Source organism: Phlebotomus papatasi, chromosome 1, assembly GCF_024763615.1.
Source record: "Phlebotomus papatasi isolate M1 chromosome 1, Ppap_2.1, whole genome shotgun sequence".
NCBI lineage: Eukaryota > Metazoa > Arthropoda > Insecta > Diptera > Psychodidae > Phlebotomus > Phlebotomus papatasi.
The window spans coordinates 555,201-843,558 of record NC_077222.1 but is presented as its reverse complement, the minus strand read 5'-3'; the positions used below and the strand labels follow the sequence as shown (position 1 = coordinate 843,558).

At 33.9% G+C, this 288,358-nt stretch overlaps 1 protein-coding gene across 8 annotated transcripts; it reads right to left on the bottom strand.

Annotated features, from left to right (window-relative positions):
• Positions 1 to 47,162: 47,162 nt before the first annotated feature.
• On the bottom strand, positions 47,163 to 274,119 carry LOC129799830 (homeotic protein antennapedia). Of its 8 annotated transcripts, none has more exons than XM_055844062.1 (5): positions 273,514 to 274,119; positions 180,862 to 180,890; positions 72,745 to 73,548; positions 69,227 to 69,428; positions 47,163 to 52,277 (listed from the first exon to the last, which is right to left on the bottom strand). In XM_055844062.1, the coding sequence occupies exons 3-5, from the start codon at positions 73,240 to 73,242 to the stop codon at positions 52,027 to 52,029; spliced, it is 951 nt and encodes a 316-aa protein (XP_055700037.1). In that variant the 5' UTR covers positions 73,243 to 73,548; positions 180,862 to 180,890; positions 273,514 to 274,119; the 3' UTR covers positions 47,163 to 52,026. The 8 variants fall into 8 exon arrangements, with proteins under 8 accessions (XP_055700037.1, XP_055700045.1, XP_055700038.1 ...); XM_055844070.1 differs by having other exon boundaries at positions 69,227 to 69,419; XM_055844063.1 differs by lacking the exon at positions 273,514 to 274,119 and adding an exon at positions 210,412 to 211,071.
• Between the last annotated feature and the right edge of the window lie 14,239 nt (positions 274,120 to 288,358).

Here is a 288,358-nt window from a genome sequence, read left to right as displayed (position 1 = left end):
AATATTTTAAAGGAATTATAATTTCTTTTTCAAAAATAATTGAATTTTGTCCTGAAGTGTGAGGGAAAAGAAGGCTTGAAATATATAAGTTAGGCTGCAGTAGATTGGGTAGTATGTTTTTTTTTTTAAATTGTCCATAAAAAATTTAAATTATTAAGTAGTGAAATACTATTGACAAAGAGAGAAATAAAAAGTGATACATTGTAATTTTTTACTAATCATTTTGAATTTTTTACTGGCTAAAACCTAAATTTTTTACAAAAAAAAAATGCTAACTTTCTGATCAAAAATCTTTCTCACTAAGTTTAATAGTGTCAAATACAAAGTTTTATCTGAGATATATTTAATTTTAAATATATAAAGTAAATAAACTCCCTCTTCCGCTATACCCTTCAAATTCACTCTCGCTTATCTGTACACCACTTCCCACAGTAACATCTACCCCTTGGAACCCTTGGAACAATCCCTTTCCTTCTGTTTCAGAAACGACTGAAAAAAAACCATAAGAGCTCAATGTTTCATATTTTGCTGCAATATTTAAGGATGTGCTTGGGAATCTCATGAAGAGCTTTCCAACGAGAATTTTTGCATTTTTCGTTTCGGCACGCTGGGGAACAGGTGTCCTGATGGATTATGGCAATTTGTTTAAAGAATTTAGATGCAGTCTGTGTAAATATCACCCAGTGATTAATTTCATGCAACAGTTCCATCCCCATCAATCGATCAACGAAAATTTTTCCCAACATCCAGAAAAACTCTATTTTTGGATTAAGTCATATCTCTCATGAATATCCCAGATATTCAATCAGTGGGTGTGTTTTTTTACGTTATTCGAAAATTGAGAGTCAAAATTCGGAGTTAGAGGGATGGTTGAGACACCCCTCGATAGCCCAAGCCAAACCCTCCTTGTGTGATGGATGTCTGTTCACAGTAGGTTATTTGTGATTGATGATCCTTTTTTCCAGCCCAGGCTTAACTATTGCCTCGGAGAAGGGTGGACAAATCCAACCGAGGGGATGGATGGAAGAAAATCAGTCCAAAATCACACTCGCATACATTCCTTGGATGGAACATCATCGAGGGGATAATTTTGAGCCGCCATTGGCATTCTTTTGTTCCCTGAGCAGATTTTATATTTTAAATCCCAAAGAAGTAAACAGAAGTGGATATAAAAGACTTGATTAGATGACTTAAATTTGAAGGGGTAAGGACTGGGTGAGTTCGTATCGGAAATTGGATATGTCAGATTAAGAATCTGAAGGAAGTTGCAGATGCAATCATCCTGAGTTTTGATTTTCAAACTTACAAATTAAGGTAAATGTTAATGGAGTTATTGCATAGAAAAAATGTTTAAGGATTAAATAAAACAAGTATCCAAAGTGGTTTTTACTCATACTTATAACATGATGTAAATTTAAATATATATATTTTTTAATTGTATTTTTCTGCCACTTTTTAAGATAGCTACTCTACCTTTCTAGTCTTTAAATTATTTAAAATTGAAAATTTAAAACTGAAGAAATTGTATCACAATTGAAGGGAATCTTCTGTTCTTCTTCTTTAAATACAATTTCTTTAATTATTCTTATACTCTTTCTTTTACAAAAAAAGAATCTTCAATATGGCAAATTTTTATTTTATAAAATGCTATAAGTGGTTAGTAAAGGGTATGCTATTCTCAAAATTCAACATTATTAAAGTATTTTGCAAAATTACAATGTATCAACAACACTTTCCAAAACTTTTCAGGTCATCACACCTCTAAAAGATATGACAGGATATTGTTTGTGCATCTTCTTGCATTAAATTCAGCAATTACCCTCGATTGGCTGAACCGAAAAGTGCAAATTTAAAATGAATGAAAATAATTGGTATTTTCACGCCTCTGTTGTTCACTATTAATCTCAAATAAATGAACCGGTGTATTGAAGATGGAAAAACGATGAGATGAGTTAATGAAGTCATTTGGATTGGGCTGCAAGAAGGAATAAATTGATGGCAAAACCTCATTGGAGGCCACTTAAATCTATAACCGAAGCACTTTGGGTATCTTATGTGTATTTTATATTTCCATCCTTTAAGCACCATCTTTTTTTACATTTACCTCTTCGCACGCTTGGCTTCAAAATGAGCCGCCAAAATCAATCAACTATTGCTTTACCATTAATTAAGGTACATTATATTATGTGATGATAGTGCCATTAGTTTAATGGCTCAATCCATTACAGCATCGTCTACGAAGTCGTCCAACGAGGTGCATCGGTCTTCAGAAGGTGCATGTTTTTCGGAAAAATAAAAGGTGAAGGCAGTATAGCAATTTACTGGACTTCTGATCAATTTACTGGAAAAGAATGGCAATCCCAAGTAGCAAAAGACGGTAATTTTGTCGTTGTTATTTGTCTGTCTATAGTATAATTTATTGGTGCATTCGCTTATCTTACTTTGGAAATAGGAGTAGGTACTATTTTCAAATTTGGCTTATCTTCTGTCTCAAAAAATCCTAAAATTACGCAATATCAGAATTTTATATAATTTTTATGAAACTATTAGCTATTTAGTCGTTTTAGTACACAATCTGGATAATCTGTATTGAACTATTTATTTTCTAAGAAAAAATCAAATACTCTTAAACGTTTTTCAATGCAAAGGCTCCATTATTTAGCTATAGATTGTAAAGTAACATATTACTATATTAGAAATTAATAAAGATTCTTTATATTTCTGCAGTATTTTAGTATATATTTTGACTAAAAAATTAAATTTAATGATAATTGAAAAGAAAAAGAAATTGTAGCTTAACAATGCTTTACAGTCCAACATGATGGAATAATTAAAGTTAAGAAGTGTTACGAAATTTAAATTTAAACAATTCAAGCACATTTAAGTCGCGAGGACAAAAAGACATTTTTTCATTATTTGTTTTCAACTTTCAACCAAATATATCAATTCTTTTATTCTAGCTCTTAAACACAAAAAGTACAACATTCAATCTACCATTTTCTGAAATTTTCATTTATTTTTTTTAAACTCAGCCGTTAGCACCTAATCTTCGAAGACCTCTTTTTAAAAAAAAACTTACTTTTCGATAAGGTAAGGGAAGTAGGTGTCGGCCAGTTAAGAAAAATGCTCCATAATTTCCTTAAAATAAATGCTCTAAACCAATTTTTGGCATTTTTGAATATGTCAATTGGAACTCTAGTATTCCATTTATTTATATCTCTACGTTTGATTTCTTAATATTTAGAGAAATTAGTAAAAAGAATGGTAAAATTGCAACCGTACATTCCATCGGCCATATAAAATCAGATGAAGAAAATATCGGCCGGGAATGAAGCAGGTATCGGCCGAAAAATAAAACCCTTTAAAAATAATACAAATTTGAATATTTTTCTTATTGATTACGATGTTCTCGAAGTAATACTCTCCGAAATTCAGATCCTAACTGTTGAATTAATTATAAATTTGAAATTATAGTTTTCAAAGTACAGTTTGTTGTACTTTTTTAAGCGTTTTAATTATTATTTTTTGTTTAAAAGAAAATATGCTGGTTGTTTTTCAGTCTTTTTGGCCCACGTAACCCCTTTAAAAAAATTGGTTGATCAGTTGGAGAAGGTGGGGCTACTATGAAGCGTAAGGCTACATTGACGATTTTTTTTGCATACTTCTAAAAGAAACTGGATAATTTAGATAGACGAAACAATTGTGGATCTAAATAGAATAATTGCAAGGCCCTGTATTATTTAGAAGTATGCGAAAAAATCGTATATCAATGTAACCCCACTTCCCCCTACATAAAAATGTATGAAAATGAGACAAACGTCAGCGTATTGTGTCGATTAACGAAAATAATGTGGCGTGTGTATGTCTTAACGCTAAGTATTTAAATAAGGCCTTTGTAAAAGTTCTTAATTAAGAACTCTTCACTAAGCGCTTATTAAGTAGTTGCTTCAAAATGTATAAATCATTTTTTTAATTCAATACATTAGTTTTACTTCTTAAATATAAAATAGTTTCACACTTGTAACATTGCTATAATCCATACGTTGGTCTAAGTATTGTTGGGATTGTTAGACATGTCACTCGCACTCTGTTTAAAGTAGCTTTAACTGGTACTTATTAAATTATTTTACTAAATATTTTCTATTTTTTACTGGCCAATATGACCTTTACTTAGGGTAATTAAAGACAAAAGCAAAGTGTTGCTTGGGGAAGGTTTATGAATTCGGGTTGTAGGATTGGCTGCAGTGGACTCGATTTCGAAGGACCTAGCAAAGGTAATATCGTGAGGGATGTTGTATGTTCGTGAGGCGTGAAAGAGTGATATTTTTCTCAGGAATTTTTTCCTCAGCAATTATTCAACGTCATGACGAATCTATGCCAAGATTGACATGCAACAATAGGTGGTAATTTTTCAAACATCACCCAGAATTTTTTTTTCAAAGCCTCTTGTGCAATTGAACACCTTGATCTCTGAGTCTATTCTCTTTATAAAAAAAAGATACCTTTCTTATGGTTTTAAGGTTCTTTCATTCAAGAAATTCCTTCATTTCATTTTGAGGTGTCTCCTCGAAGCGAATTTTTGAGCATGAAAATTCTCAGAGAAATCGCATTTGAAGTTCATTGAGTTCTTTTTTTTATGTTACGGCTATAACATCCCGAAAAATTCCTCACAACGCGAGACGATCTTTTTATTCATCAACTTTATTTGGCATAAAGATTTTTTTAAAGGTTAGTATGCTGAGAATCTCTTTTTCATATTGGAAAACAAACACATTGGGTAGAAGAAAACATTTTTCTTGTCGTTGAGGATTGTGTTATATATCAATTTAATAAAATGGAAAGGGAAGTGTAACCCCAGGAAAAAAAATGAAAGTAATATTAATGACATGACAGAATACCAACGATAAAGATATACCGACATGTTAAGTAATTATTTATAAATCCAAACTGATTTCAAAAGCGACGCTCCAACCATATAAATTGATGACAACTGTTTTCCGAACACAAGAAAAATTCCACCAACAGTGAATTTTTTTCGACCTAACACTCCTAAATAATTAATAATGCAATCTTTGCGTGCAAGAGAAATGTTAAGGGATTAAGAGCCCCGAAGGAGCAACATTAAATTGGGATTGAAGTCAAAGAGGTTGATCAGACTGTTGATGAGGAGGATAAATCCTCGGAAATCTCAGTCTTGATGAGGAAGTTCGGATGACACATTTTCACCTTTGATCATATGAGATTCCCCCATTTTTCCAACTTCACAAACTTCGTCTTTCTCAACCAACGAAAAAAATATCTTCAAAGATGGACGAAAGAAAAAAAAAAGAAAATATTCAAAGTGATTCCAAAACAAGTTCTTCCACCTTGTTTTTGGTTAATCCAATGGTCCCACGGTCCAAGACATCTCTATATCCACTCGAACTGGAATTGGATACTTTAAATTAAAAAAAAAACACAAGAAGATGGTGAAAAAGAGCATCAAATTGAATCGTCGTCACACCCAAAATGAAGCATTTCATTTAAATATCTCTATACCTATAATTTGACTATATTCCACGGACACGATCCAGGAATTTTCCATAAGGAGAAATTCCAAGTCTTCCTACGGAAATTCCGCAAATGTGAAAATGGAACAATGGAGAAGCACGTTTGCACATTTTCTTGAAGTTTTCAGGATTTTTTAAAGAAATTTGTTCACAATGTACCATGGAAATGATTTGGAATTCACATGGAGTTTTCTATTTTTTATTTAAATTTAAATTCATACTTATAGTTTTTTTGCAATTTATTGTATAAAAAATTAAGAAAAACATATTATTATGTGAGATTGTTAATAAACTCACATACATATGAGATATTATTTAGGAAAATTCTAAAAATATTTTTTTTGTTTTCCCCCCTAATTTTGCAGAAATTTCGATGTCATTTTAATCGATGTGAAACACTTTTTATAGGGTTGCTAATCCCAGAGACAACCACCCATTTTCTTCATCATCCAACGAAAAACAAGACCAAAATAAATGTAAATGTTTGCAAAATGACAAAAATCACTTTGAGCATTGTTGAAGAAGAAAGTTTTCTGATCATTTCTCACGACTTGAGACATTTTTCATAGTTATTCCGTCCGAAAGAGATACAGCACGAAGGACAAAAAAGGCAGTGAAAAATAGGGTGATTCCTCGGCTACTTTTGGGGTGGTTTGAATCCACTGACACTCTGTACAAATCCCAAAGGACATCCTCATGGATCACCCTCCCCAAAAAAAAAGCTCAGGGAGTTCGTCATAGGGATAGAGAAGTTTGGTTGGGCAAATGAGGCACCCTATATTCAAATAAAATCACATAATTGCATCAAAGTTTGTACGATGTGGTCGTCCATTTGTCTTAACTGTCGTTGGGGTACAACTCTATAAGAGCTGGAGGACTGTCCTGCTGGTGTGAGAGAATAATATTAATTAGCATACCCGCGCAACATCCCATAAAAAGTATGTTAGAGTCTTATGCACAATAAATCAATATAACCTTTTCGGTGAGATTCTTTCTTGGCAATGGGAGAAGACTTCTCCAGGCGGGAGTCTCATCTCGGAAGATGCTGCGGGGATTAGAAGAATTAGCATTTCCACCACGAACAACCAGTGTATTTGTGAGTTTTGAGCCAAAGCGATTGAAATATTACAGAGAATAACTCATTGAGTGAATTCGACGGGTTAGAGATTGGACAAGGGGAGTACAATTGCTCCTGAGTAGTGTACCTGTACTGTAAATATTAGACATACTTTTTCTTCAGCACTGAAACCGTCTCTGTACTGGAAAATCCGTACTGGAGGTTCGTTTCTAAGATAAAATGTTATTGCTGCCTCTATACAACGTATGTCAAAAGTGATGTGAATTTTATTTATATATTTAAATTATTATTTCATATAATAATTATTTTGTAAAAGTTGATCATTTTAAATGAGTCAAAAGTTTGTTGCCTCATTTGAAAAAATAAATCAGAATGGTCAAAAACATGCTGCAAACTAAATGTAATCCGATTTTATATTGACTTTATGTCAATGGTATGTTATCAATGTTTTCAATGGTAAATATATGTATATAAAAGTGATGTATATAAAATTGCATTGTAAAGAAAAAACCGACGTTATATATACAAATTGGGGTTCGGAATTCGGATATCGCCGGATGTAGAAAATCACTCAGGGAAAATGCATCAACTTTGGAAAAGCATCAGGGAAAGTGCATGAAGTTTAGAAACAGTTGATGCTTTTTCCCTGACTGATTTTCCACTTCCGACGATTTCCGGACCCCGGATGATATAATTAAGAAAAACCTCAAGTTACAAAAAAATTAAAAGAATAAAAATCATTTAGATATGCTCCCTGAATGAATTTGCATCGCCAATTTCCAAATTTTACAGAAAATCACGACAGGCTATACATAAAGTCGACAAAATTTATGGTAAAGGGATACGAATATATTCGGAAAAAGCTAATATGGGGCTAATGGCAGACTCAGGAATTCGAACTTTAGAATAAAGGTATCAAGATTTAATAAGTCATCTTATGTAAATAATCTTATAAATATTTGGCAAGTAAATAAAACCCAAGAAAGAAAGACTTTAGCATACGGCTGTATGCTCAAGTATGACTCCTAATATTAAGAGAATTAAGCTTACAGTAAAAAAATAAATTAAGAAAAAATGAAAATTTTACAATAATTTTTTTAAATGTAATTAAGTGTACAAAATTTCGACTAGCTTTATATTTCGTCCACTTTGAGTGTAATTTCGGCCATGCAATTAAATGAATTACAATTATGGATTTAATCTTCGAATAGACAATGAATTTACTTTTCTTTAAAATATTTATTGTATTTATTGATTTTAGGATGTATTAACACAAAAATTGTTAGATTTTAGTTATAATTTGAATTTAAATTGTGTTGTAGAAACTCAGTATCGAAAGAGACTTACAAAAAATGTGACAGATCACATGTGTTTCTAGCGGTCTTGTGATTTTTTCATGAATATTGATTAGTTTTCATTAAAGATTCTTTCTGCTTAAGTTAATAATAAATCATTCTTTAAATTTCGGGAAACTTTTCCAGCTGGATCCTGTATTTCGCCTAAAAAAGTAGATAGTTTGTGAGTGTCTTTCCGGTGAGGTAATGTTGCCCATTCAGGCAATATTTTTTGCTTTCTTCAATTTTTTATTCATTTTATTTTTTTTTTAATTTCTGAGTTTTACAATAACCATATAGAAAAAACATCGGCTCTATGAAAAAGATGATGTAGAATAGGCCTTGGAAGAGTTCAGGGAGGGCAAACTTCTACAGGAATCTGAGCGTAAATTTGGGATGCCAAGGTAAACTCTTCAAGTCTTCAGGACAAATTAAACGGAAGATCTCAGGGCATGTGTTCATAAACGTATTAAAGTAAATATTTTTAAACTCGTTCCGTATGATGTTTTGAAATTTTCTATCCGTTGCTTCACAAAAGGTGGTCAAAAACGAGGTGGCCGGTATCACACTCAAAGTGGCCGAAATACTACCCAAAGCAATGTTTATATTTTTATTAATTCTTCAATACTTTAGGAACAAATTTAAAGAAAACAAAGATCATAAACTAGTTTTCAAGGTTTCATACAACCCTTCCGTAAATAAAGTAACAAGAAATTTCAATATGAATTAACCCTTTAAGGACGATTGGAACACCGGTGTCCCATAAAGAAAATAATTTTTCCTGACTACCTAAAGTTATTTTTTCTTACATCTGCAAATAATTGTAAAATAGACAGTTCAAGGAATCTAAAATATTTTTTGCAAGTCTCTAGCTATTAGCTATGTAGTAAATATTTAAGCTCAAAAATGGCGAATTTTTAAATTCTCAAATTCATAATTGATTTTATTTATTTTTTATACTTCCAATTTTTTTAAGCAAAACTCTTTTGACAATAAAAACTACAATACTCATACGTAATATTTTTCATTAAAGCGAAAAATATTATTCATTGGTATTGTCAGAAAAATTACTTAAATTTTTGGGCAGTTTTTGTCCCTATCGTTCATAGAAGCACAAAATATACCAAATCAGACTCTGTTAGACTTTCCCAGGTTAGATGTAAGACTTATCATTGATTATGTTTCTCAGTTTAATTTTTATTGTTGATTTTTAGTCCGTAAAAAGTGTCTCGTCGTTAAAGGGTTAAAAATATTGCATTTCAAACTTAGGACTTCTGTGCTTATTTGCAACTATGCCGAAATTTGGCACACTTACCCTAGTACAGATCGAGCTATTCTTATGTTTCACAAATTTGAACCAGTTGCACTTTTAAGTGTGATAGTTCTAGCCCAAGATGTTATGGCATGTACATCGCACAAGATGAATCATCACCCCTTGCTTTGCACTCTTTTTTTCGATGACGAAGAGCCCAATGAGAATCCCACACACACCTTTTCCTGGCTCTCACTCGCTCCAGTGATCACACATGAGCTCCCCACGGAGCTGGTGCTTTTTGGAGCCACCGCCCCTCATTCCACATCACTAGTTTTCTAATTAAGACCAATGCCCTCTCTGGCCAGGAAAATTCTCCGTGGAAAGTGCAGCCCGGCTCATATTTATTTTGCACCAAATTCCCGGACAACCCCCCATTTTCTATCTACAGGAAGGGTGGGAAAAACAGAAGAGGATTCGTGTGGTGGAACAACAATATTTTCCACCCACCAGTCACATGGAAAAGTTTACATGGTAAAATTTTCCCAACAGTCGATTCCGCTGGGAAAAGAGCAGATGCATAGTGAGAGAAAATGCTTGATATTGAGGGGGTGGCAACACTCATCTCACAAACCATTTCGTCTCTCCACGGAGCTTTGATTAATGAAAGAAATAATGTTCTCGTCCATTTCCATGTCAAATGCTTTTCCACTCTAAATATTCCAAACTGCCTCAAACCCGTACTTTGAATTTTATTTTTTGGGAGGATATATGGCAAAAGATGGGGGAGATGATGACCATCCACATTAGTTGATGTTTGTTTTCAAACTATTGATTGCGCCTAAACAAAAAAAATAAATAAATTGAAAATTCATCTAGGGGCTTAAATCAATTTCCTTTTCAGAATCGAAGAATCCTTGACTTTATGCTATGCCACATGAATTATTTTCGCGTTGATTTTTTGAATAATTTAAAGAAAAATAAATAAATAAATGAATAAGAAAAGATATCGACTTATGGAGGGGGTCCTTAGTAGACTCAGCATCACTATCTGTAACCTTTTCCTCTCTAGAACTAATAATAATTGGATCACAGTCTTTTTGTATTTGGGAAAAAGGGTGGCAAATGGAAATTTCTATATATCGTAAAATAAAAGAAAATAATTGACTGATTTTCATCAATGTTTTCCAGAGTTACCATCCTGGAAAAGGGGCATAGAAGGAGAACACCAGGAAGAAAATGCAAAGTAGTATTTAATTTAAAATTCGAAAAGCGTTTCATTCTCCTTTGGCTTTCATTATAGGCACTCGCGCGCATTTTTGGGATACTTTTTTCTTGTTAATCCAATTTGGGCTGAGAATACACAATGCTGAGGGAAAAAAAATCATCCACTCACACCCCAAGACAGCCCAAACATCCCACAATAATATAGAAACTCCTATCATACGGATTCTATGCGCTGAACCATTTTCTATGGAAGTCGTGCACAGATTAATGACGGAGATCCGTCAACATCACAGAGCAACATAGAAAAAGGGGATGTTGAGGAATCTTCTTGAGGAAATTTTCAGATGATTCTACAACTGTGGATTGCATGGAGGAGTCCCAATGTCCCAATATGTGTAAAATATTCTGAATCTTGATTTAAGTAACATTCAAGTCGTCATACATTTATGAAAAAGGGTTACCTACTCTGAAAAAAATGTCTTGTTAAACAATGGATTTTGTTGAAATTTTGTCAAAAGGATGTTATTTACCAATTTGACAAAACTTTTTCTTGCATTTTATATGGAAAAACACCCTTTTCACAAACTTTTCTTGTTAATTTGACAAAACATTTTTTTCAGAGTACTATTATGGTAGTGTTGAACAATCGACTAAAAGTTAAATGGCAGAAAGTAGTTGCTTAACTATAGAAGGTAAACCTTACTATTTAACACAGAGGTGTGCAAGAACCGTTTGAAACCGAACAAATGTCAAATGAAAATTGTACGTCAATGGTCAAAACGCTACCTGGACAAACTTATTTTTGTATTTATTCGGTTTCAAACGGTTCTGATTCACCCCTGATTTAACATACTGAAAAACTATTAACGTTGAGCAACCAAAGACAGGCAAAGTGTCATGGTAACGCTAAGAAACTGGTAACTATCACATATTTGTGGAGGAAATTCAATTTTTAAATAGAAAATGACAGATCTTAATCCTACTTTCATGCTAGTGTCAAAGAAATGTCATCAGTGGCTAAAGGTTGTCCAATAATCTTACTAAAATGTGAATATTTTCTGGGAACTATTAGTAGATAATTGACAGGAAATAGACCTCTAGGAAATGAACTTCAATTCGTCAACGTAATAATATAGTTAAATTTCTAGAATAGGCAAACTATCATGCTAATAATAAAAAAAACTATCAATTGATAAAATATTTGTGCGTTATTAGATAAATCTTACAATTATGATTATAAAATAAATTTTCAAATGTAGTAAAATAGATGAGTGACAGAAAGTATTTTTTTATCATGATAGTGTTAATTGACTGTCAATCCTTCAAGTAATAGAAGTGATTACGACTATCATGCTAGTACCAATTTTCTGTCATTTTCTTTTCAAAGACGAGTAACAGAAGAACACAATTGTTCTAAGAGTAACATGAAATATTTAAGTTTTTAATGATTGTATGCTAGTTGAAATAAAGACTTTATTTTTACTAAACTATATCCTTACTTGTAGAAATCTTTTTCAAATGAACTATAATATTTTATTTTAAAACTTTTGAAATGAGAAAAATATTTTTTGTCAGTAAATTAGCAAATTTGGTAATAAAAAAATCCGAATTGGCCAGTAAATAATTCAAAATAGTCAGTAAAAATATTCATTATCGTTAGTAAAATATCCGTTTTGGTCAGTATAAAATAATAGGGAAAAGTACTCTCCCTTCGAACGTTCATGCCTTCGAATAATGTGAATTTTCTCTTAGTTTTCCTAAAAGACTTTCAAATGATTATCACATAATTATCAACAATTGATGATAAGCTGACTAATAATTAGTAGAAATGTGTTAGTCTCTTAGGAAATATAAAAGAAAATTCACATTATTCGAAGGCATGAACGTTCGAAGGTACAGTACTTCCCATAATGGTTTATAATTTCATAATTTTCCCAATATCAATTTTCTTTTCCAATTTTACTAATGATCATCCTTAATTTTTACTGTCCATGTTTATCAAAAAACTATTCAACCCGCAACAACACAAAAATCTTATAGGGGAAAGCGCGCTACCTTCGGACGACTCAAGTATCGAACAATTCAATTTTTTCTCTATGTTCCTTATGGATTTCGCACATAGCTCTTTTCTGAAAATTTGAGGAATTGAACTATCTATTAAAATATGATATTATGAGGAGTTTAATTCATTTATAATACATTGAAAAAAATGATTTGTGCGAAATATAAATCGTCCGAAGGTAGCGCGCTTTCCCCTACATATGTTCTAATAGGAAACAACTTGAAAGGAACGTTGAAGTCTGTTGGAAATTTTATCCTCCTTCTTCTATGTGTCGGTTTTTGATGGTGAAAATGCATCTATACGTATAACCTCGATCTATAGAGAAAATTTAACCAAAGCAGGAATTTTTCTCGTTGGTTGTCGTAAATACAGGGTGTCCTGGTATCCTTTTTTTTAAGGATTTTTTTCGCAATAATAAAATCAAAGACGAGAAACCGACAAATAATATTCTTCGCCCAGACAAAGAAATTTCCATTTCAATTGAGAGCCTAAGAAATTGATGGAGATTTTTCTTCCTCTTTCTGGGAAAGTTACCCTCTGCCGGAGAAAGTCTGTCCCGGAGGAAGAGCTCTGGAGTTGAGAAAAAAAGAAAACGAATGCGAGATGGAAAAATATTGCTATTCAACCATCCGTGGAGGGACTCATGCTGGTATTTATGAAATTTTTTTTCCCGTGCCCCCTTCCTCCATGTTTGTGTTTCATAAATTGTGGTTGCTATGAAAATCATTCTCTGTCAATGCATAAATAAATAAAATTATTCATTGCCTTCGATTGTGACCCTGCCATGGTTCATGGAGGAAGTTTATGCTATGGCGGGTTTTTAGGAGGAGACAAGCCATGAGCTCATAAATTGTCCTTTCTGAAATTTTTATTTCAAAACCCCTTTTACAGTCATCATTTTTTTTTCTAGTGTGGGGTTGCAGAGAAAAATTAACACGCAAAGTGTGACCCAGGGACTTAAATTAAAATTCATAATTGGACTAGAAAGGACATCCCTAGGAATTTTCCGGACTTTTCCTCTGATGCACCCAGTGATGATTTATCAAAACATAGCGCTTGTGGCGAGATGTCTGACATTTTTGCTTACCCTTGTCTCCCTTGTTCACTTGCCGGCCCGAAAACCTTCGAGGGACAGAGTCTTGAAGCTCTCATCCACCCACAACCCCCCTGATTCCGATGTTTTTCACATGCCCAGGGAAAATCCACCCCTCCTGCAAGCCTCACATCTCCTGGACAATGTGTGATTAATAGGGGTTGTCCGCTGTGAATGACAATTCCCCGGAGATTATCAACCGATTTCGTTGGACGAATAATAATGATGTGGCATAAATAAATAATAAATTGATCTCCCTCTCAATTTTCTTTTTCACCCCCAGCTCCATTGACACTTGCAACTTTTTATCCCATTTTTATCCCTCAAACTTCATCTCTCTTTCTGTCGTTTTTCTTTCCAAAACCTTGGAAAATTCAACGACAAGGACTAGTAATTCCTATGACACTGGATAAACATCGTTCTATTAGTTTTGAAACTATTTATAAAATGTTTACAGAAGCCATAAGTATTGTTTATTTGGAAAAACTAAATGATCTTTAGATGATGAAGGAGATTCCTGACTTTGAAGTATATGTTCTTCCACAATAATTAATTTTTTTAACCTAGGGTAAGTGTGCCAAATATCGGCATGCAAGCGACAAAGTCTCAAGTTTGAAATGTAATATTTTTAATATAAATTGAATATTTTTGTTACTCTTTTATAAGGAGTTTTGCTTAGAACCTTGCAGACAGTTTATCATTTTTATTTTCTCTAAAATCATTCTTAATACATTTTAAAATGAATAAAAATGTAGACATAGCATTGGTGGCATATTTCGGCCACCTTTATTCTCATAGTTCCTTGCCCTTCCAGAATTCTTTCAATGTCTCTTTCAGATCATCTTGCTTGTCAAAGCGCCATTTTTTGTTTTTTTTTTTGCATTGTACAATCTCAAGAGTATCCAAAAACTAAAAATTCATGGAAATTCGAGGAATAAAAAATATGGCCGAAATTGCAAGCTGGCCGGAATTTGGCACACTTACCCTAAGGACTTTTGAGAGAAAAGAAAATTTTCTAAAGAGATAATTTTCACAGATATAAAAACCAAATAAAATAAAGATTTAAAAATTTTCTTTAAATATAAGGCAGATACTTAAATTAAAACTCTGCTAAGATAACTCTATTTAAAAGTAGCACGGGGATGGTAAAAATGAAGCCAGAAAGTAATTCCATTAATCAATTAATTTAATAATTTAAGTTTAAAAATTTAAAAATAAATACAAGAAAACCAAAAATTAGAAATACAAAGTGCTGAAATCGGAACTAAAATTGTTGCGAATCTTTAATTTTATTAAACTTGAACAATAAGGGGAAATACGTTTTAAATGTTTTCAAATAGAACAGTTGCATTCATTATAAAAATCGTAATCGAAGCTGCAGAAGTTGATGGTGCTGAGAACATCTTCAACCCTTAAAGTTAATTTGAGATGCACTTTAACACCCCCTGAGATAGCAAAATAATTAAAGTTTTGCACAAGTTTAAGTGGTGGAGTTCTCATGGGGGCCTCAAAATCATTTTAAAGCAATGATTTCCAGGACAAAGTCTCACAAGCGATGATCACGAAAGTAACTCAGAGAAATATTTTTGAAACCAGACAAAGAAATGCTTGAAATTCTTCAAAGGCACAGTTGTTTGTAAAGAAAGAATCATTAATCAATCAGCTAATTTCTTGCAATCATTAGTTGTCAAAATAATTTGATGTCTCTTGGAGGATGGTTAGGAAAAAAAAGGGCTCTCCAACAATGCGACCCATTATTGATGGTGATGTAATAATAAGAGATAAACACTCCAAACATCATTTATTATAATTTAAACACACGCCAGACATTTTTGTTTATAAAAGTCAAAAGACGATCTCTCTTCAAGAGAGAAAATTTTCGCTTAGGAGTGTGAATATTATTTTAGTACAAGACGAAAAGGAGAAAATTGCCGGGGAATTGATTGATGAATTCCTAATGGGTGCAATATTAATGATTTTTGAATTAACACGAATTGAGGGGTGTGGATACCAGAGAAAATTGACTTAGCCAAAGGTAGTCTCCATGGCTGAAGAATTGCATTTGCAATTTTTTTAATTAGTCAAATGCAACAGAGACGATGAGGAGGATGTTCCAGGGGAAAAAAAGGTGAATATTTAATTACACATCTCTTGTATCTCGCACTTCTGCTGGATGATGGCTGAAAATATTGCCAGAGTTGCACTATGTAATTACGGATAGTGATGTTATTATACATTGAACGAGTCGTTTACACAGATTTATCTACAAAGAACCATGTATGTGAAGTAATAAAGTTATTTGTCAACATTTTCTAACTCCGGAAATTAGAGTTGCAAAATTCTCTCAAGTCATATTTCTTGCAAAATTGACAAATTTCAACCGAAGGCTAAGCTTTTTGAATTCAAAACCCTTAATACTTGTTCCGGAATATTTCTGAATTTTTTTTAAATAGATTTCTCAACTTCAAGCCTCATTTGAACGAGAGTTTTTTGAAATGCCCCTTACCGGCGAGTCTTGGAAATCTCTTCTCTTCAGGTTCGTTCCTGAGATAAAATATTCCTGCCGTGGTATAATAACCCTTAGTGTGTCTTCGCTAAAATATAAAGTTTGAAGTAAGCTTGATACTGGCAAAATTATACCGTGGCTAAGCTTACTATGTAATTTTTACTTGGAAAGAAAAATCACGAATCGCAGTACTTTCGCTTAAAAACCCCCCGAGTAGGCCAATAAGTACTTTAAACAGCTATTTTGTTTTTTGTTTTTTTTTTCGAGAAAATAAGGATTTAGTCGTTAGTCGTGTTCGTCTCATCTAAAAAATATCGCGCAAAAAAAACACTAATTTATGTTCTCCTAATTTAGACTCCCCCTAATGCATTGTGAATACAGGATAGAAATTTGGAACAAAATTGAGCAAAATTCGTTCCTGCGCCCCTCCTTATCATTTTGATTTCATTTTGTTTTTCAGCTTGGAATCTAGGCAAGACCGTTTTTCCATTTTTTGATACTTAGATGCCAAAATCTCCGATTTTACGGAACTGAATTCATCCGGTACTAAGAGAAATTTGAAGGTCTTTAAATACCGACAATTCTCTAGAACAGATAAGTTCTAGATCACTGACACCAGAGGCGCTGTAGTCTTATAAGTGTCAGAAACACAGTTCAATAGAGAATTTTTTTTAACTACTACATTTCGTCCATATTCAACCAAAATGACATTAAAATTTTTATTTTTGAAGTTATATTCACAATATCCAAGTGACTGTGGCGCCTCTAGCGATAAAGTGTAAAATAATTTTTTTGAGTAAAAAAAAATAAGAATAAGATAATAAATGGTGTATTTTAGCATCACTGGAAAGAGCTGTATTGTGTAATTATGGAATATTCTTGCGCGAGAAGATATTACACTTGGAGGGCTCTGAAGAAATATAAATTCCCCCGAAGAAAGGAGAGGAAGATTATGGCAGAGGCAAATTTATCAATTAATATGGAGAGTGTGAAGAAGTGTCTTGGGTTATGATTAATGGCTTGTCAGATCTCGTCATTTGTTCGAATTTTATGCGAATGAAATTGATTAATAAATAATTGATGTATTAGACATGCGTTTCTTTTTCCTCCATCATTCCAATCAATTATCAAAAATTCCCCGACGTTGCATGGGATAGCATCTGGTGTATTTTCATTTAGAATATCTCTGACCAATTTTCATCTTGCCTGATGGCAAAATTTTCCCAGAGATCCAACAGGTGGGACAAATATGAGTCCCAAAATTTATTGAATGCCATTTAAATGACTCCCCCAGACACTTTTTTCTCTGTAACTTTCTCTCAACCACCGAAATGGAAAGTTTTCCCGCGGATGATTTGCAGAGGTGCTTTTCCAGGTGAGTCAGGACAAAAAAAAAAAACTGGGCGAGCACTATCAGTTTTGAAGAAAAAGGCGCGCAATGGATGGAAAATAGCGTCAAAGCTGAGGAATGACACTGACAAATGCCATTCATCATGTTGCTCACCCGAAAAAAGGGAACAACATACGGCAAAAGGGAAAAGATTGATACTCCCCTTTGGATTGTGACACAGAAATAACAATGGCACTCTGTTAAAAATAAGCAATGGAAACCATCATATATGCCGGGGTTGGGTCGTCTTTGCTTTTGGAAAGAAGAAAACCGGCTCATGGTGACACATGAGGGATGAAAAATAAACAGGGAGTCCTCATACATTTCTTCCCTTAGCACCAATGTTGCATTTTAATAATGGAGAATTCCATCTTCCTCCATCTTCATGTATTAAAGATGATGATGAGGAGAATGCTCTCTGCACTCAGAAGAAATTTGTGGTAAATTGTTGGGTGGAATTGTGAATCAAAATGAGATGATGAAGAAAAAACCTGATGAAAGAAGTTTTCAGTTGATGTGATTTATAATACGAACACGACAAATATTTCGCAATACACTACATGCAGTTAATAGATGATGGGTTATGAAATATACACCCCTCGTGATATAAATAAGCGCTTTATGTTAAAATAATACATTCGAAGATTGATTTCGAAAACAATTTTTACTTCTCGTTTCGTCCGCATGGAGGCTGAAGTATTTTACTTGATCGAATTTCAAAATGTCTCTGCTCTGTCAACAAGTGTGACTTTGTTGTTATAAAAAAACAAAGCAACACCGTTCATAATAATATAACTCCATTATAATTTACTTCATGATCACTGAGCAACTCTTAACAGCTTCTTAATATAGTACTTCATAAATTTTCCCAACCTTGTGCGAAAATTTAGTTTTGAAATTTCGGAATTCAACCTTAACATGAATTAGTAAAGACGCTACTGGAGTACCAAAGTCTAGTTGTGAATGTTCAGGGTGGGTCTTTCAAACACTTTTACGAATTTTCAAAAAATACCAAAAAATAATATTAATTATATAAAAATTCTAGACTTTCAATTTTATTTTAATTTTAATTTATTTAAATACATTTTGAAATAAAATATACAAAGTTGGTGCAAGAACAAGTAGATTTTGATACTCCAATAGTGCCTTGGATAAAAGATAAATGAAACTCAATTTGCACAAAAAGTCGTTGATGTTCGAAGAATTCAAATTCAATTTCGAATTTTCATACTAAATTTTTGAACAAGGTGGGGAAAATTTATGAAATATTGCACTAAAGAGCTCGCAAAAGAGTTACACAGTGATTATGAAGTGATTAAATAATGGGGCAGAAGCAGTAAACGCCGTTGCTTTGTGTTTTTCTTCACAACAAAATGAAGACCAACACATTTTGACATTTGAGCACCTCGAAATTCGAACAGGATGTACTTCAGCCACCTTTCGAAAGACTCAAGAAGTAAGAATATATTTTTTTGATTTTTCAAATAGATCTTCGAATTAATCAAGATCTACAAGTGAATGACAAGAGTCGGCTAATGTTATAGCAGAGACGCATTTGAAGAAATCTTACCAGGCAGAAGAGAAAATTCACCTCAGGAACAAACCACTAAAGGTATTTCTTATTTTCCAAATTAAGGCACACTGTGGCGTACTGTCTAATACCACTCTTTAAAAAGCCCTATTTGTCAGAATTTGATTATCTAGATCCAGAGCGATAAGGAATAATCTCGTGAAATGTTATTTTTTCTTCTGTCAATGGAATTTCGTAAAATCATAGCTAGGGGCGCCATTATTAAAAGTAAAATTTTCCAATTCTCTAAGCCAAAATACCTCAACCCTCATTTTGTGGATAGGGATTAAATTCCAGTACGTTATGGCCTCTACAAATTAGAGAAAAAATATCCATATTTTAGAGTTTTTCCTATACAAGTGTAATGGCCTCTACAGACTAGAAAAATTTATGTCCATATTGAAGCAAATTCTCTACGCTTATGTAGGATGAACTGTCCAATATGGACATATTTTTCCCTAGTGTGTAGAGGCCATAGGGAATTTTGTTCAATATGGACATATTTTTCTCTAGCGTGTAGAGGCCATAAGGAATTTGCTTCACTATGGACATAAATCTCTCTACTCATAAAAATCATAAATCCACCAACCTGTATCTTCCGGTCAAATTAATATTTTGACATAAACTTTCACTTGATTTGTGTACCTTGACAATCATTTTCCTATAAGAAAGTTTAAAACTTAAAATCATTTTTATCAAAATCCGTAATGTTCAATTTGATCAGATTTTCCAATTTTATAGTCTACGCTGAGATGCTGCCAAAAAGTGGAGAAGACTAATGACTATAAGGCTCAATTTAACAATTTTAAAGTTAAATTTAAGTCCTCTACATATTACGATCATTTTTCGTCAAAAATTGCATTTTTGACGTTTTTACCGTTTTCACCAAGAGAATTCAGAGAATTTCTTTCAAAAAGCAATTTTTCTGATGAAAATTGCTCCCAATGTGTAGAGACCTTTATTCCAGTATTGAGTCGCCTTACAATTTTTCTCAGTGTACTTTAAACTAAAAAAGGTAAAGACCCGTAGTCCTTTAGACGATATTCAAATCGAATTCTTTTCTTTGGGCAATTTTGCAGTCATTTCATGCTCTGGAGGAGGGCCTGCAAAATCCACTTGTTGGATTTCGCACGGCCATGACAAAGATATGCAAAATGGGCAAGAAATCCTTTCTTCACGCTTCACTTTTAATTGGTACAAGTTGCCAATTTGGCCAGCATTGAAAGTACCCCTTTTACATGTCCTTGGCCACAAAAGCATCATTTGGATTTTTGCACCAGAAACCTGCCTCAATTGGCAAACATTTTCCCCAGAAATTTGCATAAGATGCCTTCTTTTTGTGGTTCACACTCGTAAACATCTTTTATGAGTGTCACCCCTTGCTAGGGGTCCTCAAGGTCTGACCATGGATTAAAATTCAAAGGAATCGCACCCTTTTCATGGATATATTTCTGTCACACGGGGAATTCCTTTTTTTTCTCGTGAAAATTCTGCCAGGAATTTCCGGTTGTGGATTCTGGGATTGTGTTCCAAAAGGAAAAGAATTCCTCGTTCAGCCACATTTCTCGACGGTGTCTCTTGGGAATTTGCAGAGAATTGGTGGTAATGTTTTCATTGAATTTTTTTTTGTGTTCAGTAAACCTTGCCAAGAATTTGCATGAGGCCAAAAATGTGACTATATGAGAATTTTGGGTAAAAAGAAGCAAAAGAAAATTTGCAGCTTCTGATTTTTTAGCCCACGAGGAGGACTCCTGTCTGGACAATTGGTCTTGCGACAAGAATTGGCGGAGTTTTTGGATGTCCTTTCACCCTGTGACATCTTCCCAATGGGTGGTGGCATTTCTAAAACAATTCCTTCTCAACAGCCATTCCACCCGTGGCGAAATTGGGTCAATCTTAGCAATATTCTACGCTCCCTGAATGGATAAGTGTTGACCATTTTCTCGTCCTTTTGTCCCGGCATTTGCATTTGATTTATTTCACCCGGAGATGGACGTTCAGAGGATGCCGGAAGCCACCGAATATTAAGCTTCAAACTAACTCAAAATATTTATGATGTCTCTTGTACAAGAAAAATTTTTGATTTGAAGAAAAAGATAAGTTGATTTTTAAGAAGAATCATTGAGGGAACTCTAGAGATTGAGTAGGGTAAATGGTGGAAAGCGAGACACTTAAGAAAAAACTCAATTTCAAATGCATTTTTAAACTGAATAAATAATTATTTTTTACCATTTTTTTGTATCATGGGATTCTTTGACAAATATTTTAACAGAATCTTAACAATTGTTATTAAATATTGCAACTGAATAATCGGAAAATTTACGGAAATTAAAAAATAACACATTTTGAAAAGATGGACAAAATTTTGGAAAGTTGGACAAAAACTTTTGGAAAGTTGGACATAGTGATATTAATGACAAAATATCATACAAAATATGTAGAAAATCAATTGTTGAGGGTTTTCTCTGTATACTTGCACATTTGATGGTTATGCTAATCCCTCCTTTATGTCCGGGTAACAGTTGAGGAACGCAAATTACCAAGAACTTCCTGGACGTCCAACCAAAAAGGGGTTCTGTAAATTTCACAGACGCCTCGCGCTTATTTAAAGCGGATGCAATTTTTAGCACATTTCAATTCCCCATCCGGCCAGGTCCTTTTCCACTTTCTTTGGGAGTTCTGTAGAGACTCCTCTTTGTCTTTCTCCAGGAGTTTTTGCGATATTTACTATCCATTCTGTCAGAAAAAGTGGTCTTCGGAATCTGGAAATCTTTGAAGCCTTTTCCAGGAGATTCTCTCCTTATCAGCTGCTAACTGCTGTTGCAACTATTTCTCCGGATACTTAAGAATCTTTGTCGTTCTTGTTAACAAGATTTCACTGCACAAAACCACTAAATTCTTTCACAAAATCAACATGTCCAATATTTCATAAAACTTGTTTTGAAAGCAACGCGAAATTAAATCACTTTTCTATCCTTTTTAAATGTAATATTTCACAAATATTTTTTATTCACCTTTTTAATGGATGTATATCCTTAGATTTTCACTACGGACTTAATAATATTTCACAAATTATGCCGAAAAATCAAACAAAACACTTTGATATTTTCCTAGCAACTTCCATAAGAAACAGAGAAAATGACAACTACCGTGTCAAGGTTATGAATATCACGCATGCAATACATTTTTTAAATTTTTCTTGCAAGTCACCCTTTGATTGTTTTATAACGATTTTTACATTTTTAGCCTCTAAAATAATCATTAAATTAGGTTTAATAATCTTTTTATCGAAAATTGAAATATTTAATTGATTTATTATCAAATTTTTAAAGAGGTGTCTCACATTCTACACTGCTTAGTCCAACTTTCCAAACTGTCTCGCTTTAGGCAAATGACCCTATATAAGAACTTCTAGATTCATCAATATCATTCTATATTTCCTTTAAGACCCATTTTTTATTTCAATTTTTTGAGGTTATAAGACGATTCTGATATAGGCTAAAAGGAACACCTATTGAGACTTTAAGAACTAGTGTCAGGTCAGGACCTATTGACACTCTACTCTGTACTATTTGGAATACGAAATTGAACACTTATCCTTATCGAAAATCTTTAAATAATGAAAAAACGCAATATTATTTACATTTTATTAGATACATTAAATAAATTTCAACATTTTGACAGAAGTGTCAATATAGGGGTTCCCTGTCGAAGAGGTGTTCATTCGACCCTAAAAAAGTTTTTTTAGGGGAAAATTTGGAATTTCGAACAGACGAATTTGGAAGTTCGTACTTTGATAATCTAGCGAATAATTTAGTAATTATAAAATTCTAGAGTACATTTAATTGATTTATTAATGAAGTTTTTAGTGAGTTGTCCAAACTATATATTTTGTCTAGACTAAAATTCTAAAAATTCTAAAAATAAAATGTTTTTATTTTGAAAAATAAATTTCTTTATGCCAACATTCACTTCATAACGCCTTATAATTTCTAAATTTAACTTCTAAAATTTTTCAAGTATTTTTTTAGGCTTTAAATAAAACATTCGTGATATATTGTATTCGACGTCCTCAGCGTATTATTCTAAAATAATAAGGACGCTTTTCTAGGGAGTACTGAATATAGTAAGCAATATAAAATAGACTAATAATCTTATGGAAAATGTGAAAAAATAGAATGAAATCGAAAGGAATAATAAAACATTTAAACTTTCAAATGGCCAGAATAGTTGAAATAATCAAAATTAGAGGCTAGCTTTATATACAATTTTCAACCTTCAAACTTTTTAAAATTTGTATTTGTGCTTAGTGGGACTAGTACCGTTGCAGCTCTTTTAAACTTGAAAATAAGCCTAAAAATATAGTTTAAATGTAAATAATTTCGCATTCCGATTTAAAGGCTAATGATAAGTTCATGCATTGCAAGCTAAGTTTTTTTTTAATGTTTAGATTAGAGGATTAAAAATGTTTGCGATATATTAAAGAAAACTTTAAGAAGCTTGTCTTTTACAAATTAGTATCGGATAGTCTGTTGCGCTTTAAAATCAAATTGAAATTTGACATTTAAAATTTGAAGATCTTGATTAGAGAATACGACTTAGCTTTTAAGAGACATATCCGTGAATTCTCAGTTGAAAAGAAAGATTTGAAGTTTCAAGCTAAATATTTAGTATAAAAACTAAAGACTGCCAGTTCTAAAATAAATTCTAATATAAAGTTCAATTTATTCCAAATTTTATTTCGAATTTTTCTCTATTTGAAGATTTAAATGTCCTCACGAGCAGCTTAAAAATAGAAGAAAACTTCGAAAAGTTTGATATTTCGATTTAAACTGTGTTGTTGTGAAGTTTGTTAAATTTCTGCTTAAGTTCTTGATGAAATTTGAATATTTGAAATTAAAGATATTTCAGAGTATGAATCAAATTTTTATAGGGCCAATGTAAAGGCTTCTACAGATGATCAAATGTTTTGGCACATCAAACACTGTTTCGCGTGCTGCCAAAAGAGGAAGCTGGAAGCTTTCATCAGAAAAAAGCTCAACAGTGTTGAACTTTTATTTTTCCGTGCTATAAATTTTATTAGAAAAACTGAGATGAGCGCCATAGTGGACAATCTACGAAGGAAATTCTTGGCGGGAACGATTTTCAGAAGATTCGGAGTCGTCTTGCTATAAAAATTGACGTTTGTACAATAGCGCGCGGGATTTAAGTTTAAATATCCTTGTTGCATTTATATGAATCACCAATATGATATCTATCAAATTATCACATAAAATACTTATTAAATTAATTTAAATCAATAGACAATTCAGGTAAATTATAAAAGCTTCCAATTGACAATTGCCATAACATGGCCCCACCATGCTATAAAAAAAGCTTGAGCCAAAAATTTTGATCAGCCCAAACATTTTGGTTATCTGTTCAAGCTTTAAAGATTACTACTTAAAGATTTGCCTCAAAATATATGGGATGATTTAATAATTCTGGAACATTTTTTTAGCTTATGTAAAGACTTTACGTAAAGACTTTAAGTAAAGATATTACGGTGGATACCCCGAATGATGCCACTACTCCATTTGATGCCACCCTAAATAAAAGGGTATTTTTTCAATATTACGATATTTTCGAATTATGAAATATATACAATAGTAATTGTTACATATAATTCAGAATTCGAATATGTCGTAATATTTAAAAAAAAAATACCCGTTTATTCAAGTTGGCATCATTCGGGTTAACCACTCTATAAGAATTTTACATAGCTTTGAAACTCTACAGAGCATTTGAGCTTCTTCAGAAGAGCACCAGAAGTGCATATTGCATAAAACATCTCACTCTCATGCAACATATTTTAAATGGTCATTGGACATGGACATTTTTCATATTTTTAAGAAGGTTATTTGGTAATGCCCACTGCAATGTCCTAGAATTTTCCAACAATCATATTTGTGGAATTTTAAAAGGTGTCACGCACCAAAAATGTGGGTGAAAAATATCCATTTTAATCAGTGAATAAACCACAGAACAGAATGCCATTCCACTAGCAATAAATTCATCAGAATATTGCTGAATTGCTATTTTAATTTATGAGATGAAAGTTATATTTCAGTGGTGCAGATAAAATATTTGCACAATGAATTTGTTGGGTGTTAGAAATTTTGCAACACACGCTCCCCAAAAGCATTCCTGGACTGCAATATGCATTCCGGAAGCCTCCCAGTGATTTAATATTTGATTTTGCTCACTGATACTATGTTGATTCATTTGATTTCAATTGTCAGCACCACCATCATATTTTTTGGGGTGGTTCCCACAATCCCTAGACTTTCCATAAAAGCTCCTAGAACATGAGAAAAAAATATTGCGTGCACAAAAGTGTGAATTTTAAATAATTCTCCTAGCACTTTCCAAGCATTTTCTTTTTTTTCGTATTATATTGTGTTGTTTGTAGATTTGAATGAGAGAAAAAATAAAATAAGAACTTTGGGGGCGCCTCCAGAAGAAATGCTAATGGACTAAAAATGTGTTGAGGTTGGGAGAATGATGGAAATAAATAGTAATTGTGGAATATATAGGAATATAATTGGGGTGAAAAACATCAAAATCGCGAGCGCGAGAGTTTTGCTGAAATTGTGCGAGAAGGGAAAAACATGTTTAATATAAATTTGATTGCAAAATAATTGCGCAAATAACACATGAAACTTTTATAAATGCACTCTATGCTATTTGTATGGATAATTAGTGCAATTAAAATGATATTCTCTGCCATATAGAATTGCCCATATAGACAGTGGGGATTTTTTTTCCCAACATATCTCTCCCCTCGATGCATTATGTACAATCAATTTTATTTATTTCTTCTGCAACTCAACCGCGACTCATTTGTTGAGCTCCGGTTTGGTGAGCTTTTTCGCGAAAAGCTTTCCACAGCCATTTGATCGGCAATTGGACAATTTGGTCTGCGGCTAGGTGATTTTGGTCCGAAGCTGCTGGATTAATTGGAGTGGAAAGTGTTGAAAAATAATAGATATGTGCATTCGTGGTATTCATTGGGAAATCACTCAATCTCACCCTTTGGAAAATCCATCATTCTTTCCCACACAGTAAAGAAAAAGTTGACTAGTACACAAACTTTTTATATCAAGTTCTCATGCTGTGTTTTCTACAACTTGGTTTCAATGATTCATGAAAATTCTTATTTTTCATGTTTTTTTTTATTTTCACGTCCGAAAACCTGGCCAAAACCATTTTTGCTGTATTTTTATTCAAGTAACAATAGCTCTAAATATTAGAACCTTATATAATTCTTTATAAAAATAAAGTTAATGGTATTTAATTGGTTTACAATTCTTTCGAAATAATGAAGTTCATAAAACTGACATCAGAGGCGCTGTAGCCTCAAATATGTTAGACATGTCGGAAATACATGAAAAATTGCATTTTAGGGCAATCACTGGAATAATAAAAGGATCAAATTGATCCAAATTTGATCTTTTGCAAAGTATGGATTAAATTTCAAACTTTGAATGAATATTTATCATAATAGAATATTTTTTATCATAAACTTATGGCTCACAACATATTTTTCTAATCAGAGTGAACACCAAAGATGACTTTTCTGTCTTTATGTTTATTTATTATTTAGTTAAAAAAGTAATACTTTTCTAAATATTCTTGGTGATCCATTTATTTTATCAATGATTGTAATGAAGTTATGTCGTGAACCAAAAATAAGATTAACGTTTTATCTATTCTGTTTTATAGAGAATTTAATTAAATACCTTTTGTCTATTAAAAAAAATCTTGATGGATATCCTAAAAACGGTCTCTTGCTTTAAGCAAAAATCTAGCACTAACCCAAATAATAAAAAAAAATCTTCACGTATTGATTTTTCCACTCAGGTGTAGATAATATAAGGCATCTCTACATTTTCAATTTTTTTTTCTAAATTCTGAAATTCATTCAAAATTGTAGAAATACAATAATTCTTACAATTTCAAAAATGTTTAGGGAAAATGTAAAATGTAATAAAATTCAAAGTGTTTAATAATTTTAATTTTTGTGTTAATGGTATAGCTATATTATAGTTTAATAAAGATATAGCGGTACGTTATAGGTCTACATCTATCAAGAATTATGTTATAGTAAATCTTAGACGTTTTGTTTTGCAGGAAAATAATCTGCCATTGCAGAAACCAGAAAAATACATTTTGTTATTCAAATTTCTTTTGAGTTTAGAATTGAGTAGATGAAGTGACAGTGAGAGACCCAACTCACAAAGTAGCAAAAAATAAGAAAAATTGTTTAAAAAAGTTCACTGAAATAGTGAATTTAAAGCAAATATGATCCAGGTAATCAGAAGTTAGACGTTTTACAAATTATATTTTAAAAGATTCTAAATTGACCCATTGATTGAGATATATACCAACAAGGGTCGAAAGCTCTGGAAATAAGACTGTATCTTTAAATTAGAAAAAGGAACAAACCCTGTCAAGCAGCGGAAGATTTGGAGAGAGAACAAAGTTTCCGACTGATCCCAGAAATCAAATAAATTTAATTCACCGAGAATCAGAAAACAAGGGAAGACGGTTCCTTTTCGCCACGATTGAGATACTTTCTCCCTTTCTATGTTCTAAAGAAATATCTGAAAATAGTAGGGAAAATTGGGGCACAACCAAACACGGAATAGAACTGAGCCATCAATATCATCATCATCGTTTTCAACGACTTATCTCTATTGGGGTCGCGAACTACTTCAAGAAGATGTTCGGGTTCGATCTCAAAGCGCTCCAAGACAAGATTCTAAATTTGATTCAGCCACCTTGTCCTAGGTCTGCCCCGAGTTCGACGCCACCTCACAATGGCTTGCAGAGCTTTTCTGGGGGTAGAACCGAACAGTGACTTTTATTTTTAAACTACTTGAACTATGGCGAACATTTCTTCGGTGATCATTCATCCTCTATATTGGGGATCTCAGTGGCGCAATAGGCAAGATCGTTGCCTCTCACATCTGTAAATTCGAATCCCGTTCTGTGTAAGCAACTGAATGTCTGGAAAAAGACATTTTCACATGTGACAAAAAAAAAAATAATATGCACCGCCTCTGCCCGAAAACTTCAGGAGCATGGAAGAAGCATTCACTACGGAGAAGGCGTTCCAGGGCGATCTACGATCAGCAGATTCTTCCAACACGAGCAAGTTGTAAATTTTACATTGTAACACAAATAAAGTGTCTCGATACGGTTAATAATAATTATCCTCTGTCTATAGTATCTATGTTCGGTGCTACCCCGTGTTTGGTGGTGCCCTAGTTTCCTCTATTTATTTAAATATTTTATATATTGTTATTATATTTTCTAATCATTAGGCACATATGGTATTTGGAAGAAGTGATATCTGGTAAGTACAGCGGAGGCCATAGCACATAATTCTTAAACGTTTTCAAAGTGTCCTTCATCGTGAAAGGGTGATATACAGAGCGTTACCGTGTCATGTCATGCTAGAAGTAGTATTACCCGATGCAAAGTAGCAAAATAAATTAATAGAGAAGCCCAATTTTGTATAAAAGATTGCCGCCCTTTAAAATTTCCTAAAAAATATTTACAAATTTTTTAATTGATTCAACAAATTTCATATTTCGAATAGGCAAATCCTCCGGGAAGTATTTTCTTCCTTACCATTCCCCATGCTCACAAATTCAAAATGATTGAGCGTTGAATTGCAAAGTGTATAGCAAAATGATTGCATCACACCGTGTCACTCTCGCAGGAATTATTTTATACTCCCGTGGAAGGATACAGAGATTATTGCCAGAAAGGATGGCATGGGTGGGAATTTCCTCTTTTGAAGCTTACACCATCGGGACACAGCGGTGGTGCAGGAAATTAAATCGCATAAATCAACCACCATGCATCATAATATAAGGATGTTCTCAACAATTCTCTCTCTCCCCAACTCCCACGATGAAAACCCTTCAAAAACCCTCCCTCCCCCCCATCCAAAATTCCATACCCGGATGACGGAAATTTCAATGGGGATATCATGGAGTGGATTTCGAAGCTCTTACAAATTTTACAAGAGAAGCTTCGCTGCGATATTGCCGAGCTTTCGTGCTTTGTTTGAGCATTTTAATGAGGGAGCTCGTGAAGAAAGAACTCCACTTGGCCACGTCTTTAGAAGATCCTGGGAGGGGTTAGGAGTCTACTAGGAAAAATTCTGGAAATTTTGACCTGATATTTTACTATTGGTTGAATTATTAGTGGAGGAATTTGATAATAAATATCTTTGAGGATCTTTTTTGTGATAATTAATAGTGTATTTGATCCATGAGCTTCACAATCAATGGTTTATATCTTTCGATAACCCAAGTAATAGCCCTAAATTTTTGTTTTTGTAGTTAAAAGTTTACGTACGTGTTTATCTATATAACGATGCCTTAATGCACCAATTAAAATACAGACCATAAAGCCCTACTTTCCGCTACTTAATCACATTAAGAGCCTTTATGCAGAAAAAACCAAATAAAAATAAAAACCCTAAACACCCAGAAATCCAATGTAAATGGAAAATTACGCTAATATAGAGCAAAGTCAACAAGACATGCCAGACAAAAGCCTCCCGAAAAAAAAAATAAATAGATGAACAGGTGTGTTTAAAAAATTGAAAATGTGCACTAAAGATTGTCCCAGGTCCGGGTATCCCATCCATATGTCGGGGAATTGGTGTTAAAAAAAAATTTTCCATGTAATTTTCGCCCATTGGTGTGTGTGCTCAAGAGATTTTTATTTATTTTAGCAATAAATATTCCAAACAAATCGGCAGCACTTCGACTAAATGAGTCGCATATTAAATTTAACGATGTGGCAGTATTTCAAAACATTTCCACCCGTGTAGTCTCTCGTACATCGTGTTGAATCTCTCGGAGGTGAATGGTTTGGGCATGAATGGCATGGAATATGGTGCAAAAGAGCAGGGACCTTTTTAGTTTATGCTTTGACTCATTTTGTATGGGATGGCAAGTGCTAAGCCATTTGAAAATTGATTTGAATTTCAATCCGACTGGAATTGTGGTGGAATTTCTGCAAATTATTCACCATGATCTTTGGTTTCTTTTTGGGATGGAGGGATGTCCTGGTACAAAAGTGGATGGAGTTGATGATTTATGGGGAATTTTTCCCTGTCGATACGGCCACCTTTTCAGGAATCGTATGTCAATTCCCGGGAGGAAGGAAAAAGTGGCGTCTATTCAGCAGAAAAACCACCAGAAGATCTCTTCCGGTCAGTCATTTTTTCCTGCCACCCTCTCTTCCACAATCCATTTCCAATTTTTTTCCATGGTCTTCCTGTCCACCTTCTGCTTCACTGAGTCTGTTTGTTTTTTCCTTCCTCGACTCTTGCACTGCCATTATATCAGAAGGTTCCTTTTTGCAGATGAAGTCTGCTAACTCAAGATACCACTGATATTGCAATTGAATGAAAGTACTTGTTTTGTCGCAATTCTCTAACTTCAAGAGAAATAATTGCAGAGTACGTAACAAGATGAGAAAATAAACTCTACGATGTAGGGGAAAGTACTCTCCCTTCGAACGTTTATGTCTTCGAAGAATGTGAATTTTCTTGTATTTTCCTAAGAGACATCCACATAATTAACACTAATTGATAATTCATTCATTTTTTTCATTCATTCATTCATTTTCAACCGCTTATCCCTATTGGGGTCGCGGGCCCATGACATCCAATCTAGCAGCCCACGCCTGTCGGTCCTCCGCCACTTCAGGAAGATGTTCGGGTTCGATCCCGAGGCGTTCCAAGGCAAGATTCTGAATTTGATTCAGCCACCTTGTCCTAGGTCTGCCTCGAGGCCGAGGTCTCCTCACAATGGCTTGCATAGCTTTTCTGGGGAATCTTTCTTCATTCATGCGTTGAACATGTCCATACCATCGAAGTTGTGATCTCTCAACCCGAAGAAGCAGCTCCTCGACTCTTAGTTCCTCACGAACGGCCACATTCCTCACTCGATCTCTACGAGTGATTCCCTTTACCGCTCGAAGGTACCTCATCTCGGCAGCTTGTACTCGCGATCTTACCCTTTCGGTCATTACCCAAATCTCATGACCATAGGTGAGAATAGGAATGAACACAGCTTTGAAAACCGATAATTTAGCCGATCGACTAAGCTCGACCTTCCTCAACACGCTTCTGCCAAGCTCCCTCATTACTGCAGAAGCCTGATCGATTCGCGACGAGAGTTCTGCCTCCATCCTACCATCACTCGTGAATAACACCCCGAGATACTTGAACTTCTCCACCTGTGTCAATGAGTCTCCACTAACATGTAGAGTGCATTTCACAGATTGTCGGGAAATCACCATCTAATTGATAATAAGCTAACTAATATTTTATAGAAATCCGTAAGTCTGTTAGGAAAAATAAAGGAAAATTCACATTATTCGAAGGCATGAACGTTCGAAGGAAGAGTACTTTCCCCTACTCAACAAAAACCAAGGCATATTTTTGAATTTCTTTTCGAAAATTAAAAATATTGAAATTGTGCTAAAATCCAATTGTTAACTTAACCAAAACTTCAGACGATTTTGTATAAATATCGTTCAAAATTAATTTAAAAATAAATATAAACAACATTAAAAATTAATTAAAGAAAAATGGCTATAAAATTCCTTTGGTTTAGTCTCCTTTCAATTTTCCCTTGAGATTATGTTTATAGTGATTGATAATGAGCAGGAAAATTAATAAAAATAAATGATAAGACGGCAGCGGACATTAAATCACAAATCTTTCTTTATTAAATTAAAAAATATTCAAGAAATTTGGAATGAATTGATTTATAATAAAATCCTTGTCAATTAAAAATATAAATCAATTAAACTGAAAGTATTACTTGTTGAAATTGAACGATTAAATAATTCAAATTTAGAGTACATGGAAAAATTTCATCGTAAAATTGTTCATAAATGATTGTGAATTGCCACCTAGGGACTTACTGAATACTCATGCACTGAATAACTCAATAAGAAGTTCGTAAAAGTTTGTACATTTTCACCAAAATTGTTTGTAGCATGATCATATTTAACTAGAATTTTATGTTTCTTTTTCTAACATTCGATCGTAAACAAATGTTTGTAATATTTTGTCATTTGTTCGTAATTTTTTGACGGACAAACAATAAATTGTACAAACATATGTTTCTAAAATAACAAGACATAGGGGAAGAGCTCATAATTTTGGTCAGTTTCTAAATTTGAACTCTTTGAGGGTAAAATTGGACACTAAAAATAAATTCATTAGAATTAGTGTATTTTTGTTACAATATTTGACGAATAATGAATTCTATCTAAATAATTATTCCTTTCGGAAGATTTTAACACTAAATTCGTTAAATTTTGAATATAACTTCAGTTAAATTTGCTTTGTTGAAGTTTCAGTGTGAGCAATTGTTTACGAGTAATTGCTTAGAAATATGATAGAACTTCGTATTTACTTCTTATTTAGCTGTGGTGAAGTACTAACAATTTTTTCTCGCTTTATCCAAAATTTGAGTCAAATTCACCTCTTTATATCAATTAGTTTTTAAGTGTATTAAGACTAATTTTAGTAAAAACAAAACCAATAGACAACTTGCCAAATTTTTTAACAACCCTTCTGAAAAGAGGGTAAACAATTCAATATCAATTAATTTTGGAAATATCGCACTTCAAACTTAGAGCATTGATGCTTATAAGCACCCTGTCCAAAATTATGATCCCTTCCTCTACTAGTAAATTGATCATGTTACGATCAATATTAGTGAAAAATCTACAAACTTTAACGAACTTTTTTAAATTTCCGATTGTACATTCCCTTAGAATGAGATAGAGTATGTCTTCCTTTTCGAAGGCCCTTAAAGGAATCCCAGATTACCAAAGCACTTGTAGGCTTTCTTTCCCCAATGGTTTCCTCATCATCCCACTACCCAACCCTCCTGGAAATCCATCGTGAGTGCCTGCCAGCCATTGAGTGGTGTAACGAGAACCTAATGGCCACTTCAATCAGTATGAGTGTGCCAACAATGGCACAAGAGAAGGTGGCCTAAGTGGGTGGTTTGGTTCTTGATGATGCTGCAGGAGGAAAACGAAGGAAATGAAACAAAACACGCGCTCCTCCAGAAAGTAGAGATGAAGGAAAAAAAGGAGCTTCTCATCCTCCTTTTGGGGCGCAATTTCTTCGGGGAGGGAGGCTGCCACAAGAGCACCGACAAATGGGCCAGAGCAAGAGATGGTTGCTCCGTGGAAAAATCCCACCCTCACAGTGTTTGCCAGTTAAAATGGATACAGTGATGGTAGATCCATCATCCCTGGGTGATTGATGGCTGTGTCACCCACGCGCTCGCGTCCCTTCAGTGCTTTTCTTGTGAGAGGGAAAAAGAGAAATGCCACATAATGCCGGATATTTCTCTGGGCAAGACGGAGGCTTTTCTTCACCACCAATTTCCACGAATTTTCCATACCCTTCTGGCTCAGCGGGCGGGAGGCTTTTGTGGGGATTGCAAATACGGGAGGAGCTCTCTTTCATTGAAGAATTAACAATGTGGAACTTTTAGGGAAATTTGCTTTCAGATTTTAGGGGAATTTTTGGAATCTCTGAATGAGAATTCGAGCTACTGAAAACGCTAGAATATTCTCAATATAAGGGAAAGTACTCTCCCTTCGAACGTTCATGCCTTCGAATAATGTGAATTTCTTTTACGTTTTCTAAGAGATCTGCACATGATTGTCACATAATTATCAATAATTGATAATAAGATAACTAATACTTAATAGAAATGTTTAGGTCTCTTAGGAAAACTTAAAGAAATTTTACATTATTCGAAGGTATGAACGTTCGAAGGGAGAGTACTTTCCTCTAATCTCAAAAACGTTCTCTTTGAGGTTTAAATTTGGCACCGAGTTCTTGATAGGAAAAGTGCCCATGCTTGATACCATTGGAAGCTTCGCAATGACTAAATTTTCTATGTTTCACAACAGGGGGGTGACATTAGCTCTGAAAAATGCGACCAGTTTCAGTGTAAATTTTTTTCTGTATTCGTACACACTTCACGAGATATCTTCAAAACTACGTAGACTGCCAATTTGGGGTTTTCGGTTGCCTCTTCATTATTAAATTGGCTTTTATTTTGTATTAGTATTTTTTGCTTATTCATTCTACACTGACAGAAAACAGCTAATAAACTCAAAAGTTTTTTCGGCGCGCTAGAAACATATGGGAAACATAGGAAATGTCATGCCCCTGTTTCATAATATATATGTGACTCATCGCAACCATATTTTAAAAACTATGGGAAAGTGGCCAGTTTTTAAAATATTTTGCGGAGTCTCGTTTATTGAGAAACATAGGAAAAATTTAGTCATTACGAAAGCTTCCAATAGTATCAAGCATGGGCACTTTCCCCTATAGTGATAGTTTTGTGTTTACATAAAAACATTCCAAATAGACCACTTCAGTCGAACGAATAAACTTATAACAATATCAATAGCATTCATAACAATATTTAAATCGTTTAAGGCTTATCAACATAACCTCAAATAATAATTTCGAAGACATTTGTTGTACAGATAAATGAATTTTAAAAATATCATTTATTCGAAATATTTAATCATATCTGCGGTAGTAGTATTCAGTACACATAATAAGAACTTCCGTATTTTTAATGCAAGCCAAATTATACATTTATTTCAACAAAATTTGCAAAAAAAGCTTAAATTTTTCCAAAGGATTGTCTCAGTGTATTTTTTCTGAATCGGGACTTATTTAGGGGAGTTTTAGTACAAATATATCTGCTAAAACTTTGTTATGATAACGACAATTTTTTATTATGCAGCGCTTTAGTAGCATTCTTCAATTTTGATAATTTCAAGTTCAATTAAAAGGTTGCAACATTATAAAATGATAGTATCAACGCTTATTTATACCAGAATATTTGAAATATTTTTTAGTCGTTTTTATATACCTTTCGGTACTTAAAATCTACCTAAAGAGGTTTTTATTTATAAAATATTTTTGAAATTAATATTTTCTTGACAATATTGTAACAAAATCCTTGTGAGATAAATTTTAAACAAAGTATAAATTCATTTAATCTTGGTTCTCAAATTGTCAAGGCACATTAAATTAATTTAGCAGTTCATGTAATTCATTTTTAATTTTTGATAATGAAATTACTTCTTCTCACAACTTTACTGTGTTTCTTAAAAAAAGATGAGAGTATACTTGACATTCTATTATAGCCGAGACACACCTGGGAGAAGATAACAGTTGTCAGAGATTTTATCTCAGTAACGAACCACAATAGTAGGTTTTTCAAGATTCAAATAAGATTTAATGTACAGTAGGGGTCAGTTCGAAATAACTGTGTTTCAACGGGTACCTAATACGGGCCTCAGACCTAAGGCTTAGCCATTTGGCTTAACTCCTGTAATTCCTTAGGCATGATTTTTTAGGGAATTGTTTTTTAGGATTAAATATTAAGGGCAAAAAATCCATTAGATTTTGAAAAATCAATAAAATTGCTTGCTATTTAGATATTTCAGACCTTCGGGAATTGGGCTAAACCTCCAGTCTGAAGCCGGCATAATACTGTTTTTTTTTATAAATACCTGTATGACAGTTGAACTTCAGTAGTTCTTATTTTTTTAAAATTATTAGTTTAACTTCTTAGCTACTAAGAGTAGTTTTAAATTTTGATACATTTAGAATCTAAACAACTTTAATTTAGAAATCCTTTTTTATCAAAAAAAAAAAAGATTTTTGATGAGTTCTTACACGCAATTGTCACCACTTTCACTGTTCGGTAGCTCCTAAAAAATTGATCGTGCTCGATTCTTTGACCACTTTTTGGGGGTTGGACCCAAGTAATCATTTACAGGACTCTCGTCTCGATATTGTGTTCCATGTGGGAATTGGATGGAGTAGTGAAGTGGCGGTATTTCGAATTCTAATTCTAAATAATGGCTCAATGAGGAAATTTTCCATCTCTCTGCGCCAAAAAATATATATAGGAGCGAACAACCATTATATAAGTGAGTCAACATTTGTAACAATGTTATATATTTAAGGGTGAGTTTTTTTTTCTTCCTCTCTTTATACCCAAACATTAATCCGAGTGACATTTTCAGTTTTTCGCTTTCCGTTTTGCCAATCCATCAATGTCAGTGGCGTGGCAAGTATATATAGAATGCCAGAGTGGAGAAAAAATACCAAACGTCGTCGTTTTCTCCTTGTCGTCCAACGACGGAACGAAAAATCGCTTCAGAGAATTTGCCACATTGAGGACGAAATTGTATTCCAAATAATACTCCACCACTATCCCCCATAACAGCTACCACACTTTTTCTTCTTGCACTTTTCTTGAACTCCCCCGAGCTTTTCCAACCCCCGATAAATCCGCCTTTCCTGATGGCCAAGCTCAAGGATGGGAAGCTTGACAGAGAATGGGAGAAAAATTGCAAATCATTCCTCAAGAGAGCACAAAAAAAATGTTATCAAGCTTTCAATTGTATTTCGAAGAAAAGCTTTAGGCAAAATTAGAGAGCTTTCGGGTTGATCAAACAAAGAACAAACCAAACTTCCGGAAGTCAAACAAAAGAACATCTCAAACCAAGCAGAAAATATCTCCAAATTAACATTTGCTGAATGGAACAATTGAAAAGAATTTCATAATAAATTCTTACTTGGAAGAAAGAACAGAAAGTGTTTGTTCTAACAATCTGGTGGAATTTCTTAATTTGGTGCTTGCGTTTTGAACATGTAAAGTTAATGATCGTTAAGAGGTCGCCAAGTTCATGAATTTATTTAAGTCTCTTTTTCTGGGCTCTTTAGCAAGTTCTTAATAAAGAAAAGAATATTTTTTCTTAAAGAATGCATTTGGAATTTAAAATCAAATGCCATGCAGTTTGATACCAAAAAGAGAAATTCTTATGCAAAGTCTCTGAATAAATTCATAATCAATTGTATTGTCATGGATAAAACTTGTATTATAACGAGATTTAAAAACTCACATTTTATTTAAATTGAGAGACAAGTTCTTTCTACATATTTATTATTGATTTTATATTTAATAAATGCTTCCTGTATCCAGATGACTCAAATATTTTTATATCTCTATTAAGTGTATTTTTTAATAATCACACCTATTTTATTAAAATAAACGATGCGATGGAATAATGTAGAGAATAAGGGCAGAATCACGTTGACAGTAAAATGCTCACCGTCACCTTCAAAGCCTCATCGTATTTCGTTAATTCACGCATTTTCATTGCAATTCGTACGCAAATTCCCAATTACCGTATTACCTTATCTCATACTCGATGTCACTAGGTGAAAATGATATAAGAAAAATTGAAGAAAAAAACTGTACGATTAATTTCTCGTACAGTTTTTCTTTTACTCACCGTTTATTTCATTTTCGTTGTATTTCTTCAATTTTCAAAAAAGTTGGTTTTATAAAACTATTCAAAAATCTTTTTGTCAAATATCGAAAAATATGAGAAAATTTTGTGGATTAATTTTATCACGAGGTCCAATAAGAAAAAGAAATATTCAGTAACATATTTTAAAGCAAATTTAAAAAAAAATATAATTATAATATCTTCTGTAAGGAAAATATTTTATAAAATAGCTGAAAATTTCAATAATTACATTTTTACCTTCAAAATTTTTTAGTCAAATTTCTAGATATTGTCAAATGTTTAAGTTTATTATAAAAGTTGAGTAACATTGTAAAAACTTACAACTCGTGTTTTATTAAGTTTTTTAATAATACTCATATATTTTTAGAAAGAAATGGAATTTTGTAAATAACAAAAACAATTGCGAATTTTTCTGTTGTTTTATCCATATTTTTCAGAGGGCCATTATTCATTTATTTTTATTTAAACTAAATGAAATTTTCCAAATATAAACTTACCTTTGGGAACAATTTTAGCAAATCCTTAATTTGCTGCTAAAGTCCTCTTCAAAAGTATCAATTACACGACTTCCAACACCATTTTCTCCATTCTCAAATTCCTCTTGCTCCCAATTTCCTTCAGTAATTGCAACAATTATTTCTTGTCCTCCAAAAATTCTCAATCAAGAACACTTTACCAGTCATCTGCTCGAAGGTGAACGTGCCTTATGATTTTTTTTCTCCCGCATCTTGAGCAGAAGATGCACTTTCTGCGGCTTTTCAGCATCTCATCACAATGCAGATTACAGAAATTACACTTTAAACTAATGAATGTGATATGCACTGTGAAAACAGCTATTGACCATCCAGCTAAATTACAGCCCCGCTGTTGAGATTGTAATAGCATCGAATTAATATTCACGCCTCGGGCTATTTAGAATGAGACTTACGAAGAGGTTTTAAAGCATTTTCACCGCGATATGCAATCAAGATGATACTTTGTCTTCCAATTAACACCCTTGCTATTTTGGCACCTTTTTGGACACTTTTGGAACAAATCAATTTAAGGACGACGCCCCAAGAAGCATTTAATTCTTCAAGAAGGCCTATGGCTGATTAAGAAACATTCCAGAGAAGATTCTGTAATATTTTTTACATTATCTTATGGCATTTAATTTTGGACTGGTAGAATTTGTTCTTTTAATTATTGCAGACGATATACAGACAGGATCAAAGGACTACGTATTCTTGAAAGAAATTTTTTGCATACATGCCTTTTTATGTAAATTTGTTATTAATATTCGTAATGTTATTTCAATTTAATTTTTTGTCATTTATGCATTCACGAAATCTCATAAACTTATTTGATATTTTAAGAAATTTACCCAAGAAGGTTATCTATCCTTTTAATCTAAGAATAGCCACAGATTATCATCATAAGTTGAAGTAGCGTACTTAAGATTAATGAGTATTCAAAAAATATTTTATAAATTCTAAATATAGAAAATAAAATGACATTGATCATGTCCTTTAAATCCTTATAAAGAAGTACTTTGACATACTGTTCTTGGATATTATACACAGTATAATAACCCTCGAAAAGTCAACCCTATTTATCTTAGAAGATTTTAGAAAAAATCAGTGACTAACACTAGATAAATTTGCTACAAGAATGCTCAGTTCAAAAGTAAAATATTTATTCTACTTTTTAAAGAATTTCAATGATTTAATAAATTCTAAGTATTATTTTTTAGTTTCAATACCTTATTTAAAATGTTATTAAAGGTATTTTCAAGTAATAGTTTGATAGGTATTGTAGGTATTGTACAATATATCAATAAATTAAGTAAGAAGGATAAATCATTAAATTTTGTAAAATTATTTGGAAAAAAAATTTAAGCTATACATGCCATACATGCACTTCATTTCTCAAGAAGATTTATATCACCATAATATTTATCTTAAGGTGTCTACACATTGAGAACAATTTTTGTCAAAAATTGCGTTTTTCAAGGATAGTGGCTGCAGTGCTCTTGGCAGAAACGTCAAAATTCTGTCAAAAGTTCATGTTTACTAAGCATTTTAACCAGAAGATTTTTCAATATCCTTTATGTTTCTAGTTTTTTTTAGAAGATTCAGATGGCAAGTGTGACGTATTACTTATTTTTTCCTACACTGAGAGAAATCCGAAAAAGTTAAAATAGCATTCCGGAAATGTTAATTTTACCCTGCAGTATTGATCCGAAATCGGTGTAAATGTTACCCTTTTTAGGTGTATTGAGGGTTAAAGCTAACCTTTTCAATGTTAATTTTCCTCTAAAAAGTGTAAATAGTTTTATCCTTTAGTGTTGAAGTTATGAGGAAAAAAAGTTAATCGCACCCTCTTTTTTTCTCAGTGTATGTTTTTAAATAAATTTAACACATGGCACTTTTCAGTAAATTTGAGGTATAGAATCATTACAGCCATGGGTCGAATTAACAAAAAGTATTAGTAATTTGTATTTAATGTAAAAAATTTCAATAACGAATCTATGGAATACACTAAAAATTAATTTTGGTGAAATATTTTCTCGTCAGCAAACTAGCAAAATTGATAAGTAAAAAATAAAAATAATTAAATTAATAATTCAAAACGGTTAGGGAGAGATTCAATTTTGGAAAATACAAAAAATCCAATTTATTTAGTCAAAAATTAAAATGGTTCAGAATGGCTTCGGCATACAATTTCAATTTAGTTAAATTCAAATGATAGAAGTTTTATCGCTTACTTTGTCAAACTGAAATCACATTAATTGTCTCTTTCTGTCAAATGGAAATTGAAATTTTATTTTAATTTTCAATTTCAAACTTAATTTCCATTTGTCAATTCATTTGACAGAAACAGACAATTGTATTTGATTTCAGTTTGAAAAAGTAAAGGCGCTGGCACACCTTTTCAATTGAGTGAAATTCAATCGATTGAAATTCTACTTCTTACTCTTTCAAACCTAAATTTAGATGTGGCTATCTCTTTCTGCCAAATGAAAATTGAAATTTCAATTTCATTTTCAATTTTCGTTTGACAAAAATAGACAACAATATCTGATTTTAAATTTGAAAGAATATTAGGTAAAATTTCAATCGGTTGAATTTAGCTAAATTGAAATAGTTTTCCAGCACCACAACTTGTTAATTTTTCCCTTCCCAATAATATTTCACTACTTACCAATTTTTTATTTCGTACTGACCATTTTTACAAAAGCATTATCTAATTTGCTGCACCCTTCACTTTACTAAGAAGCTCACTGCCAATCCACTATCAGATTAAAACTCAATAGATAACGTTATCAATAGTTTTCAATTTACAATTCTCAAGTTTTTAATTGAAAAAAAAAACATTTTAAATTCCATAAAAATTATTAAAATTTTCCGAAGCTCCGTTTTTATACGGAAAGGGTTGAAAATTTTAGCACAAATTTATCAATAAAATTTTCCATGAAAATATTACAAGAAGCCTTAAGATAGGAGACATTTTTTATCAATTGATAGTAGATTTGTTATTCTGCAATTCGAATTGTAGGTTTTAAAAACATTCAACTGTTCTAAATTAAAGGAAAATGTTGAACATAGCAATGGCTTTGTTTAACAAAACCTATTACTCACTGAGAAAAAAAAGAGGGTGCAATTAACATTTTTTCCTCAGAAATTTAACACTTTTTAGGTGTAAAAATATATCAACATTTTTTAATGTTAATTTTACATCTTATTAAGGGTAAAATTAACATGAAAAACATGAAAAGGGTACCTTTAATCCCTAATACACCTAAAAAGGGTAATATTTACACCGATTTTGGGTCAATACTGCAGGGTAAAATTAACATTTCCGGAATGTTATTTTAACTTTTTCGGATTTATCTCAGTGCTCCTACTTCTTAAAACTTTACTTCTTTTCCAAATAATGTACACCGTATACCATTTTCTATCGTAATATCACCCTCTTAAATACTACCAAATATTACTAAACATGACTAAAAATAGAATTAATCAGATAGTGGATGGAAAGTTAGCTTTTTCTTGTTATTTTCTCTTTAATTCTTAATTAGTATAAGAAAAAAACAAGAAAGATATTTTTCCGCTATCTGCAGCATTTCTATGATATTTCTGATCATGAATATTTATACTAATATTAAAGAATAATAAATTAACCCTAAAATAAATACAATCTCGGGGCAAATATTTTAATTACATGTCCTTAACTTGGGATTTTTTATGCTGATCCTAATCAATCTGTTATGGATTTATTTTCAAGCCTATTTTAGAAATTTAAATGCAATAAGCACAGCCAATTTGCTACTTGGGTTACCTTGATGTCCATCGACGGTTTCTTCTGCAGAAATTGAAGATGGGAAACAAGTGAGCTGATGGGAATATCTAGCAATTAATGATGAAGAAATAAACACCCACATGGGAAGAGTTTCTCACCATTGAGTACAATTCAATTTTATGGATGTTTAACTATGGTAATTGAATGGAAAATCTGAAAATTTCAACTGGTAGACAATTAGAGAGCAAAGAGGTAATTAATGGGTGATTTTTAGCTTCGGAGGTGCTGAATTTGGTGACTTCTTGGATGAAACTGGGTATGATTGTTTGAGGAATTCTCCCAGACAAAATGAATATATTGGGCATGGCTCTGACTCAGGCAGATAGCACCAGTCATAAAAGTCGATATGCATCAAAGGGAGACGGTTATATTTTAACCCAAGAAATTTAAAAATCGCTGAAAAGGGGCTCTTTGCTGGCTTTTGGACAAATTCCTGACCACCTGAGGTGCCTTAGAGGCTCAGGAGGATCTGATTTTGGCGAAAAAAGGCTTCTTTTTGAGGGATTTTTGACCTGAATGCAGCCCAAGAGAGTCTGTTGAGGGCGTCTTTGATTTTTGGACTTCCTTCATGCCAGGCGGACCCTGGATTCGGATTTGCCCATTTCATGATGGCCCCTCGAATGCCTCTGAATCCAGAGCGGTTCCACTCTATGTTCTGCAACAGCTAGTCGGGCTGTTTGCTCCGAAGACTCTGCGTCTTGTCCAGAAATTTGCTCTCTTGGAATTCTTGGGGATCTCACCAAGATGAAGCCTGGAGTTTGAGCTGTGTGGGTGTTAAGGTTGGTTTGGTGGCAAGCAAAACCCGAAAAAAAATTGTATATCCCAATAGAATACTTAATGCATGATTTATGATCTCTCAGCCGATACCAACGTCAGATTTAATAAAAAAGGACATTAATGCTGATTGTGACGTCCTCCCAATATTTCCAAATTCGATTTTCTAGCCAAATTGTGTGAATATTTTCCCAGAGCCCTCCATTCCTCTTCCCCCCCCCAACGTGCCAAGCTTTTCCCTCTCGCGAAAAGTCCATCAAGAATGATTGATCGATGATAATCGTGAGGCATTTGGGAGACACATTTTCATCGTTTTGTGGTGCAAACAATGAAGTCATTGGGTTGAAAATCCCAGCGATTTATTCACTTTCTTCTTATATATCAGCGAAATGTGAATCAATAGAATATTTTGGGGATACCACTGCGAACCCTTTTCTTCCCCATCAAGCTCCCCGTGAAGCTCAGCAGGAGGCAAAAGTTCTCATTTTATCCCCCCTCCCGTCATATCTTAGAGAGACAAAGTTTCGTCTTAAGGATTCAAACCCCAACTTCTTGGATTGCGGGAGGACATTACATTGCACAATACTTTGAGCCTTTTTCTTGGTTTTCTTTTGGCACAAAACTTGCTATTCTCTCTCATATCTCGCCTTCAAGCTACATTTAATCGTCATTTATGCGACACCCTTAGACACTTCCCTGTTCAACCATCCCCTAAGGAGCCCCCTTCACACCATCTTGTTCTCACCGGGATGACAATGAAAGTTTTCTGAGGATTTTCAGAGATTTCTTTGAGGTTTTGAATTGACAATTTTTGAATAAAAGATGTTTATAAAATCTAAAGAGATTTTTAACCCATTTGGGACTTCATTTCCTTAAGAAAAAATATAAGTACTTCTTTCAATATAAAATGAAGTAAAATGAGAAAAATAAATTAAGAGCGAAATTTGTAATAAAAATATTTGAAGAGTTTTATTAATTTTTTTTAAGTACTATTAAGGACGAGAGGGTCAGCAAAAAAAAATTTATTTCGACTATTTATAGAAAAATATGTCAAAAATTCAATATTTTAACCCTTTAACGACAAGACTGTTTTCCCTGACTGAAAATCAGCAGTAAAAATGAAACAGATAAACAAAATCAGGAAAAGGTCTTACATCTAACCTTAGGGCCCAAATAGATTCAGGCTGATCCTCGAGAATATTTAGCCTGTAGAACTTAACAATAAGGATTTATCCCAAACTGTCATTTACTTAGGGCTTAGGATCATCAGTTAGAAGTTCTTTGCATAAATTTCCTTTACGTAATCTTTTATTATCGAATTTTAAAACCTAAATACTCTCGAGGATCAGCCTGTGTCTATTTGGGCCTTTAGAAAATCCAACAAAGTCTGATTTGATATATTTTTTGTCTGTGACTGATAGGGACAAAAATAGTCTAAAAATTTAAGTAATTTTTCTGACGATACCAGTGACTGATAATTTTGATTATAATGAAATATATTATGTTTGAGTATTGCAGTTTTTTCTAAAAATATTCGGATTTAAAAAAAATTGTAAGTATAAAAAATAATTAAAATCAGTTTTCAATATGACAATTTAAAAATTCGTCATATTTTAGCTCAAAAATTAATTATATAGCAAACAGCTGGAGACTTGCACATAATATCCTAGATTCCTTTAACCCTCTACTATGCATAAGAAAACATAAGAAAAAAAATATTTTTTTGGTAGTCAGGAAAAATTATTTTCTTTATGGGACACCGGTGTTCCAATCGTACCTAAAGAGTTAACCGACAATGAATTTAAATTTATTTGTATTTAAATATTACAAACTCTATTTGTTTATATAAAGTAACTATCTAAGAAAAGGATTGGTCACTCAAAATTCAAATCACTAAATAAAATTAAGGAATTTATTATCAAAATCGACGTGATGTCATATTTTTCGTGCGTAACTTCGTGAACAAATGTTGCATAATTTTCTGCGAAACGAGAAAAGTGCAACCAAATATATTTTCATTTCTTTCGTGCTATATTTTTCGTGTTATTAAAGGAATAAAATAACTTAAAAAAGGCTTTCCTGGTAAAATTTCACATATCGATTGCACGAAATAATTATCCAGAATTGTTTAATTTAGTAAATGTGTTAAAATCTTAAATGCTTCCAGGAAATATTTTAATTTAACTTCATTTTATTTGATTTGTTATAATTTTATTCAATATTCAATTATCCAATTATTCAATATATAATTCAATTCAAATAAATATTGCAACTAAGCCTTTCACTATAAAAAAAACGGTTTTGTGCCAAAAGCGTTCGAAAGTTTTCAAACAAAAAAACCCAGAGTGAAAATTTAAGGACACTTATGGTCCCTGCACATTAGAGAAATTTATGTCCACAATTGAGAGTTTTCCTACATAAGCATAGGGAATGTTTTTCAATATTGACATAAATTTCTCTAGTGTGTAATGGCCTCTACACACTAGAGAAATTTATGTCCATATTGAGGCAATTTGCTTATACTTATGTCGGAAAAACTGGCAAGTATGGACATAAATTTCCTTAGTGTGTAGAGGCCATAATGGCCTCTCCACACTAGAAAAATTCATGTCCATATTAAAGCAAATTATGTACACATGTGAAGGAAAAATTTTTCGATATGGACATAAATTTTTTCATGGCCCCTACACACTAGAGAAATATATATCCATATTGAAGAATTTTCGCTACACAAGCGAAGGAATTTGCTTCAATATGGACATAAATTTCTCTAGCGTGTAGAGGTCATAAAGGCAAATTTGTGAAAAATATCTGCTAAAATAGAGTATTTTAAAGTAAATCGCTTGCATATATGCACATAAATCTCGTCAAAATGCTTCATATTAACAATTTTCTCTCATTTAGTGGCTAATAAGACTTCTGCGCATTGGAAAACATTTTTCGGTCAAAATGGAGTATTTTGACACTTTTATACGCTTTTGAACAAAAATGTTTCTATTACATTCTAAGTCAAATTTTTGTCAAATCTGAGTATTTTGACACAATTTGCGTGCAGCTCTGCAAGGGATGTACTTCAAAACGCTTCATTTTTACGGAAATTTCTCACATTGTTTAGTTACTTCTAGATCATTTTTTTAGTTCTTATTTTTATTTATTTTTTTTTGAATTTGATAAAATAATTTTGATATATTAATTTTGATCTCTGCCAAAGTAGTAAAATTTTAATAATTCTGCTGATGTGGCAATAAAATGGGGCACTTTTGAATGTGGGGCAGCTTTGAAATTGGGATTTCTCACATATTTTTAAATAAAATTGAGCCTAATCGTGATATTATTTAGCTGCACAAACAGATTGAAAAGCTAAATTAGATTATGATACAGCTCAGTTTCATATTTAAACACAGGTGAAAAAAAAACCAATTTCAAAAGTGCCCCATATTCAAAGATGCCCCATTTAAATATTAATTATCAATTTTTTTTGTGCGTAGTTCCAAGCGGTAGCTCATAAACAATTGGAGCAGCTCGAGTTTCTGGTACCCCGAAAAGTCTATAGGTTCCTATGGTTTCCTAAAAAAGTGCATAGGTCGCCTGGACAGATTTATCCTAATTTTCCAAAATGAGTTACCCACTTCTTGCGTAGCCCATAAGCTTCTTATGTTTCATAAGGCGTCTACACATTGGGAGCAATTTTCGTCAAAACTTTTTGGCGAAAATTGCTTCCAATGTGTAGAGGCCTTTAAACATTTCGAACAACCCCTTAAAAGTTTGTGTTCAGCCCTGTTAATGTTTCTTGAATGTTTCATCATCTTCTATCTTATGCTTCTCACCAATAGTTGGTGGAGTTATGTCCTTTGTTCTTGGTCACAAAGGGCCCTTTGTTGTCCGTAATAACTTAATCGAAAATGAACATCTCCGAAGCCTGGTGGTGAGACAGAGTTCAGACAGGTCGCTCTGAGGCTGATTTATGATGAAAAACATTGAGTGATAGGAACCAAAGAGAGGGCTCATGCATGAAAAATTGACCATGATTGATTGACGAAATTAGCCCGCCATTTTCCACCGAAAAAAATGTCTTATTTGTCCCTTCGAAAGTCTGGTGCAAAAATCGATTTTTTAAAATATTTTACAATGTTTTTTTTATTGTTATCTTATACTTCTTTTTTTTCTTGTATATACGACAATATTATTTAAGTTGTTGTGTATATAATCTATGACGGTTCTAAACAAAAAAAAATTGATGGTCTCGTTTCAACACGAAACTTCACTTCTTTTTATCTAATATTTATAGTAGTAATGGTACCTCTTCAAGTGTCTGTTTACACATTTCAAATTTTCTCATTCCAATAGTTTTTTTTTAAGAATTAATTATTCAATAGATTTTTTCTCATTTTTTTTATATCTTTCTTTTTTTTCAATATTTAGAAACCAATTATACCAATAGAAAAATTTTTTATACTCTAAATTTTACTATTCCTTACAAATGAGAGAAATAATTTTTTGAGTGCTTCTCAAAATTTGCACAAATTTTTCTTTTTTTTAATATCAATTTTTTTCTTTACTATTTTTTTTTGTAGAAAAATGTCCCATATATTTTCCCAGTAAGAAGGAAAAATTAAAGATTTCACGCTCACCTGTGGCCTGCAGAATTTTTCCGTGGTTATTCGTTACAATTTTGTTTGTTTTTTTCTTTTTAAATAATAGTTGTTACATTATAACAAAAATAATCACAATTTCACATTACTGTATCAATGTTATCTTACATTCTTAAAATCTATAGGGTTTGCTTGTTTTTTTTTTACTTTTCTCACTTTCTATTTAAATATATTATAAATTTTTTTCTTCATTTTTTATTACTCTCTTGCATCGTCTTTAATACAAATATACATTCTGTGCCCATTCTTTTTGCCTCTAACTCTTTTTTTTTGTTTTTTTTTAAGGTGAAAATAAAATGAGTCATGCGCCTGAAAAATGGGAAAAGTCTAATTTTACGCAATTTTTATGCTTGCCTTTTTATTCCTCTACAGTCTCATTGGGACATTTCTTATCTGTAGAACTTCCCAAAGATACCATTTTTCTTGCAGAGGTCAAAGAGACAAGTGTTTGAGGTGATAATATCACCTTTAAAATTTTGTAGTGACTCCATTCTGAAAGGAAAAATTTGCAATATTGTTTCTTAAAAATTTGTCAAGAGAATGTTTAAAAATATTGGAAAAACAGCCAACTGGATCTTGTTTAAAATTTGTCAAACTGATATTATTTCTCAATTTGACAAACCTTTGTTCCTTTTGACAAATTTTAACAAACAAATTACAAACTTTTTTTTTTCAGAAACAGCTTAATTTAGTGTTTTTTTTATTGTTTTTAAAATATATATAAATATCGAAAAATGCTTTCTCTTAACACGTTAAAAGTTTTTCTTTAATTAGAATTTATTAGAATATCTTTTAAATGGTAAATACAATTTTTTTTGTCACTAAATATCATACATTTTGGGGCGGTTGTTCAATTTTTACGTATATTTGTTCAATTTTCATCCACAGTTCTTCGTCGATTTTGCCTCCAAATCAACAATTTTGTCAGTCAGGTTTCTTTCAGGGGCTGGAGGGAAGAAATGATACTTAAAATTTCTGGGAGGACATTTTCTTAAACTTCTGAGAATTCTATTACTTTGACAAGAAAGATTTAAAAAGGATATCATTTAATAAGTTCATCAAATGAATGGCAAAACTTTGCAAAGATCAACCTCCATTTGACAAACTTTAAACAAAAAAAAATCGTTAGAAAATCTTTCTTTTCAAGGAAACTATTGGCATTTATTTTTCTTTTCTAATACTCTTCTTCTTGCTCTTGATGTCTTACATATGGGCACACATTAATGTTTTGTTTTATATAAAAAATACACCACTATTTGTTGATTTATTTAAATTAATTCTTTAAAAAGACTTTTTTTTTATTTTCAATTACAGAAAACTATGGCTTTGGTATGCGGGTAAAAGAGATTCAGGGTACTGTCAAATGCTATTTAAAAACTATTTGCTTCTTAACTCGTTTATGACAAATGAATATGAGTCAAATAATAACGATGATGGGGCAAATTAAAAGAGTATTATTGCGACGTGTACTTTCTGAATCAATCAGTTAAAAATTACACTGTTTCTTTTCTCTTCATCTTCTTTTAATCTTAATTTACAGACTATTTTCACATCACTTTTTCTTGCCTATTTTATACAGAGATTAGTTTCTACATTATTCGGAAGGAATTCACTGTTAAAATACCTGCAGAAAGATCGATAAATTGATAATAAGGGTCATTGTACGGGTTTATAATCAGGTGAGATTCTCATATTCCACTTAAAAAATAATCAAATGGATGAGACTTCGATTCTAATTGTTAGAATTCAATGATCGATAGTATAAATAAATGGTTTTGGCAAATGGTAAATGTCTTTAGAACATTGCAGTTTTATCGTATCACCGGTGGTGGCGCTAAAAAATAAAAAAAACGATGTTCAAATTCTCAAAGTTGGTGCATTGAAGTCCACGAAGAGACTTGAGTTCTGATTGTTTGAATTCGATCAATTAAAACGTAAATAAACGGCTTTAGGAAAAGTTCAACGTTTTAAGAACATCATAACTTTGTGAGATCACCGCTAGAAACGCTAAATTATGGCAAAATCGATTGCCAAATCTTCAAAGTTGAAACATTGAAATTCTCGAATAGATTTATTTGGCAAAATATGATCATAATTAGCGAAAATAAACCTATCAGAGAAAAGCTAAGAGCTTTTGGATCTTGACACCTTTGTATGTTCACCACTAGGGGCACTGAAGTAGAATAAACAAGCTTCAAAGTTTAAATGCTTTAAAAATGTATGAATTGAGTTCAAGTGTTTAGCATGTTTTGCTTCTTTTTTACTTTTTCCGGTTCTTTACTTTCAAATGATATAAAATAAATTTTCAAAAAAAGAAAAGAATAAATAACCGATCCATAACCGATTGAAATCAGTCCAAATTGTTTTAGAAATAATCTCTCTAGAGTTGTTTGAATGGCATTAAAAAATTCATTATGGATCATTTAATGGCATAGGAAAAAATGACTGGCAAAATTACACCCTAAACAATTCAAAGACGATTTTGGGAGAATTCTATAAATTTTCCAGACACAACTATAATTCGATTTCTACGGATTTCTAAAAGTTTGACTATAAGAATCTCACCTGTCATAAATTGAAAAAAAACGCCTACCGTTTATTTTTACGTTTCCAATTACTTTCTGTTAAAAATTAATCTTCAACTGAATTTTCAAAAGATCTTTCAGCAATTTTTTTTAACTAGAAAATTCCTTCTTTGAGTTTTCAGATTTTTCGTGTCAATGGGGTTTTCTTAGATGTTCTCTGAATTTGAAACAAGGACTCTTACAAAAAACATCCCTTAAATTTCCAAAAAAAAGAGCAATAGTCCAATTTCTTGTTGATTTTGCAGCCAAATCAAATACAAAAACTCGGTACTTAGGGACTCCGTGGCGTCAAAGACGAATAATTCAAATGTCTTACTAAAATTTGAATTATTTCAAATACTCTACATAATTTTTTTTTAGAAATTTTTCTCACTTACCTCGCTGAAATTTTGTATACGTCATATCCAAAATTGAGAATTCACTTGCGAATCACAATGAAATTACAATTAAAAGGGTTCTTTTCTTCTACTTTTCTCTCTTCATCTTTAGCAATAAATCTTACAAGATGATCCTTTTTTTTTGAAAATTAGTTCTCTGTTTCATTTCTTTTAATTTGCAAATTTCCTTTTAATAATATATTTTTTGTGTGTTCTTTTTTTTTGTTTCTTGGGAGTACAATTAGTAAAATTTTCCTCTCGATACTTTTCTTAATTTATTTAAAAGTCTAAATACTTTTTTTTCTTAAAATTTTCTTTAGGGTTTTCTTTCACATACTCTATGTACAGTTAAAAATTGTCCAGCACTTTTGTACGTATATTGGGTAAATTTTTTATTTTTAATAAAATTTTCTTTTCGTCTCACAAAATTACTTTATTATTTTTTTCTTGTGTTTTTATGCTCTTTTTTCCATTTGATTGCACTGAATCACTGGCCTCTAACTATTTTTTTCCTCATTTCTCTTGGCTTCCAATTCCTCAGAGTCCATTGTACTATGCAACAATTTTGAACTTAATTTTTGTTGGATTGGTTCAAGTATTTACGAAAATGTTTATAATTTTGATTTGTATTCGGTTTTGCGCCGGTAATTTAGGCAAAAGTGTTTTTTCTAAATTTTGGTATTTGGAGTACAATTGCTCTGAATCTGGTGAACTGATATGATTCTTCATAAAGAAAAGGTAAAAGGTCTTTGAATTTCCGACAATTCTCTAGAACTTGAGAACTTTGTAAAACCAACACCAGAGGCGCTGTACTCACATATATCAAAATACATTGAAAAATTGCAGGTTTTCCGTGCCTTCTGACATTCTTCAAATATTAAAAAACTGTTCCCCGCTTAAAGACCTTTAACTCTCCCTGTATAAAGAATAAAATCGGTTAAGTAGATTATGAGCTGTGGTAGTTTGCATACCAAAAAATACCAAAAGAAAATTGCCTGGATTACGGGGTCAAAACCAAAATGAAATAAAAATTATAAACATTTTTATAAATGAAAGGATCCAATTAACAAAAAGCATCCTTAGGCCCTGGACCCATATTCGCCGTTGCATAGCGTTTCTAACTTTAAAATTTTTCATTTGTTTTGTGTGACAATAAATACTTTTTCTTGATGTTGTAATTAAAAAAAAAAACCCATGCTTTTCTTTCACGACAAATGTTGATAGGAATTTTTATCTCCAGTGTTTGTATCTTTTTTTTTCCTTAAAGATTTTTCTTTATTAGTAAAATGGGGTCTACTTTTTACACACGAAATTATACGCATAATATATTAATTTCATTACTAACTCTTACACGTTTACTCATTAAATATTAATATATTTCTTTTAAATTAATTTGAGGTCACATGAGTTGGTTTTCATTACTATTTTTTTTATTTATTTAATTTCTCATTTAAATCTCGGGATCCACAGAGTTCATCATCAATGCCTTTTCTTGGCTTCCTTTTTGCGAAGGAGGTTTCAACACTTTAATTTTAATAATTTTTTTTGCACAAGATGCGTAGGAGAAATCATTGAGACACTCTTATCAAACTCATTTAAATTCCAATTTACTGGTAAATTGTCACCGGGAATTATTTGTGGTCTGGAGGGGGAAACTTAAAGAGGAAATTTCCATTTGGATCAAAAGAAACACCACAATTATTGCCAAAGTGTCCGAGGATAAATCATTTAACCTGAAAATTGAATTTAAAATTTAAAAATAAATTCGCGGGATTTACTGTGGACTTGTAGGAGGTGTAATTTCATCGGCATTGTCCCCAGATCCAGGCTCGCCTTTCGTCTTATTCTCCTTTTTCCACTTCATTCGACGATTCTGGAACCAGATCTTAATCTGGCGCTCCGTGAGGCAGAGGGCATGGGCGATCTCGATCCGTCTCCTCCGTGTCAAGTATCGGTTGAAATGGAACTCCTTCTCCAGCTCCAGCGTTTGGTATCTTGTGTACGTCTGTCTGCCACGCTTTCGTTCTGAAAGAATGAAGAGAAAAGCATGTTTTTGTGGGGAAAATTCGTAAATTGGGAAATTCTCTTGCGGGGGAGAGAAATCGTTTAATTGCACCCAGAGAAGAAATTTTTGGGAAGTTAATTGAGCTCTAGGGGCTCCTTTGCCACTCTTTTCCCATCATTTCCATTCGCGAATAGAGCTGTATATAATCCAGATTGAAGATTGAGATCAACGTTATTTATACTTTTTTGGTATTTTTTATTTTGTTCCATCTAACCCTTCTTACATATTTTTTGAACGCTCAAACAATAAAGAAAAGCAAGGGAATATTTGCAAATTAATAACGTAATTTAAAGAACAAAATTATTATAAAACAAAAAATAGTCGAGACTAGGGCAGAAAGTCATAAAACGATTTCGATATAAATTCAATATCTTCCATGATAAATAAGATACCGCCATGAAATTTTATCCATAGACAGCTTCAGACCTTCTTTAATGTCGTAAATTTCGTCTAATTCTAACAAAGAATTTGGAAAACAAAAAATCGAAATTCTTAACACTATTTTTGGAATATTTTCCTTGGAGAAGATATCAATTATTACCTACATATTTTTCAAAATTGATGCACTAGTGATTATTTCCTGAATGATTTGGATTCTTTGCATACGAAACCGCTATTTATTTTAGAACTTTACAAAGATTATTTTCTCCAGATTTTTTAACTGCTCGAACTCCAAGAGAGAGCAGTTTTCACAATCTTTTTAAATTAAAAACGACCACTTGGGGTAAAAAGTAACAAAAGGTTTGGAGCAAAAAGTAAGAAAAATCGAAGAAAACGGCGAAAAGAGACGTAAATGCCCTGTGTAACCGCTTGTTGTTTGCATTGGTCAAAAGATTCGCAATCTCTTGTGTGTTTTGTTTTTCTAAAATAGCTTGTAAAGCGCTTTTCTTGCTCAAATAGAGAAAACGGTAATTTAAAAAATTTAGAGGAATAAATTTGTATTGAAACTATGTCATCTAGGTATTTTTTAAATTTACGGAAGCCCTTAACAAAGCGAATCAAAATGTGATAATACCCCATGCCCGGTACTATTTGCCCTAGAATTTTTGAGAATGGTCACAAAATTACCTTCTAGAAAATGGCTCGATAAACATATTTCCTTACAAAACAGAGGAAAATTACTTTCACAAAGTTATAGAGCGGTAAATTTCCTATAAAACTGCGCTAGTTAGAAATTTCTGGGGCGCCCTCGGGTAGTTTGTAAAATATAAAATATTCGTTTTGTGGCTCTTTGCCCCAGTTTCCCCTACTAAACCATTTTACTATAAATTTTTGAGTTTTTAAAACTGAAATGAGAGTTTAAATTCACAAAAGGCATTTTAGGATCATCTTAGGCAACACAAGGTAAGGGAATCCCTACTGTAATCTCTTGTCCTCTCATCCTCTGGTCTTATCCTGTGAAATCTAACAACTATTTAGAAAAGAAGTCCCAGTGCCTACAACTAGGGGGAAGTGGGGCACCTTTGAAATTTGGATTTTTCTCCTATGTTTAAGTGAAACTGAGCCATATCAAAATGTAATTTAGCTTCTCAATCTTTTTGTGCAGCTAAGTTATCTCACGATAAGGCTCAATTTTGATTAAAAATAAGTGAAAAATGCCAATTTCAAATGTGCCCCACTTTCAAAGGTGCCCCACTTCCCCCTACCTCGTATTTACCGGTGCCTAACTTTCCTATAATTTTTATGATTTGCAAGAGCTTTAAAAACATAATTTATATTTTATTCTAATTTCTTTTAACAAATCTATTTTTCTTTAATACGTCGAGCATTATTAGGAAAAAAAGTTTGTTTTGCTTCATAAATGAGATTTTTCAATTATTTTTAGTTGAAATAGTTGAAAATCGCGAGAAACGGTCCCAGGAGACTGTTCGTAACTACCCCATGGACATGCATTATACTCCCTCCGTTCCGAAATAAGTCGTACGTTTGGCGAAAAATTAGGAATTATGGAACGGTTTCAGAGAATGTTTTTGTTATTTTCAAATATCTTATGTATGAACTATCCTCCATGTTCAGGGATAATATGGGGATCCTATCACGATGGTAAGTTGAGGAATCGATATGTTGAAGTTGTCCATTTTTCGAGTTTTTTTTCAAAGAGCTCCGGTAGATAGTTAATTACTGCAAGATGGACTGTGATTAACATTACAGGCTAGAATTTGTTCTAAATTTTTAGTATGCACAAGTAGAACTCAACAATTCTTACCGATATGACATTTTTTATATCTCAAATTTTGCATAATGAGCAATAAAAGAACATCCTTTTTTTATGTGTTCGAATATCTGGATGCAAAATGGTGAGAGATAGGGACTTGGGACCTCCAGCGGACCCCCATAAGTTGACCCTGGGACCATTTATATGTTTCTCTAAAACATATCCAGAATTGAAGAAAAAAATCGCACAACGTGTTTTCGAACAATCCCAAAAAAACATGATTTTGGAGGGGAAGGGAAGGAGTGGGGGCAAAATAAAGGACATATTAACGGTCCCAGAGTCAACTTATGGGGGGGTCCCCCGAAGGTCCCAAGTCTCTATCTCTCACCATTCTGCACCTATTTTAGATTGAAAATAAAATGCCAAAAATAAGATATTTTTAAGACATTCCTGCCTCAACATACCATGAAGACTGGACCCCAATTTTAGTTCTGGACATTAGCAATAGTTCCTTACAAGAGATAATTGTTGATACACAAAACATTTACCAACCAACTTTACCTTAATCGCAATTTTACCCAAACGTATGACTTATTTCGGAACAAGAATTTATCCCAAACGTACGACTTATTTCGGAACGGAGGGAGTATTATTTTCAGTAAATTCACGAATGACATAATTTATCATTTACTTAAAAATGATAATAAAAAAATTAAAAAAAAAAGTAATATGAAATTTCACATTTAGTTAAAAGTAGTAATGAAAACAAGTTTTATTTTGAATTTCAAAAGTAAGTAAGTAAGAAAAATTTTAAAAGAAAACTTTTCAGAACTTTATCTGTGACTTGTTTTTTTCTGAGAATTAAAAAAATAATTATTTCCTTTGTAAAAAAAACAACGAATTCATTCCACATCGTTCTACTTCAAAAAAGATAACTTTGTACAAATATAGTAATAGCACCGATTAATGTGAATGGATATTTGCACGATATTTTGATCAAGAAGACATATAATGTAAATTTAGAATAATTACAACTTCATGATGTTTATCTCAAATCTCAAATAAAACATCAGTAACGAAAAAAAATTGATTGTTAAAAGCTCATTAAATTAATCTAAATCTCATCTATAGACTTTTCCGGATTTCCCTATCAACTCTGCTATCTTGCGGACTGAATGCGTGATTGACGTCATTGGATTGATTACATCTGGTCAGATAAGAAATCAAGCTCTTCCAAAGCCACCCACCCAGTTTTTCCGGGTGCGGAAAACTTCGTGCGTGCACCCTAAAGATTTCCAGGGAAAAATCATTAAACGAGCACCATCCTCAAGAGAATCAATGGCAGGCCTCTCAAAAAATGGCCGAACTGGTGGACTATTAAATAGCCATTAGAGTTTGATGGTTATTTTTGAGGCATAGCACAAAAAAAAAAAAGAGAAACAAGAGCCAAACACGAGATACGATAATCCAGAGTCATTCCTCATCATTCGGGGGAGAAGGAGTGGTTTCGAGGGCAACCAAACATTTGAGAACTAAAAAAAAAAAACTAACAACAACGGGAGGAACAGAAGAAACTGGCGAGAAGTCGAAATGAGATGGCGGAATTGAATTGGAATTTAATTATGATGAGAAATATAATTATCTGATTCAATGTCCGCGGGCATTCAATTACCTTCCTTCTCTGGGTAATAATAGCCAGTGCTCTCTGAAAAAAATTAATAACACTTCCCCACCATTGGCTATGAAATGAGCTCTCTCTGTATGCATTACAAACTCCTTAAGTCATTTGCCACGCAGTGGATATTACTCTTTTGTTTGATGGTTTGTCCAAGAATTGAACACCAAGCACACCTGAGAGATGAATGGAGGATGAGGGCCCTAGCCTGGCCAGCAAAAAAGAGCATCTCCTAAGCCAGGACGTACAAAAAAGAAGCCCCCATTTCTTTTGTCAGCTGGAGATGAATATAAATTTGGGTGTCAAAAATTCGCCGCAATTAAGAAAACGGTCATCAAGGTAGATTCAAATTAATGGAAAAGTGACTCAAGTAATCTTCTTAACAAACCCATATACTAAAAGCCTAATAAAATTTTGTGTCATCAGATCGAGTTCAAACTTTGACAAAGTGTTTCTCACAATTTCTAATTAATCTCTCTATGCAAATTTTAGACCAAAAATACTGAGTTTAAGGATTAAACTTATCTCAATAAAGACTGTACGATATTGACTGTGAAGTCTTAAATGTCTTTTTGCCTTTTCTTCTCAATTTACTCATCGTATTTACATTAGGGCCCGTTTAGACAGGGATATTTGGAAATTTACTGGTTCGTTTTTTAAACAAAATTTTCCAACCGTCTGTTACGATTAAGGTCGTAGGGTGGAGTATACACTTATGGGTATTATACACTTACGGACAAAAATCTTAAGTTCTTACGTAAAACAGATTTTGAAAAGTTATAAAATTATTAGTGTATGATCTAATTAACATTTTTTTTGATTTTTCGAAACGTAAGTTGTCCATAAGTGTATAACATCCATAAGTGCAGACTCCACCCTAACCAGGATTTTATTAAGAAGGACGCCAAATTGAAGAATTGTTCCCAAACAAATCGTTCTTCGAAAACAAAGAACAAGAGTTTCCTCCAAAATTTGCAAAAATCCGATTTTTAGGAATTTGAGTTTATTTCAAAATCAAGAAAATCCATATTAAGACCTTTAGAAAAAATCCATTTGGAAATGTTTTTCTACACCGATTTTAACGATTTTGATGGATTAAAAAAAATCTCCCAAGGCCAATATGGCTTTTAAACTCTTACACGTGAAAAATACGGCATAAATCCAACGAGCAATTTTGGGTGATAATTTTAATAAAGAAAAGTGTTCTTTAGTGCGTCTAATAATTTAATTTAAGTCTAAGCTATCGGCGGATTTTCTAACCTGAAATATTAAATAAAAAAGTGGTTACCAATATAATATGCCTGGTCTTAAAAAATGAAGATTGAAGAGGTTATATTTGTCAAAAGATTTTCTGTTATCATTCTAGTTTATTTATGAAAATATATATAGTATACACAATTCGGTTTTTTGAACTTGGCACCGTTCCGGAGCTTAAATGGTGCGAGATATCGACTTCAGATCTTCGGTGACCCCCCATAATTGGATAGTATTTCGGTCGATTTTTTCTTTCTCCCCTGGATTTGCTCAATTTTATTTATTTATTTATTTATTTGGAAAGGTCTTGAAATTTCCAACTTAATCGGTCTTAATCAATAAACGGTTAAATACCGTTAAAATCTATTTAAAATCTATGAATTTGTTAAACACTAAGTGTAACAATAAAATTGAAAAAAATTGAATTATCGGTTAATGAATTATTTTTCTCTGATTTTTTTTTTGTTGATTTTTTTGACCTTATGTTTGTTTTGAACCAGATGTTCAACGGTAAGAGATATTGCCTTTAGATCTTCGATGACCCCACTCCCATCCCCATAAATGTACGTTATCTCGGACGCTGTTTTTTTTTTAAATTATGAATAATTAACAGATTTGATTCTTAAAAGCAAGCTTTTGAAAATAATTTAAAAAATAAGGTTTCACAGGTGAAATTCTATACGTTGAAGCATAGACAAAATTGAGACAGGGTGGAGCTCGATAATACAGGCTTCAGATCTAAGGCTTAGCTATATAGTTTAACTTCTTTGATTTCTTATCAGTAAAGAATTTTTGGAAAATTTGGACTTAAGTTTGGATTCTTAAAGGTAAATGATCAATTACATTAAAAAAAAAACAATAACATTAATATCTATTTAAGATATTGAGACCTTAGGGAATTAGGCCTCTAGTCTGAAGCCCGTATAAGGGATCTTAATTTACAAAGAGAGGGTTTGAATCCGAATGCTCTCGTTTTAGTCGGCCTTCTGTGAGGAAGACCATATTGAGAATCTCGCATACAATAAGCTGAATCAGTCTTATCATCGCTAGCTTTTCTTTTATGCAGCCTGATTAATATGTTTTGAATCCCTCTGCCAAAGGTGTGAAAACCAACATGAAAAATAATTAGAAAGTCTTGGTCAGAGGGGGTTGATCTCTTTGACCCCCTAAACGGCAAGCCTTTAGAGGGAATCCCCCATAACCATAGGCCAGAAAATTGTCTTGTGGTGTAATGAAAGCGAACCTTGGGAAGGAAATAAATCAAAATTTTCCTGCCACATTCATAATTAATTCATTAATTTTCTCTCCCTCTGCGCTTTGCCCCCACCAACCAGCAAAGAAATTCCCGACCGAATTCTTCATATTTGGCGCTTGTCTCGGGGATTTTATAAATAAAAGCCTTTTGTTCATCTCAAGCCCTTTTCGCCACCAATTTTCCCGCGCGCATCTCCATTTTTCCTCGGAACGAAACGCGCTTCAACATCAAAAGACCTCACTACCAAGTATTTATTCTTGTCAGTGGGAAACATGTGTTTTGAGCCCAACTTGTGATTCCTAGCAATTTCAGCTTTGCCAGAAAAGATGAGAAGAAGTTTGAAAAAAAAAGCCCAGCAACACTTCCAATGGGGATTAAATAAATGACGACGTGATATTAATTTGCAATCCAACATGAGGAATTTCGGCTTGGAAATTTAATCATTGGAGATGAGAAAAGGACGCAAAAACCGCAAGAATGTCCAAGAAGACGAATGGGATGCGCGAGTAGATTATCTTTTCAATCGCATCAAAGAGTTATTATCTCAAGGATTAGCTCTTGAATACCGGGAAATGTCATATAAGAATTTTAAAACAAATTTTCTAATAAAAAAACTAATCTTAAAACTTACATAGAACTACAAAACTGGATAAAGAAAGGGTTTAACTTGAAAACTTAAAAAGAATCTACATCCAAAAGGTGTAAAGATGTAAAGGTTATCATAACTATCTTTAAAATTACAGAAAACTCAAAAAAATGTTATTTTCATTTCAGATTCGTTTTTATGAAGCTATTTTAATTTTCAGCTTGAAAGAAATTTGATACTTTTAAATTAAATAATCTTCTTTGGAGTATCAGAATCACCTTCCAATTTACTTCCAAAAGAGAATATTTTTTGGTTCACTTCATTTGGCTATACACTGGAATGTCGCAGGAAATATCCCCCAATGGTTAGTGTCTGAGATAAATGTTATCGACTCCCTCTTACAATCTCCCAAAGTGTGTCCTCGCTAAAATATAAAGTCTAACACACTTTATATTTTATTTCAAAACGTTCCAAGATTTATTCAGATTGAATTTTAGTACAAACAAAATATATAAATTTAAAGAGTAATACAGTGAATAAAAATAAATAACATTTGTTTCTTTCCTCTCGGAGTATAAAGAAAGTGAATATAGTTTCAACAGGATTGAGATAAATCGTAAATCAAATTATAAATTGAAGTTAAAATCCTCAAATAAAAGATAAAGAATTATTTAATTAAAGGAAATCTTAATAAATAATTTTTTAAAATCTAATGTTGATAATGTTGATTTTAATTTATCCTGTGTTACTCATCTACAACGTTGAGATGTTTAGATTTGAATCGATTGTTTTAAAAAATGTACTTCAAATGGTTTTTCTAAACGATCTTGCATCGCAAAAATCACGTAAATCACGTGTTTAAATTTTTCATTCACTATCAGTTCCATCCCATCACATTGCAATTCTGTCTAATTTTATTTACAAAAACTATTTATTAAAATGAGCCATTTTCATTGAGAAAACTTTCAGATTTTCGTAATTCTCAATTCACCCAAAAGCTCGCAATAAAGCTCAGTTTTGAATCTGAACATCTCGTTGAGATTTAGTGGTTTTGATTTAACTTCTTGGTAAAAATGGATTTAAACAATCGAAACGTTTATGAATGAACTGCTAAAGGATATTTTTAGTCGTTTGATATGCGAATTGAAGTATTAAAAGAGACAATAAAGGGAATTTCTAACCATCACCACTTTAAAAAAGAAACGATACTTTTCTTCGACGCAATTCGGACACTCTGCTAAAGCACTATTTTCACCTCCAAGGAACTCAAAATTACTTGATTTTCATCTAAAAACACCTTCACTGAGAAATGCAAACAAGTTTTCAACTCCGAATGAAAAAAGGTGCTTTTATGAGAAAATGTTCAATTTGATTGAACTTTTCCGCATAGAAGCTTAAAACTAAAAATTGGGTACAGTTTTCCAGACTGTTCCTATCGGGAACAGCGCCATCCATCGAGTTTTTTCTGACACTTGCCTGCCAGTTAGTCGTCAGCTGAGCTATCTGAAATTCTCATAAAAGAAGTATTCTTTTACTTAAGAAGAATTCTATTATGAGAATTTTAGATAGCTCAACTGACGACTAACTGGCAGGCAAGTGTCAGAACAAAACTCGATGGATGGCGCTGTTCCTGATAGGAACAGTCTATGAAACTGTTCCCACTTTTATTTTTAAGCTTTTATGCGGAAAAGTTCAATCTAATTGAAATTTTTCTCATAAAAGCACAATTTTTTTTCATATGGAGTTAAAAATTTTCTAAAAATTTTATTGAAAAGTTTCTAAATAGAAATGGCGCATATATACTTAATTAAATAAGATCAAATTTAAATAAAAAGAATTGATTTTTAATTTTGAATTAAAAAATGATCAGACCCATAAGTTTAAAATTGGATAATCTGAAACAAAATTTACTATAATAATTTAGAAAAAAAAACACTATCTGAATTAGTGTTTTTTTTTCAGCGTAAAATTTTTTTTTTCAAAATTAGTCTAAGGTTGAACCACAAATCTGTTGAAGAATAAAATCGCGTTGTAAGTTTTAGAAATTTTATTTGATAGATAATCTCGATAATCCTATATTCAATGTTGAACTATAGTACCTTTTGTAGGTATTATTTATTAATTTTTAAATATTTTTTTTATATTTTCATAAAATCAAACTTCCTAAAAGAGATTATTTCTCTTTTTTTAATTGTAAGTTACATCATGTCTTTTGAATAGTGATTGTTTGAGAACCCTCTTGAGGAATTTTCCATAAAATTCCCCATGATTTGCATTTTATGTTCTTGTAAATAATTCAACGAATTTCATCCACATCCCAGCCACAAACTCACCCTCCCAATTTCCACCCTCGAGAGATTTTGAAGTAAAAAGAAGCCGGGACTTAATTGTCGGTAGAAAATGACATTGAATAATAACTTGTGGCATTGTGAGGTTGTTTTTCTTTGCTATGGATGCATCCTTCTTGAAGGCCCATCCCGAAATGGCAGGATGTTTTCGGGATGCGATACCCATATCAAAATTCTCGACAACACAAGAGATTCCGGTGAGGAATGTTTGGAGTTTGGAATCCAACATCGATGGGTGGGTATTAAAATCCTTGACTTGATGGGTCGCACCACACAAAGAGATGATGCTGGGAGGAATGCTTGGTGAGAAAGACATTCTGGGCACACAAAAAAAAGACGAATCCTCCAAAGCACATGTGCCTGAAACGCAATGGAATAAAAAAGATCCACAAGCTCTTGGCGGATGGTAATATCATCTCCATATCTTGGAAGAATTTTTCTCTGTCGAGGGGAGGAATAGAGAAATAATTAGACGGAAGTTTTTGCCTTCTTGTGATTATCCGATTCCAAGAGAGAAATAGTAAAAGAGAAAGAAACAAAAAAGCAGAGATTAAAGACCTAGTCAGGAAGACAATTTTGATTTATGGATGAAAATTGGATTAAAATTGATGTAAAATTTGAAGATATTAAATTCGACTGGTACAGGAAAGTTGCCTCCAAATCTTTTTTTTTCTTGGGAGAGCCCAGAGAACACACCAAAAAAACCAACCAACGTCTTTTGCTGTGAAATTGCAATTAGAGGGGAATTATTTCGAGCTTTTCACTCAATTTTCGACCAAATTGAACTTTAATATGATTTTAATTACGATTTTGTGAGGAATGACTTGGACTTTTTCCCGCGGAAAACAAAAAGATACGCCAAATTATACTTCCAACGCCAATTGATAGATGCCAAGAGTTGAATAAACCTAATCTACCAAGTGATACTTCTTTTTCTCGCCCAAATTTTCCACCCAGCAATTGTACTTGGAAATATTTCAAACTAATTTCCTGCCTTATAATTGATTTTTGTTCTGTTTTCAACTCTAAATTAATTTGCAAGTTTAAAGGTGTGGGGACTATTGATGGTGGGTAATTTGCATGAGCCCTGCAGGGAATTCCCAAGACTTTGTTTACAAAAACACAAGAATTTTTCGTCGAGAGGGAAAATGATTGAATGGAAAAGTTTCTTTTTAAGTTCAGAAGCTTTTTTTTCTGTTGTTACCTACATCAAATTCGAACATATCATTTTAACCAAAGCTGTTAAAAATGTTGCAGTTTTATTTTTTATATATTTTTTTAAATTTTTTTAATTATTCATACTTCCTACTTTAAATTATTCTCTTAGAAATTGTCCTAAAATTCCTTTAAGTACTAAATTTTATATAGATTAGTAGACATGTATAATAATTGTTATATATTGAAAGTTTAATTCCAATAAAAGAATTTAAAGGTTTTGATAAATTTGTGATAATATTAGTTCTTAATCTTCTGATGAAAGGTTTTACCTCAAAGAATAATTCCCCATCTTTCCTTTCGTTTTATTTTCTGTTTTTTACATGAGGAATAGTAATATCTAACAATTTTCATACGAAGTTTTGTTTATCAAACGGTTCGTGCTTTAACTTTTCAACGCTTTGATTTTTAATTTTAACCAAGACACACTTGAGAGAATTATAACAGACGGTTGGGAGATTTTATCTCAGAAACGAACCTGTAAGGGATTTTTCCCAAGATTTAATTAAATTTTAATTTAAAAATTTAAAAGTTTTAATAATTTTGTGACAACTTGAGCTGAAAATTACTGAAAATCCTCTTATAAAACGGTTGTACCTCAAAAAATAATTTCTATTTTTTTTGTTTCAAATTTTCTACACCAGGAATAATAATATCTAACAACTTTCTAATTTTTTTTATTCATCAAACATTTCGTGCTTTAACTTCTCAATGTTTAGACTTTTTATTTTAACCGGGACACACTTGGGGGATTATTAAAGACAGTTGGAGATATTATCCCAGGAACAAACCATCAGCGGGAAATTTTTCCAAGACTCACGATTCCACACGATTCTAAAACTCTATGGCATAAACGACCTAAATTTTAGAAAAAATATTATCAACATTTTGCATTCATGGTGACTCTTGATTCAATTACAAAAACCAATTAACTTAAATTATCATCAATAATTTTGACTTTGGGTGGAATTCCTTTATCTCAGTGTAGTTCAATTCTAAAGACACTATTTTATGCATGCTGTAACTATCCATAAAAGACATACAAACGCCCATCCCTGACGATGGGAATCCAATTAAAGTCCCGCGCGACACCCACGCATTTTGGGTGTTTCAGACCAATTGTGAATGAGAATTGGATTAATTTACACATAAATTGAGCTGTTGCAGAGAAATCAGTTTCTCTGGAACTCCAGCACAATGACGTCAGTGGCAAATCTATGATGTCTTCAATCATGCTATTGTCCTGCCATCCGACTTGTTTTCTTATCGGTCTCCGTTCTCTCTTGCGTTGCTGCCCCTGCCCCCAAAGACTCCCATTCACGCGGTGGAAAAGTATAATACATAGTATTTTCATGTGAGCGCAATGGTTTTGTGCGAGCCAGAACAAAAAGGGAGCTCCCAAAAGGAATAAAAGGGGATGTAAGGAGAAGGAAAATACGAAAAAAAAAGAGTGGAAAAAGACGCTGGAGAGATTGAGATGTAAAGCAAAATTGATTGCGCCCATTAGTTACATTGCCGTATGCAATGGGGACCATCAATCTGTGCTCGTGGATACCTTTTCTTGTAGCTAACCACACTTTTGCTCCTTCATATCCCACCCGATGTTAGCACTTGCGATGCACTTTAACTTGCCGCAACCGACAAAATATTCATGCAAGATGCATCCAACAAGACAACCCAAAGAAAAGTGCTAGCTAACACCAATAATACTTCAACTCTGTGCTAGATGAAAGATCTTTCTATTTTTTTAAATTGCTTATAAATGAATAAGTTTAACTCGAAGATCAAATTCAAAATCCGAAGAAAAGAAATTTTGACTTTTTGAAAATTGCGGAAGGTAGTTTATTAAAATTTAAATTTGTTAAAATTTCGAAGTACCTCCAGTATCGATGGTTTCAGTTTTCCTTTCATTGTAACTGAAAAATTAATTTTAGGAGGATATTACGTGATTATTTCAGAATTTCAAATTTCAAATTAAATAATGAATAATATCAGAATGCCACAATTAAGAAATTCAGACGGAAAAAGTGCTTAATCATACCATCATAAGCCTAGATCAGATTATACAGGTTTCACACCTAAGGCTTAGCCATATGGCTTAACTGCTATAATTTCTTGCCATAGTCAAGATATTTTGGAAAATTTACCCTAGGATTGGATTATTAAGGATAAATGACCTACTTAGGTTCTGAAAAAGCAATGAAATTGGTCACCATTTAGGATTTTGAGACCTTCGGGAACTAGGCTAAACCTGTGGTCTGAAAACTGTAATCTCATTATTAAGAAACATTGTTTTTTGTTTCTTAAGTTTTTTATTAAAACATATTAATACGAAAAAATCGATTTATCTGGAGCACGAAGAATCAAATCATATAATAGTGACATAGAACTCCATTTTGAAGCAAGTCTGAATTAGGCTACTCTACCCTAACTAGAAAAATAAGGTTTGAAAATACTAGTAAGAGTAAATTCAATTGGCAAAATATTAATTTAAATTATCGTTCTAGGCCTTTAAACACGAGAGATTGTGTTTGTCGTAAGCAACAGAATTTTCACACCTTGTAAATACGTTTCTCGAAAACAGTGTCTATTACGACAATTGCATTTTGGTGCATCACATTTAAGAATTCACAAAATTTTCAATTTGAAAATTGGATTTACAGATTTTTATAAATTTTCTAACAAGTAGTAAATTACTTAAAATTAAATTTGTAGAAGAAAACCTGTCAATGTTCTTTTGTTAGGCTATGAAAGTGTTCATACGGCAATAGGTGTAGTAATAGAAGGAAAGTTGGGTTTCGAACTTTCTAATTGGAGATGCAGTTTGTTTTAGGCAAATCTGTATCTATAAATCTATCTATCTGTATCTATAAATCTGCAATCTATGTTTTCCAAAATATCTCTCAACTCTGTGACAAACCCCTTGCAGTATAAAACAGCGATCTCCGTGAAATGCGGTGTGTCTCTTAAAGACTTAATAATAAGATGAAATTTATTAATGGAATGCAATTCCTTCGCATGAATCTTACGCTATAAACACATGAAGAATCACATGGCGAAGGACTTTTCTATATTGTCGCGATAATTGTACCTTTGGTCACATTTTCGTGATATGACACAATGGTATCGAAGGTAGAAGAAGCTGGATAAAAAAATCACTTTTTCTTCTGCTCATGAAGGATTCCATCTCAATCCTTGAACTTTTGTACTCTCTGCTGCTCCCTCCGGATAATACGTTATTATTGTGTTTTGGAAGTTGACTAATATCCCATCTATTGTCAAAGAAAATCGCGTTGCGATTTGGGAGAAAAGAAAAATTGCCCACCCACTATTTTTCGTATAGCCAAAAGAAGGGAAAGTGAAATAAATTTTTCCCTTTCTCCCCAAACTCAGGATTTTCTTCTTTTCGGAGATGGAGGTGTTTTTTGTGCCCAGAGAGAATTTCTTTGCTCTTTGAATTGGGGGGTGGAAATACGAAAACAATGAGAACGATTTTATTCACCGACTCTTCCTATTTATCGTGCTTTTTGCTCTCCTGTCCGGGAGCTTTTTTTGTCACTTTCCTTTTTCGCAAAATTCACACACAAAACCCACGAAAGAAAATAATCGGAAAATAGCGCTAGGGGGATGTGGGGCACCTTTGATATAGGGTACCTTTGAAATTTGGGGTTTTCCTCTTACTTTCAAAAGGAATGACGGTGTCCCGTTTCCCTCTATTTCGACATTAGTGGAATAAGCAGGAGATTTGTTGTATTTTTTTTTAACAATTAACCTACCAAGACCAAGGCGTAATTCATAATCAATCAGATTGGCTCGGGTTCCCAAAAAAATGTATGGGTTCCCCGGGTTTCCTGAAAAAAATGTATGGGTTCCCCAGCCGGATTGGCTCGAGTTCCCCGAAATGAGTTACCCCTCGACCAAGACCGGTCAAATTGACCGAATTGACTGGTTAAAACCGGTCGCTATCAAACTTTATGCATTTCCTTAAATATGCATGTAATAATATATTTCTCAATGTTTAAATTTTGATTATCTTCTCTTTTCCAAGTAAAATTTGTTGAGCATCCTACACTGAGAAAAAAAGAGGGTTCGATTAACATTTTTTCCTCATAACTTTAACACTTTTTAGGTGTAAAAATATATCAACATTTTTTAATGTTAATTTTACACCTTTTTAAGGATAAAATTAACATGATAAAGGGTAAATTTAATCCCCAATACACCTAAAAAGGATAATATTTACACCGATTTTGGATCAATACTGCAGGGTAAAATAAACATTTCCGGAATGTTATTTTAACTTTTTCGGATTTGTCTCAGTGTACCCTACCGCGGTCTGTCATTTGACCGAGCACGCTACCAAAAACGACCAAAAACATTCGCTAGGTTTAGTGTTCAGATTTCGAATGAGGAGTGATAATTTATTAAATTTGTCATGTCAATTTATGTTCATTAGTGAAGAAATCTCCTGAGATATAATGAAGTAAATTAAATTTCTGCTTTAATTTCGAAAAAGTTCGATGTCGAAAATGTTTTCTGTTATGGGACAACTTCAAAACAAATTCCAAAATACAGTAGACTCTCGCCAATTCGGATCTTTTAAGATCGGACAGATCGGACTACTTTTTAATTCGGGCAGCAGTTAAATTTGAAAAAAAAATTATCGATATTTTTCAAGTTTTCGAATGAAGCAAATATACTCAAATTTGCAGTGCTTTATCTTAGTTATGATAGAATTTTGCATTATTAAAGAGTTTTTATGAAATTTACCAGAAATATAAGTATGTAAACTTAATATGAGCCTGCAGAAGAACACAAAATCGTTGCATTTCAAATAATTTGACGCCCGAATTTCTCTCTAATTCGGGTGATATTTCGGTTCCAAATGCCCGAATTTGAGAGGGTCTACTGTAATAGAAATCATTGGAAGCCCTTTTGAAATAAACTAAAGAAACATTATTTTGGTGGAGAGTAAGAAGATGAAGGGATAAAGAAAAGCGTCTCTAGAAAATTTTATGGGGGGTCACCCAAGACCTGAAGTTGATATCTCTAACCGCTTGAACTTCAGATCAGCAAAAAGTTCAAAAATTTGCAAATTGTACAAAGAAAACCCTGGAAAGTTCTTTAAATTTTATTTTTCTTATTTTTATTTTTCTCTGAGAAGTTGAGAAGATCTTAGAAAAATCTTCGTTACTGAGTGAGACAAATAAATTCAGTAGCAACAGTTTAACGTGGAAAAAGCTCAAGATTTACAATAGTGGAGTTACCTGGTTGGAAGTAATTTCAAAATCATAAAAATGAAATTTTCAATTTGAAAAGAAAATGTTTGTGGGGATATAGCATTAAATTTTGGCATTGTGCTGAAAATGCTATCTTATTGTGCATAAAAAAGGATATCCACAAACTTTCCATGCCAAAAGAGGTGCTCTCCTTTCAGATGTGATTTGGGAAAGCGGAAAAATAGGCATAATTTTGGAGAATTAAATAAAATTGTGTAGAGAGCTTTTCATCCCCCAAACTCTCCTTTAAAAAAAAAACAAGGATGTAAAAAAGAAAGGAAGAGGCACAGAAAATTCACAGAAACGAATGTGTTGGGTCCAGAGAATGGGGTGTGTATCCCCCATATAGTTATCTAAACCAGAAAGCTCTTTAGTACATCAAGATGTCTGAAAACGAGCCACTTGTTGCAACATTGTTGAGCGTCGCTAAATTTATGGCCGCCAACGAGAAGAAACGTGCTTTTATGCTTGTAATTCAGACGTTGAACCACAGTGTAAACTAAACTGAAATTCTGTGGTCGCCAGAAGAGTCACTTTTGTGGGGAGTTGGGGGCCAAAATTGATTTAATACAATTTGTGTGACTTGAAATGGTAATTTACATTTAATTCCATCAAATACCTTTTCAAACCAGACCAATCCCTTCCCCCCCCCCATTTTTCACCAACTTCTTCTATACCATTTATGCTATTTTTATGCTCTTTCAGCCTTTTGCAAACAAAACTCACTTCTTGTGCAATCTTATTTGTCTCCTCGAACTATTGATTCTCGCATATGCAAAAACTTTTCTAACACAATTTACAGTGCTCCTTCTTTCTCTCCTTCAGATGCCAGATTAATATTTATGATGCATTCTGGCAGAATGGGAGAAATTGGTGCAAGAGTCACACCAAAGGCACCCGGAAGAATCCAAAGGCATGTTGTTTGGCCCAGCAGGAGGAGAATCTGAGGAAACCTGCTAAGCATTATCACCTGACTCCATGACGAATTAATAAACAAAAAGTTCAGCCGGAAAAATAAACTCCGAAATGTAGGCAAAAGAGTGGTTCAAGAAGACTTCAATCTCGCCGGGATTGTATTCAATCCCGGCGAGAATTCCCGGGTAATACCAAGGGGCGGTTAAGTGCAGGAAAACGTGACTCACGGGACTCACCGAATTGACTCCTCATCCAGGGATAGAGGGGTGAGGGCAGCGATGCCTGGGTGTTCTGACTATTGGGCGCTTGCTGCTGTTGACCCTGATGCAGCTGAGGGCCCTGCTGGTGCATCATCCCCTGAGGAGGGCCCACGGGCGGCCCGCCGCCCGTTTGTGTGTACATACCCATGTGCTGGGGGTTCTGGTGGACCTTGAAAATGGTTTGACATTTAAAAATAATCTCAATTAAATTATGATACACTGAAAGATAAATTTTGTTTACTCTTTCGTATCTTTCGGGACTCTGATGGGTAACTCAGGAAGAAAACAATTTTTAAGCTAATTATAATATATATTATAAATTAAAATAATAACATTTCCTTGAACATTTCCGTTCTTGTGAATGTGAAGTTAAGGGATATGTAAATCTAATATAATTTCTGCGAGCAGCTAAAAGTTGCAACGCTTTTTTTTTTACAAAGTTTCTTCCTATAGATTATTTTAGTCTTATATTTTAATTCCTTAAGAAACCTAATAAATCAATTTGATGATTTTTTCTCAAAAATATCTTAGCCCAAAAATTAATTATGCTCCTGCAAGCTTTATAATTTCTAATAAATCATAGGAATTGGATTTTTGTCGATTCCAAATACGTTAAAAACTGGTTTTAGTTAGAGAATATCAATATTTTTCTGTTGGTAACCTACTAGAGTCCCAAAGTATCTGAAACGCTTAATAGAGTGTGACCTAGTTTATCGAAATCCTCAATTGCTTCTAATTTATATTTTTTTAAATCTTTGAAATCAAATATACATTCTAAAGTTTTTATGAAGATAATTAGGTATGAGACCTTTGATAAATAAAATTTTACGATTCTCTCTCAAACATGCAATATTTTTTAATGGAGTTTAAGAATTTACAGTGCACGTATAAAAATGCATCTAATAACACTGCACAATTGAAGGGTCACTGGGGATCTTTATAAATGGATCATGGACTAAAAGGGACAATTTCATCAAAGCAAATGGATGAAATTGTCCTTTTTTTTTAAAGATCACTTCAGTAATCCAAGTAAAGGATCTCCTGCAATGACCTTTTGAAAAGTCCTTCAACTTGAACTTTTCAAAAAGAGCAGTGTTATATTTCTTTCCATAAGACTTTAAGAAAATAAAATCAGTAACTTATTCTTTATTGTGTTTGCTCATAAGGCATATAAATTTTAAAGACAACATTTTACTCAAAAAATCATTAATTTGCGAGAAAATAGCGTGGAAAAATTTTGGACTCTTTGCAATGGATCACAAAGGGATCATTTCAATGATTTCAATGGATCAAATTGATCTTTAAGACCATTCCGTACGCTTGGCTTAGAACAAGGTATACTGATTATTGAGTATTAATGCACAAATCTGCACTTGAAACATAAGGATGATCCTTTAACCCATTCAGTCAATGTACCAGAAATACTTATGCTTGAATATTCATATTTCGGGATAAGTTTCTTACAGTTTAATAGATATTTTTTTTTGAAAAGGAAAAAAAAAATTATCTATTATAGGGGCACAGGGAGCCGCTGTCAAACACACGTCTTAACGGTCACCGAATTTAAATACTTTACAATAATTCATTATAAACTCTATTGCTTTAGATAGAGTAACTGTCCAAGAAAACAAATTGGTAAATCGAATTCAAATCACCAAAGAGGAAGGAGGCCAATTTTAACAAATTCGACGGGTTGTCGTATTTTCCGTCCGCCATTTTGAGCAAAAATTTTGCATGACCGTCCGCGAAGGAAGAAAATAATAACAAAATGTATTTTCATCTCTGTCAGACTATTTTTCCCAAGTAATTGAAGAACTAAAGCTTATACAAATCCATTCAACCATTTATTAGAAAAGCATCAACAATTTATTTCACATATTTTATAACTTATCTTCACCATATTTATCTTAGACGAAAAATAATCGAAGTTATTATTGCTATTTTTATCAAAATAATGAATAAAGTATGAAAGAGAGTATGAAAGATCTGTGTGGTTTCCAGCGACATCTGATATTGAAAAATACTGATAAAAATCCACTAAAATTTTACGTACTTTGGGGATTTTCAGCAGATGATCCTTTTGAAAAGGATCGTGAAAGTGAACTTTTCATAGGATCAAAATTTGGCACTTTCGTAAAAAAGTCAATATGATCCTTAAAAGTAGGTTAAGACGAACTTGAAAAGGTGGATTATAATTAACCTCCCTTAAAAATCGCGAAAGGGTCAATTTAACCCTATTATGTATACTGTATACCAAAATATTGCATGTATTTTTAAATTATTTGTTCTTTGAAATTTGCTAGAAATTGATCTAATTTGATTTTTTGGACAAATTGAAAATTCAATCAAACGTGTAGGTTGTTAAAGTTCATTTCAATCATTAGGACTTAGCCTATGTTTCCTGTAAAATTAAAATTGAAGCTAAGTCGAGTTTTAACCCTTACTTTAAATATTCTTTAAATAAATAATTTATATCTTGAAATAAGTTCAAATTTATGATTAAAACAAAAATTTTTGTATCGTGAATCCTACTCGATGTAGCGGACTACTCAAATTTCGAAAAAATATTTATTTTTCTCAATATGTTTTTATTGATTTTTATTCATTATAAAATTATAATTTAGTAACTAGTCCAATTCTTCAAATTTCCTGTAAAGAGCGATGGATCAAACTCATTGTGAACATAGAAAAAAATGAGTTGTCCGATGCTTAAGACGTCCGAAGGTAAGAAGCTTTCCCTTAATTAATTTCTAAGCGTTTGGAACAGGGAATCATCTAGTTTTATCTCATCTATGGACCTTACTTTTAGTATTTTAATTTAATTACGGTATTGTATCCGAGATGAACAGAAGAAAAATATGATTGACTTTATACTTAAAAATCAGTTAGGTTTTTAGTTCTTAATTTACTTGTGGAACTTCGAAGTTTAGAAATCAAACTCTGTTCTTACGTTTTGGTTCACAGAAACTAATCTCTAAGGGCTAGAACAAAGGGTTAGGCCGGCTTCAGACCTAAGGCTTAGCCATATGGCTCAACTGCTCTAATTTCTTACAAATCACGATTTTTTGGCAAAATTTATCTTAGGATTGGATTATTACACATGAAAGACCTAGGGTGAAAGGAACATCTATTGACACTTTAAGAACTCGTGTCAGTACCTATTGACACCCTACTCTGTACTATTTAGAATACGAATTTTGAACATCTCTGTTTATAGTAAAAGGTATATTACAGAAAAAACGTTATATTACTTATAATTTTACTAGATACATTAAATAATTTTCAACATTTTGACAAAAGTGTCAATAGGGGTTCCCTGTCGAACAGACGTTCCTCCGACCCTATTAGATTCTCAAAAAGCGATAAAATTGCTCGCTAATTAAGATTTTGAGATCTTCGGGAACTGGACTAAACCTCTAGTCTAAGGTCCGCCTTACGCCCAACCCATAGACTGAAATTAAGGATTAAGAAAAGTTTATCCTTACCTGTCCCTGGGCATGTGCCATGTGATGGGATATCGACATTTGCGAGTTCATATGGTGGGTGCCCATTTGCTCGAGTGGTGGTGATCCCCCCTCGGCGCCCATTCCGAGGCCCCCAACAGCTGCCTGCAGTTTGCAACTGGCGTAGACAACGGGCTGCTGCTGCTGCTGGGGCTGCGGTTGTTGCGATTGAGATCCAATTGGGGTACCATTGGGCTGCTGGGGCATCCCACTGGCACCCAATTGGCTGGAGGGGCTGTCAGCTCGCGTGTAGGCGGCGGGCTCCATTGTTTGGTTATAGTAGCCCATACGATCGTAGGGCGGGAAGCGGGGATAGGGCATATTGCCCTGATTGGGATTCTGATTGTAGTGGTGCATCTGTTGACCCCCATCCAGATCCCCAACACCCCCAGCTGGATAGTGGCCGTGCATTTCTGAGCCCATGTAGCTGTTGGCAAAGTATGATGTCATACTTTCGCAATTATTTGTACTCATGGTCATTTTTGCGTCCTTGACACTCCTCTCGTCACCGCAGTAGATCCAATCGTCGTCACCCCCAATTTTTGGTGCTTTCTTGCCCCTGCCCGGTCAATACTAAAGCTAATCTCACAACGGCTCAACCCTGAGCCACTAAAAAAAACTTGAGTCTACTTCCTTAGTAACACTATTCGGTTACACCTTCACTTTCACCTGACACATCACTTGGATTTTAATTGCGTGCCAACTCAGTGATCTCTCATTGTTCTGCACGTATCCAAGATATATCCACTTCCTGGCGAGAGCTTTGGCCTTGGTAACGAAAATTTCCTGAAAAAAATACAAAAAGAAGAATTGATTGTTAATTTACGAATATGATGACACTATTTTCGGTTAAAAATTGGTGGTATAGCCTCAATGATAAATACGTTAAATCTCAAAATCGCAAAGTAACGTAATCTAAAATTCGACTAAATATAAATATTATCCCGAAAGAAGATTTGTAACCCTGCTTTCAAAATTTAGTCAAAAAATGTTTTTTTCTTGTAGGGCAAACCAATTTAGTTTTGCAATTGGTTTTCTGAGCCAAATTATATATAAGGTCCAGTTTCATTTAAAAATAGGAGAAAAAAATTCAATTTCAAAGCTGCCAGAACTCAAATGTGCCCGATTTTACCAAATTCCTCATTTTGTTTTAACCGATTTAGTTTTGGAAAGAATATTTTTGATTAATCATAAATACATACCGGCAAAAAATTCGGAAGTCTCTCAGAGTATTATGATTTTTTAAATTAAATTAAATTTTACATCAAAATAAAAATAAAACTATTGTGAGATTATTGACCCTTGAGAATGTTTAGCGCCACTTACGTCATTCAAACCGAATGATGCATAGTAATTTGTGTATGAACTACATATTTTAACCACACACATAATTCACTATTTTTTATTTATTTTTTTAAACAATTCCGCAGAGAAACTAAAAATAAAGAGATTCTCAGATTAAATAAACACATAGTGAGATTGATCTGTTCATGGCAGAGTCTTCAAAGAAACTAATTTCATCGGTGGCTCATCAGAAAAAGCTATGACAATTTTTTCTCTTTTTCTAACTTTCGGAAAAATACAAAACATGTGCGAAAACACTCCCCATTGGTTCACCAAAAATCACGAAGATCGCCTCTTGGTGATCATTACGAAATTCCGCAGTAAATGGACCATTTATCGGGGGTTGGATCACATGCATCTCATTGAGGATTCCTTCGGGATCTTCTAGGCCGGATTTGTTTGGTGTGACAGGCAGAGTTATGCGAAAATTTGAGGATCATTTAAAAGAGATGAAGGGGTGGGATTTTCAGGGAGAAAATTCCATGCAGATGTTGTAAATTGAAACAGACTTTGTCACTTGAACTAGATACTTTTTGACCTCTTTATGAGAGATCGCAAAGTCACAAAAAAATGGGCTTAAAATAACTCTTGAAGGAAATTATTGTCATTTCTCGATCATCAACACCTTATTCATCTTGGGAAATGTGCAATAAAATGCTATATACTAAATTTATAATCATAACTCAGGCTTTTCGTCTTCTCAGGAAGATCACTTCTGTGTTAAAAGGGATGGTGAAGCATTAAAGTTTTGCGGACTGCTCGTATAAATCAATTAAATTAATAAAATTAAATAAATTAATTTATGAGATAGATCATAGTGCTTAGGCGGAAGTGTGGCACCTTTTAAATAAAGCTTTTTTCTTCTACTTTTAAATGGAAATGAGCCTTATCATAATGTAATTTAGTGTCACAATTGATTTGTGGAGCTAAGTTATATCATGGTAAGGTTCAGTCCTAGTTAAAAATAAGACAAGAAAGCCCTATATCTTATGTGCTTCAATTCAAAGAAGCCCCACTTTCCCTAATGAATTCGTATACTCCTTAAAGTATTTTTCCTTTGCTTAATATTGTTTTATTTACACCGAATCACATCTTATCAAATCCTTCTGAAATTGCATAGAAATCAATCATTTCGATCTATCTCGAATACAAATTAAATATTTCTTCTTAATCCAGTGGAAGTGATTAAAATTTGTCTGGGATTCAAAGACCTTTCAAATGACGTATAACTCGTCCTAATTAGATAAAGTAGTACACTCCCTGGAACTTTTCTAGCTTATAATTTTGAAAAATCTTTCGAAAATGGTCGAAGAGTCTTCTTCTTTCTTTTTCAGGAGTTGGGCGTCACTTGAAAGCGACAAAATCCAGTCTAAGAGTCGACTTATAAGAGAAGTGCTTTATAAGTCCTGATCCTGACATATAGATGGCATCACTATACACAAATCCGTATAAGTTTTAGAGAGTAGGTCGAAGGAACACCTCTTCGACAGGGAACTCCTATTGACACTTTTGTCAAAACGTTGAAATTTATTTAATGTATCTAATAAAATGTGAGTAATATGGTTTTTTTTAATTAATCAATGTTTTTCGATAAGGATAACTATTCAAATTTCGTATTCCAAATGGTACAGAGTAGGGTGTCATTAGCTCCTAATACGTGTTCTTAAAGTGTCAATAGGTGTTCCTTTCATCCTACAATCCCTAAATTTGTTTCATGACAATCTAGTTATTTGTTCGTAATTGACAGATATTTTAGTGAAGAATCTTTTGATGTAACTAAAATAAAACATTCAAAAAATTAAAAGCTTGACTTAATATTAATCTATAACATGGAGAGATAGGGTCTCCCGAAAATAACAAGGCGTTGTCTCTAACCGTTTGCCCCCCGTTGTTTCAATTCGCAAAATTATGTTAAAATTAGTCTCCTTAGGGAGGGAGGGGTACTTTTGAGATATTGAAAAATAGGAAGATTATGATATCTTGCCCTCTCCGTGGAGTTCGAGCAATAAAACAAAACTAAAGACACTGATAAATCATGTTGAACAAAGTACTCTTGAGAAACATATGTTCTCATGATGGCAGCATTTTTTCATCGTCCAATTTTCCCGAGATCTCGACACAATCGCGGAAAATCGCGTGAATGGAAAGCGCGCCAAAGCCAGTTGAAAATGCACGTGGAAAATATAAGTCAAATTCTCAAGAGATGATCCTGCAGATGATACTTTAAGTGTTGCAATAGAGGGTAAAATTATTCAGTTGAGATAGAAGTTGACATGATCGCGAGTCTCGCCACCGTTTGATACTGTCGAGTTGATAAATTGTCAAACAAGCGCAACATATCTGTCTGCGAGGATCGATGCCAACAACAATTAATCTCACGTCTCTTTTGCCCCCCTTCCGCCCATGGAAAGATTTATTGTCCGCACGCCAAAATAATAACTTGGAAATGAAATCATTCTCCGCGGCTACTTGCCACTGTTTTATGAATAATTTGCAACTAATTTCAAGCACTGAGACTCCTAGGAGACTGATAGGGTGATAATTTTTACCTCAAGCGTTGCTATTTTAACACATTTTCATTTTAAAAATTTATTCTATATAGTGATAGAAGAGCTTTTTGAAAGTTTTTAAAAAGACAAGCTTTTAAACACAAAAGATTTCTATGCATATAAGTACGAATAAAAACTCAGTAAAATTTTTGCTTTTTTTAAAAGACACTTATTTTAGAATTTTAAAATTTTTTAAAGCCATTGTTAGTGGATTAGTTGAAAAAAAAAGTATTTTAAGAATTATATAGAAAAAAATTTATATGAAGCAAAAAATACTAACTAGGGGAATGTAGGCATGTTTCGCACAGAGTGAACCTTCAAACGATGCAAATTTTCTCTTTGTTTGCAAAGAGCTGATCTACCATTTCTCATCTCGTATCATGAGCTTAATAATGATCAATCTTATGGCTAAGAAATGACGAACTAGCTCTTTACAACCAAAAAGAAAATTTGCGTTGTTTGAAGGTTCACTCTGTACGAACCATGCCAACATTCCCCTACTACTTCATATTTTCCAAATAATTAAAGGAAAATTATATTCTTTTCATATCGAAAAATAGTGAAATAGTTTTGGAAAAACTATATCGTCGTTAGGATCAGCAATTGTCGCAACTTAATCGGCTGTAATTCAGCAATTCTCGTAAGGTAATAGGGAAATACACAATTTGAAGTTAAAGTTACGACAATTGCTCATTGGGAACAGTTTTTGTCAAAAATTGTATTTTTGACAGAATTTTGAAGACAGAAATGTAGACGACTTCCTTCAAAAAAATATTTTTTTGATGAAAATTGCTCCCAATGTGTAATGTAATGGCCTTAAGAAAAAAAACATTAAACATCATGGAATAGGAAATACTGCATAAAATGTAGACTGACCTTACAATATTGTTAATGGCTCCGGTACCTTTTAGATCAAGAAAATTTCATGAAGTCGAAAGTCGGATCCCTTTCTTTCTCACATGTTTTGCATAGGTCTATCTCATTCTCTCGCACTCTTCTTCTTCTTTTCAACATGACAGCAAATTCAATTTAGCTCAATCAATTTTGGTATGCTGGAATGAGATAGTTATATGCAGAACATGTGAGAAAGAAAGCGTTTCGAATTTCGACTTCATGAAATTTTCCTGGTCTAAGTTATGCCGGAGCCATAAAAGGCAAATTTGACAGTAAACTTATTTCAATTTTGAATTTGATCAATGTCAATTTTGTCAAATTTTTGTCATTTTGATGGCGTAGCTTTAAAGACATTTAAATGACGTCTGATAACTTCATAACCTAATGCCGTTCCTCTGGTATCACGGTGCTACTTCTAAATTTTGATATTATAACATTTTTTCTTAATTTTGAGTTTACAAAAGAAAATTGAGAAAATATATAATTTTTAACATAGCCCTGAAGAATAAAAACTATAATTAAATTAAAAATGAAAAAGAATTGTGATTGATTCAGTGCAAAGTAATACATTTTCTAAATTGAAAAATTCCTTTGAACAGCAAAACAATTTACATTCGAAAGCTCAAAAGCTCAATGTTTTGGAAAAAGCCCCATTGTTCATCAAGTATGTCCCAGAATTGTCCCAATTTCACTGATTTTCCATCTGTCCATGTAAATTCCCTGAATAGCCCTCAAAACACATGGGAAAATCATTTCATCCCCCCCTTTCCCCCCATTCACGATGCAGTGAATAATGTCGCTCGAAGGCAAATAATTCAATTGGTGTATTTTCTCTTGCAATTATCATGGTAAAATAGAGGAGAGTTGGATGTCTCTCTAAATTAAATTCCATATCGGATTGGATTCTTGCTAAATGGTGTGAACATTTGCCGTGATTAATTTATTAGTGTGCTCCGTTTTGTTTTCATCATCATCATCAGCAGGTTTGTCCTATCTAGCATCCTCACCCTTCTAGCACATTGCCTTATGTCTGCCCTGAATACTTGGAATTTCCCAACATGGATGGAGATTCCAAGAGATTCTGGGATGCAGTCAAAACTTCACAATTGCACTTTATAGAGGCGCTACAGAGAAGCTTTCTGAAGAGATTCTCAGCTACGAGAGAGTGGGGTACTTTCACACAAAAATGGGGCACTTTATTTAAAACTTTGAGTAATTAATTAGTTATTCCTAAGACCTATTAAAGGCAAAACAATGATTTTATTGTTGGAATTTAATATTTTTGATATACATACAAAGTCTTAAGTACTGCTTTATAGTACAGTAGAGTCTCCTAAATTCGAACGCTCGGGGGGTATTTTTGACATTTTTCACCTCCCAAATTCGAACGATTTTTTCAAAACTAACGAAATTTGTGTGAGATTAAATTGTACTTTGAATCAAATTCCCATACTTTCTCGCAAGTTTTAGTGGTAACATACTTCCTTTTAATTTTCCACGACCATAATGTATGGAAACATTCTGGAAGAAGCACATGAATATGATTTTCATTCACCAAGAATACGAACTTTCTAACATAACCTCACAATTGACATTTTGAATCCAAACGGCGTTCGAATTTGAGAGATTCAGATTTGAGAGACTCTACTGTAACTTGAAGCTTTTAGTTTACTCAAAAGACAGGAAAGCGTATAAATTGAATCTGCGCCACCCTCCCCTACAGATGAAGATTTATTGGAGCGCAAAAATATTCAAATAAGAATCGATACGTGTTAATATTTATTGGATGTCTGTGCTGGATTTTCAATGAAAAATCCGCCAGTGATTTTCCTCCCTCGCACAGAGGAAAATTGCCGAGGGATGCTGGTGACAATCTTTGAATTGTCACTCACCCTCGGCTGTTGAGGATTGTGTCATCCCCTTAGCAACGACAAAAGTCACAATCAGCCCCAGCAGACTCTCTGGTCCATTGTTATCACTTGCAGAAGCCCGAAAACAAGGCGACGATTGAATTCACTCCACAACATGATGCTTCCATTTTCGCCATCTCCCCAACCATCCCCATCCACCCGAAACCCTCCCACGCTTCCACAATCGAGGGGTGATTTGTGAAAGCTCTCCCCCGGACAACACATATGCGAAAGCCCAGCCAAGCAAAAGAGATAATTTCCCGCTCGTAAGATGAATGAATATGACGAATGGAACGCAAACCCTTCCATGCTCAAAATGCGATAGTGCAGAGATTTTGCAGCGTGGGGAGAATTTTCGCATGAAAAGCCAAAACTCGTCTGAGCAAATATTTGCCTTTGAGAGGGATGATAATTATTTTGGCAATTGTGCGACCTCTCAATTGTTTAACCCTTCTAGTACTGCTTCTTTTTTTTGCAAAGACAAATCCGCTTTATATAGAATTTTATGGGGATGGTTTGCATTGAGGGTTCTGGCTTTACTTAAGCTCTTGGACCACTAAAAGAGACATCAAACGTGGTCATTGTTGAGGGGTTCAAGTGCTTATTAAACTTTGTAGCTAGTTTCCTCCTCTGGGGGCATTTTGATTTACAAACAAACCATCGTAGGGTCGAAGGACCACATCTTCAACAGGGAACGCCTATTGACACTTTCGTCAAAATGAAGAAATTTATTTAATGTATCTGGTAAAATGCAATTAATATGTTTTTTCTGCAATCTACCTTTTCTTAAAAAAGAGCTGTTCAAATATCATATCCTTAATTGGTACTAAAAGTGTCAATAGGTATGGCATGATAAGTGCTTAAAGTGTCAATAGGTTTTCCTTTCACCCTATTTGATTTGTATTCAAATATCTATTATTTTCTTGAACTAACTTGAATATAAAACCTTATAAAAATTATAAGTGTTCCTTTGTCGTCTTTAGATGCTAAATTTTCGCAAAAAAATAAAACTAGTTTGAAGAAAATTTTTTATGGAACAGGGACAAAACATTTGTGGAATGCTGGAACTTACGAGATCGAGCACATAGCGAATTCTTCTTCCCCTAGTTACAATTAGTACCCATTCAAAAAATTTTTTTAATTAAAAAAAGTATAATTCAAAGATAAAATAAAATTTTGACACAATAAAACAGCACTGTTGCTAAAATGTTAAATTCATTTATGCACCTAATTCTACAATTTTCTCAACTAATTGTCGTATATTTTTCATTGGTGCATAATTTGTTAAATATAATTAATGTTATTCACAAAAGGAATGGGTAGTAACCTTTTCATAAATTAGCTGTAAAGTATTTTTAATATGCTTTAGATTTGACATTAGAATTACGTTAAAGTGAGAATGACAGGAGCTCTTTAGAAGGAAACGAAACTTATGAAACTTAAATAAGAAAACCAAAGATCAAAAAGAGGTGGCAAAAAAGCATCCCATTATTTGCAAAATTCTCGAACCCGTGACTTAGATGCTATAGCTCAAAAGTATTTTCGCATCATTAATCTTTTACCGGTTCACAAATTTATTTAAACCGGTTCATAACACGTTTTAATAGTAATAAAATAGATTTTCTGATAAAAATTAGTTACCGATTAATACTCGTTTCAGGACCGCTTAAAACATGTTTAATCTTCTCAGAAATTCCAAGACCTTTCTAACGAGCCCAAATATGATAACATTAATTTGAGAAATACACTCTCTAGAGCCATTTAAATCTTTCATCTTGAAAAAGCGTTTTTAGGAATAAATCAACGGTATTTTTGTATATGGACGAAATATCCATCTGGACAATCTCTAAAACATATCCAAAAATAATAGAAACCAAATGGAACCAAATTGGAAATAATGGGGGTTCTTGGACAAAAGAAGTCAATATCTCTTAACATTTGAACTACATGTCAGAGCGAAAAACCATAATAAAAAATTTCAATTTTGTATAGTATAAGTGTGTCAAATTTCGGCATAGTTGCATGCAAACGCCAAAGTCTCAAGTTTAAATTATAATATTTTTAACACAAATTGATTTTTTTATTATTTCTTTTTAACATTGAACATACCGACCGTTTTTGGTCGTTTCCCTAACGAGCTCGGTCAAATGAAAAATCTTTCACAAATTAAAAAAATGAAAAATCCTTCTTGAAACATATTTAAATTTTAAGTAATTCATAAAGTTTCATAGTGACATTATACTTTTTAAATATCTGTTGATTTTAAAAAGTTGTTAAACCGGTCAATTTGACCGTGCCTTGGTAGGTATAGTGTTAAGGAGTGTTACTTGGAACCTTGTAGACACTTTCTCATCTTTATTTTCTCTAAAATCATTCTTAATAGATATTAAAATGAATAAAAATCGCTCCTTGGCAATTACAAGGGCCCAACTAGTTTTCGGCAATTTTTCAGGAGACAGCATAAAAGATTCAACTTTGTGTAAATAAGTATCTCAATTTAATGACTGAACAAAAACAATTTATTTCTTTTCTATTTGTATGAGCACTAATATAAACATCGAAACTTTTATATTTTTACCTTTCAAAATATGTTTTTTAATGAGTTAGCTCCTTGTCGTTCTAAATGATGTGCAAATTTTGCTTAAATAGAATGACAAGGGATCAACTTGCTGGAGTTAGTCCCCTGTTTCACAAAAATTTGAACAATGAATATATTTTGTGCCCCTTTACTTCAAACAAAATTATGCAAGTAATCAAAAAGATTAAAATTTTGAAAAAACTTTTCTAATAACGAAATTTAATGACTTATATGTATCATCTGAAAATTTATTAAATTGTCTTTCTAAGTGCATTAGAATCGCAAAATCGCAAAAAAGTGAATTGACCCCTTGTAATTTCCAAAGAGCGAAAGGCATAGCTTTGGTGTCCTATTTCGTCCATGTTTATTCTCATAGTTCCTTGGTCTTTCGGATTTCACATCGTCTCATTTGTCGAAGCGACATTTTTTTGTTATTTTTTGCATTGTAAAATCAATGGAGTATGCAAAGACTAAGAATTCATGGAAATTCAAGGAATAAAAAAAGTGGCCGGAATTGCAAGCTGGCCGAAATTTGGTACACTTGCCCTATTATGAGTATTGAAATATCTGTGAAAATATTTTGAAGAAAGCAAAGAAATTATCCAAGATTTTTAGATAGAAATACAAATGATTTTGGTATTTTTATTTTTGTTAATTTTCATTCAGAAAAATAGTGGATAAATTTTGTTAATTGCTCTGCCCTTTTTAGTTTGGGCATGGGAAAATGCTTCTTGTAAGTAAATCTTTCTACAAGTCTAGTAGTATTCTAATTGGAAAATTTATGTATGAGGATTTAACACCCCTTATCATCTGCAATAAACTCACCCCTCAAGATTTATGCAAAAGCGCGGGAAATTGTTTTGAGCATTTCCCCTTCAATCAACCATCGAAGGTTCAAACCAGACTGGCATGGAATGCCCATAAATCTTGCTGCCGCCGCCAGTGACACCTGTATTGAGTGACAAGAAGTTCTGTTGACTGGTGTGTCTGAACAACAGATGGCTGAACATTCCACAAATCTTGGCCAAGAGAATTTTGGCCAGGAAGAGGGAAATTCTTTCTGGGAGAGACCGGCTGTTATGATAGAGATCTTGGCATGAGTTCTGGAAAGGCGGCAGATGTGTGTCCGATTTGGCGAGATTCTTGTCCCTGTGACCGCGTTGTTGGTGGAATGTCGCGAGGCGCGATGATTGATTGTTAATGGGCGTTGCAACTGAACACTTCCCCCACTTTGGATGACTACACTAAAGCACCAACACACACGATAATCAACAAAAAAGTGCCTCTGTATTGGAAATTGGAATTGAAGAGGGGAAATTCATCATAGTTCAAAATGGCTGAGAAAGAGGTCGTCACTTTAGGAGAACTTTTGGAGAATGTCCCGAAATGACAATGTCCGGCCGGCCGTGAAACCGACAAAATCACTCCATGGAATCTCAAGTGTTTCACGGAGACTGTTTGCTGTAAAATTTTAATTGTTTTCCAATTGGAAATTAATTGAGTCGAGATAATCCGGATGATGTTTTATGGGCCAGTGGAGATAATAAAACTGTCAATACCCACGAGTAAATAAATAATTCATCACTAATTGGTATGACTTGCTCTTTGGCGATATTGAGCTGCTTCATCTCAATTTTCGCACACTGGGCAATCCAATTTGAAATTGGAAGCAGCGGATAAGAAAAAAAAAGAAGTGCAATCCACACATCATAAATAAACCATTTTACTTATTCCATTTGCCATTTCTCTCCGACGCACCAACCCAGACTTCCAACCTCAGATGAAAATGGTCGCAATGCCGTCGGCAGTAATTAACAGACTTGGAAACATAAGCTCAACAGGGTCAAATACTTCTCTTACTTAGTGAATTTGGAGGTTAATTTATGCGGATGGACAGTCAATCTTATTCGTAAAGAATTCCCTGAAAAATTGCGAAGGAATTCCGGAAACATTTTCCGAATAACGAAGGTTATTACACACCGTTGACAAAGATGTATACACTGAGAAAAAACGGGGTTCGATTAACTTTATTTCCTCATAATTTTAACACTTTTTAGTTGTAAAAATATATCAACATTTTTTAATGTTAATTTTACACCTTTTTAAGCGTAAAATCCACATTAAAAGGGTAACATTAACCCCTAATACACCTAAAAGCATAATATTTACACCGATTTCGGATCAATACTTCAGGGTAAAATAAAAATTTCCGGAATGTTATTTTAACTTTTTCGGATTTCTCTCAGTGTAGGCCTTTTATCCTGGGTCCAAAGCGCAAAAATAAAAAATGTGCCTAAAATCGTAATTATGATGTGTAATATCACTCAGTATATAAGTCGAACAACTCCATTTTTTAATAAAAAATAAAAATAAGGGTAAAATAAACATTTCCGGAATGTTATTTTAACTTTTTCCGATTTCTCCCAGTGTAGAATACACCCCTGGCAGTATTTATAATTCCATTCCACAATCTTAAAAAAAGTGTAAGAATCCACAGAAAAAAAGCTTCGAAAAATTATTTTAGATTATTTTATCTTTTTATACCACAGGTAGTAGATATTTTAATTTCGTAGATTAGAGTATGGTCATTCAAAGTTTTAGTTTTCCTCACTGTTTTAGATGGGCAAAGAGAAAATGAAGACCACGAAGAAATACAAGCCTTAGGGCCCAAATAGGCTGAGGCTAATCCTCGAACATATTGATTCTGTAAAATTTGGCAGAAAAGGATTAGGTAAAAGGAATTTAGGCACAGAACCTCTAATTGATGATCATAAGCCCTCAAAGTATGGCAGTTTGGGATAGATCTTTACTACCAAATTTTTAAGGCTAAATATTCTGGAGGATCAGCCTAAGTCTATTTGGGCCCTTATGTACTGGACAGACCTACGGTCTAAGCCGAGAGACGGCTTAACGTAATTATAATCAAAATAATGATTAAACAAAAGATTCCCCAGAAAAGCTATGCAAGCTATTGTGAGAAGGCATCGACCTCGAGGCAGATCTAGGACAAGATGACTGAATCAAATTCAGAATCTTGCCTTGGAACGCTTTCGGATCGAACCCGAACATCTTCCTGAAGTGGCGGAGTTGACAAGCGTGGGCTGCTAATTTGGATGTCATGGGCCCGCGACCCCAATAGGGATAAGCGGTTGAAAATGAATGAATAATGATTAAACTACATTACCATCAGTTTCGTACTAAGTCGCCTCTCGGTTTAAGCCGTAAGTCTGTCTAGGCCATTACACTCAAAAGTACATTCTTCGTGTATTCTTTTCTTTTTTCTAAAATTAAAACGATTTATTTAATCTACATTTAAATATCAAGAGAGGTGCTCAAATTTAATATCCCAAATGGCACTAAATGTGTATCATTAAGTATTCCTTTTGCTCAAAGTTTTCCAAAAATGTTGATAAATTTTATCAGATAAACGCTCTCTTAACAAAAATAAAGGTAAAATATTAAATTTTGTAAAAGTATGACAATGTCATATGACAAATTTTCATGGCAAATTCTGGAGTAGGACAACATTAGCGCCTAGTGAGCATCAATTTGCCATTGTAAGCAGCTCAGTAAAGTTCGCAGTAACTGATATAAGTCAGATTTTTAATTAATTCTTTCGAATTTACTTCTTAAAAAATTTTAAATTTGTCAGATGATATTGTTATACTGTTTCAGTATTGCTCTACTGGTCTTTATACAGGGTTCAGACCTAAGGTTTATCCTTATAGCTTACCTGCTATAATTTATCAACAAGCGAAATATTTAGGATAATTGAGGCAATGAATTAGATTTTGAAAAATCATTGAAAATGTTTGGTGTATATGAAATTGAAATCTTCGGGACTAACGCGGTCTTCAGACTAGAGGTGTAGCCCAGTTCCCAAAGGTCTCAAAATCCTGGAATAGCGAGCAATTTTATTGCTTTTCGAGAATCTATAGGGCTCTTATCTCTAATAATCCAATCCTAAATTAAATTTTTCAAAAAAATCGTGATTGATAAAAAGTTAGAGCGGTTAAGCCATATGATTAGGTCTTAGATCTGAAGCCCGTATAAGTCTAACAACTGGGTCTAAATCGAAAATTTTACAAAAAACTTCAAACGGTCCTAAGTTAATTGTCAATTCTGTCAAAATGGCAGTAATGCACGCTTTCGAGGCACCCATTGTGATTAAAAGAAGTCGTCAAACGAAATTAAACATAAAACAATTCTCCCTGAAAAGTACCGTCATGTCTAGTAAATTTTGTTCCAAAATTCCGGAATCCCACGTCGCTAAATTTATCGAAAAGTGGAAATTAAAAATCAACACAACCTGTTCTGCTCCATTTGAATGACACAGAATTATTATTTCGGATGAAAACTATCACAGAATATGCTTTTATACAATATTATGGAGTTTCCCAAAAATTATGGAATGGAATTATATTTATTTCCGGAGGTGTATAAGTTTATTAAATCAAGAAATGCGTCACATAGGAAAAATGCATTTCGATCTTAGTTTTGTTTTATAATTTTTTTTAAAGATTTATCCGAGCATGTTACGTGAAGTTTTTAAGTCCACTAAAAGTAGTAACTTCGTAAAGCTTTTTATTTGGATTCTCTAATTAATTTTATAACACATGTGTTATAAAATTAATTAGAGAATCCAAATAAAAAGCTTTACGAAGTTATCCATGCATGGATAAAAATTATATTGTCTAGCATATGTCATGTTTCACATAAAGATAATTGTACGATTTGCAGCATAATTCATTTCAAATTTATCGTAGAAAAAAATTATCACCGCTTTCTCTAATATTATAAATATTATTTTTAAATGAATTATAGTACAGAAAACGTTCTTATTTGCAAAACGAAAAGATTAAATTACAATTCAATTTCTTGATCAATTCCTTTAAAATTAAAAAAAGAAAGCATTACAAAAAAAACTTTCAATTGGGAGATATCGGTGCCCCTTGAGAGAAACTTTGCACCTGTCTCGATTTTTCAAGTACTACCATGAATTTTTCCCCTTCGCAGAAAAACAATCCATTGGCAATTTTTCTCGATGAAAAACCCTGAGAGTCTGTTGATGAAAAATAATGGCTGAGAATGTTCCCGCGCATTTTTCCACCCCAGAAAGGAGACTCTCCCGTGGAAAAATATTAGACAGGTCAGGTGAAGTCGCAGGAAGTGCTTTATCTCAATATTTAGCTCAAAAATTCCCGTGAAAATACTATCCCCAAAGGGCTTTAAGTGGTTTGAGAGGCAACCGAAAAGGGGTAGCCTTTTATTGATTTCGTATCACAAAGTTGCGGGCTGTAGGGTTGTTGAACCTCACGGACACGGTCAGAGCAGTATTTTATGCGGGACTTTAGCCGATGCTGTCAAATTCAATAAATTCCCGAAGACACCTGACTTTGGCGGGCACGTGCGCAATTTCACGTCATTCCACAAATGGACAAGATTGCTTCTGGGTATCTGTACTAGGCATCAGCAGAGCACGGGATTCGCGAGAGCAAATGACACGCATCGTGTCTCACTTGCACGAGAACTGCCAACCCTGAAGAATGCCTGGGCATTTGGAATCGCGGACTAAACAATGCTGATCAGAGGAAATGAGCAATGACTGAACTAAATAAGGCCTCTGTTCCAGTATTTCAGAATCTCGCGGGAGAGTCTCTGTTTTTCCACGCCAGCGAAAACCAGTGGCGTCCACATGTGAAAATGCGTCATTAATGGCTTTCCATTCGTACACAAACTTTTTTTCCCACTAAATGCAATTTGCAAGAAATCACACAGAGTGATTAGAATTCTCGAACCACTCTTGCAACTCACAAACACTCACTGGAGCTTAAGTACAGAGCTTTAGGAATGAAGGTCTGTTTTTTTGAAAAATGAAAAAAAAAGGCAATAACATTTGTGGTTAGTAAAATATTCTAATTTTTGTTACTCGGGAGCGTTGAATTGATTAGAAATTACTTTAAATCATTATTTGAAATATCATGCAAAATCTTTCATAATTTCTGAATTTTTTATGGCTATTCACACTGCAAATTCATTATTTAATTTTTAAAAATGGATTAATTCTGACCATCTTTATTAATATTTTGACTAATACTGCAGTAGGCCTCTACTTTTCTATATTCATTTTTCCATACGTTTTTGCATAGGACTGAAACCTAATGGCAATTTTTTTCCTAAAGAGAATTGTCTTATCAGTCTGATATATTTCGAAATTGTGCATTAAAAGCAATCTAAAAATACATATTTTATAATGTTCACCGAAAATAATACAAGTTTAAGTTACGGTGCAATATCTTCAAAATTTTCACAATAAACAAACAAATTATACAAAAAAAGGCAAATAGCTTCAGTATTAATTAGGCTTGATGGGCCCCTGTATTGCAGCCTTATAAAATACTAAATAACTTTTATTCTTACATTATTCTGATTGATATCGAATAGAAAAAAATTGCAGAATCTTTTATAAAGAATTATCCATGATTTTTTATTAAAAATGAGATATTCATCCTAATTATTTTTGCTTCTTTACTTTTTCAGGCTTTATAAAAGATGAGATAGGAAATCTATAAGTACTTCTACTAAAATCGTTATTTGTTTATTTATGTCACAAATTATTTAAAAGAAATAATAAGTACACTTGGCTTTTCGTTATCCAGCTGACGTGGGGACAAAATGACAATTAGGTCTTTTGAATCTGGTCAACGGTTTCTATATTTTGCGCTATCGAAAAACAAAAGAATTTTCTTTGTGATACGTTTTTGTTGCATTTTGTATCATTATTATGTATCAATAACGTTTTTAGTACATCAATCGCAAGTGTTTGGCAGCTGTCACCCGGATACCGAAGTACCGGATAACGAAGAGCTGAATGTATTTCAATTGCTGCCACATACGGAAACGAAAATACTTTTTTTTTAAATATCCTAAGTATTTTTTGAAATTATTATTTAAATAAATTGAAATGAAAATGAAAATTTCATCGAACAATCTCAAATAATCAAATAACCTGACGACTGTTTATTCAATTATTCTGCCATTTTTTTTTAAATTTTCATGATAAAACAAATTTCTGTATTTTATTTTATTTGAAATGAAAAAAAATGAAAGATACAAATTTTTAGATATTTAAAAATTGTAAATTGATAGCAAATTTAATTCTGAAGCACTAATAAGAAAATATCAACAATGGATGGAATGGCAGAATATGTATTGAGAATACAAATCTATTGATCTACTTTGTCTTTTGATTCAGTGAACATTTCCATTAACTTAAACAAGTTATAAGTACGCTGGTTATAATTATTATAATGTTGATTTCTATGGCTTGTAAAACTTGTGAAGAACTTAACCATTCTTTTTCTGTGGGGTTGGTCAACATCGCTAAGACGGCGATGGCCGCAAGGGAGAGAGGTGGGAATTACCTGAATCAAGATGAATAATAATTGCATATAATAGACCTTCGAATTGATACAGAGAAAAACCTTAACCGGAGAGTTCTCAAATCGGAATAGTTTATTACTCGGTTTAAGGAATTCATCTCCCCAAATAAAAATTTTGAAAAATACTATGGGATGTGCATGATTACTTAAAACATGTTACTGACTGCGAAATCAACTCAGAGCTACTTGAATTATAGAGTGAGCGTTCTGTTTTTTGGATTACAATGTACCATTCACTTTTTATTAGGTTGTTATATTTCAAGAAGTTTCTACAAAATCGGACACGATGGATAACTTAACCAGTCTTTGGGAACGATTAAACGCGCGCTAGGCAACCATATTGGAGTGCGTGCGATGAAACAAGTCGCGAGATGATCTTGTTGGCTATCGTATGTGAGTGTCTATGACTAAATAGAGATGCAGGGACAATTATGAAGTCCATAAATAAAACATTTAATGTATTCCCATCTTCAACTGCTATATAGGAATTAAATTGAGTTATTAAGATCGTATTTTGCCATCTTGTGTCTCTCTCACGTTTTGCCATTGCAAAACGAAAACACTCGATGGGACACTTTGGCGGGAAAAAAACAGCGGTACACAGAGCGACAGTGAGATGGAAAAAGTATATTGGAATTTTTGCAAGCTTAAATAAAGTATAAAAGTCACAAAAGTATCGATGGTTTGGAATGAAGTTGCTGGACTGTGTGCTTGGAATAATTTAGCATTGAAAATGGGTTGATCGGTATGGCTGGAGTGTCAGGTCTGAGGCTGAGGTGCAAATTGGACGATGACGAACCTTAATTAGACAATATGCGAGATGAGAGGTAAAAACACTGCTATTCACATGGGATATTTGTGCAGTGAAATCCAATAAATTAATGACATGTCAGTCGTAATTTGCTGTGGCATATCTCAAAATCACCCCTCTCACGGATGCAACATTGCCAACTGATCGCATGGAGATCACTTGGTTTGCGTTTATACACTAAATTATCTCACGCTTAAAGTGATTCCGGATTAATGGTGATACGATAAGTTTATACTGAAAGTCTGATTCAGAGAGAAAAGTACGTCAATATTTGATCCTAGAATTAGAATTTGGAAACAACTCTGAGACTGTAATCGTTCCCAAAGACTGGTTAAGTTATCCATCGTGTCCAATTTTGTAGAAACTTCTTGAAATACAACAACTTAACGCGTACTTTATAATGCAAGTGGCTCTGGGTTGGTTACGCGCAGTATTAGATATCTTTTTTCAAAAATGATAATAAATATTTGACATGTTGTAAATCGCAATCCTTTAGGACTGCGAATTGAGAACAGTTGCAACGAAACTAGAAACAGTCACGGCGAAAATAGGAACAGTTGCGGCGAACAGAAGAAATTAATATACAGAATGTCTACCTTAATCTTTCCTTTCTATGGGATTTTCCCAAAATGTTCTTCACTACAAAATAAATCCAGCTTATTCTGAGCATATAAACGAGATCTATGTGATCGCCTTGTGCGACTTTTATGGCCATCGGTCGCACTCAGAGATGGCATTCCACCATGGATGAGTACTTTTTGTTAGTTTGATATCTTTTGAGAAGAAGGAGAACTTTTCCGTCAACGGATCGCATGCAGAGCTCGTTGCTAATCAGGTGAGAACTGGTCAAATCAACTGCTCAGTGGGATATATCTGTGAGAAATTATTGTCAATTGATCAAGCTTGCGTATCAAATATGGGGAACTTCACCTGCTCAATAACAGAAAAATTGACCAAAGGTGCATCACATTAATAAAAAAAAAGCCCCAGCGCCAGTGAAAAAGACATCGGATCCCATTACAGATAATGAGGAGTGAGATGTAAAAAAAAACAACCAAGAGGCTGTCTCATTAAATTAAATGACTATCTATTAAATTGCAATCTTTAGCGTGTACTCTTATAGACTCTGCCTCTCTATATCAGTGAAAAATTGCCCACTATTCAGTAATAATACACTCACATAAAATACACATTATAGTAATCATTTAGCTACTGCCTTAAATATTGTAATTTTAAGTCCTCTTTTTTAAATTGTTATAGCATTTTTCTGAGATTGGGCCTATAATGAAAAAATTGAGACATTAAAAATATATAAGCGTAGGGGAAAGCGTGCTACCTTCAAACAATTCAAGCTTCGGACAACTCATTTTTTTCTATATTCTTAACGGATTTGACTTATGGTTCTTTTCAGGTAAATTCGAGGCATTGAACTAGCTATTAAATTATTAAAAGCATTTTTGCCAAGTTCATTAGAAACATATTAAAAAATGTTTTTTTCGGAGCTTGAGTCGTCCAAATGTAGGGTGCTCTCCCTTAAAGAATTTTCAACAAAAAATTATGTATAGGGTAAGTGTGCCAAATTCCGGCCAGCTTCCAATTCCGGCAACATTTTTTGTTCCTCGAATTTCCATGAATTTTTAGTTTTTACATACTCTAGAGATTATACAATGCAAAAGAATAACAAAAAATGTAGCTTCGACAAACGAGATAACGTAAAAAAGACATTGGAAGAATTCCTAAAGGGCAAGGAACTATGAGAATGAAGGTGGCCTAAATATGGCACCAAAGCTATGTCTACATTTTTGTTCATTTTAAAATGTATTAAGAATAATTTTAAAGTAAATAAAGACGATAAACTGTCTACAAGTTTCTAAGCAACACTCCTTAAGCAGAAGGAATGAAAAAAATCAATTTCTATTAAAGATATTACATTTCAAACTTGAGACTTTGGCGCTTGCATGCAACTGTGCCGAAATTTGGCACACTTACCCTACAAGAAATAAAAATAATAACTTAAATTGAGGATTAAGTGAGTGTGGGATGCTAAAGAATTTTAGAGCTACTTGTAGCATATAAGTGTTTTATGACAAATTTAAATTCTTGGCAATTTACGTTAAAAATTCGCAAGTAATTGTCGAATAGGAAATGCAAATAAATAGGGAAGGGTGGGGCAGTTTGGCCAATTGAAGTTTTGTGAACTCATTGGTTAATCATTTACGAAATGAAGTCAAGCAATTTAAATTTTATTGTTTATCTTGGAACTTATGGGATTTAGATATAACCATGTTTTGATTAACTATTCAAGATTTTTATATTATTGACATTAGTGCATGCCTAAAACTGCCCTATTCTTCCCTACTTGTAGTTTCACGGGTTTTGTGCAGGTAGTATTGAAAATGTATGAATAAGTCTGGCATTCACAGAATTACATTTTCCATTAATTCTTATAATAAGCCTGAATCACAATGATATAAAATGACCACTAGGGGAAAGTGGTCTGCCTTTGAATGCGGCAGCCTTTGAATATTGTAATTTTTTCACTTTTCTTTAAAGCATAAATTCTTTTCTATTAACTATTAGATAGCTATTCATAATCCTCACAAGTCATCAAAAAATGCAGACCCTAGCTCTTATTTTCTAGGTGCTAGGGCAAAAAAACGAAACTGAGCTCTAAACTGTAATTTTGATGTTCCACAATTCATGTGTTTTTTCATAATCTAAATAATTTTTCGAACAAATCTTCTATTGTGACTCATAGAAGGTTATTCTTGGATGGTATTTCTCCAAATACATTTTGATTCAGATGAGACAAATTTTGTGAGTGATAAATATTTGCAAATATTGCTCTGCGGCAGCCTTTGAATCTTAATTATCTGTGCCTTTGAATCCTCTCTTTCCATGCATTGAAACATCTGACAGCTTCCTGTCAGGGAGCAGAATAGAACTCCTACTTTGGTCTGACGAATGTCATACAAATACTTATAAAATGCTATCTTGCTCCGGCCGAGATGTTTCAAACTGACAATTGTCAACTTCAATGGCGTTTTATTACAAATTTTCAAGTGAAAAACAGTGCTTCAGAAAAATGTAAAAAATGTTATTGTATAATGACTTTTGACTACAGTGGTGGTTTTATTGAGTGCATTAGGGTTCAAGCTAATCAATTATGGGCCGTTTAATGTTACAGACCTAATATTCTCAGTGAAAAATTAAGATTCAAAGGCTGCCCAAACACATTCAAAGGCAGACCATGCAGGCTGCCTTTGAATATATCGACATAACATTTTCAAGTTCCTCACCAGGAAAAACTGAGGACTTGCGAGTCCTGAATGGGGTAAGCATAGAAGCTTAATGAACAAGAGAATGCTTTGGTGTAGTGAAAAGTAAAACTCATGTTGTAGTTTACTCTGAAAAAAATCTCAAATTTTGAACATCATTTTTCGTTCAAAGGCAGACCACTTTCCCCTATTAAGGCTCAAAATAAGCACAGGAAATATAGAAAAGCACGACAATAAGGCCAATTATTCATAATTGATTAAGTTTCTAGGATAATAGAATAATAGGCCTAAATTACATTTTAATGATACTGAATTAAAATTGGCCTAAAAATTTGTATAAATAAAACCACTAGTTTCTGAATCATCTCCTGAAGACTTCACTCATCAGCTGAGAAGCACCATATAGAATTCTGAAGGCACTCTCCGGGCGATGAGTGTTTAGAAAGTGTTATCACATCGTTAAATCCCAAATAAATGACAAGGGCTTTTTCGGAAGCTGGCGCTTTTCTCATACATAAATTATGAGGCGACCGTGTTGATAGTTTTACATTTTGACTAACCCATATTACTTCGGTGGAATTTTCCTCACTCTCTAGAGAAAGATTTTTGAGGGTGGGCAACTTCCGCTGTTTTTTTCCTCAGTCCTGAATTATTTATAGAGACTAAACCAAGTCAGTTGTAGGGAATCATTTACAGGAAACACCACTTAAAGTAAATTACGATAGAATGAATTCAACACCCTCAAGAGGTTACTTTACTAAGATTTTCAAATCAGAAAAGGGTTGAAAATCTTATGCCGGAAAATGGGTTAATTTTCCTCAAATTAAAATCATATGTGGCCAGGAAGGTTGGAGAGAATATTCTTTGGACTTTGGACACTAATTGCTGTGAAAGCTCGAAAAATTGAGGAAGGTAAAACAGCTCCCAAAATCCCAAAACTTGCTGTTCAACACGAATTCCAATCAGAATGGCATACACTAGAAGGGAAATTTATGAACTGCGAACAAGGAACAGAAGTAAGACTTGAGGTTTATTGTTATTTCTAGGACGAGGTGAAAATGGTGCAAGGGGTGTGGGTGCGATTCTCATCTGCTTCGCGATCTATGCGCGAATGTCTGGTAATGATGACTAAACTGCTGGCAAACACGCGAGGTTTTGAATTTTTTGGCCCAAAACATTGCATGGAAATCCTCGTCAATCCCGCCCAGCAATTGCCTTTGCAATAGCTAAACTATCTCATATTGGAAATCACTCGGTTGAACCTCCAGGTGAGTGCTTTCCGCAATTGATTGGACCGATGTGGGTGAGACATCGTGAATTTTAGACCAGATGGCAATCGAAAGTCTTGAACATGGTAACATCTGTCGAGGTTCATATTGGCACCCTCCACAAACTCTTTTTATTGCACCAAAAATTCCATCGAGGAGGGTCTAACACGGAAATTAAATTTTGCCCGGAAGAATATACTTTAGCATTCGTCCAAGACTACAATTTTGCAGACGAAGTTCGGCAAGGAAAGAGGCAATTGTTTCAGAAGATTGGTTTGGGCAGTAAGGTTCAGTGGTTTCGGTTGAACTAATTGAGATTGAACTTGTAAATTGCAGGAAGGTAAGTTTTAAGTAATCAAAAGCCTTCTTGGAAAACTTTATTTTGGATAGAACTATCTAATAGTTCTGGTTTAATGTATAAAACGACCACTGGAACTAAGCTTAAGCTTTCAATTTTAGAACAAAAATAAATAAAATATGATTTTTAGATTTAACAGACTGAAACTCAATTGACCAACTTCGTTTACAAGTTCTAAAAGTAGAATTTAAATTAAAAAAACAACTTTATACTAACTTGCTTGCACTTAATTACCAAGAAATTATAAATTTTAGAAGAGTCTTTAAAAAAGAACCTTAGACAAAATCTCAAAAAACTTCACTTCCTCCTCAATATCCTTTTCTCAGCATCGCGAAAGCCACTCAACTCGCTTATCCAACCCTTAATCCACCCGCAAGAGCTTCGCGAAGCCACTGACAAAGGTGCAAAGCCGCCGTTAGGCGAACAACATAAATTAATTTCTGAGAGTGCATGTGTTTGGGGACGGTGTTGGGAAAAGTTGGGGATGTTTTCCGGAATAGGTCTATGTAATGTGTGAGGCTTTTAATTAGCACCGCTGCCTGGGGGATAAAAGTCTTCTGTTGTTGGCAATTAGTGACACAAGTCTAGTGCACTTCCCAAAAACCGCGAAATGGAGATTTTTCAAGCTAAGTGGGTGGGATTGAATAAGGTTGCATATTTTGGGGAAAGGTTTTTCGGTCCTGACCGGAAGGTGCTTAATGGACATGCCAAAAGCACTCCCATGTTAATGGAATGACCACCCACTAAACAGTCCCATTCTTTCTAACATCTCTCTAGAGATATTTCTATAAGTTTTGTCATTTCCAGCGGTAATTAATGATCTTGAAATTGCAGCGTCAAGCCTGGTCACAGAACGAAATTTGGTCAAGGGGTAGGAAATTGCTACATAAGAGAGTATGCTTCCAAAAGCTCAAAAAATCTACTACAAATATTCAAACCAAAGATTTTTAGTAATCCATTTACTGATTTAAATGATCTTATTTATATTTTTTTGTGATAGCTTAACCCTTTACCCCGTGTTCATACGAGGATAGCCAAAAAAAATCAGAATGGATTTTTCGAAAAAGGTCATTGGATAAATCGGAAAATTTTAATAATAGGCAGCTTTGAATTTGCTTTAATAAAGCATGAAGAAGAATGAAGAATAAAGAATAAAGAATGAAGAAGAATATTTCCAATATTTAAATTTTAAAAATTGTCAGAAAAATACTTAAATTTTTAAAGCACAAAATGCACCGAATCAGACTCTGTTGGACTTTCCAAGGTTAGATGTAAGACTTATCATTGATTATGTTTCTCAGTTTAATTTTTATTGTTGATTTTCAGTTCGTAAAAAGTGTCTCGTCGTTAAAGGGTTAAATACATTTATACTGCATTTAAAGATATAATATCTTGCCCAAATAAACTTAAAAATTTAAACAACTTACATCCTGAAACCTCAACTATTCAATATAAAAGGTTACAGAAACCCATTTATTAATTTATACTATCACTTTGGAATTTTATAAAATATATATATATATATATCTTTTTATAATAAATATATATATATATATTTACCCCAAGTTGGCGTTTTTAATAAAAGAATTTCTAAAGAAAAGGGTCTTAGTAAAATTCCAAAATTGATAGCGGCTTTATATTCAAAGAATCCAAAATCATTTAGTAAATATTGATCATAGTGCATGAATTTTGAAAAATAACTGGGTAATAATTAATATCTTCTGCAAGAAAAATATTTCAAAAATAGGGCTATTCGATAATTTTAAATAACTAAATTTCGATAAGTTTTATTTTCTAAATTCCTTGTTCGAATTCTAAGAAACTTACGACATTAAAAAAAGATCTATGGAGGATATCTTTGGAAAAAATTTGAATCTGCTATCTTATTCATCTTGGAAATGATTAAATTTTGAAATTTTCGATTTGTGACTTTTTACCCCATTCCTTCTACTATACTTGAAGATGAAAAGAAATTTAGTTTACCGTCATACATTTCTTAAACAGAATTTAGCGAGAAAGCTCCCGAAAGCTCCAAATTCACAAAAAAGAGCCCAAAAGAAATTTTCGTGCGATATGCTTTCACAAGCTCAAAATTTCAAATGTTTTTTTTACCTTTTAGTTTTTTCAACACTTGTTCATTAAACTGTTTTAATTCTTTTTTGGAAACTTTTTTTCGAAAGCTCAAAATTCAAATTTCGTATATCGCAATATTCTATCTGTCGATTTGGATAATTACCCATTAAAACCTTAAAATGATATCAAATTGGCAAGTCTAACACCTCAAAATTTTTGAGATTGTGAATAAAGCTACCGCAGATGCGAGTGACTTTGTCTTTCGGGGGTTACATTGTCATCCTGCTATTTGTAAGCTTTTCTTTAATTCTAGCACTTAAGAATGGGCTTTTCCGATTAGACAAATTAGATAGGATCGGTGACGATCATCGATAAGTACTAGAATTAAAGAAAAAAGCTTACAATCAGCACGGTGACAAAGTAAACCCTTATCTACGGTATATAAACAAAGCTTCCGTAGATTTGGATGACTTTGCCTCCCGGTGGTAACTTTATCCCATGCTGTTTGTAAGCTTTTCTGATTTCACATGGTAGATCGGATTGAAGAAAACCATCCCTAAGTGCTAAAATTAAGGAAAAGCTTGCATTAAGTAGCGTGCCAAAGTCACTCCGGAAGCCCAAAATAACCCGTAAGAGAAAGTTCTCTCCCTTCGAACGTTCATGTCTTCGAATAATGTAAATCTCTTTTGTTTTCGTAAGAGATTTACACTAAATTATCACGGAATTATTAATAATTGATGATAATCCAACTAATATTTAATAGAAATGTGTAAGTCTCTTAGGAAAACTACAAGAAAATTCACATTATTCTGAGGCATGAACATTCTAAGGGAGAGTACTTTCCCCTACATAAATGGTAATTTTATCTCTTTATTCAGTTAACTAGTTTTGCCTGGTTACGGTAGCAAATTTAATCCCAAAAGTAAGTAAGAGCTACAAAACCTATTAATCGATTTATATGATATTTTTTGGAAACTTCAGGGAAAAGTTTACGAATATTTCTAGATGTAAAAATACCCAGTCAAGTGCCTACAGTTGTAATAAAATTTAAGCATTGGTAAGCCTTTAGGAATCACCTGGGCATGAGGCTGTGTCAGCATCATAGCACTTCTCGGGGGTGATTTTGGGTGTCTCTGGGGAGAAAGAATGTTCCAGTGGAACGTGGTCAGTGAAGCGAGAGAAAATCTACCATCTCTGATGGTATTGTGGCCAGAATGAGGACGTTGGCGAGAAAGCCAGGAGGGGTGGACATGAGAATGATGTTAATGTTGCGAGACATTTCGGCGTGAAAAAGAGCACTGGGGAGCTGTCTCAAATCCATGCCAGAGATAGTTGACGAGCCAGAGACACGCAGGAAGAATTTCACTGCTTCACAATTGCATATATTGGGTGTCTTAAGCTTGGAATTCATTGAAAAGTGGCATCTCAAGAGCAAAATCAATGCATTGTTAAAATATCACTTGTAACATCTCAACGTCAATTGAGACAACATACAACTATTTTCGAGAATTATTTATTGCATCTCACATGGTGGCGGTGAAAATGGATTCTTTCAGTTGGTGGTGCAAGTGAAATTCACGCGAGAAACGCACTAATGCCAAGGAAAGGCGAATTATTTATTGATACGGACAGTCTTTTGGCTTTGGCTTCATCGTCTCATGGTTGGAAAATTAACACTGGCTCTGTTATTAAAGATTCAATTCTGTTTATTTATTTTTTTTACATATACTACTCATGGCTCTCTAGGAACACCCTCCCGCGATGTCTCGCGTGAATACGTTTATTATTCTTGCACAGCACGAGAGGTGCCACAGAAAACTAACGAAATTGTTCAACATTACTGGTCCAAGGATAGTGAGAAAGTTTGGTGAAATGGAGAAAATTTCTTTCGGAAAATTAAAGTGAAATTGAGTTCTTTGAGAAAAACACGGACTGCTTTAAGTTTGCAATCGCTCAAACAATTGGACTAAAAAATACTTTTTTAACCGCTTTTATTTAAAAAAAAAAAGAAGTATATAAGAGTCTTTTCTATTTGCAATTTCAAGCTGATCTAATAAATATTGATTAAAATATTTATATTCAAGCAAAATGATTACATTACGAATTCATAATGCCTGTGAACTATGGACTTAAGTTTTGTGACTTTTCCATTCTACTCGAGAAATTGTGCTAAAACTGCTAAAGATTTATTGAAATTCAGTTACACCACATTGAAATGTTTGTGGGAAATTTATAGTTGTTGACACATTTTATGAAGTTCAAGAGAAATTGCGGAGTTGTTCAAATATTTATCACGCCTTTTGATAAATTGCAGAACGAACACAGGTTTTTCACCCAAAGGATTTCCCGAGAAATCTCGTGGTTTTTCCGCGACAGATCTAAAGCAAGACAGGCCTTCGAGCTTAAGGTGGGAAGTTGCCCTACCACGGAACATGGTAAGAGGTAGAGGCAAAGTAGTAATTACGGAGATTGTGTGATTGGTTGAAAACGCTAATTGCATGGTTTTGTGGGAACAGAAACATGTGGCCTGGCCTCTTTGGAAGCCACAATTCAGCCCATCGTCTGCAAAGGTCCACCTCCATTCTTTTGGGGTAAATTTTCCCTAGGCCGCAGGAAAAGTGAATTTCTAATTTTCTCAAAGACATCGAGAACGATTGAGATACATTATAGCATATCCCGAAAAAATCCCATTGTCGACGATGGAGGTCTTGTGGAGACCTCTTGAGGAATCACCAGCGAAGTGTAACGAAAATTAATTACCAAATTACAACGCTGGTGACAAGTTTGGTTACTCAATTCAACTGATGACTGTGTAAATTGCCTCTTTTGCATTTTCATGTCGCGAGACCTCTTCCTCGTATAAGAATTAATTTATTTTCTCAATATTCTTTTTATGGTCCCTCTTCGCCGGCTTTTATAGCTCGTACTCCATGGAGAGAGCAATAAAAATAATCTCTCTATTTTTCGATATCTTGAAATTTCCACGAATGTTCTCTAATAGAAAATTTCTTATGAAATTGTCCGTTTTCAGATTTAAATATTGAACATATTGAATCAGAATATTGGTTTGATACTTGTCTTCATAAATAGATCTATGAAGGATATCTAAACATTTTCTCCATATAGATTTCTAGGAGCTCTTCCTCTTATATAGTTTTTTGTGGAGCTTGATACCAACATTAAGTACGACGACAGGACTCTGATAATGCAAGGTAAGGTGTTCCAGTGCAATACAGCAATTAAAGGTATTATCCATGCTCTCAAATAAGGGCCTTATCCAAGTTTATAAATTAAGTCCTGAATAAGTACTTATTAAATCCTTAACTAAGCATTTTTTATACGAAAGTACTGACATCTGGCGACAACAAGCAGAAATTGAAATATAGAATACGATGAACACATGTAAAGTATTGGATAAAAAGAGATGAAAAAACATATCCTCAATAAATTTGAGTTTTCTATCCCAAAATTTTCCAGTCATCAATGTATTAAAAGTAAAAATCAGTGAACTCTACGGAATTTATTTTTGTCTCTATTTTGGTTAGGTAGGGTAAATGTCCTAATTCAAAACCATTTCCAGATGCTTTAACTTTGACAGAAGATTCAACACATTAAGTTCATTTTTTTTCTGATGAAAATAACATAAATTTGCTCCTTGAGTCTTCTAAAATGTCACTGTTTAGTGAAAATTCTTTAGATATAATTTGAAAACTTCTTAAATACAAGGACAATACACAAGTGTAAAATGCTGCTATTGGAAATAAACTAATCCAAATGGAGACAAGGGAAATTTCCTAATTGGAGACAAACAGTGTAAGTAAAACCGCGACGAAAGGCTTCCAAATTAGGATTCCAAAGTAGGATTTATTCTTGTTCCTGGTCTTTTCTCCTTTTCCATCTGAGACAATAAGAAAATCTCTAAAAAAAAAATATCACAATTCTGGTGTTTCCTATTGAAGCATTTGCAGACAGTTCAGAAAACCCCTTTTTATTCATGAAATAGGTAATTATTTCATTTGAAAACTTCACGTACGGGTAATAATAAAATTTAACTAAAATTATCCAGAAATATTTCATAAATGTAAAAAAAAACGAATAAACCGAATAAACACCAGACACCTTATTGTGTTTTTCATTGGAAAACATGGTCGATCGATGAAAAATTCGATGGTGCAAAGGTACACTTTTAATTTTTCTGAGAAATTAACAAATTACAATTTGTGAAAATGGATGGATTTTCGCTTTATTTGGAGCAAAATTAACTAAATAATGTGACTGATGTATAGAAAATATATTAATAAAAATTCAATACTGTATTTATCATGGAAAAAATTATGTTTCCATTTGGAGTAGCGAAAAGTTTCCATTTTGAACAGGTTTTGAATTAGCTTAATTTACCCTAAGTTTAAGTGATTTTTACCAAGAAGCTAAATCAGAACTACCAAATGTCAACGAGATATTCGAATTCGAAACTAAACTTTATTGCGAGCTTTTGTGTGGATTGAGAATTACAAAAATCTGAAATTCTTCTCAATGGAAATGGCCCATAATGCACTAAGGTTGATCAATTTCTTAAAAATTTTTTTAAGAAATTGTATGTTCTACAACTTCTTAAAATTATGTGTACAGTATGTACTTAATGTGTTATCCGGGTGAATGCAATGATCCCTGGTTCCCGGATTGAAACTTTTTTTTAAATAAGTCTTTAAGTTCAAAAGGTGAAAAATACTATAAAGAGGGTAGTTTTTGGCTGATTGGGACGTGTTTGGGCTCACTGTAAAGGCTTTGTATTCCGTAAAAAATTGAGTTAGCATTATTTGTTTATGAACCAATAACCAATCGATAAATCTAATTATTTTAAAACTTTGTAAAATACTTAAAATCGTGTTTACAGTAAAAGACATAAGTAGTGGAGCAAGGAGTTCGAGCATCCCGCAAAGCTATGATGCTTCGCCACCCCTTTATTTCTGGGTGAGAGGTTTTCATTCTATTAGAATCCGTCTCTCGATTGGAATTAGCACACCAAAAACTAAGAATTAGAAAAAAAATATCTTCTCTCGCGTATTTTGAATTAAAAAAAAAAACGACAAAAAAATTAACAAAAAATACTAAACTCCGAGGAATATATTTATTTCTATACACAATTTTTCCTTCTCTCTGTTTGATTTTTCAGACCAGGAATATAAAAAGACCGTTCAAGAGGGAACCATGCCATAAATTTGGTTGTCCGTTATTTATGTAAAACACCTTCGTGTGCAGAGATAGAATAAAATAAAAAGAAAAAAAAAAGAACTGAATCATATTCGGGAGGAACCAGTGAATTTATTAAGTGTGTGTTTGTTCTCATGAGTGTTCACTACAGTAGAAAATAAACTAATTTATTTAGGAAGTTCCACACGAGGTTTCTCCACAAATTTGGCTTCTTTGGCTCCCCTCGAAAAAAAAATTTATTAGACAATTGTGTGTGGTCTCCTAGAAAATGTATGGCGAAATAGTCAAAATGCTGCAACGCACTAAGAAAACTTTCTATTTTGCGCCTCGTGAGTTCACGTCTCAAAAGACACCGTAAAAATGAGACATTTATTTTTTTTTAGGCTGGTCAAAGAACTCAAACCATGGTCACGTGAATCTTGAGTAACTTTCACCCAAAAATACAAAGAGAAATACCTCGAATTCCTCGCCCTTTGCAAGGGAAACTCATTTGAGAAATTTATCGTACCTACAGTGTAATAAGTAGACTTATTTCTTTAGTATACAATTAGGATATTATTCAATATAAATATAGTTTAAAAAAAGTAACATAAATATTTTATAAATTTTAAATGTTAATTGATATTTATAGTTTTTCGTTCGAATTACTGTTCCCAAACGGCTAATATTCTCTCAAGCAAGTTGACCATTTTAGCTGAGACTTTTAAAGTAAATAAATTTGCTTTGGGCTCCTCGATGGAACTAACAAAATTGTGCAATGATAAATTTTCTCGTGATCGTCCAAAGCGGAAGCTTGTGGGAGAAGGTGCTTTCCTCGGAAAAAAAATTGCAGGATAAATTGAAAACAAAGCTGAAATGCCACAAAACAAAAACAAAAAAAAATTGTATCTTTCACTACTTCCGATTTGACTGTTTTCCGTGACACAATAAAATAAAATAAAATTTCGGGGAGAAAAAAGGCATCACGAGAGAGTGACAGATTTATGGCCATTGTCCGAGTTGTTGAGGAAATTTCGTGCTTTTTTCCACAGAATTTTTCCTGCCAACAAAAAAAAGCAACCTAGACAGTAGCCAAATAAAAAAAAATCCCAGAGAATAAAAGACCTCTCCCCAGGTGCTTTCCAATGTCCAGTGATTAATTGAATTGACAAAATTTGTTAATAATAAAATCGTGCAATTAAATGCGACGGTGTTTCGTGCAAATAGCGGCCAAAAAGGCGACGGAAGGTTTGTGCAGAAGCAACAATGTTGAATTGCATTTGTTTGTTGCTGTGGTTCGTGTTCATGCGGTATAAATGCACATTTAATAAGACAATTATATGAATTACAAGTGCATCAGAACAAATTGGATAATATTCATCCGGTGCGCATCTGGTTTCACACCATACAATTTTTTTTGTGCTGGTCGTCTTGCGGGGGAAAAGCCCTCCAATCCCGAAAAAATTATATAGAATTTGAGATGATGTACTTAAGAGGTTAATATTCAGCATATTTTTCTCCTCCGGTGCTCCAGATGAAGCAAAAAAGGGCGCATCAATGCAAAACTTAAAAGAATAGAAATTTATGCTTCACGTTTTAACTTTTTTTTTTTAAATTTAAAAGGTTTGGTTTTGTTTCCCAACACTCTGAGAATTTTTCAAAATATAATACAAGGAATTTTAAAAATATGCTGCTCAATGAAAGCAATTTTTACAGTATGCAATCAATATCCAACTCTATCATACTTAAAATTGAAGTAAATTAAATTTATTCTGATGTTTAAAACAAGAAGAAGAGTGCAAAACATGAGACAAATATACGCAAATTACTTTCGTAAATTGAATTTTAATCGAAATGTATTCTTTTGGATATTAAATCAGTATTCGTTATTATTGATTTAATTAAATTATAAATTAAAATTTTTTTTTTGCTATACTTATTTATTTATTCTATCACTGCAAATTAGGAGAACGTATAATTACTATTTTTTTTGTACAAGTCCTAAAAAAGTGCTATATGGGAAATGTACCAGCGATCGTCAGTGTACCTCGGATCGGAAGGTTGTCTCGCGAATCGGAACCCAAAATAAAATGTATTTTTGTAAATTATTCGCTGCATTTTAGCAATGAATTTTAGCTAAATGCATTATGTTGGTTCTTAATCTATAGAATCAATTTTCTCGTCGAGTTTCTAACAAAATTGTTATTATTTACTTCATTTATTGAATCTCTATATCAGAGTCTTAACCAGAAATCCGCCATTCATCACGTTCTTATAATGTTTCACGAGAATTTGCCTGACAGAATATAAGGAATTATGACTGATTAAAATGATTTACAAATCTGTGTTACTTTTAAAAAAATTATACTTAAAAAAATTATCAGTGATTCTAGTTTCACAATAAATGCACTTTTTTATTTGTCTCGACAAGAAATATTAAAAATAAATTATTTTTTGTAAACAAGTATGTTTTGTTCCATCTGTTCCTAGGAGAACAAAGAAGTGAAAGAACACTTTACTATAGTGAGAGTTTCATTGAATTCTACAATTTTAGTAGTTTTTTTGTGTGAGAATATACAGTATGTAAGACGCAGAAATACAACTTTAGTTATCCCCAATATTTTGGTGCTTATGCACCTCTCCCCAATGCCAAGTGGTGTTCTGCGTGGTATCTGCCTCACAATTATAGCGGTTAGAAACAGAAGTTTGAAATTCAATTTTAAATTCCAATCGAGTAATCGATTCAACACTTCATGTTGAATCGATCGATATACGTCAGTGATCGCCTCTGATGTCAGTCAGTGTGTAATCATGGCGCTGTGAGGTGGGCCACACAGTTCGGCCGGTGTAAAAATCTTGGCCCCATAAGTGTTTTTCCTCTTAGAAGACTCTTCAAGTCTTATAAGTACACGGTGTAAGAGAAACGAAAAAGCTTCAAAAAGCCTTGTAGAGTGATTTGGATGCCAAAAAAGCAGATGAATCCTCATCAAAAAGTCTGCCGATCCGTGGCTCACCCCCTTCCGATCCGTGGAACATCTGATTAAGTCCATTCCGATCAGCAAAATACACTGCATCTTTACATTTAAACCTATATATTATTAATTTCCGTTTATAGAAAAAGTTTAAATACATGGAAATAGTTAAATGGATCACTAATGTATCAATTGGAATACGAAAAACTACCAAATAGTGTTTTGGGGCTCATATTTTCAGCTAAATATGGAGCATGTCTACTAACATTCCGATCCGTGGTACACTTCCCTTATTATTCTTATAAAAATTTCAGAGATATATTTTACTAATACACTTGTGCATTGCCTGAATATTTTCATTAGAAATTAAAATTTTCTTTTAATAATTTTTCCACTCAAGATTGGAATATTTCACCATGGAGAACTTAAGGCACTTGAGGGTAGATATATGGTGTATGTCTCGGCTAACTGTGAAAACTTTACCAAAGAGCTTCCTCTCCCATCTTTTGAATATTTTTCAGGTTGTTTATAAGGCTATCAATTAAATAAAGCAGCAAAAATAAATTTAAAAGAACTAAGTTATATATATAGGTATAATTTTAAGGAAAAAACACATCAATTGTTAAATTCTTACGATTAACGCCATTGCCGTCAGGACTGTAATAGTTTTATTTTAATTTCTTCATTCTTTGCAATCCTTACATTCTTAATTATCAACTTATATCAACATATTCTGGAGGTGTTATGAAAATAAATTAAAAATTAAAAAAAATGTGACAAGACAGCGAAGTTTGTGTCTCGACTACGCGTAGTTTTTTTTCGTCTACCGTTTTTCCTCTCATTTCTCCTATTTTTTCAAGTTATTTTCGCCTAATATTTTGCATTGTAAAAAATCTAAGACATAAAATGTGTAAATTTTTAGAACAATTATTAGACGGTAAAGAGTGACGGTAAAAATTTGACGATCAATGTGAGTCTGTCCACAAAACTAAACACCCTCTTCTCAGTAAAATTTATCCTTTAGATAAAATCTTGTTAATAATTATCCCATTTACATCATTAATTTGCCATTTAGTCGCCCCTCAGTAAGATTCACTCTACAATCGAGTCATTGAGAAGTTCAAAGAGAGAATTCTCTGCTCATTTGAAGGAATGAATGTAACGCGGATTTCTCGTCGCTTCTTTATGAGAATATCATAGGGCGAGTAATTTGCTGCCGGTGAGATAATAACAACGTGAAACATGTAAGACAATTTTCACAGTGCCAAGAAAGAACTATTCGGGTTGAAGAGGGGATAGAGGATGAGAAAGACAAAATAGTACGAGAAATGAATATGAAAATAATAAACAAGAATAGTGTGTGGTACGTACAAAAAAAAACACAAAAAGTCAAAGAATTTAATGGTGTACACACGACGACGAATAGTATTTTATTATTCAATTATGCACTTTTTGCGATAAAATGGTGTTAAATGAAATTATTGCAATTAAAATGCAAATTAGATGATTTGTTGCCTTCCATTCTCCCAATGTACTTATTAATTCTGCACAGTATTATGAACTACTAATATACCTTCGATGGCACGATTGTTGGCCATCTCTTTAGCTTTAGCTTTAGCTCTGCTTTTTCCCCCCTTATATCCCGAATCACCAGCAGATATTGTGGTCTTGAGGAAAATTTAATTGCAATGTCTTGGAGGTGTGAGAGATAAAAGAAAATTCGAGTGATTTGACATTACAATGGGTGGGAAAAATAGTTGAGGAGTTGCTTTGGCTGAAAATTGTGCCTCCCATCCGAACCATCTTCCCATCAAAGCCCTCAGAGTGACTTCAAGTGAAGATGCCCGCATTTCGAGACAAACACCAAAAGCTGTTAGTAAGTGATTGAGGCAAAAAGGGTAATGATGTGTTCCAGCTTTGCAGAATGCTCGAACTCTCGATTTTGTTACAACATTCATGGTTGGAATGTTAACCATTCTTATTATTTTGATTTTATTTTAATATTTACCAATTTACAACCGATTTGAAAAAAATGCTGCCTAAATTTATACTAGGGTAAGTGTGCCAAATTTCGGCATAGTTGCATGCAAGCGTCAAAGTCTCAAGTTTGAAATGTAATATTTTAAATTTAAATTGATTTTTTTTATTCTTTCTTCTGAAAGACTATTGCTTGGAACCTTGCAGACAGTTTATCATTTTTATTTTCTCTAAAATCATTCTCAATACATTTTAAAATGAATAAAAATGTAGACATAGCATTGGTGGCATATTTCGGCCACCTTCATTCTCATAGTTCCTTGCCCTTCAGGAATTCTTCCAATATCTTTTTCACGTCATCTCGTTTGTCGAAGCTACATTTTTTGTTATTCTTTTGCATTGTATAATCTTTAGAGTACGTAAAATCTAAAAGTGCATGGAAATTCGAGGAACAAAAAAGGTGGCCGAAATTGCAAGCTGGCCGGAATTAGGCACACTTACCCTAAATCTGTTTGTAGTTCCTTGGCCTTTGAAATGAAAATAAATGTGTCGCGATCAGTTCAGCTGGTTCAGCTCTTTTGAGGTGTTTCAACATTTAATGATTGAATGACATTTATATTCTGATTTTAAAGAAATGTATGGTAGAAATACTAATCCAGTTAGAATGGAGTCATCACTTATGGACGTTATAAACTTATGGACAGCTTGCAAAAATCTTAAGTTCTTATCTAAAACAAATTTCGAAAAATCACAAAATTGGTAATCACATCATAAACTAATAATTTTATGACTTTTCGGAATCTGTTTTACGTAAGAATCAAGTTTTTTGCACGCTGTTCAGAAGTCTATAAAGTCCATAAGTAATGACTCCACCCTATTTCAATAAAACCTATACTAATGAGTATACTAAGCGCAATACAAAGTTTCACGATCATTTTCTGACTTTTAGAAATAATGTCTTAAAATCAAAACATAAGAAAGTGTCTCAAATATCCCGGCTCTCCCTTATTATATAAATGAAATGTCTGTCTGCATAGTCTCCAAATTTTTAGTCGAAATATGAAAAAACATTGTTATGGCCTATTCCATGCGATATTACAAAACATGGATCTATAGATGTCCTATATGGAGGGGGTCCCCTAAAACTCTAATTCATTACTTCTTACTGTTTAATCTCTATAGACCTTTATGGCGTGTACACGCCAGAAGTAATTTTCGCCAAAAATTGCCTTTCTTAAAAAAAATTTTGACGTTTCTATCTGCAATGATAAGCGAAATTTCCTTTAAAGAAGTATTTTTTAAAATAGCTCCTAGTGTGTAGACACACTGTAAGTATTAACAAAAAAAGTGTCTTTTTGATGGAATCTTGATATCTTGATATAACCTACGAGAAGTCAATATAATGTAAATTTCAATTTATAAAAAAATAGAGGAATTATATATCACTCTCTCCTTAAAGTTCGAGCAATAAAAGATGTGGCGGTGTCTGGAAAACAGTGACCAGAAGGAGAGAAATTTACCAGAGCGTCCAAATGGGTAAAGAATTGAATTAATCTCAATGATTCACATGCATCTTCCAAGCCATATCTTGATGATGTCTTAATTGTTGGAGAATTTCTTGGTTGCTTGGGATGCATCAAAAAAAATTCACCGACAGCCTGATTTTTCCCATCCCAAAAACCAGAAGCTACAGAGAGATGAAAAAAAGTCATTTTGAGAGATTTCTATTATGTTTAGCCTCAGAGCCTTAACTTTTGAGATCTTATATATGGCTTTCTTCGAAGGTTAAGAGCTCATTTTCACTTGGAAATTTACTAGTTGCAATGATAAATTTTCCTCAGGCATGAAAACACTCAAGAGATAACCCTTCGTGATCTTAAGAATTCATCTGTGAACATTGAGAGAAATCCATCATTTTGATCATTACAAGTTCTTTCTTGTAAAAGAAGAAGCATCATTTATGCAACCGCATTTGCAAAAAACAAGGTGATTCTTAGAAATTGTAGAGATGTTACACTGTCGAAATGAATTTTTTACACTTGCATTACTTTATTATTAATTGCTTTTGCCACACAAGCTACTGAAGGTATAAAGAAAAAAATGTAAATCAATGTAAATGGCATAGGCTTTAGTTAGAAGATGGATCAAGGTTTCAATGAATTAAAAAAAAATAAGGAGCGGTCTCATCACTGAGAAAATGGAATTAAGTGCAAAAACTTGCTTCCAGATATCATAGAGAGTAGCTTTTTCTTGTACCAAAATGTGATAGATTTTTTCACTGGTGAATTTTGGCACTGAAAGTGGCAAAAAAATAAATTTATTCAGCAAAAAAACAAATTTTGACAATACTCGGGCTAAAACTTTCGAAACAATGAAAATAATATGCAAGTTTTGACAAAGAGAAAATAAAGAAATGCTAATTGTCCTTGTAATGATCTTAGAAGCTAAATTTATAAATAAATTAGACCCATTTTAGCAAATATTTAGATTTCTTTAACTCATCAAAATATAATTTATAATATTTTGTTGAACAAATTTAATTTTTTACTGATCAAATATATTTTATAATTTATCATTTATTTATTATTCTAAATTTTGTAATTCCTTATAAGGAACAATATTTAAAATGGTCGCGAAATTTTACATTGAGAATGTGGAGAATGTCTTTGTTTTGGCATTGTAAGGATGAGCAGTAAAAAAATAAATTTGATAAGTCTTCAATTTTGGACTTTTAAAGAAGTAAAAGTTTTATGAAAGTTTTGATAAAGAAGTAAAATGAATTTAGTTGCACCTGTAACCTAACTTATATGTTAATTATATTATTTAATTAATTAGATTCATTATTGTGAAGGTTTAAGTCGTTCAATCACAAAAATTTAATATTTTTCTGACCATATTTAAAGTTTTATCGACAGAATTTAATCTTTTATTGTTTCTTTCTTTCAAAAAATAATTTCATTAATTAATTGTTAAAGCAAAAATATATTTTTAGTACTACTAATTATGGTTACCATTTGTATTTGTTAATTAATTGTACTAGAATTTACGCATATTTGAAGACGAAAACTCTTGTTACAAATAAAAAAGGACTATGAATTTTGAAACAATCTTAAAATTTATTTTTAAAATTGAATTGCAATAAATATTTCATGTACAGAAATTCGTCTTAAAAGATTAAGTATTCAACGTATCAATATTTCTTTTTTTTTGTATTTCAAAATGTTTAAAATTTTCAATACTGTAAAACTTAAAAATTGATAATTTTCGAAATGCTGGAGATATTGTACATTAAAATTCATCTCCATTCATTAAAGGGGAAAGTATCCACGCTTTGCACAGTCCTAAGCTTCATAATGACTAAATTTTTCCTATGTTTCTGAATAAATGAGACTCCGCAATATATTTTAAAAATAAGATACTTTCCCCTAGTTTTTAAAATATAGGTGCGATGAATCACATATATTGAAAAACATAGAAAAAATTTAGTCATTATAAAGCTTGGGTCCGTACAAAGCATGAGCACTTTCCCTTGCTTTTCTCAATGAAACGTTTTGAAAAATGCAATTTGCTTAATGTTCTCCAACATGATGATTTTTAACAAAATTATTCTTTCTTCTAGATAAAAAGCTCTTTAAAAAAATAACGTGAAAAACTTTTTATTTTCGTATAGGTATTTACTATGAATAAAAGCTTTGAAAGCTCTCTCAATCTGTACCCAAAATTCCTGTATATGATTTTTGAAAAAGAGTTAAACTAATGCAACAAATAATCATTCTTATCTACCCACAGAGAATTTCTCTTGAGGAATTCATTCATTTCACGAAAGGGGAGTCCTCTCTGGCCAACACGTGGCGATGTTGCATAAGGCGACTAAAGTCGCGACGGCAAGAAATGGCATAAGAAAAACAGGTTCTTGCATTTCGCATGACATTCAGTGACGACGAAGAATACCAAAGTGGCCAATAAGTGGGTTAAAAATTTGAATAAAATTTCCAGGAAGGGAAAAGTGACACACAACCTGGCGACATAAATTATCGCGTGTGCTACCAGGGATATAAATCGATAATTGGATTTTTTGGGGAAACCTTGGCCAAGAAAAGGGCTTCTTTTCAGTTACGGTCCTCATAAGAAACTCAGCATCAAATAAGATACCTCAGAAACCGCATCCTCTTTCCCACGTGCTTTCTTTTTTTTTGTTGTTGATATTATGTTCTTTTCTGTAATATGATTTATTTGCGATGTTGGGAGTTGATTATGCACGGGGACACCCCAAAAACGAAAGTTATACCTCTGGCTTTCTTTTGTGCAACTTCTCTTATTTATTAGTGCCTCAACCGGGACAAATAAAGTCTCGGCACTTACATCTCGGATAACAAGGTTTCAATTTGTAATTTCATCTCTCAAGGGAGACATTGTTCAAATACGGTGGATTTTTTCCTTACCGGCGACTCCTTCCGATTGCAAGAAGGGTAATTTATGTGGAAGTCTATGCGAAAGCCTCAAAGAGGGTGTTTCAATTTTTTCTAAAATTATCGGAAGCAATTTAATGATCTTTGCTAAAAATCATTGTAATAAATATTTTCACTTTACGTAAAATTTATTAAATCTAGGAACTAGCTTTTGCACCTCAAAGAACTTCATATAAACGATTGTACATATTAAACTGTAAAAGCTTGTTAAAAAATATTTGAAGTTAAACTTTTCATAACAAACTTTAAAAAAAAGTAAGGAGATAACATTATTTTTACAGACTAGTTTCGAAAATCAATTTGTGTAAAAGTTAAATCAATTTGTGTGTACTAAAGATATTAATGTTTATTTGCTATAAAATTTATTAAACTGAAATACTACCAAAATACAATTATATCGGTGTTATTCATAAATAATAAAAAATCGTCAAGTACAATTTTTATGAAAATCTCAAGAAGTTCTTTGATAAGTTGGAAAAACTTTTAACTTTATTTATAATTTGACACATACTATATTCACATTAACCCAGTTCCTGACGGTCTCAAAAATCTAAATAACAAGCAATTTTATTGATTTTTCAAAATTTATTGGAACATTTGCCCTTAATATCCAATTCGAAACAACAATTTCCTAAAAAATCGTGCCTGATAAGGAATTAGAGGAGTTAAGCCAGATGGCTCAGCCTTAGGTCTGAAGCCCGTATAAGGTGTATCCATAAAGTTTAACTGTTTTGATTTCTTAATAATTCAATTCAATTTAATTCTGTGATAAATAAATAGGACAAGGATCAAATAGGTCCCTAAACAATTGTTGCGGGATTTAAGGAGTACGTGGTAGCCACAAATCTGGTAGCCAAAATTCCCTCAATAAAAAAGGGAGTTGCGGAGAATGCAACACCTCGAACCCGACATACGGAGACACGAAGCCCTAAGCGCAATCTTTAAGGAACATTTTAATTAGGATTGTACATAAATATCGATTGATTCATTAAGTTTTGCAAAATTACTGCAATTGATTGTTGCTTATAAACGCAAGGCTCCCAAGAACTGGACTAAACCTTTAGTACGAAGTCTGACGTTGCTGCTTAACTGCCTCTTGTACCAAGTTCCTGAGCATTAATACTGTGTATAGTACTATAAATTATACAGGCTTTAGATCTGAGGTTTAACTAAATAAATAGCTTAACTTGTATAATTTCAATTAAGGCGTGTTGTTTGTAAAAATTTTATTGTAGGATCGTTCATAAGGCTCAAGCAGAAATTGTTCAACATTAAGAAAAATTAAATAGAAATAAAAATATTACTGTTTTCAAATTGTTGATAGCACTGCCAAGAGCAAATGAAAAGTTGAAGCACCCTTTGCATTAAACTAAGAACAGAATGTTGGGTGATTTTCGCGTGATATGCAAGTGATTTTTTTCGTCCTCACCGTGACGTCCAATTTAAATATTATATATATATAGACTTTGGAATATCTGTGCTGCCAATAAATTAACTGCGCGAGCAACAAATGTTGCTACAAGACGGCACAAATGGAGTGCTTTTGGCGGGAGAGACAGATTATGCTGTTAAGTTGCCGTTGACATATGGTTTACCTTGCTTGTAATGTTCTTATCCGAATTGTAACTGTGTCAGAGTGTCACTTTGCTCAGACTTTTCATTTCCATGAGGCCACATCTATCCCATTTGACTCCTAAAGAGACACCTCAAAACTTATCACATTTGATCTCCATTTTGACACATTTTCTTCATATTTTTTCAACTATTTTCCATTTGCATTTTCACTTAGCGGTCCACTTCACCCGCACAATTTTGAGGATGGATTTCACTGGGTTATGATTCGTTTGAATATTTTTTTTTAAAGAAAAAAAAAACCTCTTAAAGCACACGCACAGTGTGCTTTCCCCGCGCAAAAATGAAAAATGACGGATGATTTTTCGTGGCACCAACACAGCACAATTGCAGAGAGTTGCTCTCAATGGAATAAATATGAATGAAGCAAACGGAGAATAATGTTTACAATAAAATGCACTAAAAAATCGTGAATGAATAATTCAGAATTTATTATGACACAATCACTCCACTTTTGTGCTGAAAATACTTCAAGAGGATTCCAATATCAATTGGACAAAGATAGGCACATTTTATCTAATATTATTTTCACGCTGAGGAAAATCTATCATTTTGCAAAATTCTTTTTTACAACTAAAAAATCCAGGCACTCTTTGTCACTTTTTGCAAATTCGTTAAACAACAAATAATCCCAGGAAAATCCCATGGACATCCTGACCACGTAGTTAAACGGATCGGGGAAAAGCTTAGGCGAAAGCGCGTCAGAGAATCGCGTGTGATTTTCCCGAATGTCATGCAAACACTGAGAAAAGCCGTGGCTCTCGAGCACAAACCAACGCTACAATTGCTCAGCCTTCATCTACAAGCGTCGAGCAGAGCTCTAATACACTGTTGCTGTCTCTTGTGGTAAAGCTGAGAGCTCATGTTTTCACATGGATTCCCTCTTCTCTTTTTTCCAACCCAACAACCGAACTCCGTCCCTGTCTTTCATTCGACCATCAGAAGGGGCTCAATCAAAAATCCTCACTTTCCAGGAGAATGTCCTAAGATCATCATGAGACCCCCTAACCACCCAAAAATTTCCCACAAAATTTTCCCCCAGACTTCCTGGGCAACACCAGCAATGTCTCAGGCAATTAATTCCTCCAAGCTGCGATCTAGATAAAAATGCCTTTTCGGGAGGGTAAAAGAAAATTCCAGTAGAAATATTTTCTATTTGTGTGCCATTATTGGGCGGAAAGTGGAAATCCACCGTGATTCATCGTTGTCTTGCTCGCTGGGTAAATATTTGCCTAACGATTTGTCAAATGGCACACAAACAGGAGAAGAAAAGATGAAAAAAACGCAACTAAAAGGGGCCAGGGTCGGGTCTTAAGAATTTCCCAAGAATACTTTTAATCTGGAAGTGGTGTGGAAAATATTTTTCACGTAAGAAGCAGTCTCAGGAGCTAATCGCACAAAAGCAGTGGCTTTGCAACGCGGAGGTCCCAGGTTCAATTCTCATACGTAGCCTACCTAACTCCAATTCATAGATAAGGGGTAACGCATTTCGGGGAACGTGAGCCAATCAGGCCAGGGAACCCATAAACTTTTTGCACTTGTGCACTTTTTCGAGAAACTCATGGGAAACCTGGATTTTCCAGATATGTTTTCAGGGGGCCGGTCAAAATCCCGAAAACCAAAATCATTAAAGCCAAAATCCCGAACGTTAAAATCCCGAAAGCCAAAATCCCGAATGAGCCAAAGTAATTTTACAGAAAAAAACTTACAGACTAAATATTCTTAAGGATCAACCTGAGTCTATTTAGACCCTAAGGGCCTTGACAGAACTGAGGATTAGCCAAGAGACGGCTTAGCGTAATTATATTCGAAATAATGGTTAAACTACATTTCCATCATTTTCCACTAAGCGGTCTCTCGGCTTACGTCTGAAGTCTGTCAAGGATCTAAAGCAGACTTCGACTTACGATTCGGACACATGACCTAACTTCTCTAATTTTTTAAAAAGCAAGATTAAAGAAAACTTCCACTTAGTATTGTATATTAGATTACATATTTAGTAGATTATATGGATCTAATGGCGTCTATACACTAGTAGAAATTTATTTAAAAAATGCCTTTTTTTTAAAAAAAATTCTGAGGCATCTGTCTACAAGGATAGGGGAAATTTTCTTTAAAAAGGCATTTTTTAAAAAAGTTTCTACCAATGTGTAGACGCCATAAGGGAACTGTACCAGATTCGGGACAGTTAGAAATTTCGGACACTTGTTATGTTTCCCTGTCTCCCTGAATTAAAATTTTGAGATACAAAGACCTCAATAATTTTTAGTTTGTGAAATTGTGCTATTCGTAAGATACAAAAAGGCGCAGGCTGTGCAAACGAACTGTTGTTTGAGAAAGTTCTAGATATGTAACACAAATCAGTGCATACTTGTATTATCTTTGTTCATCTTTAAATTTATATTAAGGATCGTTTTAGAACAAATACGTTAAACTACTCTTTATGTTTTAAACAATATTCCTGAAAAAGTAATAAAATAAAAATTAAATTTGTATTAAAACGAATGAATATTGCTGGTTACACGCAACATGTCTTAAATTTGGCACGGTACCCTATTATATTTCGTAAAATCATTGAAATTATTTATTATAATTTAGGAATTTCTGGTATTCAGGAGAAGTTTCAGTTTCTATCCTAAAATCCGTGTAAGATCTTACACATCTTAAATCGGTTTGGATTTGATAAATGGTTTCTGTATATATTTTAAATTTATGCTCTTTCGTATTTTGAATGTATGCGATATTTCTGCACCTAATGTGATCACTAATCACACATTTAGACGTAAGTTTTTTGCTGTACTTTATAAAAATATTTAAACAGATTAATTTAAATTTTAAAAGTATTATATACTTTTTTTGTAATATTCCTAAAAGTATCCAAACAATTTATTTTAATAAGGTATATAAGTTATTTGAAAACTTATTACTTATTATTGAAAGTTAGTGTTTTTTTCTGTTCACCACTCGAGGACATAACTAGCGAATGAATTTGTAGATACTTCTGAATAAATAAATTAAAATACGGCTTCACAGTAGAGAAAATCATGAGAAAAACATAAGATTAATTGAAGTATATAAGAACCAAATGTTCTCATCCCAAAACAAATAATCTCCTGAAACAGCCCTGACTCACAAAACATTTTCTCCAGCTGAGCGACAGGCAGAGGAGTGGGAAGGGATTCGTCATTTGAGAGATTTAGATCCCACCCCAATTGAGGCGCCCATCATAGAAATATCCGCCATATGTGGACGACGTAAGTTCTTTCTCTTACGAGTCAGAGGCAGAGCACCATGGTTGCATTTGGGACTGTGATGGTGGTTTGAGTGCTTCTCCCCTGCGTGTTAGTTCAACTGTCAGAACAAATCAGTCAACGGGCTGTGCGGAATGGTGAGTGAATAAGAAATATGACCTGCGCAAAAATGGACTCTCCAATGTTAAATGGTTCCTTGATGAGAGAGACGTCTTGTGGCGTGAAAGAGACCTAAGTTACTATCGATTGCTACCCCCTGAACTCACAAATACTAAAGTTCAATCTTGGCGCCAAAAGGAAGAAGTCTCCCGAGGCGCCGACGAAGAAAAAAAAGTGAAAGTTCGCTTCTGGAGCGATTATTTTATTAATGAAAATCGCGAAATTTGTCGGAAAGTGTTGGGTTTAGAGCAATCGGACTTGAATTATTTGTTGCAATTTACTGGGTAGTTGGAATGTTAATTTAATGGCCATTAGACATGGAAAGGCTCCCTCGAGATGAAACCAACAGGTTTTTCCCCATTTTCCCACAAAACTCTCAAAACTTTATATATATAGTACCTCACCGTCTTGTCCCACAATTATGACCGTCTTTGGAGATTTTCACCTTTTTTGGTTAGGGGTGTTTACCTGTAAAAGAGAAGAGAAAGGTATACCATTAAAAATCGATTGTCTACTTTACACCCTGCTTTCGGGGGAAGGAACTTTGGATATTTTCGGTAGATTACTGACGGCAATTCATATACGAAGGTCAAGGAGATGAACTCCCTCCGGATGCGTCAGGGGGTGCAATCCTTTCAGGACAGGAAAACACAAAATTCTTTGCCAAAGCTTTCGACGCTTCAACGCGTCTTCCTCAGTGGTCAAATCTGTGATTTGTCTCTGAAATTTTGTCCGCACAGTCTGTCTACTACTCCAAATGAGGATTTACAGGGAAAATTGGGAATTCGTCGCGGGTACTCCTTATTGGACATTGATGTGAGGCCTTCCCAATTTGGATTCCCAATTTTCCCTGTAAATCCTCATTTGGAGTAGTAGACAGACTGTGCGGACAAAATTTCAGAGACAAATCACAGATTTGACCACTGAGGAAGACGCGTTGAAGCGTCGAAAGCTTTGGCAAAGAATTTTGTGTTTTCCTGTCCTGAAAGGATTGCACCCCCTGACGCATCCGGAGGGAGTTCATCTCCTTGACCTTCGAACTTTGGATATTTTCTACAACTCAATCTTAGGGACAGAGTTGTTAGAGATAACGAATGGTTTAATCTAGATAAGATAACATTTGTCATTTTCACCATCTAGACTAGATACATAAAGAACAAAGTCGAAATAATAATAATTATAATCAAAATATTGCTGAGACTAAATTGCTATCAGTTTCCCACTAAATAAGTCGTTTCTCAGCTGAGGCCGAGAGACAGATTTGTCAGAAAGTGATGCAAATGAAATCTGATCATTATTTTGATTATAATTGCGTTAAGATGTCTCTCAGTTTAAGTCGCAAGTGTGTCTAGAGCATAAGAATGAGTTCAATTAGTACTCGGATATCGATGTAGGGAAAGTGGTCTGCCTTTGAATGTTTCAATTTTCCTCTTATTTCTTAAAGCAAAAATTCTATTCTGTGAACTATAGTTAATATTATTATTTTCTATTAACTTCGATTTGGGAAATAAAAGAAAAATTGAAGCATTCAAAGGCTGTCTCATTCAAAGGCAGGCCACTTTCCCCTACTGTATTCGTCTTTTTTAATATAAAATTTCATCTCAACTGAACTAAGATTGTTAAATGTAAAAGTAAGAACACTACAAAAGATTTCAACTTAAAAATATACTTCAGTCGAGATGTTTCTTATTCGAACAGTACGGCTATTAATGTGTGAGGTTCCCATTTTTGTTATTTATTGTTTTTCCTCAGCATGTCAGATGTTAATTTTATAGATTGATGATTTTGGTATCTATTTTTATGGATGTTTTTAGTTTTTAAAGAATTTTCATCATAGGATAATGGTAAAAATAGGTCTGAAGGCCTATGGCCTTGGTTAGGGCGGTAGGTAAGGGGGGAAATAAAAAAAAATATTTGACAATATGGCAAATTGCCTTGCATATTGCTCATAATGAGCAAAGGAAAATTAAAAATAAATTTAATAAATAACAGAAAAATAATTAATTAAAGAAAAAACAAAAATATTAAATAGGAAAATTTACCAATTTTTCGTTTTTCTCGAAAAATATAATATTTAGTAAAAAAAAGAGGTTATTTCATATAAATATGAGGAGAGAGAGAGTTAGAATTACTAATGAAAAGAGTTGAAACAACTCTTCCAAATATTAGACCTTAAAAAAAGTACAAATAACAGCCATAATTCGTTATTCGGATTTCAAAAATTCGTATTTTAAAAAACGAATTAATTTTACTTCAATTCGAGTAACTTTTACTCGAGTTTGATGTTCACTAGAAAATGTAATTTTAATAAAAAAAAAAAGAGATTGTTTCAGAGATTAATTTTAGAGTAACACACTATTCTTTTTTTTTTTAATTTTGAAAAAAAAAAGTTTTTAAGTATGCTTTGTCAGTCTGTTCCCGGTTTAAACACCAAATCGAAAGAGGTATCTAGTCTAGATAAAATTATCTACATAACAGACAACTCTGCTTATGGGTTGAAGTTTTTTTTATCCTGGGCACCGCAATAAATCGCCATGAAGTATCACAACCTCAAATTAAATCATCCAACTTTCTCTTCCTCACAGTTGGACTCCCAGGCTTTCGGTGATCCTTTAATGTTCCTGTTGGACCTTCCGACGACACTCCATTGAGATATTAAATCCTAAGATATATATTTTTAAAACGTGTCCTAAACCAAGAAAAAAGCCACTGAGACAACTTGTGGAAGCACTACAAGACCCAAATTGGTTAACAAAGAGATTGCCGCCTTATTATAGGCATTGGCGTCAGTGGATCCCCTAAAATCATTGACCATGATCGTCAGATTACACGAAATACCAATTGAAACCACTTCCGTGATTAATTGGTGAGACGATGGTATTTAGTTGGATCTTCGAAATTGCAACATGAAAGGTGTTTCTCTTAAGTTTTAAAAAGAACAGGCGGGTTGATTGTTAGAATGAACGTGTGATTCACATAAATTAGTCTGGGCATGGTGTTGAAAATGTCATCGTATTGGAGGCGAGATTCTGGTTTTATTGTTACGCCATGGACAACTCATGCGAAGAAGAGAAGCCAAGTACCAAGAATAAGCCACTGTTTCTAATTTACACAGAACCCGCGCTTATTTCTCTTTTGAGATTCTTCCCTTTGACCAATAAAAAATCCAACACAGAAATACAATATATTTTTAGGTATTAGGGTCTGGGATGGGTGACCTCTGGGTGACCCCCATCAGGATCTCTTCAATAACTCACAGGACTGCTGGAAAAATCATCTGCAATCATCGCTATATATTTCCTTCGTCATTTTTCTCCGGCCGACCAGAATAATCGAATTATTTCATGAGACTTGCTTCTAATTGAAAAATATTGCTGGGAGAATGAGGACTGGTTATGTTGGACCTTCAGGGAGGAGCTCTATACATGATGGCAATTACAGGCCATCAGTTGCAACTTTTACCACCCCGGTGAGACTCAAACAAATGGAAGAACTGGAAGCCTCTTGGATTTCTTTGTCAAGATTTAAATTTTACCCAAAGGGGTTGACTACTTCTCAATTTTTTTTTGTGTTTCCCTTTCTTATAGTGTTAGTAGTGTATTTGAAATAAGATATTGTGAAATAGAATTTGAATACAAAAATTTTTAATTAGATACAGTTGCGCCTAAGTTCTCTTTATGTGTCGCTTAGAACTAGAGTTGCCTATGTTAATAAGAACTTGGTTACCATTCATTTTCCAGTTGCACTGATCAGAGAATCGAAATTATGATTTTGTGTTTAGAATCCCAATTGAAATTCATGCGGTGCGGTATCGCTTAAGTTCTAACCATTTGTTCACCCTTTCTGAAACAGGAAATTCTTGCAGGGGATGGTCGGTTTGAAATTGAGCTGTTTGGTGTGTGTGGAAAAAAGGCCGACTACCCTTTTTTCGTTGTTTGCATGCTCTTGAAAATTCATAATCATAAAACCATTTTGTCCGCTACGAGAGAAATTAAAATGTTAGACCAAATTGATTTATGGTCGCGCTAGTTATTCATATTGCCGTGATGATGACACAGCTGACGTTGGTGTTTTGTTCGTTCTCTGATCATCGTTCAAGGCAATGAATAATTAAAATGTGTGTTTCGCCCCAAAAAAGGAACACACATATCTCTCCCAGAAAAAAAACAAGAATTTTCACTACCATTAGAATAATTACGATATAATTTGAGTATGACCTCGCGAAGGTGATAATGTTGGGTATTTATCAAGAGAAAATGCACCTAAGAAGTGTCTATGAAGGTATACAAGAAACACACCAAAAAAAAGGAAAAAAAACTGAGGGTTTTTTAATAATTTTTCTGGTGAATGAAACTTGGTGGGTATATCCCCCTTATCATCCACTTCCCATCGATTCTGCCTTAGTCGCGTTCTCGTTCCACATTGCTGGACTCTGGCCTCATGTTTCCTCTGTTCGGTGTTGTTTCTTGGAGAGTCAAAAGACGCCTTCTTCCCCTCACAACAGCCCATGATCCCATCCTTTGGACATGGAAAACCCTCCCGTAGAGAGCCCCCTTCATCTACCAAAATAACGGCCTATAGGCAATAATTATAATATAACTTTCAGAAATTGATTTATTGCGCAAAATTGAAGATAACGTGTATGCTAGGAATTATATAGAAAAAAATGGAAATTCCACTCAAGAGCTGTACAACGAATTATAATTTAATAAAATACTATATACATAAATACATCACATTCTCGCGCAGTGTGTCTCTAGAACACGCTCAAGAGATGCCACACTGTCGTTTTTTTTTATTCATAAATGTTATGCTCTTCACAAAGGTTTATCCGTCTCCCAGGAAAAACAACCAACTCAGAGGTAAGACAACAAAAGAGTCCAGGAAGTGGCATTCCAATAATTGGCCAATTTCCAGAGACCTCGAATTAAAAATTCCGATACCGATTGGTTAAATTCTAAGAAGTTTAGATTAATTTTTCACAACTGACATTGCTTCTGAAACCTTTTCCGGTGAGGACTGTTTTTCGAAAAACATATCTCATATTTTGCAGAAAGATATCATTGGATATCCTAAGTGAGCTCTAGTGAAAATTATTTTAGGTCACGCCCTCTTCAAGTATTAACCCTTTAACGACGAGACAGTTTTCGCGGATCGAAAATACACAATAAAAATGAAACCGATAGAAAAAATCAGTAAAAAGTCATCTAGCCTTAGAAAATCCAACAGAGTCTGATTCGGTGTATTTTTTGCCTCTATGAACGATAGGGACAAAAATAGCCTAAAAAGTTAAGTAATTTTTCTGCCAATATAAATGAATGATAATTTTCACTCTAATGAAAAATATTATGTTTGAGTATTGTAGTTTCTTTTTCCAAAACGGTTTTGCTTAAAAACAATTGGAAGTATAAAAAATAAATAAAATTAATTTTCAAGATGAGAATTTAAAAATTCGTCATTTTTGAGCTTAAAAATTTAGTGTATAGCAAATAGCTAGAGACTTGCAAAAAATATCCTAGATTCCTTCAACCTTCTACTTTGCAATTACGTACAAACATAAGGAAAAAATAACTAGGTAGTCAGGAAAAATAATTTTCTTTATGGAACACCAGTGTTCCAATCGTCCTTAAAGGGTTAAATAATGGTCAAATAAATTATAGTGCTTACGTGAAGAACGTAGGTTTTAATAAAATTACCAAACAGGTGATTAGATTAGATAAGTAATCCTTTTCTCTCAATCTGACTGGACTAGGCCCCAAAGAATAGATTGGAAATCCAAAATATACTACCAGAAAAGGAGCATTTCCACCATTTGTTCCTGGAAGTGGAAATCAACGCTGAGATGCGGTGGACGTACGAGGAGTATGAAAGAACAAAAATTAGTTTAAAATAATTAAATTCAACGAATTTGATTTTTTTCGTGTTGTTAATGCTAAATTACAGGTTAATACGATAATTCCCGTATAAGCTATATGTAATAATAAATAGTAATAGTGATATTAATTCAATAATTAAGCCAAGCCTAGGTTTAAATTTAAAAATATTATATTACATTTATATAAATTTATTTATTTTTAATCATTTATTGATTTAATACAATATTCTTTTGAAGATTGTGATTGAGTAGCTTAGAATTTTGGTTATTTAATCTCTTTTCGTATTAGCGCTTTAAATATCTTCATTTTGTAATTTTCGTTCCTTTCTTTTAATTTCCTTCTTTTAATTCTTTCTTTCACTATTTTAATTTCCCAAATGATTTAAATTCACCCTAATTCTTATCTTTATTCTTATCATAAAATTGTCAGAAAATTTGAAAAGTTTTACAAAATCTTAAAGAGGGCGTGGTCTATATTTCAGTGTTCTATTCGGACTAGGCAAAGATTACATCAGAGTTATTGTAAGCTGAGAATTGGATTAAAAAAAAATGTTGCGCTCACCTAAACTTATACCCAGCTATATGAGCATACTTTTTCGAAAACAAACTTGTCCTCTTCTGCAAATCCGAATTTTATATAGAGGATTACCCAGTGCATGGAAGGTGCAGAAAAAAAATGCAAAAGAGCGAGAAGAGTGGATTCTTTAAGGTGGAAGAACTCCATGGTTTTATTTATTCTTTTATCACATCTACTATCCGCAATATTCTGCAACCAATAAATCATGAAAATTATAGCTTGTTCCACATTTTCGTTTTGGATTAATGCTCCACTGTCTGTGAGATGAAATCTCAGCTTAAATCCCTCCCTTGTCTCCTCAATTCGATTTTTGCCTTCTGCTCTTCCTTTCGAAGGTGGAAAAAAAAGACGACATATCGGACAATTTTCTATATAAATATACAAGAGCGCGAAAATATGGCATCGCCTGTAATTTTCACCATATCACGAGGATTTTTGATTGATTCACGGATTTGACACTCCCTGATTTATGGGCGAAAACACCATAGAGATTTTCTCATAGATTCCTAGTGGTTAGAGATTCGCAGAATTCCCCGAAGAATCGAACACGGAGCATCTTTTATTGGCCTGATATAAGCAAACTTTATTAAGCGACTAAGCTGAATAAGTTGCGAAGCTGACTATTAATGAACTTTTGTCTTAAAATATTTTTTTTAAAAACTTTTATGAACTAATGTAAATTAATGTTTTCAATGAAAGCCTATGTCGGAAAGAATACTAGGGGAAAGTACCCATGCTTGATACCATGGGAAGCTTCGTAATGACTAAATTTTCTATGTTTCACGATATATATGTGACTTATCGCAACCATATTTTAAAAACTATGGGAAAGTGTCCAGTTTTTAAAATATATTGCAGAGTTACGTTTATTGAGGAACATAGGAAAAATTTAGTCATTACGAAGCTGCCAATGGTATCAGGCATGGGCACTTTCCCCTACCAATCAGAAGATGTCTGAGATTTATCCTATTAAGCTTGAATTTATTCAATATAGACCGGTTTAAAATTTCTAGACTTCCAAAGTTTTTCTTAAGCAAAGTAGGGGAAAGTGGCTTGTCTTTGAATGCGTCAACCTTTGAATATTTCAATTTTTCTCTTATTTTCCAAAGCAAAAACTCTATTCTCTAAACTATAATTAGTACAACTAACTATTTTGTACAGAGGACAGTGTGTCCTATATTAAATTAAATAAATTGAATTGAATTGAATTGAATTATTTTCTATTAACTTCGATTAACAAAATAGAATTTTTGCTTTGGGAAATAAGAGAAAGAAATAAATGTTCAAAGGCTGCCGCATTCTAAGGCAGACCACTTTCCCCTATGCATATTCTGGTATTTAGATGAGCGCTTAATTATAAGCTTTAAAACCTTTAAATATGGACTTCAGATCTGAGACTTAGATATATAGCTTAACCTATCTAATTTCCAATAGGGCAAGATTTTTTGGTAAAGTTTCGTTTAGGACTGGATTATTGAAGGCAAGTAATCTATTAAATTCTTAATAAAACTAATAAAATTTGTTACTGTTTAAGGTTTTCGGATGGTGGGCGAAACCTCTAATCTGGTACCTGATTTAGTTCATTAGAGTATTCAAGCTTAGAATCAGGGGGGTGACATTATCTCTGAAAAATGCCACCAGTTTTAGTGTAAATTTTTCCTGTTTTCGTACAGATTTCACGAGATATCTCCAAAACTACGTAGGTTGCTAATCTGGGGTTTTCGGTTGCCTTTTCGTTATTAAATTGGCTTTTATTTTGTATTAGTATTATTTGCTAATTTATTCTACAATGACAGAAAACAGCTAATAAACTCAAAAGTTTTTTCGGCACGCTAGAAACAAATGGGAAACATACGAAACGTCATGCCCTCGCTTAGAATATATAAAACTTCTTAATTAAGGGATTTTAAATCAAACTTAATTAGAACTTTTAAATAACACGGGATTTAAACTGAAGGTTTAGCCCAATTTCAAAATATCTCTAAAACTTAAATGACAAAGGATATTAGTTCTTTACCAAAATCCAAGTAATCGTCTGCTGCCATTAGTATTCAAGATAAAATCTTTCGGAAAACTTACATGATAAGAAAATTAAATAAAGTAAAGCCTTATGGCTAAGCCTTAGGTTTGAAGGCTGTATAAACTTCAGTAGGAGAAAGCTCGGCACTTTTCGGACACTTCAAGCTTCTGACAACTCATTTTTTCAATTGTTCTCAATCGACTTCATCTGTAGCTCTTTTCTGGAAATTTACAATATATTAATAGGCCAAATTCATTTAAAAGATATAAAAAATGCATTGTTCAAAGCTTGAGTCGTTCAAAAGTAGCGTGCGTTTTCCTAAATGTTCTTTTTTCAATTTCTGCAACCGATTTCCCTAGACTGAATTGTAAATGTTAAAAATGGTACTTTTTTTAATCTAAATTTTTAAAATTTGATTTTTTTATTTATATTTAACTCGAATTTAGTGCATTTCTTGTTATTTAATCCTGTCCTTAATATAATGTTTCCACTTTTTTTCTTCTCAAAGTGAGTGAAGTTTATTAAGTTTTACGTGCGAATCATTTTATGTTTTGGAGTCAAGAAACACGGTATACCCTTTTTTAAAAACTTCTCTATTTCCTCTTCTAAGTAAGAGGAGTAAATATAGAAGTTTTTTTTAAAAAAAAAAGGTCTATAACCGTGTTTTTTGACTCCAAATTATCCACAAAAGACCGAGAATACAATTCATTTTATATTTCTTCTTGTAAATATAAATTACTTGAATTTTTATTATATCTCCAATGGTTCGCAGTTTAATTTTGATTATATTAAAACATTTTTGGAAATACATAATTAAAATCGAAAGACAATACCGGAGCTTTTAGGAGAAAGTGTCAGTGTCGCTTTGAGGAGGCTCTTGAGAGGGAAATAGAAGTAGGGGGCTGTGAGGATAGAGGGGATTGTAGCCACCCTCTGAGAGATGCAAAATAGTACAATCAAATTTCCAACCGAATACGTCAGTCATAGATCGGATTTCCTCGCACCAGAACCCCTCGGAAGGAGTACTGCAAGACTCCCGACAGTTTCTGAGGGTTGCCGTCATGAATATTCAATTCGACCCCTTCGATCTCCCTCAGTCCCCCCTGCTGCCAGTGTCGAAAAGTGAGAAGGTGGCCGAAGAATGGTTTTAATATCCGGCGTCGCAAATCTCACAGCAAGGAGGACCACCAGGAGGTTGCTCAGCCTCCCCAAAAAAAAAGCCGTTCTTACACCCCCTATGAAAACCCTCAATGGGAGCACCCTGTGGCTGAATTCAAATTTCTGGACCCATTTGAATCTCACTCGCCATTTTTAATGAAAGCCGTCAGATTGCTGGTGAAGGGAATTATTCATGTCATGGATTATGGGGGTGTGTTTGGCTCTCTTGGTATGCTGGTGCTTTCTGCCCTCTGGCCTCTATCTCCCAGTGAACGAGAGGAAATGGATTTTCTAACCCCTTTTTTCCAGGACAATGATGGTATTCAAGAAAAATTCTTAATGCTCGCTCCTTTGAAAGGAAAATTTTAGGATATTCAGGGGGCTTATCATGAAAATTTTTGGTTTTTCCAACCAGTTCTGCCGCTTTTTTTTATATTTACAATAAGTGATATCTTTGCTTTACTTTCTCATCCCATGTTCTAGCCTCTTGAGCTTTTCTTTTATTTCTTGTCAAGTTTCTCTTTGACTCTACAACACTCTTTTTATCCCCTTGGGTCTCGCGAGCTCCTGGAGCGGGGGACACCGGAGTGCAATTGGAATTCTGAGTAAATTTACACACTTCCAAGAAAAAGCGTGTGCCGCGCAAAAATAACATGCAAATATGCAAATGCAACGACATCGTTAAACACTCTCATGTGCACCACTGCAAAATGCTAATAAAATTTTCTTGCATGCACCAATGCGAGAAGACTTCATTAGTGAGTCAACATGGATTGCAATTTTTAGCCTCTCTTTTCTTTTTAATTCAATATTGGCCACAAACTCAATTAATATCCCATTCTACACGGGGGAATCCCAAGTGTGGTCACACGGGGGCAACATGGACCGTTTTGGCAAGCAAAACGGTCTCCAAAATGCCATTCTGAGGCCTTTCCTCCATATCTCTTGGACATTTGCAAGACAGAGAGATAGAGTGTCCCAAGTGAGAGAAAAAACGAGTCATCGTCTTTTATTGCTGATCGTAAATCAAAGAAGAGTATCTCTTGCTTAAGTGGTTTATTTATTGCGCTTGAATTGCTCGAGATTTCTCGGGGAATCTCGCGGGAATGCCTTGGGAGACAGACTGGGACACCCAATTAGAGATATTTTGAGGGCAATTTTGATAGACTTCTTGCATGGTTGGATTGCTCTATGAAAGAGGGAAATAAGCTGTAATTGGAAAGCGATTTATTTTCGTAATATATTTTGGCTCATTTTATAGACTCTAAAGAGGATCTCTTTATTAAAAACACATAAAAAGAAAAGTCAGCAAAGTTCAACATTTTAAGTCATTTTTTTTAAATTTACTCTTACACACCGCATGATGTGGTATAGTAAAAATAAAATAAAATTTAAAGTATTACAAAATGAATTTAAACTCCGAAGCACAATTAAAAAAGAAAAATAGGTTCAACAGGTAAAGTCCCATATAAAATTTTAAATAGGAGTGAACGGGGATGATTGGGACAGGGGCAGTCTGGGACGCGACAAATTTTTCATTGCGATATTCAATATAAATCCATAGAGAAATACACCACAAAGTATTCGTATACAGCATTGAAAAATTGCAAATCTAAAAGAATTGATATCCTTAATTTAAAGTCTATTACAAACTATAATTTTTTAAATATGAAATAAAATTGTAAGTTTTTGATTTTGCAATGTTCCTCTTTCCATTTAATATTGACTGTAAATATTTTAAATTAAACAAATTTAACTAGATTTTGGAAAATATTTACAAAATTTGAAAAGATTACGCCTAATGCCCAACGCGCAATAACTTTTGTTTGTAAATATGTTTTCAAAATTTCCCATGAGAGTAAGCGAGATAACTAGATCTCTAATTCACTCACTCTCATTGAAATGTAAAACCATTTTTACAAAACAAAAGTTATTATGCGCTGGGCATAATGCCCAACGCACAACAACTTTTGTTTGTAAACATGTTTTCGAAATTCCATATGGGAGTGAGCGAGATGACTAGTTTTAGGTTGTCATTCACTCTCATTAAAATGTCAAAAACATGTTTACAAAACAACAGTTATTGTGCGCTAGACATAATAACTCCTGTTTTTTAAACATGTTTTTGAAATAACAGTGAGAATGAATTAAATCTACATCTAGTCATCTCGCTCATTCTTATAGACTGTTTCGAAAACATGTTTACAAAACAAAAGTAATTGTGTGTTGGATTTTATTTTAACTTTTTTTTATTTAAAACATTTAAATACAAACTTTGTACTCTCGGGGATGTAATTTTAATACCCATAAAATTGTAGATGGCGCTCAGATCGTCTGATAGTCAAAATAAAAGCGACAACAATGTTTTTCATGGAAAATAATTATTTAAAGTGGTGTTTTTGTGCTAAAAGATGCAAAAATATTTGAAAAAAGGTAAGAAAAGTGTTCTATTACAGATAATTGTAAAAATAATCTTTAGGGAAATTACGTCAGGACTGCAAAGCATTCGGAGAATAAGCAAACGTTCCGGATGGTTCATGGTCTTTAAAAAACGATTCGGGAGAAAAAGGACAGATAATCCTAACCGGCTTATGTAGGTGAGATTCTTAACTTGAGCTAACTCGGAGTGCATGCAAATTCGATTTAGAGCTGAAGTTGGGAGACGCTATTCAGTTATCTTGAATCAAATTCGTGAAATTATACAAATTTTGTATTTAAACTAAAATATAAAGGATTTGGATGAACTGACAGAAAAGTGTTATATGGGTGAAATGTAGACCAGAATGTACTCTATAATTTTCCTATAGAACATGATCTCATCGATTACTCAGAAGCCAAGATAAGCGAGGTTTTTTGTTTCTTAACTCGTTTTTTCATCCAGAGTGCCCCAAGTAGTCATTTGTTGAACTTCAACTATATCAAAGAATTGTTGTATTTTGCGAGACTTTCCATTTAAAACCCTATTTTAAGTGTCTTGGTGGAGTAGAGGCAGTCAAATTGGCATCTGAGTGATTTCAAAGCGTTATTATGGGAAAAATCAATTTTTTCACACTTAAACGGCAAAATCGGAGTGATAGCGTAGTCTGAGTGGAAAATGATGTATGGACGAAATGTAGAGAAAAATGTGCTCTACAATTATGTTAAAGTAATCATCAAAATCGGTTCAGCGACAGTCGAGATAATTGAGGTTATGTGATATTGAAATTGGTTTTTCGACTGTGGCGCCCCTGGTGTTGGTCCCACGAAGTTCAAATATTCTAGAAAGTTGTAGCATTTGGTGAGATCTTTCGTTTAAGCCCTCATTCATCAAAATCGGTCACATAGAACCGGAGATATGATTTTTTGAATTTCGTGAACTTTGACCCCTCATATCTCCGGTTCTATTGAAACCACAGCGCACATACGCACCATTTTGGAAACGTCCTAGACTGGACTAAAACATACTAAAATTTCATTAACTTGCACAATGCCGTTTTTGAGAAAAATGACTTTGAATTTCGATGAATTTTGACGCTATCACAGCGCCACCTATGGGGACTTTTTAAACTTCCATCTGAAAGTGCTCATCGAGACGAAACCAAAAAGGTAAAATTTAGGTCGCTATGTTAATTAGAACCGGAGATAAAGGCCGGTCAATGTTCGAACTTTGACCCCTTATAGCTCGGGTCAGGGGTTATGGATCGACTTAAGGTTTTTTTTGTTTGATAGGTATAATCAACGGCTACAACATACTAAAATTTCAGCCCGATGCACAATGGAATTTTTGAGTTATTTAACTTACAAGATTTAAAAATTTTCTTTTTAATAATAGCGCCCCTAGCGGTGGTTTTATGAACTTTCGATGTTAGAAGGGGAAATGGCATTTCGCGAGAGCTTTCCAAAAAGCCCTCACTTTTTAAATTCTGACAATTAGAACCGGAGTTATGGCCATTTTAAGAAATTTTTTTTGGACCCTTATAGCTCGGGTCAGGGGGGTTGGGGGACCTTAAGTTTGGTATTGATGGAAAGCTCTAAGGCCCAGCTATAACATACTAAAATTTGAGCCCGCTCGATGCCATAGGGACGGAGCTATTGAGAAAACAAAAAAAGGGGGGTCTTCAAAATGGCGGAAGGAGGGGTGGGGGGTGGGGGGTCAATGCACCAAGTTGCAATTTTCACCCGATATATAACCTTTGCCGAAAACCGCAAGTCGATATCTTTTTTAGTTTAGGAGCTATTAAGCTCCAAAGAGCGGCCGGCCGGCCGGCCGGGAACGTAAAATAGCCACATATATATTCGTGATCAGGAAGTGCTGAAACACATTTTGGCCAAGTTTGAGGTCGATCGGACGACATGAAATTTTGTTAGGATTATAGTAGGTGAGATTGTTAAGAATCTCACCTAATACTGAAGAATTGAAGCAGCAATTCAGGAACAAGATTATGCCTTATTTAGCATTTTGAGCTCCTACAAACTCCTTGAGCTTCTACCACCTAAAAAATTAAATTTTCCCACAAAAACCACGTCCAAAATATTGCCTTTCTTGTTCCATTCTATGCTAAACAAAGCGAGAGAATTAATATTTTCTCTTTAAAAAGAAAAGGAATTATTCTTCAAGCCTTTTCAAGCACTTTCACTACTTTTAATAAAGTCAATAAAGTTTTAATAAGGTCAGTGTCTAGTCTACACTTCGTAGGATCTCAAGCTTCGTAATGACTAAAATTTTTCCTATGTTTCTCAATAAATGTTTTTTGACAAATTTTAAAACAAGGGAAAGTGCCCAGTTTCTAAAATATATTGCGGAGTCACATTCATTCAGAAACAAGGAGTAATTTAGTCATTAGGGATCGTATAAAGCACGGGCACAATAAAAATGTCCGAAACATGCCAGCTTTCCTTAAATAAGCTTTTCGTAATGTTTCAAGAGCTTCCCATTCTTGTGTTTGAATTTTATCTTTATAAATCGATTTTTTATTACATTTAGGAAAATTCCGGTGCTCAAAGCTTGAAGAGATGGTAGCTTATAATTTAATAACTAATTTTATAAACAACATTATAGATATATAAATTGCCATTGTAAAGCTCATCATCAAGTTTTAAATAGATCAAGTAATTAATTAACGTAATAAAATATGGGGAAGTGAGGCTACTTTGAGCTGTGGGGCTAGATTATTATACGACTTTTCCGCCTATTTCTAAATGAAGCTGGTCCTTACAATTATTTTATTTAGATCCACAATTATTTTGTCTATCCAAATTACATCATGTTAAAACCCAGTTTCCAATAGAAATGAAAAGAAATTAGAAATCGTATAACAATGTAGCCCCACCTCCCCCTACTGATAATTCTAATTCTTTAAATGGTTCACTCTAATTTATATTTGAAATAAAAATTCAATCGAGTAAATACATTGTTGCTAATATAAATTCATAAACATGTTGTTGATGCAGAGAATCGATAATCCTGTCAATCAAATGCATTTCTTAAGCATAAATACTGTCTCAACTTTTTTCTCAATGACATACCAAGAACCCAATCAATTGATTGTGCCTCTGAGAGCCGGTAAGAAGCGTGGAAATCTCGTAAGTAAACCCTCAGACGAAGAAAACGGATGGTAATGATGATGTTTTACGATGCAATAAAATTTGAGATTATGTTCCTCCGCCACAGAAACGAACTGTTGCGCTCAGAAGTTGGCATTCGAGTGTGTGAGACGAGGTTGAATATTATGGCAACAAAGTGGAATTTTATTGAAGTTTTATGTCTCTATAAATGACTATGTGTGGACTTGGTTTTATGACCATTTAATATGTTGTTTATCTTGCAATAATTCAATTCATTACGAGAAATGCCACTGAATTCGTCGTCTTTTCACACTCACGTGTGCTTTCATTGAAGATCTCGTGCTGGATTTTGGCGCCAAGAATTTTTTTTTCTTTGTGGGTGTATGATAAAAAGGAATAACCAAGCGTCTCAACTTTGCAGGTTGCTCGAATTTATGACCTCTATTTTGTGCCGTAAAATGATCCATATGATAAATCGGAAAGTTTCAAATATTTCATTTTTATATGTTTACCAATTTATAACTGATTTAAACCGACTCATAAATCATTTCAAATCCTTCAAGAAATTGCAAATTAATTGCCTAATAGATTTACTTATAGTATGTTATGTTATGTTATTCGAATTTGAAAGGATTAGGGGAAAGCGCGGTACCTTCGGACGATTTATGCTTTGAATAATTCATTTTTTTTCAATGTGTTATAAATGATTTTGGTCCATTATATAATTATATTTCAATAGCTAGGCCATTGCCTCAAATTTTCAGAAAAGTTATAGATAAAATCCATTAGGAACATAGCGAAAAAATTGAATTGTCCAAAGTTTGAGTCGTCAGAAGGTACTGCGCTTTCTCCTATCGGATTTGATATCATCTGATGAACTTGGGGTGGTATAATTGAAAACCCTATGTCTCTATCTCTAACCGTTTGACTTCCATATCAAACGAAGAGGGAAAAAACGTCAAAGACCTTTTTACAAAAATAAAATTCGAAAAAAATACAACATATCCTTTAGAGAAGGTGGGACGTGGGACTTGAAATTTATAGAGTATCGAAAAATAGAAGGGATTCTATATAATTGTTGTTTCCGTGACGTTCGAGCAAAAGAGAAGAAGATGATATTCATGAAGGAAATTCAATTTGGGTAGGAATTCTTCTATTTTTGGCCTTTTCGTCCCTTTTTTCAGAGATGAACTCCACGGAAGAGCAGAGACACAGAAGTAAATGGTAGTGCAGAAAAAATAAAAGAGTGGCGCAAATCGAAAAACTAATTTACAATTCAAAACATATTCAGCGACGCTTACATTTGCCAACAATCTTTCCCCAAGAAAGTGAAGCAAGTTCTCGCTCTTGGTTTCTTTTTTTTTTTGAGAATGGATGGCGATGAAAATAGAAAATAAAAGTGTAAATCTTAGTTTTGCACTCAGAACACGTTTCACTTTTAAATTAAATCGAATTCCGAAACATTTGACTAGATTATAGTCTCCGGGAAAATGCAATTTGTACCGTGGATGGAAATTTCTTTCTACTTCACTTGCCATGTGAAATAACTCAGAGACACCTCTTCGTGAGAGATCCCTAAAGGTATCCACACCTTCTAGCCAACGAAAATACTTCCTGGCAACACTTTCTACATAATAGTTTCACGCAAGAATCGCAATAGTTGTATCAACATTTTGAAATATTGCTCATTTAGTGGAATATTTGAATTATTAGTGAGACTATTAATCACAATAATAGCTTATGTGACAATTGAAGGGACCACAAACTTAATTCAATCATACGACATTAGCCTTCCTTGGGGCCACTTTGCATCATCCAACAACCCTTTATAAAAATTTCATATATAAATTTCCTCTCTGACGACAAAACACTTTCACACCCTCACAAAGTTCGCCAAAGGGTTGCATTTTCCATTGCAATGTCCCGAGCAATTAAGTGAATTTTCCCGAGAGGGATTTTTGACTCATGTTTGCTCTTTTGGGGACCACTGAATGGGGGTTGAGAGGGTGCTGAATGGCGTGGAAATTCCGGGGGTTGTAAACCGCAGAACACAGCTGCATTAATTCAATTCGATGATCGATTCAAGGGGATATTTAGATAAACAAACACCCTTTAGGCTTAGGACATTATCATTTTGATAAACAAAGATTTGACGAGTTAATTGAGTATCCTTTTGCACAGGGAGTATCATACATCCATTTAAGAAATAGCAATCAAAATCCTCTAAGAAAAGAATTATATTGTTCTATAAATAGCGAAACAATAGTAACATCTTGGTCTTATTAACTTCGAAGTAGCAAATACTTTGCTATTATTGAGAAGTGGTAGGGGAGTCTGGGGCAAAAAGTCACAAAACGGATATTTTATTTTTTTACAAGCTACTCGAGTGCTTCAAAAATTCGTAATTAGTGCAGTTTTATAGGAAATTTACCGGTCTACAACTTTGTGAAAGTAATTTTCCTCTATTTTGTAAAGAAATACGTTTGTCGAGCCAATTTCTAAAAGGTAATTTTGTGACTGTTCTCAAAAATGCTGGGGCAAATAGTACCAGACATGGGGTAGTATCATATTTTAATTCGCTTTATTACGGGTTTCCGTAAATTTGAAAAAATACCTATAGGACATATTTCCATAGAAAATTTATTCAGCTACAGCTTTGTAAAACACTGTTTTCCCTGCGGGAAAAGTGAGAAAACGAGTAAAGCACTTTTCAAGCTATTTTAGAAAAAAACACACAAGACTGCAAATCGTTTGGCCAATGCAAACAACAAGCGGCGAGACATGATAATGACGTTTCTTTTTGCCTTGAGACATCAGAAATTTCTTCGCTTTTTTGTTGCTTTTTGCTCTATACCTTTTGTTACTTTTTACCCCAAGTGGCCATTTTTAATAAAATAATTTCTGGAGAAAAGAACTTTTGTGAAATTCTAAAATAGATAGCGGATTCGTATTCAAAAAATCCAAATTATTTAGAAAGTATTCACCAGGACATTAATATTGGAAAATAATGCAAGGAAAATATTTCAAAAATAGCGCTAAAAATTCTGATATTTTTATTTTCTAAATTCCTTGTTCGAATTCTAAGAATTCGACATTGAAGAAGGTCTATGGAGGCTATCTATAGAAAAAAATTTGAGCCGCTATCTTTTTTACCTTGGAATATATTGAATTTTGAATTTCTCGATTTGTGACTTTTTGCCCTAGTCTCCCCTATTTATGCTAACGTTTAATAAAATTAGAGTAGCCGAATTTAAATCAGGTTCTGATTTAGGCTATTCTATCTTAGAGTGTTTATTTTTTTAATTTTTATAAGACAAAAAATGTAAAATAGATTTCTTTTTGACTAAAACTAATTTCCGAAGTACGTAAATATTCAATGTATGATAACAGAGTTGTTCAAAGTTTCTTGTTCTTGATTTTGCGATAGTACTAACCAAATTTCCTAAATTTTTCGTTTTAAGTAATTTTTAAAACAATCTGTAAAACCAAATATCTTAGACTGCTTGTGTTTTTCCACAAAATCAAGTCTAATGGAATTTACTACTTATTGCAATATTTTTTAAATGAATTTATTTGATAGAAAAGCCTATTGGGAAAAATATTTCAAAGGGATTAGCACATGGAATGTGGATAATTCCAATAATTCAAGTTCTGTTTTTGAATTTTTTAATTTTCCAATATAATTTACTGAATTTTCAGCATAAAAACCAAACTGTAGAAAGGGTGTTCTAAACCTCCCAGAATTTGTCCATCGAACCACGAAACATCACCCCTTCATTTGGGGTCATCCAGTGTGATTTTGGGGTGATGTTTTCAATTGCAGTGGAGCCCTGTCAGCTCTCTTGCAAACCAACATGACATCGAGTCTGATTTCGACGTTGAAATCAATAATCTACTCATTCAATTTTGATGATAAACGAGTTGATTGTCCTCAAAGTGTTTCTCTTGCACATTTTACCCTTACCAGGGGCCTTCAATTGAGCTATTTGCCAGCCTTATCGAACATTCTTGTTGAGTCTTTAGCACAAGGAGAGCAAGAATCGGAAATTTTGAGATTTATAGGCCTTTGTTACGTAACAGGTGCGTCTGAGATGCCTCTATCAATTGTCCAGCAGAATCAATTTCCTCCCTAAAGTGCATCTCTGACACTTGACACGTATTGGCCAGATGAATAAATCGCCCCCAATTGACGCTGAGTTGCAATAATTCTTACTCAAGGAGATGGACTCGGCGATGGATGTTTGCAAGAAGTTCTTACAAAGAAGTTGCCCTCCAGCATATCAGCATCGATGCATTGCTTTAATTTCCTCAGACAAGACCTCCAGAAACATGAGAAAGCATACGGGGATAGCGGAAGATTCACCAAGAGACTCCACCAACTGTGAAGGGAAAATCGATTTGAGGGGTGAAAAACAACCAACTTCCAAATGAATTGTTTTTCATTTCAATGTCGATCCCGCCTCTTTCTTCGTCTGCAAGTACTCGAAAATGGCTGGAAAAGTACTTAGAGGACTCCTCTCACATGGAACATTTATTGCTGAGCGCTTCATCAATCAATCCAAGAAAAGGAGTGGAGAGACCTTTTTGTTTCCTCCCGATTGCAATTTGCCATCGAAGGCGGATTTTTCCTCCTCATTCCCAAATTGCCAAAACAAGAAAATTTCACCAGCCAACGTCGTGGAAGTTTTCCCAGAACTCCCTCACCTTTGGGAATCACCCATGCATTTGGCACCCAAAACGGAGGGGTCTTTATTAGCAAGACAGGAATGAATTAGGGACTAAAGTTTCTCTACCACGAAGAGAAAACGGTTAAAATTTAAAATTTTGATTTTTCTAACGTAGGACACTACCGTAGATGCGAGTGTCCCGTGTCTTTTCGTATTGGGATATATCTATTACAATTTAATCATGTTGTCGTATATCCCGTGTTGGAAGAATCTGCTGATCATAGATCGCCTAGGAACGCCTTCCTCGTAGTGTGGATGCTTCTTCCGTGTTCCCGGAGTTTTTGGGCAGAGGCGGTGCATTTTTATTACGTTATATCACAATAATAATGTCTTTTTCTAAACATTCTGTGAGTCAAACCGGGGATCGATCCCCCCCAAAAGCCAACGGTCTTGCCTATTGCGCCACTGAGATCCCCCTTCCGTAGGTTACTTCGGCCCGCTCCTGTTCGTAAGCTTTTCTTTAATTCTGGCACTTAAGGATAGTCTTTACCGATCCGATCTACCATGTCTAATCGGTTAAGATCGTTTTCAAACATTAGAAGTAAAGAAAAGTTTAGGAACAGTAGGTAGGCAAAGCCACCTACATCAATGGTATTCATATTCTTTCAACTTTTCACAATTTAAATTTCATTTAGCTTAATATAGGGTAAGTGTGCCAAATTTCGGTATAGTTGCATGCAACGGCCAAAGTCTCAAGTTTGAAATGTAATATTTTTACTAGAAATTGATTTTTTTTCTTACTTTTTAATAAGGAGTATTTCTGTAGACAGTTTATCGTCTTTATTTTCTCTAAATTCATTTTTAATCATTTTTAAAGGGAATAAAAAAAATATAGACATAACATTCGTGCCCTATTTCGGCCACCTTCATTCTCATAGTTCCGTGCCCTCCCGGAATTATTTCAATGTCTTTTTCAGATCATCGTGCTCGTCGAAGCAACATTTTTTTTTTAATTTTTTGCATTGTATATTTTTTAGAGTATGCAAAACCTAAAAAATCATAAATATTCGAAGAACAAAAAATGTGGCCGAAATTGCAAGCTGGCCGGAATTTGGCACACTTACCCTAAAGCCCGGAAAAATGTTCAAAGCTTGCTGAACTTGTTTCAGTCAATTTCAAATCAATTAGCAAATTTAATAGATTTTTTAATGCTTTATTTTTTCAATTTTTGATTTTGGATATTGCCGAATATTTATAAAATAAGTAATATCCAATCTCAAAGGGCAGTAATATTATTTACACGTTTGACATCCTATTGATTTTTGAACTTTGAAACTATGAACTTGTTAACACGAGGATTTCTAACTTAAAAGCCTCTTGCCTACAGCAAATAAATCGATGTTTGCTGAAAATGCAAATGTGTGAATTCACTGTAAAGTCACACGAGGATGATTTAATTTAAGCGAAATGCACCATGATTTCTCAATTAACCACTCTCCATTGTCCGAATTTTTCATCATCTGCGACATGGCATTTTCCATGATTTTCTTTAGCAATTTTTATTGGTTCTCTTGTCACAGTTGAAAAACGAACAAAGGCCAGAAGAGGTCATTTGTAATTTTTGTTTTTCCTTTTTGTTGAGGGTGGAAAACCCAGGGGTTTGGAGAGGACAACAGGGGATGGAAAATGAGCTAGCAAAAAAAAACTCAACACGAAAATGAACAACCAACAGGAAAACATGAGCTTTCATCCCAGCGGTGTTCCAAGTCATGGTCCGGCGATCTTACATTTTTATTGCCTCACCCCCTGGCCAAAAACCATTCCTTTAGGGTTTTTGCGCCATGCCGAGGGGAATATCACTTTTCTCCATTTACCAGGGGACACCCGTGAATATCTAGGGTGCGAGAGGAATAGTCAAAAAAAATCTCTAGTTTCCTCAGCAGATGCATTTTCTTCCAAAGACGAAAGCAAAGTCCATGAATTTTTGCTTCCGCCGAAGAATTTTTTTGCTCGAACTCCATGGAAGGAGTCAGATATATCAAATAATTTCGCTAGTCTATAAAGCCATTATACAAAAGAGCAATTAGACTTGCAGTTAAAAGATAAATTTGATCAGTAACGAAGAAATTTAAAGATTGTTATTCTACATGTGACTATTTTATAAATTGGATCCATTTTGTTAAAATTTAGGGGAAAGTGCTCTCCCTTCGAATGTGCATGCCTTCAAATAATATGTATTTCTTTTATTTTTCGAACGAGCTTTACACTAAATTATCATGTAATTATCAACAATTGATGATAAGCCAACTAATATTTAACAGAAATGTGTAAGTCTCTTAGGAAAGCTAAAAGAAAATTCACATTATTCGAAAGCATGAACGTTCGAAGGGAGAGTACTTTCCCCTATATTTTTTATCAGCCAAATATTAATGCATTATTAAATAGTAATCATTTTTGATTTTTCACTATACATTTCTAGTTTTTTACTAATCATTGTAACTCCGAAAAAGTATAACGTAAATGTATTTTGTCCGTTTGTTACCTAATTTCGAAATCAAACGGATAGAGATAGAGACGTGCGATCTTTAGCGCACTACCTATGAATATACTAATAAATTTTCAATTTGTTAATTTTGTATGTGTGTTAATTAATTTTTATTTTTATGAATATATACTATGTGTTGAAGTTTAACAATGTTATAATTGTAAATTAAATTTTTTATTCATTATATTGCCTATGAAAATTTCACTGAAGTGGAAAATTGCTTTCACTAATTTATTTTTTGCATTCCTAAAATTATTTTTGTTCCTAATTTTAGTTTACAGAGTACCAAGTTAAATATAGAATAGTGTATGGACGTATTATTCATACGAGCATTCTGCAAAGCTGTGATACATTGTCACCCCTTTATCCTAAGAAGACAAGAAGATATCTCTAAATTCCCAAAAAGGGAGAGGGAATTAGTTGCACATGTCGCTTGAAAATATTTGTGTGTAAACAGAAATATCAAAATATTTTTCCATAAATCACGCATTTGAAATCTATTTCTAGCATTTCTAGGTCTCTTTACCGAATTTTTCCTGTGAGAAGTCTCTAAACAGGGTTTAGGGAATAAAACTCCTAGATGAAATATTTCATGAATATTTCATATAATTCACCCGCTCCAAATATCTATTTAACGCTAATTGCATTGTTATATCATTAATCATATTAACTCAGAGTGAACTGAATCGCAAAGAATTAAAACATTTGATGTTACAAATTGATTTATTTCTTTGCTGAAAATTCATAAATCACATCTATGGAAATTTCACGAAACACTGAACGCTCATAGGACTGTGTTCGGAAATGTTCTTCTCAATCATTGGGATTTTTATAACGAGATGAGACTTCATGGTTAGGAGGAGATGGACATGATATTGCGCAAATTACTATTATTAATAAAGTGTTTTCATTAATTAATTTGCGCATCGGTTGAAATGAAAAGAAATCAACGGAAGAGTTTGTTGTAACAGAAGTCAGTTGGATTTGAAATTCAAATTTTTGACTAATTCGAAATGATTAATTGAAGTAAACATTTAAATTTAAAATTAAGAAGCAATTCAAATAATCATAACTTTCATCCAATTTTCCGTTAAATTTAGTATCCCAATTCCAGTGAAAATCTAGTGCTAAAACTTATCATATTAATTTTGAAAGTGCTTCTTGTTAGGTTTTGGTGTTCTCTAGAATTGATTTATATTTTGAATTATTATTGAAGAGAAAGAAATGTCTCGGAATTATGAGCTGAGATTATTTTTGGTACTTAATTTGACGAACTACCAGATAACCCTATTAAAACGATAATACAGGCTTCAGACTAAAATTTGTACATGCTGCTTAGGGTGAGTGTGCCAAATTTCGGCCACTTTGACCGTAATTCCGGCCAAGAAAATGAAGTAATTAAAATTATGGACTCAATCTTGGAATAGTCAATGAATTTATTGTTGTTTTAAATATTTATCTATTTCAGGATGTACTAACAGAATAATAGTTAAATTTCAGGAATAATTTGAACTTAAATTGTGTTGTAAAAACTCAGTGTGAAAAGAGTCTCAGAAAGCAATGTGACAAGTATTACTAGCAGTCTTGTGGTTTGTGGTGAAGTGCAGAGAGTTTTCCTTTGATTATTTTCATGAAAATTGATTAGTTTTCATTAAAGATTGTTTTTGCTTTTGTTAATAGTGAAAAAGTCTTTAAATTCCCGTTGAAATTTTCTAGCTAGATCCTGTATTTCGTGCAAAAAAGTAGATACTTTGTGAGCGTCTCTCCAATGAGGTAGTGTATCCTATTCCGGTAACATCTTTTGCTTCCCTAAATTTCTTATTTATTTTATTTTATTTTTTTAATATCTGGGTTGCAAAATGCCCAAAGAAAGAAAAAAGACACGCCTCTATAAAAAAAAAATATGATGTGAAAAAAGCCTTGGAAGAGTTCCTGAAGGGCAAGTCGCTACGTGAATCTGGGCGTAAATTTGGGGATAAATTATACGTATGATCTCAAGACTTGTGGAATATATAAATGTATCAAACTAATTATTTAACTCGTTTCGTGTGACGTTTTGCAATTTTCTATCTGTTGTTTTGCACAAGGTGACCACAAATAAGGTGGCCGAAATTACACTCACAGTGACCGGAATACTAGACAAAGCAATGTCTATATTATTAATCATTTTTCAATATTTAAAGAAATTGTTTAAAGAAGATAAAAATGTTCAACTACCTTTCAAGGTTCCAAAGAACACTCCGGAAAAAGAAGTAACAAGAAATTTGAATTTGGTGGGAAGTAACTGTAACTCCTTCTTTTTAGTGGAGCCAAGGTTACAGGTCGGGCTCAAGGGTCAGACTCTGGGGACCCGGCAAGTGCCTCGCGGCGCCTCCTCGTGGCGACCGCCGGTAACATGGAGGAAAGGTTACGCCTTTCACCATGGCCAAGACCGCGAGGTGCGAACTCGTTGGGGGTGACTCCTGCCCCCTTCGAGTCCTATCCATCAGGAGGAAGATCTCTGCTGGGGTAGCTTCCCTACAGAGATTTCCGAGATCAGCTACCAGTCGCGATTCTATGGCCTCGGACGAGGAAGGGTCAGCCCCCCACCCTTCCGGGAGAATCAACAGGGGGCACTTAGGAACAACTGATGACAACTTAGCAATGATTACGGTTTACGAGAGTCGCCTCCCGTTCGAAGCACGATCCTGCCCTATCTGTCTTCTGCAGGGCAGAGGAAATTTCAGGTCACTTCTTTTAGCGAACGAGGTACGACATGCCAGAGAATATCACAGCTCACTGCAACAGATATTTGTCTGCTCCAGGTGTAGCAAAAGGTATTCCACTAAACAATCAGCGGTGTGCCATGTACCTAAATGTCGTGGCCCTGGCTCTCCCCCTGGGATAGGGAACCTCGCCTTCACCTGCGAGGATTGCTCCCGAGCATTTGCAACCCAGCTAGGACTGAGCCAACATCAACGCCACGCGCACCCAGCAACCAGGAATTCTATTCGGACTGCCCAGGCCATCCTAACGGTACCTCAGCCTGTATCATCCAATCGGATAAGTCCCCGCACAAGGGGCTGGACTCCGGAAGAAATGGAAACGATGCTGGGACTGGAAGTCAGATTCCTTGGAGAAAGGCATATAGCGAAAGCTATGTTCGACTCCGGAGATCTCCCTGGGAGAACGCTTAAACAAATTAGAGATAAAAGGAACACTTTGGTCTATAAGAGACGCAGGGAGGCGGCCTGGTCACGAATTTCGGGTTCTGAAACGGCTCCGCCGGACTTCGAACGGGAGGAAGAGATGCTCGATTACGGGCTGGAAGATCGGGCTACATCTCCACATGAGTCACGAGGATCTAGTGAGCCATCTCTCGGACAAAATCCTACGGACTCTAGTGCTTCTACTGGAAGGACACCTTTCCAGATGAGTCTAGGTCCGCGCTCACACTCACCTGATTACAACGGTTGGGAATTGACCCCAGATTGGACTGAGCAGAGTCTGGGGCAACAATACGAACCAACGGAGAGAAGCAACAATGGAGGACTCAGTTTTCCGACGGCTGTTTCCGCTGACAGCTCACAACACCCACCGTCCACGGTGGGCTCTGAAAGGAACGAGGATCTGTTTGCCGAGATATCTTGGCGGCAAAAGGTGGCGGCGGACACTCTTGCAGCTGCTCCGAGTCAGAGCTTTCCGCATCGCAGCGACATAGTTTTGGACCCTTTGCGTGTAGCACTGAGGATGATCCGTGACTCATCTGAGGTTCCTGGGGACACGGTGAGAGCGGCTTGCTCAGTTGCCTTGCAACATTTTAAGGATAAAGTGCGTCCCTCTCGCACATCAAGGCAGAGAGGCAGAGCGAACCGTAGCGCACAAACTCGGTCGCGTGGACATGGACGGGGTCGAGGGGCTAGACGAAGGTTTGAGTATGCTAGAGCCCAGGAACTCTTCCGCAATGAACCTGGACTTCTTGCAAAACTAGTCCGAGAAGGTAGACCCATCCACGACAGTGGGACAGGGTCCCCTCCGGCAGCCGAGGTAAAAGCCCTCTATGACGAATTGTGGGCAGTTAGACCCTCAGTTAATGTACCCCACATGGGAGCCCCACGAAACAGTATACCAGTCTCGGCTGTCTTGACAGCAATTTCTGCTGATGATATAAAGAATCAGATCTCACGCACTAAGGAAAAGAGCGCTCCTGGGCCAGATGGGGTATGTCGTCGCCACATAAGGGGCCGCCTTGAACAGGAGATCCTTCGTCTTCTGCTCAACCTGATACTGGCATCAGGCGAGCTTCCCCAGGATTGGAAAATTAATAGAACGACTCTTCTGTTAAAAGAAGGTAAAGATGCCTTTAAAGCGGACAGTTACCGACCTATAACGATTAGCTCAATGCTGTCTCGCGTTTTCTGGGGAATTTTTGACAAGAAGGTGAGGGCGCACACTTCCTTCTGTCCCCGCCAGAAAGGGTTTGTGTCGGAAGCCGGATGTTACAACAACATCCAGATCCTCCGCGAGTCGCTCCATGCCGCTAAAGCGGGTGGTGGTCTCACGTTAATCCAAATCGACGTCTCTAAAGCGTTCGATACGGTGCCGCACGAGGCCATTCGGCCCGCTCTGAGGGTCATGGGACTCCCAGAAGTGGTGGTGCGTCTCGTGGAGAAGTCCTATACCGGAGTGACGACCAACATCGCACACGGTGGGGAAAATATTGGGGTGGAACTACTGAGGGGAGTAAAGCAGGGTGACCCGTTGTCACCATTCCTCTTCAACGCCATCCTGGACCCACTATTGCGTACACTAGAGACTATAGGGGGCTTCAGTGCCTCAAATACGTGCAGAATCAGCAGTCTGGGGTTTGCGGATGATATTCTGCTCCTGGCCGACTCTGCCGCAGAGGCGCAGACGATGCTGAGGTGCACTGAGGAATATTTGATTGCTCTCGGCATGAAAATATCTTCAACAAAGTGCACTACGTTCGGTATTGTGCCAAGGGGTAGAACTTGGTATCTGGTAGATCCCGGACTGTCCTTCGATAATGGAGATCCAGTGCCATACGCTGACCCAGAGAGTTCGCTTCGTTATCTTGGTGTTAGTGTCTCTCCTTGGAGTGGGATGGGATCTGGACACCTACAGGAAGGACTTGGGGAATGCTTGAGGAGGGTTAGGCGCCTGCCTCTTAAGCCCCACCAAAAAGTCCTTCTCATAAGTAGATATATAATACCTCACTTTCTGTACCAGATGACGGTAATTCCTCCCCCAATGACCGTCATTCGACACCTGGACCGGGACGTGAGGTCCTGTATAAAAGAAATCCTCCATCTTCGGCAGTCCGTGACCAACGGATTGCTGTACTGCCGAAACAAAGATGGGGGTCTGGGTATCCCGAGGTTCGAGACCCTAGTGGTTTCTACTACGCTCAAGCTGGGCATCAGGTTACTACAATCTGATGACCCAGTGTTGCGCCACTTGAGCGAGGCCTCGGGTCTCCAGAACCGACTGGCAAAAATAGCCAGATCTGCCCGCATAGAATGGCCGCCACAGTCGGAGCAGGTCGCCGAAGAGTACAAGCTCCGTGAAAGGAGGCGCTTAATCAACGACTGGGCGGCCAGTAAATCCCAAGGTGCGGCTGTCTGTGCTTTTAAAGATTCGCCTGGGGGTAATCGGTGGCTGTTCCAGCCCACGTTGCTGAGACCCTCGAGGTACTTGACGGCACTGAGAGCCCGTACTAACACGTTATGGAACAAGGTGGCGACCAACCAGTTCATCCAGCACAATGACATTAATTGTCGAAAGTGTGGCACCATGCCAGAAACACTGGGGCACATTGTGGGCATCTGCACACACACCAAAGGCAGAAGGATGCGACGACATGATGAAATCCGTGACCTTGTCGTGGATGAAATTGCTCGTCGCGATCCTGGGGCGGAGCTCCTAAAGGAGCAGACAATGTCTCCTCCAGGTGGCGGAAATCTCAAACCTGACTTGGTAGTGAAGAACCAGGAAGGGGTCTTCGTGGTCGACATAACTGTCCGCCACGAGGACGGAGATGGCCTAACCACCGGGATCAGGGACAAAGTCTCGAAATATACGCCCCTCCTAGAAACTGTGCGAGAGCTGTACAGCACAGCTACCTCGAGTGCAGTGCTGCCAATCGTAGTTGGCACTCGGGGAGCCATCCCCAAAGAGACAGTGGAGAGCCTCAGGCGCCTAAAAATATACACTAAAAGGCTCGAAACCACCGTCTCAATGATAGCCCTTCGTAGATCCATAGAAATCTATCACCAATTCATGGACTACGATGGGCGATCACGGCCTTGGGAAAATTGATCACGAGGTCACCTCCAATGTCGGTGCATGAGAGGGAGGTGTTTATGTTTGTGAGTTGGCTTGTTTTCGGTGACCAATGTAAACATGTGGTGTGTCTCTAACTGTTAAGTGTATATCCCGACTTTTTAGAGATATTTTTAATTAACTTATTAGTGACGTCCATTTTATTTCAGACTTTTAAATTATTAAACTGTGATAGCCTTCAGATCTGTGATATCTTACTGTGATATCAGAATTTTAATTCATTTATTTATTTATTTAATAATTTATTTTTTGTTATTCCTCATCCACCGACCATTTAAGCCCTGGGAGGGACAAGACAATGGGGACTGAGCTGAGCTCAGTAATAATTTTAGGTGACGGAGGGAATAGGCGAACGACGGCGTGAGATTACTTCCACGCCACCTCAAATCAGCCGCCCTCCTGCAAGAAAAATTCTAATTTTAGGCAACCGGGCCACAAGAAACCGGGAAATCCGGCCAAGTTCCATTGGACAAATGGCCGCAGTATATATTAAAATTATTACATTTCAAACTTTGGACTACGGTACTTATTTGCAACTATGTTGAAATTTGGCACACTTACCCTAAATGCTCTAGTTTATCAATGCAATGTTGATAAGACATTTTAGTATTTAAATGGATTTAAAATTCAAACATGAATTAGTAATACCGTACTCAGTTTTCTGAAATCTAGATCAAAATATGAAGGTTTATTTTTTCTCAGATAGCATTAGCTCTGAAAGAGGATAAAATCTGTTCATTTTGTTGGCACGTTCCATTGATTTCAGAGTCCTTTGTTGTCTCCCAAAATCCTATCTCAATGAGGTTAAAATTTATGCGATCACAGCCGCATGATCATAAATCAACCCTCAAAGGGTGCAAAAAATATCGATCTTCTGGTCAGCAACAATAGAAATTGTGGCTGGAAAAGGGTTAAAAAAAATCCCAGCGAGGTAAAATCAATTTGAGAATCGATTGTCAGAAATTGAATAAAATTGATTTCACGTGTGGATATCGATTGAGGTGAATTAAATAGTACAGCGGGAAAAGCTCGAAAGCTCCCAGATAGTGCACTAAAGAGGGAAATGATGGGTTTTCTGCACAAAGAGTGTTATCGGCGCGACGCCTAATTTATGACTTGGTATTTTGTCCGCGAATTTTTCTCTCAGCTCTTTTTCATCCCCTATCGCAGGGCCAAAAAAAAAGTGAGAGGGATGCTTTCAATGAAAATGTGCTAAAAGTCGCTCTTGCGTCATGATTTATGACTTAACGATTATCGAGAGACAATGATCGTGAAAACTGGAGGCGATTTTTTTCCCAATTTAACCCGCGAAAAGGTTTCTCAAAAGCATGTTGTTCCAAATTTTCTTTGGGATTACTAATTTTGGGACGGTTGAGAGGATGGTTTAAGGACAAAGAATATATCACACTTTCTAAAAAAAAGGTAATAGAGACGAAAAATTAGAAAGTCTTTTTTTTCTCAAGGTGATACAATTTTTGCTCTATTGAGAGCAATTTCCTCTGAAAACCAAAGATTCTTCAAGCAACATCAAAGAAATGGTATGACGTAGAAAAATGCCTTTTACCTTTCTTGTTTGGCAGAGAAGCATCATGATCATGAGTCTCAGGGGATTGAAAGAAAAAGTGAGTCAGAGGGATGGGAATAGGAGCCCCTGGAAGATGAAGAAATCCCTGAATGAACCACCCACTGTGCCTTCTATTTTTCTCCATCAACCCTCCTCGGCATTGTGCTCTCCTTTGCTGAATAAACAGACAAGAGAAAGAGGAGTTTTTCCGTTTTCCAGTGTTGAACTCATAAATCATAAAAAAAATGTCCCCAGAACTCTCTTTCACATTTTCACCCAGGGATGAATATTTTTTTCACAGTATATTTTTGCATCACTGTGAACCACTTTTTTGTCACCGTGACTTTCGCTGAGTGCTTTTTGTGGTGGTTTTTTTTTGACACAATGATAAGAGATTTTTTTCCAAAAAAAATTATGTTTTGGTCACAGTTCTGTGATGATAGGGGATGATTAAAAAATGTCCGAGTGTCTTATTTGAGAAATTGAATAGAGATTTTTATTTTTAATGTGTAAAAGATTTAAGTAATCTGTCATGTTTAGTTATACGGGTTTCAGACTTAAGGCTTAGCCATCTGGCTTAACTCCTCTAATACCTTATCAGGCATGATTTTCTAGGGAATTGTTGTTTAGGTTTAAATATTAAGGACAAGAGATCCATTAGATTTTGAAAAATCAATAAATTTGCTTGTTATTTAGATTTCTGAGACCTTCGGGAACTGGGCTAAACCTCCAGTCTGAAGCCGGAATTAGACCGTATTCAGACTAGAGGTTTAGCCCAGTTCCCAAGGGTCTCAAAACCTTAAACTGCAACCGATTTTATTGATTTTTCAAAATGTAATAGGTCATTTGCTCTTAATAATCCGACCCTAAGTCAACATTTTCCAATTTTGAGAAGTTAAGCCATATGGCTAAGTCTTAGGTCTGAAGCCCGTATTAGAGTACTTTTCAAAGGTGTCAAAGTTATCATTGCACCCTGATTTTTGCTGAAATGAATATTGTATAATTTATTTTTAATTATATTGTATTTATAATTCATCTTGATGAACTAATTCCCGCCCCTTACAACCATCGTCGTCTTAGCGTTGTTGACCAAGATTTTCAATTTAAATTAATCCTTAATTTTTATTTATGTAACTGTCAATAAAAGTTTAAGTGTTTGAGTGTTACAGATTGTCATATAATTATAAAAATTACAAATATTTATTTATAATTGTGTATAATTACAGTAGAGTCTTCTAAATTCGAACGTTCGGGGGGTGTGAACGATATTTCTCACCTCTCAAAGTCGAATTTATGAGAGATGAACTTGTGCCTTCAATCGAATACCCGTCTTGCTTTTTACAAATCTTCATGGTGAAGTACTTCCTTTTTATTTCATACAATCACAATGTGTGTAAATATTCAAGAAGTAATACATAAATATGATTTTTAATCAACCATAACACGTACTAACATTTGAATTCAACTGTCGTCGTTATTTGAATTTGAAAGATTCAGATTTAAGAAACTCTATTTTATAATGCAAAATCAGAGTCACAAAATAGAGAATTTGTACTTGTATATTCACATTAAAAATGTTTAGTAAATTCATTTTTAAAAATGTGTCTAAAACATATACAGTAGACCCTCGCATATTCATGTCTATTAAAATCCGGCAACTTTTTAATTTCACGTTTCTTTATTTTTACAAATGAAGCAATTAGTAAAAATTTACTGAAGTTTTTCTTAATTATGTTATGATTTTTCTTTATAATGCTTTTTCGTGAAATTTACAAAAAATATGAATGTGTAAATTTAATATGAATATGTTGATGAACAAAAAATTATTAAACTCTTTCGTTAAATTGGGCGTGAAACTGTTTTTAAACAGTTTGACGCCCGAGTTTCTCAAAAAAATGCGTGACATTTCAATCCAAGATGCATAAATTTGAGAGAGTCTGCTGTATAAATTTAAAATTAATAAAACATAGATATTTTATCAAAATTTGTAACAATATTCTAATTAAAATGAAATAATCATCATAAAGAAATAGAGTAACTAATGAAAATTTCACAAAATCAAAATTACCACCCCTTTCTTTCTCAAGCGTATTGAGTAATGTCTATTACACTATTTCGAACTCGAACCTAAATCTGAATTGAATTTATTGTGATGCTTAAAAGAAGAAGAAGAAGAAGAGTGCGAATAAGTGGGATAGACAGCTTGTACTATTTTATGCTGTCCACCTTTTTATTTGTTTTCGAATATTTTTAAAAAATTGTATGGATTAGTTCTTTATTATCGTGTAATCCCAGTATCAATTAACATAATTCAAGAAATTTTCCTGATCTGAAAGAAGTATCAAAGTCAAAGAAATTGAAATATTCAAGACACCTTTGAGAGAGATTTAGAAGTTTTGTATCTTTTCGACGAATCCGATTTGAAACTCTTTATTACCAAATCAGAAAAAAAGGATCTTAGTATCTGATTCATCCTCCCTCGACTGCCCTAACTAATCCGATTGCACAATCTGGAGCTTAAATTGAAATTTGACCGTGAAAGTGTTTCGCACTCAATCGAATTAATGGGTCGAACTTTAATGAAGTCCCATGAGGGATTAAGGTCTACGGATTTTTCCGAGGGTTGTCCTCTTTGAACAATTGTGATAGATTTCGAATGACAATTTGGACAGAATGAAAGGCAGCAAAAGTGAGGAGGAGAAAATGAATTTCTGCGCTAAATTCCCAACCCCTGTCAGTCTCTGTGAAAACCCTCTCCAACCCCAATTTTTTTTTCTGCCAGAGAGTTTCATCCTCTGGTTCACTTTTATGGCAAGTTTCACTCACACTTTTCACACTATATCCCTCTATGTATGTGTCTCTTGGCCTGGGCTTTTTTTTTTGATGGCAAAATTCAACCCCCTACCTTTTCCAGTTTAGTTGACAGGCGTGGCTTGACACAGGGGTTGATGCATTTGATTTACGATCCCTCGCAAATACTACAATTTTCTCTCATTCTCTCCTACCTCTCTCACTCTCTCTCTTGTTTTCTCTTTTGAATCCAACTCCTGTTTTCCTATATCTATATAGAATATGTCGAGGACTTTTCCTAACTCACCCCCATATCTGACTCACCGATTGTGAAGAATATACAGTAACACATTCGAGGGTGCTAATGTAATGTATTTATAGCAACACACACATGAGCCTCTGCGAGGGTTAAGAGTATCAATGTTTTTTTTCCTCTCCTCCTGGGTAGCTTTCTTCGTGCTTTTGCCACCCACTCTGAGGGCAAAAGCTCTCCCAGGAGTTAATGAGAAGGAGAGGAAGTGGTGGGCGAATTAATGTTGACAACCGCTTAGAGTGTACTTTGGGTAATTACCAAGTGCTTCCTGGTGCTGGAAAAGAAGCTGAAGAATTGAGAAATGATAAGAATTTCACTGAGGATTGTGGTAACAGCTTTTGGAATGAGATAGTGCAGTTTTATCGGAGAGAAGTAAGCTACAGAATGCTTGAAATTATTGTGAATATTTCAAAAGTCCCTGTTTATTCCGAGGAGCTTTAGTAACTTAAGTGGACAATAGTCTGGGATTATGGTGCACAGGTTTTGGTTCCGTTTCTTAGATCAAATCCACGTTTAGAGAAATATTAAATTTCATAAATTTTTATTATACTGAAGGAAACGTCTTAATGTTGACAAACCTGGAGTGGAATGATAACTTATCGATACTATCAAATGGATGGTATCAATAAATCTGTATCGGGTAGATTGAACGAATAACAAATTTTTAAACATTATTGGGCCTTTTATTGTACTAATCTTAAAAGAATGTGATTGTTGATATAAAATGCGTAACTTATCATTAAAAAAAGAGATGGCAAAGCGTCCCAGCTTTGCGGAATGCTTGAACTCATGAGATAGAGCTCTCCGTCTTATCTTACTGCTGATCTTACTACACTAAGAAAAAAACGAGGCCGCGATTAACTTTTTGTCCTTATAACTTTAACACTTTTTAGGTGTAAAAATATATCAACATTTTTTAATGTTAATTTTATACCTTTCTGAGGGTAAAATTAACATGAAAAAGGGTAACTTTAATCCCTAATACATCTAAAAACCGTAATATTTACACCGATTTCGGATCAATACTTCAGGGTAAAATAAATATATCTGGAATATTATTTTAACTTTTTCGGAATTCTCTCAGTGAATATATGACAGAAGCTTTACTGAACAAATGTATTTTTTACGGACCAAAATATACACTGCATTTTTTGACAACTTGCGATATAAGGGAAATTTATCATGCAATTACAGAAGTTTAATTATAACCTCATAAAATCTTATAATGAAATTCAGGGTTCAATTTCAAATTTCTTTTATAAATGCAATAAAAAGATTTATATTAATTTGGTTTTTCTGTATATCTGGTCAAATTACACTTCATTGGAAAATTTCTAAGATTTTCCGTTAAAGTATCCATTTTTTTAGGTTATGTGTATCATAACCTTATAAACAAATAACCTCTCTATCCGCCCTATCAATAAAAAAATCATTAGGGGAAACCGGGGCAGAATTAGCCACGCATGGTATGATTATTTTAGAATGTTCTGGTATGAGTTACAAGCATATGGACAAACAAAAAATATAAACACGAGAAAAATAAGTCACTCACGGATATTCAAACGATTCATTGTACTGATTTCAAGACAGGTCAAACTTTGACTTTCGAAAATTCAAGAGGGAAATTTTTAAAAGGCCATAGGTGTTTGGACGAAATGTTCGCCTGGACCACCTCCAAAACATATCCAAAAATAAAAGAAATCGTAGAAGTTTTTGAAAAAAAAACTAAAAAAACATGGTTTTGGAGGGATTAGAGGGGGTTGGGAGGACAAATTAAAAAAAAAACGTCTAGAGATATCGTTTTTTATTGTGGGTCATCGAAGATCGGAACTTGATATCTCTCACCGTTTAAGCTCTAGGACGGTGGCAAGTTAAAAAAAATCGATTATATAACTGCTCTGTCTTTGAGTTCGAACAGTAATTTTCAGAATAGACAATAGACAGTCGATACTATCGAAAAGAAGTTGTCAGGACATCCCTGGATAACATAAGGTAAGGTGTTACTAACATGGATCAAACTGAAGTAGAGGACACAATGGACCCATACGATAATCAAAAAACATAACCTCTAGATGATATCGAATGCTATTTTAATTCGCAATAGTATTTAATAGTGAAAATTAATTTTCTTTACCTAAGGTAAAGTGCTCTCGAGTCGACCGGTTCCTCGACTCAACCGGGGGTCAATATCTCAATGTTTTAATGGTAAATTTCTATAAAATTGTCACTGATTCGTATTTATTTATGGAATAATTGACCTATTAATGTTAGATCATACGCCAAATATTAGTGCAAATATAAATAAATTGAATAAATAACTCTACCGGTCGAATTGAGGAACCGGTCGACTTGAGGACACTTTTCCTTAAATACAAACTTTAAATTAGGAATTTTAACAAAGGCCTTAATTAAGTGCTTAGTGTTAAGGCTGAGTTATACCATATTTATTTTCGCATTTTGCCTCAAAGGGCTGATGATGGTAAAAGGAAAACAAAAAGGCATTCCCAGTTAAAAATTACAATGGAAATAAAATTTCAAAAATAAAAATAGCAAAAATTTATTAAAATTAACCTAAAAGCGTTTTCTTTTTGGAAAAACGAACTACCGAAATATTGTAATTCTAAAAGCTCATTCTCTGCAATAAAATGTAATTTTTGAGCTTGTCAACTTCTTCCAAAATCACCAGGAACTGCCAGGGGGCCAAAATCCCTCCTGGACAGAAAGTTGGAAAAGAGGGTGACTTTCCGGGTTTGAGGAAAACAACACAGAAATTCCCCCAAAGTCTGGCACAAACACAGGAGGGAAGTATAAATGGATAAAATGTATTTCTAATGTAACAAAATTGTTCAACATCGGAACTCCATGTTCCTCTAACATCCTAATTAAGAGTTGGTTTTTTCACGGAAATTTGGCTTCAAAAATTAGCTTGAATTTCAATTGAATCAGAAGCATTTTTTTCAGCCAGAGAATTTCATTGGTTGAAACTCGTGGCACTAAATTTATGCGGTCAGCCTCGTCAAAGAATCCGTTCACTTTAGACTCTTTTGGTCATTAGCATTTATTTTCCACATTTTTAATCGTCAACATATTGCTTTCATTGTTAAAATTTGGCTTTTTCTGGAATCTCTTGCTTAACGTTTCCCAAAAAAGATAAACCGAAGGTGTTGCTCTGGAGACTGCAAAAACAGTTAACATTCAAATTCATTTCAATGATTTTCTTAATTGGTCTTTGTAAAAGAAGTTTTATATTTTTTCGGGGGGCTTTCGTCAGACTTTCCCCCACATAAATTCAACCGTGTAATTTTCGTAATGAAAAAGCAGTGACTTCTTTTCGGCTTCCCCAGCTTTTTCCGCGCTCCAGGGAAGTAATTAATTGCTGTTATTCGTGAGGAAAGATTAGATGTGAAAATGTGACTATCGGACATTTCAATCGCCTGAACATGGCTCTTTATTAATGTTATTATTTTTCACCAATTTTTTTTTATTTCTCCTGACCTCACCATTGTTGATTCCAGGTGAAATATTTAAATTTTGACCCCTTTTTGCTGAAGAAAATTTATGATCGCGCGGATCTCCCCTGGAGTAATAATCAATTTGTCGTTGAGTCTTGTACTTTTAATATACTCCTCTCTGGTAGGAATTTTTAAGTGACTTTTTTGGCAGTCCTGTTCAATGATATGAATTTAATAAGAGATATGAGAATGAAAACTTTATGACAAAAACATCATCCAGCTGCTCGTGAAAGGCCTGTGAAGCATATGCTCTTAGCACTTAAATGTCTATCTCAAATAAGAAACTTTTAGGGTTAAATACCCCCTTAAGGCTTGTTTTATATCGGTGTATTTTGAAATGCACCCCAGTATGCTACGCACCGGTGGGTATTGGAAAGTCTTCCTATTGGTTCGTTCCTGCGCTAAGAGCCCCTTGTTGTCTGTCATAATTTCCCCGCGTGTGTCTTTGCTAAAATTAAAAATCCCGCTAGCTTTCTCTTTAATTTTGAAAAATTGGCAATACATAAGAAGGAATATTTCTGTAACCGAAATTTAAATCAAAGAACTGTAGACGAAGAGATAACACGGTGCGTATCCTTTGTATACGATACCCTCCCTTTCTCCTCGAACGTAAAGCTTTGCGGGAAGGATTTTTTTTTCGCTGAAAGATAAGCAAAATTTGTTCAAATGAAAATGAAAATGATAATTTTCCAGAAAATCTATGCGAGCAATTGTGAGGAGGCGCTGACTTTGAAGTAGAGCTAGGACAAGGTGATTGAATAAAAGTTCAGAATCTTGCTTTGAGATCGAACACGAACATCTTTCTGAAGTGACGGAGGATCAACAGTCGTGAGTTGTTAAAATAGATATCATAGGCCCGCGACCCCAACAATGATAAACGATTGAAAATAAATACGATGATGAGAAATTAAATAAGCTTTTAATCGAAAAGTTTCGTATCGAAATTTTTTTCAAAATTTACACATTCTCGCAAAACCATCAACAAAATGCAAAACTCTATGAATGTTTTCTCTTAACCCATTACTTTCGAACAATTAATCTTTCGATTTTACAAAAGTATTATGTTTCAAACTAGTCCCCGGCGAGTGGCCTTCAAAGTTGAAGCCAATTTCTTACTTTCACATACAAATGCGTATGGGAATTTTTCTGCACTCGTGATCGTTATGCAAAATTTTTAAAAAGTGAGAAGTTTTTCCGTATTATAAGATACCGTTCCGTATGGAGGGATAAATGTACTAAATTTTTGTTTAAATAAATTTTTCCTTGGAACACTGTGAGCTGAGTCCGAGATCAATTTAGGAATTGGCTTCAAATAGCTCCATATAAAAAGGTCAACTTGGGTTTCGAACTTTCAAAACAACATTATGTTTAATTGGGTCGATTTTTAAATTTTTGTTAAGAAGGTACTTCAAATTTATTTCGGTTGTTCTCTTAAATAAGAATTTTTAAGATCTGATATTAGGTACTATAGTAAAAAGGAAAGGTTAAGGTTTTAGGGGAATAAAATGCTTCAGCCTTTCAAAATGGTTTACGATAAACTTTTTTTTTATTTTAGTAGTGGTTTAGAAATTTTAACATTGAGAAGTTGATCTAATTTTTTTGCCATAAATAGAGTTATAGAATTTTTGAAATTTACTTTAAAGCAGCTACTTTAGCCATAGGGCTAGAAAGTGGACATTCAACCCTACAAGTATTTTTCCCTGGCTTTTCCTTAAAGTACAAAGAATCATTCTCCGAAGCTTTTTGGCTGATTGAAAATATAGGGAAACCGTGAAATAGTAATGAGGGATCAGGTGTTGGGCGGAAAAATATCAAAATGAATATTGCGTGGCGCACTTCGCCAAGTTATTTCTAAATTGGTGTTGAAGATATTCTCAGCAAGATTCCTCCTTCACTCAATAATCCCCATAACAAAAATCAATCAAATAACAAATTGACGATCATTAGCATAACTTGTGATTCAATGGATGTCTTTTTGGTCACGGTGCTGGTGCTTATAAGTAAGATACACTGTGGCCTGCACATAACTACCGATGGTAATTGACAATATGCTCATCAATGTTTATAAAATTGTAAATAAATAAGTGCAATAAATAAACAAACAGGCGAGTGTGAAAAAGAGAGTCACAGAGCAATTCTTACACATTTACACAATGAGACATTCAAGTCACGTTCCCCACAGATGGGTATCAATGTAAATTTTTTGAACGTTTCAAATGTGCCGATTTCCCATAAATTGTTTATCCATCTTCCACTCTTTTCGTCTTTCGGAGCAAACACACATTGACTCAATCTCCTTCGTTCCACATTATTCTCTACCCATTCCCATCTTCTGCCCTCGTCCGAGAATGAGAATTGAAGGAAATTTCGGTCCTTTTCGCTCCTCGACAGAGTTGAGATACAGAAATTATAAAAATGTCTAGATTCCTCTAAAAAAATTAAATTAGATATTAGTACTAAAATTGTGCTAAATTTGGTACAAAAGCTTAAAATTATATTTGAAAATACTTTTAGCTAAAAGCTTTACCTAAAGCTTTCTCTAAATCGCAATATTTACTTAAATGGACTACGAATTTCAATCATTGTACTAAACATTAAAATTATATTTTAAATATTAAAACATTTACCGTATTTAATGATCCAGAAATTTTAAATTTTTATGATCGACTCTATTTCAGAATAATCCCATTTTTTTATTATTCACAATCTTGGAATATTTTTTATTTGTTCGTTTTCTTCTAGATAACTCAGTTTTGTAGCAGAATAAATAATAAACCTTCTGTGTTCGTTCTGGGATCGTAAGGGTTCGTATTTTCGTATGGGGTAAACTTCTTAAATTTATAAACGAAAAAACACGTTTTAACTGCTTACGGTCTTCCGTGATTGTCTAAAATGATATAACCTTGAAACTAATCTTTCTTTCTCCAAATGTACGTAAAAAAAAATGAGACAGTCCAGATGAAGATACCAACGTCGACATCTACCATCAGAAAAATTGCCATCTTGGATTATTTAAAGTCAAACTTCAACTATCCTAGGGAGCCTAATTTTCGACGGATTTGATTAAATTTGGATTTTTTGTAAAGATCTTGAAATTCTGAACATGACTGCATTGGTCACAATCGGCAATGAATCGAGAGAGTAATGATGGCTTCAGACTAAAGGTTTAGCCCAGTTCCTAAGTCTTAGGTCTGAAGCCCGTATAACGGTCTTAGCTTTATTTTAAAAATACCGTTTTTCACGTATGTTTCGATATTTTGACCTACCTAAAATTCAAATAGTAAGATATATCGACTTCCGGTCTTCGATGACCCTCCTAAAATGACATCATATACAGACTGGTCTCTTTATTTGTCGCCACTCCTCCTTCATTCGTTTGTTAACCAGCTGAAATCCGTCAAAAATTAGGTTCTTCTAAATTTTCATAAAATTTGCCCAAATTTTTAAAATGAATATCGGCTTATTTTGTTGTTCGTTCAGCTGAACATTGCGGCCTTAGACACCTTTCATCGATTAAACCGATATCTTGAATTATTTAAGGGCACGGGGCCTAATTTTCACACGATTCAATCAAATAATTAATTTAATTATTTATCATTTTTTTAAATACATTCTTCTTGATCTATTTTCGATTTTGAAATGATTTTATGATGATTTATAGACAAATTTATATCGACATTAATTTTAAATGCATCCAAAAACCTTGCGAAAAAACTATAGGGGAAACTGGGGCACCATTAAACACTAATTTTTATTTCTAAATTACTTGGACTACCAAGACGCAATTTTTTCTTAATATAGTCTTGTAGAATTCCCTAAGTAAGGTAATATAGAACCAAAAATTTTTTTATTTGCTAATAGCGCTCTCGGTTCCATTACTCAGATTGCTATAAGTAAAGTGGCGCACTGTTAAGGATCTTAAGAGCTTCTATAGGAATTTCACCAAAAAAATCAACAGTACAGGCAGCTATTTTGCTTCTTGGGCTTTCTCGACCATTTATTCAATGGACAAGCATCCCTATAATGTCTATAAATTTCTATAAGTCTTATCCTCTGAAGTCGAATATCTGATTAAAAATTCGCAGTGTTTGGTGCTACCCCGTGTTTGGTAGTGCCCCAGTTTTCCTTACTCAAGAGTTCAAGCAGCTCGCAAAGCCTCGGACGCTTTGCCACCCCATTTCTGATATAAGAGGCAAATAAATAACATAAAATGCTTTAGAATATAATTAGATTAATACTGGAGATACTTTGTATTTTAGCGAATAATCTTCAATCTATAGCTTTTACAATTCTGTTCCTTGCCTTTTCAGAGGCATTTTTCTCCTCCTTCACTTGAATTTGAGGATGTCTCTGGGATGTTGACGTGTCTTGTACCACTAGCAAAAATTGATGGTTGCCAAGAAGGATTTCTGTGGCTGAGATGCCTTCAAAGTGGGCCAATTGGCGAGAAACAACTCCCTCCACAGGGAGACCTCATGCTGGAGATTGATGTGGCATAGAATGAAGTCATCTTCACCATTTCACCCACCAGGAAAATTGATGAAGGTGCGGGGTGCAATAAATTTTGACATAAATCTCCAACACAGGTATTTATACTTTATAAATATTATCTGGCGAGAAGTCATCACAAATCAATCGTCAGGATTTTTTTATGTTTGAATTTCGCACGATAACTCAATGGGGCTTTTGCAGAAAATGTTGCCGGTTTGAAATGCATCGCGATCGATCATTCGATGATGGTCGCGAAATGATTCGCACGAGACAATTGTAGACGTGAACGGGAAAATTTCTGCGCGATCGCGGTGCAAGTTCACAAGTTTTCCCGCCGCAATATGATTTAGTATTGCTGTTGAGTTGGAAATGAAGATAAATAAAAAAGAAAAGATCTTGCAAGGGGGATCGAGTTAGAGAGAACTTTTATCCCGGCTGATCTTGCGATCGCACGAGGCGCAAGAGGATCGAACAGGGCATAAAAAAATTGACCGTGCGCCGCTTAACATATAAATATGTAAACGTATTTATCCGCCAAGATCGCGCATTGTTCCACGATATTTGAACGCGGTCAGCCCACACATTACGTGTCCATTGGATTATTTGATTGTGCCTCTCTTTCACTCTAAATGATCAATGGGGCGAAAGTTGCACACATGCCAGCCTTCTTTCCCATTCGTTACAACTCGCTATATGGCAATATCGTTTAAATCGAAAAATGTTATCTGTTAAACGGAAAACACGCGTTTTACATCTCTTACACAATATTTAACTTTTTTTTTGCCTTAGACTTTGTTGTTTTTCGCTTTTGGACTCTCTTTCACATCTCCTGGAGATGGATATCGGTGTGGGGAAATATTTGAACTGACTGAGGGAGTGAGAAGACTGCAAGGGCAAATGTGAAATTCCTCCATGAGGCATATACACATTATTCTCTAATGTACTTGTCGCTTTTTCTTGCTCAAACCAAACTCAGACATTTTTGCTACGGAACAAATATCTAAATGAAGAGAATTTGAGAAATTTTTCCTGATTTTTCCGGTATTTGTTGGGTTAAAATACATTATATCGCTCTCCATGAAGTAATTTATCATTTACTTCTATCACAAGTTGGACGGGTAAGAGAAAAATAGGTTGGTCACACTTGAGGTTATGTTTTAAAAAGAACTGCATTTTGAGAAAGGGACTAAAATTAAATGAATTTCGTATTTCGTAACTTGCGTTATTTACAAAAAATGGGGAAGGCTTTCAAACTTCGCACACACTCTGGCTTCGAACACTTGGCATTTATCCCATAATCTTTTAATAAATCTTAGGGGGAAGTGGGGCACCTTTGAAAGAGGGGTACCTTTGAAATTGGGATTTTTCACTTCTTTTGAAATGAAATTGAGCCTTATCGTGATATAATTTAGCTTCTCAATCTGTTCGTGGACCTAAAATATATCATGATAAGGCTCAATTTTATTTAAAAATAGATGAAAAATCCCAATTTCAAAGGTGCCCCACTTCCCCCTACCTATTTTTTCAGAAAAAGTGTGACTTAAAACTAGTTATTAAAATATATTACCAAAGTTAGGTCAGGTTCAGGTTCAGCCAGAGTGTGTGCGAAGCCTGAAAGCCCTCCCCCATTCAACACGGGAAAATTTAATTAAATAATCGAAACCTTTAACTTATTTTAAGTAGATTCTTATCTGAAGCTGATGTAACGCGAACTATGAAGTTCTAATAAAACACGTCTCTCTTAAAAGAACTAGAGGAAACCTTTTCTACCAACCACGGCAACGGAATAAAATTAATTTTACTAAATTGCCAATGTCTTTTTCAATTAATTCTTCTGCTACATTTCACTCTATTTCCTTCGAGCAAAAAAAGCCCTGTTAAAACCTCTGAATTTCGGAGGGAAGAAATACCCTGCAAAAAAGTCAAAACCCAAAAAATTACCCACCCTAGAACCATCTACTATTCCGTGCGTGAAAGCAATTTAAATTGAAGTTTCGCGTCTCATTTCCGTGGCTGATAATTCACTGTTGCAGAAAACTAAACATGGTGAAATGGGCCGCCTCTTGAGTAACGCCTAGAGATAAATTTTGCTGGGAGGGAAAGTCCATGGATTGAAGACCTAACCACTCAAGAGAGTGAGAACGAGTATTCGGGTGAGAAAAGTGGAAGGAACTTCATCGTCCGTCGTGAAAGTTTCTGCGTGCATTTTCACCATTTTCATCCCCTTGCCCAGATTTAAGGGAGATTTGCAGAAAAGGGAGGCTTCTGCAAGGGAGTTTTGCTGGGTGGCCGGATGTTTGTGTGATTATCGTGCGAGACTTGGATTCGTTTTTGAGGCATTTGGGGAAGTAAGACAGAACCCGGCTGGACTTGCGAATTTTTAGCTTTACTTGTATTTCATATATTTAGTAAGTTTGTCTGTTATATATAAATTTCTAAGGAAATCAAGAGAAAATTTAAAGACTGATATGGCATTATAGTGCAATTTTTTTATGTTTTGCAGCAAAAAACTATGAATATGTAAAAAATTCGGTTAAGGTAAGATGGGGTAATTTGGAATCATGTTTAATTTGAAACTTTGAGTTTTCTTAACAGTTTTAGATGAGAAGAAGAAAAAAATAACAAAGATGTACTTTTGAATGTAAAGTATTATACTGTTCGTAGTTTTCTTTTTCTTTTTCTTTAATCTTCTGAAAGAGAGTGAGAAAATCTCATAATTCCAAAATAGAAATGATTACGAATTACCCAATCTTACCCTTTATGTATGTGAAGAGAATTTAAATGAAGTTAGTTTTTTATTAAAAGAAGATTAAATAATTTTTATTTAAATATTCAATAGTCAAATAACTTTTAAAAAAACCAAGGTTAATGACGGTTTTTGGGTAAAATTTCGCCACTTTTTTTCTATGGGGAGTTTGACATGCGAAATGGACAATTGAATAGCTTTTCCTTCAAAAACTGCGAAGGGCTTTATAATTTAATTCAGAATAAAAATTCTACGATTAAAGCACTTATTTCCCAAATATTGCAAATATAATGAATATTTCAACAGTTTTATATAAAAAATACCTGCCAAAACCGAAAAAATACTAGTTTTGACAAAAGTGTGGACATTTAATAGGTTTCGTAGCTTAAAAATAGGTTCAAAAATATGGCAAAAATATGTTAGATTATGTAAATAAAGTAAAATATTATTAATATAAAACCTAGAATTATTGTAGAAAGGAACTGTAAAGAAAAATTAAATGAAAACTCACTTTTCGCCTTCTTTTTCTAATGCACTTGTATATGCTTATGAGATATTGATGAGGTATAAGCGTTTTGAATAAACTGATAGTTTTTTCTAATTTAAGATAACTGAGATTTTACAATACTTAGAGGAATGTAGGCATGGTTCGCACAGAGTGAACCTTCAAACGATGTGAATTTTCTCTTCGTTTGCAAAGAGCTGACTTACCATTTCTCATTTCGTATCATGAGCTTAATAATTAAAGTAGAAGAAAGAAGAAGAGCTTAATATTAGATGAGATCATATATTCTGTCAGTAGAAGAGGTAAAAAGTTTGGAGTGGTATATCTCAGCTCCTGATGAACATAATTGGATGAATGAACTATTGTTGGAAAGCTTGGTTCATTAGCTTTCAGAATCTGGTATATGTAATTGGCTATGGGTAAATCATGGTCATCCAGAACCATTTATGTCGAAGAAGACACTTTTTGCAGCGTCATTTTTGACCATCTACTGCTGGGACCAGGAGTGACCCACAATTCTCGCACTTGGACTGTTCGTTAGAGGAACTTAAAGGGTATAATTTGTAGAAGAAACTTTTTTTTTGGACATCTTACTTTTTTTTTATTCATCGACTTTTGCAAGAATTTTAAAATTTTAAACGCAAGGAAAAAATTACAGAAATCCTTCTATTCCATTTTCTGGACAAACTAATGAAGATATCGACTTGGAATGTTCTGAGTACCCCCCCATAAGTTGATCCAAGGAATCCAAATGTCACTTCAATTTCATCTCCACGTCTATCCTTCCCCTCCAGAAATCACTCCTTTAGGAATATCTCAAGAACCAGACCATCGATGCATTTCATTTTGGGATATGTTTTAGAGAGTATCCTGGCGGACATTTCATTCATACATCTCAAAGACGTCCGACCTCTTCTTCTTGCACTTGCTAATAATCTGGTTAGAAGAGTAGAATTTCTTCTGATCAATTTTCTGACCAAAGAGACAAAGTTAGAGACTTTTATTGTTTTGAGTACCCCCCAAAAGTCAATCTAAGGAATCGAAATAACATATGCAATTGCCTCTCATCCCACTCCTTCTCCTCCAGAAACCACTCTTTTGAGAATATCTCAAGAACCAAATCATCGATCCTTTTCATTTTTGGATATGTTTTTGACATGTCCAAGGCGGACATTTTGTCCTCAGACACCAATATTGTACAGAAATTTCTTCTTGGAATTTAGAAGATAATTTTTTAAATTCTTGTACCAACGAATTTCAGCATTAAAAAAATATTTAAGCAAGTAAGAATTGATTAGGCTTGTGAAAAATTTCGAGATTGATTAAATAAACCACATTCTGTGTTAATCCGTTAAAAATATACTCTCTTACGCTGTCTATTTATTGGCCTTGGAAATTCCAAGAAGAAATTTCTGGATGATATTGGTGTCTGAGGACAAAATGTCCGCCTTGGCCATGTCAAAAACATATCCAAAAATGAAAAGGATCGATGATTTGGTTCTTGAAATATTCTCAAAAAAGTGGTTTCTGGAGGACAAGGAGTGGGATGAGAGGCAATTGTATATGTTATTTCGATTCCTTAGATTGACTTTTGGGGGGTACTCAGAACAATAAAAGTCGCTAACTTTGTCTCTTTGGTCAGAAAATTGATCAGAAGAAATTCTGCTCTTCTAACCAGATTATTAGCAAGTGCAAGAAAAAGAGGTCGGACGTCTTTGAGATGTATGAATGAAATGTCCGCCAGGATACTCTCTAAAACATATCCCAAAATGAAATGCATCGATGGTCTGGTTCTTGAGATATTCCTAAAGGAGTGATTTCTGGAGGGGAAGGATAGACGTGGGGATGAAATTGAAGTGATATTTGGATTCCTTGGATCAACTTATTGGGGAGTACTTAGAACATTCCAAGTCGATATCTTCATTAGTTTGTCCAGAAAATGGAATAGAAGGATTTCTGTAATTTTTTCCTTGCGTTTAACATTTTAAAATTCTTGCAAAAGTCGATGAATAAAAAAAAAGTAAGATGTCCAAAAAAAAAGTTTCTTCTACAAATTATACCCTTTGAGTTCCTCTAACGAACAGTCCAAGTGCGAGAATTGTGGGTCACTCCTGGTCCCAGCAGTAGATGGTCAAAAATGACGCTGCAAAAAGTGTCTTCTTCGACATAAATGGTTCTGGATGACCATGATTTACCCATAGCCAATTACATATACCAGATTCTGAAAGCTAATGAACCAAGCTTTCCAACAATAGTTCACTCATCCAATTATGTTCATCAGGAGCTGAGATATACCACTCCAAACTTTTTACCTCTTCTACTGACAGAATATATGATCTCATCTAATAATTATCTATCTTATGACCAATGGCCTCTACACACTAGAGAAATATATGTCCATATTGGAGAGCTTTTCCCACACGCATAGGGAAATTGCTTCAATATGGACATAAATTTCTCTTGTGTGCAGACACTATAAGAGATGACGAACTAGCTCTTTGTAAACAAAGAGAAAATTTTCGTTGTTTGAAAGTTCATTCTGTGCGAACTATGCCAATATTCCCCTATCAATGAGATTGAAGGATTGAGTTTGTTGTTGTTGTCGGATGATTATTGGTAAAAATTACATAACTTAATGAATTAATGTTTTTTTTTATGAATTTGGCAAGTGTTTGACTGCTATAATTCGAATATCGAAAAGTTATATAGTTATTTACATCTATGTAACACATGCATTTTATGAAGTTTTGTTCATTTGAAAGACTTGAAAAAAAAAACTTGTTAAAAAATACTTATGTCGTTCAATCTGTTTACACATTTGAATTTAGAGGGATTGGGGTTGTATTAAACATGGGGTAGTTGTAAGCACTGCAATTTTTTTTAATTAGACATTAAACTTCAGACGACGAGATCTATATGAATTTATAGATACTCTACGGATTCTTGTCCACTGGTCAAGAATTCCTATGGTCGATATAAGTCCAAGAAATCAGTTTCCCTTACACTTCTGAGTATTTTACTGACCAACAAAAGTCATTGATAAATAGAATAGTTTCTATTACAATATTTTATTTAAGTTTGACTGACAGAAATATGAATGGAATATTTCTTAATAGCACGATGCGAAGCATTCGCTAAACCCCTGGAGGATTGCCTTGAGTGTCAGCCGGGTAAATTTGGGATGTCGAGCGAAACACAGGATGGGTTTGCATTTTGTGGTGGAATCGAGTGAAGCCGAAATAACTTACTGTAAATCATATTTTGCTGGGAGAGAAAATTTCCCTAACCCCTCTAAAACTTGTACATCTTCTTGGTATTTTCTTCATCCCCACTTTCCGAAAATCCCCTTGGCGTCGTCTTTACTTGTTTTTCCGCCGCGAAAATCATTGTTCTTGTGAGGTTTATTATTAAATGATTGTTTTATAATTCCACACTCATTTTGTGCCCTCTACTCTCAATCCATCTTATACTGATTTTCTCTAAACTGCTCCTAAAGTTGTATTTTTGTCTCGATTTTCTTTCTTCGACGCGGATTTTTCGACTATGGGGATTTTTAGTTGATTTCTTGTACGCGTGTTTTGATGTCGAGTGATAAAATGCGGAAAATTTCATGGTGAAAGAATTATGGGAGACGATTGTGAGTTGGAAAAGCGCGAAGAAAAAATCCTTCTCAACTTTTGTGACATAATTCAGAAAGCGGGAGGAGAACTTCTTTCACTCTCTTAGTGTGTTTTTTTTTTTGCTTCAAGAGCACCTCGGTTGTGACCTCTGGCCTAAATTCTCGCCAAGAGATTTCTTCACACACTCTGATTTAATTAAAATACATCTTTAGAGTTATGTATGGCCAGTCGGGGTGTGGGAAGTTCATGATCTTTCGGTGATCTGCTACAAGTGATTCTCTACGTACAGAAGAACCTTTACCCAATTGGAGTTTCTTCTCACTCAAGTTCGAGTATCATTAAGTAGAAGAGGAATTACAAGAAGTGAAAAATAAGAAGAAAACCATTTTATTTTCTTATGAAAAATTAAAATATTTTCCAAAACAACAAAGGAAAAGGTAATGCCCAAGGCACAATAACTTTTATTTGTAAACATGTTTTCAAAATTTTCTATGAAAAAGAGCTAAATGACTAGATTTACATTTCATTCTCTCTCATTGAAATATCAAAAATATGTTTACAAAACAAAAATTATTGTGCTTATATGGAATCCTGCCAATTTTTAAATTTTGAATTTTTCTCACTTGTTGAGATTCTCAAATAGAAAAAAAAACCACGAAGAAGTACATTCGAGAATTCTTCTTTCTTGTTTTCTTTTTCTTTTGCTATTTAAAACTGTTTTGAAATCTTATAGTTCCAAATTAGACATTGTTCCAAATTACACCATTTTACCCTAATGGTAAAAGGTTTAACATAAAAAAAAGTATACATACGGCAGACACACGAATTTTACAACGGATCTACCATATCGACCGCTCAGAATAATTAACGAATAACTCGCATTAGACAAATTTTACAGGAGAGCGATTTGAAGCTGAGATTTTACATGCAGAGAGGATTTTTGAGATTTAAAATCTCAATAACTTTGAAAAAATAACTTTCAAGTATAATATTCTCAGGTAAGGTAGAGGGTATAAAGAACTATCCAAAAACGAATAAAACGATTTTTGTAAAAAATCGAATTATTCGACTTATATTCTGAGTCGTCGATATATTTTCGAATAGAATTTCGAACGGTTTTATAATTTCGAATGTTTATTTGATTAATAGTTAACATTCGAGATTTTTTTGAAGGGTCATAATTATAGGTTCAGAGTGGTTAATTGGTATGGAAATTGAAAACAGGGATTCTGAGTTACAAAGCCAGTGCATTGTTTGTAGACAGATACTGAAGTCTCATAGAAAATTTAAACACATGAAAAGAACTCATATAGATTCAAAGTTCTAAAAGACAAGTTACCCGAAAATACATTTTGCCAAAACTATCAATTAATTAAAGAAGAAAATCTACCACGTTTAAGCAAAAATCACTCGAGTTTCGAATTCGAACTTCGGCAGAATTTCGGACAAGATTCCGAAAGGAAAACAACTTCGAAAGCTTGCTTGTGTATTCAGGAATTGTTGATCTTTTTGGAAAAACTTACCTCAAGTATGAAACCTTTACAAAATTGCGAATGATTTTCTGCCACTTAATGCTCCTTAGAGTCTATAAAAAGTCTCATTGCAGAAATCACTTCTGTCACTCATATTTCTTGGGCCTTAACATCTCAATTGTGCACTGAATCTCATATTAGAATGTCATATAAATAATCATCTATACTTTTTCCGTCGCGGCGACATTTTCACCATCACGAAGCTTTCCACTTAGTCAGCAGGAAAATTCTTACACTGAAATATCTCAAAGTGAAAGACATTTTCCAGGGGGTGGATTGTCATCCGAGTGAAGATTGTTCCAAAAGGTGAGTGCCTCTTATTTTAGGGTAGAAAAATATATATGTATAACTTTTGAGGGGCACCTAATCACCACTGATTTTTGTACTTCTCCGGATGATCTCACTGGATAATGTTTCTTTCTTAGTTTAGTTAATATTTATTTTCTGTCAGTGGCTCAGAGTTGAGTGTTAAGACGTTTCGAGATGAGAAATTTCCCCTGCGAGAAAATTCTTCAGGAAATATGAGACAATTCGAATCACAATTTTTGGTTGTTCTCTTGTTATTGGGCAATGTTTGAGTGAAATTCTTGCTTGGGAAAAAATGGTTTCACATGCCTCATAAATCACTTGACACAGAGAAAAATTGTTGGCTGGTTCGCACTTTTTGTATATGTGTGTTTTTTTTTGAAAAAAAAATTTCTCCGTGATCTCTGTCACAGGAAGTCGCTTAGGTTTCCACACAGAGAGTTCAACTCAAAAACCACGACAAAAAATCAAGTGAAATTTGACTTTTCCTTATGCAAAAGAAACTCTAAAGGAAAAAAATGAGTGGTTAGAAGAAGCAGGACTAATCACACGCGTAAGTAAGTTAAATTCTGCTGATTTTCCCACACTTTTTCAGCCACTTTCGCCGAAAATTCCATGTGAAGGTGGCAACAAATGTAGCGCCAGCAATTCCACGGTGAAAATTGCAGGCGACAAACATATGGGGTACGCGAATTATGTATCTGGAGACGCGGAAAAGATGGTCCAGGATGTTCGCGAGTTGGTGGATCGACTGGCCAGACGGAGACTGAGTGTCTCCATTTAAGATGCCATCTCTCCAGTACCCTAAAACTCTCACATCTTTTCCCCACATGGACCCGAGACATTCCCAAATAAATTCCCAATGCCGATGATTTGCGAGAGAGCCGGGAAAATTTTCGAGAGATTTTCTATGCGCGACGGAGGCCAGAAGATTTTCCGGCTATGCATGCTTTTTCTCACTCTTGCGCACTTGCCCCGCAAATGAATCCACCAAAAGTGGGAGTGATGTGCTCGATGGGAGATTTACGAGGATGCTGCGCATGGTCGCAGATTTGAAAGCCCCTTCTCATCCAAGCACAAGAAAACTCCATCATCGTCATTAATCACAAATACACATTGAAAAATCAAGTTTGACTGTTTTTGACTTGAATTGAGCCAGGATGGAAGGAGAGTGCATTTGAACATTTGCGAAAATCGAAAATATATTTTTCGATTTTAACTCTTACGGTTTTTGGTATACACCTTTAGGATAATCTCAAAGAGTTGAAAGTATTTTCCAAAACCTTTCATTTAAGCCATAAATGATCAAATTTAGATAATCAGAACAGAAGTTATGGATGTTTTATGATTCAATTTTGAATGACCCATATCTTCCGTTATGAAAACTGCATAGGGATTCAAGTTGATTTCTTTAAATTTGGAAGTTTTAGCGATCATACTTATTTAAGGATCCATTCTCTTCCGGCTTAAGAACACCTAACAAACTCCCATGGCGATTCATCGCCAAACTTGTCTCATTTGCCTCATCAAACGTCGATCCGCTAAATTAAAAGAGACAATCAACCAAGCTCCTCACCAAAAAAAATCCTCTTAAAGCTTTCCACACAGAAATACTCCAGAAATTGACATTGGAGCCGCGAATGACTTGTCTTGTGCTATAAATAATTTATATTTCTTGTCTTTTCTTTCCACTTTTTCTCTGCCCTCCAATGTCACTCATGAAAGTTTTCCCTTTTTTTTAGTCTTGCACGAATTTTCTCCTTCGGCTTTCTTTTAGGCGACGTTGGATGCCCAGAAAAAAAAGAGAGTGTCATGTCGAAACTAATTAAATTCTTTTACTACCACTTTCCCTCATTCCGTGTCCTTTCCCGCGGATGATCCCTCTTTGTGCCCGCTACGGAAGACGAGGGCATAAAGATGAAAAGATGCTATGTTAAATTTTTCCACCCGCTGCCATTTAAATCTCGTGCCAGAACTGAGAAAGAATTCAAAGTTACAAAATTTCATAAACTTCACTGGAAAATTTCAGGAAATTTCATAATCTTCGAAAAAAGCTCTTCGAAAATTAAAAAAAAAAATGTAAAACTCATCAGCTATATCTTTAACCAAGATGCTAGCCGCTATACCTATTAATCCCTTGATTTTAATCATGAAATAAATACTAATAATTTCTAAATATTCATTTTTTTTTAATTTTTTAATGCTTTTCGAAAACAAAACATTTTTGTAGAGTTAATCTCTAGCCATAAAAGCTTAAAAAATGTGACTATAGCCGAGACACCAATCTCTATTTTTTAATAAAAATAATTCAACATTTTATTACTTATTGGGTGTAAACACAAATAGATTTTTATTCTCCAATAGTGTCTTGGATAAAAGGTAAATGAAACTCTATTTGCACAAAAAATCGTTGATGTTCGAAGAATTCAAATTCAACTTCGAATTTTTATACCAAATTTTCGAACAAGGTGAGGAGAATCTATCAAATATCACACTAGAAATCTAGCAAAAGATTCAGTAATTATGGAGTGATTAAATAATGGGACAAGAACATTAAGCGTCGTTGTTCTGTTTTTTCCTCACAATAACGTGAAGACCGAAACATTTTGACGCTTTGAGCACTTCGAAATTCGAACAGTATGTACCTCAGCCACCTTGCGGAATTATCAAGAAGTAAGAATATCTCATTTTTGGCTTTTCAAATAGATTTTCGATTTAGATTATTTTCATCTAAAGTGTAAATCTTCTGTCAAAAATTTAAAATCAAAAAAAATATCTTGTATTTTTTATATGATCAATGGTGCTATTCCAATAAAAAAATGAAAAAAGAATTCAGTCTCATGTTTATTTTTAAGTATATGACTGTTCTCAAGTGCTTCTACGCAATCAACTTTTCTTTGTGTTGGTTCCTGTCACGACTATTTGATTTAAAATACGACGAGAACCGGGGAAAACAGTCGAGACAGGAACCAACTGAAAGCAAAATCGATAATGCAGATGCACTTGAGAATAGTTATGTGCTAAAAATTGTTTTTTATTTTTCATTGGTAATTAAAGATTTGCTTTACAAAATCTTAGCAATATATATACTTTTCATAAAATTTTGAAGCCTAATCCGGAATTCTTTCATTGTTATAAAATCTTTCTGGCTCGCATGACTCGTTTTTTGGGAGTTTTTCGCGTCCTGTTCAGCAGAACAATTGATGAATGAAATAATGCGAGAAATTTTGTAGGATATAAATGAAGGAGCATGGAAAGAAAAGCTGAAGAAAATTTTATACTTAGTTGATACTATGGAAAATCTTGTAGAGTGGGCGTTAAAAAAAAAAAATTGGAATAAATTCGAAAAGTGTCGCCAGTGTTTGTTTGTTAGTATGATGATTTATCTGCAGGATAAAAGTTAATTTATTCATGGACTGTCAATCCCTCCCTTTGAAACTACATAAATTTGAATAAATGTTAATTAAGGATATGCTTCCGTAGATTATAATTCCTGTCTTTTCTCGGTGTCTCTCTCTCACGAATCCTCACCAGTTCGGGAGACAGCAATGTTAAGAGCATCCATACAATCCTTTCAAAATTTTCCACCCTCCCATCGCAATTAGGTTAAATTCTTAATAGTCTCACCTACCATAATCCTTATGGAATTTTTTGGTCAAGGATAGGGCTCAAACTCTGACAAAGTGATTCTTTCAACCCCGTGATTATCAATATTAATTGGGAATTGAAGCTTTCCAATGTAATAACTCGAAAACTAAGAGGAATATCGATTTGCAGTTGTCAACACAAGCCTACGGGTTAATTTATTAAAATTTGAAACGATATACCTTCGGTTCTATCACTCCGAATCCGATGATATAAGGCTTAAATAAATGGTCTCATAAAGTACTACATTTTTTTGTCTTAAATTCAGAAGATCAATATTAAAGGCCTTTGGTCGCAAGAGATGTGATTCTTTAACCTCAAATTTCTTACCCCTAGGTCCCCGGCAAAATTATATTTCATTTACATCAGTTAAAAGAAATGAGCATTCCGAACAGGCTCACAATAAAAATCTCACCTACAATAAACTGATCTAGACTTATGACTAGCTCGTCTCCTCATTTCTCTCGCCCTCTAACCCTTTCTGTTTGACTTTTTTCCAAACCCTTTCCACCCTCCCAGCTCTCATGCCATGTCAACCCTCCTTTCGTCCTTTTTGTCTCCTCCGGATGGTTTTCTTCTCCCCGGGAAAAGTTGCCACTCTCTCTTCTCGCTGGTGTATCCCAAAACTTTTCAAACTAAACTACCATCGAGTGTGTGTCTCTGGTGGATGATGAAGGATGAGGCAGAGTAAGGCACAAATCCCACCCAACACTCCCCAACATATCCGCTAAGAAATAAATCACCGTCAAAGACGAAGAAGACAATGTCAGACGAATAGTACAGAGCAAATTGAATTGTTGTCTTATTTCATATTATATTTTTATATTCCATGTTATTCTACTCTCAATTTTTTTTTCTTATCTCTCCTCCTTTGACATTGCCTTCACTGCGAGAAATTTTGCTTGTGCCATCTCGAAACTGTCGTGTCGAATGGCAATGCAACAAGAAAGACGGGGGTTGAAGTAACATCGATTTACTGTCAATTATTTCTATCACAGAAAAATGTCCAAGGCATCGGCACAAGAATCAATTTGTAAAGTCCTCTGTTCACTTGGCAAAAAGCCGTGCGTGTCTTTTGCAAAATGTGTCTCAATTGAATTGTGAATTTTCTCCCAAACACTTGCCTATATGTCTCTTTGCCGAGATCTTTCTTGCCTTTTCATAACACCACAATCCACAAGAGAAAATTTCCCTCCACTATGAAATATTCCTCTGTATATCCCTTGCCCTGGGTCGCCTCCAAAGCCTCCCCCCCCTGCTGTTACTCCATCAACTCCAAGGGGCACACAAATGGGATTATGGACTACATATTTCAAAATTCTGATTGAATTATCATAGATTCAGATAAAGGATATTTTCGGGAAACTTTACCACTACACTTAGAAAAAATTAGGGGCTATGGAAACTTTATTTATTTTGACTAAACTTTTTGTGTAATGAGCCATTTCCATTGAGAAATTTTTCAAGAAATTTGTTAGAAAATTTTCAACTTCATATGAAAGAAAGGGTGCTTTTATAAGAAAAAGTTCAATTTGGTTGAACTTTTTCATATAAAAGCTTGAAAATACAAATTAAGAACAGTTTTCCAGACTGTTCCTTTGAGGAACAGCGTCATCCATTGAGTTTTCTTCTGATACTCGCATGCCAATGAGTTCTCAGCTGAGCGAATTTCCATAAAAAAAATCTTGTTTTCATTTCTTGTGGAGGTGTTTTTAGATTAAATTCAAGTAAATTTGGGTTCTTTGAAGGTGAAAATAGTGCGTCCATTTGGAAAATGTCCCTGTATTGAGGATACGATATGCCCAGAACTTTGATTTACGGTAAAGGCGGGTAAAGTGTTAGAAGTGCATCAGAAAACAGTAACGTTCTTGTTTTAAAATGATATTGGTTTTAATTACCCCTCATTATGCCTTTCCCTGCTTCAATTTGCTTACCAAACTATTAAAGATATCCTTTAACAGTGATTTAATGAAGGTTTCGATTGTTTTTATGCATTTTTACACAGAAGCTAAATCAAAACAAACAAATGTCAACGAGATGTTCGTATTCAAAACTGGGCTTTTTGCGAGCTTCCATGTGAATTGGGAATTACAAAAATCTGAAAATTTTCTCAATGTAAATGGCCTATAAAACTTGAGAATTAACAATTGACAACAGTTATCAGCGCCGTGTCCTACGGGGGAAAGCGTTGTCCTTACATAGAGCAAGTAATACTAATGTTTTCAAAAAATTGTTTGAAAAACAAGTCAAGTACATTACTAAATTGGGAATGATAAACGGAAACAGTAATATTGATGATCTTAGCATTAACGACGCCGAAATGGAAATGGATTATTTTTAATTTGTAGCTAATCAAGATTACATTCTAAAATCTTACATTACAATTTTTTATTATCATAAAATTTTTAAGATCTTCCTATCTCATTGGGACGTATATCAAAATCTATCAAGTAGACTTAAATTTTGAGAACTCACAATGAGAACAGTTTTTATGTAATTGAAAACACTAGGGGAAAGTACTCTATTTTCGAACGTTCATGCCTGCGAATAATGTGAATTTCTTAAATCTTCCCTAAGAGGCTTATACATAATTATCATGTAATCATCAAGACTAACGATAAGCTGAATAATATGTGTAAGTCTCTTAATAAAAATAAAAGGAAATTCACATTATTCGAAGTTGTGAAGGTTCGAAGGGAGAGTACTTTCCCCTATTAAATTGATAAAACTTATGTATCAAAAAATAAAAAAAAATAAACCATTAAGTAATGAAATTGAATTTTGAGAACTCAAAATGAGAACAGTGGAAGGTATCTGGACTAAACCATTTTCAAATAAAACTTTCTCCCAATCGGACCCATATCTTTTAGAAGTTATCTACCCCTGAAATTTCTTCTGAATCCATGATAGTCTCGGCATCGTCTTATTCATACTTCTTCGTCTCCTCTTCTTGTTCATTCCACCCTCCTTCTGCGAAATGCGAATCTCTCCTCATCGTCATAGTCGTTGTCGCTGTCAGTTCAACTTTACTTCTGGAAGATAGCTATTTATATGTCGGAGGAACATTCTTCTCCTCTCCTGTTTCTATATCGCAAATCCATAGCAGAGCGCCTTTTGTGTTGGGTGTAAGACAGGGAAAACTTTTAGTTTCTGCCCCTTTTCCTTTTATATATATATTTTTTTTCTTTGCTCTCTTAGAAGAAAAATCGTTGGGCGCCTCCAATTTAGGGCGGGGGGAGGGGGTTGAAAGGAAATCTCCTTTGTGAAAGTGGATCGATGTCAATTTGGGAGATTAAACAACAACTGCGGGATTATCCATTTGGGTTTTTCTTTTTTTTTCGCAGTGTATTTTTGAAATACAGCTATTGCGGGAGAAGGAGTGTAGGTGGTAGAAAAAAAATAAGAGAATTGTTCTTGTGTTCGAAATTTCACTTCCTCATACTCCAATCGCGGGAAAGTTGGGAACAACCCTCGTGGAAAACTTCCGCTTCTGCGAACAATTTTCGTAAACATTCAGGGGATCTCATGTCAAAGGAAAATCTACAAAGCCATTAATCAATACAGCTGGTTTTCACAAATACACTCCGACTCTCAAATTGTCTTGGTGTTAGTGCTTGGGAAAAAGGATGGAAAATTGTATGAGGAAAAACATGGGAAAATAATACACAAAAGTCGGAGAAATTGTACTTAACAGAGAGAGAAATTGCTTGGAGAAATACCATTTCTTCCCTTAACATAAAGAAAATTTTGTATAGTAGGTGAAAATTCTGGGGAAAATCGGCGGGAAATCTTTTGGGGAATTTGCAAATTAAATGAATTTTACACCATCAAAACCATTTAAACCAAAACAAAAAAAACTTCTCTGAAATTTTGCACCAAAGGAAAAACATCAAGGAGGAAGGGATGGAAAATTCTGAGTAAGAGAGAAAAGGGAAAAGAATGAAATTTACACCGAAATCCAGTATGAAAATGAATAATGGCCGCTCCCCTATACCATAAATTTCTTCTTCTTCCATTGCCATTTTTGCCGCCTGATTTTACCATCCTTTTCATTTGCTCATGTGGCCAGACCCATAATCCCGCCGAATACTGCTGTTTCACTTTGATCTCTGAACTTTTGCACACACACAAACACCCATCCCAAAAAAAAACACCACCACATAGTTAAACAATCATCAAACACGGAGATTTCCTCAATGAATTCGATCTAAGAACTTCATCAATGATGGATTAGCAGGGAAATCTCCCAGCTGACCTTCTGAAGAAAAAGCTTCTGATACTTATTATCGGTCTTCAGTAACCACAAATGCCTTATCAATACCCACACACATCATTTCACGCTGAGAATATTTTGGAAATTGTCAAGATAGCCAAAGCGATTGATTTTGGTCATAAATTAGAGACAGACGTAGGTGGGTGGATGCAAGAGTACGCCGAAATCTCATATGAATTGGCAGTTTATCTAAATCAGATGGAGAAAACCTCAATTTTAACTTCCAAGAAACTGAGCCAAAAATTCAAATCAGCAACAGAAAAATCGCGAATGGGATTTAGAGGTCGATCTTTAGAGGCACACTTAATTGAACAGATGAAGATCAGAGTTACAAAGAGTATAGATTAAAGATTGCAATAGAACATTAAAAACAATCAAATTTGAATGATAATTTTACGAAATTTGTCCAAATTACAAGATAGTTTAAATAGATAATCACAAATTTCTGTTTAAAAAATTTTCTTAATTGCGCTGAAAGTTCCATTTTAGAACGATTGAATTAAAATAAGTTTCTTTATCTAATTCTCTTAATCATTTTTTGTGGAATTAAAGTATTTACTATTTATTTAATAATTTTGATTATTTCAAAATGAATTCCATATTTATGTTAAAATTGAGAATGAAATTGAAGAAGATGTTTCTTCAAATCATAGATTAAAGTTGACTAAAACTTCTTCGTTAATGTCAAGGAAAACTTGGAATTGGGGCAGTAGTAAACATAAGAAAGTTGTAAAGACTGATTTTTCTGCCTACATTAATAGGACAAAGATCCATATGTGTTGAGAGGAAACCAGGAAGTCCCGTTACGATCTTATCAATTCAGTTTGTGCAGTGAGTTCGATCAAGTCAGTCCTAATTGAACAGTCGAATAGAAAGTGTATGTCAAGTGAATTAATAAAAAGGTGTTGGGTTCTAGAATTAAGTTTATTTAAAAGTAAAGTGGAATTCTCATTTATTATTTGTGTGGGTGCGTCGACAAGGATAGGATTATCTAAACTAACTACATATTTTCCATATCTAAGGTACGTCCCATAACATTATTTATGTTATGTGTTTATGAATTCATATAAGTCTTGTCTTCTGAAGTTTAAAAAAAAATAAATAAATAAAAAATCGCAATTTTTATAACTACCTCATATTGACGACTGCCCCAGTTTCCTTTATGTTATGAAAAATAAAACAACAAGAAAAAAATTACAAAAAATAAGTCATTTACTGAAGAGTTTCATTCATTATTGACATCTCGAATTAAAATTCGGAATTTACTTAAAAATAAGCATTTAACAAAAATCTAAATAATAAATCAATAGAGAAAATATAAGAAAATATAAGAAAAGAGCACCAGCGATCGGCAGTGTTCCTTGGATCGTCAAGTTATTACCATATTGTTGCACCAATTCAAATGAATTTTTAAAAAGTATTAGCTACTTTTAACCATTTAACTATCACAAGAATACAATGCACTATTTCAGATTTAATTGATAAAACCAATTTTCCGTGAGACATCTGAGTAAATTCGTGACGATTTGATGTACAGAGCACATAATTGCGATTACATCTGTTTTTATTAATTTATTGCAAAAATTTAAAATTCGAATTCGTAGAAATAGTTAAGTGGATCACTAATATACCAATTAGCATACACAAAATTCCAAATAGTATTTTGGGGTTTATATTTTCAACTAAATATCGAGCATGTCTCTGAACATTCCGACCCGGGGTACTCTGCACTTATCTATAATTTCGTTATTGATGACAAAATTTACCAAACTTGATTGCACACCTTTCCCAAATTAAACAAGTTTTTCGCTGGACTTCATTTTGAGGCTTAGGGGGAGGTAGGGCTGTTTTGAGCTGTGAGGCTACTCGTACATTTATATACAATTTTTTCGCATATTTTTTTCAAGAAACAGGGCCTTGCAATTGTTTTATTTAGATCTAAATTGTTATGTCTATATAAATTAAATTACGTTGGAGCCCAGTTTCCTTTGAAAGTATTTGAAAATGTCGTATATCAATACAGCTCCACCTCCACCTATGATTTAGAGGTGAATAAGTAGGTCTCAGAGTGAACCGTGAGCGGCTATTGACAAAATAGTGTCGATCTGGAGCTAAAAATCCGCAGATCGTCACTATTTTGGTAAGAGACCGACAGATCGGTACAATTTAGTCAGAGATCGGTGGATCGACATGAGATCGACAGGTCGGCCTGCGATCGGTAGATTTACACGAGATCGGCAGATCTGCATCATTTTTGGAAGAAATCTACAGATCGGCACTCGAGTGAACCGTGAGCGGCACGGAAATTCTTTCGCAATAGGGGAGTTAGAGGCAGTTCCTCGCAATTTTTATTGTTTTTTTTTTACAATAAATCTATTATTTGAAAGCATGAATAAATAAATAAAATAAATAAATAATAGTTCTCATATACAGTCTTTGAAATGAGATTATTTTTTTTATTTTATTGTAATTAGAAATTGAAAAAAAAACATAGAAATTTATTTGTTTTAATTTGGAATATTATCTTAATTTAGAAGATCAAACATTAACCTAAATATAAATAGAAATTACTCTAAAATTATCTAGTAATTCATCATTATCTTTATCTATAAATAAAATATGATGAAGAACATCAACTTTGTGGTTTAGGAAGAGGAGAGAAAATCAATGATGAATGTCACAAAAGCCTTTCAAATAAATTGTGATGAATGCAACGATCAGTTTTGTGGAGGAAAACAAATCAACCACACCGAATGTATGCAAATTAAATCGAAATGGTCATTTGATGGTCATCCAGGAAAAAAAGCCCAATGATCCTCTTTCTCACATCATTTTCGCAATGCATCTACTAAAGAATTGAGGTGGAGAGTCAGAATGGGCAAAAAGAGTGGCAGAATGTCAATGAAATAAATTGAAATGGAGTCACATTGGAAGTGGTCAGCTGATTGCATGACTTTTCAGGCACCATAAATAAAGAGTTACGAGTTGGGGGTATAAGAAGTCGCGAAATCCTGAGAATAACACACTCCATTGACTTTCCAAACGGCGCGATATGCAAATTCACGTGTTCTTGGGCGATTTCTGCGTGTGTTTGCCAACGAAGAAATTGAAAGAGTTTCCAACCACTTCATTAGATCTCTTTTGCTTTTCTTCCGATGGATCTTCGGGATGAACTTATTGGTTTGTTTTTAGCGTGGATTTTTTTCGTTTTAATCAACCGGTTCTCTGGGCCTTTTTCTTTTTGCTGACCCGATCCGCAACTTAGATGGTCTTTTTTGGCGGGAAAAGCACGGTCGAAGAAGAACACCAAACAAGGGGTAACCCATACAGGAAAAAATGTACAATGATAATTATTGGTTTGTTTTTGCGTAAAAATTGTCACATTGGCTATAAAATATTTATTAAACTGAAAACTGCAAACTTGTGCGTTTTATGTATACTTGACGTAGGTAATAAAACATCCATAAGCTACGAATAAGTTTCCATTGTAAATTTCTGAAGGGGGATCTACAACGCTAAGACGGCGGTAGTCGTTAAAAATTACAACTATCAATATAATCTCATCTGTGTTGCTCCTTCTAATAAGCATATTGTCGATGAATAAATATATTCATCTATCTATCATATGCGTTGTAACTTTGCATAATTTAATAAAAAAGTGTGAATTCATAGTTCCTTAAAAAATATGAGTCCAGGTACCCTGTCAGTTTCAAAGAGTTCCTTTTAAATTACAAATATTCCCAATGAGGTCCCAATAGGTGTCATTTGGTCGTTCTTATAAGAGTTTCCAATTTTCAGGGAGTTCCTAAGAGTTCCAAAGTAACCCCAGTGCGTTTCGCGAACTATCTGTCACGCACTCTTCGCAATGATTGACCCCTTAGCCCAAAATGTAACAACGAATATCTTCGCTGATGGTAAATCTCGTGAAATATTCTTTAGCAATATGCAGATGAAATTTGCATAACAACGCTCCTCGGGGACAAGTGATGTCTGCATTTTATTAGGTCGTTTTATGATCAATTTTTTGTTGTTGTAAAACATCTTATTGAAGGAGAGAAAATCCATGTTTTAGCAAATTTTCAAGCCAATTTTCTTAATATAGTCTTTCTTGCCAGATGGAAAAATTCACCGATATTTCCGATTAAAATGTCTGATTGTCGTGCAACACGAAAAGTTTGCCCCACAATTGTTATTTATGGCACTTCTTGCGGGAAAGTGACATATGGTTGAAGGAAAAATATTCTCTTACTATGGCTTTTTTCGGGGGAAAAACACTTTGTATAGAATTTCTCATATTTTCTATCGATTTTTCAACTCACACTTTCCGCACACCTTTGGCCAATTTATCGACTTTGGTCAACCCGGACGAGGAAAGAATTCAACTAAAACTGTCGTAAGGAATACTCAAAAGACTTTCTCAAAGAAGGTATAATTGTTGCACGTGAGAGTTGCGTAAAAGAGGGATAATATTTTTATTGCCCTCATTTTTTCTTAAAAAAAAGAAGGTTTTTGAGGAAGTTTCTTTTGTGAAAGATGTCCTCGAGAAACAGGAAGAATTCTTCATAAAAAAAACTTTCTCTTTAAAATAGAAGACGATGCCACAGACTAAAAGGTATATGATATATGTAATAAATATTGCTTTGGTCAATTCTGACTACAAAAGGTAGAATTTAAATTTTAAAATTTATGAAATAAACAAGTTTATGAAGTTAAAAAATAGAAAATTACTATAAGAACGGTAGCAAAGCAACCATGCTCGACATTAATTTCCCCACTGACAGTGGATAACAAATTAGTAAAAAATTACATTTTTCTCATTAATTCTAATAAAGTAAAAATTATCTTTCTATATTAGTTATATATTAACAAAATATTTGTAGGGATTATGTCAAAAGTCTAAATTAGTTTCACATCATTTGCCTAAAAAATTATGAAAGTAGTTTATCGATTTTACTGGTAACGAAAATCGACATGTTCACGAGCATTTAGGGTCGAAAGAACACCTCTTCAACAGGGAACCCCTATTGACACTTTTGTCAAAATGATGAAATTTATTAAATATATCTGGTAATATGCAAGTAATATGATGTTTCTTCTGTAATCTATCTTCTTTTATAAAAAGAGACGTTCAAATTTCATATCCTAAATCGGTACTGAAAGTGTCAATAAGTGTGACATGATAAATTTTTAAATTCTTTCACCCTAGAATAGTTTTTTTCCATTAGAAATTACTGAAATCCACTATTTTTAAGGTGTTTCAAACCTATTTATAAATCAATCAAAAAATCGCCCAAAATAGTTAGGTGAACCCTTAATGAAGTTCGGATAAGAATTGAAAATCCGAAAAAAAAACGTTTTATAACCAAATGGAACCGATTCAGATGTAGCGAAGAATCCAAGACCTTTCTAATAAACCCAGATTTTCCATATAATCTATTGAGAAATAAACACTCTAAAGTCGTTTTAGAATTTAAATTCGAAAAACTATTATTAGGACTTACATAATGCTGTTTTAGAATAAGACGGAATATCCCCTTAGATATGTTATAAAACATATCTCAAAATAAAAACAAATCGCGGAACGTTTCCTATTCAAACAATTATGTGTTTTGAAGGGAATACTCCAAGTCGTTATTTCTCACCGTTTGTCGTCTAGTTTTACTCACAACCAGATAAACGTAGAGGTGAACAAACTGCGATAAGAAATTGTATAATTCACAAGTATTTGTGTAAATGTGTAAATTTTTAGGGGAAAAAAAACAAGGAAAAATTTTTACAATAGAGTTCAAACAATAAAACAATATTTTAAAAAAAATCGACACTCCCTAACTTTTTCCCTAAACAATTTGCTTGAAGTGTTTGGCATATTAAAATCTATTGCAAAATAAGATGTTTACGAATTTCTTTCAGACAACTCACCTGAATTTGTATATGCTGGTGTATATTTTCTGAAAGAGAAAGAAAAGATGAATTAATAAGACGTATTCAGGCACTTAAGAGAACTTTTGGATGAATTCGAAAATTGAGGGAAGTGTTCGTGAAATTTTTTCAGCAAGTGTAAACGCATGGGAATCTTCAGATAGTATCTGGTGCCATCTGTGCCAGTCTAGGGGAACTACTAAAAATATTCTGTTGCTAGAATACCCTCTTCAGTATTCTCTTGAGATGGGAAAAAAAATTCTTGGCTTGGCATTTGATGAAAATTCTTGAGATTTTTCAACCGCTTATTGGCATGATTTTCACTGAAAATGTATTAAAGTTTTCAAAGCTCCCGCAATGTTTCTTTTCAGATAAAAAAACTACATGCTTTTTTTGTCGGGGTGAAAGTGCGAAAAAAATAAACAGAGAAAATTACAATTTTCCTGGATGAAGGAAAATCCATTCTTTTGGGGCATTTCACTCAACTTTATGTGTTTGTGTGGTAAAATTTCGTGCTGGGAGATTTATAGTAGAGACTATATATCAAAAATAGAGTTCCGCCTATCATGTTAGAATATTACTAAACATAGCAACTAAACTATGTAGGAAGGCAACTTAATACTGAGATGGCATGAGGTTAAATAGAGTCGCCAAGGCCCTAAAAATTCCCCAAAAGGAAGAAAAAAAATCAACAACGAAAGAGCCGGAAGCTCAGAGAGAAAATTTCCACATACAATTACTGTGATTTTTCACCCTCTCAACCCCTCACTTTCCCCTGTGCGTGCCAAAGGTTTCGCTATACCCTTCCCTTACCTTGCTTGCCCTTCCGGCCGGACTCAAAATAATTACAACTTACACATATTTTCATTAACTTAATGACCTCCTGAATGTTTTACCTCCACCGCTTTGTTCGGTAAAAAAATAAGGAGAGAAAATTCGCGGAATGCTCGAGTTTGCAAATTTATAAAGATCATATAGGGGAGATTGGGGTAGACCCATACAATTTTAGAAGGTGCGAATTTAATTGGATTTTCCAAGAACACAGTAAATTTTAGGAAAATATTGTATGGCTCGTGTTTCATCTTTGGGTTGAAACCGGTTAACCCTTTAAGGACGATTGGAACACCGGTGTCCCATACAGAAAATAATTTTTCCTGACTACCTTAAGTTATCTTTTTCTTATGTTTGTACGTAATTGCAAAGTAGAAGGTTGAAGGAATCTAGGATATTTTTTGAAAGTTTGCAGCTATTGGCTATATAGTAAATTTTTAAGCTTAAAAATGACGAATTTTTAAATTCTCATATTGAAAAATTATTTTAATTATTTTTTTATACTTCCAATTTTTTTTAAAGAAAACCCTTTTGGTAAAAAAAAAACTATAATACTCAAAAATCATATTTTTCATTAGAGTGAAAATTATCTCTCATTGGTATAGTTAGAAAAAATACTTAAATTTTTGAACTATTTTTGTTCCTATCATTCACAGAGACAAAAATACACCAAATCAGACTTTGTTGGCTTTTCGAAGGATAGATGTAAGACTTTTTACTGATTTTGTTTATCGGTTTTATTTTTATTGCTGATTTTCGGTCAGCGAAAACTATCTCGTCGTTAAAGGGTTAAACAGTAGGGGAAAGTACTCTCCCTTCGAACGTTAATACCTTCCAATAATGTGGATTTTCTTTTATTTTTCCTAAGGGACTTAAACATTTCTATTAAATATTAGTTAGTTTATTATCAATTATTGATAATAGTTTAAGTCCCTTAGGAAAAATAAAAGAAATTAAAATTATTCGAAGGCATGAACGTTCGAAGGTAGAGTACTTTCCTCTAAAGAATAAAAATAATTTCACTGCTAAAATTAAAGAAAACTTAATAATTTTGACAGATTCATTTCAGTACTGTTATTGTAATTTTTTCTGTATTTTTGAATTCAATTTTAAAGAACTTTGACATTTGAAAATTAAAGATTTTTTATCGGAAAATACATAATCAACCATTAAGAATCCATTTAAATATTTAGCATCTGAAGATTTATCTCAGAATTGAGGGGTTAAAGTATGTGTACGTATATTTTGTCTCGTCCTCTAGGGTTTTATATATAATGAAAATATCGCTGTACTCAAAATAGCCTGTGTGCGGAATTACCCCAGTTTCCTCTATATAAAGCATTATGGTTTTGAAGAGACTGGAAGAAGATGAAAAGGCAAAAACATTTCTTCAGGGAATATCGATTTATGGGACGAGGTCGAGAAAGACTGAAGTCCATATCCCTTACCGTTTAACCCCTAGCTTTTCTAAAACCTAAAAGAAGCCTGCTGAAATATTGTTAATATCGAGGGGTAACTCATTTCGGGGAACTCGAGCCAATCTGGCTGGGGAACCCATACATATTTCTCAGGAAACCCGGGGAACCCATACATTTTTTTGGGAACCCGAGCCAATCTGATTGATTATGAATTACCCCTTGGTTAATATCGATGTCTTATACGCATCCATGTCTCTCTAAGTCTGAGCAATAAAAAATGACCCGGGAAAAATGTAGCTAAAAGGTCAAAGAAATGCGGAATATCTCTGCTTAGACTCCAAAAATATTTTCCCACAAGTGCTTGTGGTTCTTTTTTTTCCAGTGAAATTATTTAATCTCTGTGAAAAATCTCTCTCGCGATTGTATTTCTTTCTGTTCCCATTTTTTTGGCGGCACTTTTCACTTCTTGACGTGTTGAAATGCCCAAGCAGAGCTCCCAAAAAAAGCAGCTACAAGTTCGGAAAAGAGTACACAATCACAATTTTTTCCAAGTATCACTTTTACCTCATATGCAAATTATTTAGAAATATAGAGAACGGGTTTTTGGTGGGAATAGCCAAGGTTTTTAATAAAATAAAAGGTGTGCTTCAATATGGTTTTGTTATATACTGAAGACCGAAAATTTTAGACAAATCTTTGGGAATAGCTTTCAAAACACTCAAAAAATGTAACTTTTTTGATGAAACAAAAAGTAGATCTTTACGCTAGTTCAGTTTGTGAAATGTTCTTGTGAAAATTTAAGAATGTATTTCATAGAAACGTAAAATTCAATTAAACTATACAACAAGAAAATATTACCTATTTTGAGATAACCTCAAAATACCCAAGAAATATATTTTGAATTTTTGTCCAAATGCCTATATATCGTACTTTTGACAAAAAAAAGACTTTCAAAGTTTAACAATTTTAGACAATTTTTTAGAAAAACTGTATATAAAATATTTATATTTTTTAAATAGCTCCTCACAGGTAATAAATGATTGTAAAATTTAGTGGTAATTGTGAGAAGTTATAAAATAAGGTTAAAACGTATTGTAAAATCGAAAGTGATTGTAGTTGTACAACCAGAAAAAAGGACATTTCCACCGTTCTCTTTGGAATCAACGCTAAGACGGCGGTGAACGCATGGAGGGTGAGAAAGGTCAAGAATAAGGTGAAATATATTGATGTACTGGGCTATTTCTGCCAATTTGTACATTGTTCATTTAACAAATTTATTAATCAGTTTACAATGTTTTGTTAAAAATGTCCATTCACACGCTTCAATCGTTTGCACCGAGTGGGACCCGAACTCACAACTGTGACAGTCAAGCCGGTGGTCATACCGCCCAAGAGATGAACGCTCTTACCAATTGCACGACGGACCCCCCTGAGATGAAATAAATTCAGTTCAATTTAAATGAAAAAAATATATAAAAGAGAAACGGAAAGATAGTCTAAAACATAGGTCATAACAGTTACTGAATTAAAAAATCCGTAGATCAAATTATTTATAAAAATATCACTTATTTACAAAGTGTAACTATTGAAGAAAAGAATTTGTCACTCAGACTTCAAAACAGAAAAGAAGATAATAGAAAATTTTATCAAAATAGAGGCAATGTCAAACTTTCGTTCGTCACTTTAAGCAAAAATTTGCATGGCTATACGCGAAAGATGAAAAGAGCAATAAAATGTATTTCTGACCTTATCGGGCTATTTTTCTATGTCGTTAAAGAATTAATGTAATTGAAAATCCTTTCCCTTCAGCTATTTGGATAGTTATGAATGGATTAAAAGAATCAAAATAATAATGCCGGGAATTTCATTTAATCTCCAAATTTAAAAAGAATGCATACAGCATTAAATTTTTAAATCAAAATTCTATTTTTGCTTTTTTTCAAATTGATTGTCCCTATACAATATTTGTGTTAAAAATCAGTTGAACTGAAATATTTCCAATAATTTAGTAATTAAAGTAAGTAATATCTAGTCTATACAAAAACACATTTAAATATGCTAAAATATAATAAATGTGGTTACTTAAAATTAATTTAAATTAAATAAATTAACATATTTGATTTTCTAAAATTAATAACATATTTTTAATAACATATTTTATTTTCTTGCAATTACACAATACGGCTTTTAACCCAAATTTTTCCCATTTGATTTATTTAAAATAAACTGGGGTAATTGAAAATCTTTTATAGTTCAATTTTCGCGATTATTTCACTTTTTTAAACTGGGAAGAATAGAAAAAAACATAAAAAAGTACGTTTAAGTGAGTATAATGTTCAGCGCACAATTCCATTTGTTTTGTAAACATAGTTTTGACATTTCAATAAGAGTGAATGAAATGTAGTCATCTCGCTCTCTCTCATAGATAATTTTGAAAACATGTTTACAAACATGTGCGCTGGGCATAATACCCAGCGCACAATAACATTTGTTTTGTAAACATGTTTTCAAAACTGCTTATGAGAGTGAGCGAGATGACTAGATCTAGATTTCACTCTCTCTCACAGGAAGCTCCGAAAACATGTTTATAAACAAAAGTTATTGTGCGCTGGGCATTAGATTTGAAATATTATTTGTACTTTATTTGTAATCAAAAATTAAAACAGTCCAGTGACATGGTAAAGATCTGTCACAAATGAGGCCCTACTATTCGGAGTAGTTCGCTAAGTTACTTGGCAAATTTCACGAATTCTCGAACTTTTAATGAGTAGGGTAATGCAGGGTAATTTGGAATAATGTCTAATTTGGAACTTTGAGATTTCTTAACAGTTTAAATGGAAAAAGGAATAAACAACGAAGAAGTACTCTCGAACGTAAAGTCTTGTACTTCATCGTGGTTTTGTTTTTCTCTTTGACAATCTCAAACAGTGAGAAGATTTCAAAATTCCAAAATAGATATGATTCCAAATTACTCCATCTTACCCTAATTCAATTTAAAATTTTATTTTTAAAAATCCTAAAAAGCCAATAACCCAGGAGACTTTAAAAGTTTCTTGATTTCGTTCTATTGACCTATTCGCCAAGATATAGGTTTATGAACTCTATTCACTGACGAATTACGGAAATCCCCAAAGTTTCTCTTTTCTTTCCATTTACGTGCAAAGTTGCCAGATATAATTTGTCAACACTCTAATTAACAATTCAGTGAGCATCGTCGAATTCTGAGTGTATTGAACATGTCAATGGAGGTGTAATTGTAAGCAATTATTTGATTGCAGATAAAGAAAGTAACAAGATGAGGAATGGTTGAAATTTATGGCACTTGCTAACTCTCTGGCATATTTAATTAAGTACGAGGGGAGTTACTAATAATCATAAAACGTGAACTATTGTGAGAATTTTGCCCAACGAGGTGTGAAAGATTGGATGAATCTCGGCACTTTTTCTCCTTCCTTGGGATAGATATAGTAGATATTGCACTCAATCATTTTGATTTTCTTTGCACTTTAGGTGAGGTAGGTGGTGAGAAAAAAGGTGATCCCATAAGAAATTTCTTCGAAGAGTGTGGCGGTGTGCAAAAAAAGGGCATTATAAAATGTAAAACTCGCTGGAATTCACCATATAATATGAGAAACACATCTCATAATGTCATTTTTGCACCTTTCTTACGTTTATCACCTCAGCACCAATTTTATTTTATCAAGATCAAACCATATCGGTGTTGGAGACTCTTTTTCACACACAGTTCGCGACACAGGCCGCAGAATATAAGTGGAAGAGCAAATAAATAAAATTATCCCATCTTACCCGCGAAAGATCAATGATAATATTGGAAATCCACAGCGGGTTCTCGTCATACACAATGGCTTACAAGTGATTATACATTTTCCCTCAGCGTTCCAGTACTCTTAACCCTTTAATCCCCGCCCCCCTTGGGACTCCCGCATCTTCTCAGCGACACTTAGCTAAGTTTTCTTCGTCTTCCACGTCCTTTCTTGCCACCTCATTGCTATTATTTATTGCTATTATTTCCTTTTGTTAAGTTGTTATACCTCTGTGCGACACTTGTTGCAACAAACAATGCCCTCTTTTAACACAACTAAACATTCATAAAACTCGCATCCTATGTGTGAAGCACAAGAAAATGTCAAATGAGCCTTTGTTAAAGTCTGAGGATATCCGGAATTGCTCTTATAGTCTCATTCGTGGTCCGTGGAAAATGATTTAAATAGACAATTAAACAATCAATATCGATAGTCTCCTTAATTTTTCCATTCAATAGCACACAAAGAGCAACCAATAATCACTTGTGTGAGGAGAATTAATTCAGGAAACCTTACATTTATTTTAAAAGGGAATTTGAAGTAAATTGTTAGATTTTCTTGAATGCAAAGGCCAAATAATTCCTAGAATAAATCATAAAAAATCAATGATGTTTACAGAATTATCCTCTTAATTGTGAGATAAAAATTACAAGTACAAGATAATTATTTTATATTGACTTGTTATACTATTGATTTGGTTTAAAAAATGAAGTTGAAATGCATTAGTTAAACCAGTTGAATTCAACCTGTCATAACTTTGCAGGTAAACTTTAATTTTTGCATGCATACAAAAATTACTAAGCAATTATAATTAATATACAGTGGGACCTCGATAGAGTCAACCCCCGATAGAGTTAATCTTCAATAGAGTCAACAGCTATTATTTTACTCTACGGACTCCGATAGAATCAACTTGGACCCAAATTGACTCGGATAGAGTTAACTTTTCTTTTATTATTGAACCAGGGGTCTCTCGACATTTCATTTTTCCATACGTTTTTGCATAGAGGCACTGAAGACTTTTGGCAAGTTTTTTCCTAAAGAGAATTGACTTATCAGTCTGATATATTTCAAAATTGTGCATTAAGAGCTATCTAAAAATACATATTTCATAATGCTCGCCGAAATAATACAAAAACTAGGAGGAAATTTGTTTAAGTCGCGATGCAATATTTGCAAAATTTTTGCAAGGAAAAATTAAAAATATCTTCACTTTTTATTAGGCTTGATAAGCCCCTGATTGAACTAACATATTATATGATTTTATCGTGATCTTCTCGAAATTAAAACTAGTCTTTTTATGTATCCCTTTCTATCAAAATTTCAAATTTTAATGATTTTTTCGGACTCTAATAGAGTCAACAGGCCTGGAAATAATTAGTTGACTCTATCGAGGTTCCACTGTAGGGGGAGTTGGGGCTATATTGAGCTGTGGGGCTAGATTGTTATACGACTTTTTCGCCTATTTCTAAATGAAGCTGGCCCTACAATTATTTTATTTAGATTCACAATTATTTTGTCTATCCAAATTACATCATGTTAAAACCCAGTTTCCTTTAGAAATAGGCGAAAAAGTCGTATAAAAATGTAGCCCCACAGCTCAAAGTAGCCCCAGCTTCCCCTACTTCTAAAGAAAAAGGTCGATTTTCAAAAGCCTAATTTTCTATCACTGCTGTACAGCCGTTTTCGCTTTGCTCGCTTTAAGAAGGAAGATACGACAATTGCCTATGCAAACGACGAAATATTACTAAAATTAATTCATATAAATAAAATAAAATTATTGAATTATGTGCTTTGAAGTTAAGAAAATTATTTTTGAAGAAAATTATTTTTGGAATAATGTATTGTTTTTTTATTCATTACACGAACTATTCTTGTTACGAAAAACGTAAAATTATTAAAAAAAAATAGAATAAAGTTTTACACTGAAAGAAGTTAAGGAAACACTCGAATAAAGTATTATACACGTATAATTAAATAATAAATTATCCTAAAATAATTAATCGGAAATCTTGCTAAGATAATATTCTAAAAGAAAATGAATTTTAATGGTATGTGTAAAATGCTTAACTCATAAACTAAAATAAAACCCCAAGTGGATATATTTTCAACACTTGCAGAACTATCAGCTGTTGCCCTAGAAATTCCGCAAGCACTAAATGCAATTCTACAAGTAACCCGCAAACACTCCAGCACTTCCCAAAAAATTACTTAATATTTATTTATTCCATTCCAGACCGACGAGACTCTACAAAAAGCGCGCCAAGTGCCCGTCGACATGTGTTAAAATAAGCCCATAAAATTTTTGATAGTTTTTTTTTTCAAACACGCCGATGAGCCTTGCGTGATTCCCGAGCACACAGTTGCTGCCACATGACGTTTTAATGTGCAAGTTGAATGGGCATTAAAGTCAAATAATTGTCAGTTAATGGTTGTGGCAATAAAATTGTCGCTGGGACTATTGATTAATGTGAGAAGATATTGTGGGAGCTTTTCATTCATCTTTACACTCTCAATAGGCTTTTAGTGTTGAAGTTTCCGAAAAGAGGGCGTTGTTGGTAGTTTAGAGGGTTGCATAGAGTCAATGTACGAGGGATGTTTTAGGAGCTATCGGGACTATTGAGCCTATTCAAGGGGTGGTTGGTGATTGGTGAGGATTTCCGAAGACACACACCCCAATTCAAGTGGTTGAATAGCCCTAAGCTCTTCGATAGGGGTTGAAAAGCTCCTGACTTTAGGGGTAAATTCATAGATGGCACTGTCGAATAGACCTTGGAGTGCGCAGCATTCGACCTACTTCTGTGCACATAAACAGACGCAAACCACGTGCTTCGGGTGAATTATGAAGGGAAACAATGGATGAAGCACCCAAGGGGTGAAATAGTAATGGCTGTTCGATCTTCTATCTCATTCTGCCGCCGTGTTAAATGGCCCAAAGTGGTGAGAAGGAGAAACACGAGGGGAAAAAATACAGTGTGTAGAATGAAATAAAATGGTGAACATGTCAATGACAACAGAATGGCTGATGATTTATTGGGGTTGTTGTCTCTCACTCTTTTTTACTCACTTTTTTTTCGGTGTGTAAATTCACCGGCAAATTTGCTACAATTTGATTATGATGGCATTTGTCTTCCGGGCAGGAGCACAAGCAAAATGGCATGCAAATAAGGCTATTGCAGGAATTCCACAAAACGCAATTAACGATGAAGGATTTATAGTTCAGAAAAATGAGAACAAAAATACTTGTACTAAGCACTTCCCTAAATGCAGAAAGCTGAAGAAAATATTTGCGACAACTCACGAGGATAAAATTGAGTATGATGCTTTGAAAAAGCAAATTCCCAGACATAAATTCACAAGAGGAGTTTATTTGGTGTAAAAAAAAAGTATCTGTGAAATGAAGTGTCAGTTAAATAATGGCTAAAAGGCCTTTGCCTCTGCTTGTTTATCCCATTTGGTTTATTTTTTGCAAATGTCGAATGGTTGCAGTTAAAAATTGTTAAGAATAAATGTTGAGTTCGAAAAAACAAAAGCATTCGCGATAAATATGCACTATTTTGGCTCACACAGAGTTATTATTTATGACAGTGAATTAAGTGATTGATGGAGATGTTAAGTGGCGGCTTCTTTCACTTTGAAGATAAACAAATTGCCTCTTCTACTTTGAAAACTTTCTATGTGATTTTTACGCCTTAATATTTTCTTGTCCATCATTTAAAAAAAAACGAAGAAAAGCTAGCATATAGAATTATCTACATGTAGTTAAATATTAAATAGAGTAAAATATTTTAATTCAATCGCGCTCTGTGATTGGGTAAAGCTTTGAAAGCTCCACATGTTCTCAAGCTTAAGCCAATCAGGAACATACTGGAAGTAAAATATTCTATGGAATCAAATATTTTACTTGTGGATATATCTTAATAAAGTCCATTCTTATAACATTTCTACACCATATATTTTTTTAATACAAAAATACAATATGACATCAGTAGTGTCAACTAATTATATTAACTTAACACAATTCGATTCCGAAATAATCAATTAAAATTATGGATTACTCCAAAAATTTCTTAAAGGATTAGAGATCAAAATAAATATTAATAGTATCCAATAACATTGAGTTTTTATTTGAATTATGTTGAAAATTTTACTACATTGTACAAATCAGCAGTACAAAATTAAATTTATTCAGTAAAAAAATTAATTTTGACCAGTACTTAAATCAGAATTTCAAAGGCAAGGCAAAGGAACATTTTCATGCAAAATTTTATGCAAAAGAAATGAAAAGTGATTTTATATCTGTAGCCAATCTTGATGTTAATTTAATCAATAAAATTTTTTTTTGTAAAGATTAAAGTTCTTTAAGTGATAGAAATAATTTTATCTGATCTATTTTAGATTTTCGTTAAATAAATCGGCATATCTGTTTTTGATCTAAATTTTATGAAAGTTTAACTTTTTGAATGCAAAATAAACCTTAGCAAATTTAATTAACAATTTTTTTTAAATAGTTGTTTGATTGATCATTAGGGGGAAGTGGGGCACCTTTGAAACTGGGTCACCTGTTAAATTGGGATTTTTCACCTATTTTTAAATAAAATTGAACCTTATCGTGATATAATTTAGCTGCATAAACAGATTGAGAAGCTAAATTTCATTATGATGTGGCTCAGTTACACTTATATATAAGAGAGAAATTCCAATTTCAAAGGTGCCCCACTTTCAAAAGTGCCCCACTTCTCCCTAATTAAATAAAATGTTATAAAAATATTGTCTAATATCTAATTTTATGGAAAGTTTCTTCCGCAGTCTAATCGAAAATCTGCAATCCCATAGGGCCCAAATAGACTCAAAGTAGTAAACTCTAGTCAACTAGTCAACTCTAGTCAACTCTAGTAAAGATTTTTCCCAAATGGTCATACACTAAGGCCTTAGTATCATAAATTAGAAATTATTTGTATACATTTTCTATACCTAATCCGTTGCTCTCCAATTTTACAAGCTAAATATTCTTGAGAATCAGCCTGAGTCTATTAGGGACCCTACGTACGTAGTTTGAAAAATTTTAATTTTTTATTTTGTTTTTTTTATGTGATAATATTAATTTTCAAATTAAGAAAGTCTCGAAATTCCTCATATTATCACTATAAACTCGATCAAAAATTCTAATATACCTTTATTACACAAAGTATAACTCTATAAAAATTATGAACTAACTCTTTTAAAACAAATAGATATTTACCAAATTGCAATAAATTGAATTTTACAGATTTATAGATTTTTTCGCTTAAAAATACGAGAAAAATAAAATATAGTATATGCCCCATTTAGAACATTTGACATAAGGAAAAAGGTTTTCAACATTGGAACATTTAGGGTAAAAGGAACACCTATTAAAATTTTAAGAACTCGTGCCAGGACTTATTGACACCCTACTCTATCGCATTTGGAATACGAAATTTGAACAATCTAACCTTATCGGAAAACGTAGATGAAAAAAAATTCATATTACATTTTATTAAATACATTAACCAAATTTCAACATTTAGACAAAAGTGTCAATAGCGGTTCCCTGTTAAAGAGGTGTTTCTTCGGGTCCCGGTCAAAATCCCGAAAGCCAAAATCCCGAACGCCAAAATCCCGAATGCCAAAATCCCGAAAGCCAAAATCCCGAAAGGGCCAAAACCCCGAAAGCCAAAATCCCGAATTCTTAAAAGTGTTATAGCTACTCCCACAATTGTACCCGCGCTTGCTGGAGGCAAAGGGAAATCTTCTGTGTCTTGGGAAATTATTCTAAACATTTTCCTCCATATAATTTCATTCCGATCAGGATTTTGAACATTCGGGATTTTGGCCTTTTCGGGATTTTGGCTTTCGGGATTTTGGCTGCCACCGGTTTCTTCGACCCTACACCTAATAAAACTTTTCTCAAAGCCTATTTGCAGGGGATGAATTTTATAGAAAATTAATTTTAAGAGATTCTCGCAATTCCTCATTTCTTTTCTCATAAAACATTATTGTTAAAACTGCTCTCTCTCTTGGAGTTCGAGCAGTTAAAAATTATCACGAATTTTTCAGGGCTATTTTAAGTATTTTATATGAATTTTATTATTACTTCTCGTAATATGCAAACAGATAATAAAACTTTTTATGGGTTAAAAGGCTTAAAATCACAGAAAAAATTGTATCATTCTGACAAGATAAGAGGATTATTATCAGAATTTTATTATGAAGCTGTTTACGATCTTACATAAAACCTCTTTTATATTAGAAATATTATATTGGTACACAAAAATATCAATTTTTACTTTAAAAACGTAAATGTACAGATGATTAAACAATGAAAAAATAAAAATGATATTATTGTCTTAGAAAAATGTCATTTCTCACAGGTAGTGTGCACTCAATAAATCTAACTCATTTTCCCTTGAACTCTAAAAAACATTCAAGATTGAGACTTCATTTCTGGAATGCTCTGGCAAATTATGTAATTATTTCTGTAAATCAATCAATTCAATTGGAAAAATCACCAGTTAAGCAAAAAAAAGTGCATTTGCTAAATTCCTCTTCGCACTGAATAATTGGCCGGTGTTGGAAAACGTGGAAAATTGTACAAAATGATTAATTAAATTTCCTGTAAATGGAATATGTGGCACCCAAAAAAAAGAGGCAGAGAAAGCACATTTGAGGTAGTTTAAAATTTTCCAAAATATCTATACATGTTACGTGCAATTGGAACCAATAAATCAATGCGTTAAACCATCTATAATCCCTGATTCAGCTATATTATGCGCTTTATCATGTTAATTTCAGTTTGTGGGAACATTGAAATTCGTTTCATGCTGAAACGAAAGCCCCAAATTTATAATTCAAACACACTGTCTCACGATTCCTTTTTTTTAGTCATTTTCGCGGGCTCTGTACTGAACAGAGAAATTTTGTCACGTGGAAATAATATATGTGAGAGATATGTTTGGATTTAATTAAAAATTTTAGCATACAATTCATTATTCTGAAATAAATATCAATCACATGGATATTAAAAATACATTTTCTGGTGAGTCCCATTAGCATTCATCATTGACTATGTTGGAGAATTGAGGAAAGTGATGGGGATGAAGATAAAATAAGATAAAAAAGACCAGCGCGAAAAAGTCCACAAACTTCTTGTTAGAATATCATTTTGATGGAGCGTGATGAGAATGTCCAAGTTGTTAAGATTGAATTGAGAATTGGCAATTTTGTGGCAAAGAAATGCATCAAAAGGGAAGAGTTTGGAATTATTGAATTATTAAATAATCGCCTTGGATAGTCCACAAGAGGACTATTCAAGGGGGATATATCTCCAAGAAATATAGGTAATAAAACCAAATTAAATATTTCTTTGCACAATTTCACTGTCATTAATTTAAATAAATTTATCTTCACTTGAAATTCTATACAATTTTTAACAATTTAAAAATTTGATTTAGAGCAAATGTCTTGGAACATTTTTATCTTAAAATCTTTGTTTTAGAAAATAAATTGCTCATTGCCGAATTAATCATAATTTAAGACACTGCTTAATGCAGTATTCCCGTAAATTATGTTTATGCTAAACATAAATTGTATATTAGCTGGAATTTAATTAAAACCTTCCCCCTTGCTTCTCGGTCATTTCTTTTGTGTCTCGTTGTGGATAGATTGAGGATTAGCGATAAGACGACCGAAGCATGATTTTAATATCAATTTTTCTCTTCAACAAAAAAAAAGAACTCCATAGCATAAAGTGCTAGTAGAAGCATTTCCCAGTTAAACAGTGTCATAAATTGCTTTTTAATTACAATATGTGCAAAATTCACACAAAAGGAGCTTTCGGATGAGCTTTTGAGGGTGAATTAAAATTTCGCTGCTGACGTCACGTGTGTGTTTGCGAGGGTGGAAAATAATTCATTCAACGAGGGATGACACGTATATGAGAAAGGGTTGAATTTTCTCTTGCTTGACTTTTTGGAAAATTGTGCGCGTGATTCAGTATTCCTCCTCTTTTCCATATTACAGACTCGCTATTTTAATAACTTTTTCCTCACACTTTAGTCAAGCTTTGCCATCATCCCTCTTTTTGACTCCCCTTTCGCAGGAAGGAACACCGGGTCAAATAAGTGCTTCCGTCACGGAGGAATGTTTAAATGCTGGGAAATCGAGAGGATAACGCCCCAACTCTTGCTGAACGTGTCGCTCTATGTATTTCAACTCTGTGATGAATTACTGTTTAATTACACGATAGTCCCTACCCCCACAATTCCAACCCTTCCGTGGAAAATGTGACTCTCAGCATTTTGGGGGTGGTGGTATCCTCAGAGAGTCACCTTTCTAACCCCATAAATCATTTCCCGGAGAAAGGCTGGGATTGTGGGGGGTCAAACCCAACAGAAAGTACATTACTCTCGTGGTGTTCGAAGATAAACACAATTTTCCAATGGCGATAAATTTCATTTGAGTGGGTGGACTCTTTAAATTTCCCACTGAGAAAGATGAAAATCATCAATTTCCTTTCTATCTCAGACACAATGTGTTTAATATTTTCCTGAGGGTGGGCTAAGAGATGGATTTTGGGGTGGTTTTGCGTGAGAGTTGTGGGTTGTATCTCAAAATTGGATTCCCAGAAACAATCCCTAAGGCCACTCTCACATGGACAAACTAACCCATTTATTTATTTTACATGAAAATTCCCATAGACCTCATGCCTCAGACTCTAGAGAATTTTCACAGAGTTGATATTGCAATAAATGATTAGTAATTATAGATTTATTTATATACTGCAGATGCAAGAGACTTTGCACTTTGCACCCCTGTTATTTGCGAGCTTTATTTTAATTTCAGAACTTAAGGAGTCCAGTGACAATAAAGGCAATTGCTTATGCTCTAAAAAATATCCTAAAGTATGGTAGAATTAAAGAAAAGTTTATGCAAAGTAGGGGTGCAAAGAGGCCCACATCTAAGGCGTAGAAAAAGCTGTTAAATACAAATGTGTAGTTTTTGTTTAGACCTTTCATGAAAAGTTGAAAATTTGTTTATAAAAGTTTTATTGTAACAGAGAAATTCAGTATAATTTATTCAACATCGCATAACTCTCATACTATGCGTCCACCGCTATCTCAACAATTGTGACAGGCCTTCAAAATTTAAAAAATGTGTAATTTTTTTTATAGTAATGCTTTCTCTTAAGGGGGAGTGTCAATTAAAAGGTTAAAAATGGTCTATTTTTTTATTGTTTAAATCGAGAGATAAACTATCTAAGATTATACCATAAATATTTCAGAAACTAATTCGAAGTATTTTCGAAGATACAGTAACGAAATCAAATGAGCTCCGAATAGAGTTGATAAATTTCATGAAATTTCATGAATTTCCGCCTAAAGTAGATGGCGACTGCTGTGAAATTTCTGAAATTTTACCATTTATAGCTCCGAACAGATTTCCACTTCTCATTTTTAAAACTTTGACGAATTTGCGGGAAAGATTAAGAAAAAACTTATGGACCGAATGAAATGAACAAAGGGTTATTCTCTTCAGCATTAAATTATCTTCTATTTGAACTAAAAGAATTGTTGAAAACCTATTTTTCGATTTTTTACAGCATGTCAAAGTCAAAATTTTGTCTCAAAAATGTATGTTAAAAAAAAACTTGAAAAAAAGTTCTGATATTACGATTTTCTTCGAGTTTTCTTTGTTTATCTATGAAATACCCTAATGAAAATTGATTTTTTTTTTAAATTTTGTTTGTAAGACAAAAGTTACGAGGTGTAAATTCTGCGCAAATAAGGGAGTATTGCGACGATGCGCTCTTCTGGACTACGCATTAGTCCGCCATTTTATAATACTTTTTTTCGGTATTTTTTTATGTACTATTAATATCTATAAACATTACCAAAAATTTCAACAATCTTGGTCGCTTTCTAATCCCCAAAAATATCGCAAAAAAATCAACCAAGTTTTGGCCTTTTAAATTGACACTCCCCCCTTAAGTGTATTTAATTTCAGTGTAATTAACGTATAGCAGTAATGTAAGACATACGATAGTAAACTTATCTCTATCCTAGGTAATTTCAGGATAATAAAATGTAGGGGCAAGCGCGCTACCTCCGAACTACTCAAGCTTCGGACAATTCAATTTTTTCTCTATGTTCCTTATTGATTTCAGCTATTAAAATATAATATTATAATGGGCCAAATTTATTTATAACACATTGAAAAAAAAATTAATTGATCGAAGCATAAATCGTCCGAAGGTAGCACGTTTCCCCTAGGTTCTTTTTACGTTAAATTTCTTGGTTGGTGAGAACAGCAAGGAACTTAAGTAAAACTTATAAGCTTCCTCTAATTTAGAGTCAAAGGAAAAATTTACTATTAATCTTTTACCTATAGAATTTACAACTCTTCCGAAACAGCGTCCTAATTTCGAAAGCACTCACTCCCATTCACGACTATGCTGTTCTTCATGTTCGTGGCTCGATAGCGAAAGTGTCGCTCGATGTTGGAGGTGAATTTGGGGGTCACAAAGGTGTGTGCTCAGTGGGTGGAAAATTATGGGGGTGGGTTTTTCCAACCCCTGAGAGAGGAACACCAAATGAAACTTTTATCTCGGACGCTAAACATGCTGCGGGCAACACGCAACTAATTTTGACATTAATGATTTAGTAACATTCTGTGCCATTTTGTGTCCTTTTGCATTAAACCACCATTCCTCTTCCGTATTTTTTTTTAAAGGGGGGGCCTACATTTTAGGGTGAGTTGCACGGACATAAAAGAACAACGCAACGCAATTAGTATAGTACGTAAGAATTAAAATAAAGATCGGTTTAACGGATGAAATTTGAAATTCCATAAACGATCTGTTAATTAATTTGTCATGACACTTATGATCATATTCGAAACATGAAAAGTTTGAGAGATCTCTATCACCCATGTCATGTGCAAGTGATCATAATTTATATTTGCTATTGAAAATAACTTCAATGAGTGGCTTTTTCTTTACGTGAGAATATGATTTATATTTATTGTTTATTTGTAATATGGTTTTCTTTTCTTTTTTTTCTTCCTCCTCAGCTTATGTTTCCCTCCGTGTCTTTTACTCAATTGGCTGTCTGTCTTAAACCATCAAGCGATTGTGTCTCTCTACTCCATTCATATTCATTCATGTTGGCCAGGATGGAAAGTCAATTGAAATGGTTTATGATATCTCACATATGGAATGACTTCTGGACATATTTAATTTCCCATTTATGAGACCTTCAGGATTGTGTATTTGCTGCGAGAGAGGTTTATGCCTCCATGTCCATCGATTGTGATATATCAGTTTTCTATGCTTGCCTATCGATCACTCGATCGCAAACAGCGTATATGATATTTTATTTAGAAGTACAAAAGTATCACTGGAGGAGGGAATTAAAAAAAAAACACCATCAGAAGCATTATTTCATAGGCTAACCACGTTCTATTCAATGTTTACGATCAATATGCTCTATGCATTGCATAATAAAATCGGGATATTTTTATTGATTTGGTGTAAATCGTGCCTGACATGATCAACAAGGTGACCACACGCCGTTGTTCTTTTGCTTAAGTCGTTTCGTCTTTTGTCCAGATTTATCTACCAAATATCGATTATCGTTTGAATAAATTTATCATTGTCTACTATATTTAGCCAAAGTCTGCCCAAATAAATTTGTACCGTGCCAAAAGAACAAAAAAGTTCTTACTGAAAAAAATCACTTCACTATCGATTATCCATGAGAGATAGTCAAAATGGAAATAGAAAATTTACATAAAATTTAATACAGTTCCTAATAGGATTTTTATACGCAAATGATAATTTTTTTTATTTTTAAATTACAGTAGACTCTCGCTAATTCGGCTCTTTTAAGATCGGGCTACTTTTTAATTCGGGCAGCAGATAAATTTGAAAAAAGTTTGTTGACATTTTTAAAGTTTGAATATGATTATTAAATGAAGCAAATACACTAAAATTTGCCATGGTTTGTCTTTGTTCTGGTGTGTTTTGCATTATTAATGGATTTTCATGAAATTTACCATAAATATGAGTAGGGGAAACTGGGGCACCACCAAACACAAGGTAGCACCAAACACTGCGATTTTTTAATCAAATATTCGACTTCAGAGGACAAGACTTATAGAAATTTATAGGTATTATATGGATGCTTGTCCACTGAAGAAATGGTCGATATAGTCCAAGTGTTTTGTGGTACCCCGTGTTTGGTGGTGCCCCAGTTTCCCCTATGTAAACTCAATATGTGTATGCAGATGAACAACAAATCGTTGCATTTCAAAAAATTTGTCACTCGAATTTCTTTCTAATTCGGGTGACATTTTGGTCCCAAATGCCCAAATTTGAGAGAGTTTACTGTAAAAGTTTTTCTTTTTAATTAAGAATCTGTGAAGTAGGCAAATACAAGATTTGACAACCTACACGTCGATCCAGAATTTGTACACTAAATTTGAGAAATTATGTTCATTGTGTTACATATATTAGATATTTAATACTTTAATGTTCTATTAATAAAAAGGCCTAATTCCAAAATTTGTATTTTTTTTATTCCAAAAACTTATTTTGAATTTAGTTCAAATATATTGCAATTAATTTATTGTTTTAATCTTGTTCTGGAAGATTAATTGATAAAAGAAAAGAAAGCTTGCCAAACTTTTTCTCCGCAAGAGGGCACTGTGTTCTCCCGCGAGTGGCGCTGAGTAACTGTTTTTTTTTTTCTTTTGTTAAATGGTGTAAATTTTATCGCAATTTATGAATTTGTTGAAAGCGGTTGTGGACCGGCAAAAATAAAAATACCAACATCCTCAATATATTTAAAATTGCTACAAAGCTTGCTTCTACATTTAACATTACGTACTGTAGTCAAATTAAAGAGTCAGATGAACAGGATGAATAGCAAATAGGAAAATATTTTACATTGTCCGCAATTTTTCGAATGAATTGCTATACTTCGGTCAAAACAAAAAAAAAGTATGAGACGAAAGAAATTTTGTGGTAAATTCACCAAATTACACATCACAAAACGCTGTAATTAATGAGAATAATAAATCAGCGGCAAATTCACTTTTAATTAATTTAATGAGGTATCTCAAAATAGTTGGTATATAAATTATTTTTCACCACTGCGATCACAGGGAGACCTCTATTTGCGGTTTATTGTTATTAATAATCAAAAATATTATTCATAAGTGGTTTATTTGGTCTGTTATATTATTTATATAAAAATTTCATATTCTACATTTCTACGGGTTACCATTTTTTTTTGTTTATTTACTGTGTTAAATTGCGGGAGAAAGAGCTTTTTTTCTCTCACTGTTTTAGATGTGAATTTTTGCAGTAGATAAATCACCAATGACTTATTAATTAATTACACTTTGTCTCACTCTATCTGTGTAATCAACAAGGCGTCATGTTTAGTAGAATTTATTGCACATTTTGTAATTTATGGTGCACTTTTATTGTTTAGCAGCTATGGTAATTTTTTCGTTATGTCGCGAGTCGCGACAATCAAAATCGAATTAATTTTGGAAAAAAAATCAAAAACAAAAAAATACAGGAAGTAGATCAATTTAAAAATTCATGTGAGAACACCATTATTATTCTCTTCTTAGTGTCTGAGAGAGTCTAATACAAGCACAAGTTGACTTTTTTTCGTTTAGCGCATTTTTTTTCAATGGGTACAGAAGAAGCTCCTCCCAAATGATCATATGCCAGTCGTTTGGCCGTTTTTTCCTAACGAAAATATTTTAGGCGGTTCAAAAATAGATTATTGTCGGCAACCATGATGATGATACCCTCACCACATTCATTTATACAATACGCCTCAGTGTTAGACAGAAAAGAAAATAAGTATTGCATTTTGAAGAGGTATCAGAGAGTGGAACAAGATTCATGAAATTCATCTTCTCTTTCTTCCATTCTTACTATCTCATTTTTATATAGAAATTAATTAATATAAAAATCTCTCTGCTCATGTTTAATTTCAGGTTCGTCTCAATGTTTATTCATACTCCTTGTATGGACGGTAGATTCTAAATTGAGTTTCTTAATTAGAATTTTCAATTAGATCATCTATTTTCCATCTTTTTCACAGTGCTGCTGTCTCATTGTCTTTCTTTTTCAGTAAAAAATTGTCTGACATTGTGAATATATTAAAAAATATTTTATAAGTTTTCTTTATCATTGCAAAAAAATAATAATAATAAAAAAGTTATCGTGAGTACCAGATGGTATGTGTCTTGGCTAACTTTTTTCTAGTCTTGAAGATAGTCTGCATTCAAATGCCGTCAGCCTTTGAATATTAAAATTTAGAAAACAATGATATAATATAAATTTTATCATTAAGAAAAGAGAAAATAATACAATATTCGAAGGTTGATGATACTCGACGACTGATTAGCTTCCCTAAAATGTATTTTAGAGGTAATAGAAAATATTTTACAGCAAATTCAGTGAAAACAAATAACAAAAATTATATAAATCTAAGTAAAATTAACCTATTAATGTAAATATAATTTTTTTATTGTTTTTCTACTTTGCTTCCTATTGAAAAAATAATAAGTAGATATGCTTCAAATTATCAATTCAAGAAATAATTTTCTTTAAATTTTTTTTTTATTTAAAAATATGAAAAAGCATTTTAACTAGAAAATAGATTAACTTATTTTAGCAAAGTCCTAGGCCCGCAGCAATTGAGTCTACGCAGGTAACTAAGAAAACCTCTGCAACAATGAAGCTTACAAAGTTTTCGGATAAGTACATTTAAATTGAAGATGAAGTTTGAGATTAAAAACAAATTGATGGTCTTATTTTAGCATTCTAAGTCAAAACTTAACCTAAAATTTCGTTTATCAAAGTCGTGACCCTTGAACGACATTATTTTACATTCTTTATCATTTCTGAAGGGTATCGAAGTGCATAAAAATACTACATTTTAAGAGAATCAGTTTAAAGAAGGATAATTCCATAAGCGCTTAATCGTTAATCGTGCTATGCACCATTGAGTCTTCAAAAATTTATCCTATCTAATCCTCCCAGGTGAGCCTTGACTAAAAGAGAAAATCAGAAAGACCTTCTATTTTATTTCGAAACGTTTTGAAGTCTTAGTAAGAAAGGTTTTATTGAGAAACATTTCAATTTAAAAATTTATCCTAGCCACACACCTTCTTGATCTCGATTTAGTAAATATTAATTTTAATCTCTTAAATTTTGTCGCTCAAATATTTATTTAAATCCCGTCTAAACTTTTATTTCCGTTCAAGACAAATATGTATTAGTGATTATTAGTATAGTTAACAATTAATAAATATTTTTAATTATTATATTTTCCTTGAGTTTAATTTTGTTTCAATGCAGTCATAGATTAGATAAATCGTAAAGGTATGAAAACAGTATTACAAAAGAATTTGGAGATATATTGAAAATAGAGCTTTTCGGAGGATATATGTGCATCGAAGGGTAGGCTAAAATAAACCGGGGTGAAGTTCTGAAAAACACCATTGATTAAATAGTTCTTAGTAGGGTAAGATGGGGTAATTCGCAATCATATCTATTTTGGAATTTTGAGATTTTCGCACTGTTTCAGGGGGTCAAAAAGAAAAAGAAAACTACGAAGAAGTACAAGACTTTACATTCGAGAGTACTTCGTTTTTTTTTCCTTTTTCCATCTAAAACTGTTAGGAAATCCCAAATATTCCAAATTAGACATGGTTCTAAATTACCTCATCTTACCCTAGTGTAAACTATTGCAGTAAATGCCCACCACAAGAGCACACAGTCTGTACTAATTAAATATCGGATAGTACTTTGTCACTTAGTGAATGATTAAAAATCTAAATTTCAGTTAAAAAATCCGTAAAGTATACCTATTCTTTCCGTACAGAAGTAGATCTTGAAAAATTCGAAAATCTATTTGAAGATCCAAAAAAGAGACTTTCTTACTTCTTAATACTTTCGCAAGGTGCCGGAAGTTACATCCTGAACGAATTTCGAAGTGCTCAATTGTCAAAATGTTACGGTCTTCACATTGTTGTGAGGAAAAAAACCAGAACAACGACGTTTACTGTTCTTACCCCAGTATTTAATCACTCCATAATCACTGAGCAACTCTTTTGCCAGCCTTTTAGTGTGATTTGATAAATTTTCCCCATCTTGTTCGAATATTTAGTATAAAAATTCGAAATTGAATTTGAATTCTTCGAACTTCAACAAATTTTTGTGCAAATAGAATTCTATTTACCTTTTATCCAAGACACTATTGGAGAATAAAAATCTACTTCTGTTTGGGCTCATTGTATGTTATAGCATTTTGTAAAATATATAAATTTTTCCTACTCCGTCCGTTCCCATCCGATATCACGCATGTGCAATCATCTTAATTCTAAAAAAATTCAAACGCGCTTCAAATATTAAGCAATTCATCGTTTAACTCGTCAAAATTTAAATTATTTTCCTCACAATCTCATGTAAAGAATATTCATAGTCAATTTGGACGACTTATCGGTGTAACAAATCTTAGAGAACAGTCCCAGTCTCAGGACAAATGAAAAGAAGCCAGAAAGATGACTTTACGACTGTTTTACGTGTCGCCGGCAATAAAAATTTACGAGAAAATAATTGAAAGACAAATGGGAATTATGTGATGAATGAGGATGGTAATTGATAAGATTCAACATATGTGTAGCAATAAATGTCTCCATTGCCGTAGTCTAGTGAAGTTTCCTAATCCGTCAAAATACCCACTCAACGATTTTTACAGCCCTAAGTGGGTCGTAAAATGTTGAGGGGGTGGTGGCAAAGTCAATAAAAAAGGAATAAAATAACTTGTTGCCTCGTGGGTAAAATTTTATTATTATATCTAATTCGTCGTTTTGGGGCCAATCTGCGTGCTAAAGGAGTCTCTGTTTTTTTTTTATGGAAAATTCTTCCATTGTCAAACTACCGTCGCTTGTCGATCCAACATGTGGTAGCGGGTTAATATTTTTCTATTCTCTTGTTGTCCGCAAGAGTGCGCCAAGGGAAGCAAAAAAAAAGCTCGTTCTCTCTCTACAAACTTGCGCCAACATAAAAATTAACTTTATGACCAGTTTACGTTCTCGTGTTCGCCTTTAATCTAAATTGGCATCAAATTGTAATGGACCATAAACTTTATGATGTGTTGAGGTCTCTTTTAACACAATCGAGATTGAGGTGGGTTATGGAAATGTGCAATGTTTTGCTCTTCTTCCCCTACATTCTCTTTCATGGTGCGTTTTTTTTATCAATTTTATTGTGTACACCGAGAAAAATCGGATTATGCGGATTATAAAAAATTATCAATTGCTAGAACATATTACTAGCCAATTGGTAAATAATGAACCCGAAACTAAAATTTAGAATCTTTTAAATAGAAGAATATTCTAAAAAAATTGTCAACATTACGTTCCGTTAATTAAATTCAATATTTGCTTGGTTAATTTTACTAATGTGATAAAATTTTTATAGCTCTTTGCTAGAGTGATACTTTATTTCTTATTAAATTTTATTAATTTATTTAATTATGTTTTTCTATTATATGACTATTTTGTTGTTGAATGTTGCTGTCAATGAACTTCAAAATATCCCTTATAGGTTTGTTCCTAAGCTAAAATCTCCCTGACAATCCTCCCAGGTGTGTCTTGACTAAAATAGAAAATGTGGCAGACTTTATATTTTGTTTTAGAGAAGTATTGAAAGACATCTAAATTTTAAAACTTATGCTGCGTACACAACTTTTTTTTGATTTCGTTAATTTCAATGTCAGTCAATTTTAGAAACCAGGCTCAACTTCCAGTGTACGTAAAAATATTACTCAATTGACTCTGTAATGTAAGTTTCTCTAAAGTATGCAAAAGAAACACAAACTAGAGTAGAGTTCTTCAAATTTGAGTAAAATTTTCAAAAACGTAGCGGAATTCATCTAAAATGCACTTTCCTTAAAATATAAAAAAGAACTTTAGAGAATATATCAATGAAATTTATAGTTAAATAAATGCAATTTGTTGAAAAAATCAACATTATGTGATAATATTGAGGAAACACCAGAGAAAAAAGGTTCTAATTCAGATTTGATGCAAAACTTTCTTTACATAACCTCAAATTTTACATTTTGAATTCAACTGCCTGTCGTTCAAATTTGAGAAACTCGACTGTACTACACGTTTGATTAAAGGCATCTAAAAGTAATTTACGTTAAAGCTTAGCATTTTGAAGTAAATCGCCCGCGATTTGCCAACGATAACGATTCATCGTTAATTTACTTGAAAATGCTAAATTTCCACGTAAAACTCTTTTTGTTATGTTTTTTTACTGTGTTTTATATTTTAAAAAAAACTGCTGGACAATAGTTTCTTGCGATGCTTAAGAAAGTCTGTGATCTATGACAAGAAAATTTTAAATAAATGAACGAACACAGTCTGAAAAAAAGTTTTGTTAAGCGGACAAACGAATCTTAATAAATTCTGTCAAAAGGATGTTGTAAGGAAAAGTGCCCATGCTTTGCATGATCCCAAGCTTCATAATGACTAAATTTTTAGTATGCTTTTGAATAAATGTGACTGCAATATATTTTATAAACAGGACACTTTCCCCCAGTTTTCAAAAATTGGGTGCGACGAACCACATTTATTGAAAAACATAGGAACAATTTAGTCAATATGAAACTTCTGAGCGTTCAAAACATGAGCACTTTCCCCTATACTAATTTGACTTTTCCATATTCTGTAAGGAAGGACATCCTTTTGACAAACTTTTCTTCCTAATTATTTGACAAAACTTTTTTTTTTAGAGTAGAAAGTACCATGTAATTTTTTCTCAGTGTATGAGCTAAATGTTTTGTATATTTTTCATCTTGAACTCTATGCCACTATCTCAGAGGATTGTTATTGAAATTTTCACGCAAAAGTGTCTTGATTAATTTTCTGGGTTATCTTGGTTGCTTTCTTCATTGCTAAACCAACTGGGAGAAGCTTTTTTTTCCTAGAGCTTTCACCATTTAATTTTCTCTTCCAAAATAGTATTCTCTGGTTTTTGGGGCTTTCACTGGATGTTTGTCTAAAATTGTGGTCTGGGAAGAAATGTGGAGATTCTCGGGGGATTGTATGAATTATGTGAGTTTAAAATTTTCACGTATAGTTGTTATTAAAAACATGGAGAGTTTGTGGGATCTCATGCGAAAAGTCAGAGAGTGTAAAGAACTCCCCGAAAACCGACACAATCACCTTTGTGGATTCCGTGAAGGAGATGCATTAGCATAATCCCAGAAAGCTCGTATGCAACTTTTTAATTAAATTCGCAAAAAACAGAAATGCGCATCTCCGCAGAACTCAACAATGTCAGAAAAGGAAGGGCGAAAGAAAGAAACCCAGCTAAAACGCCACCAAGATGAAGAAGATGAAGATGGTTTTTTGGGTTGTTTTTTTTTAAACTCTGAATAGGAGGATGAGGAGACATACATAACTTTTAAGAAGGTACAATGGCTTCGTTTATACTCTATAAACAATCCGGATTTATTTAAAAACAACGAACAATTTACCGATGATTTTCCTAACCCACAATTTTGATTTGAAATATTTCCGACTGAGGAAGCTTTTACTCGAGTACAGCGCCATCTGGTTTTTAATTAATCATGCGAAACTTGTCACGTCATTAAGTGTCATTTGTGATCCCTAATAATTTTCATATTGGTATTTATAATGTTTTGTGGATAAAAATTATGTTTTTTTCCCTTTCGCTAAATCCAATACAAACGTACATGTCTGAAAAAAGATTTATGATTCTGTTCATATGATCATTATTCGTTGTTTTGAATCTGGATAAACCGAGATATAGTAAAGAATCTCTAGATTTTATAGATAGTGTGATATTGCCAGAAATACTTGATCCGAAATTATTTAACACATATAAACATAGCCATTTAGGACAAATTCCCAAAAGACTTTTGAGAAAAAAAAAAGTGTGAGTCAGGAGAAAAAAATCCTCGAAGAAAACATGAATTCACGATGATGAGGAACATGCAAAGAAGCAAAATGGAGATGTCTTGGCGCAGACCAATTTTGCCCAGGATAGATCTCCTCAAAATGTTCATGGGGATGTTAATTAAAATGCTCTCTGACTTTTCGGGGAGCATCTCTTCGTTTCTTTGCTTTCACAATAACTTTAATGGTGCGTTCATGTTGTCCTTAATTAATACCGAAGGCGAATGGTGTTTATTTCAGTGGCGCAAGAACACTTCAAAACCCATGTCTTTGACTTCTTCCAACAGCCCAAAATGTTCTCAACACTCACTCAAAAGAGGGTGTGGAAAAATGAGGAAAACGTGATTCAAATACTGAAGATTTTTCAGGCCAAAGGTCACATGAATATTCTTTCAAGGAAATTTTTAAACAAGGTGTCAGCATTTCCGTGACGTAGTGTACATCAATATACATCAAGACTTTGTGCTTCAATTTCAGACACGCAAAAATATCATTTAATTACATATTACATTTATTCATTTAGATTAAATTTTTATAAATCCGAAAAAATGTTATATTAAATTTCTCCGAAATATATTCATTTTAAATTATTAAACTTAAGTGGTAAGCATATGATTTTTCATATCACTGAAATTTACAGGAATAGTACAAAATGAAAGGTTTTATTTATGAACCCCGAATCTAAATGTGATTAAGTCCGCAAAAGTTTCAAGAGAATACATCCAACACTTTGGTTCCTATTGATAGAGTTTCTCAAAGAGTTTTCTTTCTATTTCACTATTGCATTAATTATTATGTAATAACGAAATTGCGAGTATTTGTACAAAATGTATGTAAGCCGATATGTTTAAAAAGCAATTTTGACGAACTTCCAATTAGATTAAATATTAGATTGGTTAAACGTATTGTTCCTTCCGAGAAAAATAATATATATTGAATTATAAATTAATATGTATTACATTTTTTTTTATTTTTGCGGTTTTTTTTAATGCTGCTGACAAACTTTGTCGCTTTATTTAGAATTTAGTTAATCATATTAGTGTCTCTTGATCTTTTTTTTTTAAATAATTGAAATAATATAAATTGAGATTTATGCCCAAATGCACAATAACTTTATTTTGTAAACATGTTTTCAAAATTATCTATGAAAGTGAGAGAGATGACTAGACGTAGATCTTATTCATTCTCACTGAAAAATCAAAAACATGTTTACAAAACAAAATTTAATGTGTTCTTGGCATTATGACAAACTCACAATAATTTTTATTTGTCAACATGTTTTAAAAATTCGCATGAGAATGAGCGAGATGACTAGATCTAAATCTCACTCACTCTCATTGAAATGTCAAAAATGTCTACTAAGCAAAAATTATTGTGCGTTGGGCATTATATTGCAACAAATACTAAATTTATTTATTTCCTTCTATCAAATCCAAATTAAAACTAAAGTTTTTTTTTATATGAATTCACAATATAAAAATAACATATGGATAACCCTCCATAATCGATGAATCGAGTTTTGACAAATATAACAGAAAAATTCAAAAAAATAAAAAATAAAAAATTGGATGGAATTTTGAAGTAAAAATTCATGGTGCTTGCACACCTTTTCAAATAAGTGAGATTCCATTGATTTAAATTTAAACTTTTAGTCTTTCGAACTCAATTCTGGTTTAATTGTCTCTTTCTGTCAAATAAAAATTAAAAATAAAACAATAATTTTGATTTGACAGAAGGAGGACAACATATCAGACTTAGGTTTCAAAAGATTAAGAGATCAATCGATTAAATTTTACTAAAATGAAAAGGTGTGCCAGCGCCATCAGAAACAAAGTGTGACAGCCTGGCGTGGAATGATAACTTTTCGATAATATCGAATCTTTAGTTATCGATAAATCTATATCTATTAGGTTAAGTGAATTTCGTTTTTTTTTTGTATTGTTGGGCTATTTATTTGAACATTTTCAAAATAATTTGACTGATGATAAATGTCTGTATAAGCTACAAAACATACAGTTATCGTTAACATTTTTCAGAATCGACAGTCGATACAATCGAAAATAAGTTATCATGTCTCCCCTGAATTTTCAAATTCGTATGGTTCCAAATAAATTTAAAATGAAATTAAATTTCTGTAGATCGAAAATGTGAACGTATGGCATTGGAGTGATGTAACGGGTGTAACTAAAAAGAAGTGAATTGCAATATAGGGAGAAGTGGGTCACCTTTGGATTGGGATACGTTTAATTTAGCTTCGCTATTGGTCTGCGGAGCTAAATTATATCATGGTCAAGTTTAATTCCATTTAAAAATTGGAGAAAATACCCAATTTTAAAGGTATCCCAATTCAAAAGTGCCCTACTTCCCCTTACTGATACTTTAATTTTAATTTTTGAAGTATCAGAATATTAAGAAAAACTAATACAAATTTATTAGAAATGGCATTAAGTGGCTACACTACCCTAATATACTACTATAATTTTCTCATTTTTTACTCTCTTAAAAATACTTTTATAACGAAAATTGTAACGCAATAATGGCCATAGAAGATTTTAAATATAATATTAATTTTTGTCAAAAAATTGTGTGCGAAAGTATGTATCTGTTATAAATAAATTATCTTGTAAAACTTCCTCCCTAGCTGCCCCTCAAATTCTCAGAAATATTGTAAACATAATTTGCATACAATAATAAATAGTCAGTGTACATAAACATTGCATAAACGTAATATCTTGTCTCTGGCAATTTTCATTCATCTCTCACTTTTCTTGGCCAATGTCTTTGAAAATTTGCTAGGTAAAAGATCAAGATCAAATCAATGGATCATCTGTTTGATGAACTTGTCTCGTTGATTCTCATCTTGGCTTAAGGGAAGTAAATCCAGAGCCATTAGGTATATATATAAAAAAAAATCTTGTGAGATAATTTGCCAATAAATCATCAAGTGGAGATTCAATCAATAATTTCTCCAGAGCGAGTAATTATAATTATGTTGTTACATGGAAACATTTGAGACGTTTGGATATATTGAAAGAGTGGAAAACATGTTCTCAATGATTGCAAAGTCGTGTTCACAATTAACAAGAGACGGAACTATAGTCGTGCTGGATGGTTATATTTCTTGCACAATCTCGCGAGTCCGGGATATAGATCAATGCGCGCATTCTGTAGACTGAGAGATGCAAGGCTCAAGGGGAGACTGAAGAATTTTCCTGACGGAGAATGTGAGGATTCGCTAAAGAATTTCAGAAAGGGGCATCAAGAAGGGCTTCAAACTACTTAGTTGAGGAGATGCAGTTTCAACCGGATGAACAGCCCAGAAAAAAAAGTGTTGCTCTCAAATTGAAGTGATTGGAATAAATTGGACCCACATACGTCGGGGCAGTTATGTAAGAATGGGGAGCAATATAGAGCACATCTTCCACACAGAGACTTACAAGTATATTCACGAGGCGTAGAATTGTTGGCACCATATTCTCACTAGCTGGAAAATTTGAATTTATTGATCACACTTCTGACACACAAAACTTTGCAGACCATTATTTTCAGTGCTGCTCACTTTAGTCTATTCAAAATTACATTCACGGTCACTTGTTTTGGATGACTTGGATTTTTCAAGCACTATTTACGCCTTAAATTATTTTAAGTAAATTTTTGGTGTAATTGGGCGACTTTAAGATAGTATAATATAAGCAGAAGAAAACCTTCACATGAGGAACACTGAATGCACGATTTAAATCACTTTAATTGCACTGAATAGGGCTTGTCCGGGACTTTAGTCACCGAATTGTCCACCCGATTTCGCGCCTTTTGGTCAACCTCAAGCTTCTCGTACAGTTGCACCAAAAAGACAAGACCAGAAGGATTGCCTCCTTCAAAAGGGACAATTTTTTTGAGAGAGAGAAGCAAATAAAATCTAGACAATCAGCAGGAGGAGTTGCTATTGAAGGTCCTATGCCCACCCCTAGTGAGTTCCTTCTTGAGAACGCACTCAAGGACTCAACACATGGAAGATGTTTTGCAGGAAAAGATTTCCGTCTCTTGGCGGTCTTTTTGTTAGCCAGAGATGTTGATTTCTTTACGACTTCTATCAAACTAAGCATAAAATACGATTTCATACATGTGAAATCCTAACCCCCTTTAATCCCGCAGCGCGAATAAATTTCTCACAAATACTTTTTCGCCACGAAACACACACCAAAGCACCCAGCATGAGACAAACCTATACCCATGGTCATAAGTCTGAGTGAGATGGACAATTCACTGTTTGGTGCTTTTTTCCAACACAAACATGCATCCACCGTACCAAAAGCCTACAGTCAACCCGAAGAAGACCCAAACTGTGGCAATTGCGACAGTGTGCGGATGATGTATGGAGTCGTGTGTGACGAACTAGACCAAATAAGTGGCTCGTCCATGTTCAAAACCTAGTATTAGTGCGGTGTACCAACACGAAATACCAATGTGTTGATGAGCTGTGTATGGTGGAAGATGGTGAATAGGAGGAGCGAACCCATAAACCATTATAGGAGTCGAGAAGATGGATGATATGCGCAAGTGAGAGGAATCGCAGTTAAATTTAATCGGTGAAAATGAGAAACACTCTATTTGTGTGCTGTGACGAATTTTAGCACACATACATTGACACACCCCCTATTCGTATATTTTGGGTTACTTTCATGGCCAACACAAGCAGGACTTTTTTTCATATGGCAATGGGATTTGGTGTAGGTGGGAATGAGAGGGATACAGAGGGGTGAAGGCGGTTGTTTTTGGGGGTGCCTGAGTGCGAGGAGTCATGGTGAAAAATTTATCATTTTCACTGGATTTGATTTATGGCCGGTCCAAAGATGGGGTATAATGCTGAAGAGGTCCACCATCGAGGCCCGGCATCACAGTGCACGCTACATTTCGGCTACAATCAGCGGGCAGTCTCACTAAAATTACCCCTGGGTTGTCCGTATGGTTGGTGGGTTCATTATAGCTCTACTCTTTTTGAATGAGATTTTTTTTAAAACATTATATTAACTTGGGATCTTAGTAGCGCAATAGGCAAGACCGTTTTCTCTTGAGCGGATCGATCCCCGGCTTGACTCAGTGTTGTGAGTTCGAGTTCCGCCCGGTGCAAACAACTGAATGTCAGAAAATACATTTTCACTGTGATAAAATGTAATATAATGCACCGCCTCTGCCCACAAAAACTCTGGGAGCATGGAAGAAGCATCCACATTACGGGGAAGCCGCTCCTGGGCGATCTACGATCAGCAGATTCTCCAAAAAGGGATATAACGACATGATTGAATTGTAAATAAATATATTCCGATATGATTAATAAAATTAACTGGTCCGAAGTTTTCGATACGAATCGGATTTTTTAAATAACTTTCAACTTTCAAACAAATGCTATCGGTATCTACAGGAATCAGACCTGAGGTTTATCTATGTAACCTCTCTAATTTCCAAAATGACAAACTTTTTGGGAAAATTTTCATTATAGACAAATTATCTATAAGATTTTGAAAAATTCCAGCAATCTATTAGAAAAATAGATTTCAGTTTGTTTCATAAGATCTACAGATCTTTTCTTAAAACGATAATAACCCAATATTTGATTTTATTTTAAGTTGCATTCATTGCATAAAAAACATATTTAAAATTTAATACTTTTCCCTAATTAGTGTTTTAGGTAGGACTATTGTAATTTACTAGTGTTCTTGTACAGAATATCTAAGAATTCAATATATTTGGGAAATCTAAGCCTATAGTGTAAACATCAAAGTATAGACAATAACCTTTCACGTCTATTACCTAATCCAGAACACGGTAATATAAAACACTTCACATTTTCGTGTTTTGACTAAACATGGTAGAAAAAAAGCAATCAATTCTTAGACTGTTAATATTCATTTACTCGTCCTTCTTGGTATTTAGAATTTGTAAGATATTTATAAAGAAGGTTTAAATTTTTAAAAGAAGTTATAAAGAAGTTTTAAATTTCTGGTGTAAAGATCATATAAACGGTCTAAGCTATTCAGATCGATATCATTCACACATTTGGATTCTTTTATACAATTGGAGCCTATAAAAGTCACTTCCTCTGTCCTAAAAAAAATCGTACGCTTTCTAAAAATTTTGATATTAAGAAATAATTTTTATGAAATCTTTTGTTACTGCTAAAAATCTTGAATATTATATATTCATACATGAAATATTTGAAAAAATATTAAACATTTTCCTTTAAATGTCGCTTATTCTCAACGATTTTACCCGGGAGACAACTTTTCACAGAATTTTTTCGAAACGTATGACTTTCAATTTAGCTCATTTTTAATTAAAAAAAATTTTTAGTTTATAATAGAAGAATTTGCAATAATAAAATTAAATAGAAGAAAATGCCCACGCCTAGCACGGTCCCAAGCTTCATAACGACTAAACTATTCCTATGTTTGTGAATAAATGTGACTTCGCAAAATATTTTAAAAACAAGTCACTTTCCCCATTTTTTTAAAATATGGGTGCAAATGAGTCACATTTATTGAAAAACATAGGAAAAATCTGGTCATTATGGAGCTTGGGATCGTGTAAAACATGGACACCTTCCCCAAAATACGAAAGTTGGCATTCTTCACAACGAAATTCTGCAATGAATATAAAAATAATATAAACGTATTTTTAGATCATAATAAAATTAAATTTTATGCTGAGTTACTAAATTATAGTAGTCCAAATTGAAAAATTTAAATCTTAAAATTACTTTATAAACTTTATTGAAAAATCTACTATCGATAGTTGATATGAAGTACGGCTGTAAGAGAAATAGCACATTGCGAACGCTATCCTTCATTTTTATATCATTTTCCAAAATGGTTTCCAAACAACAGATATAAACGCCCCGTTCAGACATAAACCTTTTGAAAAGACAAAGTCACTCCAAAGCCAAGCCAAACCTATTCGAAAATCTACCGGAAGCCTAAGTGCAAGTTTATATACCCGCCGCTTTAGCTCTGATTGTTCTGCCATTTCGAATTTCGATATTTTTGACACTTCAACCCTCATAGCATTAGCACACCTTTCCAATTGAGTGAAATTCAATCGATTGAAATGTTACCTCTTACTCTTTCAAACTGAAATCAGCTATAGCTGTCTCTTTTTGTCAAATGAAATTCAAAATTGAAATTCAAAATGAAATTGAAATTTCAATTTTCATTTGAGAGAAAGAGACAAACATATATTATTTCAGTTTGAAAGAGTAAGAGGTAAAATTTCAATCGATTGAATTTCACTCAATTGAAAAGGTGTGCCATCGCCATCAACAATGTCAACGGTGTTGGAAACGTTTGCTCCAAAAAGTGAATTTTTATGTAGTTTTGTGAAATTTGAGGATAGCAGAACGTTTGAATTGCAATTTAATGAAAATAAATGTCCTTTTTATGCACTTGCCCGACTTTTTGCAACTGGTCAGTTTAAACGCTCCGCTCGAACTTCCAACGGATTTTTAGGTAAGTTATTCTCTCTGATATACCTTCGAATCGGTAAAGAAAAAACCTCAACCGGGGAGAGCTCTCAAATCGGGAATCTTTCCGTTACTGAGCGAGAGGAAAGTGCCTGAGTAAATCGATGTCATGTATCGTCCTTTGAAGAATATTATTTCATTATTCATATCTACGGAGAGGTTATTAATTGAGCATGATATCGTATTCATACATACGGTATGTTCTAATCGAAAGTGTTTGCACAAAAAGGTCAGCGATTTTATAATCTTTCAAATATTTAAAAACGTTTAGTTTATTTTTTCATAGTCTTAATTTCTTTCGAATACTATTTTCTGTTATAAAATTATAACAAATATCAGTTTAATGGATTTTAAACAAATTAGATAATACGATCTAACCATTATTTTTTTTTATCCTTAGATTTTATTTCATTGCCATTTTATATCAAGTTCAAAAAGAGACACCAACTTTTTTTGCAACCCAGGTATTACGACTCCGAACAAGAATCAAATAAATTCAAAACCGACACTTTACAACAAGATTTTTCATATCCTGGCCTCTTGCGACAGACCTACTTTCCAGGGATGAGATTTTCTCTGGTCGTTTCGCAATATCTCAAGTGAAGTTGGCCGCTGGACTAAAAAAAAGTATAAAGCAACTCAAGGTGAAAATGACCATCTCCACGTGAGACACAAATTTTTCACTGGAAAACCACATACAGGTGAAAAAAATGTGCTCATTAGAATATATGGTCAAAGTTGCGTGATTTAATTTTTTTTAACCTTCAGAAAGACTGAAAAACTTGTACCTGTTGCTATTTTCATAATTTTTTCGGTTGTTTTCTCGATGTTTCACCATAAGAACCAGTATGTGGATGGTATTGTGCGAAATAATACAAGAAAGTTGGACGAGACACGGAGCAAAAAAAACAGTGATAAACTTGTATGAGCTTATAGGAGTTGTGATTCTTTCGTTGTAAATACGACTTTTTTTTCGCAAATTTGGTATAAATTAATCACACTTTAATGCGTAATTAATGAACCCTATTTCACTTAGAATGTTTTGTTATTTTAAAAATATGTAACAGATCTGTATCTGTGTATGTAAAAAAGTCTTAATTGCATAAACTCATGTACATTTTATTATTCACCTTTAAAAATTAAAAGTTACGGAATCAAGTTACGGAAAGTTACGGAATGAATTTTTTTAGTTTTTCTAAGATATTTGCACATAATTATCAATAATTGATAATAAGCTAACTAATATTTAATAGAAATATTTAAGTCTCTTAGGAAAATAAAATATATAAACACATTATTCGAAGGCATGAGCATTCGAAGGGACAGTACTTTCCCCTACTCTGTGAATATTAGGTTAATCAGAGGTGATAGTCTGAGTCCCGTGGAATTACAATACCTGTGATTATGTCAGAGTCACGGTTTAAAGAAGCGTCCAAGTTAGAGCCCCTTTGTTCATTTTTATTCCGACACGGGGCAAAAAGAGCATATTGCCCAAGAAGATATGGATGCATAAAAAAGGACAAGGCTGTGGAGGAGCACAAGAAAAAAAAATTTCTGGACACAGAGAAGAAATTCAAGAACAAAATGGACTCATCGCTAAACAAAACATGCGCCACAAATATGATTTAGAGACTCTTGGTTTCTGCAAGTTTTTGAGGATGTCGCAACCTGCGAGGATTCCGCAGAATTCTCGTCACACCGTGAAGAATGGACGGTGATTTTCGGTTGAAATAGTATAGAATTTTTGGGGATTCTGTGGTGTTTCCGATGTCGCGCAGAGTCTTTTTTGGTCATTTTTTAAATGAATTCCTCAATTGTGACCAAGTTTCCTATTAACGCGCAGTTTCTTGCATTGGAAGAGATAAATTTAAATTTCTGATTCATTCTCTGAGACATGCTGGAGAATTTAAATTTCATGGAAAGTTATCCTTGAAATCTTGGAGGATTGTATTGACGAGCTCACATGTCTTTAAGTCAGACAGAATGGAATCTCAGTAGGGGAAAGTGACCATGCTTGATACGATCCAAGCTTGATAATAACTATTTTTTTCCTATGTTAATCAATAGTTATGACTCATCGCAATATATTTCAATAGCTGGTCCTAAGCCTCACATTTCCTAAAAAAAATTAGGATCCTAGCTCTTTTTTCCTAGTTTCAGGAAGCAAAAATCAAAAATAGGCCCAAAACTGTAATTTCGATACATGATATTTCATAAGTATTTCTTAATTAATGTCGCTGTTCACGAAAACTACTATCATAGGCACATAGAGGGGTCATCAGTACTAATATTTATGTAAAAATATTTTTACTTGGTGGACACTGTTTTTGTGGGTGGTAACAAATTCATAAATTCTACTTGTGTCCATCCTATATTTTAAGAAGGGTCCATGAATGATAATTTTAATGTGGCAACTCTATCATTAGATGTGATTCTTTCATAATTACACCTATTGTAATCCTCCAATTTTATCGACAATTGACATAGCATTCAACCCTGTTGCCTGAATTTTAAGGTTGCAAAGTGACATTTTCTTGGACTCAAAGTGAAAAAATGGTTTTCGCTAGCGCCGTAATGTTATAAAAACATGGCTTAGAAAAATTACATAAAAGTGATTTTAAAACTAATAACCAGTCTTACAAACGACTTAAGCAGATAGATTAGAGTTCCGTCTAAATATTGATGTGCATTTTTTGTATCCGGTGAAATTTTTACAGTGAAAATGAGCCTCCGAATTGTCGAATCAATTATTATACAGGAAGGCCCCGGACCCAACTTGTATAAAAATCGCCACTGAATTTCCATTTTCTTCTTGAGGAAAATCTAAGGATTTCCAAGAACTATTTGAGGTTGGATTATGAACCTAATAAGTGAGACATTTTTTTGTCATAGTGGAAGAATCGCTTCGGTTTGTGTGTTAATCAGAAAATAATCACAAACCTTGGACATCATTTTACAGTATCAAGCATGGTCACTTTCCCCTAATAGTAAAATAACTCTTGAATCAATAAACCTAATGCTAATACTTTAATCCATTTTCCTAATAAATTCTGTTATACATAATAAGCTTCGCAGAAAAAGATCTTTATATGAGCTTCAGGAAATGTTTAGCCATATATGGTTTAACTTTTTAAATTTCTTTTCATGCGGTATTTTTGGAAAAATTTTGATTTTAAATTAGATCCATTAGATCTTGAAAAATCAATAAAATTATTTATTCTTTAGGATTTCGTGACCTTCGGGAATTGGGCTAAATCTCTAGTCTAAAGACTACTTTATACGGGCTTCAGACCTAATGCCAGCTTCAGACCTGAGACTTAGCCATCTGGCTTAACTCCCCTAATTCCTAATCAGGCATGATTTTTTAGAAAATTGTTGTTTATGATTGGTTTATAAGAGCAAACGATCCATTAGATTTTGAAAAATCAATAAAATTGCTTGTTATTTAGATTTTTGAGACTGGGTATTCGGGAACTGGGCTAAACCTCCAGTCTGAAGCCGGCATTAGACTCTTGAGGCAAAATCTCATAAAAAATCGATTAATTTTGATTTTTTTTAAATTTAACTACACTTATTGTTTTCTTAGATTTTTGGCTATAATTGTAAATTTATCTTAGTCTCATGATTAACATGATTAAGTAAGTAATTTGGATTTTACGATTTCACGCACTACTCTATTTTGGCTCTGGCACATGTTTTAGTCAATAAAATTGCATAAAATCCAAATCAAAATCCATATTCCTTTCTCTCTCAAACTTAAATGCGAGAAATGTCTATCCCACTCTTTCATACTCAAATTGAATTGAACTATATTGAATTTATTTTGATGTTCAAAAGAAAAGTTTTTTAAAAGTGGGATAGATATACAAAAAATGTTTGAGAAAGGAATTTCAATTTCTAGTTCAAGGATTTTTCTTGATCTTAAAGGTAAGACCATAAAAAGGCTCCAGCCCACCTTTTAGATTAGGAAAATTTCATAAAGTCTAAATTCACATCCCTTTCCTTCTCAAAAGCCTTGTATATGTCTATCCTACTCATTCGCACTCTACTTCTTCTTTTAAACATCACACCAAATTAAATTTAGTTCAGTCGAATTTTAAGACCGAAAGAGTGGGTTAGACTTTCGCAAATCTTTTGAGAAAGAGAGGGATGCGAATTTTTATTTCATGAAATTATATCGAGCTAAAAGGTATGCCAATGCCATAAGTTTATAATTACACGCGAATTAATTTTGATGAAAAAAGAAATAAGCAGTAAAAAAATAATTTGGGCATTATATTAAATTTTGATCACTTAAAAATCTAAATCATCTAAATCTAAAAATCATTGATTTGAAAGTCTAAAGTCAAATTGAAAACTACTCAAATGGGATTTTTTATAGTGCTGGCACACCACATCTATTTAGTGAAATTCAATCTATTGAAATTTTACTTCTTACTCTTGCAGACAAAAATAAGATATATTTGTCTCTTTCTGTAAAATGCAAATTGAAATTTCAATTTCAATTTCAATTTTTATTTGACAGAAAGGGACGGCTATATCTGATTTCAGTTTGAAAGAGTAAGTTGTAAAATTTCAATCGATTGAATTTCAGTCAATTGAAAAGCTGTGCTGTGCCTGCGCCATTACTGACCAAATTTAATATCGTACTGCTCATTTGTACAATACCATTGATTTTTCCTCGAATAAAATTTCAAGTGAACTTAAAATTAACCAAAATAGAGCCAAAAGAGCTATCGAACTGATTTATTCAAGTTATACTTTTTAGCTCTTCTAATATTTTATTTGTTTTGAAAGCCTAACTGAAATACCCAAACTTTGCGAAGTATTTAGGACAAGTTACTAAATTCATCGTGCTTTTATGTAGTTCCAAAGAATGTGCACTTTTGGTGACCCAGACGACCCAATTCTACTGGAGCCCTATTAACTCATTCAGTTCTTATCGCGACTCAATTAATTCATCCCAGCATCTTCCTCTTACGAGGAAAAATCCATAAAAGGTATTCTAACAATAGAGGCCAAACGGTCCACTTGAAACTATGCTCCCATTGCAATTTGTGTGTCTTTCTGGCAGTTTCATGTTGAGCAAGTCCTCCCAGTAGGTCCCTACCCCGTCCCATGTGTATTGCTATGTGTAACATATTATGGCTTTGATATGAGATCAGACGATGGGATGGAGTAGAACGTGTACGAATCCGTAATTGAAGACGAGAAGCTCAGATCGCACTGAATAATTGATTAAGTTATTCTGTTAATTGTGTGCCTGATGCGACGTTCTCGGTGCTCTAAAGAGTGTGTGTGACATTATATGTTGGGTGCTTCAATGGTGGAGAAGACTCTCTATATGCATTATGTTATCCAACAATAAACATATATTAGTACACAATTTTACATGCGCACGCAATGCTATGGATTGTGTATGATATTATGTTTGAAGCGAAACCATAAATTAGCATTGATTTTGACTTCATTGAGACTCCTCATTCCCAGCATTTTTTCCATCCATTCTTGGGGACGGGATTACTAGACAGACATTACTTATAATATTTTCTTATAACCAGAGATAGGGGATGGTCAGTCCCAAATAAGAATGTCAGAAAATTTGTAATGATTCAAAAGAAATTTGTACTCGGGTCAGATGCTTTATAGTGCAGCCATTCTACCACATGCGCTCTACTTAAACTTAAACTATGGTGTACATTTAACTAATCTAGAAGCTACGTCTTGTACTAAACAATTGGACAGTAGTAATTTGAGTGAATGACATATATTTATACTTGGCAATTTCAAGTATTTTATTGGGAATGCGCATATTTTTATGTGGTGTGGCACTAAATGCACACAATAAGATTCGTGTGGAGTCAATAAATTCTCCCGCATGTGAATTTAGTCTTTTGGGAGCAGAAGGGGGTAGAGAAGCATTGAAAACATGGAGCATATGTTGTGTTTAAAAGTGTTTCAAGCCATCCCATGTGCAGAACAGGAATTGAGAGACGCGGTGCTTGTGGTATGAAGAAAAAAACGAAAAAGAAGAAAGGGTTTAAAAGGAGAAAATCAGAGTCGGAGGAGAGAGAATACAGAGACCCAGAGTTGTTTTCTTCCCAAATGGATAAGAATTACGTGATGACTTAATCGATTTCAATCGATGTATATATGTAGTGTAAGAGAGTGGATCGAATGAAGAAAATATACGCACAGCAACGTTCACATTTTGGAAGGAGGGAGTATCTTAAGAAGTAAACTGTGTACGGAGAATCAATAGACGAGATAAAAATAGAATAAATAAATAATATTGGGAGGAAGAATTCTATACGGAATGGAATATCAACATGATATAGCCATGGGTGTCCTAAAGGAAAATATAGACAGATGGGAGTTGGGGTATCTCAGAAGAATAAATTCTCATTGGAAAATCTCGGGGAAAATCCTCTAATTTGGGAGGGAAAATTCAATTGAATTCGAAAGCAATATGAGTCTGGGAGAGATTGTGAATTGTATCTAAGGAAATACACCCTATATCTTGGTAAAGATCCAATAAAAGACTCGCATTCACGAAACTATTGAACATTTGAAAATACTTGATTTTTAAAAAGTAAAATTTTGAAAAATGTAAAGCTAAATGTTTTCTACAAAAAAGCTTTTTATTTTGAAATCATTTTGTTTTGCAAAATTTTGTATTATTAAAAAGTGCAAATAATAAAAGGATGCTTACAAATGAGAAGTAAAAATTACCAAAAAAAAAATCAAAACAGTGATACTAACAGGCTTTATAGGCTTCATTTTTGTTAAAATTTAGGTTTATTCAGACAAAAATTTAAATTTTTCTGGTAATTTTTGATTTTTTTTACTGCTCATTTATTTTTTGTTGTTTAAAGTCGCTATTGTGTTATGTAGATTTTTTTTAGGTGATGTAGATGTAGATAAAATTGGATAAGAAGTCACTATAAATATTCGACGGTCTCTGTCCATAGATATAAGGGATATAAGATACTCTTCCACCCTTCCTTCGGAAAGTTCCTTACAAAAAAATTTAATTAATAACTCCTTTCTGAGATAAGATAGGTAGCTGATACTCAGCATGAGCTCAAAACTTAGGGAAGGTTCTCCAACCATGTATATAAGTAACTCAACCTGTTCTTGTTTTTGGTAGTTCCCATACAAAATGAGGACCTTTTTTGATAAAGCCAAACTTTGAATTCATTAAAATCGGTTGAGAAAAAACGGAGATACGGAGATATTTTTGAAAATATCCTGCATATTTCTGCCTTAGACAAACAAAACTTTAAATTTTTAAAATACTAAGGTCTCATGCTACTTACAAATATATTGTAATATTTTTAAAAAAATTTTGGATAGTTACTGATTGTTCGATAATTTAAAATAATCTGAAGCGCTCCTTAAGATCAATTTTTGAAGTTATCTACATCTTAATTTTAGAGGGTTTGTTGAGACCTTTGAATTGAATATTCATTAATTAAAATCGGTTATTGAGTCATGAAATTATGAGGATTCAAAGTTTTAACCTCAATCCTTATGTCGCAAGGGCTTATTGATCATGGCTTCAAGGGTTAAAAAAATTAGCGTACGAGGTGGACTATCATACATATCATCTTGCAGGGTCCCAGTCAAAATCCCGAAAGCCAGAATCCCGAAAGCCAAAATCCCGAATTCTTAAAAGTGTTATAGCTACTCCCATGATTGCTGGAGGCCAGGGGAATTTCTGTGTCTTGGGAAATTATTCTACACATCCTCCATAATTTCATCCCTTCCAGGATTTTGGCTTTCGGGATTTTGGCCCCTTCGGAATTTTACGGTTTTGGGATTTTGGGTGCCTCCGCATCTTGCAATATACCTCTTAATTTTGAATGAATTTGTTCGTGAATTTTTTGCCTGGCAAAACTTTACCAACAAATAACAAAATATTACAAATACTTTCCTATTTATATACAAAAAAATTGTCAAAAAGGACACATTTTTACAAATTTGTTAAGAAGTTGTACGATTTACTACCATTTTGTAAAATGCTTCAAAATCATTCCTCTTCAACAAATTTTAGTGAAATAATTATGTACACTTCTGAAGATGAGTTTCCCTCCCTTGATTCACGATTGTACTGAATTTCTTGCACTTGTGCGTGAATGAGATTGAAGTCCAATTTATTCAGCATTCCGTCGAAGAACGATCAAAACTTTTTCGCTGAATTGTCTCCAACAAAAAGTGCATTAAATTAACACAGCATGGAGCACAGGATGTGAATATCTAATTGGGCCAACTTATCCCAAATAGACTCTCTAGAGAAAAAGACGTTCAATTAACCCAAGTATTTTCCCATTTGGTGTCCTCCCTGAATCACTAATTGTGTCGCTCAATTCTCAGTCTTTCTTGAGCATATTGACGGAATAATGTGAATGAATTGCGATGGTGAAGAAGCTCATTGGGGGAGGAAAGGAAAAATTCAAATGGACAAATTATTGTTTGCTCTATCAATAAATTAGTTGAAAGACTAATGAATTCCCCATGAAAGATCCATTAGGAAAGAAAAGCCAGGGTAGTCTATTTGCTGGACACTTCATTAGGGGTTATTTGGACTCATATGTGTTCTGTGAATTATGTAAATATCCCCCAAGTGCTATTTATCATAGCAATTTCTCATTCGACCGTACAGTTCCTTGAACTCTCAGCCACGATGCTGAAGTGATCGAAAACATTGATATTTATTGCGAATGAGGGTGGTTTGGGGTTGTATGTGGAGGCGCCTGGTGAATTCACAGAGTTTGACTCTTTTTCGCCTTCAAACTCACCCTTATCAGGACTCTGGGTGAAAATATATCATCCCTGAGAGGGTGAAAATTCACCATAGCTCACCCCCACGTGTGCAAGGGGGCAAAAAGTATGTTGATACGCTTCTTGTTGTGTCAAGAAGCCGCCCCAATAAAAATATCGTCTCTGAGACGATCACACCCATCTTGAGCACATTTTTTTTTGCTTTTCATCCCCCTCCCTGGAAAGAAATATTTGTGGTCCTCCTTCCTCCCCATCTTATCTATATGATTTGTTGGGTCTCTTTCGTCTCATGTATATTCAGATAATTTTTTTTCTGTGACTTCTGGAGCGTCTCTTGAATCTTCCGCCATGATCAAATACCCCCGAAAGAGGGTGAGAATGAGAGCAACCCTCGAAGAAATATAAAACAATAAATCAAATGGCAAGTCCGGACATCAGAAAAACACATCTTTCTCCGCTTTTCATCCCTCAACCTCCATTGGAAGTTACCAGAGAGGGTGAAAAAAATGGGGTGAATTTGTTGAAGAAGAATGGTGTGTGTTACGATATAAGATGTGGAAAGTTGAGGAATTTTGTTATGTTGCCAGAATTTCCCATTTTAGACATGCTCCAATGCCCACAACTCTCCACCAGACAAATTCTCTGGCCCACATTCCACTTCGATTGAAGCGGGATGAGAGGGTGGTGAGATGTCCAGTTTTCCTCTTGAGATTAAATGTGCGTCAGTGATGAATTTTCTCAGAGGAAATCACTCTGAGAAAATCAATTTTCTTCGTCGTCTCTCATTGCTTTCACTGAGAAAAAGCTAAGTTTTACAAATATATTTTCCGATCATTTTTTTTAATCCCGCACAAATGGAATGGTACATAAGTGTCACCTACATATATTAAATTTTTGATTCCATAAAATATTCACTGATCCGTGTTGCCATGTAAAATATTTGGCGCTGTACGAGTTAAAATGTAAGACTCAAACTACACATAGGTGGCGCTCATGTCTGAGATAGGGCTTTAATAGTTTTGAATTTTTAAAAGCTTTAACCCTTTAAGGACAAGAAGGTCAAAAAATCGGGTTAAAAAAACACTTTTTTGAATATTTAGAACAAAGCATTACTTTAGAAGAATGTAGGAAAAATTTCATTTTTGGGTCACCGGTGACCCAATCGTAATTAAAGGGTCAATGCAATAGGTTAGAAATATTTTATGAAACTTAGTATTCAATTACATCATGAATAATGGGTCCCCGTCAAAAACCCGAAAGCCAAGATCCCGGAAATGCCAGAATTCAATTCGTAACACCGAAATCCCGAAAACCAAAATCCCGAATGGATGAATTCCCGAAAAGCCAAAATCTTAAATAGGTTAAAATCCTAAGCGCAAAAATCGCGAAAGTCATAATCCAGAAAATCCAAACTCCCACGATTGTATCCGTTCCTGTTCGAGGTAAAAAGAAATTTTCTGTATTTTGGAAAATTATTCTAAATATAAACCTCCGTATAAATTCGTCTCTTTCAAGACTTTGACCATTTGGGACTTTGCCTTTCGAGATTTTGGCTTTTCGGGATTTTGGCGTTCGGGATTTTTTACCTAGTAAAGATTTAGACACAGACAGACGGCATTTTGGTCTTAATAATAATAATAATAATAAATGGCGGATATTTTAAGCCAGCCCGGAAAGGACTGGACTAGGTAAAGGCACAATGTAATTTATTTGAATAAATAATTTTTTGATAAATTTGAAGAAAAAATTGTGTCTACAAAAGAACAATAAAATAATCCTTGATTTTAATTTCCCGTTCTATTTTTTTTTTTTCATAATAAAATTCACATTATTAAATCAACCAATTACGAACAAATAAATCAAATTGCAAAAAAATCTATTTTTGACAAAAATACGCGTATATTTTTTCTACTGAATTAGAGCTAAATTTTAAATTTCCTGATCAAAATAAAAATTAAATGAGATTTAATATTAACTGATAGTTACTACAATCGCATTTTTTAATTTTTATATTAAAAAAAAAATTATTAAATATTAATGTCTTTTCTTTTCTTTATTTACAAATCATCACCTATTTTTATAACCCACCTCTGCAGAGATATAGTAACATGTTGAATTAATTATTATTTTTTATATAAAATACATGCTTTTTGTTGAATAAGGCGCTCTACAGACTAAAGGTTTAGCCCAATTCCCTAAGATCTTTAAATTCTAAATAGCTACCAATTTCATTAGATTTTCAGAAACAAATTTATCAATTGACCTTAATAATCCAATCCTGAATCAAAATTTTCCGAGGAATCTTGATTGTTAAGAAATTAGAGAAGTTAAGCCATATGGTTGAAATTGAAATCACATGTTTTAGCTAATTAATTTAACTGCCCGAACTCCACGGAGAGAGCAGTTATATAGTCCATGTTTTTTGGGATTGCTCAAAAACGCGTCGTTCGATTTTTTCATTTTTGTTCCCTATACGAAAATCCCGTTGAATAATTTCTAACGGTTTTTCAAGGTCATATGTTAAAGAGGCTCTAGAGAGCGTATTACTTAACCAAATGGTATTATGTTTGGGCTCGTTGGAAAGGTTTTAGAATTTCCGATAAAACTGAACCGGTTCCAATAGGTTCTCGTAATTAAAGATAATTTATAGCAAGTAAGCATACATCTCCGTATTATCTGAAATATTAATTAGTGTAATCCAAGATCTTTTTTTAACAATACTAGATCCTCAGGAAGAAGGATAAGTAAATAGATTTAATGTGTCAATTGGATTTCTATGATTTTAAATATCCAAAAACAAACTCGTAAACAACCCCTCGAAATTTTGAAAACTTTTGCAACCCAAAAAAGTCATAAATCAAACTACCATTGCATTCTTTTAACACCCGGAATGAAGATGAACTTCCAAATTAGGTGTTACTTGGAAGTCCAATGCCCAAGATGAAAAATCATTATTCAGTGCTAAGTAATTCGCGACTGGTCCTTATAGCGCAATCGAAAAGATATCCTTTTTGTGACCACAGGAAGAATGTTAATAATACCACAGAAAGAATGAAATTACTCAAACTACTCGTCTTGTCTTTTGTCCATTCCCTCTCTTATTTCTCACAGTGTTTTGTGCTTTTGTTATGTTGGAAGTCAAAAACGGAGTTTTTGGTATTTTTCGTGTCTCTCATTTATTCTTTTTCCACTTGTGGTCTCTGGCAGTGAGATGGGTTTTTCGGGAGGGGAATGAAAGATTTGGTGTGGTGTCTAACATATATAGCAAAATGGGCTATATAGCATAGCCAAGCCATGAAAAAAAGAACCATTCTTCTCAATTCTGAGCTATATGCACCATGTATATAATTGTATTGGGTAGCTAAAAGAGTACACACAGCATTCTTCCATTCCATATACCATGCCATCAGGGTCTTGTGGCAATAAATCAAGTCTTAGCAACTTTTTCGCGCGAGCTGTTGTTCCAACTGGAAGACGAAGAAGAAGCGCATGGAAGGAACACCAAGGGCTCAGCCAGAGAGAAAATGCTGGGGCTGGAAAATTTTTTGGGGGGTGTGGGCCCTGATATTGCCTTGGAATACTCAACTTTTCCTCCGCCCATCCTTTGCTTATCAAATTCACCAAAGAACCCCAAGCACAAGAGGGTGAATGAGAGACTTGAGAGAATGAAGAATGAGCGTGGTTCTAGGTTGCTGGCATCTCACTCTTGTGAACAGTATCAGATACATACACGCCTGATGGGGCGAAACTGAATCCCTCACAGAAGTTCCCTTTCTTCAATTGTGGGCTTAAGGGTAACCATAAATTGAAGAAATCTACTTAAAACATTGAAAATTTCAATGAAGAAAAATCGAACACTTTGAAAAAGTAATCTTAATAGACTTTCTGATTTTAGGTCACGCCCCTTATCGAGTTATATCCAACAAAATGACCCATGTTATCTTTTTCATAGCCTAAAATATCATTCACAATTACTAGAAGAATTGGTCACTTCCCCAATAGAACATTTATGAAGAACGAGAATACTAAAAATTTCACATTTTCCAGCAATAGCGACAGTCTTAAGAAATAACGAACAAAAGTAAGGACCTTGAGATTGGGATAATGCATACAAATCGGAAGAGCTTTAGAACAAGCGATTCTAAAAATTTAAATAGTGGCGAGAAGCAGAGGCAGCCAAAATCCCGAAATGGTCAAAATCCCGAAAGCCAAAATCCCGAATGTTCAAAATCCTGAAAGGGATGAAATTATATAGAAGATTATGTGTAGAATAATTCCCCAAGACATAGAAAATTTTCCTTTACCTCCAGCAAGCGCAGGTGCAATCGTGGGAGTAGCTATGACACTTTTAAGAATTCGGGATTTTGGCTTTCGGGATTTTCACCGGAACCCTGTTAAGGATTTTTGTTAACAAATTCTATTTTTTTTTTAAATAATTGGGTTATTAAGCGCAGTAACCCTATTCAAACAAGACATTTAGTAAAAAATATTTATTTCTTTAAAATTAATTCATATTTTAACCATTCCCAATCAACATTTTATTTCCAATTGGAAAGCTGCCCAAATTTCGTCGACATCCTGTCGACAGATTTTGGACAGATAATTTTCCAAAGCGATTGGAAAAATTTCTGTCCAATTTTTTTCCAATTGGACATAAAATGGACAAATTTTCGAAATTTTTCTTTCGAAATAATCTCGAAAGCATCTTTCGAAATTTTGTCGACAAAAATTGGACAAAATCCTTACCATCTTCATTGCATTCTTCTTCTTCTTCGCGTTTCTGTTCTCATTCCTCCGAGGAGTCTTCAGTACAAGCAGTTCGTTTGTAATTTTGCTTTACAAGAATAAAAAGGCGTTCAAACCCACCAGTATTTTCAAGTCATCTTAGAAAATATTTGAATACAAATGTGTTAAGTTTTCCGCATTCGAGTTCGGAGCAGATGGGCAAGTGAAAGATATCTTGCAAGCAGGTAAATTATATTTTTGTACTTTGTTTTTCTCTTTATTACTATAGTTTCTTTTCTATTATTCACATATTTCTTTTAGATTCTAAGCGTACAGAAGATAGCATATATTCAAAATGTTCTATCTTAGAATATGAGGAAGACCTCAGGGAGCCTGTCTCCGCGATATTCGAGCAATTGTGGGATTAGGAAAGTGATAAGTCCAATCCCAATAGTGCTGAGGGCTCCCTGTCTAGCCCTGTTGTTAATTCTGTGACAACACCTTGATATTCACAACCTTCTGAAGGATGCTCGGGCTCTATGTGAAAATCCCAAGGAAGTGAATGGGGTATAAATCTTGATCCACGGCAGTTCTAAAGTGATAAGATTGAGAATATCTTGATTTCAATCTTGGAAGGCAATTCTCAGATCCAGAAAATCAGTCTCAGGGTCTTTCAGGACATTTCATTGGTGTAGTGGTCGGAAAATAAAAAAAAAAGTGAAAATAAAGAAATGTATTGCTAACAAAATCAAAAATTTTATTTACATTCTTGGACTATTGTGAGGTTAGGTATTAGTTTCTCAAATATGGTCCTACCTGTGGCAGTGGCCTAAACAGTAATTCTATACCTATTGCCAGCTATCAGAAACACCTCCGAAAAGACTACGGCCAGTTTTAACAACTCGCAATCATTTTTGAAGAAATTTAGTAGCTATTACAAATATCCTCACTGCACCGAGAAATTGACAAAAAGAAAAAGAGACAAATAGATACGCGTAATTAATTAATACGCTTAATAATATATTAGGGATTTATTACACCTTGAGACTTATTAATAATATTTGAACAGTGCGATTGATGTATTATATCTCGCATTAATATTGCAATAATAAATGATTATGACATTACTAATAAATTACCAATGTTATTTTAATTTTTATTGGGGATAAAAAATTTTTTAATAGCTACGTTACATTTTTCTGTCATTGTTTTCGTTTAGACAGACAATCGCAATTACTACAATAATCATATGTTGTGAATTGGTACAGGATTTACCCTAGTCCCCGGCGAGTGGCCTTCAAAGTTGAAGCCAATGATTTACCTATTTACCTGTGAAAAGTAGAGTATTTACTAGAAACCCAATCTCAGAATTATCTCCAAATTCGTGGTACACACGTGGTAGAAATAACTACACTTTTTGGTTCTTCATAACTATTTTATTCAATTTTAAAAATTTATATTACTAGATAAAAGTGGTCTTCGGAATATGGTCGAGTGGAAAGTAACTTAAGTGAAAAATTAGTTCCGTAGTGGTCATGCAGCGCCCGGTAGACTTCTTATTAATTGTGCGCTGACTATAAGGAAAATTCTTAGATGGCGCGAAATTCACATTCACCACCTGACATCATATTAATTCTATTACACGATAATTGTAGCAATATTTAACTAGTAATTATTAATTTATTATTATTTTAATAATTTATTGCACGTGACCGCCTTGACCCATTATAGAGAGTTGAGTGTTGCATATTCTCGTAGGGTAAAAGGAACACCTATTGATACCCTACTCTGTACCATTTGGAACTCGAAATTTGGACGTTTATCCTTATCAAAAAACGTAGACTAGGTAAAAAAAAAGTCATATTGTAGCACGGATGCTACAGGACCCACACCAGAACATGCTGGAGCACCCTTCATCGCTAGCCTCCCGCAGATTGAGCCCCATTGCCCATTCCAAGAAGGCAACGAATCCAACGTCCTCCTCGCTTCACTGGTGAAGACCGACTGAGGAGCAGATTCGATTGTGCCTTCGGAATAACTCTCCGAGCACTCACAACTCCATCTAGCGGAATTATAGCGATGTCGTAACTTGAAGTTAGCCATTGTTATAGCACCCCTCAACGTCACAACCCAAACTGAACAGTGATTGGTACCGTTGGCTTAGAAGAGTCTTCAACAGGACGGGCTTTCTCCCTCCAACTCCTCCAGGCTCAACAGTCCTACTACAATATTATTTACATTTTATTAGAAACTTTAACTAACTTTCTATATTTTGACAAAAGTGTCAATAGGGGTTCCCTGTCGAAGAGATGTTCCTTCGACTTCTCACTATTCACTTCTTAATCAGCATTTTTCGTCCGCAAAATAAAAAAAAATGTGCAATTTTGCAATGATGCATTATGGGTTCACAGAGTTCACCTTAATAATTGAGTGGGGTAAAAATGATTTTATATAAATAGAGTAAAATTTTGTTATATAAATCAGATTACGATAGAGATTTCTGAGTTTCACTTCTAGCAACACGAGAGTGGTTGTTCCAGAAAATCGCATCATCCTTTTAGCCTAAGATTGGCGGCATCCTATTGTCTAACAATTACCATCGGTCGATTGGCTCCCTACGCTAGTGCCAGGAAACAAAGGCTTCTTTTCAAAAAGCTTTAAAACCTAGGGCAAGGTTTTGAGAATCTTTCTGTAGGAAAATTTCATTGAGAAATTTATCCCTAGAGACAATCATTTGTCGAACTGAAATGAAAATTTATTTCTAACCTTGGTTAACTCTCTCGAGGTACCCCGGGGATAGCCTACATAAGGGGGCATCACTGCCTTATGCTCGGTGGCGCGAAAGAACCGTTGCTAGAGGCCGTGAAAACAGACAAGAGTCAGTTCGGTTCGAACAGTGGAAAATTCCCTGGAAAGTTCTCACCAGAGCAAGTTCCTCTAGTGTCGGCTTTTCAGTTGTTTAAAAGCGCAATAATACGTTCATTTTTAACCGAAAGTTGAATTTTATAAATGATAATCGTTTGAAAGTTCTGCTAATTGATTTAAATTGTAATAGATTATAGACAAAGCGAAACGAAGTTGTAAGTCCATAAACGTCCTGACATATACGTCCTCGGAATATTTGCGACATAGACAAAATGTGAACTTTTGTTTAGTTCGTAAATTCCATACTCGATAAAAAGGGTACCATCCATAAAAATTAAACGAAAACTGTAGGTCTGTAAAGGTCCAGAACATTAGCGAGATTTAGCAAAATTTGGTTTGTTAGCCTGGAAATGTTTAGAAATCCAGAAAGATTATCCAAAACAGGAACTGCAAGTCCGTGAGCATTCAGAATACCAACGAAAAAGATCAAAACGGGGGCTGTGTAGTAGGGTGTTTCAACAAGGAAAAAACATTTTTGGCACTATTCTCAGGGTGTTGTATTTGATGAGACAAGAAAGTTTTTCTTCTACGACCATATGATCAGACGCTGTTTAGAGGTGGCTGAACGACCCTCTCTGTAGTGTAAAATTCGGTAAAATCAGAAATTTGTTCTACAGAGAGGGTCGTTCAGCCACCTCTAAACAGCGTCTGATCATATGGTCGTAGAAGAAAAACTTCCTTGTCTCATCAAATACAGCACCGTGAGAATAGTGCCAAAAAATTTTTTTCCTCGTTGAAACGCCCTACTGTGTAGTCTGAACAATTCTTTAAAATGTCAGATAGATAGAGCCAAATGGAGTTTGTTGGCCGGAAAACAGCGAAAATACTCGCAAGTGAGAAAAAACCGTTGGTCTTTAAATTGTCTCGTAGCGATTTAACAAAACGTGATATGCTTAATTCTTCTTACGTGATCATCAGAACAAGAATGCTGTTTACATACTTAAATAAATTCAAAGAATTAAGTAGGACGAGTGGTAAAAATGGAAATAGTGCGAATAGTGGGAAAGGGGATCTTGCAAATGTAGTTTTGCAAAAAAATCTTTAGAATACTTACAAGATAAGGTAAAATGGTGAGTGACTGTAACTGTAAGTCCGTGAAAGTCAAAGACCTAGCCGTGTTAGGGCAAAATAGTGGTTATTAGTCGGAAAATGATCCATATCATTTTGTTTGCTTTGTATTGGGAATACGATAAGAAGAAGAATCTTCCCTAATTTTTTACCCTCTTATTCTTAAAGGGCGACTGAACTGGAAACAAATAGTGCATATTACAGTAGACTCTCTCTCAATCGGGAATATGGGGCAAAATGTCATCCGGTTTAGCGATAGAATTGAGCGTCAAAGCCTTTGTAAATTCTACAAAAAGCGGTCAATTATAAAGAATCACGATAAAATAGGAAGAACTACAGCGAATTTGATCGAATTAGCTTCATAATTAAACGTGAAAATTGTCAACAAAATTTGTCGCCCGATTGAGAAAGAGCCGATTGAGCGAGAGCCTACTGTATCCCCGACTATGGCATGTTTTATCTCATAAGCGCTTAGATTATGCATGATATAAGACAAAACGAGGAATTCTAATACGTAAATGTTCAGAATGCTTACAAGATAGGGCAAAATTTGGGCTCTTATCCTAAAATACACCTAAAATACTCCTTAGTGTAAAATACTAAAGAGACATCACGACGTCTTTTAAAAAATTTTGTTAAACGAAAATTTCAAATATACATTTTAGAATTATATTTTTGTGATTAAATAAATAATATAATAATTATAATAATATTTAATTAAAATATCTATGGTGAAATATAGTTTTTTGTTGTTTTTCAAATACCACAATTAAAATTAATATTTTCTTATAATATAGTATTAAAAAAGGATTATGAACATGAACCTAAAAATATAAAATTATTAAATAATAACTTTTTCTTACATATTTTACACCAACCATACACGATTATTATACAGCGTAAAAAATACACATTTCGTATTTTTTCTATGAATGGCGTCATTTCATGTGAATAAAATTTAGAAGAAAATTCAAAATCTTTTTACCCGGTTTTTTCTTACTTGAAAATTCTATTTCACACTTTTTGTGACTCAACAAAAAATATAGAATTTTTTGAATATATTTGAAAAAATTTCAAAAATAATATGATTTTTTAAATTGATTTTCTTAGATAAATACTTTATTGTTCGTGAAAGGCGTGATGCTATATGATTCCTCACATAATTCTCTATCTGAAAAGCACTGCCGCACTTTCTATATAAATATAAAAATCATTGATTTCCTGCGTTAAGAAATCATAATTTCCATTCATTTTGGGAGATGGAATTATTCATCATTAGACGTGGTGCCAGAGATAAATATCCATTTTGTATGTGGAATATATTTTTCACAGCTGGCAACTCGCTGTGGAATTTATTTTGACTTTTGTGGACTGGACAAATATTGGAAAATATTTGGGGAAAAAATTTCGAAATATTGTCGACATTGATTTCGACTGTATGTCGACAGATTATTCCCCATTTTCGACAATCTGCCCCGTGTGTGTCCAGTTTTCGCCCATTTCTTGACCTCGTTTTTCGACATTTTGCCCAGTTTTTGACCAGAAATGTTTATTGGGTTTGGTGTATATTAACTAGAAAGATTTAATTAAATTAACTACAAAATAGTGAAAAACAATTTGAACACTAACAAAAAGCATCAATCGAGAAATCTGGAATTCATGCTCTCGGGCTTACCGGACACCCGGACTCATCCTTTGAGCATTTCACAAACTAAAGACAGGATGGAGTTAAGAAAAGTCTCATCGTACAGGTCAGTGACACTTTAATTTACAAAGAAAAGCTCGATTAGTTATATCCTAGATAGATTCATCCTGTACCAAAGAATTTCTAATTAAAAGGTCAAGAATTCTTACAAGAAAGTCCTTGAAATAGGTTTTCGAGAAACCTAGTTTCATGCTACGAATCTGAGAAATTGAACGTCTATTTGTTTGACGCGGAAAAGGAAAATTAAATTTTAGAGATGATACTCTCCTTGAAGAGACACCATTAGCCCCATCAGCATATTCAGTAGGGCCTTGCTCTATAAAATCATTGAAATGTTTGTGGGCAAATAGGACCTTTCTAAGTGATTCATTTTGGGAAAGATTTACAATAAATAAACCAGTGATAAGCCCGGATAAGCTTGAAATAGCTGAGATACTTCACGCAGGTTTAAATAGGTTTAAACTTTTCACAATCAGTAGCCGAATTATGTAAGTGCACCAGTCAGTGAAAATATTACTTTTACGAGTGAAAATTTGATTTTCACATTCACTAAACTCACTGGGAAAGTGAAAATTATGGTGAAAAATTTAAAATTGTTATACTGGAAAACTGTGTTTATATTCGTTAATTCCAGAGCAGAACTAAAAAAAAATCAGAAGAATCTTGTGTAAAGTGATTCCTGAAATGTTGAAAATCTCATCGAAACTTTCACGAAAGTTAATCCCACAACTGAACCAAGTTCAATTTTGGATACAACCTCATTCTTATGTGTTCCTTGGGCCGCAAGAAAAGCGTGCAGATGGGATATTTCTCACAGGGAGGAAAATTTCCCATGATGGTGAGGAATATTGAGGTATGAAGGGGTATTTTAGGGTGGTCACAGATGGTGTCCGGACCCTTATTTGTAATCCGTCTTTCGCACCCTCCAAAGAGCCCCCACAAACGAGGAAGTTCTTTTATTTTCTCGCCTCTTTTCTTGTCCATATTGATAATCTGAGGCCTAAGGAAAGCCGTAGAACGTGTCCAACGAGGAAGTTTACTTTGTAATATTGAAAATAGTCTGCACGAAAGGTCAAATTCACAATATTTCTCTTGGCACGTTTCGATCATCCCCCTTTGAAGATTGGCTTGAGTGGATGCTGCAGATGAAAAGTGCAACTTTCACCGCAATTTTCCTCCACATTCATTTTACTCAATAATTAATCAGACGGCAGTCAAAGGAGTGGCTTTTGGCTGACTTAGTAGCATCACATCTGCTTGCCATTTATCAAATCAGAAACTGATTTTTGCCAGCAAAAATCCAGAGTAACAGAGTTTTGTGTATACCCGGCTGGTCGCAAATTTGCTTCATTTAAGTCGTTTAAAAAGCGGTACTGGTAACCAGTATGTACGAGTCGAATGAACACCTCTTCACTTACACCGTTTGTCTCCAATTAGAAAATTTCTCTTGTCTTCATTTGGATTAATTTGTTTCCAATAGCAGCATTTTGCATTTGTGTATTCTTCTTGTATTTAAGAAGTTTTCCAATTATATTAGATGAGATCATATATTCTGTCAGTAGAAGAGGTAAAAAGTTTGGAGTGGTATATCTCAGCTCCTGATGAACATAATTGGATGGGTGAACTATTGTTGGAAAGCTTGGTTCATTAGCTTTCAGAATCTGGTATATGTAATTGGCTATGGGTAAATCATGGTCATCCAGAACCATTTATGTCGAAGAAGACACTTTTTGCAGCGTCATTTTTGACCATCTACTGCTGGGACCAGGAGTGACCCACAATTCTCGCACTTGGACTGTTCGTTAGAGGAACTCAAAGGGTATAATTTGTAGAAGAAACTTTTTTTTTGGACATCTTACTTTTTTTTATTCATCGACTTTTGCAAGAATTTTAAAATGTTAAACGCAAGGAAAAAATTGCAGAAATCCTTCTATTCCATTTTCTGGACAAACTAATGAAGATATCGACTTGGAATGTTCTGAGTACCCCCCCATAAGTTGATCCAAGGAATCCAAATGTCACTTCAATTTCATCCCCACGTCTATCCTTCCCCTCCAGAAATCACTCCTTTAAGAATATCTCAAGAACCAGACCATCGATGCATTTCATTTTGAGATATGTTTTAGAGAGTATCCTGGCGGACATTTCATTCATACATCTCAAAGACGTCCGACCTCTTCTTCTTGCACTTGCTAATAATCTGGTCAGACGAGCAGAATTTCTTCTGATCAATTTTCTGACCAAAGAGACAAAGTTAGCGACTTTTATTGTTCTGAGTACCCCCCCATAAGTCAATCTAAGGAATCGAAACAACACATGCATTTGCCTCTCATCCCACTCCTTCTCCTCCAGAAACCACTCTTTTGGGAATATCTCAAGAAATAAACCATCTATCCTTTTCATATTTGGATATGTTTTTGACATGGCCAAGGCGGACATTTCGTCCTCAGACACCAATTGCATTGTCCGAAGTTTGAGTCGTCCGAAGGTAGCGTGCTTTCCACAATAATGGTGCTATTCCAATGTAAAATGAAAAGGAAAAATCGTTCAGTTTAACAATTTTTTTAATCACTTTACTATTCTTAAGTACTTCTGCATTATCGGCTTTTCTTTGTTTGGTTTCTATCTCGACTGTTTCCCCTAGTGCTCGCTGAGTTCTAAAAGCACCAAACAATCGAGACAGGACACAACGTGGAAAAAAATCTATAATGTAGGAAAACTTAAAAGCGGTGAACTTTGAAAATATGCTAGTTTTTCGTTGGAATAGCACCATAATACAGTAGACTCTCTCAAATTCGGGCATATGGGGCCGATATGTCAGCCGAATTAGACAGAAATTCGGGCGACAAACTTTTTGAAATGCAACGATTTTTTATTCATGTGCATATAGATATTGAGTTTACACACTCATATATAACGTAAATTGCATGAAAATCCCTCAATAATGCAAAATCACATCAAAACTAAGACAAACCATGCCAAATTTGAGCATATTTGATTCATTTAATAATCATAATCAAACTTGAACAATGACAACAAACTTTTTTCAAATGTAACCGCTGCCCGAATTAAAAAGTACCCCGATCTTAAAAGAGCCGAATTTGCTAGAGTCTACTGTACAATTTTCCTTTTCAATAAAAAAAATATAATAATTAACATGAAAGTAGCCTAATTTTGGATAATTTAAGATATGATGTTTTATATCTGAAACTTTTTGTCGAAAAGATTTAACAAATTTAAATTAAAAAATTAAAAAGAATAATAATTTCATAAATATGAATTACCAAACAACTATCGTTCAGCTGAGTGAGTAGATCATTTAACCCTTGAAGGTCCAGGGATTTCCTGTTACTCAAAAAAAAGCATTTCTGACTATTTTTAGATGATAAAAAATGACTTGTGTTTTGGGTATCAGTTATCCACAGGCCACTTGGTAATTTGTTAAGCAATTTTTTTTTACAGTGATTCAGATTTTTTGACTCAAAAAAATAGAAGATTATCACTAGTCTACCGGGTTATAAGAAATTGACGGTAGACCATGTGTGAAAATTTTAGCATTAATATTGGTGTTATTTGCAGAGGAGATGTAGGGTATGGGTATACTAATTTATGGGCTGGCTCGAGAGGTGAAATGAGAAGAAAAGATAGATGCTCTCAGAGCCTCTTTGTGAGCCTAATTTTATTGCAATTTAATTGGATGCTCAAATAGGATGCTGAGGCATCTTTTTCTGCGCCTCTTGTTTGCATTTCATAAATATATATATAGGAATGCCGGAAAATTTCTGTGATTTACTGTATCGGATTATATTTCTCTAGAGACTGAATTTATAACGTTCCTTTTAGTCCAAAACTCCGTGCAAAGCATACACGGAAGTTTCCACGAGCTATAGATGAATTAATTTCCTGAATTTGCTCTACACAGTAAAAATATTTATAATAACAATCTTTGGGTATCTCTTGTATCAGAATTGTCTATTTAAATTAAGCACTTTTCACACAAATAACACGATTTTATATGAAAGACAATTTTGCAAGAATTTTTGAAAATGCTAACATTTTTTTACTGTGTAGACTTTTCTTTGGGAAAATGCGGGTCAGTTTGCTGAAAATGCGAGAATCATAATTTATAAAATTAATGATGGAGTTGGGGTGGATTTTCCCGTCCCAATCTTGTCTCAAGTGAAATAATCTGAAAGGAAGTTGAAGGTGGCAGCAAAAATACCAAACATTTTCACACTTTTTCCTCCGTTATCCACACATCTTGCCATCCACAAATTCTGTGGGAGAATATTTTTAATGCAATTTTAACTGGCATAATGGATGATTTGAAGAGTTGGGGGTGGGTGAGATAAAAAATACATTAACCATCATTCCAACCCCAGAAAAGCCACGAAAAAAGAATTTTCACATTTTACATCCATGTTCCTCCAGCACTTTTCCAACTTTTCCAACCCTCTTCCTGTGGAGGAGGCATCATCTCTCGGGGATGGAAAAAAGGGGGTGAATCTTAAGAAAGCAATTTGGGCGTCCTCGGAGGGACAACCATTGGAACGAAAAAAAAATGATGATGATTTTGGGTTGTGCACGAGTGTTTTGAAATATACAGCCACCCTCTCTAAGAAGATTTATAAAGTCATTCGTCATTTTTATCGTGAATTTTTTACACCCAGCGAAAAAAGAAACCCTCGCGAAGGAGGTGCAGAATTTCCAGAACGTGCTTCCTCATCAAAATATCCACCCTCGCTCTCACTGGTGAGAGGATTCCGAAAACACCAGGAAAAATGTTCCAAGTGTCTCTCGTTTGTGGAGAATTTGATGCATAATTTACGACGCGAGGGTTGCTAATTTTAAACATCCACCGAAACAGCCTGCAAACATTTGTTCCACTTACACTCAGGAAAATCTATGCAGATTTAAATTTTTTTAAACCTAAAACTTATTGCACAGCGGTTTGCTGAAAAAAAGCAGCATTTTCAGCATATTTTTGCTGAATTGATCAGCAAAAATATGATGACCGATCAGCAGTTCTCGAACAAAAAGTGCTAACCAAATATATGGAAATGGTACTGTCTCGCAAGTGTCGTTTTAAGGTTGGAAGAATTGAAATCAGTTAGCATTTGGTGCTCGCTGGGTGGTGGATAGGGTTAACGGAAACATATCTTTAATTCCGTTTTTATTACACAATTTGTTTCAAACGTTTCGTCTTCAGAGGTTCCACTTCCAGATAAATTTCATGCTTGTGGTTTTGTCTTTAAAAATTTAATTTTTGTAAATTTTTTTCAAAACTCTTTTCAAAAAGAAATATTTATTAATCCAAAAATGTGAGGTTAAATTGCTTGAACAAAAATCGACAAATATTTGATGCGTGCGCAGGTAATTTAATAGAAAATTTATTAAGGGAATGTGCGCTACTTTCAGACTATTGAAGCCTCAAACAATTCATTTTTTATGTGTTTTTAGTGTATTTGATCCATTATAATATTATATTTTAATAGCTAGTCTAATGCCTAAAATTTAAAAAAAAATCCAGGAAATAAATATATGTGAAATAAATTAAGGACATTGAAAATTAGAGGGATGTCTCCGGTGATTGCCAGTGAAAATGTTAGTCACCCTAAGATGAAAACATTTTTTTGGTTTTGCCCAGAGCTTTCGATCCTGATGGGGATCTTCTTCAGTGGTCAAGTAAATTGTGTTTCCAGAGTCTTTCTTAGGGATCGTGTGGTTCGTGGGGTTCCAAATCAGCACCAGCAGGATGTCAGTGTGAGGCGGCTTTCCTTCTTCTTTATTAAGTTAAGTCTTAATTTTTCCTTCTTTCTTAATTAAGTTCTTTTTACCCCTTACAGAGAAAAAATATTTCGTACAGTTAATGTTTATAAATTCCTGTTAGCCCTACTGGGGACTTATTTAATTTTCTTAAATTGTGTATCTCACTAATATGTACTTCATTCATAAATATTGTTCGTATTATGAAAACCTCACGAGCATATTTTGTTTTTCTTTTTACAAAGATTTGTTCGTACATTTTTGTTTGGCTGACAAGACTTTACAAACAAATGACAAAATTCTCCGAAAGCCTTTATTCGTGTTTACGAACATTTACGAACAAATGTTTGTAAAAGAAAAAAAATGTTCGTCAAGTGATCATTTTACGAATAACGTTTCTGAAAAGAGTATAAACTTTTAGTGGGTTTTACGCTTTACGAGCACTGCCTAAGGCCCCTGTGGGAATTCATACACATTAACCAACAATCTTGCGCAATATTTTTTTTATCTGTAGGCATTAAACCGACAGATTTTTCTCAGTGTAGAAATAAACACCTCAGGGAATTTTACTGAGGAGTTCCATATAGCACAAAATAAAGAAAAATCCTCTCTAATCTACAAATGGTGATGAATAACCACGCAGAGGATCCAATAAAAATTATATGAATACCCTTCTTTCGACTCCCTCTTGAGCAGGGAGCTTTTTCTAGCTTTCGAGGTGCTTGAAAAGAAAGCGCGAAATCCTGGTATTTATACAGATTCCAGTGAAAACTTGCAAATAAAACAATTAAATGCATTGTCTCCATGAGGCAAAAATTTAAAGGTTTTCATTTCGTATTCTCTACAGAATGTTTCACTTTTTCGAACTTGATACAAAAGCACCAGGAATAACAATAGGAGAGAATAGAAAATACCTCGAATCTCTTGATCTGTTTTTTTTTTAGTCTAACATGGGGTCAGGAATAATTCTCTTTGTCGCAATATCAAGTCCATTATAAATGCTTTTCACATTCACTGATTTATTTATGATAATTTTTAATAAATGGTGAAATGAGTTGGGGTTGAATAATATTGTTTTTTTTTAAACTATGCTGAATTGGCTTGAAAATAGTTGATTGTGTTGAAAAGACCTCACATTTTTCATTCTCTATTTTGTCGGCAATGCGTAACTTTAGAAATATTTTAACACGTTCGTATAATAAATCAATTTTTCAGTTCTTCAACTCTTGGTACAATAAAAGCTTTTTCTACCCTCTCGCCTCTACGTCAAAATATGTATTACCTGGAAATTTTGAATGAATTTCTGAGAGTGTTCCTTTGATTTTAGAGAATAGGAAAATTATATAGCATGAAATTGGATGTAAATTTTGTGTAATTGTTTTGTGGTGAAATTGAAGAAGTTCTTCTCTTTAAATTTCTCTATCTTATACATCTCACAGAATTTCCCTAAAGCGTGTGTATATGTCACAAATCGATGATTTATTGCTCCTTATACTGATGGGAATTTAATGATGTGGTTGTGCATTTCTGAGGCCATCAATCAACATTGAATTTTGATTTACTCACCCAAAGTACCCCTTCCGAAAGGAAAATTCAACATAGAATTTCCTCCTCGGCAAAAGCATCGTGAAAAGGAGAAATTTATTCAAAAGTCTCCATCATTTTTCCAAACTCAATTCAAGTATGAAATTGAGAAGACTTGAATTAAATTCAACCCCTCAGGCAGAATATCCCCACAACTCACTGACATAACAAGAGAAAGTCATATTTATTGATATTGTTAATATACCCAGCAGCATATTCTCGTTCTAATCATTCTTCTGTGGTGAATTTCAATTAATTTTATATGGGAAATTTCTAGCAATTATTCCTATCGAAGAAACTATATAGAGGACAGCGGGGCTGAAATAAGCCAGCAGGTAAAATTTCTCTTTAAGGCATTGTAGAAAGAAGCAGTAATGCCTCTGGCACACGTTTTATGTCGGTAGAATTTCCTGAAATCAAAATTTGCGTCCCTTTCTTTCTCAAAAGATTTGCATAAGTGTATCCCGTTCGCATGCACACGAAATTATGCTTAACTAAATTTAATTTACTGTGATGTTCAAAAGAAGAAGAAGAGTGCGAAAAAGTGGGATGGACATATGCATTTGGTTAGAGAAAGAAGAGGATGTGAGTTTTGACTTTATGACATTTTTCTGATATAAAAGGTATGCCGGAGCCATAAGAAATTAAATTTGGTCAGCAAAATATCAAAGTTTTTCAGTACTCAATTTAGATTTTAATAGGTCTGGCATATATTTTATATCAGGAAAATTTCATAAACCTTTTGCAGATGTCTATCTCACTCTCCCAAATCTTCTTCCTTTAAATATCAAAACAAATTCACTTCAGCTCAATCGAATTTGGAGTGCGAAAGAATGAAATAGACATATATGCAAAATGTTTGTGAAAGAAGGAGATGTGAGTTTTTGTTTGATGAAATTTTCTTGATCCAAAAGACCGGAGCCATTATTTAATATATTTAACTTATTACTCTTTTATTCATTCTAAAGTTTATGACTTAGATAATTGACTTCATTTGTATTCCAATTCTGCTAAAAATGTTTCCAAACAAAATTTTAGTTCGACGTTCTGCATCAAAATTTGTTAAGGTTGATTCTATATGAGCTTGCTCAATATTCCTTCTAACAAATTAGAACTTTGTACGAATCTATCTTACTGACTAATTTAGCCCTGATTTCCCCTAGAATCTGAGATGGAGACGCCTTGTATTTAGCACTGAATAAAATTTCGCGCAAATTTTCACTTCAAATTGACTATTTCGATCCGTTGCTTGCTCTCTAAAACTGTACTCACTGGCAAATAATTTTGCTAACTCGTATGAAAATTGTGTGGGATTCATTCGAGCTTGAAATATGAATTTGAAAATCATCTGATATCACCTCGCTAACAACAATACATCATATCGGGAGGAACTTCATAACAAGCTCGAGTGTATATATTCCAACCCACCGACTTTTCCCCTCTCTAGCCACCCTTTTTCGTCATCCACATTTTGGGACGCAGAATAAATTACTCGGTGGTGTGGATTTCACAACAAAAGCCAATTCTGGGGCATATTCGTGTTAGTTTTGAGTTAATTAGGATCACATTTTAATTTGGGATGTTGCATAGTAAAATTTTAAATTTTTAAGGTAATTCGATAATATTTTTTAAGTCCTTTTTCTATGATTGCTCATAAAAATATTGATTGATTTGACAATGTTTTATAACACATTTTAATTATATTTTGACCAAAAAAAAATCTGACACATTGCTTTGTAAAAAAAAATACATATTCATTTATACGGGTTTTAGATTGGAGGTTTATCTTAGTTCTCAAAGATCCTGAAATCTTAAATAAGAAGCAATTTCAGTGTTTTCCAATCAATCGTTTGCCCTTCATATTCAATTCTGGATTTCAATATTCCCAGCATAATAAGAAACTAGAGAAGTTAAGTCACATGGCTTAGCCGTAGATCTGAAGCCTGTATTAGGGACTTATCCAAGCAACCTCTTTCTGAGTATGGCAAAAGGGGGTAATTGGGAATCATTTTTAATTTGTAATTTTGAGATTTTCTTCTCTGTTGGGCAAAAAGAAAAAGAAGACCGCAACAAAGAAGACCCCATATTCCTTTAAGGGGTTACGTGGGTCAAAAAAAAAACTGGAAAACACCACATTTTCTCTCATTTTTTCAACATATAAAATTTTTATTTTAATATAAGTTTTTAAATATACAAAAGTAAAACATCTAAATTATATTTTCTGAAATTTTCATTTAAAAGTCTTAAAAATTCAATCGTTGGGACCCGATTTTCGAAGACCTTTTTTGAAAAATACATACTTTTCCGTGGACAAGATTACTCAGAATATATTCATCTCACCTCAAAATACTAAATATTTTCATTTAACTGATGAGTTAAACTCGTACTTGAATGGTACATTTTTTAAAATTGAAATTTAGACTTTTGACAGAATTTTGTACAAAAAATACAATTTTCGACTTATTTTACACTACGTTTTGTCTTGTAAAATAAGTTTATGATCGAGATAAAAAAATCTAATTTGTTGTTTGTTCAAGTACTCATCAGCTAACAGAAAATATTTAATTTTTTGACGAAGGATGAATATTATATATTCTGAGAAATCTTGTCCACCGAAAAGTGTGTATTTTTCAAAAACCCGTCTCCAAAAATCGGATCCCCACTGAACTTTGGAAATTTAAAAATGAAAGTTTGAGAAAGTAGTTGAAACGTTGTGCTTTTATATTCTTAAAAGCTTGAATTAAGTAAATTTTTTATTTTGTCGAAAAATTTGTATAGAAAATATGCTGTTTTTTTTAGTCTGCAAAAGCCACGTAACCCCTTAATGAATCTGACCTATTTTTGAGGAAAACTGTGACTTAATACTAGCTATTAAAAATATATTGCCATAGGTTAATTAAAGGAATATGGTAAAATACGACATGTTCGAAATTAGCCCTCCCTTACTTTTTTCATTTTAATGTTAAACTTAAAATTATCTAAGTAAACATTTCATGGGATCTTGTGAAGCTCTTTAAATCCAGATAAATTTATTTAATTTCACTTTTTAATTTTTTTATTATTATTATTATTAAAGTTATGAGTTTTGAGCTTGTTTTCTTGAAAATCTAGTACAAAAATATTTTACAAACAAAAATGTGGTTGGAAAGTAAAAATGTTGCGCCCACCGTTAGAATTTTAAAAGTATCTTTTAAAAATTTTAATTATAAGAGATCGTAGAATAGGACCCCTAGTCCAGTTATCTACATTTCTGCTGGTGTGGAAGGAAAATGTTGCATGGCAAAATCATCAAGAGTCTGCCAGAGATGGAGTTTGAATGTCGGAGGTTTAAACCTCCTTTTCACACTCATTGGCAACATATGCAGATTCCACAGAGAACTTATGAATAATAAATGAATAAATTTAAATTATTCTCACCACATAATTTCGTAATTCAAATACAAATATCCTCTCCTTTTTTCTCTATAGCAAAAAAAAGGAGGGATGGGGCTGGGTAAGACGGAGCCCTTAGTATGAGATGAGGATGAAAATTGAGCCTGATGCTCAACAATGGCAATCATGGGGCCCTTTCTCTCATGGGCTGTCGGAAAACACGGAAAGGCGAATGAAGTGTTTCACAAGTTTTTAATTTGAACTGACGATAAATTTTGAAAATAATGCCAACCAATTTACATCTTTATTGCCACAGGAGAGATTTAGGACTCTTCTGAGTATATATTTTGTGTTATTCAGACAGTTTTCCTTGCTATGGGGGACTCAAAGTCACTACTCCCAAAATATTTTTCACTTCCCACCCTTTCTCTCACTCCCTGTGGGATTTTCCAGGGAAATTGCTTTTATTGCTGAAAAATCTGTTATGTGTGCTATTTCTCAATTAAAATTCATTCCAGACAGACATTTGTAATTATTTTCATAATCATTTCTGCGGACCGCACGAGAAATTATTCGCGGAGCTTTTTTTTATTTGCTGGGGAAAAAGCTCTGGAGAGGCATGGAAATTGTACAGAATTAATGTCCAAAAAAAATTAAAACACTCTTATTACATGGCTTTTTTCAGCAGTCATGTTCAATTGCGTGTTTTTTCCGTGAGGCCTCTCTGTAAATAATTTAATGTGACTTTTCGCATAATTTATATCACTCAAAAGCTTTACACTATGCATTATTTACTGTAGCGATTACAGCTGAAAATTAAATTCAATCTCTGGATTAATCTTGAATTTTTTTTTCTCAATTCTGTATTTATAATTTAGTTGTGAGAAATAAAACTTCGTCTTTAAGTAAAATGGTTATTCAAAACTAAATTTCAGTTTGTAAATTCTCAATTTTTAAGGTACAAAAAATATTGAAATATTTATGGCAGAGGGAAAATTAAGTATTAATATATAAACTATTTGAAAATCTGAAGGATATAAATGTGTTTTATGTGTATCATTTTCACGTTATTCATTGACAGAAATAGAATACTTTTCTCACAAAAATGGAATTTATTGCTAACTAAAAATGTTTTTTTTCTATTAAGTTTAAAGTCAGGTGCGTTTACACTGAAGAAAATATTGGTAGCTTAATCAAAAAAAAAAAAATAATATTAGGCACAGTAGGGAAAAGTGGGGCTACTTTGAGCTTAAGTTCAACATTGATATATGATTTTTTCGCATATCCACAATTGTTATCCAAATTCGCATATCCAAATTCCATCATGGTACTACCATGATGGAATTTGGATAGACAAAACAATTGTGGATATGCGAAAAAATCATATATCAATGTTGAACCTAAGCTCAAAGTAGCCCCACTATGGTACCCTCTTTCTTTTAAGGTGTCTACACATTATGAGAAATTTCTGTCAAAAATAAGTTTCAAAAAGTGTCCATCAAAAAATTTGCTTACACATAGGTATGAATTTTTGACAAAGAGAAGTGTTTTTGAAGAAAATTTGTATAATGTGTAGGCAATTCCTATCAAAAATCACATCCAATTTAAAGTAATTTCCATCAAAAAAATTTGAAAGAAATTTCCAGCTACACATATACACATTGGAACAAAATTCATCAGTAATTTTTGCAAAATTCTTGAAGGAAACCATCACGATTCAAGATTGTTTTTCATGAAAATTTGTTATTTTTTGGTGGAAAAAGAGAGAGAGATAGAGTGATGCCAAAGTGTCCGTCAATTTCCTTTTTTCCATCCATGTTGTAATCTATGAAACACGAAGCCACTGTCACTGTACTGAACAACATATCAGGAATACACTGATGTATAAACTTCAGGGAATTTCTAGAGAAAAATCATAGTAAATGTTCTTTCAAGGCTGGATTGGATTCCACCAGGAACGACATCTCCAAGAAAACACTCTTCTTTTGTATTTTTGGAAAATTTTCTACAAGAAATCACTAAAAACTATCGGAAGGAACTTCACCAAACGCTTTTCTCACTTTTTACAGCAGAAAAAGAAAAACATTTCATGAAAAACAATTACAAGAACAAGAGACTTGGGAATGATAACAATCTGTCAAAAATTTTTGATGGAAAATAAACCCAATGTGATCGCATTTTTCTTCAAAAATCTCTTCAAAAATAGTAATTTCTCTTTCAAGAATTTTTGAAATAATTCTTGATGAAATCAGCTCCAATGTGTAGACCCCTTTATAAATATGGGAAAAAATCGTACAACAATGTAGCTACAATCGTACAACCGTACAAACACAGCTCAAAGTAACCTCACCTGCCCCTAGGAATTTTCTTAACTAAATTGAATTAAATCAAAATTCAACTGCCCTATATAATTAGTCTAAGTGGTTTAAGTTCAAGCTATTTATTACAAGACGTTTGAAAGGAAATGCAGTTCTCCTCGAACCTCTATTTGCAAAAAACGTTTTTCATAAATACTAAAACGTTTATATGACAAATTTAGCTGTAATTAAATGGTTTTTATGGAATTTACTTAAAGGTATTCACTTCTTCAATAAAATTAGACAAGGTACAGATATATTTATGTGATGCATTACTGGGCTATTTCAGCCATTTCGTAAATTGTTCAGTTTATAAATTTATTATTCAGTAACAGAGAACCGCTGAGCATCGGGGGATGGGGTAGCTTAGAAAAAACGATTTTTCCCAAAGCTTTCGGCTCGGGCTCTAAGCCTATTATTTAAATTATTCGTCGAAAAATACTCAGAATTATTATTCATTTCACAATGTTTCGTGAAAATGTCTGTTAAGACGCTTCAATCATTTGCACCGGGCGGAACTCGAACTTACAACTGTAACAGTCAAGCCGGGGATCACAACGCCCAAGAACCGAACGCTCTTACCAATTACACCACAGATCCCCTCTAGGATCAAAAATAAGCATTTGAGAAGCATAGGGGAAAGCGCGCTACTTTTGGACGACTCAACCTTCGAGCAATTAATTTTTTTCTCTATGTTTCTTATTGATTTCACCCACAACTCTTTTCTGAAAATTTGAGTCATTGAACTAGCTATTAAAATATAATATAATAATGAGCCAAATTCATTTAAAACATATCGAAAAAAATGAATTGTGCGAAGCATAAATCGTCCAAAGGTAGCGCGATTTCCCCTAGCGCTATTAGAATCTCGGGCGGCGAATTGGGAACAGTTACGGCGAAAATGAGAACAGTTTCTACAAATACGGGAAACACAATATTCAAAGTGTTAGAACTTTAAATCCCTTTTCGGATCATATTTTCTCAGATTATTATTTAATCGTATAGTCAGTGGGTTTGTCAAACAATTAGAATTTCCCTGTTTTAGACTATATTTGGTCACTAGAATTTTATCTTGTTGGTAATTCCCAAATATTTCCGCAATTGAAATTGAAGTGGGTGTTTTATTTATTGCACAAGTGGATGCATCCTCATTTTTTTGCAAGCCAGACTGCGTGAAAAAAATGTCAATGTCCTGTTGAAACTCAAAAATTGCATGCAGGAGGTTTACATGGCTAAAAAAAAGGCTCATGCTCTCATCTATAAATTACGATTTCAATTTTTAATTCAATATTATTGTGTGTTGCTGGTTTTTTTTGACTGCTCAGCAATATGACAAAAAAGCTCCACACCCCCTTGAGGGAGCCCCAGAAAAGTGGGGGAAAGCCACGAAATAACAAATGAAAAACACAATTTAAAATACCCGCAATGTTAATGTTATTCCACTTTTGGCATACGACAAGCACTTGAACATTTTCGGGTGGCCTTCCATTCATTCATATTTCATGTCGTCACCAAATTAGAATTACAATTTAAAATTACATCCTCTAATTTTTAACAACCCTTCTTCACTCTGGTTTATGTTTATTTTTTTATTATATCCCATGCGCGAATGATGATGATGGAAACACCAAACAGTGTTGGGAGGGCAGATATGGGGAGTTGCAAAGGGTAAAAATTAGGAAAGGGTTGGAGAAAGTTTGTTAAAAAATTATGTCATGAACAGAGAACAGGGTGATCAGATTTTCTTTTTTTTACATTGTTTTTATCTAAGTTTTTTATTTGATGAGATCAAGGATGAGATACGCTTTTAATCTTTTATTTATTAACAGTTTCAGTAAGGTATGATTCCGTAAACATAAAATTTTGGGATTATAAGTTATGGGAAATCATATTATCATATAGGCATCAGTTAAACAGTTTATTTATCTTGGATAGATCATAAATATTTTGTAAATAAGTCTTAAAAAAAAAGCTTCATCTGTCCTAATCTATCTCACCATTTTCTGTTATTCTAATATTTTGCACCCTGTTTGTTTGAGAATTTTTAAGTTGGTCTGCGGATTCTGTCCCTAGCTTTATGTTTTCCCAGAAGGTGCAAAAGCTCTGTTTACACGTTTTTTTTGGCACCCTCACTCGACTGAAAAAGCCTAGATGGGAAGTGAGAAAAAAAGCACGTTGAATTTATGAACAGAAAGTTTGTGGCACGAGCTAACAACCCAAATGATGTTTGTTCTAATCCTTTTAATTTTTTCCAATCTTCTTTGACTAAATATTTGAGGAGACACAGTGGAAATTCCCTGGTCTCAGTACTTCTACACTGAAGAGAATTTTCTAATGAGCAGAAATTCCTCCGTAGCCCTTTTCCTCCCTTATGAGTTTTCGATTTGTCGGAAGTGTTTTCCACGCTCTGGGGGTAGAATTTTCCAACCATCCTCCCCGAGGAATTCGTCTTCCCGAAGCCATGCATCAGCTTGATTTATTGCCTGGAGATACGACAGCAAATTGCAAGAGTGGTATTCTACCCAAAGATTCTCCACTCCTTCTGAGGGTGGGAGTATTGTGTGGTGGAGAGGAAAAAAAGACTATCCAGCCTCCAGAAGCTTGAGAATTTTACCCTTATTTTATTTATTGTGTTCTTGTCTCTTGCGCATTCGCCCCACATCCCCTTTGATAGGATGATTTAGGTATTTGTGTGGGTGGAAAGGAGACGCGAATAAATTGCCATTCAGGGGGAGGTTGAATCCAATACAGCTTTAATATTCTATGAAAAAAAAAGAAGTGACAAATACCCAAAAACTTTTCCCTGTCTTTTATTGAAAATTTTCAACTGTTTGTTGATATTCGAACAATTTTCTTAGGCTTTCTTATGCCCAGCGTACAATAACTTTTGTTTGTAAATGTTTTCAAAATTTCCTATGAGAGTGAGTGAGATGACTAGATCTGGGTCTCACTCACTCTCATATAAATTTCAAAAACGTGTTTACAAAATAAAAGTTACTGTGCGTTGGGCATTATCTATCGAAATATTTTGGTAAAACATTTCAGAGCCGACGATATGTGAATTATTTCTGTTACAATTTACAAAAAAAGGTTCCATGGAGTGTCTTCACCATGAATAAAATCACATTATAAAAGACAAATTGTATATGAGCACTATACTTCTAACGAAGACATTTTTAAATGATTCCTTATCAATTAAATAAATGATAAATTTATTCAAAATCTATATTTCTCCCCTTATCATGTGTCTGCTGCCGTCTTAGCCTTGCTGACCAGCCTCCGAAGCCAATCGGCAAAAATGCTTCTTTACTGACTGTGTAATCTTTGAACAAATTGCTTTGTATAAAATTTATGTTTTACAAATACATATCAGATATTTAGTACAAAAGCACTGAGATGTAGAGTGCGATTCTTTTCGTAGAGCAAGCGCATAGCCTATTTAGCTGTGTGTACTCTATTATTGTACTGCTCGAACTCAAAGACAGATCAGTTATATAATCCGCTTTTTTCAACTTGTGACACGACTAGAAGTCAAACGGTAAGAGATATCAACTTCCGGCCATCGGCGACCTCTCCATAAGTCAATATTATCCAAGACAGAATTTTCTATTTCCTTCCACCTCCTTTTCTCCTCTAAAATCATGTTTTTTTTGGTTTTTTTTTCGGAAAAGGCTCTAAAGATTCGAAACAGTTTTAGAGGTAGTCAAGACGAATATTTCGTCCCTGAAACCTACGTTCTAAAACCATTTCGGCATTGAATTTTCGAACATCAAAGTTTAACCACTTTGGAGGGCCTATTTTCCAACCTATATGCTTAAATTTGGATTTTTTTTTTAAATATCTTGAAATTTCCAAACAGTTTGCATCAGACTTAATTGTTCATGAGTCACTATAGTACCCGTATTTGATGTATCTTTTTCAAAAAAATGTCAAAAATATTTTTAATTTTTAATTTAAAATCTTGTGATACGGCTAGAGGTCAAACGGTAAGAGATACCGACTTACGGTCTTCGACGACCCCCTATAAATAAGTAAGCAACCTCTTAGCTGTTTTTAGTGCTAAAGAATACGCAACATAAACCCCTTCTAAAACATCATGTTAGATTTTTTTCTAAGGAATTTCAAAAGCTTCACTTTTTTTTTAGAACTTTTCTGCTTAAAAAGTATATATTTTCAATAGTGGAATATATCATACATTTTACCTCTGAGAACTTCTCAAGTTATTAGCAAAGCTCTAATTTTCGGATATCAATTTTCCTCCATAAACACTCAATGATCATAACTTTGGCTAAGAAATTTATTGTCTTCGAGTGTTACTCGAAAATTCCCATTAATTATGAGATATTGTATCATATTCCAGCCACTCTGATGCATTAAAAAGTGATTAATTTCCCCCATTTTCCAACTTCATAAACACTCTTGAAACTTGAAAACTCTAGTTTTTTTTTCCATTTGAAGCAAAATGTGCTTCTGAGAAGAGTTTAACGCACTCACTCTCAATCAGGAAGAGCCCGAGGGTGGGTCCTGTGAGCTTTTCCTATCTAATCTATGGAAAATTCTGTAGCAGAAAATTCGTAGTAGAAAAAAAGGGAGATTGAGGGACAAAATGCTAATTTCCTCAGGGTGTTTTTCCCATCCAACACCCTCAGAATAATTCACCACTGCAGGATATTTCTGGGATGGATTTAGGATGTGTGAGGGACCCCCCTTGATGTTTGGCGAGTGTCATTTGTGTTGGCTATTTTTTTTAACCTAGGATAAGGCTAAAGCTGTCTACATAATCGGCAAATTGTATCAATAATAATATTGAAATGTTGGACTTGTGAATTTTGATGAATATTTTCTCCAAGAACTTGATAAATCTGTTGTAAACTACATATCGATCCATATTTTTAATATTTAATTCTGAATTATTTTTTTGTGTCCCTGAAGAGTTGCTTACTAAAGAAATAGTAGGTTATTCTACAACAGATGACAAAAAATTGCTATAACACGTAGAGAGTGAATGCTTTTTCGAGATGGGGTCGATTGTGAAGTCGGCGGCAGACGCAAAATAGAGATTGACAATAACATAGTACTATTTTTTTTATAATGATGAACTTCGTAAAAACTGACACAAATTTAACCATTACCATAAAAAAATTAACACTATTTTCTCTTTTTTCTGCCTCTGATTTTTACATTTTTTTTAACGTGAAATAATTTTCAAATTTTTAGATGATTTTATTATAGAGAATTTTATGCATTTTGGCATAAATATTGCGACGCCATGAAATATTATTGACTTTATGCTAATGTGAAAAGGTTTCTTATAGAAATAAAATAATTTACATTTAATTAACATAATTAAAAATTGCTATAATGTATGAAATATGAATTTGATTATTGAAGTTATTTTTTTTAAATTCAATTTATATTTTTCGAAACTGGCTAGCTGGAACGGAATATAGAACCTGCGAAAGAGCATTTTCGCTCTCTTGTACGGGAAGAGGGTCGATAACGCTAAGACGGCGATGGAAACTGACTTAATTTTTAATCGTCTATTAGATTTTCTGTGTTTCACAGTGAATTATGATTAAAAAACACTTATAGTAATAAGTGCTACTGTGCTAGTGTTTAAAAGGATTTAGACCAACATGTTTGTACTTTAATAACTCTATGTGAATATTTCGCAGAAACTTTTTAAAAGCATTTTTTAACAATAATGCAAAATTGATGGTGGTTATTGAAATATTTTCACACAATGTGTAGCGTACTTAAAAGATGAGGATGTAGATTTTCCTGGAGATGTTCCAAAAGAGCAAGAAATTTTCTATATATCGTATTTATTCTCACCATAACCACCAGTATTTTTTTTTGTCCAAAGGGAGATATTCTTGCTATTATTTATTGTTACATAGAATTGGATTTAAAATGATCTCCATCCTCCAGAGTCTCGTCTCTTTTTTTCTGTTTCCAAAGTCTCCTCTGAATTATACTGAACAATGTGTGAAGTCAGATGAAAATTAATGCTTAACGCCATTCTAGAGCTCCGAAGATGATTCCTCATTTGAGACATTGTCGCCAAGGAGCCTCCATGAATGGGTTTTTGCCTTGGAGGAGTTTCATATTTTGGTGCCGGTATTAACTTACGCGTTTTGCCGATGGAATCTGATGCTCCATCGCACAAGGATTAATTACATCATTAGGGCACACCATGAGCGCAAAGAGTGTGTGTGAGAAAGATACATCTGACTAATTAGGTACAGCAATCTCACTCCATGTTCTTGGTGCAAAATGGATCGTGTGGCAAGCATAAGAACAAGTTGAGGAGCTTCCAAACAAAACAAGGCACAAATTTCATAAAGCCTCGGCAAAATTTATTGGTACAAGAAGGAACTTCCCAAGGAGTGACAAAAACAATGAAGACAACTCTCTTTTCGTGGATTTATTTTCAAACACTGAAAGAGAATGTTTTGAAAAAAAATGTGCTACAAGAATTGTAGTTCATTATGAGAAAATGATGTTTAACGATAGAGTTGCCTTAAAATTGAATAAATTTTCTGATTTAATCTACGATAATAAAAAACGATAAAATCTGAGTGCTTTTTCCATTGCAGCTGTGCGACATATCAAAAAATATAAATTAAATCAAATTTATATGAAATTTCCCTGCAATTTTTTTTTCAGCAAACTCTCAATTAAATTTAAAACTATATTTCTTCAATAAATTATGGAACTTTAATCTCAACCCATTTTCCTCTCACAACAATAACTCTTTCACGCATTTCTCACTCGGAAATTTTCATCATTAATCCCATCCGACAGTGTCCTTTTTCGTTCGTTTTTCTCTTTTTAGGTTGGTGCGAGAAAAGTTAAAATTTTGATTCACATAAATCACCTATGAATTAAGTATTTTCTCCTCTAGCTATCTCATTCGCACATTTTGGGAGAATGGGAAGAATTTTCCTCATTCAACCCCCAGCAGACCATTTTCTGTGGGTGCCTGAGTTGGGGGTGTGAGTTCGTTTTTGGAGATTACAGTGAATCCCAGATAAATAATGGTTGAGCGTGGTTTAAGCCAGATTTAGATATAAGATTCGAATCTCGGATTTTGGATATCGGTTTGTGAGAACACATTGTGGTTGCCCTGAATAGAAATATAACCCTCCATGTGCTGAATTTTCTACCCTTCTTTGCAAAATTCTGCACCTCCTGGACACAAATTTCTGCTGAATTTTCTTAAATGCACCTGAAGAGGGTGGGTTTGGGAAAGGACTTTCGATCGACTAGATATTGTGAGTGAATTTAGAATCAATTGAATTTACCGTAGAAAACCAGTCACCAGTGAGAAAAATCACCCACAGTAACCACAAGAAAAGTGCCACAATGTCTCCCCAAAGAGACACTAGGAAGGGGTTGAAATGGATGCTCGAAGAAATCTATTGAGAAACTTTGGTCATTTATTATTTTCATCGGTTGGAGAGATTGAAGCTTTTGTGCTTATTTGAGATACAAATGGCAAATGAAACTTTTTGTAACCATTGATCGAAAAATATTCAACCCATGAGTAAGTTTTCTAACTCGGAAAATTCATGAGAAAAAGTCCTTCAATGATAAATGGTAACTTCTTGGTATGAAAACCAATACCTACGTCCCAGAGATGCTTTAAAAGCTTCCACAATAGGAACAAATAAAACTTTGCCCATTTTTTTCTGCCGTCTAAGCTCAAGGGAAACTTCAAGACAGTCTCCTGGGAAATTCTTCAGACCATCTCTCCTCCAAGACACCGCATCTCCTTTAATTATTTACACAATTATCCGAGACATTAAATTTTGATTAAGTAATGAGAAATTCCAAGTGGCGCAGACAAACTTGTGCCTCACTAAATTGCATATGATATAAATGGGAACTTTCTTTAGCACATCTAATGATGACAAGTTTCTTGTTGTGTCTCAGCCAAAATTTATTCATATATGGACACTCTTGAGAAATAAATACATTCTCATAATGCACATTGTGGCAAACTTAACACCCTTTGGATTTTCTGGGGAAACTGTTGCAGACTCTTGTGGTTTCATCAGTGCAAGTTTTCACACAAAAGAGAAGCCAAATTGCTCGAGAAAAGGGTTGAAAGTTGAAAAAGACACCTCTTTTTGGGATTAACGAGAGACGAAAGAGAATAAGAGACTCTCAGTTAATTAATATTGTCAGGAAGTTGATCTAATCACTGTGATTTAATTTATACCAGCATGGGAAACGTTTCTAGTTACTCTTGAAAGTTCTGGATAACAATAATTCTTATATATAATTTGTAAGTTAACGCAGCATGTAAATTTCATTCAGTTTTGTAAAAAGGATTCAACTTTTATCGAAAGTAACTTACAGTTCCACGATAATAATTCATTTTCACGAAAATAAGATATTTTTACTTCTCGTTTTGTCCGCATGGTGGCTGAAATATTTCTTGTTCGAATTTTTAAAGTGATTTCAGTGTCAATATAGGAAGGAATTTATTTGTATTATTTTTCTTTCAATCCACGCTATGTGCAGTCATCGCCGTCTTAGCTTCGAAATCAACCTCCTAGACAAATCTTTGAAAAATCTCTTGACACGTTGTATATAATGTCAGTCTTTTGAAGAAACATAAAGCAACTGTGCTTATGATATATATTCTTATCTTTAAATAATTCCCTTCATGATCAGTGAATAACCTCTTTAATATCTTCTTAGTGCGGTATTTCATAAATTTAGCGCCAATCCAGTGCAAAATTTCGAAATTGAATTTTTCGAACATCAAAGACATTTTGAGCAGGGTGATATTTGCTTTTTAGCACAGACACAATTGCAGAATCTAACTCCAGCTATAAGCACACGCACAGATGTTTTCGCCTATCGGAAAAAAAATAAGTCAAGAATATAATAATATACAGTGTATGCTTTGTTATTCGGATGATTGGGAAACGAATTTATTTATTGGGAAACGAATTGAGAGATTTCCACTTCGTTATCTGGTTGTATTTTTTTGAATTTGTTCAACGACTCGAAAAAATAATACAACATTTTTTCTAGAATTATAGTAAAAGTTTCAAAGAAGATTAAAAAGACATAATTAGAGAATTCTATGCTATTATACTTTATTCAATAAACAAAAACGTCACAGGATAATTAATTTTCATTGCTAAACACGCATGCATACATAACCTCAAATTTTTTTTAAATGTAACCTTTGGGAACTCGTCCGGATTACGCCGATCCGGATTAGAGTACACTGTACCATTCTAAGCACAAAATTTCCCGAAAATAAACCATACCTAACACCTTAAATCCGAAGACCATCTAAGACGCTATAACCTTCAAAGTGCCGGCTACAAAATAAACCAAAATAATGGAGATAAACCACGGCATACACGAAATAATGAAATAATCCCATATTAAGGGGTTATATCTAGGAGAACGCCTAAAATTATCGGGTTGTTTTGTGAATTTTTTGTGATTTTTCTAACTAATCGATCAATATGACATTTTCAGGGATTATTAACATATGAGACGGTCAGAGCAGAAATGGTCTTCTTTGTATACATTTCCCTATTGAAACAACCACTTCTGCTCTGAACGTCTCATATGTCTTGAGGAATACAAAAAACATTTTTTTTATTTTAACTGCTGCACCGCCATTTTATATTCAAAATTAAAATAAAATAAATATTTTTGTATTCCTCAATATATGCGTAATGACCCCTGAAAATTTCATATTGATCGATTGATTAGCAAAGTCACAAAAAATTCACAAAACATCCTGCTAATTTTAGGAGTTCTCCTAGATATAACCCCTTAATGGGCCAATAAATTTTATTATATTTGACTAATTACAACAAATTATTTTTTCTGTATATTTTATAACAAAGTTTTAAGCTAAAAAAATGTATAAAATTTAAGTAGTATATCAAACTTTAAAGAAATTTTAAGTGTCAATGAACTCTAATGTATTTTTATAGCTTCCGCTAGGGCAAATGTTAATGAAAGATTGAGTGAAAAGTTTGTCAATTTGATGTTTCCCTAAATATCTCAATTTTTATATTCCATAAAGATGTATTTTCTGTGAGAACATCGAAACTGAAACCTCAATCATCGGTGTCATAATTCAATTTTTCCCGGGATGGAGTTTAATGCCAGAAAATTTGTTTCCTCATCTCAAAGAAACTGTGAAAGTTCTGGGGAGGAACATCTGGAAATTGTCGCCGTTGAATAATTTATTAATTTCTCTGCTGAAATATCACTTACTCAGCCACATTTTCCAGAAGATTGGGTGTCTAATCCATAGAGAGATGATGAAGATTTTTCTGGGCAGGATAGCAAATGAGAAAGAAATTTTATTGTGTAAACAAAAGAGGAGACGTAGAGAAACATGATCATCACGTATAGTAGGTGAAATGATATGGTTATTTGAGTGTTTATAGCGGAAGTCTTGTATTTTATTGGGTACTTTACTTAAAGAGCCACTGCTTGCTTCATGTACTCACAGCTCTCAACTCACAAGGGGCTTGTGCTATACTCTCAGTTGGGCGAAAAAGATGAAAAAAGGGATGATTCAATAATTGTGGGGAGTTTTCTTGAACCAGAGCTTTTTCGTTTTAGATGAAAAATTTTCCTTCTGGCGCAGAATTTTCCATGAAACTAGTCTACCCACCTTCAATTTTTTGGCATTAATATTTTATTTATGGCGTGTGAAAAGCCCCAGGAAAACTTTTTCCTGAACCCATTTGGAGCTCCTGGGAGAGAAAGTCTTGTGCGAGAGAGCTTTTTGATGGGGACGCTTGGTATTCTCCATACTTTACCTTTTAGCAGATTTTTCTCGCAGTAAATCTCACGTTGAACTTTATGAGAATATTGCTAATTTGTTTCCTGTCGCATTCACGATAAAATTCGCTTCTCTTTTTTTTGGTGTTGCAACAATTGCTTACTTCCCTATAGCGCAACTTTCCATGCAGGCCGAGAAGTAAGGAGATTTCGATGGAAAATTCCGCAATGTTTCCGTGTAACTATATTAATATGGAAAATTAGAAAAATTATCGCTATTTGTTCATAAATTCGATGTACCTTTCGTCTGAGAACTCTAAATTGAGAACAGTTGTTGCGACACTTGCGGGAGAAAGCGGCGCCCTCCCGCGGAGAAAAAGTTTACCAGTGAAAGTGACTGAATTTTTTCTACTTACTTCAATGGACCAAATATGAGTTCCAAATATGTATAAATTTATACAATGAAGAGGATTCATCGTTTTTAGGTTGACAATTAGGATTCCAACATTACTTATGGCTTGTTCATACTTAAAGTTATAGTCTCCTCAAATCAGATATCTTCAATTGTGGTCACAAAATAATTTCAAAGGACCATAAAATTAAGACTATTTGATATGCTATATATCAGCAAATATTCTTAATTTTCTGGTCTTTATAAATTATTTCACAAAAAAATATAATTTCTGCGAAGAGACTATAAGTATGAACAACACTTATAAAAACTGAAAAAAATTACACTGCAATTAGTAAGTCCAAGAAGTAACTCAAGCTTTCCATGGATATATTCTAGAAAATATCCTACGAAGTCCACAGGAATTCCATAGGATTTTCTCTGGAAAAACGCTATGGGGTTGGTGAATGAGAGATGTAAAAGCTGAAGTTGGAGAAGACATATAAAAATATCGCTACATGTTTCTCTGATTTCCTCTTCTCATATTTGTCCTATCTCGCCCAGTACATTTGTTGTCCGCGAATGACTTCTTTTTCTTTTCCTCTTGCTGATGGACAAAGGAAGGGAGAAAGATTGGTTGTTCCTTTGGCATGAGACTTAAACATTATTTTGAGGAATGAATGGACTGAGATTCTGGTTTTGAAGCCGAAAAAGATGCTTCAGAGAGACACTTGAGACGTTTGGAACCGAAAGTGAAACAGTATTTTATAAAACCACTTTATCTTGTTTAGGAATGATTTATGCAATTTGTATAGAGCGATAAATTAACCGGTAAATAAGTAATTTTCAAATGATTAATGATCTCCCCTCTTATTCTCTTATCGCAATAACCTTTTTTACTTTGGGATGTGACTCCCCATCAAAAGAGCACCAGCTCCAGAGGCCACTTGAGGCGTCTTCCACTTCTTGTACCAGAGCTCTCTGGATTGCCCAGTTGAGTCTGAGGGGCAAGAGCCATGATGCAATGATTAATTTTAATCAACCAAACACCACGAGAGATTGGACAGAAATTTCGTATTCTCAGTTGGATCTCCCATGCGATCTCTTTTGAATAAATGCTGAACTTTAACAGTTATACCATGAATTTTTAATCAATGTCCAAAACTCAATCTTTCTTATATTGTGACCAAAGAGACCAAAGATGACGATAGACCAAAAATCCACCAAGTGCTAAATCAAACTGTCAGTTTTTCCGGTGATTTTACAGGAATTTCTCATGTAGTTTATATACCATCAAATAGTTTTCTATGTTTAACTTTTTTTGGCACCACACCATGTTAGAATGTGGGAGAATTCTGTGACATTTCCCTGTGATACCACCAAAATTTAGCATAACTTTTCCTGGAGAAAAACAACAAACACGTTGTGCTGAGGTGAACAGGTCAAGGGATTTTTTTAAACTAAAATTCTAATGAAATATTCTTAGTCATGTTTGAAGTTACACAAATGTGTATTGGTTACACTGAGAGAATCAAAGGAGAAATATTAAGCAATGTGGTGTACATTGAATAATTTAATGAGACATTTTAGTAAGCAATGGTGCTATTCCAATAAAAAATGAACATGTTTTTTTGCACTTTACTGTTCTCAAGTGTTTCGACATAATCGACTCTTTTTTGAATTGGTTCTTGTCACGACTGTTTGATAGTTTTGGAATACAAGAGAAAACAGTTGAGACAGGAATCAACACAAAAAGATCAATAATGCAGGATCACTTGAGAATAGTAAAATGCTGAAAAGACATGTTGTAAGCTCAGATGGGGCTCACCTAAAATAAAATTACAGGAAAAATGGGGAACTGAGGTTACCACCTTTATTTCAACTTCCTGAGAGTGAACTGTCCACGGCGACTGATGCTCACTCACTGTAGTACAGTACAGCTCAAATTCGCTGTAGTTCTTCCTATTTTATCGTGATTCTTTATAATTGAGCGCTTTTTGTGGAATTTACAAAGGCTTTGACGCTCAATTCTATCGCTAAACCGGATGACATTTTGCCCCATATTCCCGATTGAGAGAGAGTCTACTGTACTGATGTTAATTGCAACAAGAGCACCATATAACAACCTTCAGTACCCGCCTTGGGATGGTCGGGGTTGGGCGTGTGAAAGGAATGAAGGATTTTGATTGGTGGTATACAGCCGTCGACAGGGTTGACATGCGTCGAATCAGCCGTACGCTCTACAATGACATTGGGATATCACCATAATGGATTCAATTTTTAGTCTAATATCAAGTGAGAATATTTCGTAATCAAACAATTTAGGATTGCCAATAAAAATATATTCGCATTTTCCGATTTGATACGAGTTTCAATGAGCTCATGCCTACATTAAAGTATTGCAAGTTACAATTGTGGTGTACTTCAATCTTGTGTGATCTTCTAAACCTTGTCCATTCCCAAAAAACTGGTTTCATGTATTAAAGGCTCCCGAAAAAGAGTCCAAGAAGTGTCTCAAGAATTGTGTGAAACGAAAGACGACTTGAGACACTGTGGAATTCTAATGTGATTCTTCGGTGGATGATCATTGGAATTGTTCATCGTTGGTGTTGTTCTTGCTCAATAGGAGGCACAATGCGCAAGTGGACATTTTTTTCTCCGACATCTCTGTCACCTCTTTGGTAACACGAAAGTGTCTCTTGTTGCAAAATATCACGTGAAAATGTTTGCAGTGTCTATTTTCTGGCCAAAAAAAAAGGTGCCAACGTGAAAATGTTGCACAAAACTTCAATAAAAGTTATGCTCACTTTTTTCTAGTTGGATCTTTAAGGCACCAAAAAAATAAATAAACAAAATTGAACGCCAAGATACAATTCGCAATAAAAATTGCGGCAACATTTTTATGAAAGTTCAGTAGTTTTGAGGTCGTTGAAGGATGGGCTCATCTTGAAGACTCCTTTCGTACATATTTTTGTAAAGTTCAATTTTGAAGTACATAATTCATGCCAAGACACTGTTTTGCCACCATAAATTTAAAGAAGTCTCCTTCTGGCAATTGACACACAAATATTCATATTTTTATGCGCAGAGACTCAACTTCAATTTTGCATGAGTTTTTTTTCTTGTTGTTTAATGGTACAAAAAAAAAACTCACCCAATTTTCCCGGAATTTAGAGAATTTTTTTACAAGTACTCATATGACTTTTCAACGCCAGCATAAAATAGCTGGATGGGAACAATGCAAGAGTCTCGTTATGCTCTGAGACATGTCAGTAAATATTTATCCAAACACCATCGTCAGACATGTCATAAAACCAACTTTGTAGCAGCATGTTTTGAGGAGTCTTCGCCCAATAAAATCATAAATCATATTTGTGCAAAAATATTTTATTGCAGCTCTCGTGTCTTTCTCAACAATTGAGCCACTCTCTTTGACTTTGAATAATACGAGGAGGATGATGTTTTGCGTCACCAATTAATCAATATTCGTTGCTCAGTTTTGTTGATACAGCTTCGCGTTGGTTGAAGCTAATAACATGCACTGAATCTAAATAAGTTGACTGAGATATAGCCCAATCGGGAATTGAAAATGTTGGTCCTTCGAATTGGATCCCGGTTAGATATAATTGGTTATAATAGAGAAATCTAAAGCCAGATATAATTTATGTCAAGTAAATTTTAAAAGTTTAAGTAATTAAATCATTTATTTTATTTCATTCGTTTTTTTCATATAGGCTTCTCAATTCTGAGATAAATCTTAAAGTCTGAAATCGATTAATCTCTATAGGCTGATCCATATTCTCTAAGAGAGATCTTTAAATTTAAAATATCAATTTTTTAAACCTTTAGTTTGAAATCTTCAACAAAAGTAATTCATAATAGGAAATCTGTAAATATTCAACTTAATACTATAGAAAACTCTTTTCAAGTCTTATAATTTATTAACACCAGTGAAATACTTAAGTTTTTGTCAATTTAATTGATGAATTATTGTCAAAGAACATCTTGAGATAGTTTTGGGCTATGTGTCCAATATTTCATGAAGGAATTGTACTTAAAAATAGCATGCAAAATGTTAGATGAAAAATTGGCACAGTGATTTTCACTCCTTGGAGTTGATTCAATTAGTTTAAAAGGTGATTTATCGATGGTTGCAAGTTGGCATCATCTAAGCCGCGTGGAGAAATGATAAATATTTCAATGAGTGTCACGATAATTGAGTCTCAGCTGAATTATTGCATCGTGAAGCAAATTGACAAAATAATCCACCGCAAAAAATTGATTTTTAGACAAAAGCTCAACATGAAAGCTCTCAGATTTTCCGCATCGCTCCTCTGTATCAGATTCTGCCAGGAAACTTTGATTGAAAATTGAGCAAGGAAGTCAATCTATAAAAAAAACTAACAATTTATCCATTATCAAGTATAGATGGATCATTTCGACAATAAATCTCTCTGGTCTAACGAGATTTTTTTCTACGGGAGTTCAGCTAAAAAAATATGGGCACGTTCCAATATTTTGGCGATTCTCTCCTCAATATTGTTTCATGGCATAAATCATATCTCACCATAGCTTTGGAAGCTCAACTTGCGACAATTCTCCATGCACAAAGTTGTTTGATCACTTTTCGGCTTTGGACAATTTTATGGTGCTTTTGTGGATGGTGGAGGGTCTGTTTGTTCCCAGCTTTAAAAAAAAATAGCTTCCTCATCTATTTCCCAGCAATGAACTGGCCAGTGAAAAAATTGAGCTTTTTCTGCTCGTGATGAAATAGTGTTTTTTTTGGAAGGAGGGTCATGCCAGAAAATTCAGAGTGGATTTTTGGTGGGAAAAATTCATCTCAATGGGGAATTTATTGTCAGTCGAATAAATAAATGTGCACATTTTCCAATTTAAACTCTCAACGATATAAAAAAAAGAGATCGATAAATTGGCCACTGGAACTCGCGGGAAAATCATATAAAGCTATTTGGAATAAACATAAACAAACAATAATACACGATGATCGCTGTTTAACCACCAATTTCGTCATTTATTGCTTCCCAAAGATTCAAGTGAGGAAGCTGAAAAATCTCTCAGCACAAGAATTCATTGGGATTTTGGATGGCAATAAAAGAATCCCCGTAGAATAGAATCCACACGAAGAAAAATAATGTATCGAAAGAGACACATTCTCTGGTTTTCCTCTCTTCATTCCGAACCCCTGAAAATCAACCAAATAAAAAAGCATATATAGAGAGAAGCCACGAAAGAGAATAAAGTGAGAGTGAAAGGAGAGACCGAGTTTATTTTATGGCAAATTTTATGTTATTTTATGTAGTGTAAACGGCCCATAATCGTAAAGACATCAAAACAAATCGTAAATTCGAAAAATCTCCACTTGTGGGTTTCCACTGCATCAAATACCAAAACACCCATATAGTTCTCGGTTTCCCCAGCACCAATAACACGGTAGGAGTGTTTGTTTTCAGACTCAAAGTCACGTGCCGAGACTTTATAGGCAAAACCAATAATAAATGATAAATTTATCGGTTCTTTAACGACTCAAGGTCGCTATTTATGACATCAGCCCTTCACTAGAGGGTGCACACTGTCTCGAGAAAATCCATTTGCCATGCCTTGGAAAAGTATTACGGAAAAGGTACTTGGACAGAATGATCTATTAATAGTTGAAGTTGTTTCTTTTTTTTTGATGTGTTTGACACGGGGAAATTTGTGGGCTTTTCCCTCATGAGTGAAAATTCTAATAACATTCCACACACCATGAGAAAATGTACTGTGTTGACTCTTTTACAGCTTTTAAGCTCTATTTTGAGATACCGAAAAATTCCTGAACACGAGTTGTTACAAAGTCTAGCTACTGTAAGACATGTGATGAGCAATCTAAAGTTGTAGGTCAGTTGAAAAGTTCTAAGAGATGCACCATTAATCGACAGAATTGTAAATTCTAGTCGATTATTTAGTAACACTCTTAATACGAATCTATGGTAAGTTTAATTTTCATATGGCAAATCTTTGTTTATTAGTCAATTGGAATTGATGTGTAATTAGGTGCATTTAAAAAGTTTTAAATGTAATAGAAATTTATTAGAAGATTGTAAAAGTACTAGGGATACCTCTACCTTCAAATTAAAGTCAAGACGGGGATCTATCCGCCCAAGAGCCAACGGTCTCGCCTATCACACCACTGAGATCCCCTCTATATACTTAATGATGTTGTGCAAATAGTTCGTCTTGATTGATTTGTTTAATAAAATTCATTGTAATTTGAATTACCAGAAATATCAAGTATGTGACTTCTTACAATACCACGTGAGCTTAAATGATAATGTCACGGCTACAAAATCACTTTTTCGAAAAAGCTCTCCTGAGATTCGAACGCAAATTGTCATATGGCACTGCCGGAGTGTTACAGAATTCTCCCACAGGGCAAATGTCTAGGGTCATTTAGACCATTTTTAAGCATCTTTTTATGTAGGTAAATTCGGGCACATTTGAGATATATTTTTTTTGTTTAAGGACAGAATTACATTGACAGTAAAATGCTCACCGTCACCGTAACAGCCTCACCGTATTTCGTAAATTTACTCATTTTCATTGTAATTCTTATGCAAATTCTCAATTACCGTATTACCTTATCTCATACTCGGTGACACTAGGTAAAAATAATATAAGAAAATTTAAGACATAAAACGAAAATGCAAAAAAAAACTATAAGACAAATTATTCGTACAGAGTTTTTTCCAACCATTTATGGAATTTTCTTATATTATTTTCACCTAGTGCCACCGAGTATGAGTTAAGGTAATAAGGTAATAGAGAATTTGCGTAAGAATTGCAATGAAAATGCGTAAATTAACGAAATACGGTGAGCATATTACTGTCAATGTGATTCTAACCTAAATGAATATTACGGTAGACGTCGAGTGAGAGATGATTTAGCCGAGAATAAAAATTATTTTCTTCCCAGAGCTTTCGGCGCTCTACGCACCTTCTTCAGTGGTCGAAAATGTCTAGGTTCTTATGGGACTTCGTTGAAGATAGAAATGCTGTCTTATTTGGTACATAGGATACTGGGTTACACACTTTTGAGACTTCACAATGATAATTTTTAACTCTTTTTAAATAAATTAAATTTTTTTTGCAATTAACACTTCTCTTTCTTAGGCGATTGATTTTGGCTTCCTTTTGAAGCCTTGTTGTGAAGTCTCAAGAATGTGTAACCCAGTATCCCATGTGCCTAAAAAAGAAATCATTCCTATCTCCAACTAAGACGCAGTCCCAGAAGAACCTAGTCGTTTTCGACCACTGAAGGTGCGTAGAGCACCGAAAGCTCTGGGAAGAAAAGCATTTCTTCGAATGAATCATGAATTTTCTCTCATCCGACAACTACAGGATTATCCATTTAAGTTAAACTCAACATCGGTTTCTCCGTATTTATAATTTTTGCCCTATTTTTAAATGGATGTGAGCCTTACCGTGATATAATTAAATTTACAAATCAATTGTGAATCTAAATTACGTTGTAATTTGGATTGTTGGTATTTTCATACATACTTAGGATTTTAGATGTGCAGAAAACAACTAAGAAGAAAATCTGTATTTTTTCTTACTCGTCTGAAACGGTGGGATAATCTCAAACGTTCCAAATTGGCAAGAGTTCTAATTTACCCCACTTTACCCTATACTTGGTACAATGAAATTAGTTCTCGAATTGTGTTTTTAATGTTCGCTCTCAGAACTTTTCAATTGACCTGTTAGTACTATCGCACTTCATGCAGCAGCATCTGAGCGCTACATTGCTCTTGCGCGTGTCCAATTTTCTTACATCCATTGCACTCAATTTATAATCATTCAGGAAACTCATAATTAAACTTGTGATGAACTTTTGGTTCCACCTGTCGAAGAATTCCCTCGAGTGACGGTGCTTGTACTCCGGGAAAAACTCAAATAGATTGCAATGAAATATGCAAAGGGACATGGGTGAGCTTTTCCATGTAACATGCTGAGCTTTACGTGTGTTGTGCTAGGTCTCTCGTGCTTTGTCGCTGTGGCGCACTCAATCGGGGGGCGAGCGCAGATTTTCTGCATGTTTTGTGCGACAGGAGTGCGAAACAGGTGGGCAATAACCATGGAAATAATGCACGAATTTACTCCACAGACGACGATAATCATAACGATGCCATTTTCCCCCACAAAAAAACGGCACCTCTCTATGTTTTAAAACTGATACTGGTGTTAGATTTTCCATGGAAAATTTATTCCATATGTCAATCAGTGAGGCAATTTTGAGGTGTTTTGTTGCTAAAAGTGTTTCCGCAGAAGCAAAACTGAATTGAATGGAATTAAAAAAAAAAACTGAAGTACCACGAGCTCAGGTGATTGACGTGTAATACAGAAAATGGGGAGAGAGATTGTAGAAGAGTAAAAAATCAGTTAAAATTTGCATAATTAACGAGTCTTTAACAAGCGATTCAAACATCGTTATACAAAACATCTTTGATACTATCAATTATTAAAAAGAGCTTCAGTTGCAGTGCTCAGATTAGATATTGGATGCGTTTTTTTTATTTCTTCTTCTGATGGAGATTGGAGTTGCACGCAATTTTATCGTGCATTTTAATTCTACAGCTAAAGACAGCAAAATGTTGGAAAAGAGGGCCTCACACGTTGAAAAATTCACCTGGAATTTTTCACAACGGTCTAAAATGCGTGAAGAAAAATTCTTCATACGCGGCATTTCCATCATCATCATCATTTAAGTAGAAATTTTAATTAAAACGCCAATTCCACATTTTTTTAAACAAACTCTCTCTTGAGAATCTCTTTGGTCTCTGATTTTCCCTCTGGCACATTTTGTTTTCTTTTTTTTTTGTATTACCACCAATCTTCAAGAACTGAGATTTTTGGTGTCGCGTGATGTTCAGTAATTCGCTGGCAAATCTGCGGCAAAAATAAAGAATCTCCGCTAAAATGTAATAAGGAATATTCAGTGAAGATAAGTGTATTTCAATGAGTAACAAATTGACAGCATCTTTGAAGCTCAAGCATACCGCCAAAAAAAGCCCAACAATTCATCTTCATTTTGAGAGCTCCCCTTCGAGGCAAGGATGCAAGTTCGAGGCGTGCAAAAGTACACAGCAAAAAAATTGACTATTACTCTGTGGAATGATAAATGTGGGATGGAAAAATTGGAATATGGATGATGAAGAGGTGAAATTTGTGAGACTCACCCACTTCTTTTTCTTTTCACGGTAAAAGCCATATATGTGCTCAAGAGTTATAAATTACAGCCAAGAGAGAAAGATTTAATTACAGCAACGCCAAACAATAGTCATACCACTTATTTAGCAATCGTCGGTGTGGAAGAAAAGTAATACCATTGCATCAGTGTTCAACAGTTGACACAACTTTCCTTGCACTTAATTTCCCGTAAACGACCCCAACTCCTGAGGTAAGCAAGAAGTTTGGGGCTTTAGGGTTGAAAACACTCAAAAAGTCAACCTCCGAAACCCAGTGAGAACTTACAGAGCTTTTATGGATAAACAAAAAGCAGTATTTTACTTTTTGGTTATAACAGTGCGATTCAATAGAATTTTGCAATTACGGTGGTTTCTTATAATAAAATGTGGTTATCCTATTAATTTTTTTTTGCTTTAACCCTTTAACGACGAGACAGTTTTCACCGACAGAAAATCAGCAATAAAAATGAAACGAATAAACAAAAATTGTAAAACATCTTACATCTAACCTTCGTAAAGCAAACAGAATCTGATTTGGTGTATTTTTGTGTCTATGAACGATAGGGACAAAAATAGCCCAAAAAATTAAGTAATTTTTCTGACGATACCAATGACTGATAAATTTTCACTCTAACGAAAAATATTATGTTTGAGTATTGCAGTTTCCTTTTCCAAAACGGTTTTACTTAAAAAAAACTGGAAGTATAAAAAATAATTAAAATCAATTTTCAATATAAGAATTTAAAAATTCGTATTTTGAGCTTAAATATTTATCATATAGCAAATAGCTGGAGACTTGCAAAAAATATCCTAGATTCCTTCAACCTTCTACTTTGCAATTACGTATAAACATAAGAAAAAAAATTTTAGGTAGTCAGGAAAAATTATTTTCTTTTTTGGACATCGGTGTTCTAATCGTCCTTAAAGGTTTAAATGAGCTATTTGGAGGCACATTTTTCTTCTTTTCATATAGTTCCTAAAAAAATTAAATGAACTTTAGCTCCATAATTTTTTCATAAGATTTTATTACGTCAGAATTAGTGGGGAAAGTAGGCTATCTTTGAGTTGGAGCACCTTTAAAATAGAGGTTTTCTCCTATTTTCAAGTGGAACTGAGCCTTGTCATAATATAATTTAACTTCACAATTGGTTTGCAGAGCAAACCTATATATGATAAGGTCCAGATTCAGTTTGAAAGTAGGAGAAAAAAAACCATTTAAAAAGATGGCCCACTCCCCCAATCTTATCTTTGGTTATCTTTGGATAATTTTGCTTAGAGTTATTCTGAGACTGTTAAATGTTGTTTTTTATTATTTCAACTTATTTAAAAATTTTGTATAATATTTAAGCCAGAATCACATTGACCGTAAAACACTTAACGTACTAGCCAAAAGTGCAATTTGATGTATTTTTATTACGATTTTTCTAGCAAAGTTCCAATTACACAGTTTGATTGTCAATATACTGAGATATTATTTATAAAAATAAAATATTTTAAAAATTGATTAAATGAGTAAAAACATAAAGTGAGAGGATAAATTTACACATAAAATCATAAATAAACTTCGGTCCCTGATTTTTTTTAATGGATTTGCGTGTTTACTCAATTTTTTATTACTAGTTTTAGGGGAAACTGGGGCACTACCAAATACGGGGTACCACCAAACACTGCGATTTTTTAATCGGATATTCGACTTCAGAGGATAAGACCTATAGGAATTTTAAGCACTATAGGGATGCTTGCCCACTGAAGGAATGATCGAGATAGTCCAAGTACTTTAGAAATAAAAATTAGTGTTTGGTGGTACCCCGTGTTTGGTGGTGCCCCAGTTTCCCCTACTTATATTTTTGAATAAAAAAAATTGAACGAACCTAATAATTACAAATGCATTAAAGCAACTTTTAGACTAAAATTATTATAAGTAAAATTATTGTATTCATCAGCACTATTCAGACGTTATTAAATATTCATTAACATAAAAAAATTAAGTTCTATCAACTTCCTTTAGTTAAGAATTGAATTTAATATTCAATTCTGAGTTAAAATTTTATAAGAAATTTTGTTTGATAAGGAATTATTTAAAAAGGCTGAGGCTTCGATACGAAACTAATATAATTGGCTAAACCTTCCAAATTTTTCAAGGTTAAACCGCAACGAGGGAACGCTTTTGGACTAAAATATATAATGGGATCAAATATTAGGTGAGATTCTTAACAATCTCACCTACTATAATCCTAACAAAATTTCATGTCGTCCGATCGACCTCAAATTTGGCCAAAATGTGTTTCAGCACTTCCTGATCACGAATATATATGTGGCTATTTTACGTTCCCGGCCGGCCGGCTGGCCGGCCGGCCGCTCTTTGGAGCTTAATAGCTCCTAAACTAAAAAAGATATCGACTTGCGGTTTTCGGCAAAGGTTATATATCGGGTGAAAATTGCAACTTGGTGCATTGACTCCCCACCCCCCACCCCTTCTTCCGCCATTTTGAAGACCCCCTTTTTTTGTTTTCTCAATAGCTCCGCCCCTATGGCATCGAGCGGGCTCAAATTTTAGTATGTTATAGCTGGGCCTTAGAGCTTTCCATCAATACCAAACTTAAGGTCCCCCGACCCCCCTGACCCTGGCTATAAGGGTCCAAAAAAAATTTCTTAAAATGGCCATAACTCCGGTTCTAATTGTCAGAATTTAAAAAGTGAGGGCTTTTTGGAAAGCTCTCGTGAAATGCCACTTCCCCTTCTAACATCGCAAGTTCATAAAACCACCGCTAGGGGCGCTATTATTAAAAAGAAAATTTTTAAATCTTATAAGTTAAATAACTCAAAAATTCCATTGTGCATCGGGCTGAAATTTTAGTATGTTGTAGCCGTTGATTATACCTATCAAACAAAAAAACCTTAAGTCGATCCATAACCCCTGACCCGAGCTATAAGGGGTCAAAGTTCGAATATTGACCGGCCTCTATCTCCGGTTCTAATTAACATATCGACATAAATTTGACCTTTTTGGTTTCGTCTCGATGAGCACTGTGACCACAGGTGGCACCACAGGTGGCGCTGTGATAGCGTCAAAATTCATCGAAATTCAAAATCATTTTTCTCAAAAATTCCTTTGTGCAAGTTAATGAAATTTTAGTATGTTGTAGTCCAGTCTAGGACGTTTCCAAAATGGTGCGTATGCGCGCTGTGGTTTCAATAGAACCGGAGATATGAGGGGTCAAAGTTCACGAAATTCAAAAAATCATATCTCCGGTTCTATGTGACCGATTTTGATGAATGAGGGCTTAAACAAAAGATCTCACCAAATGCTACAACTTTCTAGAATATTTGAACTTTGTGGGACCAACACCAGGGGCGCCACAGTCGAAAAACCAATTTCAATATCACATAACCTCAATTATCTCGACTGTCGCTGAACCGATTTTGATGATTACTTCGACATAATTGTAGAGCACATTTGTCTCTACATTTCGTCCATACATCATTTTCCGCTCAGACTACGCTATCACTCAAATTTTGCCGTTTAAGTGTGAAAAAATTGATTTTTCCCATAATAACGCTTTGAAATCACTCAGATGCCAATTTGACTGCCTCTACTCCACCAAGGCACTTAAAATAGGGTTTTAAATGGAAAGTCCCACAAAAGACAACAATTCTTTGATATAGTTGAAGTTCAACAAATGACTACTTGGGGAACTCTGGATGAAAAAACGAGTTAAGAAACAAAAAACCTCGCTTATCTTGGCTTCTGAGTAATCGATGAGATCATGTTCTATGGAAAAATTATAGAGAACATTCTGGTCTACATTTCACCCACATATTACTTTTGTGCCAGTTCATCCAAATCCTTGATATTTTGGTTTAAATACAAAATTTGTATAATTTCACGAATTTGATTCAAGATAACTGAATGGCGTCTCCCAACTTCAGCTCCAAATCGAATTTGCATGCACTCCGAGTTAGCTCACGTTAAGAATCTCACCTACATAAGCCGGTTAGGATTATCTGTCCCTTTAAATATATTAGTGATGGTCATTGCGAATGCATAAAGAGGATTCAAGACTACTTGACTATCCAACGTTTTACTAATAATCTATCTCTATAATCTTTCGTATGATAGCCTAATACAGAATCTGCTCAAATTGGACTTTTTTAAAATTATTTTTTTTTCTATTTTGTTTTATAGATTATCAGAAAGACAATATATAAAAAAGGAACAATGTGATAATCCCCATTATGAGCAAGTTCTGAATTAGCCTACCCTACCCTATAAAGAGGAAAATGCTTCTTGCAAAAAAATATTTTAATTTTATTTTCCAATTTCTTTTTTTCTAAGCATAAGAATTTTTGTTTTCCCACAAAATAGGTGTAAAGCACCCCTTTAAAATTGCAATCAAAGTCGTTAAATTGTTGCTCTTGGAAAACACCCTTGTTTAGAGTATTTCACGCGATAAGAAATTACTTCGGAGGAGGGTTTTTAATTGTCCTCCCCGTCACAGTGGGTGGTTAACAATAGATGGTTATATTTCGAGCCTTTTCCGTCGCTATTTGCCAATTTGTAACTCTTTGAGGGCTGGGAAATTGCAAGAAAATTAACTGTAAGTGCAGTTCATTACCAACCATTCTCTTTTCTCAACTTATTCATCATATCTTCCTCTTCTCGTTCTTCCACTGTGATTTAGTGTCACTTTTAGTGGATTTTTGTTACCGAATGCAAAAACAATGCGGAAAGAGAGAAGAATTTTTGTGATCGATGGGGGATGCTGCATATGCTCAATGGTAAAGCTTTTGGTCCATCGATCATATTAGGTGGAGCCGCCGGGTGGTTGAGGATTTATTGTTATGTTTTTTTTTTGAGTTGATTACTAGTGTGACCTCTTCACACGCTCAATTTCTGACTGTTGAACAGGCTAGGAAAAAGCCATCCCAAGCAACAAATTGGTTTCTAACATAAATTTCTGAAAGTTCTTACAAAAACTTATAACGAGCTTATAAAGGGAAGTCTAAAAATTCGAATAAAGGTTAAATAAATAACTGACGTTTTTTCTTTAGTTTGCATTTTCTGATAAGAATAGTTATTCAAATTTCGTATTCCAAATGGTACATAGTAAGGTGTCAATAAGTCCTAACACGACTTCTGAAAGTGTCAATAGGTGTTCCTTTCACCCTGTAATTTTGCTTTATAAAACAATTGTAGAGCTAAATTACATTAGGGTAAGGCTCAGTTCCATTAAAATATAGGAGAAAAGACCCTAGTTCAAAGCGGGCACAATTCAAAGGTGCCTCACTTCTCCCTAAAGAGATTTACTAAAGCCAGATTATAGAATATTCTGAAAAATTTGATTGATATTTCTTTCTAATAAATATAGAATATAAATAATGTTTAAAAGAAAATTTCTGCTATTCATATGTTAAATTTCTTGTAGAAAATTTAAAACATTTTGTCAGTAATTTATAAGACAAGTTGTGTAGTAAAAGTCAATAACTTTCTAAAGTAAATTGATCTGATGCTAGAGAACTCTCAGACAAATCTCCTTTTTGATCACCTACCCAAAAAGTTAAAGACAAGGTTGATAAATACAATCAGCAAAAAAAATGAAGTATTCCATTTTAGTTAATAGGGTCACTGAAACTTCTGCAGAATGATTCTTAAGAACTAAAGGTAACGGCGATTTAACACTTATATAATTTAATGTTTCTTGGGAATGGTTAGTTTGGGCTTTCATGGGCCAAACAGACCGTCCCAGTTGAACTCATAAATTGACTCTCCACGAAAGTGAAAATTCATATATATCATACTTGCAAATTCCATCCTGTGTGTACAAATAGCTGGGAAAACTTTTCGTGGAGAGTTTGGCCTGCAATTTATAGATAATTTCCCTCTCTCCAATTTTCCTATATATATTTTCTCTATGCAAATTGCAGCCGGAATTCCGATAAATTGATTCCAAATGGGAATCAATAGGAACTTTCTACAATTGTCTCAAAAATTTTTTATTCGTTGTGGGCTAATTAATATTTCTTTTCGGTAAGACTAAGAAATTTGTATGAAATTCATTCTCTAATTCCCAGTCCTACTCTATGGCGTAAATGAAGGAAACACCGAGAGGAAATTAATTAATCTTCCCGGCGGTAGCAGGTGTTAGAAAAGCGGAAGCAATTAATGCGAATAAATTAAATACTTCACATTGCAGCGATTTTGCGCCACTTTCAATCGTCTCAGATGGGTTTTGGCTGAAGAAAAGTGTTTTTCATCAATTTAAAGTTCTTTTTGGGGAGGAATGTTGTTTTTTTTGTAGTACAAACATTATGCTCAGCAATAACTTACCTTAACTCTGCAATGTGAGTCAGCAATTGCCGTCGGTGTTTAGTGTTGTTCCACTCGCGAACTATAGAATGCACAGCGTTAGCACTTAGGATGCGATTTTTCTTTTGTAGAAGCCCTCCACTGAGACACTCTTCTTTAGCGATTTATATCAATTTGAGGTGGTGACAAATCAATTTAATCTACCATCCAAATGACAGACGAATGTTGCCGTGTAAGAATTAATTGGCTTTTCTTTAACAGCGACGTAAGGCGCGCGGATTTAACCTCCAAAGACTTTTAAGCAAGAATCATGAGAGTTGGGTATATGAAAGGAAAGTGTGATTTATGGAAACTCCTCGGGTTTTCCTGCTGTGTTTTCTAACACCTCGGATATCAGTAAACCTTCGCAAGAGTCCGTTAACACTTCACCGTATTATATTTTATTAGCTCAAAATATTTTCTCTTTTCCACCTCGGGGAAAAAAATGAAATCCTGCTGGAATTTTTTTTCTCGGTTTTCCTTTTCTGCTTGTCAGCAGACAAATTTTCCCACACGTCCGAGAAAAATGTGGTTGGTGAAAAATCTGCGACAAAATATTTAGCGCCTCTGGGAACGTTCTTTGGTGAGTATAGAAATACGAATGTTGGCAGGATTCGATGCTTTATTGTTATTGCCAACGCCAAAAGCTCCACGATGTTGTCCATTTTCGCAAGAATATGGGTGAGAGAGTCACCATGGATGCCTCTCTCTCTCCCAAAAGGGGGATGTTGCGATTTAACCCACATATATTGCAAATCTAACAGAGACAGAACACTTTATGAGCTTTTTTGGCTGAATTATTCACTCTCTGGGGCGAACCTATGTGTCAGTGTGTGCGTTTTTGCCCCTATTTCCTTTTCGCGCACTTTCTCAAACCACCAACCCCCAATTTGAGGGGAAGAATATTGCAATTTATCCCATTTTACAGCTGAGAAGCAAACGATAAATATCTACGATCAGCTGACTTTAATGATCCTCAACAAATTACGGTGCATTTACATGAAATGTGACGAATTATTAAATACTGACGAAAGCTTCAGAAAGCTCGTCAATAATGGAACTATCCACATATGTGGTTTGGATTTTGAAAATTTCAAAAATAAATCAGCATGATTAATTTGCCTTGAAAGCGCATTAAGCAACCTCCAATTTATTCACATTAAGATTATGTATATACACAATCTAATTCTAAGGGAAGAGCACCATGGATTGGGATGTTAAGGGATATGCTCTATATTTAGTTAAAATTCAAAACAATATTCAGTATTTTTTATGAGGTAGCGGCATTACTTATGGCCAAATCGCAATTTTTGTCAGAAAATAATTCCGAAAACCAAAAAAATGTGCTGTACTATTAAAACATATCGAATATTTTTAATTTAAAGGTTTTTTTTAAATGATTTTGAGACATTGCAAAGTTTTTTTTGCGAGAAGTCCATATATAAAGACAGAGACCACAAGTAATGAATTGTGAGTAGTGCCTTCACCCTATGCTAAACTAGTATATTAATGATCCATTTAACTATATCGTACATTTGAAGTTTTACTATTTAAAAAAAAATGATAATAGGTATACAGTAGAGTCTCGCTATAGTCCATATTTGGTTTCAAATTTGACATTTGGGTCGCACCATAGTCCATGTAATTTTTTAAAATTATCAACGATTTTTAGTATTGAAATTGCTCGACGGCTTCCACTTTCTTTACGATTGTGGTACTTGTCCTTGCTCTCTTCATTGTGGATCACAATTATCACAACTAACTCAAAAAAGTTAGCCAAAAACATTAAAATAATTATGCATGTCGCATACTAAAAAACATAACCTAACTTAAAATCAGTGTTTTGAAATCAACGGTCGATAAATGTGGACTATAGAGCGATGGCTTATAGCGAGACTCTACTGTAATTGTGTAATTGCAAACATGCACTCTGGAATTGTTTTTTTTAATTAAATGTGAACTAATATATCCTTATAAAAATTAATGGATAAGAACTTGCGATTAATTTTTAAAAATTCACTTTATTTTGGAATATCAATACGGGGATAACCTGATGGTACGAGGAACGAACACTGTCGAACGCTGGTGCCGTTCCCTTGTTTACTAACTAATATAATCTTGGCATATTTAAAAATTATATTCCTAAATGAGATTGTAAAGTTCCCCAAAGAAAAAAAATGCGTTGTCAGTCATGGTCTTTCCACTGTCGCCGCTGCAATATCATGTCACTAATCTCTCAGGATATCAAATTGCATTCACACGATATACTATAATATCCTGCAATTAATTATGGAAAGTATAAGATGGACAATTACTTCCATCAAGTTGTCAATAAAATAAGAAAAAAAATAAAAATAATATAGGGGAAAGAACTCTCCCTTCGAAGGTTCATGCCTTCGAATAATGTGGATTTTCTTTTATTTTTCCTGAGAGACTTAAACATTTCTATTAATTATTAGTTAGCTTATTGTCATTTATTGATAATTACGTGATAATTATGTATAAATATCTTAGGGAAGATAATAGAAATTCACATTATTCGAAGGCATGAACATTCGAAGGGAGAGTACTTTCCCTTAGTGATTTAAAATTATTTGAGTAAGAACACCATCTCTAATATTTTTTATAAAATTTTAACTTGGAGATAAAAACATTGTGTTTCAGGAAAAAATCTAGACACAAGTTTTAACGTGCTATAAAATAATTATGGAAAATTCAGAGTGTGTTCCGGAGTTGTTAAGAAGTGTAATAAATTGAAATATATGGTGATTCTTAGGTAAAAGTAAGCTAGTTTACTCCTACAATCATCTTCGAACCAATGATCGTAAAGCTTAAATTTTTAAGAACTCTAAGAAAAATAAAATTTATTTCTAAAATTACTTAATTTATAAATAAGCAACTCGTTTTTGTAAGCCTTATAAATTTTTTAAAGTAACTACTTGTAGAAAGAATTTTTTTTAATTTTCAATATTTTTTGTTAAATAACAGAAAATTTTGAGGTATAATATGTGCTATAAAAATTATAAACTTTTGAAGAACATTTTAGTTATTTTTCTATATTTATCAAATGAACGATGGGCATCTAGATCTTAATAATATTTGTCCGAGAAAATAGCTTAATAAAATTTGCACATGTAATGAAATATTTAATTCAGTTAAATATTTGAATTCTAGCAGAAAGAGTCCTACTTTGGAACTTGTCAACCTTCAAGTTTTGAATTTTTTCTTAAAGCAAAAATTCTATTCAAACTTAATTGAAATTAGTTTATAATACTAATCGTATTAAAAAAAATGTTTTTTTTTTGCTTTGGGAATAAATTAGATAAATTGCTTTGGGAATTAATTACAAAATGTCAATGTGCTATAAAAAAAATATTAGAAAAATCTTTATGGGACAAGTTTTATTGTTTGTCTTCTTCTTCTTTATTTTAATTCTACAGCTGTCATTTTTTCAGTTTTTAAAAACTCATTAATTTCTAATTTAAATTTTTATGGCAAGTTTAGGAATCCTAAACGAATAAATGACACTCGCAGTAGAGCTCAGAAGGATTTATGTAAGCTTTCTTCATATCGTTATCAGTATCCCATGTGAGAGAACTCGTGGAAGAACCATTTCATGAGAGAGTCACACGTGGACTGAAACCTCTCTACTCTCTCAGGCAAACATACACACTGTCTGAGAGATTCCACGAAACGCACACTGTTTCACTGTTTTAGGGGAATGCTTTATGGCTGAAACCTATGCTTTATGACTGTCTATTTCACTCACTCATAGCCCTTAAGTCTTATATGTTAGAATGAGAGGCTGAGAGTCATAAGTCTCCGCCTTTTGTGGAGAATCCCTCCATCTCGCTCTCTCTCATTTATAGAACCTTTAAAAGAAAGAGAAGTGTGATGGGATATAGTGTGAGAATTGTATATTGACTTGTTTATGGGCGTTACAACGCGGAAGGAAATTAATGATGAGAAAGAATTGTTGTAGCATTCCCCCCGAAAATTTTTGGACTCTCGTGAACTTGAAAATGTGTGTGTGAGAGAGCTTTTTCAAGTGGGGGCGCCTCGTACATCGTCATGAAAAATTAACACAATCATTCTATCATTTCGAAGTCTCATAAATGCACTTTTTTTGCATAAATTTGAATCTCGGTGAATGGGATTTTTGAGTGAAAGTGATAGAGGTTCTCGAAACTCTCGAGATCTATTTTGGGGTCAATTCAATTACATATTACGAGAAATATTGAATCACCCAATTTGACCGTCAATTAATCACTGAGCAATCTAGCAAAACTCATAAATCACACCATTAATTGATTGATGGAAATATAAATATGTACATGTGGATTCTAGGGAGATATTGATGATGGTTAGAAGGCAAAAACATCGCTATGAATGTTCCGTTGAGTAATTTCTCATCATTAGGGCGCCTTTATTGCTTTTTGATAGAAGAATCCTCTCTCCCTGTTTTGGGATTTCCCCAATGTCCTCTCTCGTGGCATCAGAGGGTTGGGGTTTGGGTGGGATTTGCATATGTGCCGTCTTTCCTCCGGTTTCCATGCACAGCCACGCTTCATTCACTCGGCATGTGAACGTGCCATAATTTCTCAATTTGCCATTGCGAGGGTGGATCACGATGATGAAAACAAATCGATGCGCTTTTTTCTGCAATATTTCTCCCAATGAAGTCAAAGTATAAGAATGCTCATTATTCACTGGTACACTATAAACATCGGCTTCTAAAAACTATTTCCAATAAATTAAAATATTTTCATTATCTATGTTTAAAAACAATTTTTTATGTTTTTTTTTTGTAAAAAAAAGTTGAGAAAAAATAAATCTGAAATATCCATTGATATATTTTTTTTGCTGCAAAATTTTTGCTACAAGAGGTAGGTCAAGGTGGTTAACCAAATTAAATTTGATAATTATAGTCCAACGTATTTGTACAGAGACTGTAGTAGCTGTGTTCGTGTAAACGGATCCAAATCGGAAGGTTTTCAAGTGAGGTGAGTGTTGGACTGCGCCAAGGGTGTGTTCTATCACCATTGTTGTTCATAATATACATGGACAAGATTATGGAACGCAGTCGGGGGCGGAATGCGATTCGTATTGGGGATTTCAGGGTGAGCCATCTCCTCTATGCAGATGATTTGGTTCTTTTTGGATCTTCCGAAGAAGAACTTCAGCGCACACTTGACCGATTTGTAAATGTTTGTGCCGAAACAGGTATGAAGGTGAACGACAAAAAGTCGGAGGTAATGGTGATTTCCCGACAATCTGTGAAATGCACTCTACATGTTAGTGGAGACTCATTGACACAGGTGGAGAAGTTCAAGTATCTCGGGGTGTTATTCACGAGTGATGGTAGGATGGAGGCAGAACTCTCGTCGCGAATCGGTCAGGCTTCTGCAGTAATGAGGGAGCTTGGCAGAAGCGTGTTGAGGAAGGTCGAGCTTAGTCGATCGGCTAAATTATCGGTTTTCAAAGCTGTGTTCATTCCTATTCTCACCTATGGTCATGAGATTTGGGTAATGACCGAAAGGGTAAGATCGCGAGTACAAGCTGCCGAGATGAGGTACCTTCGAGCGGTAAAGGGAATCACTCGTAGAGATCGAGTGAGGAATGTGGCCGTTCGTGAGGAACTAAGAGTCGAGGAGCTGCTTCTTCGGGTTGAGAGATCACAACTTCGATGGTATGGACATGTTCAACGCATGAATGAAGAAAGATTCCCCAGAAAAGCTATGCAAGCCATTGTGAGGAGACCTCGGCCTCGAGGCAGACCTAGGACAAGGTGGCTGAATCAAATCCAGAATCTTGCCTTGGAACGCCTCGGGATCGAACCCGAACATCTTCCTGAAGTGGCGGAGGACCGACAGGCGTGGGCTGCTAGATTGGATGTCATGGGCCCGCGACCCCAATAGGGATAAGCGGTTGAAAATGAATGAATAGTCCAACGTGGAAAATGTCAACAAACTTTTTTAAATTTTAATTGTCGCCCGAATTAAAAAGTATCCCGATCTTAAAAGAGCCGAATTAGCAAGAGTGTACTGTATCTATTCTATTTTTCTTCACTGTTCTTCTTCTTTTGGACAACAAAACAATTTCAATTTAATTCAATTCAAATTAAGAGCCAATGAGTGGGATAGATATATGCAGTACCTTTGAGAGAGAAAGAGATGTGAATTTTGACTTCATGAAATTTTTCTAACCAAAAAGGTGTGCTGGAGCTACAACTAACCAAAATACAAATCTAGGGGGATGTGGGGCACCTTTGAAATTGGGAATTTTTTCTTATTTTTAAATGGAATCATAAATAATGTAATTTAGCTTCTCAATCTGTTTGTGGAGCTAATTGACACATAATAGGGCTCAATTTTTTTAATAGGAGAAAAATCACAATTTCAAAGCTGCCCCACATTCCCCTAATGACTTATTTTTAATGAAGGAAAGACACTGCAAGAAAACAGAATTAATTTTTTTATCTCCAGGAATAAAAAGAACAAAAAATAACCAACAAATTCTCTTCTTTTTCTTGTTGCGCAATTTCTCATCTTTAGTCCAATATTTTATCATTTTTGCATGGTACAAAAACAGAAAGAAAAAAAGACAAAGATGATGGGTGGAAGGAGATAAAAATAAACATGAGAATGCCACAGGGATGATAAATCAAAAAACTTTTCCTCAGCTTTTCCTCCTGAGTTTTCTAAAGTTGCCATCTCTCTTCTCGCAGCCACTGCAAAAAAAAGCTCTACTTTTCTCCGTTGAATTCAAAACGAGCAAAGTCCAGTCATTTGAAATTGTACAATTCCATACACAAATATGTATTACATTTTTCCTCCTGGAAAAAGTATTTTTTAACGACAATTGTGTTGTATTTTGGACAGAGTGACATAAGTAACCAACAAACAGATATAAAAGTCCATCGATGGAGCCAAATATTGTGATATAAGCGATGAGAATAACAATGTTGCGATGGCGTTTCCTCTTCGGATAGGCAACGCATCATTTGTATGATAATGAGTTTTCAATGTGACTCGCCATGCTCTCCTTCCTTCAGACTCAACAAATTTATTGGTGTTGAGAGATTTTTCAACCCTTTCCTTTGCCACCCTCAAAAGATGCTTCTTAGCACAAAAGTACACCCGCGCCCCTTTAAAATAAACATATCTCTGCAATATGTTGGGTTACTCAACCAGTGGCTCTGATCCAAAAATCAAGGAGGGATTTTTGTATCCGAATTCTAAGTCAGACCCAACATTGCTTTTTTTTATTTTTTTTTTTAGATACAATTAAAACAACTTTGGCAAAATTTGGTAACACTCAGTAATCAAAATTCAATTTAACCTAATCAAACTCGTTAATAAGTTTAATTGCAAATTTAAAATATGTGAGAATTTTTACTAGAGTTTCAAAATAGTAAAGTAATCTCAGCATTTTATTCTTTTATATATTTCACTTGATTGACTAAAGATAGGGGAAGAGCACCAGCGATCGGCAGTGTTCCTGGGATCGTCAAGTTATTACCATATTGTTGCACCAATTCAAATGAATTTTTAAATATTATTAGTTACTTTTTACTGTTTAACTCTCACAATTAATAGATTTAATTTATAAAACCAATTTTCCGTGAGATACCTGATTAAATTTGTGACGATCCGAGGTACAGAGTACATAGTTGCAATTAAACCTATTTGTTATTAATTTATTGCAAAAATTTAAAATTCAATTGCACATATATAGTTAAATGGATCACTAATATATCGATTAGCATACACAAAAATACCAAATAGTATTTTGAGGCTTATATTTTCAATTAAATATCGAATATTTCTCTTAATATTCCGATCCGGGGAGCTCTTCCCTTATATATTTTTTTACTCCATTTGTAATCTAGTCATTAATTCTGTAATGCAACTCAATAATCATGTTTTGTAATTTTAGATATTTTTAAATAAATCTAACCTCAAATTTTGTGAAGTTTGACTATTTTTTAAAGAGAAAAAATTGAAACTTCGGAAAACACATGTATGAGTTGACAAAATTGTCTTAAAAAATGTAAAAATTGATTAAATGAACTTCAAAGTATTCTAGAATTGTATTATTAGTAAATTTATTAATAGAATATCAAAATGTTAACTTTCAAATTGGTCCAAAAATCAAATTTTATAACAATAATAATATTTAGTTTATACTCAAACTTGATGTGAGACATTTTTACATGTCTACACTTTTTTTTTATCAAAAATTCAAAAATTAAATTTCTTAATTCATTTGTTATATTTAAAGAAAAATATAAAGCTCAGTCTTTAGCAATTACCCAAAATGATTATTACGAATCTATTTGATATTTTCCCCACAATTTAACCTTTTAATTGTTCCCTTAACATCCAAAGCCAGAAGCCCCATCTCAGCTGAATGTTAAAGGTCAACTGATAGAAATATGTCTGGAACTCTCTATAGTATAGCATTTTACCTCTTTTACAACCGCAGATTTCACACTTCTAGGAAAAGTACAGGAGGGTTTAAAGCAATTTCGCGGTATTTTCACGTGGAATTGCTTCACCCTCCAAAATGATGGAAAAATTTAATTTATCTCATAATGAATTTCCCTAAGGTTGAAAAAAAATGCATGATAAGACAAACGAGGGTATGTGGATGGCATTGAGGGAATTGAGTGATTTTGAATTGAGTTACGTGCTCTTGAAAGTGAATGTCGAAGATGGATCCTTTGGGAGTATTACGTATTTATTTTTATTGCACCATTTTTTTGTGTCGTTTTTGTGCAGAGGAGATCTTGAGGATTTTTTCCGGGGATTTTTCTTACGGGGGTTGGTTTGGGGGGGGGGGGGAAAGCGCCACAAACTATAATATATATTTATAATGGCAACGTGAAGAGCAAAAGAAGGAAGTATAGGAAGCTAAATATAGAGAGCTTTCAAATTCTGAAGTCGTTTTTCTGCCAAAACCAAAAACCCCTCTGAATCGCGCTATGAGCTTATAAACCATTTATTGGGGGATTCACAATGATGGATGGAAGGTGTTGTATTGGAAATAATAATGATTTTATTTCCTTCTTTGCTGTCTATATATTTTTACCCTGAGAATACCTCCTATTTGATTTAGTATCCGCATGCAATATTATTTGCTGTGGGTGTCCCTTTCCTAAATCACCTTTTCCTGCAAATTTGTTAGGATATTAGTCTTCTATAGTTACATTTTTCTATGTGATATTTTAATTTGAGGCATTCCATAGTCCGAAAGCTAATAAATCGATGGCAAAATTTCATCTACAATGATCTATGATAACAATGACAAAGGAAAATTCGCATAGTGCTCGAATTCATGAGTTGGACTAATGGCCTCTACACACTAGGGAAATTTATGTCCATATTGAAGCAAATTCCCTACGCTTGTGTAAGAAAAACTCTTCAATATGGACATAAATTTCTCTAGTGTGTAAAGGCCATAAGGCTTCTGGCTCAATTAAGCAAGCGTACTGGGTTCGAATTCTATATATATCATCAGATATTACCTGGTTTTGGGGATCTTGCAATGCGTTTTATAAGAGCGCCAGTATTGATGAAAAAATAATATATGAACTTGAATAAATTATAATATTATTTATTATTAAAAATAAGCTCATATTAAAGTCGTTCAAAGTTCAAATTGCATACAATAAGTACTTCGCTTAATTTCACAGGGTATAACTTTTAAAAGCTCAAAATAGATGCAATGGATGCAATGGATGTAATGTAATGCTCTTTCTTAAAGTTCGAGCAATAATATTGACGTAAGATTTATGCGTTTGAAAGTTGATAGTAAATTTTTCAATTTCTCTATCGTTTTTTTTTCTTCGGGTTCAGTGGAATTTTATATAAATTATGACATATCCGCATTTTCATATTACAATCCATAATTCATACTATGAAGCACTCTGAGAACTTTTCTTCCAGACTTTACAGAAGACTTTCCTTCAGTGGAAAATGCGTAACCACAGTGAGTTTAAATGGTGGGGTTGGTTTTGAGAAATTAAACTTTGCATACACTCATAAAAAAATGTAAAAAACATTTTTTTCCGTGAATCAAAAAGTGTTAGTCTAACACATAACTCGTTAATTATTTCTTAATCTAACCCCTACCGCAAAATTTGTCTCAATGCAAGTGAAGTGTGAAATTGTAAGTGGAGAATTTGAGAAAGTTGGATTATTAATTTAATTTAAAATTGCCATAAAGTATTTAGTTTCATTGCAATGTTTTACATTTAAGATAACTCCCAGTTGGAATTTTGCACACAATAGGAGAAGGGTTGTAAGGGTTTTGTGCTATTGTGTGGTGGTTAAACTTGAAAGTGAAGTATAAACTAACAAGTAGCACATATCTTAAAAGTTGTTTGAACAAAGTTCAGGCATTCGTCTTTCACTAATTAACCGCATACTGTTGCAAATTTACATACATAAACGCTAGGGGTTGCTGCCAGAGAACGGTGGTGAATTTTTCCAGCCCAATCTGCCCCCCCCCCATGGGAAGGGTGCTTTTCAGGCATAGAGGGAATGGGGTAGAGGCAGAAACGGAAGAAACGCTTAAGGGCAAGAAGATGAATGAATTTCTCTATTTTGGACTACTTTCTCCTCAACATCCAGCATTGTTTTAAAGCAGAGCTTTTGTATGAAGCTCTTTTTTGCTTCTCTCCCAAGCCTCAAAAGTTCCTGGTCGGGAGTATGGGGTTGATGGTGGCAACTTTATTTTGTAATTCTCTACATTTTGTTCCTTCACAAGACTTTGTTCTACAACAATAAATCTTATTTTGTTCTCCCCGCGCCCCCAGCCACGAAGCCCAGGAAAGAAAACCGCTTTCCCCGGGAAATTCGCTTTCTTTTTCTATCGAGGGAAATGAAGAAAATTAAGATGGGCCTCAATGATGTGGTCTTGGAGCTGGTGTGGTTTTTCCTCATTCTTTCCCCTCCTGGAAATGTGTTCTATTTCATGAAAAATCACCATTCTAATTTAAAAGGAAATTCCATTGGTAATTGTACTTCTTCGCGCCACAAGTGCCATAGGAATGTTTCCAATAGCAAAATTGTAGGAAAAGAAAATGCAGAATCAACAGCAAAATTGACCAACAGACGTATATTCTGCAATTTTTTTTATCATCCACAATTGGCTAGTACATGTGAAGGGAAAAAATTTAATATCTTCACAATTCTGCTAGGTATAAATCATCGAGCTTTTCTCATAAAGCACCAGAAACGGATGTTTCATCCCACGAACATCCTCGATGATTCAATGAATAAATGACGTAAGAATAAATTACGTAAATTTGGATCTGAAATATCACGCTCGGATTTTGAGTGAGTGAATTAAAAATGTTTTTTTCTCAAACTTAAGATTGGTTAAATCTAACTTCTTACAAATAGAAATAATATATTGAGAAAATTAAAGAAAATATCAAATCAATGTTAAAGATTTAGGGAGAAGTGGGGCACGTTTGAAATTGGAATTTTTCACATATTTTTAAATAAAATTGCACCTTATCGTGATATAATTTAGCTGCACGAACAGATTGAGAAGCTAAATTACATTATATTATGGCTCAGTTCCACTTAAACATGGGAGAAAAATTCTGACTTGAAAGGTGCCTCATTTTCAAAGGTGCCCCACCTTGCCCTACTGTTAGAAAGGCACAAAAATGTGCAAATATTTTACTAATTTTATTGAAAATACTTATACAGTGCCCGCTCTCTGATCCGGAGCGGCGTAATTCGGACGAGTTATCGATGGTTACATTTAAATAATTTTGAGGTCATGTACGCATATAGTAAGGTGGGGTAACTGGATCGTTTTCCGAAGAGTGCTAGGGTAAAGTGGTACAATTTGGACAGGGCTTTTTGTCTTGATTTAGTACTTCATTTTTATTTGTATATTTTCTATGCTTTAGTTTTATAATTTGGTTCCTTGTGCTTAAGAACAAATTTTGTACTGTATTTATCAAGAAAAAAGCCATGTCCAACTTGTACCGTCGAATTGTCCAACTTGTAACACTAATTCCAAATTATATCACTTTACCCTACTTAAACGCTTGTTTTTTGACTGATGAAACTTTTTTACTTCTCTAAAATCCACAGAATTATTCACCATTTCATTCAGAAATATAATATAAAAAAAATTAAAAAATATTAAAAATAATTTATGAAATAATAATAATACTGAAATAAGGCAGCATGCACTAACTGGGTCGCCTTTTCGCTAATTAACTTTTAATTAAAACTTTGGATTTATAATACTTTTTTTCACAAGGAAAAAACAATAAATGTTTTCAATTAACCAGCTGTCATTAGCAAAAATATCACTGACTAGAAAACTTTTAGTTAAGAATCCAACTGGTACAAGATTGAAATGAGTAGATCACACTCACTTATTTAATGGATAAAAATATTATTTTTACTTTTTCTCAAACTTGAATAGTTTATTATGTTACTGCAGTGACTATAATGCCCAACGCACAATAACTTTTGTTTAGTAAATATGTTTTTGATTTTTCAATGAGAGTGAGTGAGATCTAAATCTAGTCATCTCGCTCACTCGAATGGGAAATTTTGAAAACATGTTTACAAACAAAAGTTATTGTGCGCTGGACTTAATACGGAAATAAAAATAAAAATATTATTTTAAGTGGATTAGTCACAAACGATCCAGATAGCGAAGCGCCCGGATTAGCACACTTGACTATATGTGTTTAGCAATGAAAATGAATTATCCTGTGATGTTTTGGTATATTAAATGAACTATAATAGCATAGAATTCTCTAAGTATGTTTTTTTAATCTTCTTTAAAACTTTTATTCTAATTCTACAAAAGAACTTGCATTATATTTTCGAGACGTTGAACAAATTTAAAAACTCCATCCGGATACCGAAGCGGACATCTGTCATATTGTCTCCCAATCATCCGAATAACGAAGCGGGCACTGTGTACATCTTTAACAAATCTCGGTATAAATATTGTAACAAAAATTCGTAAGACGTATGAAAATAAATTTATAAACCAAGTTTTTATATTTACAAAGAGGAAAAATCAAAAGATATTTGAGATTTTGATTTTTAAATTGAAAAATTCTGTAAATATTTTATTAAAATTGAAGGAAAAAATGAAATTCTATCTGTAACACCAAAAGAATTTAGGGTTATGCCCTAACCTTAAAATCCGAAAATTAAACATATCGTCAATTTATGATGCAAACGTCTTACTACAAAAATTCTTCCTACAATTGTGAAGAAGATTGTGCGAGAGAATTGCAGTAAATCGACTTGGAAGATACAGCAGAAAAATGTTGAGAAAAAAAAACTTGAAACATTGCAAATGAAAATTAAATATGAAATTTCCACCCACTCAGCCCCTTTCCAATTTCATGCCAAATGCTGAAAAGTCTTGCATAAATTGAAGATTTTCCGTCTGTTGAAATGCTCCCTACCAGAAAGACGTAGTAGTAATTAATTGTGGGGAGCTTTCACACTTGCCTGGAAAATTTGCTCCCCGTGTGGAAGAGAGCTTTTCCGTTTCGCAGGGGGTGGCTTGCACAAGAGGGTGGTCGAAAAACTTTAAAATAACATAATTTAAACGCACTCAAAGACAACACTCGTGAAAAATTTGTCACTTAATTAACATTAATTATAATTCACACCTTGTATTGCTTGCCGGGGAAAATATTAAAGAAGTGCGGCAAGATAGAGGAATTTGTCTCTGTGAGCATTTTAATTTCAAAACTGCACAACTGTGGATACTTTTTGCCGGGTGGGAACTTTGTCATGAAGGACTTTTTTTTTCTTGCCACTGACACACACACCCTCTTGAGACTTGGCCAAAGGGGATGAGATACTCGTCCTCTCCGGAGGTGGGAATATATGCGGAGAATACACAAAATTCTCCATGGTTCTTGGGCCAAGACCACGGGAAGATGGGTGGATTTTTTCGCCCGAAGGATGGATGGCAAGTGGGAGAGAAAAATTCGCACAAAACCCCTGAAGACGAGGGGGTAACATAATGATATAGCATGAGGGATTACAGAGTGATTTATGGAGGATCTACAAGAAATATGGGAAGAGTGTGTCGGCAATTTTTATTGGGCATTTTAAAAAGCAAGTAAGACATTTTGCTCTCCACTTCTTCAACTGTTCCAGCAGGAGGGAGAGGCTTTTCCGAGGATCCCACCACATCCACTTCCACATGAGCCTCTCTTTCAGTGTCCTAAGTTCTTTGTTTGCCATTTTGGGAAAACTTCCTCAGCACTTTTCACACCAAATTTTTCATGGTTTTCGCAAGAAAATCTTAGCTGTTATGGTTAAAAATTCAGAAATTATATTGAGGGGTCAATAAACCGAAAATTGACAATAGTTTTACTTAGATTGTTAAATACAATTGAATATATTATTGAAATAAACGTGCGAGAGAGAATAAAGTGAAATTTTAATATTCAGTTGTCGATTGAGAGAACTTACACGAAAAACCAAAAGTCACTATCTCATACCGTTTGCCTCTAAATCCTCTAGAAAAATTAACAAATGAATAAACTGACGCACAGAATATCATTTCTTTCAAAAATTCAAATTAATTAATGGTTTTGTAAAGACAGCCTGCTTTACTTTTTCTGCCAAGTCGGTATTCTTTCCGTACAGAAGTAGATCTTGAAAAATTCGAAAATCTATTTGAAGATCCAAAAAAGAGACTTTCTTACTTCTTGATAATTCCGCAAGGTGGCTGAGGTATATCCTGTTCAAATTTCGAAGTGCTCAAGTATCAAAATGTGACGGTCTTCACATTATTGTGAGGAAAAACT

Excerpts from the sequence above, each read along its gene's own strand:
- LOC129799830 (XM_055844062.1), bottom strand. The coding sequence starts at position 73,242 with ATGACCATGAGTACAAATAATTGCGAAAGTATGACATCATACTTTGCC. Across the intron at positions 69,429-72,744 it reads TGGCACATGCCCAGGGACAG|GTCCACCAGAACCCCCAGCA; the intron begins GTAAGGATAAAC and ends ACCATTTTCAAG. Across the intron at positions 52,278-69,226 it reads GAGTCAATTCGGTGAGTCCC|AACGAAAGCGTGGCAGACAG; the intron begins GTGAGTCACGTT and ends TCATTCTTTCAG.